This window comes from Triturus cristatus, chromosome 3_1 (assembly GCF_964204655.1).
Source record: "Triturus cristatus chromosome 3_1, aTriCri1.1, whole genome shotgun sequence".
Lineage (NCBI taxonomy): Eukaryota > Metazoa > Chordata > Amphibia > Caudata > Salamandridae > Triturus > Triturus cristatus.
In genome coordinates this window covers 452,826,171-453,114,528 of record NC_140583.1, presented here as the reverse complement: position 1 = coordinate 453,114,528, position 288,358 = coordinate 452,826,171, and the positions used below count along the sequence as shown (strand labels likewise).

Below are 288,358 nucleotides of genomic sequence, written 5' to 3'. Positions count from 1 at the left end.
ATTGAAGTTTTAATGATCAATAGAATTAATTTCTGACATACAATAGAGTGTAGAGTGGGACACAGTCCTGTGTCCTTACCAACTGAACAAAAAGTGCAGACAGTCAAACACAAGAAACATACAACAGGCTGAAGAATGAAGCTTATAGCCAGTACGAAATACAAGGGCAAGCTTTCTTAAAGGTACAATGTCATGCACAATTTTTAACAAATGCGTTTAAAATGCATGTTTGTACATGGGGTCGACGACGTTTCGATCTATTCAAACAATACATAGATCATCATCAGGACTAGAGAGAATAAAAGCCTGAATTTACAATTCCTGTAAGAATGGAAATGAGAGAAAATAAGAGAGAAGGGAGAGGTACATTAAAACCTAATAATACTGAGAAGAAACAGTGGTGCCAGTTACCATGCACGGCATGCCATACGTGAGAACCAACCCAGAAGGCTGGTTGTTGAAGCGAAGGAATTTGTATTTGTGAGAATGACCGGTGATTTAACCCGAATGGTCGAGGCAAACACGCACGCTCAGACTGTGAGTTGAAAAAATGCGCGTGAGCATGTGCAAGGGACTAACAATGGTCCGTAGTGGAGCGTGTGGTGAACCGCCAGGTAGTATCATTGTTCGGTGAACTAGTGCAAGATCTAGCTAGCGAACAGTCAAGAAGACGTGAGGACTAAGAGTGAGCCGGCAACGTCGTGACTAGGAACGCAAGGAAGGCGGGAAACTAACCCATTTCGGAGATGAGTCACTCCTTGAGTAATTGCACACAGTTCCAGGTAAGGAAGTGGTAGCGCGGAACAGCCGACCAGGACAATACCATGGAGGTTCAGCTGAAAACTAAGGACGGGAAAAATTACAACCGGAACAACCCGGGAAGGGAAGGGCGGAATAAGGGAAGGGGGACTCACCAATTGTCCGCTGCAGCATGTGGAGGGAATTAAAGGAACGACCAACTGCCCAGCAAGGCGGCCTGAGAATCCAAGGTCCGCCTATGGAAAACCATAGCGCGGGAGTTAGGGGTGAAGGAAACAGGGTCGTGGAGAGAGAACACATACGCACCGCCAAAGCACTTACCAGCATCAAGGGGAACTGCACGATCGCTAGTTGGTAGTGACTGGCTCGGCTGGTTGGTATAAGAAAGCCCCAGGAGTCACGTGACAACCGGACCAAGGTCATGTGACAGGAAGTACCGGCTGTGCTGGGACGTGATTACGTGAGTGATTGGACGGCGGACATGTTGGGTCAGTGTTAGGTGATTAAGGTGAATGGAAAAACAGAACGAGGTTGAGTTAAAACAGTACGAGGTTGAGTTAAAAACAATACCATAATGTCTACAATTGTTACAGGCAAGGAACAAGTCACAGAAATTTCTGAAAATTTACAGAAGGGTCTAAATGAGAGAAAGCCAATCCTCATTCCTGTTTAGACCATTACGAATTGTGTCAAGTTGAATAATAAGTTTCAGCTCTTCTTTATTCAGGATTTGTGCCAGATCGCCACCTCTTGGTGGCAGTTTGATGATTCGTAGAACAGTCCATTTAATCTCATTGTCCTGGTGATTAGCCTGTTTGAAATGTTCGACCAGTGGTGCGTTGGGGACATTACAGCGAATCCTGCTGCGGTGTTGACCGATCCTTGTTTTAATCTTCTGAGTAGTCTGCCCAATATAGTTTTTCTTGCACGGGCACTGAATCAAATAAATCACATTACATGTGTTGCAATTTGAAAAACCATTAGGCTTAGGTCTCCAGTTCCTTACCTGGAACTGTGTGCAATTACTCAAGGAGTGACTCATCTCCGAAATGGGTTAGTTTCCCGCCTTCCTTGCGTTCCTAGTCACGACGTTGCCGGCTCACTCTTAGTCCTCCGTCTTCTTGACTGTTCGCTAGCTAGATCTTGCACTAGTTCAGCGAACAACGATACTACCTGGCGGTTCACCACACGCTCCACTACGGACCATTGTTAGTCCCTTGCACATGCTCACGCGCATTTTTTCAACTCACAGTCTGAGCGTGCGTGTTTGCCTCGACCATTCGGGTTAAATCACCGGTCATTCTCACAAATACAAATTCCTTCGCTTCAACAACCAGCCTTCTGGGTTGGTTCTCACGTATGGCATGCCGTGCATGGTAACTGGCACCACTGTTTCTTCTCAGTATTGTTAGGTTTTAATGTACCTCTCCCTTCTCTCTTATTTTCTCCCATTTCCATTCTTACAGGAATTGTAAATTCAGGCTTTTATTCTCTCTAGTCCTGATGATGATCTATGTATTGTTTGAATAGATCGAAACGTCGTCGACCCCATGTACAAACATGCATTTTAAACGCATTTGTTAAAAATTGTGCATGACATTGTACCTTTAAGAAAGCTTGCCCTTGTATTTCGTACTGGCTATAAGCTTCATTCTTCAGCCTGTTGTATGTTTCTTGTGTTTGACTGTCTGCACTTTTTGTTCAGTTGGTAAGGACACAGGACTGTGTCCCACTCTACACTCTATTGTATGTCAGAAATTAATTCTATTGATCATTAAAACTTCAATGTCCGGCTGGGCATTGTACAAGTGATATAGAGCCGATTCTGGTCTATATTTATCGCATGCTGTATTGTTTTTGAAGGACCTCTTGTTTTTCAAATTAGTAAGTAACCTGGGTCCTTCCTACCTTACGGGTTTCCCCTTGTCAAGCTTTAATAAAATACCAGTACAGGGACATTATCCGTGCAGCTCCAGTTCGGTTTGTCGCGGAACCTCTCCAATAAAGGAGATTGAATTTTCTGACACCTTCACTTGGCGCCTCACGAAATACATAAACTGCAACACCACTCAGTGTATCTATATGATCACTTGTCCGTGCCAAAAGAGAGATATAGGCATGACCATGAGAGCACATTTCAAATTGGAGCTTTAGAGGGAAGAATGCCAAGCTGCCCTCCACTCAAAGTCTTATAACAACAACAAATAGCTTGGCATCAAGAAGGTTCAAATATTAGTTCGAGGGCCAACCACTGATGGTGGGAGCAACTGTGTTCCGACCACTGGCAATATGTCAAAAAGATTTTTGGACTGGCCCTACACCTCTTTAATAGTTAATTAAAAGCATCTGCAATTCAACCCTTCAAGAACTCACAGAAAGTGTATCACCCCAGCTCACACAAGAAATGATGTGATTCGTGAAAAGAGTGTGAAAAATGAGAAGGCACCTCACGTACGCACCACCAGGTAGGCTGCCAACTGGTACTCGCTGGTATGCCCACGTTTTGTCATCATCGGTTGCCAACTCAAAAAAGAAGAAAATATTGTCCAGTAAAAAGAAAGAGAACAGAAATAGTTTTAACAGAAACACTTTGCTGTCCCCATAAACAAAGAGTGAAAATGAAGAGACCCAGTGATTTGCTGAGAACAGGTTGTTCAGAGCAACAATAAAATTGAGATGTAAACTCACTAAAAAGGACAAACTCTTTATTCACAACCAGTGAGTTCACTCAAAGTAAAAGCACTAAATGTCGCTAACCTTTATAAAGAAGGCCAACATGTTTCATTGCCACTAGTCTTTTGGCAATTTCATCAGGGCATAGGGGTTTTTTGCACTCGTTTAACTGGACATCCACTTTACTGTTTTATGGAAGGGCAAGTAAAGGCCGAGGACGCTCATACCAGCCTTCACAATACCAATCGGAATTTCTTTTCTTTTTCCGATTCCTTAAAATGCGCTGCAACTAGCGCGTGTTCAACCGTAACCTCTAACGGAGCAATCCTTGTCTCTTTCTTTTTACTGGACATTATTTTCTTCTTTTTTGAGTTGGCAACCGATGATGACAAAACGTGGGCATACCAGCGAGTACCAGTTGGCAGCCTACCTGGTGGTGCGTACGTGAGGTGCCTTCTCATTTTTCACACTCTTTTCACGAATCACATCATTTCTTGTGTGAGCTGGGGTGATACACTTTCTGTGAGTTCTTGAAGGGTTGAATTGCAGATGCTTTTAATTAACTATTAAAGAGGTGTAGGGCCAGTCCAAAAATCTTTTTGACATATTGCCAGTGGTCGGAACACAGTTGCTCCCACCATCAGTGGTTGGCCCTCGAACTAATATTTGAACCTTCTTGATGCCAAGCTATTTGTTGTTGTTATATGACCATGAGAGCAGTCAAGATAAGGATTACAGAACATAAAACTAATGTTCAATGCCAACGAGTGTCTACCAAGATGAGTGCACACTTCAAAGATTCTGGTCACTAGCCAGATACAATTCGGTGGGTGGTACTTGAAGCCCACTAGCACATTACTCAAAGGGCATTGTTTAGGATAGAACAGAGATGGAAACACCGTCTATCCACTGATCAACATGGTTTAAATGATGATATTCCTTGGGGAGCATTGGGCTAAAACGTGTAGCTGTCCAAGAGTTGGTCAAGCCCCCTATATACCCACATCGACATGGATATCACTATAATTCCTGATACATGCATGTCACTTCTTTACCATTTGTATGCCTGAATGTGTTAATCCTTAAATACATATCTTCAGATATATACTGATGTATGGCCTCAACACTATCATTAACCCTCCCAATACGTGACTGCCTCTTTACTGAGTACATGTATACACACAAATACATTTATTATATTCTTATGGCACAGACAACCAAGTCTAGCTGAGTGTATACACCTTTTTGCCCGAATATGCCAGTTCATAATTACACATCATTGGCTACAAACTGTTGTGTGTTTCCAAAATGACATCAACCTCCTGTTAACGCCATAGACCCACCACTGAGTGCATGTATATACACAAATAGGTTTATGACATTCTTGTGGCAAAAGAAAACTATGTCCTATTGAAATTCCACCTATCAACAGACACACAACCATTCCAAGGTGGCCACGGGCCTGGACCATTCGGCCACTTCCTATAATAACCTGACTACAGGCTAGCGGTCGATGTGCTCCACTTCAAACCTAGGCCCCACCCACCGCAGACTCTCTGGAAGTATAACAGAGCCCTGCTGGCGCTGCAAAGTACCACCCGGTTCCATGGGTAGGGGTAGGTCGTACGGCGTAGTGACGCTGATTTTAGGTGAGTGCGGTTGCCTTCTGAGAATGTTGAGATGCATTCCTTTTAATTTCATAATTACCATACTGGTGGCATTACGGGGACAGACGCGACGGTTCCCTACTGCTTTGGAAGCGCGCTGATTTCATATCATGCAATCTTGACCGTTCAGCCACAGTGAAGCACAGTGGCATGTCTCCGCAGTGCTCGTCCTTTATGCCATTTAACTTACTTGCGATGGCGGCACGACGTAACTAGTGGGAGATAACACCCCTGTGCTGTTGACAAACGGCGCTTGCATTAATGATCATACTGCGGCACTCTTGGCAGTTGAGAACTGTACCGGGGTCCTTTCTATATCCAACCACTAGGGGCATATGAGATATAGGGGATACCTACAGATATTTGATGTTGTCAATCTTACAACCTCAATGATGCTTTCCTCTAGGGAACCACACCTAGAGGTGTCACAGCTCTGACGGACACTGTTGAAGGCTGGCTATTACAGCTTGTGGGTGAGTCGAATTGTCCTCTGTGTAGCTATTGCGATTTTTAAAAAATTCCTCTGTGAAGCTATTGCGATTTAATCCAAATCCTCATGTGTATGATATCACGGGTGCCACTTGTCACTTGATCACGTGTGCACACCCTTTGGGTCTCCGCATTTGGGTTTTATTTAGAGAGAGCTGCATGGCTATAAAGTATACTTGACTAATATGCCTTTGAAATGTCTTAGGTACTTTACCTTTACACGTGGTAGGTAGATTAGTCCATCACTACCACTGGGTGTAGATAGTTTACACATGGTCCTGACGAATTGCCATTAGATCCATAGGGCGATTTAGGCAAGAAACATGTTGACCCCTTTAGAGTAGAGCGCTAGGATCTGGAAACATTATATTCAGATAAGTCGCCACTCTTCCTTCTTTTAATCAGGTGGGAGTTATCCTATTAAAATTGCTTTTGGACTACCCAACCTGTTTTTAGCCCACACTTTCACTACACTACATCTACACTTTCCTAGGCCCCTTACTCACACCTCACCAAACGGCAGGAACAAAAGATCTCTGCTTAAGAGCCCCTCAGTGGGTGCCCGTTGGGTATTGCAGCGCCAACCCGACGAGGAGCAGACCCATTGATGAAGCATGACACCTAGCTGGCTGGATGTGTGAGGGCCCTAGCTCCGAAGGGATAACTCCCCCACCCCACTCCATGAAATAGGACTACATTATCCTGTATGCACCTCTCTCTACTACACACCCCTTTTGACCCACTCATGAACAGCATACCATTTCTTGGTAGGAGAGTCACCTGGGTTTTTGGCCCCGGGCTCAGCGGCCATCTTGGGAAACCTACCAAACCCACACATTTCTGAAAACTAGGCACCCGGGGGAGTCCAGCAAGATATGGTTTGCGTGAATCCCCACTGTTTTCCTACCTTTTTTCTTAAATTTCTGTGTGGGAAAATGTATAGGTTTGCTAGGTTTCCCTAGGTGCCGGCAGTTTTGGGACGTTTCCTGTCACGTGCACTAGGCCTACCCACACAAGTGAGGTACCATTTGTCTCAGAAGACTTTGGGGAATGCAGGGTGGGTGTGATGTTGTGGATCCACACATATTCCAGAACTTTCCACCACAGAAATGTGAGGAAAATTTTGTTTTTTTGGACAACTTTTGAGGTTTGCAAGGGATTCTGGGTAACAGAACCTGGTGAAAGCAAGACCAGTCACCCCCTCCTGGATTCCCCTGAGTGTCTAGTTTCCAAAAATGTATAGTTTTGCTAGGTTTCCCTAGGTGCCAGTGATGGAGCAGGGTTTTTACTCTAAAACCGAATATCTGTTTCATTTTTGCATGTTATAACTAAAAGTACTACTGATTAATCATTAAGTATTAAAAGTTTGTCGAATGTTGACTAATCAACCTTATTAACAAGAGAATTACACGTGGGAATGCTATTGCATGGCTAAATAACAAGTGAACTAAGTTGGTGAGAAAACTGACAGAAAACGATGTTGCTTATGTGATGTTATGGTGTTTTGCGCTTATAATTAATATGCATTAATGGCTTTTAATGTCGCAAATGGCTAGATAAATACACACACATAAGGGTATTAGCAGGGGAATAACACTGTATAATCATTTCTATGCAGTAATTCTGTTTTATGTCTATTTTGCTTAAAGTTGTCCATTGTGGCCTGCCATAAAATGGCCACCACCCGCAGCCTGCATTGGAGTTGCTGGAAATTTACAGAAAGGCTTCGCTCTACCTGTGACCTTGCACCTCCGATGAACTGAACAGCCATAAGCATGATGACAAGTCTGGGACATCTGCCAAAAGCCCCTGAAAGACGGAAAAGTTGATACGAACTCAATATGAACCAATTTTTTAAACAAATTCACCTAGTAGAAACATCCGTAAAAGTAGCAAATTAGTCATGGACGTTCAATTCTGCTATTCATTATTTGGGACAATCTATGCGTGAGAACAACCCGTAGAATATCGAAAAAGTACCAAGATGACATTATTTCCGCCATTCATCCGTTCTGGATAAAGAAATGTTACTTTATAGAATGTAAGTTTTAGTATAAATAATAGTAGACTAGAGAGGTCTAGCGCCACTTCTTCCCGAGCTGATGATGCGAGGTCCCTATGTTGACGGAGAGGACGACGACTCTACATGACGACAGAAGACTCTAATACTTTTACAGAGGACCGGTTCTGACTTAGGATCTGACATTTAGACAGAATAGGTAAATATGAGAGAAATGAAATTTGCATTTGATTGGCTTTTCTTGAAATTTTAGATAAATGAACAATCTGTTTGAATTCCTGTCTCGGGTGGTTATTTCTGATCATGTTTATTGATTATTATTGTGTATTCTTTGAAATATATATTTTGCTAGATCCACAGCAACTAGCTGGTCGCATTGACCTCAAAGTACAGGCAGATTAGAAATAGAGCTCATGGGAAAGGTGTTTCTCCTTTACAGGGCACGGATAGAGTGATTTAGGGTGAATGTTGGTGTAATGGGCCCCACCAGCGTGTGATGTGTGTATGCGTGTGTGACTGTGAAATCATTCCGTCCGTGGAAGTAGAGGGGATTCGGGGGATTCAGAGGCTCTGATCTGCACCAGTTTCTTGGTAGCAGAATGATGGTTAGCTATTGTCTTGATATAGCGAAATTGCGTGTATATAGGCTTGTTGATTATTGATTGATATTTGTACTAACACTATATGTTGAAGTCGTGTTGAGTTCTATGTATTGTGAACGGCTTCTGGAATGTAGGGAGTCGGTGACAGTTCCGTACTAGAGCAGAGGGAGTGTTGCTCTCGGAAAAAGGCGGGATTGTTGGCCCTGTATGCAGACAGGGAAAACGTGTGACAATTGAAGTTGCGCGTCGCATTGTGTGGGTTCGACAAGGTAGCATCGCCGTGTGTTACCATTAGAAACTTATTTCTGTGTGAGAGAAGTGTATATGATAGTAAAGGTTATCTGTGAAACTCTGGTCTTAAGTCCCAGGGATCCGTAAGGTATTCCGTTAAAGCTTACCGCTGGAGAAGTAATAGGTATTCTCGGAGCTTGTTAGAAGGACAGGGCAGAGGTAAGCGCTGCTTTGTTAACGTATGATATAATTCTGTAGTAGGACAGACTGTTCGCTGTTCTCGGGAAAGACGGAATTCTGTGTGAATGTACTACATTTTCTGGTGTGTAAGTGCGTGAATGAGAAGGCATTCTGGTTAATCGTGAAACTCTTAGGAGCATTCCGGAGGGGAACAGTTAATTGATGCTTGTTAGAAGGGTAAAGTAGAAGGATGTGCTACTTTATCAACGGAAGTAACGATTCTGTAGTAGGGCAGAGGTAAGCGCTGTTCTCGGGAAAGGCAGAATTCTCGTGGGAAAGGTCTTTTGCTGTTCTGTGGCTAGCGAAGCAGACAATGGAGATGTTTGTATGTTGTAACTAACAGACTCGTAGAAGTTGAAACAAAGTCTACCAAGTAGTCTTGTAAAGGAGGGGTAGACGAAAGAGACAGGAGACAGGAGCAGAAGCGACTGCTGCGGCTGCTGACGTCAGGGAGACCGTGCTGTGATTGGACAGTGGGTTAGAACGGTGGAAGCGCAGAGATTGGTGTGCTAGTGTACGCCGCGCTAGGATTGGGAGACATACAGGATGACGTAGACGCTCCAGGATTGGTGCGTTAGTGTGAGTCGCGCTGGGATTCGTGGACTGAGTAAGTGACGTAGACGCTCCAGGATTGGTGCGTTGGTGTGAGTCGCGCTGCAATTGGACAAAAGATCGTACAGCTGTAGTAAGAGTAAACAGCTAGTGGAAAATAAGAAAGATGTATTACCATGCTGAGGAAAAGAAGAAAAAATCCTTGCTTAGTAAGGTTAAAACCTGGTTTGACAAGGATAAAGACATAGTGACAAGGGAAGGACAGTTATTGTCCCCGATAAGAACCCCGGCATCCTTCATGGTTGCAAAGTATGGGTATCATACCTGAATTTGGTTAGATAACTGGGTGAAATACACTAAAGACGATGGAGTGTTAGCGTTCCCAGAACATGGTTCATTTAATCTGGCCATACTGAGGAACTTACGAGAGCAGATGATGAATCTAGAGCCTCGGCCTAGGCCAACGCTGTTTGAGGCATTAACGGAATGGGAAGACGAAATGCATGAACGAGAAAAGCAGAGGGGTGGGGGTAGCTACAGATACATGTTTGGGCGAAAGTATGATCGCGAAACCCATCATGACAGAATGAGAAGGTGGCAAGATGCCAGTATGACTGAGGGATTATATCCTGTAAGAACGGCAGAAGAAACAGGAGGGAGAAAATGTACAGAGAAAGAACATAATGTAGAGACCAGAAGATATGGGGCACATGAGTCTGATGATGATGTCTTAGAGGACATGCTCTACAAAAGACCACCCCCGTATAGAAGAGAACCAGAGGTAGGAACAGCAGTTACCCCAATGAGAAACACCCTGCGGATTATAAAGACAGAGGCTACAGCCCCTGAGTTGAAAAGCGGTTGTTCTCTGGCGGAAAGAGAAAGAGAGAGAGAAAGAGAGAGAGATAGAGAGAGAGAGAGAGATAGAGAGAGAGAGAGAGAGAGAGAGAGAGATAGAGAGAGAGACAGAGATAGAGAAAGAGAGAGAGAAAGAGAGAGAGAGAGAGAGAGAGAAAGAGAGATAGAGAGGGAAAGAGAGAGAGAAAGAGAGATAGAAAGAGAGAATGAACTTGAAAATGAAAAGACCAGAGAACTAGCAAGAACTACATCTGAATTAACAGAGAAAATCAGGGAGCTGACTAAGAATCTTGAGGCTTTTACTGTGCCTGTGACAATAGGCCCGGTTATGCCGATTTTTGACAAGCAGAGGACGGGTGAAAATGGTTTGACGGTGCCATATGTGGGCAATAGGTTGATTGTACCTCCGGAGCAGGCAGAAATGAGAGCGGGAGAAACACAGTGGAGAACAGGAGAAAATCAGTGGAGACATACCGTATGTGGAGGGGAAATGAGTGTGCAGACTAACTCAAGTTTGAATTCTGGATGTATGGAAGGGAACAGAGGATCGATTTTGGAACCGCAAAGGGTGACAGAAGCAGGGGGTGCGGAAAAATCTGTGATAACTGCTGAAGATTTGAATGATTGGCTGAAAAAATTACAGAAAAAGGAGAAAGAGTCACAGGGAATGGATGTAGCTAGGCTACGTATGGAAATGGAAGAATTAATAGTAGGAACCATACCTACAGAAACACTGAAGAATTATCAGGAAGGGGAGATCCTCTTCTTATGTAAGAGCATCACATGGAGAGCAAAGAACATACACGACAGGTTGAAAGGAATAGACAGTGAAGTGGGAATTGACATGGATAAGGTGAAAGCTTTACAGAAAACATACCGAGTGGATTTTTCAGACAAGGATATTGAGAATCTGAACAATGCAGGCCGAACAGGACAGATTAAGGAAATGATTGCCTTGTTGAAGAAATGGGGAGATGTAGAAAGATGGAAAGACAGATGGTATAGAAAGCGAGAGGATGGAGTAGATAGAACATACTCAGCATTTCCCCTGACAGAAAAAGAGAAGGCAGTGACAGCTTACCCCATGAGAGAGATTCCAGGAGGAGGGTACGTACATGTCCCATGGACCAGACAGGATATATTATCATTTACGAATGATTTCCCTCGACTAAGGGAAAAGCCTGTGGAGTGGTACAGACAAGTCGACAGATTTGTAAAGCTGCTAAAAGTACTGTGGATTGACCTGAATAGTCTGTTTGATATAATTGTACCAGCAGACCTGTTGGCAGAATGTAAAATAGTCATAGACTGGCCTACTAAGGAATACCCGAGAGATCCAAAGACAGGAGCTCCAGACCCGGAGGTAATGAAGAAGTATGAGCAGGTTATGGCCTTCTTGAAAAATAAAGTACCCCCCAAGGAGACAGACTGGGTTAAAATAGACCGGACACATCAGGAATTGAAAGAATCAGTCCATGCTTACTATGAAAGACTGATACTAGCTTTTAAGCAGTTCAGTAGAGATGAACACCTGGGTGACAAGGATCTGAGTCATTTTGTGTACAGATTTGTGTACGGTTTGCGGCCTGAAATCAGTGAAATGATACGGCAGCACACCGTGGACTGGCAGAGTAAGAAGATTGATGAGATTTTGAGACATGCAAAATACTTCAGTGATGAGATTGAGGCAAAGCAGAGAAAGCTAAAAGAAAAGGCAATGTGGGCACAGGTGAAAGTTGCAGAAAGACAGGAAGCTCAGCTGATTGAACAGGCAAATAACCCAGGAAATAAGCCTAGGTTTGGTCCAGGAAAAGGAAAAGGGAATATAGAGGAAGCAAAGAAAAAGTTCCCCTGCCACAACTGTGGAAAATTGGGGCACTGGAAATCTGAGTGTAAGAATCCACCGACCACTAACGATGATAATTCATCATTGAATTCACAGGTGCAGAGTGAGGGGTGTGGTCAGCATCGGCAACAGCAGAAGGCTGATAAGCAGCAGAATCAGGTGCCAAAACCACCCTTGCCACAGAGAAAAGGATCCCAGAAGTACAGCCAAGAATCGGGGTTCTACGATGAAGAGCAGGTAATCAAACCAAAACGCGCAAGCGCTGTATCTCAGTATTGGCTGAAAAATGAGGGAAGTGACTCTGAGGAAGATTTCTGACGGTGCCGAAGAGAGGAGGAGGAGTGCGTACTTGGCGCAACTCTGGAAATAGACCAGGCAGGACCTTTTGTAGATGGGAAAATTAATGGTGAAAGCATCACTTTCCTAGTTGATACTGGGGCCACGAGATCAACTGTCAGGTCAGCTGATATAAAGAATCTTCCTCTCTCGGACGAAGCGATCCAAGTGGTTGGTGTGTCCAACACACAGATCAAAACGCTAATTACTGAACCAGTAAGGGTTAGAATAGGGACATTTTCAGACATGCACCGATTCGTGGTGTGTGACACCAGTCCAGTGAACCTGTTAGGCAGGGATCTGCTGTGCAAAATGAATTGCGCTATTTTCTGTACTCCAGATGGTATAACTTTTGAAACACCTGATGAGGATGTGCTATACAGAATGACCATGGATAACAGAGAATGTGAGGCTTTGGGAACATATGCAATATTTAATCCTGATGCATTACCCCCAGAGTTGAAACAGACAGTGAAAGCAGCAGTTTGGGATTTTACTGGAGAAGATGTGGGCCCGATGAGAAATGTAGATCCAGTAAAGATTACTGTAAAAGAGGGAGTGGTTTACCCAAACATACCGCAATACCGATTGACACCTGAAATAATTGAAGGAATAACACCCTTAATTGAGAAGATGATCCAGCAAGGGGTGTTAAGTGAAATATTGAGCAGCCCATGTAATTAACCGATAATGGGACTGAAGAAACCTAATGGAAAGTTCAGAATAGTACAAGATTTGAGAAAGATTAATAAGATTGTTGTGCCATGTTGTCCAATTGTGCCAAATCCATCAGTGATTTTGTATCAGATTCCCCATGATGCATAATGGTACACGGTAATTGATTTGTGTCATGCTTTCTTTTCAATCCCATTGCATCATGACAGCCAGCCAATATTTACTTTTAGATTTGGAGAGCGGATTTTGGCATGGTGCCGAATTCTCCATGGGTATACAGAGAGCCCCTCAATATTAAATCAATTGCTAAAGAAATCTCTGGAAAGTCTGACAATGCCTGAAAATTCTGTCTTGGTCCAATATATTGATGACCTACATGTGGCATCAAAAACACGTGAAGCTTGTGAAGTAGATACCATTGCATTGCTGAATCACTTGGCAGATGGAGGATTAAAGGTATCTCCAGCCAAATTGCAGTTCTGTAAGAAAGAAGTCCAGTATCTGGGACACAATATTGAGAAAGGCCTGAGAAAGGTGACTATTGACAGAATCAAAATCATTAGGGGAATGAGAGCCCCAATGACACAAAGAGAGGTGAGAATGTTCCTGGGAATGGTGGGTTACTGTCGTCAGTGGATAAGTAATTTTTCCCTGATTGCCAAACCATTGATTAAATTGACCAAAAGTGAGGTGAAAGACCCATTAGAACTAAACCCAGAAGAAATGGCTGCATTCAGAGAGCTGAAAGACAGACTCTGTGAAGCTCCTGCCCTAGGGATGCCTGATTATGAAAAGGAATTTGAGCTGTACTGTAGTGAGAGAAATGGATGTGCACTCTCAGTGTTAATCCAGAAACACGGACGTCTGAGAAGGCCAATTGCCTATTTCTCAGCAACTCTTGACCCAGTAGCGGTGGGTTTGCCAGGTTGCCTAAAAGCAGTAGCTGCTACCTGCAAAAGTCTGGAACAAAGTGAGGGAATAATAATGGGATACCCTGTGCGGGTATTCGTACCTCATGATGTGGCAATCCTTTTGACAAGGAGCCGGACACAGTTCATGTCTCATAGTCGGCTGACTAAATATGAGAAAGTCATTCTTGGTGCTACCAATGTAAGTCTGGAGAGATCTGTGAATGTGAATCCAGCGACACTGTTGCCTGATGCTGAATGTGTGGGAGTAAGAATTGATGTTGATCATGACTGCCTGGATGTACTTGATTACTGCACAAAACCAAGGCCAGACATAAGAGATCTGCCACTGTCTGAAAGTGATCATGTGTTGTTTGTGGATGGATCTTGTCTGAGAACAGAGGAAGGAGTGTTGAGTGCTGCATATGCTGTGTGCAAAGTCTCGGAAGTTGTGGAAGCATCACCCTTGAAAGGAGTTAAATCCGCTCAGGTGGCAGAACTGGTGGCACTGACAAAGGCATGCAAGATTGGGAGGAGTGTGAGAGTGACTGTGATGACTGACAGCCAGTATGGCTTCGGAGTTGTCCATGATTTTGGCCAACTATGGCTACAAAGAGGTTTCCTGACCTCAAGTGGAACTCCCATAAAGAATGCTGAAGTGGTTGGAAAACTGCTAGAGGCGATACAGCTGCCTAAAGAACTAGCAGTTGTAAAATGTGCTGTTCATGGTCATGGTGACGATTTTGTAACAGTTGGTAACAAGTTTGCCAATGACATAGCACAATATTGTGCAAGGAACAATCACTCGATTAACAGGAGCAAAGAACAGGAAATGTCTTCTTGTTCATTAATGTTTACTAATGAAGTGGGGACATGGGAGGAAGTAAAACAGCTGCAGGATGAGGCAGAAGATGATGAAATGAGAGATTGGGTGAAAGCAGGTTGTGCACCTAGAGAAAAAGATCATGTGTGGGTCTATAGGGATGGAAGACCAGTCATGCCAAACATCATGTTGTCAACAATGGCAAGGATGTATCATGGCCAAGGACACTTGGGGAGGGATGCTATGATAAGAGCCTTTAAGCAAACCTGGTACAGTCCAAAGTTCAGACTGATAGCAGAAAGCCTCTGCCAGAGATGTCTGATATGTCAGCAATTCAATCCTGGAAAGAAAACAGTGGTGAGCCTAGGAACAATAGGCAGGGAGGGAGGACCCTTCACAAGAATGCAGATAGACTTTATTGAAATGCCCCCAGTCAACAGGTTGAGGTATATCCTGGTGGTGGTCCGTTTGTTCTCAAGGTGGGTGGAGGCGTACCCAACAAGAAGAAATTATGGAATAACAGTGGCAAAATTACTGTTAAGAGAGTTCATCCCAATGTACGGGTTCCCAGTAACCATTGAATCAGTCAGAGGAGGACATTTTTATAATGAAATCATGGGTCTAATTTGTGAAGCATTGAGTGTAAAGCAGAAGTTGCATTGTGCTTACCGACCAGAGGCTTCTGGGGTTGTTGAGCAGATGAACGGTACTATCAAAAACAGAATTGGCAAAATGTGCTTAGCCACAGGAATGAAATGGCCCGATGTCTTGCCTCTAGTCCTGATGACCATTAGGTCTACTCCAGACAGAACAACAGGTTTGAGTCCACATGAAATTATCATGGGACGTGCTATGAGGCATGCATATGTACCAGTGAACAAGCTGATGACTATAACTGATGACATGATTTTGGATTACTGCAAAGGCCTGGCTGACGCAGTTCATTCTGTGTTTCACCAGGTTGGAGAAGACGCCACCACACTTGAAAAGAAACCAGCCCATGATCTGAGCCCAGGGGACTGGGTAAGGATAAAAGTCCACAGAAGAAGGAATTGCCTGGTTCCAAGGTGGGGAAGGCCAAGACAAGTCATCTTGACCACAACGACAGCTGTGAAGTGTGCTGGTGTGAAGAATTGGATACATGCAAGCCACACACTGAGAGTTCCAAATCCAAGAGATGGTACTGGAAAAGAATACTTTGAAGAATCAGACTCCAGTGATGATGCAGACAGTGAGGCAGTAAGAAGGAAAAAGAATCCTGAAAGTGGAGAAAGTGAGTCAAGAGAAGCTTTCATCCCACCAGAAGAGGTTCTGAAGAGAACAGTGCAAACTGCAGAAGCAACCTCAGACTCAGAAGAATTGCCTGAGGTTCCAATTGACAGTGACCAACACAAAAAGAAGGAAAGAAAAGAAAAGAACATTCCAACAGAAGAGACACCTGAATCGCATGAGGGAATTGGACAAGTTCCACCTGAGATAAATACTGAAGAAAAAGGGACAGACAAAGACAGAGAGGTACAGATTGCGGAAAAACCCCGAGGAGGTGTAGGGAACATCAACTACAAGCTAGGTGAAGGGACAAGTAGACAGCAAGAAGATTGCGTGTCGGAGACCCGAGGAGGGATAGAAATAGGGAAATCTCAATTGGTGGAAAAAGAAACTGTTGGAGAAAAAGAGACTGTTGAAGAAAAGAAAGCTGTTAGCGAACCAGTAGCAACTGAAACAGAGTCTTTTGAAAGTGACAATGAGAGACATGGAGGACGAGTTCTGAGAAAGAGAACTTGGCTTGGAGAAAGAAACAATAAAGAAGGAAAGCAAAAGAGAAATGCTAAAGGAGATCTTTGGCCAAATAAGATAAAGAGACTGAGGTACAGACTGACCCGAGTTAACTCGTCGAGAGCTGAGCAGGTGAACGAAGTGTCAAGTCAAAATCCAACCAAAGAAGAAGAAACAAAGATACCTGAAAGAGCAAAAAGAATAAGAAAACCAAACCAGAGGTACAAGTCACCGGAATGGACATATGTGGCACTGCCTGAACAAGGAGAAGAGGCGGACAGCCAAGGAAGTCCAGAGGAGGCTTTACTGAAGGAGGTTGCTGAAGAAGAAGCTGTGGGAATCCTGCGAGTTATCTTGTCCGACATTGGAGAAGAGACGGATGTTCAGGACCTGATACAGTTCGATGATGATGAAGAGACAGTGAAAAGTGATGAAAATCCAAATTGAGTGAATCCAAGAGAAATCACTTGGAGAAGAGAAGAAGAAGAAATACTAAAAATTTGTAGATTGTAATAATCTGTTGGATACTTGCTGCCCTTAAAAGTTCAGTAGAGGAGTAGAAGAGGCTAAGTCAAAAGACACGGTCAAATTAACAAAATGGCTAACACTGAGAATAAAAGTAGATGTACCTTTCTGAAAAGATGGTGCAAAATGTGCTGCTGCTGTACAGGTTTATTAATGCTCCTTTGGAGCGTGCTTGCTCTACTGATTTCATTTAGAGTCACTATAGACACTTTAGAAGGTCATACTGAGAACAAGACTAATATAGGGAAGAGTCCATTAAAAGTAGTTCCAACTAGAACTAGTAATGTACATATACATAAAGATAGGTCAATTAACGATTTTTCTAGCAATGTTTTTTCTAAATTGTTGTATGAGTACGTAAAGACAATGGAAGTAAGGGATTGCTACGTCTGCATGCAATTACCTGCCTCTGTTTCGGAAGGAGTGACTTATCATCATCTTCCGGCTACGTATGGAATTTCCTGTAGTGTGTTGATTAGTATCTTCTATCAGTTAGGGAAATTAGATTACAATATGTCTAATGTAGATAATATTCTTGGGCAGTTGCCTATGAATAAATCACTGAATCCTGCAAAGAATGCTAACACTTTAGGTGAGATTTTTCTAGAAACCAAAGAATTAACATTACACGATGTTTTTAGAAATAATTTAACTTGCAGTCTGAAAGGAGAAGAGAAGAATTTTCTAGACATGGTTGAAAGAAGAAGGTTGAACATGCACAAGAAAGCAGAAGGGCATAAAATGAGTGACACAATGTGGGATATTGAGAAAGAAAAGGAGTTGAAAAATGGAGCCAATCCAACTATGGCTATAGATGCCCCACAGAAAGGAAAACTGTGCATTACCAGGAAGAGATCCCAATATGATTATTATTTCATAGGGACTAGTGAGTGCCATGATACATACTTTATTGCAACCGGATGGGGATTTAGAGGAGGAGAAGATCCAGTTTTTCCGGGAGTGTATTATATTTGTGGGAACAAGGCTTATTACCGTTTGCCTGACCATTGGTTTGGTACATGTTATGTTGGCCTGGTCTTTCTAAAGATTTTTCACATGGATAGAGTAGATGATGCTGAACATTCGAATACATTAACACGTTATAGAAGAGAAACATGGACAGAAATTGTAGGAGATATTTTTGGAGCTTTAATTCCAGCAGTGGGAATTTCCTTGAATGCATTTGGCATTCGGAAGCTGTCAACAGTGGTGGATCGCTTGTCAACAAGCACCGCTGGAGGCTTCCTTTTGGTTAATACAGAAATGGTTGCTTTGCGTGCTATGGCAATGCAAAATCGACTTGCCCTTGACATTCTTTTGGCAAAAGAGGGTGGAGTCTGTGGAATGCTGAAAGTTCAACATTGTTGCACTTACATTCCAGACGAAAGTAAAGATCTAAAAGTTTACATCAAAAATATTACTGATTTGCATGAAGAATTAGTACCACTGGAAGCTAGAAGTATCTGGACTAAAATGGCTAACAAGATGATTGCTATTAAGAACTTTGTAGCTAAAATAGGTAGTACCATATTTGGTAAGATATTATTTCCATTAACTTGTGTAATAGTTGCATTATTGATCCTTAGATTAGGATGTATGTGTTGTAGATATAGAAGAAATAAAAAGAAAATCACAAAAGAAAATGTTAAAAAGAGACAAAAGAAATCAGAAAGAGATCCACAAGAAATAGAACTAGAAGAGCTCAGAGAAAGCATGTATATAGAAACTAAAAAGGAAGATGAGATGGAAACTAGGGTCTAAAAACAAGAACAAGAAGATATTTTCAAATTCTTCCAAAAGGGGAAACTAAATTGATTTTTGGGGTTTTGATTTTTGTGGTGATTATATATCACCAAAGGGGGGATTGATGGAGCAGGGATTTTACTCTAAAACCGAATATCTGTTTCATTTTCGCATGTTATAACTAAAAGTACTACTGATTAATCATTAAGTATTAAAAGTTTGTCGAATGTTGACTAATCAACCTTATTAACAAGAGAATTACACGTGGGAATGCTATCGCATGGCTAAATAACAAGTGAACTAAGTTGGTGAGAAAACTGACAGAAAACGATGTTGCTTATGTGATGTTATGGTGTTTTGCGCTTATAATTAATATGCATTAATGGCTTTTAATGTCGCAAATGGCTAGATAAATACACACACATAAGGGTATTAGCAGGGGAATAACACTGTATAATCATTTCAATGCAGTAATTCTGTTTTATGTCTATTTTGCTTAAAGTTGTCCATTGTGGCCTGCCATAAAATGGCCACCACCCGCAGCCTGCATTGGAGTTGCTGGAAATTTACAGAAAGGCTTCGCTCTGCCTGTGACCTTGCACCTCCGATGAACTGAAAAGCCATAAGCATGATGACAAGTCTGGGACACCTGCCAAAAGCCCCTGAAAGACGGAAAAGTTGATACGAACTCAATATGAACCCATTTTTTAAACAAATTCACCTAGTAGAAACATCCGTAAAAGTAGCAAATTAGTCATGGACGTTCAATTCTGCTATTCATTATTTGGGACAATCTATGCGTGAGAACAACCCGTAGAATATCGAAAAAGTACCAAGATGACATTATTTCCGCCATTCATTCGTTCTGAATAAAGAAATGTTACTTTATAGAATGTAAGTTTTAGTATAAATAATAGTAGACTAGAGAGGTCTAGCGCCACTTCTTCCCGAGCTGATGATGCGAGGTCCCTATGTTGACGGAGAGGAGGACGACTCTACATGACGACAGAAGACTCTAATACTTCTACAGAGGACCGGTTCTGACTTAGGATCTGACATTTAGACAGAATAGGTAAATATGAGAGAAATGAAATTTGCATTTGATTGGCTTTTCTTGAAATTTTAGATAAATGAACAATCTGTTTGAATTCCTGTCTCGGGTGGTTATTTCTGATCATGTTTATTGATTATTATTGTGTATTCTTTGAAATATATATTTTGCTAGATCCACAGCAACTAGCTGGTCGCATTGACCTCAAAGTACAGGCAGATTAGAAATAGAGCTCATGGGAAAGGTGTTTCTCCTTTACAGGGCACGGATAGAGTGATTTAGGGTGAATGTTGGTGTAATGGGCCCCACCAGCGTGTGATGTGTGTATGCGTGTGTGACTGTGAAATCATTCCGTCCGTGGAAGTAGAGGGGATTCGGGGGATTCAGAGGCTCTGATCTGCACCAGTTTCTTGGTAGCAGAATGATGGTTAGCTATTGTCTTGATCTAGCGAAATTGTGTGTATATAGGCTTGTTGATTATTGATTGATATTTGTACTAACACTATATGTTGAAGTCGTGTTGAGTTCTATGTATTGTGAACGGCTTCTGGGATGTAGGGAGTCGGTGACAGTTCCGTACTAGAGCAGAGGGAGTGTTGCTCTCGGAAAAAGGCGGGATTGTTGGCCCTGTATGCAGACAGGGAAAACGTGTGACAATTGAAGTTGCGCGTCGCATTGTGTGGGTTCGACAAGGTAGCATAGCCGTGTGTTACCATTAGAAACTTATTTCTGTGTGAGAGAAGTGTATATGATAGTAAAGGTTATCTGTGAAACTCTGGTCTTAAGTCCCAGGGATTCGTAAGGTATTCCGTTAAAGCTTACCGCTGGAGAAGTAATAGGTATTCTCGGAGCTTGTTAGAAGGACAGGGCAGAGGTAAGCGCTGCTTTGTTAACGTATGATATAATTCTGTAGTAGGACAGACTGTTCGCTGTTCTCGGGAAAGACGGAATTCTGTGTGAATGTACTACATTTTCTGGTGTGTAAGTGCGTGAATGAGAAGGCATTCTGGTTAATCGTGAAACTCTTAGGAGCATTCCGGAGGGAAACAGTTAATTGATGCTTGTTAGAAGGGTAAAGTAGAAGGATGTGCTACTTTATCAACGGAAGTAACGATTCTGTAGTAGGGCAGAGGTAAGCGCTGTTCTCGGGAAAGGCAGAATTCTCGTGGGAAAGGTCTTTTGCTGTTCTGTGGCTAGCGAAGCAGACAATGGAGATGTTTGTATGTTGTAACTAACAGACTCGTAGAAGTTGAAACAAAGTCTACCAAGTAGACTTGTAAAGGAGGGGTAGACGAAAGAGACAGGAGACAGGAGCAGAAGCGACTGCTGCGGCTGCTGACGTCAGGGAGACCGTGCTGTGATTGGACAGTGGGTTAGAACGGTGGAAGCGCAGAGATTGGTGTGCTAGTGTACGCCGCGCTAGGATTGGGAGACATACAGGGTGACGTAGACGCTCCAGGATTGGTGCATTAGTGTGAGTCGCGCTGGGATTCGTGGACTGAGTAAGTGACGTAGACGCTCCAGGATTGGTGCGTTGGTGTGAGTCGCGCTGCAATTGGACAAAAGATCATACAGCTGTAGTAAGAGTAAACAGCTAGTGGAAAATAAGAAAGATGTATTACCATGCTGAGGAAAAGAAGAAAAAATCCTTTCTTAGTAAGGTTAAAACCTGGTTTGACAAGGATAAAGACATAGTGACAAGGGAAGGACAGTTATTGTCCCCGATAAGAACCCCGGCATCCTTCATGGTTGCAAAGTATGGGTATCATACCTGAATTTGGTTAGATAACTGGGTGAAATACACTAAAGACGATGGAGTGTTAGCGTTCCCAGAACATGGTTCATTTAATCTGGCCATACTGAGGAATTTACGAGAGCAGATGATGAATCTAGAGCCTTGGCCTAGGCCAACGCTGTTTGAGGCATTAACGGAATGGGAAGACGAAATGCATGAACGAGAAAAGCAGAGGGGTGGGGGTAGCTACAGATACATGTTTGGGCGAAAGTATGATCGCGAAACCCATCATGACAGAATGAGAAGGTGGCGAGATGCCAGTATGACTGAGGGATAATATCCTGTAAGAACGGCAGAAGAAACAGGAGGGAGAAAATGTACAGAGAAAGAACATAATGTAGAGACCAGAAGATATGGGGCACATGAGTCTGATGATGATGTCTTAGAGGACATGCTCTACAAAAGACCACCCCCGTATAGAAGAGAACCAGAGGTAGGAACAGCAGTTACCCCAATGAGAAACACCCTGCGGATTATAAAGACAGAGGCTACAGCCCCTGAGTTGAAAAGCGGTTGTTCTCTGGCGGAAAGAGAAAGAGAGAGAGAAAGAGAGAGAGAGATAGAGAGAGAGAGAGAGAGAGAGAGAGAGAGAGATAGAGAGAGAGACAGAGATAGAGAAAGAGAGAGAGAAAGAGAGAGATAGAGAGAGAGAGAGAGAAAGAGAGATAGAGAGGGAAAGAGAGAGAGAAAGAGAGATAGAAAGAGAGAATGAACTTGAAAATGAAAAGACCAGAGAACTAGCAAGAACTACATCTGAATTAACAGAGAAAATCAGGGAGCTGACTAAGAATCTTGAGGCTGTTTCTGTGCCTGTGACAATAGGCCCGGTTATGCCGATTTTTGACAAGCAGAGGACGGGTGAAAATGGTTTGACGGTGCCATATGTGGGCAATAGGTTGATTGTACCTCCGGAGCAGGCAGAAATGAGAGCGGGAGAAACACAGTGGAGAACAGGAGAAAATCAGTGGAGACATACCGTATGTGGAGGGGAAATGAGTGTGCAGACTAACTCAAGTTTGAATTCTGGATGTATGGAAGGGAACAGAGGATCGATTTTGGAACCGCAAAGGGTGACAGAAGCAGGGGGTGCGGAAAAATCTGTGATAACTGCTGAAGATTTGAATGATTGGCTGAAAACATTACAGAAAAAGGAGAAAGAGTCACAGGGAATGGATGTAGCTAGGCTACGTATGGAAATGGAAGAATTAATAGTAGGAACCATACCTACAGAAACACTGAAGAATTATCAGGAAGGGGAGATCCTCTTCTTATGTAAGAGCATCACATGGAGAGCAAAGAACATACACGACAGGTTGAAAGGAATAGACAGTGAAGTGGGAATTGACATGGATAAGGTGAAAGCTTTACAGAAAACATACTGAGTGGATTTTTCAGACAAGGATATTGAGAATCTGAACAATGCAGGCCGAACAGGACAGATTAAGGAAATGATTGCCTTGTTGAAGAAATGGGGAGATGTAGAAAGATGGAAAGACAGATGGTATCGAAAGCGAGAGGATGGAGTAGATAGAACTTACTCAGCATTTCCCTTGACAGAAAAAGAGAAGGCAGTCACAGCTTACCCCATGAGAGAGATTCCAGGAGGAGGGTACGTACATGTCCCATGGACCAGACAGGATATATTATCATTTACGAATGATTTCCCTCGACTAAGGGAAAAGCCTGTGGAGTGGTACAGACAAGTCGACAGATTTGTAAAGCTGCCAAAAGTACTGTGGATTGACCTGAATAGTCTGTTTGATATAATTGTACCAGCAGACCTGTTGGCAGAATGTAAAATAGTCATAGACTGGCCTACTAAGGAATACCCGAGAGATCCAAAGACAGGAGCTCCAGACCCGGAGGTAATGAAGAAGTATGAGCAGGTTATGGCCTTCTTGAAAAATAGAGTACCCCCCAAGGAGACAGACTGGGTTAAAATAGACCGGACACATCAGGAATTGAAAGAATCAGTCCATGCTTACTATGAAAGACTGATACTAGCTTTTAAGCAGTTCAGTAGAGATGAACACCTGGGTGACAAGGATCTGAGTCATTTTGTGTACAGATTTGTGTACGGTTTGCGGCCTGAAATCAGTGAAATGATACGGCAGCACACCGTGGACTGGCAGAGTAAGAAGATTGATGAGATTTTGAGACATGCAAAATACTTCAGTGATGAGATTGAGGCAAAGCAGAGAAAGCTAAAAGAAAAGGCAATGTGGGCACAGGTGAAAGTTGCAGAAAGACAGGAAGCTCAGCTGGTTGAACAGGCAAATAACCCAGGAAATAAGCCTAGGTTTGGTCCAGGAAAAGGAAAAGGGAATATAGAGGAAGCAAAGAAAAAGTTCCCCTGCCACAACTGTGGAAAATTGGGGCACTGGAAATCCGAGTGTAAGAATCCACCGTCCACTAACGATGATAATTCATCATTGAATTCACAGGTGCAGAGTGAGGGGTGTGGTCAGCATCGGCAACAGCAGAAGGCTGATAAGCAGCAGAATCAGGTGCCAAAACCACCCTTGCCACAGAGAAAAGGATCCCAGAAGTACAGCCAAGAATCGGGGTTCTACGATGAAGAGCAGGTAATCAAACCAAAACGCGCAAGCGCTGTATCTCAGTATTGGCTGAAAAATGAGGGAAGTGACTCTGAGGAAGATTTCTGACGGTGCCGAAGAGAGGAGGAGGAGTGCGTACTTGGCGCAACTCTGGAAATAGACCAGGCAGGACCTTTTGTAGATGGGAAAATTAATGGTGAAAGCATCACTTTCCTAGTTGATACTGGGGCCACGAGATCAACTGTCAGGTCAGCTGATATAAAGAATCTTCCTCTCTCGGACGAAGCGATCCAAGTGGTTGGTGTGTCCAACACACAGATCAAAACGCTACTTACTGAACCAGTAAGGGTTAGAATAGGGAAATTTTCAGACATGCACCGATTCGTGGTGTGTGACACCAGTCCAGTGAACCTGTTAGGCAGGGATCTGCTGTGCAAAATGAATTGCGCTATTTTCTGTACTCCAGATGGTATAACTTTTGAAACACCTGATGAGGATGTGCTATACAGAATGACCATGGATAACAGAGAATGTGAGGCTTTGGGAACATATGCAATATTTAATCCTGATTCATTACCCCCAGAGTTGAAACAGACAGTGAAAGCAGCAGTTTGGGATTTTACTGGAGAAGATGTGGGCCCGATGAGAAATGTAGATCCAGTAAAGATTACTGTAAAAGAGGGAGTGGTTTACCCAAACATACCACAATACCGATTGACACCTGAAATAATTGAAGGAATAACACCCTTAATTGAGAAGATGATCCAGCAAGGGGTGTTAAGTGAAATATTGAGCAGCCCATGTAATTCACCGATAATGGGACTGAAGAAACCTAATGGAAAGTTCAGAATAGTACAAGATTTGAGAAAGATTAATAAGATTGTTGTGCCATGTTGTCCAATTGTGCCAAATCCATCAGTGATTTTGTATCAGATTCCCCATGATGCAGAATGGTACACGTAATTGATTTGTGTCATGCTTTCTTTTCAATCCCATTGCATCATGACAGCCAGCCAATATTTACTTTTAGATTTGGAGAGCGGATTTTGGCATGGTGCCGAATTCTCCATGGGTATACAGAGAACCCCTCAATATTAAATCAATTGCTAAAGAAATCTCTGGAAAGTCTGACAATGCCTGAAAATTCTGTCTTGGTCCAATATATTGATGACCTACTTGTGGCATCAAAAACACGTGAAGCTTGTGAAGTAGATACCATTGCATTGCTGAATCACTTGGCAGATGGAGGATTAAAGGTATCTCCAGCCAAATTGCAGTTCTGTAAGAAAGAAGTCCAGTATCTGGGACACAATATTGAGAAAGGCCTGAGAAAGGTGACTATTGACAGAATCAAAATCATTAGGGGAATGAGAGCCCCAATGACACAAAGAGAGGTGAGAATGTTCCTGGGAATGGTGGGTTACTGTCGTCAGTGGATAAGTAATTTTTCCCTGATTGCCAAACCATTGATTAAATTGACCAAAAGTGAGGTGAAAGACCCATTAGAACTAAACCCAGAAGAAATGGCTGCATTCAGAGAGCTGAAAGACAGACTCTGTGAAGCTCCTGCCCTAGGGATGCCTGATTATGAAAAGGAATTTGAGCTGTACTGTAGTGAGAGAAATGGATGTGCACTCTCAGTGTTAATCCAGAAACACGGACGTCTGAGAAGGCCAATTTCCTATTTCTCAGCAACTCTTGACCCAGTAGCAGTGGGTTTGCCAGGTTGCCTAAAAGCAGTAGCTGCTACCTGCAAAAGTCTGGAACAAAGTGAGGGAATAATAATGGGATGCCCTGTGCGGGTATTCGTACCTCATGATGTGGCAATCCTTTTGACAAGGAGCCGGACACAGTTCATGTCTCATAGTCGGCTGACTAAATATGAGAAAGTCATTCTTGGTGCAACCAATGTAAGTCTGGAGAGATGTGTGAATGTGAATCCAGCGACACTGTTGCCTGATGCTGAATGTGTGGGAGTAAGAAATGATGTTGATCATGACTGCCTGGATGTACTTGATTACTGCACAAAACCAAGGCCAGACATAAGAGATCTGCCACTGCCTGAAAGTGATCATGTGTTGTTTGTGGATGGATCTTGTCTGAGAACAGAGGAAGGAGTGTTGAGTGCTGCATATGCTGTGTGCAAAGTCTCGGAAGTTGTGGAAGCATCACCCTTGAAAGGAGTTAAATCCGCTCAGGTGGCAGAACTGGTGGCGCTGACAAAGGCATGCAAGATTGGGAGGAGTGTGAGAGTGACTGTGATGACTGACAGCCAGTATGGCTTCGGAGTTGTCCATGATTTTGGCCAACTATGGCTACAAAGAGGTTTCCTGACCTCAAGTGGAACTCCCATAAAGAATGCTGAAGTGGTTGGAAAACTGCTAGAGGCGATACAGCTGCCTAAAGAACTAGCAGTTGTAAAATGTGCTGCTCATGGTCATGGTGACGATTTTGTAACAGTTGGTAACAAGTTTGCCAATGACATAGCACAATATTGTGCAAGGAACAATCACTCGATTAACAGGAGCAAAGAACAGGAAATGTCTTCTTGTTCATTAATGTTTACTAATGAAGTGGGGACATGGGAGGAAGTAAAACAGCTGCAGGATGAGGCAGAAGATGATGAAATGAGAGATTGGGTGAAAGCAGGTTGTGCACCTAGAGAAAAAGATCATGTGTGGGTCTATAGGGATGGAAGACCAGTCATGCCAAACATCATGTTGTCAACAATGGCAAGGATGTATCATGCCAAGGACACTTGGGGAGGGATGCTATGATAAGAGCCTTTAAGCAAACCTGGTACAGTCCAAAGTTCAGACTGATAGCAGAAAGCCTCTGCCAGAGATGTCTGATATGTCAGCAATTCAATCCTGGAAAGAAAACAGTGGTGAGCCTAGGAACAATAGGCAGGGAGGGAGGACCCTTCACAAGAATGCAGATAGACTTTATTGAAATGCCCCCAGTCAACAGGTTGAGGTATGTCCTGGTGGTGGTCCGTTTGTTCTCAAGGTGGGTGGAGGCGTACCCAACAAGAAGAAATTATGGAATAACAGTGGCAAAATTACTGTTAAGAGAGTTCATCCCAATGTACGGGTTCCCAGTAACCATTGAATCAGACAGAGGAGGACATTTTTATAATGAAATCATGGGTCTAATTTGTGAAGCATTGAGTGTAAAGCAGAAGTTGCATTGTGCTTACCGACCAGAGGCTTCTGGGGTTGTTGAGCAGATGAACGGTACTATCAAAAACAGAATTGGCAAAATGTGCTTAGCCACAGGAATGAAATGGCCCGATGTCTTGCCTCTAGTCCTGATGACCATTAGGTCTACTCCAGACAGAACAACAGGTTTGAGTCCACATGAAATTATCATGGGACGTGCTATGAGGCATGCATATGTACCAGTGAACAAGCTGATGACTATAACTGATGACATGATTTTGGATTACTGCAAAGGCCTGGCTGACGCAGTTCATTCTGTGTTTCACCAGGTTGGAGAAGACGCCACCACACTTGAAAAGAAACCAGCCCATGATCTGAGCCCAGGGGACTGGGTAAGGATAAAAGTCCACAGAAGAAGGAATTGCCTGGTTCCAAGGTGGGGAAGGCCAAGACAAGTCATCTTGACCACAACGACAGCTGTGAAGTGTGCTGGTGTGAAGAATTGGATACATGCAAGCCACACACTGAGAGTTCCAAATCCAAGAGATGGTACTGGAAAAGAATACTTTGAAGAATCAGACTCCAGTGATGATGCAGACAGTGAGGCAGTAAGAAGGAAAAAGAATCCTGAAAGTGGAGAAAGTGAGTCAAGAGAAGCTTTCATCCCACCAGAAGAGGTTCTGAAGAGAACAGTGCAAACTGCAGAAGCAAGCTCAGACTCAGAAGAATTGCCTGAGGCTCCAATTGACAGTGACCAACACTAAAAGAAGGAAAGAAAAGAAAAGAACATTCCAACAGAAGAGACACCTGAATCGCATGAGGGAATTGGACAAGTTCCACCTGTGATAAATACTGAAGAAAAAGGGACAGACAAAGACAGAGAGGGACAGATTGCGGAAAAACCCCGAGGAGGTGTAGGGAACATCAACCACAAGCTAGGTGAAGGGACAAGTAGACAGCAAGAAGATTGCGTGTCGGAGACCCGAGGAGGGATAGAAATAGGGAAATCTCAATTGGTGGAAAAAGAAACTGTTGGAGAAAAAGAGACTGTTGAAGAAAAGAAAGCTGTTAGCGAACCAGTAGCAACTGAAACAGAGTCTTTTGAAAGTGACAATGAGAGACATGGAGGACGAGTTCTGAGAAAGAGAACTTGGCTTGGAGAAAGAAACAATAAAGAAGGAAAGCAAAAGAGAAATGCTAAAGGAGATCTTTGGCCAAATAAGATAAAGAGACTGAGGTACAGACTGACACGAGTTAACTCGTCGAGAGCTGAGCAGGTGAACGAAGTGTCAAGTCAAAATCCAACCAAAGAAGAAGAAACAAAGATACCTGAAAGAGCAAAAAGAATAAGAAAACCAAACCAGAGGTACAAGTCACCGGAATGGACGTATGTGGCACTGCCTGAACAAGGAGAAGAGGCGGACAGCCAAGGAAGTCCAGAGGAGGCTTTACTGAAGGAGGTTGCTGAAGAAGAAGCTGTGGGAATCCTGCGAGTTATCTTGTCCGACATTGGAGAAGAGACGGATGTTCAGGACCTGATACAGTTCGATGATGATGAAGAGACAGTGAAAAGTGATGAAAATCCAAATTGAGTGAATCCAAGAGAAATCACTTGGAGAAGAGAAGAAGAAGAAATACTAAAAATTAGTAGATTGTAATAATCTGTTGGATACTTGCTGCCCTTAAAAGTTCAGTAGAGGAGTAGAAGAGGCTAAGTCAAAAGACACGGTCAAATTAACAAAATGGCTAACACTGAGAATAAAAGTAGATGTACCTTTCTGAAAAGATGGTGCAAAATGTGCTGCTGCTGTACAGGTTTATTAATGCTCCTTTGGAGCGTGCTTGCTCTACTGATTTCATTTAGAGTCACTATAGACACTTTAGAAGGTCATACTGAGAACAAGACTAATATAGGGAAGAGTCCATTAAAAGTAGTTCCAACTAGAACTAGTAATGTACATATACATAAAGATAGGTCAATTAACGATTTTTCTAGCAATGTTTTTTCTAAATTGTTGTATGAGTACGTAAAGACAATGGAAGTAAGGGATTGCTACGTCTGCATGCAATTACCTGCCTCTGTTTCGGAAGGAGTGACTTATCATCATCTTCCGGCTACGTATGGAATTTCCTGTAGTGTGTTGATTAGTATATTCTATCAGTTAGGGACATTAGATTACAATATGTCTAATGTAGATAATATTCTTGGGCAGTTGCCTATGAATAAATCACTGAATCCTGCAAAGAATGCTAACACTTTAGGTGAGATTTTTCTAGAAACCAAAGAATTAACATTACACTATGTTTTTAGAAATAATTTAACTTGCAGTCTGAAAGGAGAAGAGAAGAATTTTCTAGACATGGTTGAAAGAAGAAGGTTGAACATGCACAAGAAAGCAGAAGGGCATAAAATGAGTGACACAATGTTGGATATTGAGAAAGAAAAGGAGTTGAAAAATGGAGCCAATCCAACTATGGCTATAGATGCCCCACAGAAAGGAAAACTGTGCATTACCAGGAAGAGATCCAAATATGATTATTATTTCATAGGGACTAGTGAGTGCCATGATACATACTTTATTGCAACCGGATGGGGATTTAGAGGAGGAGAAGATCCAGTTTTTCCGGGAGTGTATTATATTTGTGGGAACAAGGCTTATTACCGTTTGCCTGACCATTGGTTTGGTACATGTTATGTTGGCCTGTTTTTTCTAAAGATTTTTCACATGGATAGAGTAGATGATGCTGAACATTCGAATACATTAACACGTTATAGAAGAGAAACATGGACAGAAATTGTAGGAGATATTTTTGGAGCTTTAATTCCAGCAGTGGGAATTTCCTTGAATGCATTTGGCATTCGGAAGCTGTCAACAGTGGTGGATCGCTTGTCAACAAGCACCGCTGGAGGCTTCCTTTTGGTTAATACAGAAATGGTTGCTTTGCGTGCTATGGCAATGCAAAATCGACTTGCCCTTGACATTCTTTTGGCAAAAGAGGGTGGAGTCTGTGGAATGCTGAAAGTTCAACATTGTTGCACTTACATTCCAGACGAAAGTAAAGATCTAAAAGTTTACATCAAAAATATTACTGATTTGCATGAAGAATTAGTACCACTGGAAGCTAGAAGTATCTGGACTAAAATGGCTAACAAGATGATTGCTATTAAGAACTTTGTAGCTAAAATAGGTAGTACCATATTTGGTAAGATATTATTTCCATTAACTTGTGTAATAGTTGCATTATTGATCCTTAGATTAGGATGTATGTGTTGTAGATATAGAAGAAATAAAAAGAAAATCACAAAAGAAAATGTTAAAAAGAGACAAAAGAAATCAGAAAGAGATCCACAAGAAATAGAACTAGAAGAGCTCAGAGAAAGCATGTATATAGAAACTAAAAAGGAAGATGAGATGGAAACTAGGGTCTAAAAACAAGAACAAGAAGATATTTTCAAATTCTTCCAAAAGGGGAAACTAAATTGATTTTTGGGGTTTTGATTTTTGTGGAGATTATATATCACCAAAGGGGGGATTGATGGAGCAGGGATTTTACTCTAAAACCGAATATCTGTTTCATTTTCGCATGTTATAACTAAAAGTACTCCTGATTAATCATTAGGTATTAAAAGTTTGTCGAATGTTGACTAATCAACCTTATTAACAAGAGAATTACACGTGGGAATGCTATCGCATGGCTAAATAACAAGTGAACTAAGTTGGTGAGCAAACTGACAGAAAACGATGTTGCTTATGTGATGTTATGGTGTTTTGCGCTTATAAATAATATGCATTAATGGCTTTTAATGTCGCAAATGGCTAGATAAATACACACACATAAGGGTATTAGCAGGGGAATAACACTGTATAAACATTTCTATGCAGTAATTCTGTTTTATGTCTATTTTGCTTAAAGTTGTCCATTGTGGCCTGCCATAAAATGGCCACCACCCGCAGCCTGCATTGGAGTTGCTGGAAATTTACAGAAAGGCTTCGCTCTGCCTGTGACCTTGCACCTCCGATGAACTGAAAAGCCATAAGCATGATGACAAGTCTGGGACATCTGCCAAAAGCCCCTGAAAGACGGAAAAGTTGATACGAACTTAATATGAACCCATTTTTTAAACAAATTCACCTAGTAGAAACATCCGTAAAAGTAGCAAATTAGTCATGGACGTTCAATTCTGCTATTCATTATTTGGGACAATCTATGCGTGAGAACAACCCGTAGATATCGGAAAAGTACCAAGATGACATTTTTTCCGCCATTCATCCGTTCTGAATAAAGAAATGTTACTTTATAGAATGTAAGTTTTAGTATAAATAATAGTAGACTAGAGAGGTCTAGCGCCACTTCTTCCCGAGCTGATGATGCGAGGTCCCTATGTTGACGGAGAGGACGACGACTCTACATGACGACAGAAGACTCTAATACTTCTACAGAGGACCGGTTCTGACTTAGGATCTGACATTTAGACAGAATAGGTAAATATGAGAGAAATGAAATTTGCATTTGATTGGCTTTTCTTGAAATTTTAGATAAATGAACAATCTGTTTGAATTCCTGTCTCGGGTGGTTATTTCTGGTCATGTTTATTGATTATTATTGTGTATTCTTTGAAATATATATTTTGCTAGATCCACAGCAACTAGCTGGTCGCATTGACCTCAAAGTACAGGCAGATTAGAAATAGAGCTCATGGGAAAGGTGTTTCTCCTTTACAGGGCACGGATAGAGTGATTTAGGGTGAATGTTGGTGTAATGGGCCCCACCAGCGTGTGATGTGTGTATGCGTGTGTGACTGTGAAATCATTCCGTCCGTGGAAGTAGAGGGGATTCGGAGGCTCTGATCTGCACCACCAGCAGAGCATGGGTTCAAAATCTACAGCAAGGCACTTTGTAAAAAAGCGTCTGTTTTCACTGTGAAAATGTGATGTGTCCTTGTTGCGTTTTGGGCCGTTTTCTGTTGCAGGCACTAGGCCTACCCACAGAAGTGAGGTACCATTTTTCTCAGAAGACTTTGGGGAATGCGGGGTGGGTAGAATTTTGTGGATCCACGCAGATTCCAGCACTTTCCACCACAGAAATGTGAGGAAAATGTGTTTTTTTTAAACGAATTTTGAGGTTTGCAAGGGATTCTGGGTAACAGAACCTGGTGAGAGCCAGACAAGTCACACCCTCCTGGATTCCCCTGGGTGTCTAGTTTTCAAAAATGTAGGGGGGGCGTGGCCAAGATGGCGACCGCTTAGGATGTGCCTAGCGATCGCTCTGGCTCGCCGAGATCTAAAGCCTTACTTCAGCACTCCATCCAGAGCTTTGGCGGGCGGCAGACTCCTGTCACGATCGCCTGACCTGTGGTGCTTGCCTCTGGTGGTCCTGGCTGGCCGCTACGTTCCTACTGCACGCTGTGCAGTACCGCGGGCCTGTTGACTGTGAGGTGCGGGCAGGAGATCATCGGCAGAGGCCTGGAGCGGTGTGGCCTAGGTCCTGCGTCGGATCACCCTGCTGAGCCCAGCAGACAGACCGGGACCCTACTGGCTGGACTTCTGCCCTTCGTGGGCTCCAGGTATCTGCTGCTGCATTTCCTCCCCGGGGTGCCCGCCACCGCCACCTTGCTTCCCACGGGGTGTTTTGACTGAAGGTGAGCCCCGCCGAAGTGGGATCAGCACGGAGGACTGCCTCCGCGGTCCCAGGAATAGAATAGAGCCCTCCTGCCATCACCTAAGTTTGCCGGCACGGGTCCACTTCGGGACAGGGATCGGTGCCCACGGCCCGCGCCACACGTCTGCCTTGGGGAGCGGGAGCGCCCACCACCTTTCTACGGCTAATCCTGGGATGAGTCCTGCCCGCTCGGCACATTGCCGCTCTCTTTCCTCCTCAAGGGTGTGCTTCCCTGTTGCGGGCCCACTGGGGGGCCAGTCCAGAGCCCACGTCCTGCCAAATTAAGAGGCGGTGGGGGCGCCCGCCATTTCAGAGTGACTGTACCACTGTCAGAACCTACCCTCGTGCACACTAATCGACGGAGCATCCTTGTCCTGCTGGTGGGATTGGCATGGGGGCGGCCTCCGTGATCCCGAGGATTGAGTAGAGCCCTCCTGCTGACATCTGCGTCTGCCGGCGCGGGTCTGCTCCGGGATCGGCACCCACGGCCCGCACCTTGCGACGGCCTTGGAGGGCGAGAGCGCCCGCCATCTTGCTTGGCTCTTTCTGGGTCGAGTCCTGCCCCTCCGGCACATCGCCGCTTTCTCTCCTCCCCTGAGGCGTGCTTTACTTGTAGCGGGCCCACTTGGGGGCCAGTTCAGTGCTTGCGGCCAGCCGAATTGCCTTTCACTCTACAAAACCCACTATCTACACCAGGGATACGCAGGTGGGGCTCTTGCCATCGGTGGCTGCACAGGCGTTATTGATCCCCCCGGAGGGTGAGGGAGGCCCTCCTCAGGGCCACGATTGTCGGTTGCGCCTTTCTGGATATTGGACACCACATTAGGCCCTGTCGGCACTGCTGATCTCGGGACAGAACAGAAGAGCTGGGCCCTACCCAATTGCGTGCCTGCTCTCTGCACTCCACCATATATCCCATCAGCTTACGGATTCGTCTTACAAGCCCCCCCCCCCGCAGGATCGACCCCAGCACTGGGGAACACACGCTGCTAACGGTCCAGGGCTTGCCACGCTAACCCTGGTATACGGCCCACCCGCTACTGACATCTCTGTACGGCCTGCTGAGTCACTCGGTGACAGAGACCTCCCACATCAGGCCTTATGAACAGCAGGCCTTCATGGTGGCGGGATGAACTTCTGTTGACAATTGACACGGAGAAGGCATTTGACCGTGTGCATTGGCCATACCTCTTCACAACAATAGAGCATTTTGGACTGGGGCCGTGGTTCTGGCACTAGATTGGGAGTATCTATAGTGCGCCCCAGGCATCGGTACGGGTTAATGGAGTCCTCTCTGACCATTTTAACATCGGTCGCGGTACAAGACAGGGCTGTCCCCTCTCGCCCCTACTTTTCGTGCTCTATATGGAGCCATTATCCCAACGACTCCGGGACAACCATCTTGCACGAGGCATCCCCTTCGGCCTCGACCACCACCTTATTAGCTTATACGCAGACAACCTCATCTTTTCGGTGGCACACCCGCTGACCTCTCTGCCGGCTATTCTGGACGACCTTCAGTTGTTTAGCCAGTTCTCCGGCTTTAAAATCAACATGATGAAATCACAAGTACGCAATCTCACTGCTGCTCCACAGACGGTGAGGGCACTCCGCAATAGCTCTACATTTGAGTGGGTGACAGAAGGTATTACCTACTTGGGGCTGATCCTCCACAGAAGCTTGGCACAGACAGCAGAGCGGAATTACTCGTCCATTTTGAAACGGATTCGCGCGGATATGACTCGTTGGAGCCGCCTTCCCCAGACTTGGTTTGGGAGACTGGCTGCAGTTAAAATTAACGTGCTTCCATGGGCTCTGTCTTTACTCCAAATGCTGCCACTGGAACCCCCCCGCACACCCTGAAACGGATGCAGTCGGCAATTGAGGGATTTGTCTGAGGCCCAACCGCATCACGTCTGCGGAAAACTCAGCTTCAACGCCCTAAGAAATATGATGGCCTAGCCTTCCCTAATCTTACACAATATTTCCACGTTTCGCAATTACGCTTCTTGGTGGAGTGGAAACGCCCTATGACGGAGAAATATTGGGTCTTCATTGACCAGACGGTAGCAGGCCACCACATTTGGCGCAATGCTTGGCTGCCCAGACCGGATCGTGTCTGGTGCCTTTACTCCTTCCCTGTTACGTGCCCCACACTGCTGGCTTGGGATAAGGTCTCCCGTAAGGCAAACCTGACCACATTTCCCTCCCCATGACGCCTCTTTTCATGAACCCGGCTTTTCAGCCGGGGGTGAATAACAGTGCTGCCTCACCATCGATTGAAGGGGGCTGTAAACGACTGGGGCACCTCTTCGACCTCAGAGGCCTTATCCCCTTTATGGAACTTCAATCGGACTACAACCTGCCCGCGACCGATCTGTTCTTGCACTCCCAAATGACTCACTGGATCTCTGACTCCGTGACGTGCTCCGTAGCATTTCGGCCCATGTTACCATTTGAGAAATGGCTAATGTCCAAGAAAGACGACAAACACCTTATCTCTGAAATGTACTCCTTCCTCTCCTCTGCCCTCCCTCGCCATTGCACTGTGGGTCAGAAGTGATGGGAGGTAGAACTAGAACGGAAGCTGTCAGACAAGGAGTGGGAGGCCATTTTCTACAGCGCACATCACACAACGTTTTCCTCGAGCCACACGGAAACTGCCTTTAAGATCGTGACATATTGGTATCATACCCCTGACAGGCTTGCTAGATGGCAACCCCAGTGCGATGGCCTCTGCTGGCGGGGATGCGGTAGTCCGGGGACACTGATTCATTTGCTTTGGCATTGCCCCAAATTGACCCAATATTTGGAACAGAACCTGGATGATATTGACGCTGCCTTTGATACCTTCATCCCCCGGCTCCCGGCGTACACAATTTTAGGCCTTCCAAACGGAATCACCATTCCTCTGCGATCGCTTAGGGGGAGACAAATGGCGCTGGCGCTGAACGCTGCATTAAGGGTTATTTTGGCGAGGTGGAAATCAGACCGGGTCCCGGAGCACATACATTGGGTGCATTAACTTTGGAGCCTCCTGGCCATGGAGAAGCTCTCTAAGACAGCTGTTGGGAAGAGTGAAGCCTTTGTCAAAATTTGGGCCCCTTTCTATCTATTCTCACCACAGAATTTCGAGAATTGTCCTGCCCACAATACCTCCGTATTCTGAAACTGATCCCTGAAGACATCTCTGCCCTCCCTTGAGAGCGCGCGGCACGCGTCCCTTTCCATTTCCCTTGGCGATAGACCTCGAGCCACACCCCAGAGCACGGACTGTTGGTTCCCCTTCCCCTTTTAGTTCTGTTTACTATTTATCTGTGGCTTATCCCATAGTGCCTGCAGCCCTTAAGGGTTCCTTCCACAGCTCCAGAGCAGCCTTTTCTATCACCTGCTCTATAGATAGCCTTCAACACAGGGTATTGTATACTGAATTCCTTCAGACGCGGCCGGCCCTGTTGGTTTGTAGGCGGCTTGCTGTGTTTAACATTCGATATTCATACTCACATCGTACCTTGATTTGTCTATCCTGTCTATGCTTGGCCGACCCACTGGGTTGTAGGCACCTCAACATTGTTCTCTGAACTATAAGCCATCAATAAAAACTATTTAATACTAAAAATATATAGGTTTGCTAGGTTTCCCTAGGTGCCGGCAGGGCTAGGGTTCAAAATCCACAGCTAGGCACTTTGCAAAAAAAGGGTCAGTTTTCACAGTGAAAATGTGGTGTGTCTACGTTGTGTTTTGGGCCATTTCCTGTTGCGGGCACTAGGCCTACCCACACAAGTGAGGTACCATTTTTCTTGGAAGACTTTGGGGAATGCGGGTTGGTGGAATTTTGTGGACCGACTCAGATTACAGAACTTTCCACCACAGAAATGTGAGGAAAATGTGTTTTTCGACAAATTTTGAGGTTTGCAAAGGATTCTGGGTAACAGAACCTGGTGAGAGCCAGACAAGTCACCCCATCCTGGATTCCCCTGGGTGTCTAGTTTTAAAAAATGTATAGGTTTGCTAGGTTTCCCAAAGTTCAGGCAGAGCTAGGGCTCAAAATCTACAGCTAGGCACTTTGCAAAAAAAGGGTCAGTTTTCGCTTTGAAAATGTGGTGTGTCCACGTTGCGTTTTGGTCCGCATCCTGTCGCGGGCACCAGGCCTACCCACACATGTGAGGTAACATTTTTATCGGGAGACTTAGGGTAACACAGAATTGTAGTGCAACTGTTATTACCTATAGATCAAAGGCAATGTGTAAAAAAGAAGTCCTATAAATCTCATGCTAGTACGGGTACTCACAATTTTGGAAATGTGCATATATCTACTGTTTCTAACCTCTATATTTTGTTCCAATTTCAGAAATACATAGGTGTCTTTCATACCGATTTTTCCATGTATATATTTTCCCAAATTAATTGCTATATACCCGGTGCATAGTAAAAAAACCATTGCAAGATGCTGCTCAGTAATTGGCTCTGGGTTCGTCGGGTCTTGGTGAACCTACAAGTCCTATATATCCCCACAACCAGAAAGGTCCAGCGGATGTAACTGTATATTGCTTTAAAACAGCTGTCAAAATTAGAAGAAGTTACAGGTGAAAACGTTGGCAAAAATGGCTGTTTTTTTCAAATAATGTTCACTTTTTGCTATATTCAACTGTTAGTTTCTATAAAGAATCCTTGAAGGATCTACACAAATGACCCCTTACAGAATTCAAAATTTTGTCTACTTTACAGAAATGTATAGCTTTCCAGGAACCATTATTGCTTTCATACCCATTTCTATTAACTGAAAGAAGGTTGAAAGCACAAAAAATAGCAAAAATGGGCTATGTCCCAGTAAAATGCCAAAACTCTGAAAAAATGTTGGTTTTCTGACAAACGTCTGTCAGTCCCCAAATGCTGGGAAAATTGTGATATCAGCCCCACAAACTCTTTTTTGACATCATTTGCAGGTAAAAAACCAGACGCTTTCATTTGCAGCACTTTTTTCCCATTTGAAGTATAGAAAAAGATTTTAGCTGTATTTTGGATAATTTATGGGTACCCTCTAGGGGAATCCACAAACCCTGGGTACCTTTAGAATCCCCATGATGTTGGAAGAAAAGTACACAAATTTGGTGTGGATACGTTATGAGGTCAAAAGATTACAGGGGCCTAAGCACAAACTACCCTAAATTGCCAAAAAAGGCTTAGGACCGGGTGGGGGGGGGGGGGGGGGGGCGGGGGAGGCCTAGCACCGAAGGGGTTAAGTAGAATACCTATTGATTTTTTTGTAACAGCAACGTTTTTTAACTAACAGATTGTAAGTTTTTGATTTGCCCAACAGTTTAGAAATTCTGAAAGCCCCAAAGAATAACCAAATCATGCATAACTTGAATAAACGACATTCAAAGTCTGAAAAACAAATTGATTTCAAACTCCGTGTCATATCTAATAAACGTTTCAGAGTAATTGGATCTCTTAAAATTCGACCTCTCTTTTTTATCTTTGCCCAACCTTGTAGTATTCTTCTACCCATCTCACCAGCTAAAGGTTCATAACCCCAAAAGAATTTCTCGTAAAAAGACACACTTGCTAATTTACCGGCTATAGTTGTTTTGCGGAAATGTTCCTTTCAATGATGGACGTTATAAACTTAATGACATTATTCTTGCGCTTCCTAATCCTCTCTGTATTACCAGTTCTAAATGAAGTACCAGATTCAAAGAATTCCAGCCATGCTCTTCTGTAGGCCAATTTGGTACTCTTTGCCAAAGAATGTTCAATAAGTTGATGCGCTTTCAGTTTGCTAACTCCCATACCTCCTGGGGAACCTGAGTCTTCTGCATATCTGCTCCGGTGCCAAACTACGGAATTTCTGACACTGAAAATGAGATAACACATTTGCATTGTTATTGTCAGCTCCAGGTACGTGCCTTACTTTGAAAACCATGTTATGCATTAATCAGCCTAACATGAATCTTTGTAGAAGTTTCAGTAAATTCTTCTCTTTTGCCCTCTGACCATTTACCAGATCAACCACTGTCCTGTTATCCACATTAAACAGTACTGTAGTTAGCCAGACTCTTACCCCACACATCTAGTGCCACTATCAATGGGAAAAATTCCAGAAAGGCTATGCTTTTTGCCTCAGATACCCACCTGGCTGGCCACTTCTCGGCACACCTTTTTCTGTCCCAAAATTGTTCTGCTTTCTGTCCATCAACTGTTGTTTTTGCAAAAAGACCAAAGCCATTTGCACCTGAAGCATCAGAAAATAACTGTACCTGCCAAATGAAGTCTTCCTCCATGGACAAAATCATGACACCATTGAAAGCTGGTAAAAACATGATCCAAACCTCAAAATCTGCCCTCCTGCTAGCTGATATCCTGATACTGTGATGTGGCAACAAGACACCAGACATGGCAAAGCCAAATCGTCTACAGAAACTTCTGCCTGCCCTTACCACACGGCTCGCAAAATTCAAATAGCCCAATGAGCATTGCACCTCTGTCAGAGTGCCACTTCCTCGGAGTCTGTATGTTGATTAATGGGCCCTCCTCTCGGTATCTCCAATTCAGTATGCTATTGTAGCACTGAAGCTTAGAGTGACCAAATGGAGGGAAGGGTTGAGGGAAGGGAACAGCTGGGAAGGAGACCTGTAAAAACAAAGAAATGCACATACAAAACAATAAATCTAAACGTAAATATTCTTCAGTGTTCTGGTAGCGTTCCAGCAACAGTAAGAATGCACCTTGCAGTTGCAGCTTCACTTTGGTGCCTAAAACTATTCTGGACCACCGTTACGCGAACTTCTCATGCAAAAGAGGATTGTTAAATCATCAACTCTTCATTATCATGCTCATATCACGAATACCTATTAACATCACACACTCATAGCTTTACCATATCCATATCACGAATACGTGTTAACATCACACACTCATAGCAGCAATATTGTAGTTTGTAGTTCTCAATACACTATGTAAAAAGTCCCAGGGCGCTTGTCCATGCGCTTGCAAGGCAATGAAGAAAATGAGTATCAAGACTCTTGTCCATGCGTCTTACAGTATTTGTAAATGAGCCTCAAAGCGCTTCTCCGAGTACTTGACAATATAATATGCAAATGAGTCCCAAGGCGCCTCTCCAAACGCTCGACGAAACAATATGCAAATTAGTCCCAAACGCTTCTCCAAACGTTCAACAACACAAGATGCAAATGAGCCCCAAAGCGCTTCTCCGAGCGCTCAATGATACCATATGCAAATGAGCCCAAAATCGTTCGTAACTTCAGCGCATACCTGTAATAACAATAATATGCATGAACACCTTCTCACGAACCAGAGGCTTTGTAGTCAAGAAGAGATGAAAGCTTCTCTGCTGTCAGAACAACAACAGAGGCTTACCTGAATGCTCAAAGATCAAAGGAGTAGACTCACGCTCACGCGATCACTGAGACTGCTCTCACACGGAAGGATTCCTGAATAGTGAGCAACGCCCAAGAGGGCGTGGCTCCCTGGATAGGCAGCCCACACCTAAGATGGCTGCTCTGTGGCTGCTGTGTGGGACTTCTGGGACATTTAGTCCCCATATTGAAAGTTCGGAAAACAAAACAGAAAAAAGACAAAAAGAAAAACGACAATCATGCATTTACAGTGTCCAATGCTCTAAATGCACAACTGCGGAACACCACAACCACCACCTTGCAGCAGGAGAATGTAGCTTCCCACACCGTACTGACACAGTGCCAGAAAGACAATGTCCACAAAAAGCTAAATGGTTAGTGGGGGCGGGCCCTAGAACGCACGCCACAGCGGCGAAGCAAACAGTACTCCCCCCTCCCAAGCGCATTCTAGGGCCCGGCTTTGAAGGATGGAGGAGATGAAAGCGTAGAAGAAGGCGGGGCGCATGCCTGTCCCAAGCAGGCACCCAAGAGTCATTTTCTGGGCCATATCCCTTCCAGGAGACGAAAAACCACACTGAGTTGTTCCGTATTTTGGCATTCAGAATGGCTTTCACCTCATAGTCCCATTCTCCGTGAACCAGTAGCGGTGGAGGGCAGGGGCGGCATTGTTGAGGGGCCTTCTTTAACAATGACGAGTGGAATACAGGGTGAATATGCAGAGCGCGAGGCAAGGCCAACTTGTAAGTGACCGGATTCACCTGTCTCACTGTACGATAAGTGCCTATTAATTTAGGATGAAACATGTGCTCATGTTTGAAAACTATATGTTTGGAAGAGAGCCACACTTTCTCACCCGGTTGATATATATCGGACCTAGACAATGATGCTTATCGTATTGTTGTTTATATCGCTTCTTAGCCTTCTCCAAATGGCTGTATATCTGTGACTGAGTTCTTTGAATGTCTTGCAACGTATTTTGTACTGCAGGATTAATTTCCGTTATAGAGGGTAAATTGATGGACAAGGTATGTGGATGGTGACCATATAAACCAAAGCTAACTCGGCTAACCAAAGAAAATTCACCCAAGAGTCAATTGCGTCATCCGCATAACAACAGAGGTATTGTTTTAGCGTCTGATTCAAGTGCTCCGTCTGACCATCCGTTTGAGGATGATGACTAGTTGACAATGTGGATGACACCTTCAACGCTTTGCACCGCGTCTGCCAAAATTGAGAGGTGAACTGAGACCCTCTATCAGAAAGGATGACTTTCGGAAGGCCATGTAAACGTATCACATGCTGTAACAAGAGAGTCGCTAATTGTCTGGATGTAGGTAAACCTGGACAAGCAATAAAATGTGCGTATTTTGTTAAACTATCCACTAGAATTACTGTACAACGTTGTACTTTTGGTAATCCAACAATGAAATCTAGAGTGATATGTTCCCATGGTTTCGTAGGAGTAAGGAGTGGTTGTAATAACCCTCTAGGATTTGAGTGATCTGCTTTGTGTCTGGCACATGTATCACAAGCAGTTACCACAGTTTTGATGTCCTTGATGAGAGCTGGCCACCAAAAGTATCTCTTTACCAACTCCACAGTTTTTGGGACTCCAGGATGTCCAGGATTATCATGTTACCATTGAAACTAGGGGTGGGCGGAATTTGCGAAATTAACTTTCGCAAATTATCGCGAAAATGCAGAAAATCTCCGCAAACACGCCGGAAATATCGCGAAGACGCAGAAGTTTTTTTGCCGCCTGTTCGCGGTATTTTTTGCGTGATCGCCGGTCGCCAACTTACCCATGCGGTTGCTCACGGGCGTGGCCATCTTGTTTTCACTTGTCCCGCCCTCTCGCGATGCTTACTTCCTGTTCCGGGTCGCGCAATGCATGTTCGCGCCTGTTCGCGGTCGATATTTCCTGTTCGTGACTGCTTTTACTTGATCGCGTTGCTTTTTGCTTGCTCGGGGAGAAAATATCGCGCAAACTTGCACACGTGGTCGCAATGGGCGCGGCCATCTTGTTTTTCACTCTATTGCATGGTTCTGGGGCCTGATTTTCAATCCTCCCTAAATCTTTTCAATCCTTTGTTTATAGCCACTTTTTTTGGATCTTTATTACTTATTATTTCTCTAACTATTTTCTTGCTTCTATATTTTTGGTTTTTGTCTACTTTTTTTGTTGTTTTTTAGCTACTTTTTCTCTTTCTATTGCCTGCTATTTATTTCCTTTACTCCTTTATTTATTTTTCCTTTTCTTTCCCGCCCCGTCCCCAGAACCATGTCCAAGGGTAGGGCTGTTCGCCGGCGCAGCCAGAGCCGCGACCGCCTTCCTTGCGGAAGGCGGCGCCCACAAGGGGTGCAGGCACGGGCCTTATTTGGGGAGGTGGAGTTGGCTGCACTAATTTTCTTTGTGCAGCGCCACCTCCCCTCAACCCTGGCAGCAGGTGGCAGGCCTGGGTCCGGGTACGGCCTCCGGGAGCGTCGGCAGCGGTGGGGGAAGGTGCGCCGGGCAGTGTCGCGCATCTCTGGGGTCCGGCGCACCCAGGCACAGCTGACGCACCGGTGGTCCGACATCCTGGACCGTGAGCAGGACCTGCTGGACCTGCTAGGAGTGGAGGTCCCGGGGCTTGGTGAGTACCTATTTAATTATTACAACTTTGTGTCTGTTCTTCTGCTCTATGTTATATATTGCGAATATCTTTTTTTCCTTCCAACCAGCTAGAATGTTGCTGCTTACAATACATTCCAGGTTAATAACGTTTAAAAGTCTTCTGTGATTATGACACAGGTGCTCCTCTGCGCTACTACTAATCTTACTTGTTTGCAGCTTTGCGTTTGCGCTTGCTTAGCGTAATTCTTTACGAGTTTATTTTAGAGAAATTAAGTTACGTAATGCTACAGTGACTCACGTCCAATCCTTACTTTGTCCTGTCACTAATAGATAGGGGCGGATTGATACTTAGGTTTAGGTACTTTGTATGAGCTTCTAATTGGTTAGTGGTATGCGTGATGCTCCCCCTCACTCAGTTACGTGACGTGCTGCTAGTACGGCAGTCTTTAGAAACTTTTCTAGTTTGTTCAATGAGTGGAGGTAGGCTTAGCAGTTACTTAGCAGTAGCAGATCAGCATCAATCAAACCAAAATTTGGTGTATACAAAAAATGTAGTCATGTTCATGTGTCCTCCATGATTGGACCATTCGCATTGTTGAGGAATACAGTGGAAATGCATACTTAATGTACAATTGGCATGCCTGGAATAGGTGGGCTAGGTTGGGTGGTACGTTGTACTACTACTTAGGCTTAGTTGTAACTTAGTTTTCTGGAATCAGAATGGAAGACTGGATTACTGTTGATAAATAGTAACTTAAGTAGTCGAACTGCGAATCCCCCGATATTACATGTTGACCAGATGAGATCGGTCAATGTAGTTATTGCAATTGTTGTTTACATAAGTGTTTTTTGACCGTTGTTGAAAAATATTGTATTTTTTTGACACCATCCATCAATGTTTGTCTCTTTCTTATATCTTTCCTGTTCATCAGCACCCAGGGGCAGACCGACAGGGACTGGGCAGTCGGCGGGACAGGAACACCACCAGGAGGACACCGCTGAGGGCTCCTCTGCTGGCCCCAGTAAGTCTTCTTATTTTTAATAATATTTCTTATTCCATAACTTTTACTGCCCCATTTTTCCCGAACTATAGTGTGTTTCCAAATGCTATTTTTTTACCACCAATTATCCTTCGATCTGTACGGTTTCAAAAATCTTATCCCTGCCTCCGCTATGATGACTCTGAGTACTACTACTACTACTACATACTATCAGTCTGTCTGTACTGTAGTAGCTAGTCTTGCCCAGTTGGCCAGTGCCACTCTTTGTGAAAGGTTGTAATATAAAACTCATATTCACCAGTAGCTCGTACAATCCGTTGGGTCGTTGTCTTGTACTACTTTTACTTTTATTGATGTTGAGGCTTTGAAAATTCACAGCAACAACAGCCCTACCAGATTTCTTAATATTTTGATATGATACCCTGTAGGACATACCACTGTTGTAGGGATCTTGCACATACATTTGCACCAGAAAATAGGATGTTGGTGATGGTAGGTTGGACCTTCCTTGCACACCTCAATCAGAAATTCCGCACCCACCACAATTCCACTGCTTGACTATAGTACTGTCTTGTCATACCTATTAGGTCTCGGAACCCTCCCCCCACGATACCCAATATGTACACAACCCAGAACATAACACACCCAACCTCTGTCGTGGAAGCAATTCACATGCACACCCTTACTTTAATTTGCTCACTCGTGTAAGTTAGTCCACACCAAATACCACCAAGTCTATGTAAGTTTAAAATGTTTATTTCAATTTGAGAAGGTTTGTACACTGTTTTCTTAGCAGCACCAACCGGCAAATCAATAACATTAAAACAATATACATTGTTACACTTATACAGTTGGGAATTAAATCATGATAACTGAACAGTGGTTGAAGGCAGCACCACCATCCCATAGCAATTTAGTTTATATAAATTTATAAATGAAGATGTGAGTGAAGGGACCCCTCACCTCAGAAGATCCTAGTACTGGTAGTTGGTGCATCGTTCAGAAGCTCTGGTTCATAGAAGGGAATCTTGCGTCTGTAATGCGAAAAAAGAAATGGTGTGCGTTAGTATATTGCAACTTGCAAGCATTTCTCAGCCGTGCCAAAAAGTGTAGCATCTATGGATAAGCAATATGGACTAACAGTAACAGTAGTACACCAGTTCTTCCTAAAATAGTGGCTTGTTAATGTTTGTTGACCGCTTGTACGCAGCGCGTAGACTAGACAGTAGCAGTGTGAGGCAGGTCATGTGGGCTCAAAGGTGTCTTAAGAAGCTGCAAGGTAAAGGTAACGTCACATGTGCATGGCTAGGGCTAATCAAGCAAAGGCTACAATGATCATATAACTATTAGTGTCTACTCTACTACTACCTGATTTGTACTAGTGATGTATGTTAGTATTAACTCATTTTTCAACCTTGCTACTGATCAATAGAGGGGAGGTGTATATGACGCCTAATAAATGTGTAATGTTTTCTAGGCGCACTACCGACCACCATTGCCGGGGCCAGCGAAGGCGACGCGGAGGGCGAGGATGCGGCAGTTGCAGATAGCAACGGAGCGGTAGGGGGAGTGGCAGCACCAGTGGCAGGCGGTGGTAAGTTAGATTCATAATCCTTAACTATTGTTGAACTTGACAGCACACTCACTGCAAGGGTGTACTGTATGTATATGTATACTGCACAGTTGTGACTTAGGGCCCCATTAGGATGGTGGGCGTATTGCCCCCGCCGGGCCGGCTGGAATTCACTACCGTCACCGCAGGGGCAAACCTCCCGCCATCCCTGTAGAAAATATTCAGACATGTCCAGGCGGAAAAGGGTTCAATATGGCGGTGGTGTCTCTCTCACCACACCGCCAGCCATATAATCTGAATTTTGGAATGCCTTTGCGTGGCGGCATTGCCGTCCGCCACGGAAAGGCATGCACACATTGCAGAGTATGCTTGGGGGCCCCCATGGAGGGTACCTACCTATGCTATGGTACCCCCCCGACTTTCAAAGCAAAACGTGACAGGCTCCGTGCGGGGCCCGTCATGTTGTGCTTGGAAAAGCAGCACAACATTTTAGCATTGCTTTCAGCAAAGCCAACCAGAATTTAAATTTAAAAAAACAGGGTGCGCCCGCCACTGTGCCGGGCGCATCATCCTAATTAATTGTCCCCACGGGACCCCCACCCTTTTTAGCAGTCGGATGGCGGGCGGACAAAGTCTGCCCGCTATCCGATGTCGTAAGTAAGTATGAGTTGTTGGGGACGTTTGAAGAGTGAACTAGAAGACTAGAATTCCCTTTAATTGGTATAGGACTAGGAGCCAGAGTATTGAGTAACCAATGGCCTCATCTATCTGATTTCAACTCTGCTTTGAAAGTTTTATGGAGAAGAGCACCTGGTGCACTGTTCAACTAAAAAGTGTAAGACAGGTGGAAGGAAGAAGGACGGGTGACATTTAAAATGTTATGTACTAATGTGCTTTATTTTATAGTGCTACTCTACCATGCCACTATGTGTATAAATAATTACCTTGTCCTACTGTTTTATTAAGACTATATTTTACAATTGTCTTGTTTTTTTCTTTTTGATACACAGCTACTCCGAAACTCAACCGGAAGGAGTTGGCCGCCAAGGCACGGCGCCGGAAGCTGGAGGCAATCCGGCAGGAATACCGGCGGCTGGTGGTCCTAGCCGAGGAGGAGGAGGAGACTGCAGCAGCAATTCACGCCTCCTCCAGTGCCCCGGGCCCCAGCCACCGCCCTCCAGCGGTACGGCGCCACCGTCTGGCGGCTGCCCGCCGCCACCGTGCCATCTCCGGTGCCCCCCCCCCCCACTGTGGCTGCAACTGCCGCGGCCTTAGACGCCGCGTCGCCCATTTAGAGGACGAGATGCGCCAGATGCGTGTCCTCCTCCAGTATCACCCCACCAGTTAGTCCCTGTCACTGCCCCTTTTTTAATTCCTGTTCTTGTTCTTTACTCGTTTGGCCGTTAAGACTTTTTTCTACTGTGGACAGTGGTTGGGGTTAGGGAGGGGGGTGGGTCAGCTTTTGTGGGTTTAGTTTATTTTTGTTAGGGTAAATTAAATATATTTTTCAATGTTACATGCAATGTTGTTAATGTTTTGTAGGTGGGGTAACTGTTTTACATCACACTGTTTCCTTGCTGGTGCATGGCCGCCCATAGCCTGTGTTTGATTTCAATAATTAGCTGACTGTATAAGACACAAACAGATAGATGCGACACACCTCACTCATTGACTGGTTCTTCTAGTACTTTCAGTCTGTCCTCTAGTCTATGCATTCTTTGGAGTGGTGTGTGAAAATGAAATCATTGACAACATGTCCATTATTAATTCTGCCTCCCCCAAACTTCTCTCTTACCGGTGCTTGATGTTTATGTTCAACTGTGGCACAGCACTGGCTGCATGGTGAAGATGGTTTCCTTTTTCATACATGCCATGATTGGGGTGGTGGTGGTGGTAGTATAGTAGTAGTAGTAGACACTGGCAGGGTGGCAGCATTTCCAAAAAAAGAAAAAGAGACAGTCAATCGCCTTTGAGAGACTGTTAGAGGAGTAGTTGAATGAAGTACATTACAGAACTTACCGAGCAACAATTATATGCTCAAATATTTGACAAAAAAACTGAATGGTGGTTATGAGGATAGCCTACTAGACAGAGTTACAAACTATAGTTGTGTTGACTCGAGTCACTTGACTATGCCTACAGTCTAACAGTTAGTGCTGTATATGAGGAATGACAACAAACAAATCCAATCAATGCCGGCAATTCATGCTGAGGTATATGTTCCTTTGTTAAATAAAACAACCTCTGAAATATCCTATTCATGGGTGGGCAAGCAGAAGAAGATCATCGCTCTGCATTGAAATTGAAGTAGTGTTGCTTTCACCACATCTGCCCCAGCAAGTGTGTGATTAAGTATTGGTGTAAATTTAATTTAGTTACACCTCGACAATAAATCACACAGCCCGGGGGAAGAGGGTTAGGGTTTGTTGAATGGATGGGAAGGGGGATTTTGGGAAAGGTTTGACATAGAAAAACAGTATGCATACATAGACAAACAAACGACAATCATTGAAGACTACCATATCCATATGTTAAGGGAGAGAAAGGCAATGCATGCATGATGATGAGAGACCCGGATTAAATAAACTTCTATTTCTTGTTCTGTTCCGGCCTTAATACTTTAACAGATAGCACATTTTAAATATTGGTAGTGAAGAATCGTAAACACAGAGCAAACCTAATGATGATTGATAATAATAACAACTCCAAGAACACACTGTTGTAAAGATTGTATTCAAGATATTAATCAAATTATTAAAAAGAAGTTAAAAGTGGATACTGTTACTGTCTTATCCTGGTCAAAAATGTGGACTGGATTTTTGCATCTCGGCATTCCTCTTGCTCCTCTCGTCCATCAATGTTGGGTGTGTCGCCTCGCCACTCGCCACTGCCCGGCTGGAAAAAAAGGTGATTGATTGGTAAGGTAATTAATTAATATGCATTGTAATGTTTTACAAAGTTTTGGCCAAGGCCCGGACTGTAATTTTAGATTGAAAACCAAAGGGGATATTGAGAAATCAAGTGAAAACAAATGCACAAGTATGCATCATCTCTACTCTAGTCTGTTTCCAGCATTGACCTTCAACAGTAACAGGAGAGATCAGGCCCACAGTGCTTACCATTAGCACATCCTACGTTAACACTTTAGAGTCCTTTTTTTTTCTCTCAAAGAGTTGGACAAATGCAAAGCACATTATCCATTCCAAACATAGCATTTTACAGTTTAAGTTAGTAAAATCAATGCACTGCAGTCATCCCACCGCTACACTCTATTCAACTTCTGCACAGACATTTGGGTCTGCTGTGGTTGTTGTTGACGTGTTTACCTTTAGGCTTTTCCGTTTTATGCCACTCCTGAAACATCCTCCTCCTGACTTCATCATCATCTCTGATACTTTTACTGACTGAAGATCGGCCTGCAGTATAAGTATAATTTTTATGACACAACAAGAGTAGAAATATAAATATTACTGACTTGAATCATTCTTTATTGTGTACAGAAAGATAGATTACTACTAGTACACTTTGACATCACTTTGTGCACAACAAACAAACAACGCAAACACAAAGACCAATAGCTCAGAGTCAGGTGTCCCATGCATGCCATTAATTGTCATCATTCATTACCTGTTCCTTCTCATCTTAAGTTAACGGCCGTCTCTTTCGCCATCATCATGATGGACGGTGCTGTTAAGTCACAGTCATTTGCATTGCGCAGATTGAGTGAGTCCCCTTCCTGTATTGAATTAAAAGCAATGTATCACCAAGATGCAGGAGAAGTACACATTTCTTGTTTGCAAGAAGGGGAAAATTAGTGTGTTCTGTAGAAATTTGATTAGTGGCAGTGCACAATTACATCAATTCATGCGCAACACACACAACAAAATCTACATCATTCAGTCTGCGATTCTGCGGCCAATGCATAGCATCAATCATTACCTGTTCCATCTCATCTTGTTAACGCTGCAGGCCGTCTCTTTCGCCATCATCATGATGGACGGTGCTGTTAAGTCACAGTCATTTGCATTGCGCAGATTGAGTGAGTCCCCTTCCTGTTTTGAATTAAAAGCAATGTATCACCAAGATGCAGGAGAAGTACACATTTCTTGTTTGCAAGAAGGGGAAAATTAGTGTGTTCTGTAGAAAGTTGATTAGTGGCAGTGCACAATTACATCAATTCATGCGCAACACACACAACAAAATCTACATCATTCAGTCTGCGATTCTGCGGCCAATGCATGGCATCAATCATTACCTGTTCCATCTCATCTTGTTAACGCTGCAGGCCGTCTCTTTCGCCATCATCATGATGGACGGTGCTGTTAAGTCACAGTCATTTGCATTGCGCAGATTGAGTGAGTCCCCTTCCTGTATTGAATTAAAAGCAATGTATCACCAAGATGCAGGAGAAGTACACATTTCTTGTTTGCAAGAAGGGGGAAATTAGTGTGTTCTGTAGAAAGTTGATTAGTGGCAGTGCACAATTACATCAATTCATGCGCAACACACACAACAAAATCTACATCATTCAGTCTGCGATTCTGCGGCCAATGCATGGCATCAATCATTACCTGTTGCATCTTATTTTCAGTTAATGGCCAGTCTCTCTCGGCTCTGAAAGGAGGCTAGCTATAGTAGTCATCTGATTCATGGTCCACTTGTTTTGGAAGGACGAGGAAAGTTTGAATTTGTTGTTACCATCATCCAATCATTCATGAGGGAAATGGAATTGAGCAGGAGATTCAGTATGATCGAGCGGAGGAGCTGGATTCTGAGGACTGTAGTGTCAAATGGCAGACACCTGAAACTTGTATCTTAAATTAGAAGAGTAGAAGACGGTGAGAATGGATTTGTTGCGATTCACAAGTTTATAACCGGAACGACAGACACATAAACAAAGGGGGAAAAAAGGGAGGAAGACAGTAAGTGCGAGCCTAATTGTCAGGGAAGTATAGCTCGTCCTCAAACTCTGGGGGTTCTTCCAGTAGTAGGTAATCATCTGACACAATACTTCCGTCACCTGAGCCGCTGTTCTCATCTTCCTCTGTTGATTCATGCATTGTGTAATTCGGTGTTATGAAGTGCTGATTCATTTTGATCATTGTTAACCTCTCCACGTTTTTTGGAGATAGACTGGTCCTTCTCAAGGTTACAATGGAACCAGCAGCACTGAAAACACGTTCGGAAGAGACACTTGCGACAGGGCAAGCCAGATAGCTTATCGCCAGCCTGCTGAGCTGTGGCCATTCAGACCTTTTCCTATACCAATACTGCACTGGGTTTTGATCAACGTACACCTCTGTTGGGTCGTCCAGATAGGCCTGGACCATCTTCCTCAATGTTCAGGGTTGCTGCTGGTAAGCTTTTGTGCTGTTTTTTCTGTGCATCAGCACTGTGCTTACAATAGCCCATCTTTACATACCAATCTGATAATGATTGTACTCGGCCTAATGATCCAGTTATTGTTTCTGTAGTCGATGGTGATGGTGAGTGTTGTGATTGTGAGCCAACCGCACTGCCCTCAGCCGACGAAGTTGCACTTGATTCTGCATGGCCTGCTTCAGTATCAGTACTTGTTGTGGGTTGATGTGGCGGGCTTTTAATTAGCAGCCCTTCCTTTTCAAACTTAATGGCTGCTTCAGCTATACAACTTTTGTAGCGGGCAACATCATTGTCGGAAAAAGCAAGGAATGTCTTCACTAGTCCTAATTTTGCACGTGGATCTAGAATTGTGGCACAAATGTAATGTTTTTGTGACAAAATTTTATTTTGTATCCTTACATTTTCAGTTAAGCGCCTGGATAAGCTCTCCACCAAGTCATGGGCTTGCCTTCTGTCCTCTACACCTTTGTAGGATTCAGACACATTATTCAGCTCATGCTCTAGCATTTGCAACAATGGGATAGCTTGGCCCATTGTACAGTCCTCCTTGCTGACTTCACGTGTGAAGACCTCAAAAGGAGACATCATCTCAGTCAGGCATTTAATTAGGGTCCATTGCTCCCTGTCAAGGGTCATGCCTTTAACACTAGCATCACTGCTTCTGTACCAGACATATTCATGGAGTGACCTGTACTGTTCGTACAGACGATCAAGCATGTAATACGTTGAGTTCCAACGTGTTGCCACCTCCTGGATGAGTGCCTTGACTGGCATCCTACATTCACATTGGATGATCCTCAGCTGCTTCCGAGCTTTAAAAGAATGGCTGAAATGAGTGCATATTCTTCGGCAGATGGCCAGTAAATTGCTGACTATGGGTTCTTTTTTCAGAAAGTCTTGCACTATAATGTTTATGCAGTGTGCCAAACATGGAACCCTGAAATAGGAACCAAGTTCCATGGCCTTAAGTACATTACTGCCATTGTCTGTGGCAACAAAACCAATACCAAGCCCTCTGGGCCGCAGCCATTCCAAAACCTTGGTGCGAAACTCTTCTAAAATGTTTTCAGCCGTATGAGATTTCTCCATGGCGAACATGACTACAGTTGCATGTTTCCGAGTACCTTCAAAAATCGCAGCTGTGTCAACAACACCTCGCGCAGATAGTTGATCTCTAACCCCCACAAAAGAGATCCAGTGTACAGTGATGCACATGTAATCTGTGGCTTGGCAACTGCTCCACATGTCTGATGTCAGGTAGATATTGTGCACAGCACTCTGCTGCAAACCTTGACCAACCAATTTCAGCACATCATGATGTAGTGCCGGAACAGCAATTCGTGCAAAATAGGACCGGCTGGGAACCTTCCATTTAGGGCAGATGGCAGACACAAATTCAAGGAAACCCACCCCTTCCACAAATGAAAAAGGAAGAAGGTCCAGCGCTAACATTTTAGCCAGCTTCGCATTGTACAATCGTGCCGTTGGGTGGTTGCGTTGGAACTGCCCCTCCAACCTAAACATGCTGTCAATGCTAGGCTGGCTTACTTTCCTTAGTGGTGCTGTTTTCAGTAACCCACTAAGGCTCAACGACACAGATTGTCTCATTGAGGTAGTCGCCGGTCGCCTTGGTGTCTCAGCCTGACTCTGAGTATGGCTTTTACTGCGGTGCCACTCTGAGGTTACTGAGGAGGATGTGGGCGTTACCACTGCAGTACTGGGGACAGGGCTAGAAATGCCTCCCTGTTCTTCACCTGCCACCACAATAATATCGCTCCCTGATTCCTGACCAACTTCAGTGGGTTGAGTTTTTCTACTTTCTTTTAACTTAAGTAGGTGATCCTCCCACACGATAGTGTGGTGTATTTTTAGATGACTTGCTTGTCCTCCGGTACCATAGTTTGTACCAAGCTTACCACGCCGAACACCTTGCCGACAAATTGAACATATAGCAACGTTCTCCTCCTTGGCGCTAACAGAAAAGAAGTCCCAAACTGGGGAGGAGAACTTTCTGGCACTAATGGATGTGCCACTTTCAACACCAGATGAACTTGAGGGGGTGCTTGAAAATATGTGACCCTGTCCACCTACACTGTGACTTTTACTACCACTACCTACTGAGATGGTTGAGCTGGATGTAGGTCCCTGCCGGGCCTTGGAAAATATGGCAGCTGGAGGTAGTGGTGGTGTAACCTGTGTTGGTGAGATCCGTGCTACATCCCGCTCAGTAGCAGCCTTTCTGGATAGGGTGAGAATGTCGGTCTCCAATCCCTTTGGGGCAGGAGTAATGTGCGTGATGACTGGCTCGTCTTCATCAACATCATCACCCCCCTCTTCTACATCTACCTCCATAACTCTAAGTTTTTCTGGGACCTTCCTTTTCAGAAGCAATGTCTTGTGGCGTACATCACTCTCAGACCGAGCTGGTGGGACCCAAGTGTCATCACGATCATCAGAAGCGGGGCTTGATGAAGAAGAAGATGATGGACTAAGCCTCCTTTTCCTTGCTGGTGGTCTGGAAGACAATTGCTCTTCTGAAACAGTGGTTTGACTTCACTCCACTTTGTCTGCAGGAAGTTCGATTTCCTGAAATGCCCCTACGTCAGGAGCAACAACTACTATGGTGGGCTGTTGAGGCGGCTGCTGCTGTTCTGGTTGCGGCGGCTGCTGCTGTTCTGGTTGCGGCGGCTGCTGCTGTTCTGGTTGCGGCGGCTGCTGCTGTTCTGGTTGTGGCGGCTTGACACTGATCTGCTGAGTTTGCGCCTGCGTTGAACTTGATTGTGTACTACTTTGCGGTAATGACATTTCTTGAACATCGCTGCTCGTTAGTAGACTGGCTACCTCTGCGACACTAAAGCCCTTGGGCCTAGGTTGGTGGGTTTTGACCGCTGTGCTGCTCCCAGCTTGGTTCCCGGACAATGCTTTGGTGCCAAAAAAAACATTGGCCGGCACACCACCAGTCGTGGTTAATGGCACTTCCTTTTTCTGTTCCTTCTTCTCACCGGCAACTTTCTTGGTACTGGACCTGGTACCTTTCTTTAGGGCCATCTTCTTCAGATGTCAGGCAGGAGGCAGATGCACAACAAGTTCTGGTCACACGTGGGCGTGATGCGCAGCAGGACTTCTGTCTGGCTGGCAGTACAACGGGTAGCCAGGTGATGCCGATGACACCTCCTACTCTCTTTTGTGCACCTAAAAGCAAAGAAGACAGGAGAAGAACATCAGTGAAATGTTGCATTTGTTGTTGTGGTTCAGTTACTTAGTACTGTACTAGTGCAAACAAAAGATAGTCTAGCCATTTATGACTATTTTTTTAACTAGAGCTATGTTATACTACTAGTACTGTGTACAGCCACACACTACACTCTCAGGAAGGATAGGAAAGTTAATAATAAACAACAAAATAAAAATCTAATGGAAGTGGGGTGGACCATTGCATTATTTGAGCATCTCAGCATCCATGGAGCTGCTGCTGGCAAAGGGGGTGGATGGATGGAAGCAGTAATCCAAAGAGCCAATAGGAAAACCATGCAGGCCTATGGCAAAAGCAGGACACTAATACTCACAGTCCAAACACCCAAAAAGGCCACCACCCACATGGACACACACAAATCACAAAGAAGCCGGGGGCCTGGGAAACACCAGGAGCTGACAAAAGGCCTATAAAAGCCAGGTAAAGGATGCCTGCTAAAGCACACTGCTCTGACTTTTTAATGCAACAAAATGTAGGAACATTCACAGGCCCCAAAAAGCTCTGCAGGGTGCATGCATTGCACACCAACACACCAGTGACCAGACACATAACAAAAGCATGGATTGTCTTTAAGACAACCAACATCAGCAAGGCCACCCCCCAAAAAGCACACTTCCCCAACTCAATCCAATGCCATCCATGCCCTAAATGAAGTCTAAATTCAACAGATCGCATAGAAAACACTTGATCAATAAAGCTGTGGCTACCTGCTCTGATCCTAGTGGATGAAAAAGCAGGCCTGATGGCAGACAAGGCCAGGCAAGCTTGCAGGCCTAGGCCTCAAAATGGCCACCAGCCACATGGCCAGGCCCAACAACATCAGCAAGGCCACCCCCAAAAACACACTTCCTCAACTCAATCCAATGCCATCCATGCCCTAAATGATGTCTAAATTCAACAGATCACATAGAAAACAGTAGATTAATAAAGCTGTGGCTACCTGCTCTGGTCCTAGTGGATGAAAGCAGGCCTGTTGGCAGACAAGGCCAGGCAAGCTTGCAGGCCTAGGCCTCAAAATGGCCACCAGCCACATGGCCAGGTCCAACAACATCAGCAAGGCCACCCCCAAAAACACACTTCCTCAACTCAATCCAATGCCATCCATGCCCTAAATGATGTCTAAATTCAACAGATCACATAGAAAACAGTAGATTAATAAAGATGTGGCTACCTGCTCTGGTCCTAGTGGATGAAAGCAGGCCTGTTGGCAGACAAGGCCAGGCAAGCTTGCAGGCCTAGGCCTCAAAATGGCCACCAGCCACATGGCCAGGCCCAACAACATCAGCAAGGCCACCCCCAAAAACACACTTCCCCAACTCAATCCAATGCCATCCATGCCCTAAATGATGTCTAAATTCAACAGATCACATAGAAAACAGTAGATTAATAAAGCTGTGGCTACCTGCTCTGGTCCTAGTGGATGAAAGCAGGCCTGTTGGCAGACAAGGCCAGGCAAGCTTGCAGGCCTAGGCCTCAAAATGGCCACCAGCCACATGGCCAGGCCCAACAACATCAGCAAGGCCACCCCCAAAAACACACTTCCTCAACTCAATCCAATGCCATCCATGCCCTAAATGATGTCTAAATTCAACAGATCACATAGAAAACACTTGATCAATAAAGCTGTGGCTACCTGCTCTGATCCTAGTGTATGAAAAAGCAGGCCTGTTGGCAGACAAGGCCAGGCAAGCTTGCAGGCCTAGGCCTCAAAATGGCCACCAGCCACATGGCCAGGCGCAACAACATCAGCAAGGCCACCCCCAAAAACACACTTCCTCAACTCAATCCAATGCCATCCATGCCCTAAATGATGTCTAAATTCAACAGATCACATAGAAAACAGTAGATTAATAAAGCTGTGGCTACCTGCTCTGCTCCTAGTGGATGAAAGCAGGCCTGTTGGCAGACAAGGCCAGGCAAGCTTGCAGGCCTAGGCCTCAAAATGGCCACCAGCCACATGGCCAGGCCCAACAACATCAGCAAGGCCACCCAAAAAAACACACTTCCTCAACTCAATCCAATGCCATCCATGCCCTAAATGATGTCTAAATTCAACAGATCACATAGAAAACAGTAGATTAATAAAGCTGTGGCTACCTGCTCTGGTCCTAGTGGATGAAAGCAGGCCTGTTGGCAGACAAGGCCAGGCAAGCTTGCAGGCCTAGGCCTCAAAATGGCCACCAGCCACATGGCCAGGCCCAACAACATCACAAAGGCCACCCCAAAAAACACACTTCCCCAACTCAATCCAATGCCATCCATGCCCTAAATGTGCTTGAAAATGAAATACATTCAAAAAACAAAAGGAACAGTTGCTTCATCATGCACACACACCCATGAGGCCATGCCCATGGCTAGCTCGGGCCTACTACTACAACCCACAAAATTAAAAAAAAAAAAAAGGAATGATGATAATTAATTAATTATCAAAAATAAATTGTAGTTACAACAACTGCAATGCCCACAATCAAACACAACAACCACTTACTTGTAAAATATCCTATTCCAAAAATCCTGAAATCCAATTGCAATGATGCAGCAGACAAAAAGAGTGATCTTTCCAGCTCCAAATCCAAAGGCAGAATGAGCAGGAGATGGACAAAGCACTGGGAGGAGCCTGCTGGACAGGAACAGGAAGTTGGAGATTCTGTGTCACTTCCTCCCTCTCTCCAACTTTTAAAAAAATGACTCCTTGCACAAAAAAGGAAAGCCAAATGTCAATGTAAGGAGTTCTTTTCATCCAAAATCAGCATTTGCAGATGGTTTCATGCTGCTAGAGCCGATATTCCTCTCCAAATTGTAAATTTTACGTTGTTGAGTTCTCGAGCTTCACATTACTTCCACCGGTGTGTCGAAAACGATATGATCGCGTTCTCTTCTTTGTCCCTGTCGCGTTGGATATGACGTGTTTGCGGTCTCTTTCTCCTGTTCGCGTTCGATTACACGTGCCCGCGTCCTCATCCTCTGGCTCGCGATGTAGAATGACATGTTCGAGATCTCAATCTTCTCATACTCGCGCGGTGCATGATCGCGAGAAGAAAGACGTGATCGCACGACAAATGACGTGATCGCGTGACAAATGACGTTAATGCGGCGAGACAGCGCAAAATGGCTACCAAAATCCAACATCTCGTGGAGAACGCGACCGGGTCAAGAAAACTTGTCGGAGAACGCAGGGATACAGGTAAGGCGATCGCGCGCGCGCGAGAATGTTTTATTTTACAGCGCGAGCAAGAAACAAATTATCGCTAAGCTGCGGAATGCGGAAATTTTTACATTTTCGCGCTATCCGCGGAACGCGAAAATGCCAAAATATCGCAATTTCCGCGAACGGAACGGAATTTTGGTCCAGGCCTAATTGAAACACCTTTTTCCGTAAGCTCAGGGTAGGAATGTATAAGCAAGTCTCATGTAGAGGTAAACCCTGTTTGATTGTTCGTTTGGGGTTATCCTTGAGCCATTTTTGCCAATCTGTTATTTTAAAGGCATCTCGCACTTGATCAAAAAATAGTTCTGTTTCTGTTACACAAATTACCTTTGAGGATGTTATAATTGTGTGAGGAGGTCCAGTATTGGATGCGAACGAAGAGTTTTGTCGAGAAAGAGCATCAGCTTTTCGATTGTCAGACCCAGGTCTAAAAGTCACCACAAAATCAAACTCTGTCAAAAAGTCTTGCTGAACTCTTGAACTGTAAATTACGATCGTCCGTGAAAACAGTAATGGTATGTCTTGCTCCTTTTAAATAATGACGCCACTCTTTAAAGGCATCTAGTATTGCCTGCAATTCCTTTTCAGCAATAACATAATTTTGTTCATTATCGGTTTATTTGCGGGACATGTAAAATACAGGATGTAATTGTCGTAGGATTTCTTTGAGAAAGTACTGCTCCTATAGCGATATCGGATGCTTCAGCCTCAACGATGAATGGTTGTTCCATATTTGGATGTGTTAATATTAGAGCTGAAGTGAAAGCCGTTTTAAGAGTGTTAAATGCTATGTCGGCTTCTTTTGACCAGTGAAAGATCTCCTTCGGTAAAAATTGGCGAAACCAAGAAAACACCGTACGTTTTTTACCAAGGTAGGTGTAGGCCAATCTGTAACTGCTTTGATTTTTCATTCTGCCATTTGCATTCCCAAAGGAGATAGCATTACACCTAAAATCTCAACTGTGGTGACATCGAACTCACACTTATTTATTTTACAATAGAGGTGGTTCTTCCGAAGAGCTAACAAAATCGTCTTTACATGCTGCTCATGTTCTGCAACACTATTGGAATATATAAGTATATCATCTATGTAGACGATTACAAATAAGTCCAAATGGTCTCTTAGGACGTCATTTAAAAAGAACTGAAATGCGGCATGCGCATTGCAAAGTCCGAATGGCATCACAGTGTATTCATATAAGCCATACCTGGTTTTAAAAGCAGTTTTCCAATCGTCGCCAGAACGAATGCGCACCAAATGGTAGGCTCCCCGTAAGTCTGATTTTGTATAGATTACAGCCGTTTTAACTTGATCCAGCAGAATTGGGATCAGAGGTAGGGGGTATCTATTTTTGACAGTGATCTTATTCAATGCTCTATAATCTATACAAGCTCTCAGGTCACCATTTGCTTTTGGAATAAAAAAAAGTGACGACACTGCGAGGGATGTAGAGGATCGCATGAACCTGTTAGCTAAGTAACGATCAAGGTATTGACTTGCTCGGTGAGAGCATAAATCCGCCAACATTGAACGACGGAACCTGGTACTAGATCGATTTGACAGTCATACTGTCGATGTGGTGGTAAAACTTCCGCCTCTTGTTCATCAAACACATCTGTCAACGTGGCATACTGCCAAGGCAGTTCAGTTTCTTTTTCTGCCGCAGTGCTATATGCAATTCAGAAGACGTCGTGGTTCTTTCTCTTGTACATGTTCATGGCAAAATGATGAGGTAAAGTGATATGGTTCTTTCTGCCCAATCGATGTGGGGATTATGAAGCTTTAGCCACGGTATCCCTAAAATAAGGCCATACTGTGGTGCCTGAATTATGTCGAACACAATTGCTTCTGAATGTGTTTCATTTTTTGTATGGTCTCAACAAGTCAGTTGTATTGATATGATTTGCAAGGTTACATGACCTCCTGACAGCATACTGCCATCTACCGCTTGTACGACATCTGCATTTAATTTCTTTTTACGAGGAATTTGCAATTATTGTGCTGTGGAATCATTTACGAAATTTCCTGTTGCGCCAGAATCTATTAACGCACTCATCTTCTATTTATGTTTATGAAAACAAATTTCCACTTCAATTCTAAAATGTGTTGTTTTAGGAATGTTCAACATGGCATTTATTGTCTGTGAAGGGATGGTAACAACACCCAAGTGTAACCCTTCTTTACTTCTTGGGTGTATTAGTTTTCCGTACTATGTTCTACACTAGCTACACTCTTTATGGATGGTGAGGGGAACAACCTTTACAACGCAACTTTTACAACGCACTACCATTACAACGAAACTGTTACAACGCAAATGCATTGACAACGCATGCCATTACAACACAAGTCTTTACATCGACTTGCACTAGATGGCGTGCTAACATTAAAAATAGTGTAGTTTACTATCCAAACACCTTCCCTACTGTTACGTGGACTGGAGTTAGAATAGTAAATTACACTTTTTTAATGTTAGCACGCCATCTAGTGCAAGTCGATGTAAAGACTTGCGTTGTAAAGACTTGCGTTGTCACTGCATTTGCGTTGTAAAAATTTTGTTGTAACAGCATGCGTTGTAAAAGCATGCGTTGTAACATCATACATCCGGATGGTGATCCTTTACCTTTTGGCTTTACTGGACATTCCTTTACATAGTGTTCTTTGCGACCACAGTACAGACACTGTCCATTTTTTCTCCGTAATTCTTTTTCTTCTTTTGTCAATGGTTGACGCAATGTTCCGATCTCTATAGGTTCCGGTGCGTTATCTACAGGACTATGACTAGAAAAACTTCTTGTTTTATCAAAACACCACGTCGTTTTCTCTGTTTTTTTCCAGTCTCCCTTTCGTTCAGACAGACAATGATCCAATCGAAGTGTTAGGTTAATGAGATCAGAACAAGTAGTGGGTTGTGGATCAATCTGTGCTAAGACATCTTTTAGGTCATCTTTTAGTCCTTGGTAAAATATAGCTGACCTTTTCTCCTCAGGCCATGCTGTATCTGCGACCAATCTATTAAATGGTGATAAATAAACAACCAAATCCTTGTTCCCTTGTCTTAGCTCTAATAGTTCTCGGTCTGAGAACCGCCTGTCTGTCAAATACCTTTTCAAATTCTTGCACAAAGAGTTTCCAATTATATAACAAGGGACTGTCTCTTTGAACCAAGGGTACCGCCCATGTAGCGGCGTCTCCGGACAAATAGTAAATTAAAAATGCTATTCTTGGGGTCAGGGAATGCATTTGGTCTACAAGTGAAGTGTAACTCGACTTGAGTAAGAAAGGTTTGAACTTTACTAGCATCCCCTGAAAAACGTTCTGGAGCGGCTAATGGTATAGGAGTAGGAATAGTTACAGCTATGTTCGTAAGTGCTGTAGAGTCCGGAGGGAGTGGAATTTTGTTCCAAACTCCCTTTGAAGGGATTTGCTCACTGACTCCTAATTCTTGGAACTCCAATCCAATTTGGAAGCATCATGTGAATTAGGGTAAAACTTCATCCAGAAATACAACACTTCCACATTAATTGGTGTAAAAGCCCTTGAGTCCAGGTTGAAATGCGAAACCTCTCCCCCTGTCTTGGCCAAACCCGCTCCACTTGCTCTAATCCCCAAAGCATTGCACTATGGCGTGTTCGCCAACGCATCTAGAACATTCATGTTTATATTTGCAGAGAATCCTTTGGCAATAACCCCTGTTGAAATCCCAACAGGCACCTGGCACGAATCCTTGAGATTTATTCCAGCTCCCCCCCCCCACCCGTTGTGGGTCTACCAAGAAAAGGCCGATGAGCTACCGCCAAGCCGCTCGCTGTATGGATTGAAGGGGGAGGCATCTGAGGATGCATCCATTGAACCCAAAGGTCGTTGTCTACTTCATCCCATGGCTCTTCAGGAATAAGTACCAATCTAGCTCTAAACTCTTCATCATAATGAAGCCAATAAAAACCGGCAAATTCAGTGTACGCTTTCCTTATTGTGTCTAGGTATTTGAATCTTGCCACAGATCTCTCTGGAAACTTTTCACAATATACGCTAGCGAAAATAAGGGAAGCTGAAGTCCATGAATCAATATTCGTAGGTACCCCGGCCTCTTTGCTAGCTCCCATGCCTCTTCTCTGGAACCCTCTTTTGACTGAATTCCCCTGTGGAGTCATTTGAAAACATCTACAAATCAAATGTTTTCTTTAGTACTCTTGCTTAAGTGTGAACCTTAAGGCATAGATAAACCCATATACGGTAAAAGCTTCCACGGCGTTTAAATGGGTTTTTTACCATAATTCTTGCTATCTGATTCACTGCTGTCTTTTTTCTTATCTTTTGCAGTATTAGAACCACCTGTATCTGCCTGGTTTGAGAAATATTTTGCAAATTGTTCACTTTTATTTCTATCGTCAGTGCCCACATATTTGTCAAAGCCTACTTTCTTATTGACTGCCCTTTTGTGAACCTCACCTGATCTTACGGATTTTTCAAGAGATGCTGATCTTTTCTTCTTTTCCCCTTCGTGCCTATTTTTCTTTAGCCTAGTTCTGCACCATTCCCATTCGATTTCATTATCCTGTGAAAAATAATCTCTGGACAAGCTTTTAGCATTCCCCCCATCCCCCATTTGACTTTTTTGCTATCTTAAAATTTTCCCCATCATCCTCAATTTTGCCTTCCTCCAAAGATCCAAAATCATCATCACCCCATTCCCCCTCATTGTCTACCACCCCTCTGTATGAACCCCTTTTTTCTACCATACTACCCCCAGCACATTCCCCATCCCCACACCCCCGTCGTATACTTTCCAATTTATCGTAGTAGAAAGTGGTGCTGTTCGCTTTTGTTCCATCGTTGTGGTAAAATTTGCTTTGAAATGTTTTCCTTCCTCTCTTATGTTGATGCAGGACACTAGTGACCTGTCCAAAACTTCTTTACTGCCCTTTATTTTGTTTGGCAGCTTTTCTCCCACTTTGGTTGGAGAGCCGCCAAAACCTACAGACACAAGAGCTCCTTTTTTCTTCGAACTAGCTAATCTCTTTTCATTGTTAATTTCTGTGGGGACCCAAATCCACTCACCCACTGTTTCTGATTTTCTATCAAAACTATCAGGAGAACCGCTTTTATTTTTTGATTCCAGACAATTAATTTCTTTATCTACGCCTAAATGCACCAGTGCTAGATCTTGAGGGAAACTCAATCTTCCTCAACTGCCTTTGAGCTTGTCATATTTATGCTATTATTTGTCAAAACTGGCTGTAACACCCTGTCACCAGACTCACTAGAAACCATGGGTAAAAGGCTTCTTTCCACAGTCAATGACAATTTAGCGCTACCCGTATTTTGACATCTTTTCCTAAAAATATGTATATCCTTATTATGACGAATTCCACTCTTAACCTGAAATACTGGTTATGCAAAGCTTTGCCACCGGGGGGAGAAACTGAGCTATTTTCAGCTCTGAAACTTTCCCTTTAATTTGCTTGGCTCCTTTAAGAAACCTTTTCCTTGAAGCAGCAGAGCTCTGCACAGCATGTGTGCCAGCTCTGCCCCTCCCTCTCCCCATTGTACTGCAGAGACCTTGCGGGGCAGGGGTGGGTAAAGCCTCATGGTTCAAATTAACTTTATGACTTCCTAATTTGCTCGAGGCTCTCTGGCTTCCAGTCGGAGAGCCTTCACTTGACACACAGGCAGCAACTGCGGCTGACACACCACTTGCTGCTGTCCTCCTTTTCCTTTCAAATCCCACCCACGCTTGGGACAGAACCCATGGTGATATTAAATCTTCCCTCCCAGCCCTGCAAATAGTACACAAGTCTTCCCTAACAGAAGCTGCCACTTCTGCCTTTGTGCTGCAAACGAGGCAATTAACAGCTATAAGTGCCTCAGATAACCGCAATCAATTTCCCTTTGACCAAAAAACGAGCGCCTACTGCAGCCCTCACTGACAACTGCTGTGCGCTCTAAAGCCAGCGTCCTGACTGGCTCGCACTAAACAACGCCAGCCAATCAGCACCTACGTGTCCATGGAATGTGCTAATTTCCTAAAGCTACCCAGTGATGGACATTCATGAATGCCACCCCCAGGAGCCCTTAATCTGGGAATTCTGTGACCTTTAGCTCAGCCTGCATCACCACCTGTTCTGTGGGAGCAGCCAATTGGGCGGGCCGGTAGAGCGGATAAAAAAACGCGAGTACAACGGTTCCCTTTCACTACATTTGCATCCAGTCAGGGACTAACATCCAGGGCTGCTAGCTCTGCACCAGTCGTGAGAACATTTCTCGTCAGAGCCAGAGAGAGCAACCATGCTGCGAGTGCGATGCTTGCGAGGGGGCAGCAGGTGCGCCGAAGCCGTCCACTACATAGGATCTATGGTGCGTATCTCTTTGCTTGTTATGTTACCGCGTCTGCAGTGAAAGGATAAATAGGTTTTCTTTTATACTTTATGATTTTTCTGATTTTGACCAAAAATAGCTCACTCTAATCGCTCAGTGCCTGTCAGTAACAGATTTGGAAACACATTCCTCTACTGCTCCTCACCGAGATTGAAGACACTGAAACGTGTGTTGAGGTTTTTTCTTTAAGTCTGTGGGTTTGACATCCTAGAAGCAGAAGCAGCTGTCAGTCTTCTTCCCTGGCTATTCACTGCAATAACCCCTAGCCTGTTGTTTGTGTGCCATGCACCCCTTTCCCCTGCCCCCCAGCTGCTGATGATCTGCTCTAGCCTAAAGCCCACTCCCCCTCCACACACCCAGCTTTCGGTTCTCTGTAAATTTGTCCTGCTGTAAACCCAGCCTTTTGCTGCTGTGCAGCATCTGTTCAAACATTCGAGGATGCTTTTCCACTAAACAAGCATTTGCAATGCAAATTGGTCTCGCATTTGTGGGAGTTAGAGGTATTGGTGCTGTAAATAAGGATGTCATCTACCCATGTGTTTTGGATTAGAGTGGATTTATGTAGTGTGGAATGGAATTATGTGGCGTGGAATAGAATTATATGGCTTGGAATTGTTAGTTGTGGAATTGTGTTTGATGAAATTGTGTGGAGTGGTTTTGGGTAATGGAATTATGTGGCATGGTGTGTAATGGAAATATGTGGATAGTAATTTTGTGGTACTGAGTGTACTAGAATTACGTGGAGCGGGATTGTGTGTCAGAGTGTAATTATGTGGAATGGCATTTTGTGTGGTGGTGTGGTATTTATGTTGTGGAGTTTAACTATGTGGCATGCTGTTGAACTATGTGGCATGTGGTATGTTGATACTTTGCAAATACCTCTGAAACCTGACCCATGAAAGTAATTGAAAGGCGAGATGCCATGAGTTTTGCAAAACTGTAGCCACCACATAAGAAGGAAAGGCCACTGAACGAAAACCCAAGTGCTTGAAATACGGTCTGATTTAGCTTTTCTTTTTAACGGTTTTGAAGTAAATTGTTGTTCTAGCAATAAACCTATTTCGTCAAAGGAACTTTATTTTCCAACATAAAAACATTTACCAAGTAAACATATTTGTTTTGGTATTGTTTAGATTAGAAACCCTACGCATTTCTAACAATGATTGCAAAGAAGCTGAGAACGAAAGGCCCCCAATGATCTTTCGCAAACATGTGTAACTGTGACAGCATGTGGTTAAAATTACTTTAACTTTTGTGTGTGGGTGTTGACTCCACAGTGTCAGAAGAAGTGAGCGTAGATCAGGGGTCTCCAACGAGTAGCTCGGGAGATACTGGTAGCTCGCCAGTACCTTCAAAGTAGCTCTCTGAGGTGAAGTGAAGCCCAGTATCAATTTCAGATTTGGTGCCTATTAAAGAAGGCAGCACTGATCATCTCAAGACCCTAAGAGTGACAGCCAGCCAAACTTATCACAGTAACTCATACTAACACTTAAATACACACTGTGCCAGCTTATAGGACCTGCTACATGACAGTCTGTATCCAATCTCAATATAATTAAGCCACAAGGAGAATGACCATATTGCAGTCCCTCCTTCATCAGTCACAACATGTGTGTGAACAGTGCACCATCAAAAAAGTATGGCAGCAGTAGCCTGAGCTGTAATCAGTGCTGACTCACCAAAGTGCGGGACTGCAGGAGTGAGAGTGAAAATGTGTCAGTTAGATGCACAATCAGCTCAAGACCTGAGGAGAACAGGGTATGAGCCATACCAGAGAAAATTAAGAAATTCATCAACATTTATGCGTGTGCTCATAATAAACACTATTGATTCCTGAAACTATGCCTGGTGCCAAGAACCGCCAAATATATATGCTAGCCACATCATAAGAGTGTTATATTTGGCATAATTGTGTCCATTCCTGACATAATAGTGCCAATGCCGTAATTATGGTCATCCTTGACTATTTCAGTATTTTTGGTCTAGTGCTGGCAGCCATCATAGACCTACTCTGAGCATGACTGGCCTATTTGTACCTATTCCTGGCATATTAATGGTCATGACTGATATGTGGTCTTATCCCTGATCCTTCTGGTTTCCAGCCTTGGCACAACTGTGGCCCTAGTATAATGGTGGGCATTACTGGCATAATCCAGGCACCCGTGGTGCTATGGTGAGCATCCATTATGATATAATGGGGTAACCCACAATTGTCCATGGACCTGGGTAACGCTTGGTATAGGAAACAACGGTCCGAGACTGCTTTAAAGCTACAATTCAGTTATGAAAAACATTCATTAGTCAAAGGGTATCCGGCACATATAGAATTAGCATTGTATCATTAATGTACCACCATTTTCTTTACAATGCAAATAAATATATCCTCAAAAGACACAAAGGCACAAAATATCGCTCCAATAGTGACTGTTTATGATTTAGATACTTTTATAACAGATCACCATATTCAATGCTCCAAATAGAGAAAGAGGTTGCTCCAAGGGGAGTGTGAAAAAGGAAAGTTCTCGTGAAGTACGACAGATATAGAGGAGGGGAATCCAAACGGCAAATGTAATAACCAATCAATTACACATTCTGGTATCCTTAGTAAAACTGGTTGTGGTTCATAGTGGCACCAGTTTTACAGATAGGCCAGTCCCTTATGGATTTACAAATATTCATTTCATGATATCAGGTACAGGCCCACTGGGGGAGAGTGTTGACATTTCGACCCTGGTGCAATGAGGGTAAATTATATCCTCTGCAGGCGGGTCTTCCTCAGGGGCTGTATCCTGACTGTACCTCACTCTAGGTTGACTCCCCTCCAACCAGGGTCGAAACATCGACACCCCCCTCGCCCCCCCCGCCACAGTGGGTCTGTACCTGATATCATCCCAGCCCTGCCTTTTCACAGATGAATGTTCTCTGTGCGTCATCAGAAAATCATGAAATGCATATTTGTAAATCCATAAGGGACAGGGCTGTCTGTAAAACTGGTGCCACTATGAACCATGGCCAGTTTTACTAAGGATACCAGAATGTGTAATTGATTCGTCATTGAATTTGCCTTTTGGATTCCCCTCCTTTATATCTGTCCTACCTCACAAGCACTTTCCTTTTTCACACTTCCCTTGGAGCAACCTCTTTCTCTATTTGGAGCATTGAATATGGTGATCTGTTATAAAAGTAACTAAATAATAAACAGTCACTATTGGAGCGATATGTTGTGCCTTTGTGTCTTTTGAGGATATATTTGTTTGCATTGTAAAGAAAATGGTGATACATTAATGATACAATGCTAATTCTATGTGTGCCGGATGCCCTTTGACTAATGAATATTTTTCATAACTGAATTGTAGCTTTAAAGAAGTCTAGGACCATTGTTTCCTATACCAATGGTGAGCATCCATGGCATATGACTGTAATACCTGGGAATTCAAAGTAGTATGTCCATATGAGGCATTTGTACATGGGAGTACATGATGATAATGACAAGCTGATGTTTTGAGACTGTGTATTTCTCAAAAACTGAAAACTGATATTTTAAAGGCAGTTTTAGTTTTCAAAAATGGGGTTTCTTCTGGAAATTTGAGTTTGTTTGCCCACAGTGGAAAGTAGTATTAGATAGAAAAATGTGCATTTTCAGAAACTGTTGAATGATAATTCAAGCTGAACTGGGGAGACGTAATGCTGTGCTTATGTCATTTGTGCCACTGGGCATGTCAAGATTTGAATGTTACTTCATAAGTCAAGGGGAGGCATTTAATATTGAAGAACTTTTTCCCAGCATTTCTTCTGGTAACTGCACTTGGTATACTTGGGTGGTAACTACTGAAAATCTTGCTTTGGGTGGTCATAGTGTAGTAGTCACTATTTTACAGGTGTAAAATTTGCTAGTAGCTCGGGAAGACTTTCCTTGACCAGAAGTAGCTCTCACTACAGAAAAGGTTGGAGACCCCTGGCGTAGATAATGAACAAGAGCTTCCGACAAGACAGCCAAATGTTTTGAGTGAAGGCAGGTTTTTTCACAACAAAAGAAATGTTTGCATCTGTCTGTATGCTGCACATCGGGCTTACCGAAGGAGCAAAACTAACTGCATGAGTGCATTGGGCAAAAACACTGACGATTGTTCCACCGAAGCACGAAAGTCTAAACTAAGGGGCTTATTCACAAGCCCCTTGCGCCACCCTTTCCTCACTTTTCCCATGTAAAAATGACGCAAAAGTGGCGCAAGGGGCATGTAAATCTTCTTCTAGATCAGGGGTACTCACAAACTTTCTCTTGGGGGCCAAATTTACAGTGTGGTTTGTGGCCGAGGGCCGCACCTTGGGGGCTGGGTCATTGGGAGAGGGGGCGGGGCTAGAACAACAAAAAAAACTGTGACCATGAGGTGGAACACAGGTCCCTGCAGCGGACGCCTTCGTCCACTGAGCCACCGGACCCGGCATACACATATCTCTCTCTCTCCCTCTCTCTATCTCCCTCCCTCCCTCCTCCGTCTCCCTCCCTCCTCTGTCTCCCTCCCTCTTCCGTCTCCCTCCCTCTCCCTCCGTCTCCCTCCGTCTCCCTCCCTCTCCGTCTCTCTCCGTCTCCCCCTCTCTGTCTCCCTCCCCCTCTGTCTCCCTCCCCCTCTGTCTCCCTCCCTGTCTCCCTCCCTGTCTCCCTCCCTCTCTCTCCCCCTCTCTCTCTCCCTCCCTCTCCGTCTCCCTCTGTCTCCCCCTCTCTGTCTCCCTCCCTGTCTCCCTTCCTCTCTCCCTCCCTCTCTCTCTCCCTCTCTCTCCGTCTCCCTCCCTCTCCGTCTCCCTCCCTCCATCCCACTCTCCCCCTCTTTCCCTCTTTCCCTCCCTCTCCATCTCCCTCCCTCTCCCTGTCTCCCTCCCTCTCAGTCATGGTTACCTTTTTCCTTTTACACTCATTATTCTAAAATTAGTGAGTGCTTTTGCATGAAAAGGTAAGGCCATGACTACAGGGCCCGGAAGGGACCCGTTTCAGTGCCCATTGCTTATATTCTTTCAAAACATAGGCAGTATGGTATAAAAAGACCACATTCATAAACACACAGTCGCTGTACACATTTTGTTTTCCAATTCACCCATCAAGCAGGTATTTCAGTACCTCCAGGCAAGGTGCACATTCCCACACAGGGAAAACTATGTTGTTCAAAGAGAGAGGAGTATCACTTCACTGGTAAACACTGTAAAGTGGCACTAATGTGTTTAGGTGTAAATAAATCAATCTGGCCACCTTGCAACCACTCTGTCTTGCTTTAATTAGTTATTTATTTTTCACATTTGGAATGTTTTATTCTCTCCACCCGGAGGCTGCACTTGTGTCAGAGAAAGACAACGTTTCTAGCAAAAATGTTATTCTTTTTTGGATCCATTTCACAGGGGAGCAAATAAACGAAAGGAGGAATGAGAGGGTAATACCCGTTTCTTGAAGTCTCGGTTTTCATTAAGGAGCGAGATAGAATGAGAGGGAAGACTCGGAGGCTTAGATGCCGTCACCATGGTGTGCACGCACAGTTTAATTTATGGGGACTTGGGGAGGCTGAAGAGTATTGCTTCCAGGCGCAGCCGTCTCCCTCGCTTAGAGTGAGGGGGCCCCTGGAGCGTGGGGGCCCCGCACCACGGGGGCTGCGTTATGCCCCTGCAGCTGAGGCAGCTTCCCTTCCAGGGCACACACAGCCCCACCCGAGTACTTCACAGGTCTTTAAGAGACCATTTGCATGATAACGAGGCTTTGTTGTATTTCACCTCTTAGCACCCCAGCAGCTCCACTCTGACTATCGCTTGAATCCCCGGGCCCCCACAGAGCAGAGTCTGTGTTTGCTGACACTGTTCAACAAACACCGGTACGATGTCTGCAAGGTCCGCGGGCCGCCAAGAAAAGCTTGCCGGGCCGCTGGCGGCCCACGGGCCGTACTATGAGTACCCCTGCCCTAGATCTATAGTACGCAATGCAAATAAATACTTTCCCCGCATGTTTAAAATGTGCAAATGACCCAATAGAAGCATGTTGTTTTTTTGCTTTAGGTAAATGTTTTTCTCCTAAAAGAGGATGTGATTGAAAAACAAAAAAAGGCAACTTGTCCCACACGCCCTGGGGTACTGCAAGTAAATAAACTTATTGCCTCTTCCAAAAGTTGAAATGCCAGCACAGAAGCCCCAAAGTGCCAACAAAATACAGTATAAAGCAGCGACGGCCCGTATAGGGCGTGTTACTGGGGCGGTGACGTGGGGCAGAGGAGGTGCAGGGTGAGGGGTTGCAAAATGCGGCATACGGCCGATTGCAGGTAAGTTACGGAACTTCAATTTCTTTTTCAAGAGGCTGTGGTTTTCCTGGACATTAAGATTAATTGACCAATTCATCTTGCACATTTGCTTTTAAATCCTGGGCAGAAATACATTTATTAGACACACGCACACAAAGCATTTCTGACAAGCTGTATATTCCTGATGTGAATGAATGAGCTCAAATACACAAACGCTTTCCAAGCATTAAACAGTCCATGCATAGACAGCATTTATCCGTAAATACCTAATGTCTTTCACCGGGTGTGCTGTCCACTAGTCTGTGATTTATAAGATAATGACGTGACAGCATAATGTTATAGCATAACAAAATGTAAATAACAATATTATTAATGCCAATAGAAATGGAACCAAAGAACACATCACAAAAGAAAGACGTACATTACTCGTTGTTCGTAGTAAGTTGAAAATCGATTACGAAAATAAATGCTTCCTTTTTCTGTCCTTGTTTCCTTAAATATATTCTGAGACTAGATTGTGTTTGAAATAACCCCTAAAATCTTAGTTCATTTTAACAGAAATATCGTAATAATGGAATAGATACAGCAGACTTTCGAGGGATAGAAGATGTGGCAATTATGTCTACATTGTGTGCGGCGGAGCTGTTTGTTGTCTGACCTCGAATGTTGCGGAGGCTAAAACTGTTTCAGCGACATGCTGCGGGCCAGATGCTATAAAACGAAGCGTGATGCTTTGTGAGAGGATAGATGCTGAGCCCCGTTTGCTGTCTCTTGTCAGCTCGCCTCTCAAAGCACATCCTTTCATTTGAGGGTGTTGTTCCAGTCAGAGAAGCAATGGGCCCAGAGTGCTGTGTGTAAAGCCTCCTGTTGTAGAATGTCCCAGCCCCTTCACCCAGCTCTGTTAATGAACAGCGAGCTGCGACGTACGTGACAGACCGATCCCAAAGTGAGCAACAACCAGGGGAAGGGCCAGGCCGGGGAGGGAGGGAAACGGGCTCGGGGGCTTCAGGCGGTGCTGCGGCGGGAGGGACCCGGAACACAGCCTGCGAGTGTCCGGCAGCCAACGAGTCAACAAAAAATACACGTACATGTAACAATTAAGTAAAGGGGCCAGTAACCATGGGAGGATACAAATGACGACATGGCCATAATAAGGAGGGACTAACAAGCCTCTGTACGAATCAGAAGACAGTATTTACAAATGACAAACACATGAGCCAATGAAATATAAGGGCGAGGAATTGAGTGATGCTTGTAGAAAATAGAAACCTACTCAGGGGTCTCACTGATACACCTGGTTCTCTTAAACCAACAAAGTAGAGATTGGCACAGAAGCTGTAATATAAAAGATATCTTTATTAACCTCAGATGAGGGAGACTACGTCACACAGTACCCTCAGGAACTGTAGGAGTCATTCTAAGGAGTACAGAAAACAGGGACCTTAGAGATTCTTAGGTTACATTAGTCAGCATAAAACCAAGGGGATGTCCTGGCATGTACCAGCATGCAAATGACTAATATGGGTATACAAGATTTGCTTGCTCAACAATGTGGGAGGAGAGTCCAAACTGAGCACATTAGTAAGAATAGCCTGACAGTTCTATACTAGGAGCAGGTGCATTCTACTAGCTAGGCCCCTCTGAGCATGTGCAAGGCTCTGGAAGAGGGGAACAGCACATGGCGAGCACATGGCTAACTAAAATGGCTGACAAGTACAAAATGGCTTTCAGCTCATGCTAACAGATCCCTGCAATCTTTAACAGATGGTCCTTTTAGCATGAGCTAAAGACATTCCTATGATCCAGTAGGAACACAGAAAATATTTTGCACATTTCTTTTAATAAATTTATAAATATCTTAATTCATTGCTAGGTGGACATTTTCCATTCTAAACATTTCATTAAGTGTGTATATATAAGGTATAAGCAGGAGTTGAAAGGGGAAAAAGCATTGGGTTATAATTAACATACAGATAGCAGGAGAGAGTAATGACTATTATCACAAACAGAATTATAATTTTTGTTTTCACACTATGCAAAAAAAGCAAATCCTAGAACCATCTAGTAAAAACATTTTCAAAGCTCCTATGAATTTCAGTGACAATCATATTTTTAGGAGGAGGGCAAAGTAACATTGGTTAACTGCTCAGGAAAACGTTTTTCGTGTAGAATAAACATTATAAAAAATACAAATATTAAGGAAGTCACACCGAATATTACAAAAACAATCCTGGTTCTAAAGGACCAGGAGGACCACACAGGGCCATAGGAATTAGGACGAAGAGCTGCAAAGGGCTGCTCCTCCTCAAAAATGGGACGACGAAAAGAGTGCATTGCTAATGAAAAAGAAGAAGTCCTTGGGGAATTGAAGCCGCTGTACAACCAGCCAGAGGGGAGTCTTCTCCCTGTATCCGTTTGAGCCTCACAGGCAGGCTCTTGTTGTTTCCACGGTGGAGCTGCACAACTCGCAACTCAAGAATCATGGCCCAGTTTCAAGGGAAAATTTCTTCTTTCAGGATAGGGAAATCACCCCCCAGAGCAAATGCCCTCAGCGATCCTGTGTAGTGTCTCAGGCAGTGCACCAGTTTTCTTCACTTCAATCTAACAGGCACCAGAGACACAGCACCTGTACCCTAAACTCAAGTCCTTCCCTAACTCCTATATTGCTCTGCTGGCACACTGCTCATTCGTTGGGGCCACACATTGCATTCAGTGTGCCCAGGTATCTCTTGACCAACAAACAAAGGTGCAAACTTGCATTCACTTTGGGAACAGGATTCAGAGGCCTGATGCTAGGATCTCTGAAGCAACCCTTGTTTCAAAAGGGGTCACCTCAAGCAAAGCCTCCTTGCCGTTCTGGTCGGTCTGTGACTCTCTCAGCTGGGCATCAAAAACTTGATCCATGATTTCTCCTTTCTGATTTTTGACCCCGTCTTTCGCCCAAGACAGTGGCAGGGGTACACAATTCATCTCAGGGCTTCGACCTTCACTGAGGTCCTAGTTCCCTGCAACTCCTGTGCTGGTTACCTTCACTTTGACTTCAAGCTGGACTGGTGCTGACTCCCAAAGCTGAATCTGATGTCCGGGCCCCTCTGGCAATGGTTGTAAGGCAGCAAATATCTATTGGTGGATAGAACAAAAGGTCTTTAGACAAGGCACAGAAATGGTCTACCAACAGAGAGGATAGTCTCAGAATACTTCCTAGTCTTGGGAAGCCCCATATATTAGCAAGGCACCCAAGAACCCCTTTCATCTATGTGAGAGTTAAAAAAACAACAGCCTGGACCTATTGGCAAGTATAAAAGGAACGTTTTGGTGAACTGACAAGAGTAATACATCACCCAATCCCAAGCAGCCAAGGAAGTCTGTGTTCATTTACTAAATTCTGAGGAAAAGAGAAAAACAACACAGACATACCCTAAATCCTTACATCTGTGTATTCCTGTGTACTAATCTGAAAACCCTCAAGAAAAAAAGGAAATGTTCTACACTTTTACTCATAGATTTTATATTACTTGTACAGGATTGCAGACACTTCTTAAAATGATTTCTCTTAATAAAAGCACCTACATTGTACGCTTAGGACCATGCGCTCATGTTATAGGAGCGACAGGAAAATCTAAAACTGCTAATTTAACAGGGATTCTTATTACATAAAGAACTAAAAACTTCAACATAATGGGTACATTTTCTCCAGCAGAACATGTTGTGATAAACAAACTCCTATAAAACAATCATTTCTTCAAAAATGTTTGCTAAGGATCACATGGGGTCTTTCCTGCATTCTCCTTTTCACAATCCAAACTATGCAACATCAGCTCTAATAAGGACTGTCAGTTTATTTACACAGACTAGCTAATAATAATGGTGTTATCACCTGAGAATTTTAGAACAAAAACTACCCACATCTAGCTCCCCTTAAAGGTCAAATAAGGGAACAGCAATCTTGACTCACCCTTTCATAATTTTTTCAAACAGGATGGGCAGTAACATAGCATATATATTTTATTCATTTTATTAATGCTAACAATGTTTAAAACAGTATTACTGAATAGCCAATTAAATGTCTCATGGCTATTTCATAGACAGTTTAGACAGGCTCAAAAGAAATTGAGAAAAAGAGAGAGAAAACATACATTTGCCTACCCTTAATTTGTAGAGGAGCTAGCCTCCTTCCCCCATTTTGACAGTAGGAAACCTGAAATAGGTTTCACTTCTGTCAACACTATCAACTCCTATATGTAGCAACTGGGCATACACAAAGTTATAGGAGGTAAATAGCACATTGAGCTAGCTAAAAAACATGACTAACCAACCATCAATTCCTTTAGCAAGTATACTAGTGTAACATGAGGGCACATGAATTCAAACTAAATCCCCTTGCCTCCTTACCTCAGCCTTAAAAGCATTAGTGCTATATACATGGCAGAGCCATTCTCTTAATCAGAGTTCACATATACCATTATATTTCCCTCTGTTCATATGAGTGCACAAAAACTTGCTTTTGCCAAAATAAGTAAGCAAAACCTCTTTCTCTCCCTGCCCTGCCATCTCGTCTTTCAAAAAGCTTCAGAGGTCGAAATGTCAAAGCAAACCTTACTCTGAGCCCTGCTAAGCTTCTAAATGTAGAACTCGACCTTCAACCCTTTACCAGCTGTCCTATTTTGTGTGCAAGGTTTTCCATGCGGTTTTTCAATTCAAAGTCACTATGAAGAATCACAGCTGAAAGGCAGTCCTGTTATTCCTGTTTTCCAGTTTCTGAGGTAAGAGAATAACTTCTGCTGGGTTTTTATATTAATTTATATTTGTAAGCAGTGTGTTGAGTGCTTGTCTAGCAGTATAGAAGTCAGCTACTTGTGTTATACTTAAATGTGTGCATTTACTGAAGCCTAAAAGCAGCTTCAAAGCTGCTCTGAGTTGCAGAACTGCTTTTAAAAGGTGAATTTTGCCCAATTTCGACTTTGGTGTTTGAGGCACTTAAAAATGAATATCCAACAATGTTTTGGCATATTAGTCATCCCCAGAATGGTCTCTACATATCCCAGAGATGGGGGATCAGAAATGTATAAGGTACACCCTTATAAAAATGAGTTTTGTACGCCTGGGTAAAGTGACATTTTCCATTTTAGTTCCCGCTATTGCTTGTAAAACACTGCTTAAATTAAATTTTAATGCTAGGAGTTTACGGTATTATTATTAGGCATTATAAAGATTAAAAAAAGAATTTAATGCACTTATCTTTAATACTTTTTTTTAATATATAATCAAAATTTCCCTTTTTATTTTTTAATAACTCCAACCCTTTTGATGGTTGCACATATGAAAAGCAAGCGTCATTCCTTTCCTATCACATTCATTTATAACGTTAAGCACAGAAGCCTTACTCGAAACATGAAAAAATCTGTGCCACTTTTTAAAGGACAGTTATTATTTAACATCAAAACCACGGATGTGCTTATGTAAAAAGGCATTAAGAAAGGAAATCCCTTCTTATCTTCTCTCTGTTATCCAAAATAATGAAACTATATTTCTAACTTTTAAAACAGCAGTCTGTAATGCAGGCCTTCATACTAGGTTTACACTGACTTAAAATCTAGGTGACTCATCATTTTCCCCTCTGTAGCCTGCAGTCAAAATTAGCCATGTGCTATGGACACAGCTGTTACTTGTGACCAGCAGGCGTCAAATTCTCACGCCTTTCAAGCCAGCATAAATCTATCGTTCTGTAATGTGTGTTTAGTTCAACAACAACCAACTCACTCAGATAATGTGAATGCCTTTTAATACCTAATACATAAGGATAAATGCTATGACATTTTGTATCTTAGTCCAAATTATTGTAAAGCCCACAATTTTGTTTTTTCTTCCTTTCTATGAGGCCTGTTGTATTCCTATTGATTGTGAATTCTAATTTTATCTTTAGCATTGTGGCAATTTGCACACATGTATAGTGTCTTACTCTGTAAATTTTAATGATAGCGTGCAGCTATTTAGCATATATTACATAATTCATTGCTGGATTATTTTAAAATATATTTTATTTTAATGATATTTTGCATAACAGAATGATTACAAAAAAAAAAAACACATTGAGCTCATCCCAGACATTTTCAGAAGGGGGTCATACACTCAGAACACACAATAGAGCACGCTTAAGGCTAGGCATTCTTACCCAAAGAGCGCAGTCGCTACTTACTCACACAAGTACCACCAATGACAAACCACATAGACATTTAAACACACATTTAACCCACAGATCAACACTTAGGACAAAAGACAGCCCACAGACTGTACTTAAACCAACCCATTTGTAAATACTAGCTGTAAGTCATATTTACAAGAAGTGCTTCTCAATAGTAGCCCAAAAGACTGCACAAAAACAGCCCAAAAACGGTTCCATTTTCAAGAAGCCAAAATACACCAAATTCACTAGATTTGGCTGGCAGAAAACCACAAAAAAACGCTCTGCATAGCTCCATTTATAAAAGTGCGCAAAATAGAATCCTTTTTAAATACATATTTTAATTCCATGGGGAACTTTGTCACCAAGGAAGAAATAAGTTTTTTATACCTAAACCTATTTAGGTATTCCCTCTAGGGGAGCCGGCTGAGTCTATTCACATCCCATTATGGTACCTCCAAAAAGCAACACATTCTTTGATGTGCGTTTGAAACAGGCATGCCAAAAATATTGCAGCATATGCAATATTATACGCAAAGTAGCACTTAAGTAATGTGCCGTTCAAATTTTATAAAAAGTAGAGAAAAGTCTCCTCATTACCTGCCTACACAAATTGCAATTCATATATATATCCCTTACATTCCCATATCACTACACATCATTGTATCACTTTGTCACTTTGTATCACGTTATCACTTTATCACTTTGTATCACGTTATCACTTTTTATGTCTCACTTCATATCTCACGTTATATCACTTTATATCTCACTGTGATATCACGTTACATCTCAAGTTTATAACACTTTATATCACTTCACTTTTTTATATAATTAACTTTATCTCACTTTATCTGTGCAGCCGGCGCACTTCTCTCACTGTCTCACAAATGACCTTACTGAGCATAGGTCTCCAGATTCTAACTGCCAAGTTCTGAATGACCTAACGGTCGTTTTTAGAATACTCACGCCAAAAATGTTCTCAGTCGGGAGCGGTAAACATTTGGAGGATCAAACCAGGAAGGCGAGAAATATACTGGGCTGCAGAGACAGAGAATCTCTAGAATCTCCGTGCACAGAGTACCTCCTTAGTAGAGTCCTGTCCTGTCCTCCTCAGTAGATTCCTGTCTCCTGTCAAGACCACTCCCTTGGATAGCTGCATTCTCTGATGAGGTCCATGTTGAGGCACCATTTGTAGAAAATAGAAACCTTCTCAGGGGTCTCACTGATACACCTGGTTCTCTTAAACCAACAAAGAAGAGATTGGCACAGAAGCTGTAATATAAAATATATCTTTATTAACCTCAGATGAGGGAGACTACGTCACAGAGTACCCTCAGGAACTGTAGGAGGCATTCTAAGGAGTGCAGAAAACAGGGACCTTATATATGCTTAGGTTATATTAGTCAGCATAAAACCAAGGGGAGGTCCTGGCATGTACCAGCATGCAAAATGATTTATATGGGTATACAAGATTTGCTTGCTCAACAAAGTGGGAGGAGAGTCCAAACTGAGCACATTAGTAAGAATAGCCTGATAGTTCTATACTAGGAGCAGGTGCATTCTACTAGCTAGGCCCCTCTGAGCAAGTGCAAGGCTCTGGAAGAGGGAAACAGCACATGGCGAGCACATGGCTAACTAAAATGGCTGCCAAGTACAAAATGGCTTTCAGCTTATGCTAACAGATCCCTGCAATCTTTAACAATGCTCTCCTCACCTATTGAACTACCATAGATCTTCGCAGAGCAGCGCTTGCACGCTGGCTCACGCTCGACCTAAAAAAAACAATGTATTCCGTTCCATTTGCAGGTCTTGGCTGCTAAGCAAGGAAAGGTTTTTTAGACCTCGCACGCATCCTTCGTGCCACTTCTTCAGATTTGGTGTGTGCACTATACAAATGCCCTCTCGCTTTCCTGTTTCCCTGTGGCACACCAACCGGGTACTTCTCAGTGAGGTTGTGTGATGTACTCAATTCTGGAGTTGGAGAATTCAATATTTTAAATAAGGTATGCTTGTTGTGCAGGTCAGGTGCGCAGGGCTCCTTCTGCCACCCAACCCCACCCCCAAGTTCAGGCTGGGCCTCACGCTTGTGTGGGGGAGGGGTCTTTCCTGCGCTGCCTTTGCTGGCTGAGTGCTAAGCTGCTGCCAGCTGCACTGAGGGAATTTGTCAGGACACCTAACAATGTGGCGAGGTCAGTGACATTTTTGTGCAGTAAATACACTCCACTCTGTTCTTGAAACGTAAAAGGCCATTTATTAGGACAGGTTGTCAAACAGTAAACCTTAACCAGAACTTCAATTTAAACTTAACAATCCCCAAGCCCAAGCATTTCATTCACCTCATCCATTCTCCCCTCACTGTTGCTGTTCACTTCCGATTCCACTCTGTGCCTCTTCCAACTCTCCCTTCACCTCCTCACTTATCTTTCAACATCCTCTCCTGTATCTCCCGCCACCGCACTCTTGCATCCCACACCCCCATCATTCACCTGTTTATCCCCCCTCGGAGGGGTGGATGTGCCCGTCCGAAACTCCCCACCTCTCCAAATACTGCCAACCAGGTAACCTGCCCTACCTCTCTCTGCCATGCACCTTTCGCCCTCACTCTTTCGTTTCCCTATGACACCAGATAGATTCATTCCACAACTGGCTTATCACGTTCCACATCTCCATCATATAGTACGTGTTCCCCAATTGCGAAAGGTGCACGCCATCGTCCTTGAAAAGCAAAGGCTCCTCTAGTCGTAGCCCAACATGACCAATTACTTTGATGTCCTAAGAAGCGCAAACAACTCTCATTGTCCTGTTGAGCTTCCTGCGTGCTTTCTCTACTGCCGCCAGCTTCACTGCCCCTTTCCACACTTTACGTGGTACGAACTCCGTCCACACAATGCAGGTTCCCACCATATTTCTTTTCAGGATCTCCAGATCCCTCTGCATCTGCTGCAGTATTGCCAATCCTGACGTATCAAGTCATTTTCCCCCAGATGCAGGACCAACATATCTGGGCGATCTCTTTGCGGAATCATTCTTGTCAGCCAGGGCACCAAGGCCCCCCAACTCATCCCACCTTTACCCCACCAATGCACTTCATGGCGGCTGCTCTTCAGACCCAGGCTACGGCCGTAGACCTGTCGATCCGCATATCTGGCTGCCCAATGTACGAAAGAATGTCCGACAATCCAGGAAACCGTCTTGGCCCTTGGACCCCCAACATAACCTATGACTAGAGAAATATGTTAGACCACACATGGAGACTGTCATCCTTAGGTGCTGCGCTCAATCGCCCCCCGCCCAAAAACCCCATCTCCCCTTATTTGCGCACATATCTCTCGCAGCACCTGGACCTCCACCTCCCAATCTGACTGATCCTGTCCCATGACCAGCCCAGCCATGCTGCCGCATTAGCTGCTCCAATGCAAAGGGAGTGCGTGCATACCTATCTGAAAAGCCGACACTCTCTCCCCGGATGAGTGACAAAAGATTTCTCCAGACAGCTCCCTTGAGCCACCCCAAAACTTCTGCCATTCTTGCACTGGACACACACCCACACAACTCGTCACATTCAACCACACCCATGTACCCCTACCCGCCTGGTCCATTTTGGAGTGCCCCAGCCAAATCCCCAATCGTTCCCCACCCAGTCGTATTTCTGCATATGTTATTCCCATTCGGCCTTTCGAGCCTAACAGCACCGAAACCCGAAATTCCCCCCAAAATATCCACAGCATGCATAGCCAGAAAACTGAAACCTCATAACCATCATAACAACAAGTGGGCAAAACCCCCAACAACTTCTGTAATAGTTTGAAAGTAATGGCCTCCCTGGGTGCTTCCTCCAAACCCCCCCGCTCCCGACCCCAACCTTTCAGCATCCTACTTAGTATCTCATCCGTCGCCGGGTCAAAGCCAGCGAACAACTTACAGTAAAAGGAAATCTCAGCCAACTTCCCGGCTATTGTTGTTTGCGACAAACCTTTGTCAATACCACTGAGAATAAAACGTATAACTCCCTGCTCAGTGTCCTGGCGAGATATGTTCCATGTATCCTTGGTGCCGCGCAAAAACAATCCAAATTCAGCCCATGCCAGCCTGTAACTGCACCTTGTAGATTACGCTATAGACTTCTCAACCAGGCCTATCACTCTCACTCCCCCCAGGCGCCATCCGGCAGCTCTGTCTTGCATGTATCCGCTCCAGGCGCCAGTTGTCGAAATCGCCACCACTGCGAACAAGACAAAGCATCCGCAATGTCATTACTGGCCCCTGGGACATGCTTTGCCCGAAATACTACATTCAATTGCAGGCATTTCAGCATGAAACTACGCAGCAGCCACAAAACCCTCAAGTCCTTCGCTTTCTGTTTGTTCACTAGCTCTACCACTGTCATATTGTCATGAAACAGTACTGACCTATTTTGGACTTCTTGGCCCCACACGGCAAAGCCACAAACAATGGAAAAAAAATCCAGGAAAGCTATACTCCTCCCTTTCTTTACCCAATGTCATGGCCATTCTTCAGCACACCATCGGCTGTCCCAGAAAATGCCAAAACCAGACGCCCCTGCTGCATCAGAGAAAATTGGAACCTGCTAGATCGTCCTGTCTTCAACAAAATCCAATGACACTCAATTAAAGTCCTTCAAAAATGTCAGCCATATTCTCAAATCTGCCCTGACTCCCATTGAAATCCTGACTCTGTGATGTGGTAGCACTGCCCCAGACATGGCCATGCCCAGGCGTCGGCAAAACGTCCTCCCAGCTGTCACCACCCAGCAAGGAAAATTCAAGAAACCCGTAAGTTGTTGCACTGTTCTCAAATCGATCTTCTTCTCCCCAGTCACTGTTAAAAGGAAAGCCCGTATTTCATGCACCTTTCCTGCGGGCAACCCTGCCAGCCACAGGATCGAATTCAGTTTGATGCCAAAGAACGTCAATCTAAAGCTGGGCCCAGCTGTTTTCTCCGGTGCTAAGGGAACCCCAAAAAGCTTCGCCATGGCCTGAAACTGTTGTAAAGCCCTCCTACAAGCTCCTGACTGCTCTCTGCCAATGAACGAAAAATCATCCAGGTAGTGTGATACCTCTCGATGACCACTCATCTTCGTGAAAGCCCACTGCAGAAAAGTGCTGAACATCTCAAACAAGGCGCAAGAGATCGCACATCCCATTAGCAAGACCTTGTCTAAGAAAACGGCCCCTTCAAACTGCATCCCCAGCAAAGCGAAATCTGCAGGGTGTATAGGCAATAGCCGGAAGGCTGATTTCACATCACATTTAGCCATCTCAACCCCCTGCTCACACAACCTTATTAGGCGGATCGCATCGTCCATCGAGGCATACAGAACCCTTGAATCTTCTTCTGCAATGAAGTCATTAACAGACCTCCCCTCCGGCCAGGACAAGTGGTGTATCATTCTATACTCTTTTCTTTTTTTACAGAGTTTTATATAGCGCGAACTTGACCCAAATCGGGTATCAGAGCGCTTTACATAGCACCAGTTGCATTCCATGAGGACACATTCATTTTATCGGGCACGGGGAGATTAAGTGATTTGCCCAGAATCACAGGATGTTCAGCGTCATTGCCGAGACTCGAACCTGGTTCCCCAGATTCGAGGTCGACCACCCTAGCCGTTAGGCCAACTCCTCTCCCCTCTCCTGGTTCTTTCTTAGGGACCACCCCAAAGAGGTGAAATAATCAAGTCTTCTATTGGCCAAACGACAAATGGGCCAGCTATCCTGCCTTCCTCAACTTCCTTGTCAACTTTGCCGCCACCACTTCAGGTAACTCTGTGGCAGATTTCAAATTGTCTACCCACCTTCTTTCCCTAGGACCACCCGGAAACCTTAAATAAACCCCCATTGGATCTGTAATGCAGCTTCTCTATTCGGGTACTGCGAGAGCCACAGGCCCATGGCCTTGATCCTAACTGGGGTAGGAGCCCTTTGGCCCAGTCTGGCCTCTGCCTTTCGTGGCCCGCCACTGCTCTGACGGCGTGACCAAAGTGAAACACTGAGTGAGGGTGTGTCGTCACCCACATTTGGAGCATTTGTTTTTAAGTTTTCAGGGATATCTTGAACAGTATCCCTTGTTGTAGTTCCAACCGGCTCCTGTGTTCCCTCCCCCTTGCTTAGGTGGATTACTTGGGTGTCCTGCTGGAACGTTACTACCTCCCGCCCCGGCTTGGGCGGGACGGGACGGAAAAGACCAATATGGCATCGGCAGGCCCAGGGCCGGACTGGCCGTAGCGGGCACCAGGCGTTTCCCCGATGGGCTACTAGGGTGGGGCTGATTTTGGGCCCCTTGGGCTGTTTTGTGACAGGGCCGTTTTTGCAGCATAGCAGCAAAATCGGCCCCTGTAACAAAATCAGCCGAAAGTGGCCCTGGCAAACAGCTCGGCCGCTCCCAGGGGGGCCGGCTGAGCTCTTTGCCAGGGCCAGTTTTGGTTTCCCAGTCCGGCCCTGGGCAGGCCACTCTCTGTGTGGATGCAGACAAATGCGTCCACTGCATCCACAGTTCCTGGTCCACCTCCCTCCAGGCTTTATCTGGCTAACACTGATGCGGGCCCTAAACTCCTTGCTATAGCTTAACCATGATAGCCCCCCGAAATGCACCTGTGCCTTCCGGATGATGTCCATATATTTCAACAACGCTATAGCCCTATCCAGATGCTTTTCACAATAAATACTAGCATATATCAGAAAAGCTGAGGTCCAGTTCTCCGGGTTAACGGGAAGTCTGGGCCTCCTGGTCAGCTCCCACTCAACTTCCTTCAACTTCTCTTTCGCCTGTATCTCTCTATGCAGTAGTTTGAAAATATCCACGTATTCATGACGCCAGATTCTGCTTCTTATTTTATCTGATAAATGAGACACTAACGGCATAACCAAGCTCATATAAGGTAGCTTCTTCTGATGTTTGTCCTCTTTTGACTCGTCTTTCCCTTCTACTCCTTCCATTTTATCCATCTGCACTCTGGCCACCACCAAGTGCTTTGACCCGGTCTCTTTCCCACCGCAGACACCGCTATTGCACTTGCCGCCGCTCCCGTGTCCCTCACAGACCCTCCCCCCACACCCACTGACCAGCAGGCCTTCTTACGCCCCCCTTTATGCCCCCCGTCCCACGCCACCCACCAGTTGCTCTTACCTGACAGGCTTGTCCGTGTCTCCCGATCTGTCCCCTTGGTGCCCGTCTTCTTCTGGCTCATTGCCTTCGTCTTGTCTTTAGCGGCACTTGCCTTCTGTAAAACACAAATTTTCTTTGTTGTCGCTCCTTGACCGCTCCCCCCCGCATGCGTCAACTCACCCTCCTCATCATCTCTCACTTCACCTTCCTCCAACTCATCAATCTCCTCCCCATAATCCAACTGCAACTCAGACTCAACCTCCTCAAGTGCCCACATCACATCTCGCACCGCTCTCTTCTGCCCTTTTCCTTTCTTTTCAAGCGTGCCATCAACATCTTCTGCAACCGCTGCGTTCGCCCAATCCCTCGTTGGAGGTTGGGCCACTGCGGACCCCCCTACTCCTTCTGACCAGTGCCTAAGTACCGTTTTGCGCCCCACCGGCCCCCCCACCTGTCTACCAGTCTCAGCCACTGGCTTGTGCCACCCACAGGCTGCTCCAACACCACTGGGACTCACAGCTGTTTTGGCTGTCTCTAGCCCTGTCTGGGTGTGGGCCCTATCCTCCACCCACACCCACTTGCCCTTTGGCCCCAGCATACTCTCCTCCTGCGCTGCGGCAGCCTCCTCCTCTGACGTGGGGCCCCCTTCCAGAAGTCAACTTCTTTATCCCTCCTGAATGCACATAGTTCCACCCACCTCAGTTAAGATTCTTGTATCAGCCTGCGCTGATCCTGAATCTTCTCCTCCAAAGTCATACCCTCCCATTCTGGGGAGGGCTCCTGCCCCTGTCCCCCCACACCGGGGTTCCCACTGCGCTGTGAACCTGCCCCCAAGTCCCCCAGGGCCTCCCCCTCTTGATTGCTGACCTGTAACCTCTGTGGCCCCAGGAATCTCCCCCTTCTGCGTGTCCCCTACCCTTGGTCTCCCTGACAGGTCTAACGGGCAATCAGCCCATTGCCCTTCCTCATAACCCTGATCCCCCCATGCCCAGACAGGTTCAAGGGCTGATCCACCTGCAAATATCCCTCTCCCCTCCCGCATTGAGCGAAAACCCGCCTTCGCACCCTTCACCCTGCTAGGCCGGCATTACATCCCCCCGCCCTGCCCCGCTGCTGCATTCCAGCCCATGGCCCGCCACAATAACATCGCGCCTGAGCATGTGCAGGCCTTCCCCCGCCCCGCTTCCCTCGAGGGCGAAGCATGCTGACCCTCATCTGCCGGCATACGCGCGGTCAGGCTCTGACGCCTGCCCCCATGCTTCACAACTTCTTTTTTGGGCTGCCCCCTCCCCCTACCTTGACCAGATTTTCATCCCGGTGGTGGCTCATCTTGGCAAGCCACCACCACACCATCACCGCGCATCGCCGTCATCGGCACACGGGTCAAACTGATCCAGGCCTGATACAGCACGCCTGGCCACACAAGGTCATCCCGGCCGGCCTGGCCGAGCACTCGCAGCGTGGCACGAACGGCCTCTACATCAGGTACCGCCATTACGTGGACTGGGAATCCGCCTCCACTCAGCATGGTCCTACACTAGAACCCAGCTGTCCCACCAATCGACTTTATCGGTAATTGTGTAAAACTACCCCCTCTGGCCTAACACTGCAATAAAAAATTTCTTTATCCCTCCCCAGTGATGTTGGGTGCAGGAAGAGGAAAAATCTCCCCCCCCGGCCCTTATAGACCCAACCCCAGACCCCATTCTTAATCCCACCCCTTCACTCCTCAAAGCGTGTCCTTCCGGCCTGTCAGCGTGAAAAACCCCGGGGCAAGACTGGTCTGCGACCTGACTTCCCCCGGGGGCCGCATTCGCTAGGAAAGGCTTTCTTTTTTTTAGGTTTTTAGGTCGAGCTTAGCGCATGTGCTGCTCTATGTAAGGCTTCTTGTGAGCACTCTAAATTTCTTTGTGTGGGTCTGACTCCCCCCACGCATTGGGTTGGTTGTTGCCTGTGTCATTTACGCTTTGGTAGCCTGCAAATGGCTAAAGGCTGGCGCATGTCACACTTCTTTATCAAAGGTTAACTCCCACAGCGTTTTGCTCTCTGGAGCGAGCAGCGGCGTGCAGGGCGGCATCTGCATTCCTCGTGGGTCAGGTTACATGTGTGCATTCCTGCGCCTCCTCTGTACTTTCCTAGAGATAGGTTCCAGCCTCTACTGAGCTCTCCCAGCTGTAGTAGCAGGTCCCAGCCTATCTGCAGCCTGCCCCGTTGGGGTCACAGTCTAGTTTCTACTCTCCTCGGTTGCCTGTCTTGCGCTCCCCTTTGCGTCTCCGGTGCTGCTTTCCAGGCTATTGTTTCCCGGTTCGAGGCTTCCAGCCTCCAGGAGGTGTTCTCTGCTGTCACTGACGAGCCTCTCTGCTCCTCTCTGTATCACGTGGCTAGAGAGGCAGGTGCAACCAAGTCCTCTGTCCCCACATCCACTCCCCCCCTTCTCTGCCTGCTGCAATCCTGGCTCGTGCCTCCTCCGCCCCTTGCCTGTACGGTCTCCTTGCAATGCTGCGCTCCCTGCATGCCTGCTACTCCTCGTCTCCACAGCCTCCCTACCCACAGCCCCCTCCCAGCAGCAGCGCCCCCCTGCTCGCCCACACCCCAGACTCGGGGTCTGCTCGTCATTTGTTGTTAGGTTTGCTGCATTAAGCAAGGTTGTGCTTGTTTTCCCAAATGCATGGCGGCACCCTCCGGTGGAGCTCAGGGAAAGGTCAGACAGGTCCAGGCCCGCTCCCACACATAAGCAGGATTTTTGTGACACCCAGTACCACCTCACACTCCCAATCACTTCTTCCGGACCCTCTACCCTCCAAGAGCAGCTTTATTTATTTATATAGTCATTTGCTGTTTTACAAATCCTACTCTCCGTCCAAGCGGGCTTCACGGTGCTGTACAGAAGAAAGGTGTGAGAACATAAGGCAGAGTCAACCAACCATCATTTTTAAACATTATTTTATGGTAAAGTATGTGTCAGGTGGCACCAGTTGCGTTACAGACGGACACATTTAATAATTAATAATGCAGAAACGAGGAGCAGCTGCCATTTTACGACTTCCCAACAGAATAATGTGTAAAAGAATGTCGTTTTCATTTTTAGGTCTCGCCTAGACAGTGATTTCACTGTCTCTCTGAGGCATGCAGTATACACTTTAGTGAGGAAGCTTCGTGGAAGCTTCACCCACTCGCCGCCCATCTTTTTCATTGGCTTAGGTCAGTAAATGCTGCCTTCCAATTTGTTTAAGGCTTGCAAGTCCTTCCTCAAGACGATTAAGTCATCATTTGTAACCTTACAAGGCTACTGGCCCCTTTACTTGCTGCACTTTCCTCTGGCGCCCGGCCTAATCACAACGGTGCGCACGCAAGGACGTGCTCTCTTCCTGGCCGGTGTTCTGTCGTTTCCAGCTCCCCATCTGTAAGTGCACCCCCTGCGTGTGCGCGCATGCCCATCAACGTGCATTCTGCACTTTGTCTTCAATACTGTGTCAATTGGCTCGGATTAAAGATTCTGTTTACTGATGAACATTATAAATCTGCGTGTTTTCACTCCGGAAAACAGTTGACTTGTATAGATTTATATAGCGCGAACTCGCCCGAAGGTATAGAAGTGCTTTACATGATCAGCGATTACATTCCACAAGGACACATTCAGGCACAGGGAGATAAAGTGATTTGCCCAAAATCACAGAATGTGGATGCGACTCTGAGGCTCGAACCCTGGTCTCCAGCACTAAAGCCGGAAATGTAGCCATCAGACCACATCCGCTCACTTTGTCTAACAGGAGTGAAAAAGAATATAGCCAAAAACAACATAAAAGAAAGCACCACTAAACCTCTGTCCGCTTGGATTTTAATCGTTTCCAAGTTACGTAAAAAAAAAAAATTCTAATTATAAAGATTTTGTATTCTTTTCATACACTTTTGAATTGAAAATTAAATTATCACCTACGCGTAAACCCTTGCGACTTACTTTTAGAACTAAATTGTTTAATTTTAACAATCATCATGTGACACATGGTGGCACGCACGGTGTGAGCTGGCATGGTTTGCTATTTCCAGGCACATATCCACCTGAGCAGGTGGAATATGTCTGTCACAGAAAGGGTCAAAACTGAGAAACACCATGCAGAAAACAGTGCAGCGTTTGTGCATGGAGCAAGAGCTATATGCAGTACAGGAGAGCGATAGCAATCTTTATAGCTATGAGCTTGGTTTCACTACACAACCAGAAACTATTTAGCCCTCCTCCGCACTCTCTTCCCCTCCTTATCGCACCCTTCTCATTTCCAATACAATAAGCTGTCGTCCTTTCCGAACAGTGTTCATGCTGGCAGCGTGTCTCTCTTCTCCGATCAGTAACAATTTACCCAACAATGTGCCTACACCCTCCCTTTCCAACCTCAAAAAAGGTTTATAATAGAAACAAATAGGATGTACAGTCCCATGTAGATATATCAAACCATCTCGACAGAATGTAACATTATCTACATAAATCCATACAATCAAAGTCAAAACCATCCAGTCTTTAATATGCCACACAAGCATATTTCAAATTGAAACAAGCATTGGCATAGCCAATAGGTCTCGCCTTTGGGACCTTATAACTGTTTAACCGTGCAACAGTTAATGTTGTTGCACCAAGGATATTGTGCTGCATAACTAAATACTTATAAGGTCCCAAAAGCGAGACCTATTGGCTATGCCAATGCTTGTTATTTTTGTTTTCGTGTTTTAAAACATAAATAAAAGGCATTGTCATTTACAATGGCAATAGCTTAAACTTGTTAAGGGGTCCTCGCACTGGCATAATCACCTGTTCTGCCTCTCTCTACGAGAGTTTTTTAAAGCTGTTGATATTGCCCACACGCTCTCAACAACTGGCAGAGATTCATTATATTAAAGGCTGCGCTTGTTACACTTGAGCAGGGCCGTTATTTCACCTTGAGCTAGCCTTTGGCAGAGTGTATGTGCCATTATCAAAGCTGTAGGTCACACTTTCTTGCTAACCACAGCTTGTGTCGGCTGGTGTGCCTTCGCTGATAGGCACAGCTTGAGGTAAACCTTTATGCCTGGAGTCTCCTGTTGTCCTGTTTTCTTTCTTTCAGTGAATGTATAGAGAGCAGTTGGTAGTTTCCTGCTTGTATGGTGCACTGTTTTCAACAAAATAAAACCACTACCCGCATCCCGCTGTACCCGCTTTGTTTGTTGGAATCATCTATTTCTTCAATGTTCGTGTGCGGCTACCGTGGTGGTGGTTGAAGTCCACTGAATATGGTGAGATATATGTGTGTGTGTATCTCATTGTAGAGGCTCCATGTTTTATGCATTCCATACTCAACGCCACACACTTCCAATCCCCATAATTCAACTCTATACATTTCCATTCCACACCACATAATTAGACAACAAACCACATATTTCAACTCAACAACACAATTACGCAAAACACCACATACGTCCAATTAACACCACAGAATTATACATCATGCCACAAAATTCAACAGCACACCACATAGTTAAACTCCACAACACAAAATGCAATTCCACATAATTACTCTGACCCACAATCCCACTCCACATAATTCCAGTACAGTCAATACCACATAATTACTATCCACATTTTTCCACTACACACCATATCACATAATTCCACTACACAAATCCACTCCACACATTCTACCACACACAATTCCACAACTAAAAATTCCAATCTGACCCACATAATTCCACTCAACAGCACATACATCCGCTCCAATCCAAAACACATGGGTAAAATACATTGTCATTTACATCACCAATACCTCTAACTCTCACAAATGCAAGACCAATTTGCATTGCAAATGCTTGTTAATATCTGCAGCTTTTCTTGATTTGTGTACGTTGCACGGAGTGCTGGAGAACTGTTCCTGATTCTCTGGTAACTTTCAGTAAATTGGCATCAATATTAGGTTTGATGACAAAGGATTTTCAGTGGTAGAAGAATGCATAACAAGGAACAATCAAAAGGTCACAATTTCTGCCATGCTTGCAATATCTGGGGCGCCAAGTGTATATTTCACTGCCTCAGATAAACTGTGAGTGTTGACTGAGAGATTGCTAGACAGTTGTATTTCTGGCAGGAGTGTGCCAACACTGTTTGCTTAACTAAACACGAGTGTTTTTCGCAGTGCATTTGCTAACGTGTGACCATGTGATTTGGGCTCAGAGGGAAGTTGTACTGAAGTAAAATCCAAATCCCGACCTGAGAGTCGAGGGATGGCTTTTGTCTGACTCTTCCCTGAAAACTACCGTACTAACGTTTAAGCAATGCTCTACCTAGAACTTTCAGTGTGCAAATCCTCCATCTTGTTTTCCGTGCACACATGAGTGCCCAACAAACTAAAGTGAAACTGCGTGCTACATGCCAAAATACTTATAAGGTCCCAAAGGCGAGACCTATTGGCTATGCCAATGCGTGTTTTTGTTGGGTGCACTTAATAGGGATGGTCGGGGTTGGAATGTCTGCGTGCAGTGACAGTGCTGATCTCAGAACCCTAACCTATCTCGAGCTGTCTGTGTTCAACCCCTCCTCCAAAGAAATTTCCTTGCAGGATGATGCAGCGGAATTTACCAGCTCTACACATTCATACACACAATACTCATTTGGGTCCATAGACATTCATACACTCAATGAGCTGGAAAATATCCACTGGTCATCAATTTTGTTTTACCCTAGGAAACCATTACACCAGTATTCTTACCAATCCTGTCTCCTGAGTAAATGCACATTCGAAAGATCTAGTAGTAGTTTAGAATAGGAAGGAAATATTAAAATACATTTATATTTTATTCAAAGAACCACAGACTCAGAAGGAGTTTTAAAAGTGTATCTGAATTAAAATTTTGTGACTCAAATCAGAATACACATGGATATACCAGAAGTCTCCATCAGGATAAATAGTACAGTTAGCTTCTAATACGTTGCATCAATTACATTCTTGTAATGACAGTACCTGAGGAGAGAAAGAATAAAGAGCAAGTACGGAGCATATACCCTACAGTTATATTTACCTAGAATGGTGTGAGGACCCCGAAAATCAGTGTCAAGAGTTTCAGGACAGGTTCAGGACAAGGAAGGTGAACTCCTCTAGTGGAACACCAGCGTTACACCTCTCTCTGGCTCGGGCTCGTCCGGACCCCTTCCTAGTTGTGCCTCCTCGGTTGTTCCGCGAATTTCCCTAGTGTTGGATTCTTTAGTCAGATTGCAGCAAAATCGGGCAGCATCTCAGAGTAGCATCAGCATCTCAGCATCAAATGTGTCTAACTATCTAGAACTTACCTCTGTTATACCAATTCAAATGTATGATCCACCCCCAAATGTTTCAATTCCATGTTCACCCGCAGTGGGGTGAGGACATCACACCATACTAAGTGCAATATTTTTCTTTTAGTCTATTGTCTAACTCTCCGCCCCTTAATTTTAATACCCACAAGCTTTATTCCCACATGCATTTCATTTGTGGATCGATACGTCTATATTACAATGTTGTGTCTTCTTCCTCTCGTAGGGACAAGAGTTGGTTTTCCCATGTCATTGCTGGGCTTAGGGTTTGGCAGCTAGTCAATTACTTCACTTGTTCAAGACCAGCAGACGTTGCTCATGCGTAGAAGCCACAAGGAAACAGAGACGCGGTCACCCTCCAAGGCCCAAATACGAACTATTAATAAAGTCAGAGAAGAACATGTTAGAATACGAAATTAAATGAATTCACTGTATACCACTTACTTCTACTCTAACCCCATTTACTTAATAAATCTTTTGCAGTAATGGCTTAGTAAAACTTGCATAGGTTAGTTTCAGCACAGCATGTGCGTTAGTGCGTTACTTTGAAGCAGCCATATTAAAAGCTATTGCGCAGCTGCAAAGATTTCCCCCCAGGCGACAGAAGACGTCATAATACGTAGATGTAATAGACGCATGCGCAGAAGAGTTCCCGCGTTTTGGCGGCCATTTTAGGACACTCGGGTTATTCATTAGTGAAGCACATAGGAAAGCTTCCCCTAAATACAAATGTAAAATGTGGTGTACTGTTAGTACTCACAGACAGGTTGATTATAATGTTACTGGTTATTTGAGAGGATTGCATACGAGCAAGTTTCTTTTATGCAAAACCTTGCTCCATCAAGAAGCCGAGCCAGGCCGTGTGTCTCTTCTTCGCTCTGAGATCTCGAAATCCTCTGCAGACCCCTTTGTGTGCAGAACGTGATTTGCATTTAAAACGCTCCCTGGGGAGTATTTACATTCCTTTCTTAGTTTAGTGCTCAGCGACTTAATGATTTGGGTCCCTCCTCGCCACCCCGATACATGCCCGACGGCGCCTCTTATGGTCCAGAATGTCGGAAGATAGTTGTATTTTAGGAGGCAGTATCGAGAAGGCGGGAAACGGCAGGAATACATACATAATACAAACGATGCAATCGCACTGCCCATTCCTTTGTCTTTTTAAAAAAAAATATTGCTCTCGTAGAAACAATAGCGGAATTGTGTGCTCGTTAACGTTTGAAATCTTTTATGTAGGGGTTTGTTTTGATTCTTCAGTACAGAAGCTGAGCCTGCCCTGTGCCACGAATGACGTGCCACACACACGCGCCCATCTATTTTCACAAGCCGCAGATTATTGATTAATTATAAAATTAGTAAGCATTTGCATTCTTTCATTTATCGTACATTCTTGGGGTGTCTGCCAGTATCGTTTTCAAATATAGAATTCACATATCCATTCTAACTTTTTGGCCTCTTTGGGAGACCAGTGATTTCATTCGTAGAGCCACCCTTTATAAGTGTGATCAATTATCCACCAGTTTATTCAACCAGGTCCACTCTTTTCTCCCTCAGCTCTGGGCCTGTGTTGGCCGTACAGGGGTAGTAGCCACCCCCGCCCCCTCTAACCCCCACGCCCTGCGGTGCAGGGTACGAATGCCCGAGGCTGACTCTGCATCTCCGAAGGAGCACGTGGGAAGAAGGCAGCTGCGCCACAACTGTCCGAAATAGCAATCCCAGCTCCGCCTGCCTTCCAGGCGCCCTTCTGTAAATAGTTGGTTCTGAGAAGCAGGATTCCCGAAGGAAGGCCGGGGTTACACGTCAGTTGTTATCGGAGCCGATAAAGAAGAGGCCTACGTGCGCAGCTGCATTGGAGCCTGCGCGTGAAGGGGGTTCAAGGGTCAGCCCCGCGTATTACGATATTCTGCCCAATGGATGAATGTTTTAAGCTCAATTAATGTGACCACCAGCCAATCAAGTGGCAAATATGTCAATGGTAGCTGTCAATGCTGAAGTTAGTACGTTTCCAAGCAGGTTCAGTTTTTAGCAGATGCATTTATTTCATTGATCAGTTAGGCTACTCTACGAGGTCAAACACTTGAAGGCCTACCGCCGCAACTGTGACCTTGCCTCAGAGTCGTCTAGTGAATGACGCACGGAGAGAGGCATACCCTATGAATGGGGCCACTGGAATTATGCGGCAGGGTTGAGTGAATTTTGCGGCAAGAAAAAAAGGGAAATTATTTTGTGATAACATTACTTTATAATTTTGTCATTTTTAAACGTGTGTGCCTGGGCATTAGTTGTACCTCATTAATACCAGTTTAACACCCAACTATAGCAATAAGCTACAGAAAGATGAGCAGCCAACCTTTGCAAAGGTCCGTCCTTCCACTGCACGGCAACACATGTCGCTGCATTTTTACTAACTTTTGTGTAGAAATGTTTTATTAGCATTTTATATATACAATATATAAGTGACTTAAAGCAATAACGTTTGAACCGTTTGAGCTAGAAATAATGTGTTGTTGTTAAAATCTGCAGTTTATATGGCACTATCAAATGATTCTAGTGTCCCTACTTATTAATGAGTCTTGTACAGTTAACTTTGCTGTTTCCCAGGTCCGGCCTTACCCTGGATTGAACTGGAGAGCGCCCTGGGAGGAAACAAAAATGTGTTTATAAGGGCAGGTGTGAGGAAGATGGGAGGAGGGCGGGGGATGATGGGGTGCTAACAATAATGCTAAGGTACATTAAGGGATGATTTCAAATTTTCTAATGGGACCCAATTGAAACCATGTGGGGTGGACAAGCTGCTGTTTGCATAGCATTATGTCAGGCAGCTCCCTGCTGAGGCCCTCAGAATATTTGTCGGCCTGGGCCCAGGCAGCCCTTTATGTATGGCGGCAGCACTTCAGAAGCTCTCTGCCCTTCAATCAATCAATCAGGGAATGGTAAGCACGCTACTCACCCGTGAGGGTGGGGTCCGCAGATCTGTTTAGCCAAAGAGCCAGGTCTTGAGGGGGTCCCACTCATCTCAAGACCAATGAATATCGAAGCGATATGGGAGACAAGTGCCTCCTGCATCTTCACATTCTGCAGGGAAGAAAGGGGGCATCATTTAGTGTTACATCACTGCTATTTTCCCTGGTGTATGCTTGGAGAGACTGCCACATGTACGTATATATTTACAGCGGCACTAGTGACCAATGTCTCAACATCGGCTCTAGTTTACAGCTATGAAGCAGCATACAATGGTAATACCACCCAGGACATTTATTACCTTGGCTGTGTATTTCTGCTAGGTTTAGAGTGCGTGTTTAAATGAGAGATTTAGACTCCTGTTACAATGGCTGTAACATCCATTCAGGGGGCTGTCAAATCAAACAAGCATTGGCATAGCCAATAGGTCTCGCCCACGGATGAGCTACTGCCTTTGGCAATCGGACTGGGTGGCGAACATTGGGGGGGCCGGTGGGATTGGGAAGAAACCAAAATGAGGCGGATACGAGGGGGGGATCAGAAACAGGGACAGGATGATAAGAAACAGGGCCTGGGGTGCAAGTGGGAAGGGATAAGAAACCGGGGCATACGGAATAAGAAACAACTATGGCACTCCTCCTTGTCTGGGTCCCTTGCCAAACCTCAGGTCACTCGGGCCTCAACTACTAAAAGTTTAGTAGGAGGGGTAGCCAGTGGCGTTATCCATGAGAAGGAAAGGGGTGTAATGTTGGAGCATAGGCTTGATTCTATCTCCTCTGTTGTACCTCATGAGCAGTGAAGAGTCCTGGTTTAGAATGTTGCCGGGATCGCCAGAATTTCAGTAGAACCAGAATGGGTAAAATGTGTGGATTCCCATGATGTGATCTTATTTCAAGAGACCTGGAGCTTTTGTCCCCCTATGGGTGTGGGTATTCCTCATATGGTTTCAATGCAACAAGAAAAGGGAAGGGGAGACCCTCGGGTGGTCTAGCGATCGGGGGGAAAATTGCACTTCTGTGCAAAGTCAAACTAATCCCTATTGACTCCCAGGACATCTTAGCAATTAATCTTGCTTTACTCTCAGGCTTAAAAAATTGACTTTTTAATGTGTATAATAGTGGGCCTGGGTACAGAGGAAACTAATACTATAGACTGAACGCATTGGAAATACCCCATTATTGGTAGCCAAGGATTTTAATTGCACACTTGAACCTCTTGCCCCTGCCCTTTCAGATTTGACTGAGGAGTGGGACAATTCTTGACAAATCCTGGAGTTAGATCTCCCTGTGGTTAGGTGAACCAAGGGAGCAGGCCAAGTGTTGGCCCTTACATTGCGGCATGCTTTGACGGCCACAAATGGCAGGACGAAAACAGATCCTAATGGTGAAATGACCTTCAATTGACCTGGCTATGCCAGTACAGTTGATTACTGTTTGTTTGACCTTAGCCTATGGCCCACTGTGCCCAATATGATAGTGGTTAAAAAATCTGACAGTGCCCGGAGCCTTTCCCTAATAAACCAAGGAGAGTGCGAACCTGATATTAGTGACTAGACTGATGCGGGCAAGATATCCATTACCAATAACCTGAGAACAATTAGATGGGATTGGGTGGAAGAAAACCCAGGGTTTTTGGAAGATGTGCAGTCCAAAGTGCTTGAGGAGGTGGAGGTGCTGTCTAAACTTTCAAAATCGGAAATAATACAGTAGTTGAGTAACCAGCATGAGATTCTTTAAATGCAGATCAGGTAAACAAGGGGCCGATTGAAAAAAGGGAGCAGTTGGCATGTAAAAAATGGGAGGAAAAAGGCGGGCCCCTGTGGCAGACTGGTATAATCAGGAATGTAGAAAAGCCAATGGTAAGTCCTACAGGCAGTGAAATCTAAGATCCGCTAGATACGGACAGGTATTAGATTATGCCAAGAAACAATGGGAATGTTCCCTGTGGCCCCTTTCTACATAGCGTTCTGCTAGCCAAAGACAATAAGTCCTTCTGGAGGAAAGCATCATTTTGTCTGAATGGACCTAAGTCTGCTTTACAGTTTACAGTCTAGCTAGAAGAGTTGGTATCCCACTTTGGCGGCCTGTATGCTCTAGGAAATAGGGAGGAAGAGGAGACTGTAGGCCTGAGGGAGATTGTACCATCTGGCACTGTGGAAGCTCTAGAATATATCCTTTGAGGAAACCCAAGTAGCTATAAGCTCCTGTATCCCAGCTAGAGCTCCCGGCCCTGAGCGAGTCCCTACTGACATATATATAGAAGAGGATTTAGAAGTTTGGGTCCCATACATTAATATGTTAAGTAACGCCATCCTTTCGGTTTGGAAATCTATTTTCTGGAATTCAGCTGAGATCATACCTATTTATAAGAAAGGAGATAGGGCAAACCTGGCCAGCTACAGACCTATTAGCTTCATTGACTCTGCAGAAAATCTTCTGCAAGGAGTTATTGGCCTGTGTCCAGGATTGGATCTTAGAAAGAAATATCCTGTCCGATTACCAGGCGGGTTTTCATGCCAACATCAGTACCCCGGACTAGGTCTTCCGCTTTCTCTGCTTTTAGTGGAAAGAAGTTTTTATTAAGGGGGGAAAGTGGGGGCTATATGTAGCCTTCGTGGATTTGTGCATGGCCTTTGACTTAGCCCCTCAATCTAAACTCTGGAAGGTGGTGGCAGAGTTGGGACTCCCTCTAAATTTATTAGATATCCTCATTCGCCTGCACACAGCAAATAAAGCTCAAGTTAGGTGGGGGGAGGATGGTCAATTGACCAAGCCCTTAATGAAAAACTGTGTAGTGAGACAGGGATGTGTTTTTAGCTCTAGCGTTTCTTTTGCTATTCATTAATGGGGTAGTAGGTTTCCTTGACAGGGATGGGTGCGATGCCCCAAAAGTCAGGGAGAGAAGAGCACTGCTCTACTCTTCCACAACTACACGTTATTAATATCAAAGTCCCCACAAGGGCTCCAACTGCTACTAAACAGTTTTCAACTTTTCTGTGATGAGCGTGGTTTGGAGCTCAATGATGCAAAAATGAAGTACATGATGTTTGCCAAAGGTACTTCGAAGCCGCCTAAGAGACTTATGTATGTAGGGGACCATACTATAGAATTATTTTCTGTCTTTGAATATTTGGGGATTCGTCTAACATCTAATTTATGTTGGGCACCCCATATAGAGAATATACATCTGTCCCTAATTCAGCAGACTGCCCACATAAATAGATCCTTAGAAACACGGTGTCCAGGAAAGTGGTTCCAGCATTAAAAATATAGAATACTAAAGTTTTAGGAGCAGTTTTGTATGGAGCAGAATTGGGGGGTAGTGGGAATACTGAATGCCTTATCGCCACTGAACATCGTTTTATAAGATCTCTCCTTAATCTACCAGCCAGCACTCCCCTGACCCCAATCTCTCTTGATTTGGCCCAGAAAACTGGTTCACAAGCTGGACTATAAGCACTTATTGTTTTGGCTTCGCCTTTGAATGATTGAGGAGCTCATCCCCTATCGACTGGCTGTCAGAAATCTTTTGACCCAGCCCAAGATAAATTCAGTTCCCTTATTTAGTGCCGTGAGGGAACTATTGAGGAAATTGGGGATGGAAGAATATTGGTTAAGACCGGAGGAGTTGTATTCTATCACGATGAGTAGGGTAAAACCCATTTATTGGGAATTTACCCTGGAGAAGGATGTGCCATATTCTATGGGCTCCCTGACCCAGGAGTTCATGAATTTGAAACCCCTCACACTCTTCGAGGAAACGATCGATGGAATTGTTCGTCTTCTTGCACGTAAACTGTTCCTATGATTCAGATACAAGACCCTTCCTACCAAATTGTTCTGTAGCAAGTGGCAAACTAATGTATCCCTTGATGATAAATGTGTGGGCTGTAAAGTTAGTTCTGAATCCTAAGTACATTTGTCATTTTTTTGCTCAAATTACGAGAATTTGAAGGCCAAGTGAATTATTCCGCTGTGTAGGCTTATCAACCCTGGCCACTATCTAGATATGCTTAGAATTCTTGCTACAGACACCCGTAGAGTAATAGTCTACTGTCGTGCAAATTTTTTATTAGCTCTATGGATCAGATACTCAAAGTGTATTGTATAATAACTTTTATATTGTTGTTTTTACTTGTATATACAGATATGTATCTTTACATGCCTCCTATTCTTTAATGACATTTTTAACTGTTTTTATAAAATCCCTTATTTTTTGGTTTCTTCATAATCATTCAGGCGTTTGTAATTTATGCTCGAATGTATTGGGCTGTGATGTACTTTTTAAGATCTTTATGATCGAAATAGTTATAATGATGATGAAACAGCAGGATGCCTGTAAGCTGGAGCACGCATTGAGCAAGCGGTCTGCGTTATTTCAGTCTCAGGTCTCGCTGCGCTGTATTGCTGTTCTCTGTCCCTTCTCTGGCCGTCACTCATCATTTTAATATCATGATACCACGCCTTATGTTCACATGCCACTCTTCTGATCTGCCTCCTTATGTGTTCAGGCCAATGTTTATGAATGAAACCACCCAAAATGTCTCTCAACATCCTTCGATAGGACGAGGAGGCTTGGCACCAACTTCACAAAATTGCCGTCTAGCCAACAGATGAACTGCACGCACCTCCCAAACAAGAAGCCAGACAGACTGTGCACAACAACCGCTCCTCCTACAACCGAGGACTAGAGCAAGAACCCGGAGGGTGACCAAAAGAACTTGCTCTCAGAAAATAAACAGCACGTCATCCATTGTTTCAACAAAAAATGCATACCCCCCAGTGCATCTGCCCTACAGGTTATATGTACTCATCTAATATTCTGAGGCGCTTCACAGCACTTTTAAAAACTAGCTATTAAAACCCCATAAATACCACAAGCCTGATTTGCATATGGCTGGCTCAAAACTGGGGATGGCGTAGTGAGAAAAAGAAAGATGAATTTAATCCAGCTCTCTTGACTGGGGGTGAATGGTTGATTTATTCAGCATTCTGGCCATCTTGTGTTGCTGTAGCACTCATAATGTCAAGGCAGGGTTAACATCATTTCCTTTCCTATATGAAGAGCAAATACCAAGCACTGATTGATTCAGCTTAATCAGTGCCCGCCTGCTGCTCCCGATGTGATTGAGGTACTGTTTTGTTCTGTTCAACTGTTAGTCCCCTGCAAACAGAAGACATGTGAGTGGGAAAAACGTGCCCAGCAGGACAAGCAAAATTGCAAAGATTTATTTTCTATAGTTACGTTTCTTTTTATTTGTAAATTCTTCTTTTCTCACCTTGTACTCAAGGTTTCTTTTGTTTTTCTCATGGGCACAGGTCTAAAAAGAAAGATTATCTTATTGCAAAGTGACATTGTTTCTTTCTTATGTTTAATTTCTGATGCTTTAACACATAATCTTGCAGTACACCCCAGTCTGCCCCAATCTGCCCTACTCCGATCTCTGAACCCTAATCTGCCACACTTCAGTCTAAAATAATCTGCTCCACTTCAATTCAAAACAATCTGTTCCAATCTAAAATCTGCCCCACTCTAATCTAAAACTGTTTGCCCCACTCCAACCTGCCCAACTCCAATCCAAAACAATTTGCCCCACTTCAATCTACCCCACTCAATCTCAAAAAACTGCTCCACTCCTATGTGCCCCACTCCAATTCGCCCTACTCCACTCCAATCAGTCTACATCACCCCAATCCAATCTACCCCCCACCAATTCAGCCCAGTCCAATCTAACCCACTCCAATCCACTGAATATAATCTCCCTCACGCAGTCCAAAACAATCCATCTCACTCTAATCCAAAACAATCTTCCCCACTCCAATCCAAAAATGTGCCCCTCACTCCAATCCAAAACAATCTGCCCCACTCCAATCAGCTCCAATCCTAAACAATTTGCCCACTCAAATTTGCACCACTCCAGTCTGCCCCGATCCAAGCCAAAACAATCTGCCTTACTCGAACCCAAAACAATCTGCCGCACTCCAATTCAAAACAATTTGCCCACTCAGCTCCATTCAGAAACAATCTGCCCACTCAAATCTGCACCACTCCAGTCTGCCAAACTCCAACTGAAAACAATTTGTCCACTTCAATCCACTCAAGTCCACCTACCCCAAATCCAGTCCACCTCACTCCAATCCAGTCCACCTCACCACAATCCAATTTCCCTTGACCCGGTCCAATCCACCTCAATCCAATCCACCTCATCTCAATCCAATCCACCCCACCCAATACATCCAACCACTCAAATCCACCCACGCCAATCCAATTCACCCCAATTCAGTTCACCCCACTCCAGTGCACCCACCCCACCTCATTTCAGTCCACCCTACTCCAATATAATAAACCTGCATCCAGTCCACCTGACTCTAATCCACCCTACCTCAGTCCACCCCACCCAGTTCAGTCTACTCCACTCTTCCGATTTATGCAGCCCTCTCCAGTCCAAACCACTCCAGTCCACCACCCACCACTTTAATTCAAATCACTCCAAACAGCCCTACTCTAATCCAATCCACGTCACCCCATTTCAATCCACCCCAGTCCAATCCACCCCACCCAGTGCACCCATTCTATTTCATCACACTCAATCTACCACACTCTCCCCAATCCAATCTACTCCAATAGACTCCGGTACCCCACTCCACTCTATGCCACTCCACTATGAGACACTGCACTCTTTGTCATGTCTGCTACTGAACTCTACTCAACTCTACAACACTTTACTCCCCCTACTCCACTCTACTCCCCCTGCCCCCACACTTCACTTTAGGGCACTCCCCACCACTAACGTCTAGTCATGCTTGCTGAACAGCAGCCACACTGGTGCACAACATGGGAAAAACACATTGCCAAAGCCAATAGCTCTTGTATAGGAGAGACTGATTGGCTTTACCAGTGCTTGTACCTGCCTTATGTATCGTGATTCTGAAAGCAGCAGCGTTGACTGTACTTTTAGTCATAGCTTTTAGATCTCGTATTAAGCACAGTTGTTTGGGGCGATCCTCGCCTTTGAACGAGTTTCTTTCTGCTGCTCTAGGCTCTGGATCCCTCCACTTTATTGGCATCGCGGCCACCGGTTCCATCATGGACCTTGTCAGCTGTTCCTGTTGCAAGTGTCCAGCAGTGGAACAGTTGAACCGGTGTCCCTGCTCTTGTCCAGCTCTACCAGTCAAGCAGATGGATAACAGAGTCTTGGAAGGACTGTGCATATCATTTCTGCAACTATATCGACTGCCCCAGGGCAACACATTCTGATCTGGAGAGTAATCCTGTCCCTTAAAAGCACAGAGAAACCTGCTGTGAGATAAGGAAAATGTATATAAGAATGCGAGTGTTTTTCCGGGTCACAGTTGCTGGTGTATTTTCTGCTGCCTTGTCTTCATGCACACTAACTTATCCGTAGGGTCAAGTTGAGTGTAAACAAATCAAAGTGTAGAACACCCACCCTAAGCACTCTGACAAAGGATGCATTTGTCACACTTTATCAGTGCACACTGAACCACATCTTGGGAAAAGATTAACATAATTCAGCATAGTTCTGTTTTAGTTCACGTAGTAAACCTATCAGCCATTTTGAAACACAGTGAAGGTTAAACCGAGGGTTGGGCACTCTATAACTATGTGGCAAGGACACAGACAATGGATTTACAAAGTAAATCTGATCTAGGCACCCTTAGTCGTTATCAATTTAAGCTCGGCTTTCTTTGTTTCACTGCTTTCTCGTGTTATCTTATTTGAGCACAATGAGTCACAATCCCACTGTACTCCAATGCAGCATTATTCTAAAACAGCCGGCCTAGTGGGCTGTTTGTGCAAACATTATCTACATTACCTTAAAACATACCGTCGTTGTATGAACAGCTGCAGGTTATTGGCGCCAGGGGAAGGATTCAAATAAAAGTGATATAAGCAAGAGAGACCTAACACTGACGTGTTTCATTCTGCAAAACATCTAATCCCACTCCTCCCTCACTGCCGATTATTACCAGGTAGTGCCTAATTTATGTAGGGGTGGGCACTCGCTTTTTTGTGACCGAGACCTGTTCTTCATCACCAAACTTTGAAGCAGAGTAAGGGGAAGGCAGAAAAGTGAGCATGAAAGAGGAAGAGAAACCTCAGAAATCATAGAGAAAGGGAGAAAGCCATGGTGAAAAAGAACTTGCAAAAGTGAGATACACAAACAGAAATTCTAGAGTTATGGAAGAAAGAGGCATGACACTGAAGCCATGGTGAAAAAGAATTTGCAAAAGTGAGATACACAAACAGAAATTCTAGAGTTATGGAAGAAAGAGGCATGACACTGAAGGAGTTGTGTTCTGTTCTGTTTCTCACAAGAGAGAGAATAGCAGCTACCTGTCTGGCCATCGGCCAGTGTCTGTCGAGAGGTCACTGAGTTTTCCATCTTGCAAACTCCTTGGGCCTGATTCACAAACTGTACTTTGTAGTACGTTTTTAGTCCTACAAACTGTACTACAAGCATACTTCAAAATGTAAGTTGTACCTATACTTTTCTGTGTGGAGATTTCTGCACCGACTGCAGAGTGTAAGTATATGTTTGAGTATTAAATATGGGAGGGACACAAGGGAGGGAACGGGAGAAGGGGCGGATTTACTCCTAAAGGGATGGGATTATGGAGGAGTAAGAGGGGCATAGGGGAGGTCACTGAGGGGTTTTGGGAGGGACGTCATCCACCCACACAAAAGTAAGCAAGTTGCTTTACTCTGGGCGTAGATATTTTACTTACTTTTTTATTACGTTTACACAGAAAGTAGTATACTTACTCCAAAGTGTTAACTTACTCCAAAGTGTAAGTTACCTTCGTGAATCAGGCCCAGACAATCCTGTTCTGAGACAGGTCATAAAACGTCGGTCACATCCATCCAGTTCAATCCTTGCAGCAGTTTATGCGCAGATTCGTCAGAATGGGCCGTAGAGATTAGCAATAGAAAAGCATTACTATGGCCTAACAACTGAGCCATTAATAAGTCTGTGGCCCTGGGTTGGGGGTGATTACTGATAAGCAAGGGGAAGATGTCCCAGGTCCCTTGCAGGCCTATATACCTGCATTTGCTCCCAATCACAATGAGTCGCAATCACGACGATCCTATTTAATATTCGTTAGGCAGGTTGTTTTGCGAGCCCCTACGTCTGTACCATTTGCAGTGCAGAATGATATTGTATAGGTCACATCCAAATCCGCATGTGGTTTGCAGATTGGGATAGCCATCAGGCCAGGCCTAGCTCTGCTGCTGTGGCTCATGCACCCAAGTATGTATTAAAACCACTCTGCGGTTTCATAACTTTGTTTGTACTGTGATCTATGGGAGCTCTGTTTAGTGTGTGTTTAGGGTAGGATACTAAAAGCTTTCTATGTGAAAGAATTACACGTCTACATTTTCTTCCTTGTTTTGAACATTAACTAAAGTCCTGTGCAAGTGCTTATTATTGACATTGTTTCTGAAGGTATGGATGGTATGGATGGTATGGATGCAATGCATGAACAAGGAGGCCCCCTGCATTGAACGTGCGTCCACTGCAGGGCGCGAAGCGAGCCGAGCTGAACTGTGTTTATTCCACTGGCATCAGAAGACTCCCCCATATGCAGTGTATTTTCGGATCATCGTTCGGGAATGGTCGGTAACTGTTGTTGTTTTCTTTGTCTGGTTCTCTTAGTTGAGTCGAGGAGTTACAGGATGGGTGCAGCGAACTTTCCAGAGCACCCAAGCAGCAGCCGCATCCCAGAGTCCTTGTGCTGCTGATGACAAGGTCACAGACCCTGCCCCAGAGGACTCTCCTGTGTGCTCATATAATGAATGGGACCCATTAGAGGAAGTCATTGTGGGAAGAGCCGAAAATGCCTATGTGCCTCCTTTCTCAGTGGAAGTTAAGGTAACAATCTGAACCAATTGATGTAAATAAAGTCTGCCTTTATCAGTGAGTTGTTTATTCTTCAGCAGATATGTTAAGTGTATGAAGTAAAGTTAGGGCCTCATGTAGAGATGAACAGTGACTGTACGTCTGGAAAAAAACGCCACATCCCCTAAACTCTGCATTCCTCCGCCATGTTGCAAGGTGGGGAGAAGTCACGTGGCCCTCAGCCTTCCCGACGGTGGAGCCACGCCAACTCCTTCTTTGCAAGTGCTATCAGGCAGTCAGCATGCTGCCGGAAATAGCGTCATTCAAACTGCCTCGCGAGAGCGGCTGGTATGTCAGCAGTGTTGGCGGTACCATCCCCGAAGGCAGCGTTTGTCATATCTCAAATATTGATCCAGTGGGGCTTCAATTAAGCGACATACACAACTATAGAAGCTAAAAAGTTTTCGTATGTTCTCTCTGGCGGTGACTGCCCTTGTTGCGGTGAGTCTCCCTACCTGGAGGCATACAATGGCTCTCCAAATCCTTGACTGCCGTGCCCTACGGTAAAGCGCCTGACATCATGTCAGGCGCTTTACAGTGCGGCACGGCAGTGACGGATGGTGTAACTACAAGATATCAGCCCCCTTAGTCCTATTGAGTGAGGTGACATCTTTTTAGATGTGATTTGGCAGTTTTATTTACTCTAATGATCCAGCGCGAGACCTATAGGGGAAGAAAAAGGGGAAAAGAGGGGGTGTGGGAGAAATATATCAATATACACAACTATCCTTCCTGCATCGCAGACTCGACGTCACACTAGCTCATTCACACACGCAGTCATTGGTGTGGCCCATAACACCAACACTCACACGTCTCCACTCTACACACAGGAGGGATGAATGATTCAAGCGCTGGACATGTGGGGGGGTACCTTATAACCTATAGGGAAGAAAAAGTAAATTTACAGAATATACATTAACATTCGCCACCTATAGATTCCTAATCCCAATCATCAAGGCACTCCACCCACTTGGTCGACGGACCAATTAGTTGGATTGGTTGATGGTGATTTAGAACCAGCTAAAACACATTTTAAGACTCAGAATCCTCTATTCTCTTCATCGAAAAACCACAAACTCGTAATTTCTGTTAATCAAATATTTGTTTATCTAAATTTTGTTTGCAATTAATATTAGCATTTGTTTCATCAAAAGTTTTAGAATTTCTAGATTAATTCAAATCGCAGGACATGATATTTACCTATTCCCTGCTATCTGGATTTTCTCTAATTCATTTGGCTCTGCATATCCGAATTAGCCGTTAAATTGTCCAAATAAAGCAGGCCAAAGCTCAAAGTCCGGAAGTTCTTTGCTCAGCACGTTACAGTCCCAAAGATCTCCAAACGACCAGAAATCGTGCAAGCATCTGTCATCGCCAGCATAGACATCAGGAAATTGGTAAAAGTGGAACAAGCCAGACCCCTCCCTATTCTACTACTCTTTTTATAATAAATTTCGAGATAACATGAAACATTTTTAGGCGGAGAAAGTCTGTGATTGGCTGATCGAAAACTTCCGATTTTTATTCAGTTAGGTTCTCATGGATTTTGCTGGTTCACTTCCGTAGCGTATGTTTGTCCTTATGGAACAATGTTTTAGGTTTATTTGTATGATCCAATTGTTCATTTAGACCAGTTTTTACTGACTGAAGTTTGGCAGTCCACCAAGATCCTATCCTTGACCGAGGACATTGGGTGCTCAGGTCTTCAGGAAGTTCACTGAGCCATCCAAGTCTGAGCAGTAGACATCGCGCTCACGAGACGGTGGCCACTTCTGAACTCGATTTCCAAAGCCATTTTAGGGTAAGTCCAAATGTCAACTTAAGCGAAACAAACATAAAAGAATAATTAATACAAAGAAATTATGATTCTAATGTTATACCCTCACTAATCCCTTTATATATTAGTATTTTCCTAGCATATAGCAACATTTAAAGCGATAATATTCACCTTTAGAATCCAATCAGGAACGCAAACATCACATAAGCAACATAAATATTTCGATATCTAATTACCACATGTACTACAATTAATATGCGTACGTATTTTAGTTATTTGAGTTATTTTGCCATGCAAATAGCAATTTCCCACGTATAATTGGTGTATGCAAAAGGTTGCATTAGTATCACACAGCAATCTGTTAGTAATATTATAATCAGTAGGTTATATAGTTAGTCTTGTCATGCAAAATAGAGGAGGTATACAACATTTTGTTCTACCTGCTCCATCAATCCCCCCTTTGGTGATTTTTAACATCACCACATTACCTTAAAAAATTTTTTATAACATTTTTTGTAAATAGAAATGAATTCAGTTCTCTTAATATTTTGTTAGATCACATTACTGTTTTCCCTGTCTCTTCTTCTCTTGTTCTTCTTTACATATTCTCTTTCCACTCTTCTAATTCTACTTCTTCAAATTCTCTTTCTTTCTTTCCATTCTCTCTGTTCTTTACAGTTTCTCTTTCTATGTTATTTCGTAATTTTCTTCTTTTGCTACATAGACATCCTAATCTCAGAATTAATACAAATATAATCATGTTACTGGAAATAATATCTTACCAATAAAGGTACTACATAGTTTTAGTAAAAAGTCCTTAATAATAGAAAACCTTTTCCCAATCTTTTCCCAAATACCTTCAGCCTCTAGTGGAACAATCTCCTCATGCAAATCAGTTATATTCTTAATGTACTTAATGAAATCTTGACTTTCGTCAGGAATGTAAGTACAACAATGTTGAACTTTCAGCATTCCACAGACTCCACCCTCTTTTGCCAAAATTATATCAAGGGCAAGTCGATTTTGCATTACCATGGCTCACATGGCAACCATTTCAGTATTTACCAATAAAATTCCTCCAGCAGTGCTTGTTGACAAGCGATCCACTACTGTTGATAATTTTCTAATTTTATGTGCATTCAGGGACATTCCCACTGCAGGTATCAATGCTCCAAAAATGTCTCCTACAATTTTTGACCAAGATTCTCTTCTCCTACGTGTTAGTTGTCTACCTATCTCATGTGCACCATCGTTTCCTCTTCCCACATGAAATATCTTTGGGAAAACCAGGTCTAGATAACATGTGCCATACTAGTGATCAGGTAATCGATAAGAAGCTTTGTTCCCGTAGATAAAATATAATCCAGGAAAAACCGGATCATTTCCTCCTTTAAATCCCCATCCACCCATGATTCTATAAGTATCATGGCAATCTAGAGCCATTGTTGGACTAGCTTCTCCTTTCAAATGTTTTTCTCTTTCAACATCCCAGACTGTCTTTTCTTCTTTTCCCTCAGGTACCTTCTTTTGCATTTGTAATCTCCTTTCTTCTACCATATCTAAGAAAGTCTTCTCTTCTCTTTTTAGACTACAAGTTAGATTATTTCTAAATATTGACTCTAATGTTAATTCTTTAGTTTCTAAGAAAAATTCACCTAACACTTTAGCAGGTTTTACTTTATTCAGCTTGTTGACTACAGGTAATTGTGAAAATATGTTATCTACATCTGAAAAATAATATTCTAGTCTCCCTATTTTGTAAAACAAACTTGCTAATACACTACAGGTTATTCCATATGTTACTGGGAGGTGATGGTATGTCACTCCCTCAGATACAGATGCAGGCAACTGCATGCAGACGTAGCAATCCCTCACATCCATCGTCTTCACATATTCGTATAATAATTTTGAAAAAACATTGTTAGAAACGTCAGTTATGGACCTATCTTTATGTAAATATTTTCTATCTATTTTAGTCGGATAAATCTTTTGAATCTTTTCTACATTAGTCTTATTTTCGCTATGTCCTTCTATTGTTTCTAATGTAACCTTAAATGAAACCATTAAAGCCAACACACTCCACAGAAGCATTAGTAATCCTGCACAACAGCAACATATTTTTAACCATCTTCTAAGGAACAGACATTTAGATTTTCTACTTTCTGTGTTTGCCATTTCGAAAAATGATCAGTGTCTTTTGAATTAGCCTCTTCTACTTCACAACTAGTTTTGTCTAACCCAAGGCTCTAAGCACCTACTTGGTTCTTTCAGTTTATGTCTTTTCCGGTAAATTTTTGTTTCTCCCCTTAGAGCACTTTTTTGTCTCTTCAGTTTGGCATTTGATCGTCTTTCACTTTTCTTTCACAATCTTGATTCAGAATTTCCTGAACATCTGTCTCTTCTCCGATGTTGAACAAGATAACTCTCAGGATTTCCGATTCTTCGCCTTCCTCAACCACTTCTGGTACAGTCACCTCTAGATCTCCTTGGCTGTCTGCCTCTTCACGTACTTCAGGAAGTGCCACATATGTTCATTCTGGTGACTCATACTTCTGGCTGGGTTTTCTAGTCCTTTTGCTCTCCTCTAATGGTGTTTGTTCAATGTCTTTTGATCTTTCTTGGCTAGACACCTCATTCACTTGTTCAGCTCTAGATGAATTTACTCGTGTCAATCTGTATCCTAACCCTGGGCGTAGTTCGTGTAGTCGCGCTTCGCGAAGCTACGCGAAGATGTACTTGCACTACGCAAGCTACGCGTAGCTTCGCGAGCTTGCGTAGTTGCTTGGGGTACCCGTTCGCGATGGCTTTTTCTTGTTCGGGAGTGCGGTGAGGGTGTTCGGGGAGCTGTTTGCATGCTCGGGGGATAATATCTCGCGATCTTACCCATGCGGTCACCAATGGGCGTGGCCATCTTGTTTTTCAACTGTCCCACCCGCTCGCGATGCCTTATTTCCTGTTCCGGGTCGTGGATAGCGTGTTCACGATTTGCATTGTCGTGTTCGGGAGCGCATTTTACTTGTTTGCGATGAATAGTGCATGTTCGCAAGAAATATCGCACAAACTTACCCACGCGGTCGCGAATGGGCGCTGCATTCTTGTTTTTCACTCTATGCTATGGTTCTGGGCCTACTTTTCTATCCTCCCTTTATCTTTGTAATCCTTTGTATTTAAAGCATTTTTTCTGACTTTTTTTAGTTATCATCTATCTCTCTCTTTGCCTAAGTTTATATTTTGCATTTGATTTCTACTTTTACTGTGTTTTTTTTACTTTTATAAAGTTCTTTCTTTCTTCTTCCCCTTAACTTTTTTTTCCCCTTCTAACTTTTTTCCTCTTCCCACCCACCCCAGAACCATTGCCAAGGGCACAGCTAGTGCCAAGGGCAAAGGACCTGCAGGAGCAGACAAGGGCCGCCTGCCTTGCGGCAGAATGCATCCTGCAGGGGTGCAGGCCCGGCAACTGTTTGGGGAGGAGGAGGTGGTCGCCCTTGTGTTTTTCATTCAGCGCCACCTCCCCTTGACCTTGGCAGCAGGCGGCAGGCCCGGCTCCGGGAACGCTACCCAGGAGCGGCACCGTCGGTGGGCGAAGGTGCGCCGGGCAGTGTTCCGGTGCTCTGGGGTCCAGCGCACCCATAATCAGCTGGCTCACTGGTGGTCCAACATCCTGGACCGGGAGCAGGACCTGTTGGACCTGCTAGGTGTCGCGGTCATCGGGCTTGGTGAGTAACTTATTGTGTATAAATTAAATTTGACGAACAACAAGATTACTGCTGCGTGCTACGCGTTACTGGTAAATTACGTTCCAAAAAGCAAAATCTTCTTTGATTTAAGGACCCAAAGTTTATTTTAGAGAACTGAAGTTAGGTAATGCGATTTGCTAGAGAGACTCTAGTCCTTCCATTGTCCTACTGTGAAATAGTGGTGGATGGATATTGGATACTAGGTTTAGTTTGTTAGTATTAGTTAATAACTGTTTTATGCGGTCTGCGTGACGCCTCCTCTGTCACTGAGTGCTGCTTACCCCAGTCCTCCGTAGAACCTTTTGTACTTTGTTTAGTGAGTGGTAGGCTTAGCATGGTCAGTCAGTATCAGAACTAGATCAGAATCATGCAACCAACCCACAATTTGTTGTATATATGTATGCACAAATGTATGCATGTGTCCTCCATCTCATCTATGCATTTGATGGCTGAAAAAAATGGAAATGCAGACTTAGTGAACAATTGGCCCGTCTGGAATAGGTGGTGTAGGTCAGGTGGTACTTACTAGGCTTCGTTAGTATTTGTAATCAGAATGATTATGGAACACTGGAGTGTTCATAAATAAGTAGACGATCCGTGAATGCAGGAAGAAGCCAGTAGTCGATCCATCTGATTAGATAGGTCAATTTTATTGCAATTGTTGTTTCCTAAAATGTTGTTTGACTTATTTTTCCAAATAATTTATTATTATTTCTTTCACAGCACTCCTTAATGTTTGTCTCTTTCTTTATTGTATTTTACATGATCATCAGCACCACCCAGGGGCAAGAAGACGGGGTCGGAGTCGGCGGAGGAACCACAGGACCGCTCCTCTACCGAGGCTCCTGCTGCTGGCCCCAGTAAGTCCTCCAGTGGTTATATTGACATTTATATTTCCCTAACTTTACTGCATCTTTTTTTTCCGAACTATAAATTATGGTTCCACTTTCTAATTCTATTTTTTACAAAAGCTTCTTTGACCTTGACTATCTGTTTCCAAATTCTGTTTATCCCTGCCTCTATCTAAGTTCCTTCTAACTGCCTCTGCTATGACTCTCTGTACTACTACTACTACTACTATTACTATTACTCTGTCTGTAGCGAAGCTTGCACAGTTGCCCACTCTTTATTGAAGGTTTTCTTTGGAATAATACAACTCTGATTGACCAATAGCTCTAGCCACTGTGTCCTGTCCTTTGGGTTGTCCTCTTCTAGTCTTCTCAGTGTTGTGGCTTTGACAATTACCACAAACAAAATGGCCAACCAGATATTTGACTAGTATTTTGGATCGGATAGTACATGATACTACTATTGTTGTAGTGATTCTGCAGAGCCATATCCAGAACTATGCAAAACAAAATAGGATGTTGGTGATGGGAGGTTAGACCTTACTGATCACACCTCAGTCCAAAGAACCCACGATCCCCTGACCGACTAGCTATAGTGTCTCACATTAGGGTCCGACCCCCCCAACGAAGAAGATACACAATGTTGATGATGACTGAGACAGACAACCCAGAACATAATAACACCATTTTGCTCACTCACTTGTGTAAGTCCACCCCACGACACCAAATATCACAGAGTCTATGTGTAAGTTCAAAAGGTTTATTTGAAACAAGTAACAAACTCTGTACATTGTTAATATGAAATTTAATTTACTACAGCCATCGTCAATAAGCCAGCAAAAAGCCTAAGATTAAAACAGTAAACATTTACAAGTGCATGACAACAAGAACAAGAGACAAGATCTTTTGAATTCTGGAAGACCCCTCACCGTAGAAATACTGGTTACATCATGCATCATAACTTCATAAGCTCTGTAAATCTCTGGTTTGTAGAAGGGAATCTTCTGCCTATTATATGAGAAAAATGCTGCGCGTTAGCCGTTAGATAGTATATTGGTGAATGCAAGCATGGCAAAACGTGTAACATGTATGTGATGGCTAAGCAATACGGACTAACCAAACTCAATAAGTGGGTTGTTTTTCGACCTCTTCACTTGTACGCAACAGTCAAGTGGCCTCAAAGGCGTCTACTACTGCACATGTCAATAAGCTGGCAGGTATAATTAAATATGCGCCAAAAGAGTAGTAGTCGACATGATGAATCTAAAAGGGTTACACAGGGCTCAGGCTAACTTTCAAAAGAGTAGAGTAGGACTAGTTGACCCTAGGAACCATATCACTACTAGTGTCTGTCTACTGACTGTACTTACTGTCTAGTGCTGATGTATGTTGTATTAACTTTTTTTTCAATGTTCCAAGTGAACACTAATAAAATAGGGGGAGGTTTCCAGGCATCTAAAAATTTGTGATGTTTTTTCTAGGCACACTACCATCCACCAGTGCCGGCGGGGCCAGCGGCGATGCGGCCATTCCGGAGGGGTCAGTAGAACTGGCGGCACCTGCAGGAGAGACAGGGGGGGAGCCAGCAGCAGTGGCCAGCGGCGGCAAGTTATATTCATTACTTCTTGAAATTACTACTAGATGGAAGTGTGTTCACTATTTCACTGTACTGTGAGACTTATTAAGTTGTAGTGAACATTATACAATGGTTGAAGAAGACACCCTTTACTTAGCATTAGCAGCGTGAGTTGAGTAACCAATGGCCTCTTCTATTTGACTCCAAAATCAGCTGTGAAGGTTTTATGGAGAAGACAAACTCAGATCAGATGACCTTGATGGATGTGTTGAACAAAGAGGGAAAGAAGGGTGGAAGGATGGGCGAGATAAATAATATGACTGACTGGCAGAGAAGGATATGTTGTTGGAAGCATGCATAGGTGGCTGATAGTAATCAGATCAGATGCATGGGTTGTTGAAGGATGGGTGGAAGGTGAAAGAGAATGCCTGCCTGGGTGGGTGACACAGTATGGGTGGATAGTGCTAGATAGCAAGAATCAGCGGTGTTTGGTTCAAACTCAAAACCCAGGCAAGCAAGGAAGGAGCGGAAGCATGGGTGGTTGTTGGTGAAACCAACTAAGTATGAGATATATAAAAAAGAAGGATAAACGTTTACTTTAATGGATGTATGGCTGGATGTACTATCATCAATAGACAGTATAGGTGGAAAGTGTCACTGGAGAGTCTTACTTTGGAGAAAATGTAAAAGAAACTGCGCCACAGTAGCAAAGCGTAGGGGTATATAGGTAGTATTATCAGAATACAGTTGACTCCCAGTAATTTGCAAGCACGTAATATATATATATATATATATATATATTACCTACTGGCGGTCGCCAGTAGGTAGTTATAGTTAGGACCACGTTTCCATAGGAAAACCTCAACATTCTATTTTGAATAACTTTGGCGCCGGTCGACGAATCCTCGCGAATTTCTCAAAATAGATGGGGCGCTACGCTCCGCTCCTACCCTGAAAGTCTCGGGGGGATCCGTCAAGCGGGGGCTGAGATAAAAGGGGGGTCCCAAAACGCGTTTTTCCCATGCATTTTTCCATAGGACCTTTAGAACGAGCTACAGCCCGAACGGCTGAACAGAATTACTCAAAATTTGGCAGAGAGGTAGTCCCTAGGTCAAGGAAGTGCCTTTTGTAGGTTTGGTGTAAATCTGTTCAGTAGATTCTGAGAAAATAGCCTTTAAATCAATATATATATCTGAGCCCGCTTACGGTACGCTTACCGTACGCTTACGGTAAGCGTACGGTGGCGTGCGCGAGCGCGATTCTGATTGGCTCTTAGATCTTAGTAAACATTCGAATCGGTCGAAACCAGGAAGCGGCGGCCGCCATTTTGTGTATTTCACTCTGAAAAAAAAGAGTGAATACAAGGAAAGGGGGCAATGAGGAGAGTTACAGACCCCCTAACATTTGTAAGGGGGTCAAAGAAGGACAGAAAAGTACAAAAAAAACATTTATTGATTTTAAAAAAAATCACGGGGTACGCGTACGGTAAGCTTACGGTAAGCGTACGGTAAAAAAATAAAAATAAATAAATGAAAAGCAGATTTAAGAGTTTAGAAATTAGGGAGCTCTAAAAAGAGCTGTTGTGTTTATGAAGTCATTTTTTTAGTGGTACCTACAAGTAAGTACCGATGCAGAGTCTAAGGTTCAAGAGGAAGACTCTGTTCCCTTCATCATTGAAGTGCACACCATCTCCTCTATAAATGTCTTGCATGTCATAACGCAAGTTGTTGTGGTAAATGGCACCCATACCATAGTCACGGAGGAAAGCAGAAACAGATTTGTTGACGTGCTTTCTTGCTTTGTCAATCTGTGGACAGAAATGATTGGACCAGTTCCATTTTTGCCTTTGGCATATGTTGGAAAACACAAAGGCAGTTTTAGGGAAAAGTGTAAACAGTTGTGCAAAGGTGTCCTTCATAAGCATTTCCAGACCTACCCCAGTCAAAGTGCCTAGGTCATTGCCACCACAGTGCACTATTATGAGGTCAGGGTGTTGGATTTGAATGAAGGATTTCACCAATGGCATCAATTGGTGCCACTTTAACCCTCTCTGACCAATCCATTTAATGTCTACATTTGGCAAAGCAAGGTCTCTCACCATACCTGTTTTCTCTGCAAACTTTTCACTCCAGAAGACATAGCTGTGCCCTACAATCCACACTGTGAACATCTTCAAAGGAGAACTGGATGCACTCAGGAGGTGTCTTTCAGTAGAATGGCAATATGAAAAGAAAGACAGTTTGGAAATGGAGGCATACATATTTTTTTCAAAACAAAAAGAACTGATTGGCTGTTTCATACCATTCTAGAATAAAAACTAGGCTGTATGTGTAAATTAATAGAAGCATGTTTTATATTGGTAAAAAAAAATGTGTAACCAAAGAACAGTACTATGGATTTGCTGTTAGGTTTGAAAAGTCAAGCACTCTTGCTCTGTGGAATTGAAACATTGTTTGGCGAACTTCTGACCTAACTCAACACAGCAGTGTTTCAAGAGCTGTTGCTATGGTAGCAGGCAGAAGTCAAGTTGGGGGAAGGGTACTAGGCAGAAGTCAAGTTGGGGGAAGGGTACTTTTGGAAAAGGGTTGGTTTTCAACCAATAGAAATGTGTGATTACATTTGAAAAAAAGGGGGAAGCACTGAGATTTGAAACTTACAAGTATATGTGTGGAAAAATAGAGGGAAAGTTTGCCATTATCTGGTTCTGCTGAGAGGAGAGAGGTGAACACAACAGAGATCCTGGCTCTGATAATCTGCTGTTTGAGTGTCACATTTCTTTCACAACTAACTAATTTTAAAGGTGAGTTTACAGTTTGAGAGGGGATGTATGTGGTAACTTAAGAAATGAATAATAGAAATGGAAATTGTTTTTGTTGTAGTTACACATGGTGGTTTCATAATGTGTCAGTCTGTAAAAGTGATTTTCACTTGCCCCGAAAAAAAAAAGAGCAGTAAGTGTGCTTTCAAATTGGCAAAGAAATTTCGTTTTGGGACTAATGTGAAAACATGACTCTGTGTGCAGAGAGGAATTATAGGCAGAGATTTATTGCGTCTTGCTCTGGTGATTTCACAGTTGCATTAGATGGAAAGGGGGAGCGAATTTTTGGGGGAAGAAGCAGAGTCTTAGCACACACCCATGTGCTTGCCATGTATAGTCATGCACAGTATTTACAAGCGAGTGGGGTTTTCAGGTTTCAGTCTGTAATGCAAATACATTCAGCATCACTAAGGCTGGTTGCCCTTGCTGTAGTGTAGCAGTCTGGACATGGGCTTTTTAAAAAATCTGAAAAGTGGTTTCATAATGTGACAGTTTGTAAAAGTGATTTTCACTTGCCCAAAAAAAAGAGCAGTTAGTGTGCATTCAAATTGGCATAGAAATTTCGTTTTGTGACTATTGTGAAAAGAAATGTAGTAATATATTTAAATACAATAAAGGAATTGTTACAGAGAATCGGTGAGATCTGTACAAATAAAACTTTAGAATTTTATTGGATTACCATTGGAAATTTAATCAAAAAAGAATTTTAAAATTACTATTTGGTCTAAAGGAAATGAAATCAGATGTATTTTGGAGTTATTTGAGATATAATATTGTGATTATACTTCTGAAACAAACATATCAGACGGTATTTTAAAGAAATAAGTATTGGTATTAGATGATATTTTTTTAGAATATTATGCATTTCTATAATGTTAAGTTTAAGTAAAAAAAGAATCAGGGCTTTTTTAATACAATCTTTGTGATTGTTATTTTTTTTTGCCCGCTGTAAAATGATGAATGCAATTGCTTTCACAATTTATAGTGAAATGCAATATATTCTGAAAACAGCAAAAATAAGGCAAAAATATTTTATGGAAAAAAATGTAAATATGTGTACTGTATTATAAAATGTTTTAAAAATATTAATACTTTTTTCTTTTTTTCCAGATAGATATAGTAAATTTTCGAAAACTACAAACATTTTTAAAACTATTTTTAAAAAAAACAAATGAATAAATATTTTTTCAGTGAGTATGGTAAGTCAATAATAATAATTGTAGTCTCTCAAGGACCTTGTAATGTGTTTATTGATTTTTAGTGTTTTTAAAAAAAAAAAAAAAAAAAGTACGCGTTTAAAAACATATGTAAAAAAAAGATGAAAGATAAGGTTGGCTCTTAAAAGAACCGTTGTGTTCATGCAGGGACAGAGGAAAGGAAGCATGGGAAAATTATTCAAAGCGACAAATGTGTTGATCTATTTTGTTGTTCACTAGGGAAACACTGGTCTCCCTATAGCAAATTAGATCTTGACAAAATGTGCATCGAATATCAACCTTCCGAAATCGAGGGTTGATTTCCAGAGGGCCAGCAAAAGGAGATTCTCCCCCCACAGATGAAGGGCACACCTGACCTGCAGAAGAAGGAGTCAGCCCTGCAGATGATGGTTCAGGATGAGCTGCTGTGGATGTACTGGCTTGTCTTTCTGAAGAGTTACCTCCAAAAAGATGACCATGTGTCCTTCTGTGTACATCCTGGAGGTGTCTCTTCATGGTGTGATTCCCAAAGGAATACTTCCTGTTAGGATTACCTCTAGAAAGTACACGCTTACACAGCTTACAAGTCACTAAGGGTGCATTTACCTTTTGCTGGCCTTCAGGAAAAGTAAAATAATCCCATACATAAGAGGGCTTTTGTTTCCTCGATCTCTGCCTCAAGACAGTGCTGCTAGTGCTAGCCTCACTCTCAGAAGAGCTCTGCTGTTCTGCCATCGTATCCCAAAGACGAACCAGCTCCTTCTCCCAAGGGATCACAAGCAGAAATGAGGGGAATGGGTGTGGTGTAGGAGAGTTCTAGAACTGAAAGTAGTTTCAACCAATCAAAAGTTGTGTTTCATGATCACATGACCTACCGTACGCTTACGGTACGCTTACGGTACGCTTACGGCAAAAGTGCGCATGCGCGTAAAAAAGACACGCGCTTGCGCGCATGCGCATAACAGTCACTCCCGGCACTTCCGCGTAACGTGCGCGTGTAGCGTACACGCGTACGCGTCCCACGCGGAGTACGCGCGGCTACGCAAATTGCGTAACTATACGCAAGCAGCGTAGGAAAATTACGGACGTTGCGTAAACCGTACGCTTACCGTGAGCTTACGGTACGCGTACTAAAAAAATAAAAAAAAAAATAGAAAAAAAGTACTGCAAATAAATTTTACATGTTTATTTTAAAAAATATATTAAAAAAAACATATTTAAGAATTTTAAAAATTTAATCATAGTCTTTATAAAAGGTAAGAAAATTAAAATAAAAATATGTTAGAAAAAATAGAAGAAAAAAAAAAAATAGCATTTAAAAAACCTTGCAAATTCACTGAAAAAACCATGGGTTTCACACACGTTATAGTTAGGAATTAGCATTTAAAAAACCTTGCAAATTCACTGAAAAAACCATGGGTTTCACACACGTTATAGTTAGGAATTAGCATTTAAAAAACCTTAGAAATTCAGTGAAAAAACCAAAGGTTTCACACACGTTATAGTTAGGAATTAGCATTTAAAAAACCTTAGAAATTCAGTGAAAAAACCATAGGTTTCACACATGTTATAGTTAGCTGGACATTTTACTCGTAAAAAACCAATGAAATTCCCCCGTTATAGTTAGTTCAGCTAACTATAACTCGCGCGCCCGCAATGAACTGCTGATGACGTCACATATTACATCACTCATGACATGGTCAGTGACATCACTCATGACATCACTGATGACATCTCAAATGACATCACTGATGACCTCACTGATGACATCATCCAGTGAATGTGTGTTTTTCTGAAAATTAAATATGTTTTATATATGTATATCTCAAGGTTGATGGAAGAATAAATGGGTATATTACTGTCTAAATGGATGATTTCTTTTTGAAAAATTGATTATGTAACTGACTGATTAAGTGTATCATAGTGAATACATGGCTTAGTGAGTAATGTTTAAATATATAAATATCTGTATCATTTTTTCACTTTGTGTATAAGTGGCTGCATGGGTTGGTGAGTAGCTACATGGGTGTCTATATAGGTTATTAGTTGGTTTTTTGAGTATCAGTCTGAGTGTCTGCATGGTTCGGTGGGGGGTATGACGTAGTGCATAGGTGCATGAATGAGTGACTCACTGTTTGTATGTGTTGAACAGAGCATGTGTGCAGGACTGCATGGGTGGATGAGTGTGTGTATGGGTGTGTTAGTGAGTGAATGACTGTCTCAATAGTGTCTTTATGAGTAACTACATATGTTTAAAACTAGTATATGTGACTATTGGTGTATATATGTGAGTATATGTGAGAGTGAGAGATTGAAAGAGTTCCTGTATGAATAAGTATGTATTTCCATAAGTGATTGTTTAAAAGACTAAGTATGTGTAAGTTTCCGTAGAAGTAAGTGTGGTGGTGTGTGTATAACTGTATATGCAAGTAAATGTATGTTTGATTCTTTATTAGCATGAGTGACTATGTGTGTGAGTAGCTCTATGGATGAGTGGCATTGTGTTACAGGATGTATAGGTGTATGAGTACATATGATAAGTGAGTACATGTATGAGTGACTGTATTGGACTGTTGGTGAATGAGTGGATGTGTATGTGGATCTTAGAATTACTGAATAGGTTGTTGTAACTGTTATTGGTATGTCCATTGTTTTGTAAATTTTAGTCTCTATTTTTGAATGTGTGTATCAAAGGTTTTATTAGGGGAAGAGGAGGTCTGCCACTCTATCACAAGGATGATGTCATCAGTGAGGTCATCAGTGATGTCATTTGAGATGTCATCAGTGATGTCATGAGTGATGTCACTGACCATGTCATGAGTGATGTAATATGTGACGTCATCAGCAGTTCATTGCGGGCGCGCGAGTTATAGTTAGCTGAACTAACTATAACGGGGGAATTTCATTGGTTTTTTACGAGTAAAATGTCCAGCTAACTATAACATGTGTGAAACCTATGGTTTTTTCACTGAATTTCTAAGGTTTTTTAAATGCTAATTCCTAACTATAACGTGTGTGAAACCTTTGGTTTTTTCACTGAATTTCTAAGGTTTTTTAAATGCTAATTCCTAACTATAACGTGTGTGAAACCCATGGTTTTTTCAGTGAATTTGCAAGGTTTTTTAAATGCTAATTCCTAACTATAACGTGTGTGAAACCCATGGTTTTTTCAGTGAATATATATATATATATATACATATATTTATATATATATATATATATATATATATATATATATATATATATATATATATATATATATATATATATATATATATATATATTACCTACTGGCGGTCGCCAGTAGGTAGATATAGTTAGGACCCTGTTTCCATAGGAAAACCGCAACATTCTATTTTGAATAACTTTGGCGCCGGTTGACAAATCCTCGCGAATTTTTCAAAACAGGTGGGGCGCTACGCTCCGCTCCTACCCTGAAAGTCTCGGGGGGATTCGTCAAGCGGGGGCTGAGATAAAAGGGGGGTCCCAAAATGCGTTTTTCCCATGCATTTTTCCATAGGACCTTTAGACACAGCTACAGCCCGAACGGCTGAACAGAGTTACTTGAAATTTGGCAGAGAGGTAGTTCTCAGGTCAAGGAAGTGCCTTTTGTAGGTCTGGTGTAAATCTGTTCAGTAGTTCCTGAGAAAATAGCATTTAAATCAATATATATATCTGTGGCAGCTTACGGTGCGCTTACCGTGCGCTTACGGTAAGCTTACCGTACGCGTACGGTGACGTGCGCGAGCGCGATTCTGATTGGCTGTCAGATCTTAGTAAACATTCGAATCGGTCGAAACCAGGAAGCGGTGGCCGCCATTTTGTGTGTTTCACACAGAAAAAAAAAGGGTGATAACTTGAAAAGGGGGCAAGGAGGAGAGTTACAGACCCCCTAACATTTGAAAGGGGGTCAAAGAAGGACAGAAAAGTACAAAAAAAACATTTATTAATTTAAAAAAAAATCGCGGGGTACGCGTACGGTAAGCTTACGGTGAGCTTACCGTACGCGTACGGTAGAAAAAAAAAATAAAAAAAGAAATAAAATTCAGATTTAAGTGTTTAGATATTAGGGGGCTCTAAAAAGAGCCGTTGTGTTTATGAAGTGAGTTTTTAGTGGTACCTACAAGTAAGTACCGATGCAGAGTCTAAGGTTCAAGAGGAAGACTCTGTTCCCTTCATCAGTGAAGTGTACACCATCTCCTCTATAAATGTCTTGCATGTCGTAACGCAAGTTGTTGTGGTAAATGGAACCCATACCATAGTCTCGGAGGAAAGCAGAATCAGATTTGTTGACGTGCTTTCTTGCTTTGTCAATCTGTGGACAGAAATGATTGGACCAGTTCCATTTTTGCCTTTGGCATATGTTAGAAAACACAAAGGTAGTTTTAGGGAAAAGTAAAAACAGTTGTGCAAAGGTCTCCTTCATAAGCATTTCCAGACCTACCCCAGTCAAAGTGCCTAGGTCATTGCCACCACAGTGCACTATTATGAGGTCAGGGTGTTGGATTTGCATGAAGGATTTCACCAATGGCATCAATTGGTGCCACTTTAACCCTCTCTGACCAATCCATTTAATGTCTACATTTGGTAAAGCAAGGTCTCTCACCATATCTGTTTTCTCTGCATACTTTTCACTCCAGAAGACATAGCTGTGCCCTACAATCCACACTGTGAACATCTTCAAAGGAGAACTGGATGCACTCAGGAGGTGTAATTCAGTAGAATGGTAAAAAGAAATGAAAGACAGTTTGGAAATGGAGGCATACATATTTTTTTTTTTTTTGAAAACTGTTTGGCTGTTTCATACCATTCTAGAATAAAAACTAGGCTGTATGTGTAAATTTATAGAAGCATGTTTTGTATTGGTACAGAAAAATGTGTTACCAAAGAACAGTACTATGGATTTGCTGTTAGGTTTGAAAAGTCAAGCACTCCTGCTCTTTGGAAATGAAACATTGTTTGGTGAACTTCTGACCTGACTCTACACAGCAGTGTTTCAAGAGCTGTTGCTATGGTAGCAGGCAGAAGTCAAGTTGGGGGAAGGGTACTAGGCAGAAGTCAAGTTGGGGGAAGGGTACTTTTGGAAAAGGGTTGGTTTTCAACCAATAGAAATGTGTGATTACATTTGAAAAAAAGGGGGAAGCACTGAGATTTGAAATTAACATGTATATGTGTGGAAAAAGAGAGGGAAAGTTTGCCATTATCTGGTTCTGCTTAGAGGAGAGAGGTGTACAGAAGAGAGATCCTGGCTCTGATAATATGCTGTTTGAGTGCCACATTTTTTTCACAACTAACTAATTTTAAAGGTGAGTTTAGAGTTTGAGAGGGGATGTATATGGTAAATTAAGAAATGAATAATAGAATTGGAATTCCTTTTGTTGAAGTTGTGTTTATTATTTTCTGTTTTGGGAGAAATTTAAATGTGAGGAACATGTAAAATAATATGGACTAAGTTTTCACGAAAATTTAAGGTGTACTGGTAAAAATAAGGAATACTTTAAGGGTTTGAGGTTGCACTCAGTAATGCAAATACATTCAGCATCAGTGAGGCTGGTTGCCCTTGCTGGAGTGTAGTGAGTCACCCAGGTTACACATGTTGCTGGTCTCAGAAAGCTGTTTGGTATTGCTCTGGTGATTTTACATTTGCATTAGATGGAAAGTGGGAGGTTTTTTGTATGCAGAAGCAGACTCTTAGCACACACCCAGCTGCTTATCCTGTGGAATCATGCACAGTATTCACAACCGAGTGGGGTTTGAGGTTTCAGTCAGTAATGCAAATACATTCAGCATCACTAAGGCTGGTTGCCCTTGCTGGAGTGTAGTCAGTCACCCAGGTTACACATGGTGCTGGTCTGAAAAAAGCAGTTTGGACATGTGCTTTTATCAGAATCTGAAAAGTGGATTCATAATGTGTCAGTCTGTAAAAGTGTTTATCACTTGCCAAAAAAAAGAGTAGTAAGTGTACTTTCAAATTGGCAAAGAAATTTCGTTTTGTGACTAATGTGAAAACATGACTCTGTGTGCAAATAGGAATTACAGGCAGAGATTTATTGCGTATTGCTCTGGTGATTTTACATTTGCATTAGATGGAAAGGGGGAGCCATTTTTTTGTATGCAGAAGCAGACTCTTAGCACACACCCAGCTGTTTATCCTGTGGAATCATGCACAGTATTCACAACCGAGTGGGGTTTGAGGTTTCAGTCAGTAATGCAAATACATTCAGCATCACTAAGGATGGTTGCCCTTGCTGGAGTGTAGTCAGTCACCCAGGTTACACATGGTGCTGGTCTGAAAAAAGCAGTTTGGACATGTGCTTTTATCAGAATCTGAAAAGTGGATTCATAATGTGTCAGTCTGTAAAAGTGTTTATCACTTGCCAAAAAAAAGAGTAGTAAGTGTGCTTTCAAATTGGCAAAGAAATTTCGTTTTGTGACTAATGTGAAAACATGACTCTGTGTGCAAATAGGAATTACAGGCAGAGATTTATTGCGTATTGCTCTGGTGATTTTACATTTGCATTAGATGGAAAGGGGGAGCCATTTTTTTGTATGCAGAAGCAGACTCTTAGCACACACCCAGCTGCTTATCCTGTGGAATCATGCACAGTATTCACAACCGAGTGGGGTTTGAGGTTGCAGTCAGTAATGCAAATACATTCAGCAACACTAAGGCTGGTTGCCCTTGCTGGAGTGTAGTCAGTCACCCAGGTTACACATGGTGCTGGTCTGAAAAAGCAGTTTGGACATGTGATGTTTTCAGAATCTGAAAAGTGGATTTAAAATGTGTCAGACTGTAAAAGTACTTATCACTTGCCAAAAAAGTAGTAGAAAGTATGCTTTGCAATTGGCAAAGAAATTTCGTTTTCTGCCTAATTTCAAACCATGACTCTGTGTGCACACAGGAATTGTTTTTAGATATTTAATTTGTGATGGTGTTATTGTGATTTTCACTTGTAGGAAAGGGGTACATAGTATTTTAAGATTTGAAAAGATCATAAAAAATGTAGTAATATATTTTATTAAAATAAAGGAATTTTTTTTTAGTTTTTTTCAGGTATTGCTGAAGAGCAGTGAACAAAATTTAAGATGCCTACAAAATCCAGACTAAAGAAAGACCACAAAAAAAACCTATATTTGAAGACAACTGGAGGACCTAAGTTAGTTGGAGATGCTCATGTTGGGAAAAAGAACAAGTCTTCTGGTAAGCAGACAAAAGATTTTTTAAAGAACATCTTCAAAAAAAGGAAAAATGTACAAAATGTCTGTACTGGAAAGAATGTTTTCAATAGAAAAAACCAGGAAAAAATTGAGAATTTAGTTAATGCAAATATACCTTCTGCAACAACAAAGATTAACTTAAACAGAAAAACAGCGTTTAAAGAGATACGTAGAAAAATGTTTCAGAGAAGAGTTATGTCCAATTTGATAAAGGATGTGAAGAAATATAAGCAAAAGGCAAAATATTACAAGAGAAAAAAAGAAATTGAAGCCATTGCAGCAAAGGCATTAGAATTAAAAAGGAAACTATTCATTTTAATTTTGAATAGGATGCGTACATTAGATAAAATGGTTAATGTACTGAAATCACAAAGCAAAAGGAAAAGAGTAGTGAACAGAACAAACTTTTGTAAAGTGTTTTTAGGAAAATGGATGCATAGTTCAAGTAGTGAACCTTTTTTTAATGAAGAGAGTTATTTTCAAAGTAATAGTTTGCTGCATGCAGTTGACACCAGAGGTCGTGTTTATGAAGTGAAAAATGGTTGCATAATGGAGAAGGAGATAATGGTTGCAAGAGATGAGGTACAAGTGATGGCGGATGAGGCTATGGGGAGACGTCTTAAAGCCCCAGTGTACACTTGGAATTGTAGTAGTATTTGCACTGTGCGTCAGGAATCTATTGATAAATTTCGTGAGTTTCTAAGAGAATATAGTAAAAAAAAGTGTAAAACAGAAGATTAAGGTGCTTCAAAGTCTAGATCCATGCAGAGTGAGAGAGAATACTGGTTTGCAGGGTCATTATCTGGCTTGTCTATCTAGAAAAGTGTGTAATAGTGTTTTCCATCATTTTAGGATGCTGGCTGTTCATCATACTGAAATGAGAAAGTTTGTGAGACGGTTGTATTTTGCTAAAAGTCCAGCAATAAAGTTAGATGAATTGAATAGGGCTCTGTTCCGTGGATCGGTATCAGATGTAGAGAAGGTTGTTGATGAAATTCAGTTTTGTTACTTTGGTCCTGAACAAAACAGTGCAGAAAAGGACACAGTAAATGAGGAAGAAGTGGAAGAGAATGTAGAACCCTCTGTAAGTAAGACATTTAATGATCACATAACAAAATTTGAAAAAATCTCTAATGAAAGACCAAATATTATTTGTATTTGTTGCCGCAGAACTCATTATAGAAAACAAACTAGGAATGTTGATCTCTACAGAAAGAGTGAAAATGAAGATAATTATAAGTGGAAAGATTTTGTCACATATATATTTCTAGAAAATTGTTTTGAATTGGGTGAAGATCAGCGTATTTGTAAATACTGTTACAACAAGTTAGAGGAAAATAGAATGCCGACCAGAGCTGTACATAATAATTTAGAATTGGATGTTATTCCTGCCGAACTTTCTGAATTAAATACATATGAGTCTATACTTATTCAATGTGTTCATCCGTTCCAGACCATAGTACGTATGGAGCCCAAAACTGGTAAATTACCTCCTTCAGATTTACTGAGAGGTTTAAAAGGTAGAGTGGTGTATTTGCCCTTGGATTTGAAAAAAAATATGGAAACTATTGATGCAGATACTTTGGAAACTGAACCATTAGTTATTCTGGTTAATGGTGTACCTACAAAGAATAAGAAGATTTGGCAGGAGCTGGTAGATGTACGGAAAGTACAAAGTGCAAATTTGTATTTGAAAAGGAATAACAAATGGTATGAATCAATTTATATAGAAGAAGAAGAAGAAGATTTACAAGAAGACACAGAAACACCAACTGGACAAATTGAAAAAGTGGACAAGTCAAAGGAAGAAGAAATTTATGAACATTTTAGCATACATCCTCTACATTTAAAAGAAGCTATGGGAGACAATATTGATCTGTTTCAGATGAAGAAAGCAAAAGGAACTCCCGTGAGTGTATGGGAGGAGAGCTTGGAAGCTCGATGTTTTCCCCAGCTGTTTCCTAAAGGAAAAGGAGGACGATACGATGAACGTCCAGAACAGATTCCAGCTTCTGAGTATCGGACTACAAGACTATATGCAGAAGATCCCAGATTTCGACAAAGTATTCCTTATTTGTTCCATCTTTTATTTGAAAGCGACTTGTCTGCATTATCATATGCAGTAAATCACATTTTAAAAAGTGGAGTACATTTACAAAATGTGTCTGCTAAGGATTTTATGGAGAAAGTGCAGCACCGAGATGATCATTTGGAAACACAACTGATCAATCTGATGGCTTGTCAGCGTGGGACAAATGAATATTGGTACCGACGCCATGGTGAATTAAAATGCATGTTACGGAATTTAGGAACACCAACATGGTTCCTTACCCTAAGCTGTGCCGAGTACGCTTGGGATGATTTACTGGATTTTGTACGAGAGGCAAATTCAAACATTAAAAACATCGAATACAAGACAGCAGGAGAACTGTGCTCATTGGATCCGGTTAATGTTTGCAGATATTTCAATCATAGATTTGAGGCTATGATGTCCTTCATCTGCAATAAAAAAAATCCACCTCTTGGAGAAGTAGTGGATTTCTTTTGGAGAAAAGAGTACCAGGCAAGAGGTGCTCCTCATATTCATATGCTGTTGTGGATCAAGGATGCCCCAAAGTTTGGAACAGATACTGATGAAGCAGTGTTATCTTACATTGAAGAATATGCAACATGTGCTATACCAAAAAGCACAGAAGAGAAAAAGTTAAAGGAGCAAGTTTTACGTTTCCAAAGTCATCGGTGTGGAAAATACTGTCGACGGAAATACAAGAGCAAAGAAAAATACTACACTAAATGTCGATTTGGATTTCCTAGACCTGTTCTTTCAAATGGAAGAGTAAACAGTTTTATGTCATCTGTGAGACATACTATTACAAGAAAATCACCTAAGAATACCTACAACCTAAAAAGAAAAGAAGAATCAAAAAATATAAATGACTACAACCCAGTCATTTTATCCATGTGGAATGCTAACATGGATATACAGTATGTAGCTGACAATTCCATTGCTGTTGCTCGATATGTAACGTCTTACATTACTAAATCTGAAAAAACTGAATTGAAAGAAATGTGGGAAGAGATTTCTCACGAGAAGACTGTCAGTAAAAAGCTGTACAGTTTCAGTTTAAAGATGTTATCGCATCGAGAAATTGGATCCTACGAATGTTCAGATAGGTTATCTTCTGCAAGTCTCTACTCGAAATCAAGAAGAATAATTTAGGCAAGTTTAGGCCTTGCAGCAATGAAAAATCGGGTACTGAAATCTGTTGGAGAAATTGAATATTTGGCCGAGAATGACCCAGAAAGTACAGATATTTTGAAATCAAACATGTTGGACACATATTATCCAAAAAGAAGTCATCATCTGGAGAACATATGTCTCTATGAAGTGCTGCAGAACTACATTTATTCACGGAAAGCCGCAGAAGACATCAACAATGGAAAATATAAAGTCATTGGTGAGGAAGGATGTTTGGTGAAGCAAACAAAAGGAAGTTTGATAAATCACAGGAAGCTGAGTTGCGACACTACTGACAAAAAGGAATTTTACTACTTGGCTCTTTTACAGCTGTTTAAACCATGGCGTACAGAGGATGAACTACTGGGAGAATTTCAAAGCTATGAAGATTCATTTAATGCTTGCAAAGACAGCATACAATGCAGTACATTCACAACTTATCTGCAAATGTTAAATGAAGAAATTGAACAGGAAACTACAATTGCAGCAGAAGTAGCTAGAGACAGTTCTCAAGACAGCCAAAGTTCAGGAACACTCAGTCAAGATCCCCTAGGACAACCAATCGTTGAAAATGAAGCATCAATAGCCATGAATGAAGTTGAAACGGCTATGAATCAAGCTCAAGAAGAATTTATAGACTTACAAAATTTGGAAAGACAACTGAATGAAGAGCAGCAACAAATTTATGAAGAGATCAGAAACAAAATTGATCACGGATTTCTACATGAAAAAAAAGAGTGCTCATGCACATCATTTCATCCAATCAGGATGTATGTAAGCGGACAAGCTGGAACTGGAAAAAGTTTCCTAATAAAAGTCATCAGAAGCTACCTACAGCAAAAAACGGATTCTACTTTGTCTTGTGTGGTTACTGCTCCAACTGAGTTAGCAGCCTATAACATAAAAGGAATTACCTTACATCGCTTGCTAATGTTACCAGTGGAGCACGAGAACAAAATACAATACAACAAGCTAACTGGAGAAGCATGCTTGGAAGTTTCAAGAGTATTGAAGAAGATGCAAGTTCTCATTATTGATGAGGTGAGCATGGTATCTAACTTAATGCTTGCCTTTGTGCATTTAAGAATGCAGCAAATTCTAAGGACAGACTATGACGTGTTATTTGGTGGAAAACATGTCATAGTTTTTGGGGATCTTCTACAACTTACTCCAGTTAAAGGACAACCAGTGTTTAATACTGTGACACATGAAGACATAAAGAAGTCATTGGGAAGCATCGGTAATGCAAACATTTGGTCCTTCTTTGAGTACAAGGAACTAACTACTAATATGAGGCAAGCAAACGATGAAGAATATGGAAGTATTCTGAAAGATATCAGAATTGGACTACTCACAGAAGTTGGCAAAAAGCATTACAGAGTCGGCTGCTACATAATTTATTTCCAAAGGAAGTAATAGTTGCAGAGAAGATATACAAGAACATTGCAGAAAAGAAAAGTGTCATCTGCTTAATGCCAACTCTACGTGAATGCTCAATATTCAATGAGGAGCTTTTAAAATTGGAAAAGGAAGATATCAGGAAATTGGAAGCAGTGGACAAAATTGAGGATGGAAGAATTACTATCACATTAACAGGCACACTGAAAAATAAATTGGATTCACTAGAGAAGAACATTTCCAAAACAGCTGGATTAGAAAAAAATCTATATGTTTGCATGAACTGTAGAGTATTTTTAAGGAGAAATTTGGATGTTGAAAAAGGTTTAGTTAATGGAGCTATGGGAAGAGTTGTGGGTTTTATTAATTATCAGAAAAAAGATGGAATTGAATGTTTAAAAATAAAATTTGATCAGATAGAAGAAGTTAAAGACATTTGTCGTTGTTCAGTTTGTTTCATGCTTGTGAAAGACTTATATGTACGTAGGAAGCAGTTTCCGTTTTCTCTAGCATATGCTGTAACTATTCACAAGTCTCAAGGATTGACTGTAGATTGTGCTTTTGTGAACATTGGTTCAACTGTGTTCAAAGAAGGTATGGCTTATGTAGATCAGCTCTGGTCTGGCTCTCCTCCTTTCTGAGGGACCGCACTCAAGCGGTCCGGCTAGGCGACTTCACGGCCACTCCTCTCCCCGTCACCTGTGGTGTTCCCCAGGGATCTTCTCTCTCCCCCTTACTCTTCAATCTTTATATCTTTCCTCTCATCTTCGCACTCCAGCAGCTGGAGGTCACCGTCTATAACTACGCGGATGACCTCCAGCTCATCTTTGACCTGTCTCCTTCCCCTCTCTCTGTTTCTAATCTCCAGTCAACTATGACATTCATCAGGGACTGGATGAACCACAACCACCTTAAGCTGAACCCGGATAAAACCGAGCTGGTTCTCACTGGTGTTTCATCCAGCCCCTGGAACTCTCTCTTCTGGCCCCCCTCTCTTGGTCCCGCACCGACCCCCTCCACCACGGTCAAAACACTCGGTGTCAAAATAAATAACCAGCTCACCCTCCATTCACAAATTAGTTCCGTGGTATCCTCCTGCTTTCTCACTCTCCGCACTATCCGCACTGTCTCCCGTTTCTTTTCCCCCCAGGCACTTAAGATCATTATGTCCGCACTGGTGATATCGCGACTGGACTACGCAAACGCTCTTTATCATGGCATCCCCGCGTACAGCTTGCGTAGACTCCAGACTATTCAGAACCAGGCAGCCCGGCTGGTATACGGCCTCCCTCGTTATCACCATTCCACCCCCCTTCTCAGGGAGCTTCACTGGCTCCCTGTAAAAGATCGTTCCCTCTTTAAGATTGGCTGTATGGTCTTCCAGGCCCGACAGGGCACTGCCCCCGCTTTCATTTCCTCATTAATCAATCCTTACTTACCTGCAAGAGAACTTCGATCTTCCTCCAAGTCCCTCCTTCAGATCCCCCGCTTCACACGTAAAAAGTGGGGCGGGGCCAACTTCTCTACCCTGGCCCCAACTTTTTGGAACTCACTCCCTGACCACCTCCGCTCTGCCACGCAGTATCTCCCCTTTCGTAGAGATCTGAAAACGTTCCTCTTCAGCCAGGCTTTCCCCACTTAAACCCTCTTATATCTCCTCTTATCTCTCTTTCTGGTCTTTTTCCCTCAGTTGCCGAACCCCCTAGCGCCAAGAAACCGCAAGGTGTACGCTGCGCTCTAGAAATATTTTAAATTAGAAATTAGAAATTAGTGAAAACATTATCTGGTTTATTCATGATAGACTTTGATGACTCAAAAGTTAGTGCTGATACAAATTGTGTAAAGGAGTATAATATATTAAGAAGAACCTATGCTCCTCATTTAGGTCAGTATCCTGCGTTGGAGAAACGTGTAGTTTCTCGTAAAAGGAGAAATTAGAATATCTGTAATGAAGATGTAGAGAGGAGGAAAAAAAAGAGGAGTGATGTAATTGCAAGCAAAAAGAAAAAGGAAAATGAAGAACAGGGTGTAGGATGTCATTTTGAAAATAGCTCTGGTGTCAACTGCTACGCTAATGTAGTGCTGAATGTTGCATTTTATCTGGAAAGTGTGCAAGAGCAGATAATAGTAAATCAGGGAAAAAGATTCTGTTCTGAGTTGAGTCTCCTTTTTCAAAAGCTGAGTAATGATAAAACTCAAATAGAAAGTGCTACTGAAATTAGAAAACTTGTAGATGTATGTTCAGGACGAACACAGTTTTCTCAAAATGTACAGCAAGACGCACAGGAATTCTTGATGTTTTTTCTTCAGGTACTGGAAGAAGAAGGGGTTCCTATTGAAAATTTATTTGGTCTCTCTTATAAATGGGAACATAGTTGTGAAAACTGTTACTATATATGTGGCTCTAATGTTGATTCTGAAAGGTTTATTTATTTAACATTGCCAGAAAGTAAAACAGTCACTTTTGCTAAATTAGTTAAAGATGCTAATCATAGCATGGAATGCAGTGAGTGTAAATCTGAAATGTTTTCAACGTTAATTTTAAAGGAATACGGACAATATGTAATTTTAATGATGCAACGATGTAAAGCTGATGGTTCAAAATTAGATACTTTAATAAAGAAGTTTACAGGACAGCAATTATCAATTTCAGGAAAAACTTTTGTAACAGTTGCAATAATTTTCCATGAAGGACCTACTGTTACTTCTGGACATTTCACAGTTTATCTTAAATGTGAAAAAGGCTGGACACTGTGTAATGATTCCCAATTGATTTTCAAGCAACGTTTGCCTTTTGATTTAGCAAATTCCTATCTAATCTTCCTGAAACCTAAATTTTAGAGAGACTTGGCAAGATGTGTACAAAACAATTTTACCATTTTATTGGATTACCATTGGAATTTTCAAAAAAAATGATTTTTCAAATTATCATTTGGCCTAATGGAAAGGTAACCAATTGTAATGTGGACTTTTTAAATTTTTAATGAAACTTTGGAAAAACAAAAATTTAGACAAAATCGGTAACATCTGCACAATTTAAATTTTGGAATGTTATTGGATTGCCATTGGAAATTTATTCAAAAAAGATTTTTAAAATTACTATTTGGCCATGAGGAAAAGTAAACAATTGTATTGTGAACTTATTTAATTATTATTTAATCTTTCGGAAACCAAAATGTTACAGAGAATCGGTGAGATCTGTACAATTTAAACTTTTGAATTTTATTGGATTACCATTGGAAATTTAATCAAAAAAGAATTTTAAAATTACTATTTGGCCTAAAGGAAATGGAACCAGATGTATTGTGGAGTTATTTGAGATATATTTTTGTGATTATACTTCTGAAACAAAAATGTCAGACGGTATTTTAAAGAAATAAGTATTGATATTAGTTGATATTTTTTTAGAATATTATGCATTTCTATAATGTTATGTTTAAGTTAAAAGAGATTCTGGGCTTTTTTTATACAATCTTTGAGATTGTTATTTTTTTTTTGCCCGCTGTTAAATGATGAATGCAATTGCTTTCACATTTTATAGTGAAATGCAATATATTCTGAAAACAGCAAAAAAAAGGCAAAACATTTTTGGGGAAAAATATGTAAATACGTGTTCTGTGTAATATATTGATTTATTAAATATTAATACTTTTTTCTTTTTTTTCAGATTGTGAAAGAAAATTTTCAAAAAAAACCAACCATTTTTTCAAGTAATTTCAATTACATTTTAATTAAAAATTAAATTGTTGGGTGGGACAGGTAACTGAGAAATTAGAAGGTCTCTTTCTTCCACTTTATCTCAAAAAGATTTTTAGTATTTAGTTATTAATTCCTCAAGGATCTTGAGATGTGGTAATTGATTTTTAGTGTTTTTAAAAAAAAAAAAAAAAAATACGCTTACCGTACGCGTACGGTAAAAAAAAATAAAAAAAGTTTTAAAGAAAAAATAAAAAAAAGTTGAGAGGTAAGGTTGGCTCTTAAAAGAGCCGTTGTGTTCATGCAGGGACAGAGGAAAGGAAGTATGGGAACATTAGCTGGTTGGACATTTGTGCTGATCTATTCTGTTGTTAATGAGGGAAACACTGGTCTCCCTATGAACAATTAGATCATGGCAAAATGAACACCGCATAGTTACCCTACCAAACCGAGGGTTCATTTCCAGAGGTTCAGAAAAAGGTGAATGTGCCCCCACAGATGAAGGGCTCTGCTGTGCTTCCGAAGAAGGACTCGGCTGAGCTGCTGTGGATGTGCTTGCTCGACTTACTGAAGGGTTGCCCCTAGTATGTCGTGCATGTGTCCTAGGATGCACATCCTCAAGGTGTCTCAACATAGTGTGATTCCCAAAGGAATACTTCTTGTTGGGATTACCTCGCGAAAGTACACGCTGGCACAGCTTGCAAGTCACCAAGGCAGCATTGACTTTTTTCTCACCCTCTGGAAAACTGAAATACTCCCATATGAAAGAGCTCTTCTGTTTCCTCTTTCTCTGCCTGATGGTGGTGCTGCTAGCCTCACTCTCAGCAGAAGAGTGCTGTTCTGCCATCGTATCACAAAGACAAGTCAGCTCCTTCTCCTAAGGGATCACAAGCAGAAATGAGGGGAATGGGTGTGGTGTAGGAGAGTTCTAGAACTGAAAGTAGTTTCAACCAATCAAAAGTTGTGTTTCATGATCACATGACCCACCGTGCGCGTACGTTACGCTTACGTTACGCTTACGGTGTGCTTACGGTAAAAGTGCGCATGCGCGTAAAAAAGACACGCGCTCGCGCGCATGCGCAAAAGAGTCACTCTACAACACTTCCGCGTAACGTACGCGTGTAGCGTACACGCCTACGCGCCCCACGCACAGTACGTGCGGCTACGCAAATTGCGTAACTATACGCAACCAGAGTAGATAAATTACGAACATTGCGTAAACCGTACGCTTACCGTACGCTTACCGTACGCGCAATAAAAAAAAAAAAAAAAAAATATTATTTTCTATGTTATACTAATATATCTTACCTGTTTGGTAAAAAAAAAAAGAGAAAACTTGATATATTGCATATTTTTTTTAAAAAAACAGTGTTTTAAGAGAATAAAAAGTTTAAAAAAAACTTGTTTTTAAAAAAAAAAAACACATTTAAGATAAGAATTTATAATAAAAAAATCATACAAAATCAATAAAAAAAATATGGGAATCACATATGTTATAGGTAAGAATTAGCATTTAAAAAACCATACAAATTCACTGAAAAAACCATGGGTTTCACACACGTTATAATTAGAAATTAGCATTTAAAAAACCTTGCAAATTCACTGAAAAAACCATAGGTTTCACACATGTTATAGTTAGAGATTAGCATTTAAAAAACCTTGCAAATTCACTGAAAAAACCATAGGTTTCACACATGTTATAGTTAGGAATTAGCATTTAAAAAACCTTGCAAATTCAGTGAAAAAACCATAGGTTTCACACACGTTATAGTTAGCTGGACATTTCACTCATAAAAAACCAATGAAATTTCCCCGTTATAGTTAGTTCAGCTAACTATAACTCGCGCGCCCGCAATCCACTACTGATGACGTCACATATTACATCACTCATGACATGGTCACTGACATCACTCATGACATCACTGATGACATCTCAAATGACATCACTGATGACATCACTGATGACATCATCCTTGTGACAGAGTGGCAGACCTCCTCTTCCCCTAATATAACCTTTGATACACACATTCAAAAATAGAGACAAAAATTTTCAAAACAATGGACATACCAATACCAGTTACAACAACCTCTTCAGTAATTCTAAGATCCACATACACATCCACTCATTCACCAACAGTCCTATACAGTCACTCATACATGTACTCACGCATCATATGTACTCATACACCTATACATCCTGTTACACAATGCCACTCATCCATAGAGTTACTCACACACATAGTCACTCATGCTAATAAAGAATCAAACATACATTTACTTTCATATACAGTTATACACACACCACCACACTTACTTCTACAGAAACTTACACATACTTAGTCTTTAAAACAATCACTTATAGAAACACATACTTATTCATACAGGAACTCTTTCAATCTCTCACTCTCACATATACTCACTTATATACACCAATAGTCACATATACTAGTTTAATAGATATGTAGTTACTCATAAAGACACTATTGAGACAGTCATTCACTCACTAACACACCCATACACACACTCATCCACCCATACAGTCCTGCACACATGCTGTCTTCAACACATACAAACAGTGAGTCACTCATTCATGCACCTATGCACTACGTAATACCCCCCACCGAACCATACAGACACTCAGACTGATACTCAAAAAAACAACTAATAACCTATATAGACATCCATGAAGCTAATCACCAACCCATGCAGCCACTTATACACAAAGTGAGAGACTGATACAGATATTTTCCTATTTAAACATTACTCAGTAAGCCATGTATTCACTATGATACACTTAATCAGTCAGTTACACAATAAATTTTTCAAAAACAAAGCATCCATTTAGACACTTACATACCCATTTATTCTTCCATTGACCTTGAGATATACATATATAAAACATATTTAATGCGATGCAGTGCATGCAACAATTTTTTTTTTAAATGTATTGTTTAATTACCTGTGATTGTCCTTAATCCATAGTTTACTATCCCCAACCTGCACCTTCCCACGTCACCACCCGGCAGCACTCCCACCACCGACCGCTACTGACCTGATGTCGTATTACCATCTATAATATGAATATAAGCAATGATCATTGGATCACATAAATAATCAGCCTTTTTGTAGTACCCAGGGCAGGGTGTAAGTGAAATTGTTAATTTGCCCTCATGTAACAGACAGAGTATGGCCAGTGCCACCGGCCGTAAAGCGTCATACAAAAATATGAGCTTCCCCACCTACAGACAGTAGTAGTAAATAAAACTAACGTGAGTCTGCATCATGTGGCTCATATCTGTTTCCCTTGGGTGCAAGCTTAGCTGACTGAGCTGGCATGCCGGCTACAACAAGGTTATGTAATTGTGCTAAACTAGAGATAAGAACACGACTGGTGTACCGGAGTACATAGTACGATTATAATGTCGGAAACGCCAACAAATGTTAGAGTCCAAGGAAGTAGAAGTACAGATACTTACCACCAAATCACAAATGTTATAAACTGTGCTTGCTAGTGATACTGTGACACTATGTGTTGAATGATTTTAGTGTTTCTGTTTTGCTAAGAGTATTGGCTACAACATGTTCTTTTTCTTTCTTGATATAGATACTCCTTCCACATCCACACCAAAACCATCTAGGAAGGAGTTGGCTGCCAGGGCCCAGCACCGTAAACTGGAGGCCATTTGCGAAGAATATCGCTGGCTGGTGGCTCAGGCGGAGGAGGAGGAGGAGGAGGGGGCTGCAGCCTCCTCCAATGCCCCGGGCCCAGTCAGGCCCTGCCTCCAGGTTCATGGCGCCGTGGTCCGGCAGCCACCCGCCGCCGCACCTCCATCTCAATCACTGCTGCCCCCCACCCTGCATGTAACTGCAGGGCATTTCGCCGCCAGCTGCTCCGCAGGAAGGCCCGCTTAGAGGAGAACCCCGAGGAGCGGGTAAAAATCCTGGTGGATAAACACCTGAAGGCCCGCCGACTATAGAGGACCTTGTCATTTGCCCCTTTTTTAATTCCTTTTGTTGGTGGGTGGGTTTTTGGGCATTGGGGATTCATTCGAACATTGGGACTTGGACTTTCGTTTCGTTGTGGACATTGGTTGGGGTTAGGGAGGGGGGTGGGTTAGGTCAGAGTGGGATAGTTTATTTTTGTTAGGGGATATTAAATTTTATACTATTAACTTATACGATGTTAATGTTTTGTGGTGGGTTACTGTTTTCCGAATTCAATCTAAGTTACATGGTTTGTTACTTTGTTTCCGTGCTGCTGCATGCCCACAGCCAGTGTTTGATTTAAAAGATCTGCCGATTTTGTAACACACAAACCGATAGATGCAGTACCCCTCACTGAGTTATTTTTAATTATCGTAATAGTATTGTCAGTCTCTCCTCCTAGTCCATACCTCCCACCAAACTTATCTTACCTGTGATTGATGATGAAGTTTGGCACACTGATGGCTGCATGGTTGGTTTCCCAAATGAACGGAGAAGATGCCATTATTGTGGTGGTAGTAGTAGTCACTGGCAATAGGATTTGAAAAAAGAAAGAGAAAGTCACTTGACTGAGAGACTGTGGGAGGAGTAGTAGAACAAAGTAAACTACAGCATGGGTGGGCACGCAGAAGAAGATCCTTGCCCTGCCTTAGTTGAAATTCAATTAGTGTTGCTTTCACCACATCTGCCCCAGCAAGCGTGTGATCAATTGTTGGTGTACATTTAATGTAGTCACATCACACCTCAATATAAATCACACAGCCCGGGGGAAGAGGGTTAGGGATTGATGAATGGATGGGAAGTGGGGTTTTGGGAAAGGTTTGAGAAAGAAAAACAGACAGTATCCATGGACACAACAAAAGTAAAACACAATCTTGTAAGACGACCATGATCCATTATCAAAGAAATCAAAGTATAAAGTGAGAAAAAGGAAATGCATGCATGCTGAGGAAGAGAACTTGATGGTTAATGATAATGAGTTGTACTTACTAACTACTACTACTCAATGAGACAGTACAGGTAAGAAATTATTAATATGAAATTTGCCTCGCCTGTCTGCCGCCCTCAGAGCTCAGACAGAACCAAATTACATGCTGTACCTGGCTTACTTTTATTTTTCAAGCTAGCAAAGGAAATGAAAAAATAGTTGTAGGGATCAATTACCAAACAAACCACAACACACAGTCGTAATGATTGAAGAGAAAAAAGGAATCAAATAAATTTAAAGATGAATGAAGAATGATATTAAAGTTACTGTATTATCCTGGTCCAAATGTGGAGTTGCATCATTCTCGTCATTCCTCTTGGTCCTCCCTTCCATGGACACTCCGCACATCAATCTTGGGTACCACTGCCTGCCTCATGCGGATTGGTAAGGTAAGTATGAGTTGTTTCTCCCACTATAGCACAGGTTAAAGGCTGGCCTGTAAGTGTAGATGGAAAAACAAATGGGGTATTGAAAAATTACTGCATTTAAAACAATAAACTCAATTACAGTGGAGTGCAAGAAGAGAAGACAAGACTCTGGACAGAACACTTTCAGACTGAGGCAGCTTGGATAGGATACACACTGTCTACTCTACAGCATTAAGCTACAACAACAACAGGACAGGACTCAGGAGCCAGCACAGCCACAGAATAGGAGAACCGCGGCACAAGCTAGGCACCCTACTCCTTACTTACATTTTGACTGAGCAAGACAAATGGCATATGCACTGCAGCAACCTAGCATTTTCCAAATGAAGTGACTAAATCAATGCGCCATTGTCCATCATACCACTACACTCTACTCCAGTCCACACCACTGCAAGGACATCTAGCCTAGGTCTTGTTCAAACTGTTTACCTTTTAAGTCAGCCCATGAAACGCAGTTATTCCATCAATTATCTCCGATCCAACTGACTGACTGTGTGCAAAGATAGTATGCTCAGCAGCATCATGATGACCATGTGGTACGTGTTCTCCAACACCAACTCAGTCTGTAGTGACTGATTAAGTTTATAATATATTCCATATTACAAAATTGCAACGGATATTGGCTGGCACCTGCAGTGGTAGGAGTACAATGTGGTTATTAAACAACAAGGAAACATTAACTGTCACCTGACCTGAGTCACTTTTACTTTGTCGATAAACTAGTATAGTTCTACTTCAGGGACCTTCATTTGTAGTCAGCAAGCATCCAATGCAATGCATGCCATCATTCACAATAATCACTCTTTACCTGTCTTGCTGTTCTCTTTGGCTGTCAGATCTGATGCCTGCCTAGCCTTCTGACAGTCAGTGGTGAGTTTCTTTTGGCTTGGAAACAAAACGGAATATAGCTGGAGTCACGTTTCACTTCTTATGGAGGGACTGTTAGAGGCAACATGTATTGTACTATTCTCCATCTCCATCCAATCTCTGGCTTGCTTGAAATGTATTTAGGGAGAGTAAGGAAGATGGAGCAGGACCCTGAGGAGTGGAGTGGACAGTTAGGCACAGACGTGCAACTCCAATAGGGAAATAAAAAGAGGAGACTGTTGATGGATTTGTTGTGATTAGATTTTGAACCAGAAAAACAGATACACAGTCACACACAAATAAAGGAAAGGAGAACAATTTGAAAGCCTAGTTGTCAGGGAAGAGGAGCTCGTCCTCAAACTCTGGTGGTTCGGACAGAAGTACATCTAACAACCCACTACTTATGTCATCGAAGTCGCTCTCCTCTTCCTGCTGTGATTCACGTATTTTGTACTCCGATGGCATAAAGTGTTGATTCATTTTGATCATGGTTAACCTCCCCATGCTTTTGGGGGAGAGACTGGTCCTTTTCACAGTAACAATGGCGCCAGCAGCACTGAAAACACGCTCTTAAGAGACACTTGCAACAGGGCAAGCCACATACATTATTGCCAGCCTGCTGAGCACTGGCCATTGGCTTCTTTTCCCATACCAATACACCAATGGGCTTTGCTCCATGAAGACCTCTGTTGTGTCATCTAGATAGGCCTGAACGATCCGCTCAATGTTCAGGGGTGCTCCGATTTACTTGGCCTCTTTTGCCTTTGCATCAGTCATGGACGTACAAAAGCTTTTCCGTAGAAACCAATCACCTGCCGTTTTTTTAAATGTGGCTGATGATCCTGTTGGTGCTGTTGATGTTATTGCTGGCAGTGTTGTTGACTGCTGGGAGGCAAACGCACTGCTCTCGGCCTCTGAAATAGAACTTGACTCTGGGTGCCCTGCAGTACTTTTTCTGCCCTGGGGTGGCGGGCCTTTAATTAAGATCGGTTCGTTTTCAAAGTCAGTGGCTTCCTCAGCTATCAAAGTTTTGTACTTGACAACATCCACTTCTGAAAAAGGAATTACTTCATTACTGCGCAGCAATAATTTGTAACGTGGATCCAAAATTGAGGCAGTAATGTAATGTGGATGTGACACAATGTTATTTTGAATCCTTGTATTGTCAGATAAGCGAGCGACTAAGGTGTCTGTCAAATAATATGCGTCTACTTTGTCATCCACACCTGCGTACATTTCTGACACCTCCTTCAGCTCTTGCTCTAACATGTACAACAATGGGATAGCTTGGCCCATAGTACAGTCCTCCCTCCTCACTTCACGTGTGAAGACCTCAAAAGGAAGTAGCATCTCTGTCAGGCATTTGACGAGGTCCCATTGGGCCATCTCAACGGTCATGCCTTTCACAGTAGGATCTCCTGACCTTTTCATGACATAAGCATTAAGTGGTATGTACTGCTCAAACAGACGCTCAAGCATGTAATACGTTGAGTTCCAACGTGTTGGCACCTCCTGGATGAGTGCTTTGACTGGCATTTTATGCTCACGTTGAATGACCCTCAGCTGCTTCCGGGCTTTAAAACAATGGTTGAAATGTGTGCATATTCTTCTGCAGGTGGTCAGTAAGCTGCTGACTTTGCTTTCATTTTTCAGAAAGTCTTGAACAACAATGTTAATGCAATGTGCCAAACATGGGACCCTGAAATAGCCACCATCTTTCATGGCCCTAACTACATTACTGCCATTGTCCGTGGCAACAAAACCAATGATAAGCCCTCTTGGTCGCAGCCACTCAAATACCTTGCTGTTAAACTCATCCAAAATGTTTGCAGCAGTATGAGATTTCTCCATAGCAAACATGGCTACAGTTGCATGTTTGTGAGTGTCTTTAAAAATCTCAGCAGTGTCAACAACACCGTCAGATATCTTATCTTTAACACCCGAAAAAGAGACCCAGTGTGCAGTGATGCACATGTAATCAATGGCTTGGCAACTGGTCCACATGTCTGTTGTCAGGTGTATACTCTGAACAGCACTCTGCTTTAAGGCTTTTCCAAGCAATTCCAGCACGTCGTGATGTAGTGCTGGAACAGCAACTCTTGCGAAATAGTAGCGGCTGGGAACTTTCCATTTTGGGCAGATCGTGGTCACAAATTCAAGAAAACGCACCCCTTCAACAAAAGAAAAAGGGAGAAGGTCCAGTGCTAACATTTTAGCCAGATTTACATTGTACAACCCACAACCACATGCTTAATGGGTGGTTGCGTTCGTACTGCCCCTCCGGCCTAGTAAACATGCTAAGAATGGTAGGCTGCATGGTATTCCTTCCTGTGTTCAACGTCGCACTTTTTTGGCAAGCAGTACTCCTTGGTGTCTCAGGCTGACTCTTACTCTTGTGCCAATGAGATGTGGCTGAGGATGTGGGCGTTACCACTGCAGTGCTAGGGACAGAGGGCTACTTTGTGTACCACTACCACAGAGAATGTCTCCCTCTTCTTCCTGTTTCACCGTGAGCGGACTTTCTACTCGTTTATGCCCAACAGCAATGGTTCCAGTTTTTATGCTACTAAGGTGCTCCTCCCACTGGATTGTGTGGTGTTTTTTCAGATGGGTCATTTGGCCTCCGGTGCCATAGTTTATACCAAGCTTACCACGACTAACAGAGGTATGACAAACGGAGCATATAACAATGTTCTCCTCCTTTCTGCTAACCGTAAGGAAGTCCCACACTGGGGAGCTTAACTTTTGTCTCCTGCTGGAGGTGCCACTTCCAATGCCGGATGAACTGGAGGGTGTGTGTTGAATTTGACTCTGTGCAGTACCACTACCTACTTCTGCTGAGGTGGTGCTTGTGCTGGTTGTAGGACGCTGCCGGCCCTTTGCTAATGTAAATATGGAAGCTGAAGGTCGTGTTGGTGTTACCTGTGTTGGAGGTATGCGTGCTACATCCCTCGCAGCCATTTTGGATAGTGTAAAAATGTTGGTCTCCATCTCCTCAGGCCCGGGAGTGATGTTCGTGATGACTGGCTCATCTTCATCATCATCATCATCATCCTGCTCTTCTACATCCACCTCCATAAGTGTAAGGCTTTCTGGAACCTTCCGTTTCCCATGCCTGCTCTTGTGACGTGCTTCAGACTCAGTTTGTGGCTTCCAAGTGGCATCTAGATCATCAGAAGGGGTGCTTGGTGAAGAACTTGATGTACTAACCCTCCTTTTCCTTGCTGGGGATTTGGAAGCCAATACAACTTCTAAAGGAGTGGCTTCCTCTTTTTCCTCTGCATGAGGCTCAATTTCCTGAACTGCCCCTACTTCGGGAGGAACTACAGCTACTATTGCGGGCGGTGGTTGCGGCTGTTGACCACTTATCTGCTGTGTTCCCTCCTGCGTTGATTGGGTACTACTTTGAGATAGCGATATGTTTAGTTCAGGCTCAGCATCACTGCTTTCCACCATAAGGCTGGCTACCTCTTCCACACTCATCTACTTGGGCCTGGGTTGGTGGGTTGGGCCCACTGATGTGGAGGTGCTGCCCCCAGCTTGGCCCCCGACACCGCTGCTGCAGGCGTCGTTTTTGGTGTCCCAAAAAAGGTTTTGGGAGGCACACCAGACTTAAGTAACACTTCCTTCTTCTTCTGTTCCTTCTTCTCCATGGCAACTTTCTTGGTACCGGAGGACCTGCTACCTGCTTTCTTTGGGGGCATCATCTTCAGATGTCAAAACAGCACTCAGTTGCACAAGTTGCAGAGATGCCTGGTCAGGTCACTCACACATCACGTCGTGTACAGCAGCAGGACGTCGGTCTGGCACCACAACGGTCGATGATGATGACATACCTCCTCTGCCTTTTGTGCACCTAAAAGCAAAAAAGCCAGAAGAACACCAGTCAAAAGATCAATATTACAATATATAACTTCTTAGTGTCTGGTGGGTGGTCACAATTATTAAATTTTATGAAGTCAGTGAACAACAACAGTATAGCCATTCATGAGACTGACAAGGCCAGGGCTCCTGGTGTACTGTGTACTGTGTACACGCAGGAAGAAGAATAGCAAAGAACAAAAACATAAATGTAGTGTAGCCTGCTTGCCCTAAATAAAAATTTGTGCATCTTATGGGATGGATGCAGCATCAGGGAGCAACAACAACGAACATATACACATAAAAACTAAAGGCATTTATTTACAACACCCAAAAAGTGAAATGTACCCACGAAAAAAAGTAAAGCCCACATTTTACAATTCAATCCAAAGCCATACATGATGTTGAAATTTACCGCACAACACAAAAACAGTTGTTTAAATTCCATGCACCCGTGATGATTGATGAGTAGTACCCCTGGGCCTACTGTATGACTAGGCCACAAGCTTGGAGGCCTATGGAAAAAGCACAGTGGCTGGTACCACAAAATGGCCGCCACCACATGGCCAGGCCACTCACAAAAACAAGAAGAGGTCAGGAATACAAGACAGACAATGCAGGCCTATTGCAAAAGCACAATGCCTGCCTCCACAAACTGGCCGCCACACATGCTCAGGCCACCCACCACAATAATAACAAAAAAGTGATTACAAAGGACATGAACAGGAAGTTGTAGTCTCTGTGGGACTTACTTCCTCTCCTAAAAATATATTTTTTTAAATAAAAGTGACTCCGTGCTCCAAAACTACAGCAGAATGACAACCTGAGGAGTTTTTTTTAGCAAAATGCACAAAATCAGCGTTTTCGAGAAGGATTTATGTTGCTCGCGAGATATTGTTTGCCAGATTGCAAATTCTGCGTGTTCGGGATCGCGAACTGTACAAAAAGGGTTTATCGCGTTTCCTGAACACGCATATTGAGAGCGCGAAAATGACAAAAACTGTAAGTCCGCGTTGTCGCGCTGTGCAGAGTTACCGAAAGTACGCGAGCTGAATCCCTAGGGTTACCTACTGGCTGAAAAGCCCTATTTATTTAACACACACCCAAAAACTGCTATTCCACCCCAAAAAACACCTTTTGCAATTCAATTCAAAGCCATCCATGGTGTAAAAAAAAATTCAACAGACAACACAAACTGTAAATTTAAATAATGCACCAAAGATTTGAGGAAGACTACCTCTGGGCCTACTGGCAGACTAGGCCACAAGCTTGGAAGAGAATGGCCGCTACACACCCATAACAACAAGAAATGGAAAACAGACAATGTAAGCCTATGGCAAAAGCACAATGCCTGCCTTCACAAAATGGCCACCACACACATGGCCAGGACACAACAACAACAAGCATAAGCCAAGGGGAACAAAGAAAAGAAATGCAAGTCTTTAAGGAAAAAGAAGCACACACTACTAAACTACCACCACAAAATTGCCACAAGCCACATGCCCACTCACAGTCACAGCAGGCCATGGAAAACAATGAACTGAAGCAGGCTATGAATGGACAAAGGAGGCCTGCTAAACAACACAGCTTTAATACAAAAATGAAAATCAACAGGGCTACGAAAGGATTGGGAAGAAGTTACACATCAAGCACACACATCCAACAAAGGTATTTCACACACACACACACACACAGTGAAATACACCAGAGCCACATTTCAATCCTATGCCATCCATGCCCTACATGATGTTGAAATTCAACAGACACCACAACACATGGACCCATGGGTACCCTACTGGCTGAAATTGCAGAGAAAAACAACTAGGCCCCTATTGAAAGTACAGCCCACCCACAACAATAATTTTTTAAAAAAAATGAAAATCCCAGAAAAATGTAGGTACACTACAAATAAGCCCCAAAGAAACAAACACACAAATTCTCCAACTTACTTGTAGTAAATTAATTCTCAAATCAAAATGTCCTCAAATAAATCCAATCCAATGGTATATGATGCAGCAGACAGACACAAAACGTGATCCTTCCAGCTCCAAATCCAAATGAAAGTGAACAGCACATGGACAAAGCACTGGGAGGAGCCTGCTGGACAGGAACAGGAAGTTGGAGACTCAGGGGCACTTCCTTCCACTTGAAAAAAAGAGTACAAAAAAAATTAAAGGACCCCTTACACAAAAGACTACAGCAAAATCACAATCTGTTTTTTTATTTTTTATTATTTTTATTTCCACGGAGGTTCAGGTGGCAGCAACAATTACATTCGTAAACTTACATTATACAGTATATGTTACAGTTTGAATTTATATATTTGATGTACTTACAAAAAATAACAGATAATCCTGAGCTCATCCCCCATCAATGTACTTTGAATTCATATGTTTAAGGTAATTACAAAAGATAGCAAATAACGTTGTACTTATCCCACCTCAAGATAATTTGTGAGAGCACCCCAAATTAACAATCCTATTCGTTTCTTTCTAACCCCCTTCAAAGCATACAAGCTCCATTCTAATTCATAGATATTATACAGCTTAGCTCTCCAAAATTCAAATGTCGGAGCCTCTGATGATAACCATTCCGTTGCAATACATAAACGTGCTATATTCATTGCAAGAAAGAAAAAATATTTGTGCTCATTTGATATAGAATGGTCTGTTCCCAATAACATAAGTGTAGAGGTGATCTTATAAGGGCATTGCAACACCATTCCCATGAATACTTCGATGCTATTTAAAAAATGCGACAACTTAATACAATAGAAAAAAATATGCGCCATATCAGCATCCGGATCCCCACAGCGAAAACATTTCCCGTCAAATTTATCGCCCCAAGTTGCCATCCGTTTAGGAGTATAATATAACCTAAAAACCGTCTTATAAACTTGGGCTTTTAAATTTGCAGCCAGACATAGTTCCTTAGCGAGGCATAAAGTTTCTTGAACATCCACATGAGGCTCTCCCAACTGATCTTGCCAGTAAAGATTATATTTTAAAATGTCATCCTGTTTGAACTCCATCAAAATCAGATAAAGTGAACCAATCCTTTTTTGGAGGTGAATTCCCTCTATTAATATATTAGATGAAGCCTTGACCTGATTTTTTAAACAAAAGTCTCGGATTTGGAGATACTTAAAAAACAGAAAGTGGGGCAGCTGATATTTGTCTTCTAGTTTTGCATATGTAACAAATGTAGCATTGGCATCATATAAATCACCAATTTTGCATATCCCTTTACTAGATAAGCACTTTGCCGTATTGTCCCAGAAAATAGAAGGGAGTATTTTATCAGCCCCAAAAGGGGTATAATATGTAATTTTACCCAAATTTATCAACTTTCTGACTTTTCTCTATACTTTAAAAGCTGAGATTAATACCTTGAAGCGGGTATGCTTCTAGTAATTACCCTCTAGCTCCTTTAATAAACATCCTTTTGCATGTTCTCCTAATAACAAAAAAAAAATCGAGGGGGCTTCCGCTTCAACCTCCGGAGGCTCGCCTGTCAACATAAACCTCATTCTTTGTAAAAAACAAACATAATAGTAATTTAAAAAAACAGGTAAACCGCGTCCCCCTCTTTCTTCAGGTAACGTCAGCCATTTCATAGCTCGTCGAGTTTTACCCGGGGTCCAAAAAAATTTCCCACACAAAAACTGAAGTTGCTGTATATATTTAAATGGAAATTCCAGTGGGACGCTCCGAAATAAATATAAAATCTTAGCCAGAATATTCATCTTGATAATATTCCCTCTTCCTATTATGGATAATTGCAGTCGACTCCATCTCTCTAGTAGTTGTTTAACTTGAGATATAATCTCTTTCCAATTACTGTCAACTATTTCTTGCATTTGAGTTTTAATTATAATGCCTAAATATGTAACTTCATTTGTTACCCGATAATCATTAAATTGAATGTTCTTTGTACATAAGATTTGAGTTTTTGCTGAATTTAATTTGTATCCTGACATGGATCCAAAATCTCTAGCTAATAGTTCGATTTCCCCTATTGCTTCTCCTGGATCAGTTGTTGTTATTGCGATATCGTCCGCGTATGCGAAGACTGAATATGGAATACCTTTAACTAAAAAAGGCTTAATATAAGGTGAATTTTGTAAACTAATAATAAAAGGATTAATAAATAAAGCAAAAAGCAAAGGGGAGCATGGGCACCCTTGCCGTGTCCCTCTCGTGTTATTAATCTTTTCAGATTTTAAACCCATTGCAGCAATTCTAGCATTAGGTGTCTTATATAAGACCTGAATCATAGTTAAAAGACGTTACCAAAACCCATCCTTCTCATCACTTCCCATAAGTATACCCATTCCACGCGATCGAAGGCCTTCTCCGCATCAAGCAATATCAATGCTAGATCCTTCTTTTCTGCCTCTGCTATATCAAATAAAGTTATAACTCTATTAATATGTGTAACAGTACCTCTTTTTGGGATAAAGCCATGTTGATTTAATGTAACAAGTGGTGTTATAACCTTAGATAAACGATTCGCAATCATTTTAGAATAAAGCTTGCTATCGCAATTAAGCAAAGATATTGGACGGTAAGATCCTGGTAAATCCGGGGGTTTCCCTTTCTTACTGAATACAACTATTGAAGCATCCTTCCATGTGGTTGGAGCGGTTCCCCTTTGCGCCATCCTAAAAGTTTCTAACATAATCTGTTTCAAAGGTTCAAAAAAACATTTATAAACATCTCCAGGAATAAGATCCGGTCCGGCTGCCTTACCATTCGGTATACTTCTGACCGCAGCTTCTAGTTCTTCCATGGAGAAAGGACTATCCAAAAATTCAGATTCACAATTATTTAATTGCTTAAACATACCCTCTTCCCATGTCTGATCTAATGTAGAGTTCGGCTGTCGAGTATATAATTTCGTATAAAATTGATGAAATATATCTAATATTTCCCTTGGGTCTTCATGAATCACTCCATGTTGATCCTGCAATTTAGGGATCAAGCGGGAGGTCGTCTTCATTTTCAATCTTAGAGCTAGGGAGCGACCTATAGATTCTCCATATTCATAAGTGTAGCGTCGGTTTACTAAATATTTTTGAGCAATCTCCTCAGCCCATATCCAAATTATATTCGTTCTACATTGTGCAATTTTGGCCTCAACTTTAGATATTTCCGGTAAATTATCCGGTAAATTATCCTTTTTCCCAATTTCTTTAATCAGCTCTTCTTCAGCAACCCTTAAATTATGATATAGCTCCCCCATTTGAGAACGCACTTTATTTTGATGAAACAAACCGAAACTCAGCGCCTCCCCTCTAAAACAGGCCTTGAATGTGTCCCATACATTTTCAATACTGGCCGTATCAAGATTAATCTTGAAAAATTCTGTTATCCATTCAATCATATATGTTCTATAATATTCATCAAGACTAAGCTTCCTGTCAAATGAAAAGCTCCTTAAACATCCTTTCTCTTTTAAGATGGGACACTCAATTAAAATTGGGGAGGGATCTGATGAGACTCTAGGAAATATCTGTATCTTTGTCCCGCTATGAATAGCACTAGATGTAAAAAAAATAATCCAACCGGACAAATTTTCTATGGGGGGCAGAATAGTACGTATATCCTGGAAGTGTAGGATAATTTTTACTCCAGATATCAACCAGACCATGGTCCCTAACCAAATTATGTAGAGCTTTGAAAACTCGAGGTTTACGCCCCTTATAATTTTCTAAGCCAGCCTCTAACTCCGTAGTGCTTAAATTAATATTCAAATCTCCGCAAATGATTAAAGGGGATCTCCACTTAGCAAGCTCTAAATTTAGTGATTCCAAAACTTCAGCCTCATCTACATTAGACCCATATATTGAACAGATTGTAAACATTCCGCCTCCAACTTTTAATTCTGATATTGCCCATCTCCCCCATTTGTCAGTAAACTTATGACCAACAGTACAAAACCCAGGTCTAGACAGGATCATTACCCCTCTAGTATTGTTGGTCTGTTTGGAGGCAGCGATTAAAATATAACCTAACTCTGCTATGAGTTTCCTTTTATCCCATGCCAGGTGTGTTTCTTGTAAGCAAAGAATATCTGGTTGAATGAAACGGATTTCAGCAGCTATTCTCCTTCTTTTATTACCATTATTGAGCCCAGATACATTAAATGAACAAATTTTAATATTTCGTGACATGATTTACTATCAGGATTCTCAAATCAAACTTAATATCTCTATACCAAAACAAAGGTTCCATTACGTCATTGCAAACCAGAATCCCCGTGGTTTTTCTTTGAGTTAACCCCTCACCCCCCAACACCCTCCACCAGCAATCCCCCCCCACCCCCCCCCACACCCCCCCTAGCCCCCCACCCTTCAAAAACCCCCCCATTACCGAGGCTTTAGGACACAGGTCCTATGGATGGTAATGAGTGACAAACCCCCCTCTGTCCCTCCCCACTGGTCAGAAAAAAAAAGATTATGTAATTTTCCTTTCTCTTTACATATTCATCCTAACTAAAAAAAAAAAAAAAAAAAAGGAAAAAAGTTTTAACTGTCGTTCCGCTGACATATAAACTAGCTCATCCGGGTTACACTACAATCCTAAACAGAAGTAAAGCAGAAATACAACCAGCATTATTCTCACTGTTATATAAATCAAATACTTCACACACTCAACTCTTGCCTTAACTAGAGTCCAATACATTTTTTTAAATCTGGAAATTAAAGGTCCTTCATAGACTGCAGATATTCCTTTGCTGCTACAACATTAGTAAAGAATCGGACTTTCTCCTTATATATCACTTTAAGTTTAGCCGGATTCATGATATATGCTTGAGCGCCTTTCGTTTGGAATTGGTTCACCAGCTGTCGTAGTTGCCAGCGAATATCCATCGTATATTTAGAGTAGTCAGGTGTGGCAAAAAAAGTAAAACCTTCTGCCATTGATTTACTATTGGGCCGAGTTTGCATATAGATATCTTCCCTGGCGCGAAAGTTATTGAAGGCCACAAGAAACGGTCTGGGTTCAATGGGATTCTGCCCTTGTCGAGGTTGAATATTAAAAGGATATCTGTGAGCCCGTTCATCTCGCTCCCAGTCCCATTTACTTAAGGCTGGAAACGCCTTCTGAAATAGTTCCACAATAAATTTCCGCGGATCATGCCCTTCCATGCCTTCGGGTATTTGCATCAATTTTAAATTATTGCGCCGGGTGCGATTTTCAAAATCGGCCATCTTCCATAGTAGATCATCTTTATCACTGCTTAAAGTCTCTGTGACCACTTTCTGTTTAACCAGTTCATCCTCGATATGAGAAACTCTAGTTTCAACCTCGGTAAATCTATCTCCAAAATCAGATTGTGCCTTCACTAACCTTCTTATAGAACCTTGTAATTTACGACAAGAATTCTGAATTTTTTGACTTTCTGATGCTGTTTTATCCATATGGCTCAAAATAGTCTGATATATCATACCAAGGGTAATATCGGCCGGTGTGTCTCCTTGAAACCCGGTTACTCCTTTTATCATGGACGTATCCTCCCCGGCTCTCACTGTAACTGGGCTATTCTCTTCCCCAAATTCGCCAGGTTCAACCGAATCATCATCACATTCACTCTCAGCCTCTATACACATTTGTTTGGAGTATTGTGTAGCCAGGTCTTCACACGAGGAGGCTGAGTTCTCAGAGACCGAGTAAAAATCCCCGGACTCAATCTCTGTAGATAAGGCAACGGCAGATTTTTCTAAAAGCACAGGAGAGTTTAGCCGACTACTTCCTTCTAATCGGGTATTGGAATTCTCTGGTAGGATACTACATTCTACATCTCCCTTTTCGCTCAGGTTGACTACAGGAACAATAGAACTCTGAGGCGCTATTAAAGCTCTACCTGGTTGAAGCACTGATTGAGCAATAGCCACCTTCCCTTTTCGTTTCTGTTCCACAGAGGTGAACAAGGCAGTTATTGTCTGTTTTGCTCTCCCAGTCTTCTCACAAGAGCCCCCAATTCCAGATTTTAACATAGTAACATCATTTAAGTCTTTCTCACCTCCATTAGTAAGCGCTAAAGCAGTAGTAAGCCCCAGCTTCGCTTCATAACCTCGTTGTTGTTTGCGCATATTTTTCGGGGCCATCACTGCTTGCACACTTCTCTCTACCCGATCAGGGTCGGTAATCACACGTTGTTCGCTGCAAAGCCAAGTCGTTGCACCTGTGAAAGTGGCCGCCCACCAGGCTCTGCGGAGCTTCACTAACGCCGTAACTGCCTCAGCATCGGCGTTTTCAGCATTCAGCGCTCGTTCAGCGTTCGTAAAACTTTTCCTTTTCTTCCTCCTCAAAACCCGAGTTTCCAATCTACAGTCCGGGAAGGGTGGATTATTTTTTCCAAGATCGTTGTAAGCTCCGGAAAAACACCAAAATCCTTGTATTTAAATCACGGCGGAGCACAGCAGCAGCATCGCGGACCCGTGGAGCAGAGAGAGAGGTCAGCTCACACGTCCGGAGCGGTCAGTCGCGTGGACGCCATCTTGCCTCCAGAAAAAACGCCACAACCATTCTTGAGTGCGAAGTTTCTAGTCAGCAAATCACAATCTGAGGCGTTTTTCTGAGCAAAATGATCATTTTAGAGAAGGTTTTATGAAGCTCGAGAGATATTCTTTGCCAGATTGTAGTTTTTGCATGTTCGGGATCGTGATCTTACCAAGACAGCCGCCGGAAGTCAGCTCGCGCGCCCGAATGACGTGTTCGTGTTCGCACACTCTCGCAGGCTTGGGCAGCCATATTACAAATCTCGTGGAGCACGTGAACGGACAGAAAAGCAAGTTGGCGAACGCAGAATCATGGTAAGACGTTACCGCATGCGCGAGAATGAATATTGAGCGCGCGAGGAAGCAAAAACACTATGCTACGTGCTAGATTGCTTAGCAATCTGCAACTTCGCGCTCTACGCAAATCGCGAAGTTGCCTAAACTTCGCAAGCTCCGTGAACGGAGCGTAGTTCAACGCCCAGGCTTAATCTCAATCTCTTTATCTTGTTTGGCCAAATTTCATCCCTTGCTGGCCTTTTTAGCTTACTTCCATTTTCATTTCTCTCAGTTCTCAATGCTCTTTTCCTCTGGACTCGACCTTCTGGTACTTCTTCATCACTGTCCTCCGATTCAGTTCCAACTTGACCTTTACTTTCAGTAGTCTTTCTTTCCACCACTTCTTTTTCCTTTACTTACTTCTGTCCCTCCTCGTGGTTCTTCCACACAATCTTCCTGCTGACTAACTGTCCCTTCTTCTACCTGGATGTATGGTTTCCCTACATCTCCTCGGGGATCTTCCGCGACTATCTTTCCCTCTCTCTCTGTATCTGGTACCTTACCATCTACTTCTGTTATTTCAGGTGGAATTTCTCTTGACTTTTCATACGGAACTTCTTTATCAAGAATTTCTTTGACAGTCTCTTCACTGTTTTTATCTTTTCTCTTATGTGCTTGTACTAGTTCAGTGCCTGATTCTGAGCTGGTGTCAGAAATTTGCAATGTTCTTCTTAATGGTAGATTCTCTGGTGCTAGAACTGGACTTGGTTCTGACTCCCCCCTTTCAGGACTGTGTCTTGTTCTTATTTCTTCAGTATCTGATTCAGAACTTGTATCTGATTGTCATGACCCAACAGACGGGGCGCCACAGAGCAGGTATATATTGATCTGGTGTGAATGCGGGCTTATAAACTACATCTCCCATAAGGCATTGGGGAGGAAAACATACTAGGTATATAAGCCCTGCCCCTTAGTAATCAGTGCTTGTCACTCGAGTTCACCTAGAGTTACGGAGGATACGAGCCGTTCCCGCTCATTTGAGACCTTCAGAAGGGCACTACGGAACACAGCTTTCATACCAGCAAACCCTTTTGAACTGTCTTTGCGGGCTTTTTGAGAGTCCGAGAGCAGCACGGGTACCGCACCTGATCCGCTACCTCTCTGCCGCTAGAGTCAAACGCGGAAGTGAGGTGAGTACTCTCCAGTGTTCCCGAGCGCGCCTCGTCCTCTGAGTCGGCTCGTAGGAACAAATCACCCCAGAGGGCTGCTTCCCGCACCTGAAAGAGACCGGAGAAGATCTGATACGGGCTTTCCTATGATATGCGGATGAAGCCGACAAGAAGTTGTAAAGACGCGACGGTTCAGTTATCCTATAGCGCTTGGGACTTAGTGAGGAGGAAGATCGATGCTGGGATCCCTGGTTGGGAGCGTGAAACGTTCTCTGGTTCCATCTTGGTTTGAACCTGCACTAAGGAATTCCTTGCTGGTAGGATTACACGCTTATGATAGCGCTTGGAACGATTACTTTCACTTCGCCCACATTGCTCCACAGAACCTGAAGAGTGGGAGTGCTTGGAGAGCGCTTCCCCTGTGGTTTTCATCACGCTTGCCTCCAGAACATAAGGGACTCGCTGAATACTCATCGGAATGATAAGTATCATTTTCTAGTTGCATTCAAGACTGAGTGCCCCTGTTTTTGCTTTCGATTATTTCTTTAGTTTGTGAACTACCTTTTTCTCCACGCTTCCGCTCTGCACCCACACATGTAAGTGAACATAGATATCCCGAACAGTAAGGGGGCTGGGAGGTACATTTACTCATAAAACTAATGTGCGTTTGTTGTGTCTCCTTTACAGGGTACTGGGGGTAGAGTGCAGGAGAGACGGGTCATCGCCACAAGCTTCTTTCCTTTCCAAAGTCTGGAGGCAACACTGTTTTTGTTTCCTTTGTCCCTTTTTTCCCTTTCCCCGGTAGGGGTGTCACCTGTGACGTGAGACAATACCTACGCGCAGGGGTTACCTCTTAGGGGTAGGGAATATCTAGCATCGTTCCCGCTGTACCCGGCTTCCAGGTTAGTGGCACTCTCTATATCACAGAGCCCGACAGAGTGACAAGCCCACGGTTATATACAGCCTGAACGATGGACACGCACACCGTGCTGACCTCGGTGTTAGAAACACTGACCGCCTTAAGAATGGAATTAGAAGCAGTCAGGGGTGACAATCTGGAACTACGTAACGCAATGAGCACTATGAGGCGTGAGGTAGCAGGGTTGTCTCGCCCTGGTTCCAGCGAACAGAGAGGAGCGCAATATATAAGACAATGGACGCTACCTCCTCCAACCACTAGTAGTACGAGTGCAGGGCATGCTACTCAGGCAGGAGGAGGCAGTGTAGGACCATCTACGATACAAGTCATTCAACCAGCACACTTGCCTTTAGCCCCCCCTGAGAGATTCTTCGGGGATCCGAAGAAATTTGGCATTTTCCTAGGACAGTGAAAACTTCATTTCATGTGCAAACCAGCCGTGTTCCCCGATGACCAAACCAAAACTGCCTTCGTAATGTCCTATCTTGGGGGTGATGCGGCCAGCTGGTCTTTCCCCCTCATCGAACGAAATGACCCGGCCTTGCGCGATTTCGATACCTTTTGCGAGGAAATGCGCAAGTTATTCGACAGAAAGGCTCACTCACTCTCCTTAGACCGGGAGCTAATCACCCTGAAACAAGGGAATCAGGAATTGCTAACATACATTACCACGTTTAACAGACTGGTCTCCGAAACGGATTGGCCCATAGAAAAACGCACTTCTTTATACTACCAAGGATTAAGGAGCAAGTTGAAAGACGTCCTTGCACAGGTGGTGCACCTCTCGACCTCCTGTGATGAACTCATTGACCTCACTGTCCAATTGGATCACCGTCTACAAGAAAGGCAAGGTGACAAAACTCGTATGGAAACCCGCTACACAACCCCGCGTGCGCGCCCTGTAAGTAATGGTCCGTCAACTGTGGTAGAAGGGATAGAACCTATGCAAATAAGTGGAATTCGAAGCCCGTTGAATTAGGAAGAACGAGAAAGAAGAAGAAAGCAACGCTTGTGTATGTATTGCGGGAAATCTGGGCATTTTATAAAAGAGTGCAAGGCTAGAACCAAGGCCCCGTACCGAGATATGAAAGAAAAACAGAAGGTGAACGCCACAGAATACCTGTCAGAGGCGTCGGAAAACTAGAGCGCCCAGGCAAGAAACAGACCCCTTGTTTGTGGCCACGGGAGGAAGAGGTCTGCCCGGCCATCGTAAACACACTACAAAGCGCGGTCGCACATATGAATGTGTGAGTTAAACTGACTGTAACTGACGTCGGTTTGGTGTCAGTGCACGCCTTGCTAGACTCCGGTGCGACCGGCAACTTCATGGATCGAACGTATGCCACGGAAGTCGGCATACAGTGGGTCAAGAAGAAAATTCCAGAGATGGTGAAAGCCGTGGATGGCACAGAGCTAACGTCAGGGCCGGTGGAATACCACACGCAACTACTCCAAATGACGGTGGGGGAAAAACACTGTGAATCCATTCAGTTTGATCTGATAGACGCCCCTCAGTTCACCTTGATATTGGGGATGCCCTGGCTGACCCTCCATGACCCTCATATACAGTGGGCAGCTCGAACAGTTACTTTAAACTCTCCTTATTGTACCGAACACTGTACTCCTGACAGGATGGAAAACGATCCAAGACGGATAATCCGGCGGTGTTTCTGGCTAGAGGTGGTGGCCTCACGATCGTGGGATGTACTTCCACGTTGCCCCTGGAATATCAGAGATATTGTGATGTATTTAACGAACAAGAGGCAAATAAACTACCTTCTCATAGGGCTTACGATTGCGTTATTGACTTAGAACCCGGAGCCAGTGTTCCATGCAGCCGCATCTATGCCCTTACAGAAGCAGAAACGACCTACTTACAGCAATACCTCAGCTCTCTATTGGCCAATTGCTTTATCCGGCATTCATCCTCTCCTGCGTATTCTCCTCTTTTTTTTATTCTGAAGCGTGAGGGAGGCTTGAGGGCTTGCATAGATTATAGAGCCTTGAATCGTATTACCAAAAAAGAACCGGTATCCCCTCCCCCTCATTCCGGTACTGTTAGATCAACTGAAGGGAGCCAAGGTCTTCACGAAATTGGATCTCCGTGGAGCATATCACCTGGTCAGAGTGCGGTGGGGGGATGAGTGGAAGACGGCTTTTAGAACCAAGTTTGGCTTGTATGAATATCAAGTGATGCCTTTCGGTCTTTGTAATGCCCCCGCCGCCTTCCAATACTTCATGGACGAGGTATTAAGGGGCCTGCTGGACGTATCCTGTATCGTATACATCGATGACATCCTGGTTTACTCCTCTTCCCTGGGAGAACACATACACCACGTGGCAGCAGTATTGGAGCGGCTCCAGCGCTATTCACTCTATGCAAAGCTTGAAAAATGCTTTTTTCTCACGCAAGAGGGTATGTCATTGGCCCCGAAGGGGTGTGAATGGACACAAAGAAAACACAGGCCATCCAAGAGTGGAAGTCGCCTTCTAGCATAAAGGCCCTACAGAGTTTCTTGGGCTTTGCTAATTTTTATAGAAGGTTCATAAAAAACTTCTCTACTCTCATCCATCCGTTGACATATCTTTTAAAGAAAGGAGTGACGTTCAAATGGACAGCAGAAGCCGAGGAGGCATTTCGAGCCCTCAAGAGGTGTTTTACCAGAGCTACGATCCTAAGACACCCGGATGCCTCCCTGCCATTCATGCTTGAAACAGACGCCTCCTACTACGCATTGGGGGGAATTTTATCTCAGCGACACCCAGACACAGGGCAGCTCCACCCTGTTGCCTTCTTCTCGAAGAAACTAACAAACTGCGAGATAAACTACAGCACTACAGACAAAGAATTGTTGGCCATTAAGCGAGCATGTGAGGAATGGAGACACCATCTACTCGGGGCTAGACACACCGTGGAGATATATACGGACCATCGTAACCTACCGTTCCTGAAGAGCGCCCGAGCTTTAACGCCTCGACAGCTGCGATGGTCGCTGTTCTTCGCTGATTTTGATTTTATCATTAAATACCGACCAGGACCGCAAAATGGAAAGGCAGATGCACTTTCCAGACCCTTACCTGCGTGCACATCAGACACCGAGAAGGAGGAGGAACCTCCTATAATCCTACAAAAGGCAACCTTCCCTACGAAAACAATGGCATTGGTCTCCACTCAGCTCTTCCTTTCCGAGGTAAAACAACATACGAACACCATAGATACAAACGCCTGGATCCAGGAAGAACCCCAACAGAGAACACTCAAAGAGGGACTGTTGTTCCATGATAAAAAACTCTACATTCCTAGCGGGCCTTTGCAACAACAGGCGTTACACTGGATCCACGACACCCCCTTGGCCGGTCATTTAGGAAGTCGGAAAACCAAACAAACATTGTCACGATATTTTTGGTGGGAAAACCTCCGACACACACAGCCACCTACGTGTCAGATTGTGCCATCTGTACTCAAGCAAAGGCAACACACCAACGTCCCAGCGGTCTCCTGAGACCGATCCCTACACCCCCAGCTCCCTGGCACACCATTTCCATGGACTTCATAGTGGAAATGCCTCCTAGTCGAGGGAACAACACTATTCTGGTAATCATAGACCATCTGACCAAAATGGGCCACTTCATTGCTCTCTCCAAGTTACCCACGGCTTCTGAAGTAGCCCTGATCTTCTTACAACAGGTGATAAAGTTACATGGAGTAGCGGCAGTCATTATCACGGACCGAGGAACCCAATTCACCTCCAGATTCTGGAAAGAGCTATATGGGATCATGAAGGTGGATGCTCGGGTATCCACCAGCTATCATCCTCAAACAGACGGCAAAACAGAAAGGCTTAATCAAACCTTGGAGCAATATCTCAGGTGTTTCACGCTAATGCACACCGACGAATGGAGTACACTAATATGGACAGCGGAGTTTGCTTACAACAACGCCAACCATTCATCCTTGGGGTGCTCTCCCTTTTACTGTCTCCATGGGTTCCATCCGAACATGCTGCCTTTTGAGCATCCCATTACTTCCAAGCTCCCTTCAATCCAAGAACACCACTCACATCTTAAATCTGTCTTAGACACGGTTAAAACACACCTTGAAGAGGCAAGAGCAAGAGATAAGAAACAGGTAGACAAGAGACGTTCCCCAGAAACCGGATACTGTGTGGGAGATAAGGTTTGGCTGAGTACAAAACACCTGCAACTCAAAGGAAACAATAGGCTACAGCCCAAATACATAGGTCCCTATCAAATAAACAAGATTATCAATCCCATAGCTATGAAACTCACGCTACCATCCACCTGGCATATTCACCCGGTGTTTCATGTGTCACTTCTTAAACCCTGCCGGCCAAGCACACGCCTACCCATTAGACCCCCAGCGATAGACGTAGAAGGGGAGGAAGAATATGAGGTACATGCTATCTTAGATTCCAAGGTACGCAGAGGCAGGATATACTACCTAGTAGATTGGAAGGGATACGGGCCGGAAGATAGGTCGTGGGAGCCAAAGGGCAACCTGCACTGTCCAGGCCTATTAAGACGTTTCCATTCACTACACCCTTCTAAACCAGGATGTCCGCCGAGACGACGGACGTTTAGCGCGGGTACTGTCATGACCCAACAGAGGGGGCGCCACAGAGCAGGTATATATTGATCTGGTGTGAATGCGGGCTTATAAACTACATCTCCCATAAGGCATTGGGGAGGAAAACATACTAGGTATATAAGCCCCGCCCCCTTAGTAATAAGTGCTTGTCACTTGAGTTCACCTAGAGTTACGGAGGATACGAGCCGTTCCCGCTCATTTGTTTGAACAACAAACAACCCGTTTCCTGGGGTAGAGACCTTCAGAAGGGCACTACGGAACGCAGCTTCCATACCAGCAAACCCTTTTGAACTGTCTTCGCGGGCTTTTTGAGAGTCCGAGAGCAGCGCGGGTACCGCACCTGATCCGCTACCTCTCTGCCGCTAGAGTCAAACGCGGAAGTGAGGTGGAGTACTTTCCAGTGTTCCCGAGCGCGCCTCGTCCTCTGGGTCGGCTCGTAGGAACAAATCACCGCAGAGGGCTGCTTCCCTCACCTGAAAGAGACCGGAGAAGATCTGATACGGGCTTTCCTATGATACGCGGATGAAGCCGACAAGAAGTTGTAAAGACACAACGGTTCATTTATCCTACAGCGCTTGGGACTTAGTGAGGAGGAAGATCGACGCTGGGATCCCTGGTGGGGAGCGTGAAACGTTCTCTGGTTCCATCTTGGTTTGAATCTGCACTAAGGAATTCCTTGCTGGTAGGATTACGTGCTTATGATAGCGCTTGGAACGATTACTTTCACTTCGCCCACATTGCTCCACAGAACCTGAAGAGTGGGAGTGCTTGGAGAGCGCTTCCCCTGTGGTTTTCATCACGCTTGCCTCCAGAACATAAGGGACTCGCTGAATACTCATCGGAATGATAAGTATCATTTTCTAGTTGTATTCAAGACTGAGTGCCCCTGTTTTTGCTTTCGATTATTTCTTTAGTTTGTGAACTACCTTTTTCTCCACGCTTCCGCTCTGCACCCACACATGTAAGTGAACATAGATATCCCGAACAGTAAGGGGGCTGGGAGGTACATTGACTCATAAAACTAATGTGCGTTTGTTGTGTCTCCTTTACAGGGTACTGGAGGTAGAGTGCAGGAGAGACGGGTCATCGCCACAAGCTTCTTTCCTTTCCAAAGTCTGGAGGCAACGCTGTTTTTGTTTCCTTTGTCCCTTTTTTCCCTTTTCCCGGTAGGGGTGTCACCTGTGACGTGAGTCAATACCTACGCGCAGGGGTTACCTCTTAGGGGTAGGGATTATCTAGCATCGTTCCCGCTGTACCCGGCTTCCAGGTTAGTGACACTCTCTATATCACAGAGCTTCTTTGTTATCCACTGGATTTGGAATTCGCAAGGTGTGACTAGCATGAATCCAGTTCTTCACTCCTCCACATTTTACAGCTGTTGTCGTGGTCAGAATCACCTGACGTGGTTTTCCCCAACGTGGGACCAAACAATTTCTTCTTCTGAGCACTTTTATTCTCACCCAGTCACCTGGGTTCAGATCATGAGCTGGCTTCTTTTCAAGAGTGGTGGCATCCGATCCAACCTGATGGAACACAGAATGAACGGAATCAGCCAACCCCTTGCAATAATCCAACACCAAGTCATCAGATATAGGCAATAGCTTGTTGACGGGTATGAAAACATGTCGCATTGGTCTCCCCATCACAATTTCGTGGGGACTCAAGACTGTATTCCTATCTGGAAAAGATCTAATAGTCATGAGTACCAGAGGCAAGACATCAGGCCATTTCAAACCTGTGGCTAAACACATTTTTCCCAGTCTGTTTTTAATGCTGCCATTTACTTGTTCCACCACACCAGAAGCCTCTGGGCGATAGGCACAATGTAGTTTCTGTTGTACATTCAATGCTTCACAAATTAATTTCATGATTTCATTATGGAAATGTTTTCCTCTTGTTGACTCAATCGTAACTGGAAAACCAAACCTAGGAATGAACTCTCTCAATAATAGCTTGGCTACTGTAAATCCATCACTTCTTCTTGTTGGGTATGCTTCCACCCATCGTGAGAACAGACAAACCATCACTAGAACATATCTCAACCTATTGCAGGGGGGCATTTCAATGAAGTCAATCTGCATTCTGGTGAAAGGCCCTCCTTCTCGTCCTATCGTTCCCAGAATTACCACTGTTTTTCTTCCAGGATTGAATTGCTTACATATAAGGCATCTTTGACAAAGGATTTCAGCTACAAGTCTAAATTTTGCATTATACCATGTCTGTTTGAAAAGTCTGATCATAGCATCTCTTCCTACATGTGCTTGTCCATAATACATCCGTGCCATGGTAGAAACCATGCTATCAGGCATGACTGGTCTTCCATCCCGATAAACCCACACATGTTCTGTTTCCCGTGGGGCACATCCTGCTTTTACCCACTGTCTCATTTCCTCATCTCCTGCTTCTTCCTGCAACTGCCTCACTTCTTCCCATGTATTCACAGTGTTAGTAAACAACAAGGGACATGAATTCATCTCTTTTTCTCTTCCCCGATTAACTGAGTTCTGATTACGTGCGCAATATTGAGCCATATCATTGCCAAATTGGTTACCAGCTGAAATATAGGCATTTGTTTTAGAATGGGCAGCACATTTTACCACAGCTAACTGCTTAGGCAGCTGTATCGCCTCAGGTAATTTTCCAACCACTTCAGCATTCCTTATAGGAGTTCCACTTGATGTCAAAATCCCTCTTTGGGACCAGATTTGCCCAATGTCATGCACTACACCGAAGCCGTATTGACTATCAGTTATCACAGTCACGCTCACATTCTTTCCCAACTTACATGGTCTCATTAATGCAAAGAGTTCAGCAACCTGGGCTGATTTGACTCCTTTCAGGCAAGATGCTTCCAGTACAGCTGCTACCGTACATACTGCATACGCTGCACTCAGAATTTTACATCTTTTATATCAGGACGTGGTTTGGTACAGAAATCAAGAACTTCCAAACAGTCATGATCCACATCATCTCTGACTTCCACATTCTTAGCATCAGGCAGCAACGTTGAAGGATTCACATTCAGACATCTCACAATGCTCACATTCGTTGCACCTAAGATGACTTTCTCATATTTAGTCAGACGACTATGCGTCATGAACTGAGTATGGCTCCTTGTTAAAAGGATTGCCACATCATGAGGTACAAACACTCGCACAGGATATCCCATCACAATTCCTTCACTCTGTTCCAGACTCTTACAGGTAGCTGCTACAGCTTTCAGACAACTAGGCAATGCTACAGCTACAGGGTCTAATATAGCTGAAAAATATGCAATTGGTCTCCTCAGTTTTTCATGTTTTTGTATTAACACAGAAAGTGCACATCCATTTCTTTCGCTGCAATAGAGTTCAAATTCTTTTTCATAGTCAGGCATGCCAAGAGGTGGTGCTTCACACAAACTATCTCTCAATTGTTTAAAAGCCTTCAACTCCTCTTTATTTAATTCAATGGGATCTTTTACATCACTCCTTGTCAAACGTACCAAAGGTTTTGCAATCAGGGAAAAGTTACTTATCCACTGACGACAATATCCAACCATTCCAAGAAATATTCTCACTTCTCTTTGAGTCATTGGGGCTCTCATTCCTTTTATTATCTTGATTCTATCTGTAGTTACTTTTCTCAGTCCTTTTTCAATTTTGTGGCCTAAATATTGTACTTCTTTCTGACAGAATTGCAATTTCGATGGGGATACTTTAAGTCCTCCATCTGCCAAATGATTCAACAATGCAATGGTATCCACTAAACAAGCTTCTCGAGTCCTCGATGCCACAAGCAGGTCATCGATATACTGGACCAAAACCGAACTTTCAGGCATTTTTAAATCTTCTAAGGACTTTTTCAATATCTGATTGAATATTGAGGGACTCTCTGTATACCCCTGTGGGATTCGGCACCATGCCAAAACACGTTTGCCAAACCGGAACGCAAAAATCTGTTGGCTGTCAGGGTGCAATGGGATGGAAAAGAAAGCATGACACAAATCAATTACTGTGTACCATTCTGCATCGTGAGGAATCTGATACAAAATCACTGATGGATTCGGTACAATGGGACAACATGAAACAACGATTTTATTTATTTTTCTCACGTCTTGTACTATTCTAAATGTTCTGTTAGGCTTTTTCAGACCCATAATTGGTGAATTACATGGACTGCTCATTATTTCCTTCAAAATACCTTGTTCAATCATTCTGTCTATTATAGGAGTGACTCCTGCAATTATTTCGGGCATCAATTTGTACTGTGGAATATTTGGGTAACTTACTCCTTCTTTTACAGCAACTTTTACGGGATCTAAATTTTTCATTATTCCCACATCTTCTCCTGTGAAATCCCACACCACCGTTTTTACTGTGTTTTTCAATTCTTGAGGTAATTCCTCTGGGTCAAATACAGCAAATGCCTCGGTAATCTCAGGTTCCATATTAGCCATAGTCATTTTATACAGTACATCCTCATCAGGGGTCTCAAATGCTATACCATCTCGAGTACAAAATATTGTGCAATTCATTTTGGACAGCAAATCTCTCCCTAACAAATTTACAGGGCTTGAATCGCACACGACAAAACGGTGCATTTCAGAAAATATCCCTATGTTAACTTTAATTGGTTCAGTGAGATACGTTTTTATCTGTCTGTTGGATACTCCAACTACTTGGATCGTTTCATCCGAGAGAGGAAGATTTTTAACATCAGCTGACCTAACAGTTGAACGAGTAGCACCAGTATCTACTAGGAAAGTAATGTTTTCGTCATTTACGTTTCCATCCAGAAAAGGGCCTGTCTGGTCTTCTTCTAGAGATGCGGCAAGTATGCATTCTTCTTCCTCCCCTCGGCACCATCAATAACTTTCTTCTGACTCACTTTCATCGCATTGTAGCCAATACTGCGAAACAGCACTAGCGCGCGGCAGCTTAGTTACCTGTTCTTCGTTGTAGAATCCTGTCTCATTATTGTATTTCTGAGGATTTAAACTCTGTGGAAAAGGCGGTTTTGGCGCCTGATTCTGTTGGGCAACAACCTGCTGCTGTTGCTGCAGTTGACAACTCACCTCATTCTGCACCTGTGAATTCAATGATGCATTATCACCATTAGCACTTGGGGGAAATTTACACTCGGTTCTCCAATGCCCTATTCTTCCACAATTATGACATGGCCATTTCTTTTTGGCTTCATCTAGACTAATTTGTCCTTTCCCTTTTCCAATGCTAGGTTTTTGTCTCATGCCCATACCATTTGCCTGCTCAAACAATTGAGCTTCCTGTCTCTCTGCCACTTTTACTTGAGCCCACATGGCTTTTTATTTTAATTTACAATGCTTTGCTTCAATTTCATCACTAAAATATTTTGCGTGTCTCAGTACTTCATCTATCTTTTTATTTTGCCAATCTACTGTATGCTGTTTAATCATTTCACTTACTTCAGGTCATAACCCATACACAAATCGACATACAAAATGACTCAAATACTTCGCACTCAAATTTTCATCACCACTATACTGCTTAAAGGCAAGTATCAACCTTTCGTAATATGCGTGTACGGATTCTTTCGCTTCTTGATGAGTTCTATCAATCTATACCCAATCAGTTTCTTTAGGAGGTATTTTATTTTTCAGAAAGGTAATTACTTGTTCATATTTTCTCATTACTTCTGGATCAGGGGCACCTGTTTTTGGATCTCTAGGGTATTTTTGAGTAGGCCAACATATTGTAATTTTACATTCTGCCCATAGATCTGCTGGTACAATTATGTCAAATAGACTATTCAAATCAATCCATAATACTTTTGATAATTTTACAAACCTGTCTACCTGCCTATACTTACTCGACTGGCTTCTCACGCAATCGTGGAAAATCATTGGTAAATGACAAAATATCTTGTCTGGTCCAGGGGACATGTACATTGCCTCTGCCTGGAATCTCTCGCATGGGACATTCAGTTACTACCTTTTTTTTTTTCTTACTGGGTAAGCTGCAATCGTTTTATCTGTTGCATCATCTTGTTTTCGAAACCATCTACTTTTCCATTTGTCTACATCACCCCATTTTCACAGTAAAATAATTAAGTCTTTAATCTGAGTTGTTCATCCTGTAGTATTCAAATTTTCAATGTCTTTTTCAGAAAAATCGACTCTGTATGGTTTTTGTAATGACTTTACCTTTTCGAAGTCAATACCCATTTCTCTTGCTACTTCTTCTAATCTTTCATGTACATTTCTCGCTCTCCACGTTATACTTTGCATAGAAACATTAATTCTTCATCCTGATTAACCTTTTAATTTTTCTGTAGGAATAGTCCCTATTATTAATTCTTCTAACACTATTTTTAATTTGGACACATCTAAAGGTCTAGGCTCAGCATCTTTTTGCTGCAAGCTCCTTAGCCATTCACTCAATTCATCACAAGTAGAACCTACAGGAATCATCTCATTTCATGTCTGTTCTAAACCTTTTGGTGATCCTGGTACTGATTCTGTCGTCATTATTGCTCTATTTGCTATACTCTGATTTACTGTCAAATTTTTAGGAGTACTTTGTTCAGAAATTCCTACCGCTTGTCCCCATGAATTCTCTCTTGTATCTGTTCTTTGAATTTCATTTTCTCTGTTACTGTTATAAGGAATCGTCAGACAATGCTCACTATCCTTTTGTTTATCACAAATTGGCATTACAGGTCCTATTGTTACAGGAACAGTTACAGCTTCCATATTTTTAGTTAATTCCCTAATCTTTTCAGTTAACTCTAAAGTAGTTCTGGCTAATTCAGCTGAATTTTCATTTGCCATTTTACTAGGTTGAGTATTTTCTGTTTCTCTGAAGGGATTATTTCTTCCTACCTCATGTGGTACTGATTCGAACTTTATATTTTGTGGTGATTCTTTTCCCGGGGACACTTGGTGTCAATAATGTGGAATTTGGTTGATACAGGGGTGGATTTTTATGAAACATGTCCTCAACAACATCATCCTCCGACTCATGCACACCATTCTTATAACCTTCCAATCCTATATTATTTCTCTTTTCTGTACATTTTCTACCAGTAGTCTCTTCAACATTTCTCATAGGGAACAACCCATCAGTCATATTTGCACTTCCCCATCTCTTCATTCTATCCTCATGATTCTCTTGTCCATACGATCTACCAAACATATATTTGTACCTTCCGCCACTCCACTGCCGTTCTCTGTCATACATCTCATCTTCCCATTCTGTCAATGCTTCAAACTGTGTAGGTCTAGGTCTTGGTTCTAATTTCATCATTCTTTCTCTCAAATTCCTCAATACCGCTAAATTGAATGAACCATGTTCCGGAAATGCTAAAACTCCATCATCTTTTGTATACTTTGCCCAATTGTCTAACCAAATACATATGATAGCCATATTTCGCAACCATAAAGGATGCTAGTAAGGTAAGGTAAGTTAAATATTTATTGTACAGTTAAAACCATTACAAAAGTGTCCCTCATAAGATGGGGATGGCTGTACATTTAAAAAAAGCTGCATTCTCAAGTTTGAGAGTCCTTAGATCAGTTCCAGCACTGGGAAAATATGAAAAGTGCCGGGCTAAAGCAGTTCTCGCGTGTCCTGTGGGCTTTTCAAGCATAACCTGGTTAATGTTACTCTGTCAGGGTTCGGATTGTGAAGTGTCAGACCGTAGTGACAGTATTGCGAGGACGTGTTCTCCACCTGTTATTGTATTCTACGCTGGTTTAGCAGTCTCACTGCACCATAGTAGTCCTTAATGACCAAGTTTTGTATTCCCACCGGAGGGTCGGATGTAGAGCTTGTTTCCTTTTGTGTATTTTCCTTTTGTCATCTGGGTTGTTCCTGCTCCCTTCTTAGAAGTTTGCAGGCTTAATTATGTTGTGAAACCTGATTATAGTTTTTCTTGGTGATCTTCTGTTTTAAGTCTGATTTCTGCAATTTCCAGGAATTTTACGAGACGGCAGCTCAATTGGACATTGTCGCCAGAGAAGCAAGCCAAGACAGCTTGCCTACAAGTTCTTATTCGTTTTTCATTAAAGATTGGCTTTAGTATTGAACGACGCTCTTGTTGCAGAACCTTGCAGATGGTGATAAGGTGCAAGATGTTTTCTGCACCATTTCCACAAAGGCGACATTTTGCTGGCAAGGTAGGGCGTAACCATGGCACTATATGGGTTGCCGATGGAAGTAAACCTAAACGAAATTTTAAGAACTTTTCTTTTGTTCTTTTAGTGAAACAGGATTGCAGGTATTTTTGTGGACTAAGGCTGGTGTATGTTTGTATGGTTAGCCAGCAGTGCGCTCGCTCTGCCAGTTGGATCTTGTCCTGCAGGAGTGATTCTTTTTTAACGATGTTATTTACCGCTTTTTTGAGGCCTGCCACTGGTCCTCGTAGATTCCATAGTTGGTGCAGCCCCAGTGATTCTAGTGCATCCTCCAAGAAAAGCTTTGCTGGACAGTGTTTCCTATATTGCAATTCTTTCCAAAGAAGGCCATTTAATGTGTTTTCTTCTCCCTTGGAAATTTTGTACCAGCTTTTTAGATATGCTCCTTTGCGGGCCAGATCTTCCCTGGTAAGACCAAATTCAAGCCTAATTTGCGCTGGTGATGTATACCTTGGTAAGCTGAAGATCATACGCATTGCTTTAGTTACTGTTCCATCTAAAACCTCTGCATCCCTTCCTCTCATTGCTTCACTGCCATAGGTGATAGATGGCATCAGTTTTGCCTGTATCACCTTTAGTAGAGGTGAGAGGGTTGGTCCAGTGATCTTATTTTTGAGGTTTCTTAGGGATACTGCTGACATTAGACCTCTCTTTTTTATTTCCTCACGTTGAGGTATAAAGCTGCCCTTGGCGTCAATGGTGACCCCCAAGTATCTGTATTTAGTGGTAATATCCAATTTTTGGGAATCCATGAACCAGTTGTTTGTTGTCTTCCTTGTTTGTTTAGTAATACACATAACTTTGGTTTTTTCGTAGTTGATTTTGAGTTTGTTTGTGATAGAATACTGAGATGTTATGTCTAATAGTCGCTGTAGGCCTATCGGGGTCTGACTAATTAGCACCATATCATCCGCGTGGAGTAAGTTTGACATCTGTGTCCCTCCCAGTTTTGGCGCATGAGAGTTGCTTTTGTTCAGCAAGTTTGATAATTCGGCCAAAAAAAGATTAAACAACATTGGTGCTAGGACGCATCCTTGTTTCACTCCAGTGCTTGTAGGTATTTTTTTGGACAGAAAGTCTCCTTCACCTAATTTGACTTGTACCCAGGTGTTACTATGCATGAGGATTAGCTGATTCAGTAACAGTGAGGGAATTCTCATTTTCTTTAATTTTTGCCAGAGGATATTCCTGTTTACGTGATCGAAAGCAGAACTATAATCGATGAAGCACAAAAATAGTGGTTGTTTTATGATGAGTGCATGGTCAATCAGAAGGGATAGAGAAAGTATGTTTGTAGTCGTGCCCATACTTTTGCAAAAGCCAGTTTGGTTGAATGGAATTGTTTTTGCGTCACCCACCCATGCTGTTAGTTCCTCGAGTAGAAGGCCTGCATCGTATTTTGCCTCGTTGCCAAGCAGTGCTATGAGGCGATAACTTCCTGGGTTGCTCCTGTTGCCTTTTTTGAAAATTGGGGAGATTATTGCCCCCCTCCAAGACTCTGGAATTATTGATGTCTGCAGGATTTTATCAAATGTTGGTATAAGGACCTTAGCCCAGTATTCAGGGTCTTGTTTGAAAACCATAGGGGGGATGCCGTTGGGACCTGGTGCACCTTCACGTCTTCCTTTAGAGATTCTTTTACGGATCTGTAAGTTGTTTATCACTATTCCTTCTTTTTCTGCGTTTAGGTGGTTGCCAAGAAAGTTTGCCCAAGCTTCTTCTGTGGGGCAGGATTCGATCCCGTTGTTTCGCTCACCAATCCTGTTATTGATCTTTTGCCAGAATTGTACATTGTTATTTGTTTTGGCATCATAGAGGAGTTTTCCCCAAAAGGTTTCGTCTGCTTCTTTTCTTAGTTGCCAGATTAATTTTCTGCGAATTTCTTTTTGCTGTTTCAACTCGTGGCGTGCAGAGGGTACCGTCCTCACTTCGCGTAGGAGATGCTTAATCTTGCGCTTTAAGGTTTTGACCTGGGTGTTGATACCAAAGTTATAAAAGTTCTTGTTTCTTGATGTATTGATCTTGCATTTTTTCCGAGCATTTTTGTCTGATCCGGCTCTTCCGCATAAAGTTTTCGTGAACCGCACCCACCTCTCAATTGGATCTACGCATACTATTTGTACCTCTTCGAATGCTTGTTTTGCTTGCATTTAGAGTTTTTGCGGCTTTGTGATTTTACATTTTATCCTTCTGTCGTTGAGGGTGTATTCTGAGCCAAGTGTGTTAACGGCCGAGGGAATTAATTCCACTGGAGTCCCAATAGTGATTTCCTGGGGTAGATGGTCGCTGTAATCCATCGTGTCAATTCGGTAATCACTCACCTTTTGAAACATGTTCCGAGAGAGGAATGTGAAATCTATTGTAGAGCTGACCTTTGAATTATGAAATGTGGCCACTTGTGGGCGATCTCCTGGAAATCTGCTGTTGAGGGCTCGTAAGCCCAGCTCTTCTAATTTTTCCAGCAGTCTTCCCGCTGTTTTGGAGCTGCTGCCGCCAGAGGTGTTATCTTGTTCACATGGTTGCCATGCAAAGTTGTCCTCTCGTACTGTCGGCGCTGCGGTTCGATTATTGAGCATGTTTAAATTAAAATCCCCGCTAACGATGAGGTTGTTGGAGTTTTCAGTTTCCAGTAATTTTGTTAATTCTTCCTTCAGTTGCTGTGCTCCCTTATTTTTCTCCTTGGGATGTAAATAGAGATTTGTTAGGAGTATATTTTCGTTTTTTTGTTCACGGATTGTCAGAAGCAAAGTCAATATTGCGTTTGGGGGAGATAAATTGTATGCCAAGGGTACTGCTGCAAAAAAGGTCTTAAGCAAGCAGTATATTGCAAGGCCTCCCTTCTTGTGGCCGAACGGGGAGCTCTGTGTGGCGGGCAGGAAGTTTAAGTTGTATCCCGGAATGGTCGGGGGTGAGTCAGTCCATGTTTCTTGTAATATAATTATATCGAATTTGTGCAGGTATGTTGTTAATTCTACGTCCAGGAATTTGTCCCCTATGCCATTAATGTTCCAGGAACACAGATTGAGATTGTCGTGTTCTTTCCCCTCTATTGCATTATTGTGTCATTGGTTTTTAGCATTAAGGGATTTGGAGAGCCAGTTCCAATTTTGCAAAGTTGGGCTGTTAATAAAGGTTTTTTTTTTTTGGGCTGGTCTTGTTGACATAAAGGATGCTTGTGATTTCGCTGGAGGAAGCAACTGTCCCTCTCTAGTCACAATCGGTTTGTCCTTTTTAAATGAGTTCTTGATCTTTCTGAACCAGGACTTTTTCTCTTTCTCTGGTGGATCGTAATACATCATTTTCTCTTTTCTCAGTATTGCTAGATTTCTTCTACGACTATTCTGTTGTTTTATCTAATCCCAGCACGACTCTCACTAACACACCAATCCGGAGCGTCTTTCTCCACTCCTAGCGCGACGCACACTAACCCTCCAATCAGGACCGTCAACGTTTTCTTACTGACTGGCCAATCCCAGCGCGGTTTTTTCTGATGTCAGCCTTTCTTGATACTCCTGCTTTGCTGACCCCTCCTTTACAAAATTTACCGGCAAACCTTCTTACATTCACTTTTACTCAATTCTGTTAGTAACGACATAAATACGCCACCATTATCTGTTTCGCTAACAAAAGGATAGTCTTGACCTTTTTCACAAGAATTCCGTCTTTCCCGAGAGCAGCGCGACAATCTGCCCTACTACGGATTCATTACATCCGTCGATAAAGTAGCACTTCCCCCTACCTTACCCTTCTAGCAAGCATCAACTAACCGTTTCTTCGGGAATAAGACACCTGTTGGAGACGCACTGCTCCTGAGAAATAAAATCAGAGTTTCACAATTAAGTCGAATGCCGTTTCATTCACACACTTTCATATGGAAAATGTAGTTCTTTCACACAGAATCCTGTCTTTCCCGAGAGCAGCGCAACAATCTGCCCTACTACAGAATTATTACACTCGTTAATAAAGTAGCATCTACTTTACCCTTCTATCAAGCCTAGGGAATACCTATTACCTTTCCATTGATAAGCGTAATCAGAGTTCATATTGATTCCTGGTACTTAAGACCAACATTTTCACAGATGGCCTTCGCTACCCATACACCTCTTTCACACAGAAATGTCCCTAACGATAACACACGCCGATGTTACCAAATCGAACCCAGACAATGCGTCGTGCAACTTCAATCGTCACACGTTTTCCCCATGTACCTACAGGGCACAATAATTCCATCTTTCCCGAGAGCAGCGCTTACCTCTGCCCTACTACGGAATCATTACAAAATTCCGACTTCCTACATCCCAGAAGTCTTCAAAAACAACATAGAACTCAACACGACTCAACATAGAGTGTTAATACATAAACCAATACTCATCCGAACATCCACAATCAATAATCAATATTCTAAAATAGGAAAATCAATAAGCAATAATCAAATCTATAACCAATAATCACCAAACCAATGCAATAAAACCATAACTCTGCTACCAGAAAAACTGATCCAGCGCGAGACCTATAGGGGAAGAAAAAGGAGAAAAGAGGGGGTGCGGGAGAAATATATCAATATACACAACTATCCTTCCTGCATCGCAGACCCGATGTCACACTAGCTCATTCACACACGCAGTCATTGGTGGGGCCCATAACACCAACACTCACACGTCTCCACTCTCAAGTCTACACACAGGAGGGATGAATGATTAAAGCGCTGGACATGTGGGGGGGGTTACCTTATAACCTATAGGGAAGAAAAAGTCAATTTACAGAATATACATTAACATTCGCCACCTATAGATTCCTGATCCCAATCATCAAGGCACTCCTCTCACTTGGTCGACAGACAAATTAGTTGGATTGGTTGATGGTGATTTAGAACCAGCTAAAACACATTTTAAGACTCAGAATCCTTTATTCTCTTCATCGAAAAACCACAAACTCGTAATTTCTGTTAATCAAATATTTGTTTATCTAAATTTTGTTTGCAATTAATATTAGCATTTGTTTCATCAAAAGTTTTAGAATTTCTAGATTAATTCAAATCGCAGGACATTATATTTACCTATTCTTGCTATCTGGATTTTCTCCAATTCATTTGGCACTGCATATCCGAATTAGCCTTTAAATTGTCCAAATAAAGCAGGCCAAAGCTCAAATTCCGGAAGTTCTTTGCTCAGCACGTTACAGTCCCAAAGATCTCCAAAGGACCAGAAATCGTGCAAGCATCTGCAATCACCAGCATAGACGTCGGGAAATTGGAAAAATTGGAACAAGCCAGACCCCTCTCTATTCTACTACTCTTTTTATGATAAATTGCGGGATAATATGAAACATTTTTAGGCGGAGATAGTCTGTAATTGGCTGATCGAAAACGTCCAATTTTTATTCAGTTAGGTTCTCATGGATTTTGCTGGTTCACTTCCATAGCGTATGTTTGTCCTTATGCAACAATGTTTTAGGTTTACTTGTATGATCCAATTGTTCATTTAGACCAGTTTTTACTGACTGAAGTTTGGCAGTCCACCAAGATCCTCTCCTTGACCGAGGACATTGGATGTTCAGGTCTTCAGGAAGTTCACAGAGCCATCTGAGTCTGCGCAGTAGGCATCACGCTCACGAGATGGTGGCCACTTCTGAACTCGATTTCCGACGCCATTTTAGGGTAGGCTCAAATGTCAACTTAAGCGAAACAAACATAAAAGAATAATTAATACAAAGAAATGATGATTCTAATATTATACTCTCACTAATCCATTTATGTATTAGTATTTTCCTAGCATATAGCAACATTTAAAGCGATAATATTCACCTTTAGGATTCAGTCAGGAACGCAAACATCACATAAGCAACATAATTCATGCGATATCTAAGTACCACATGTACTACTATTAATATTCGTACGTATTTTAGTTATTTGAGTTATTTTGCCATGCAAATAGCAAATTCCCACGTATAATTGGTGTATGCAAAAGGTTGAATTAGTATCACACAGCAATCTGTTAGTATTATTATAATCAGTAGGTTATATAGTTAGTCTTTTCATGCGAGGAGCTATACAAAATTTTGTTCTACCTGCTCCATCACTAATTAGGGACATTAATCCTAAATGGAAGGTGTTAAATAATTTGTCATCTGTACACATTGTTTATCTGTGGTTGGCACACATTGGCATCATCATACAACTCTGTGTCTTTCATTGGAATTTTAGATATTGTTCTTAAGAGGGAAAATATTTGTTGTCCTGAAGAAGGTGGTGCTATATTTCATTTCCACCAAAACTCGGCCATGTAATAACTGTACTAAATTTATGGAAAAGAATCACATCAGATAAGGAGTTGGTTTCCACTATGTGCTTTTTTTTATAGATTCTCCCAAATTAGTCCAAATCAATGACAAATGTGATTGTATGTTTTCTCTCTTTCAATTAATGTGTCCATGTTTGAATGTTTAAAGAAATATTAAGATTGAACTGTTCATGCAACCTCTGGCTCATTTAGGATTGGGAACAGGAATGCGTTTTGATAGGGTGTCTGGATGTTCAATTAATAATAATGTAGTGGTTTCCAAAGGGAATTATTTTTGACTGCTAACCCATTCTTCTCTGCACTATTCTGCGCCACTCTACTCTGCTTCACTCTATTTTGCGCCACTTCTAGACTATGCCACTGCATTATATGACACAGCATTGTATACAGCTAAATTCAATGCCACTACACCTTTACGCCACTATACTCTGTGCCAGTGCACTCTATACCAGTCCACTCTACTCTACGCCACTCGAGTGTATGCCAGCCTACGCAACTCCACACTATGCCACTCCAATACACAACACTCTCTGCCACTCCACACTACAACACTCTATTCTGCTCTTTTGCCATTCCCCTCTACAACACTACACGCAACTCTCCTCTATACCACTAACTTTTAGCCATGCTGAAAAGCAACCATGCTAGTGTGCAACATGGCTAAATCAGATTGGCAAAGCCAATAGCTCTTGCATAAGCAAGACCTATTGGCTTTGCCTGTGTGTGGTTTTCACCTATACCCACCACCCTAGGCCTAACTATTAGCCTAATAAGTATGCAGCTTCTTCTTGGTACATTAATGATCTTACAAGGCTAAAGGTATTGCATTTCATCTAGCATTTTTTAGATCATTAAGTTCAGCGCTACATTTTCAATCCAACACACCCTCTCAGTCCGAACTTAAAGCACAGATTTCCTTTCTGTTCTCTTTTCCTTATTTTCCTATTGCTAGTAAAGAATATATGCTTAACAGACACGATTATCTTCCAGCTCTTATACTCCATACATACGTCTTTCATAGCCAGTGTATTTTTTCCAGTCTCCAGGCTTTCACCCTAGATGTCATAAATGACTCCTTTTTTTCTCTGTTCAATAGTCCTAAAAGCTAGCCCAGCCATGGCACATCTTCCTTAACAAAGCACACGATCCACCTATTATATCCCCAAATGGAAAGAATACTCACCCACTCCATTGTTTTCTGTCACCAAGAATGAAAAGTTTCCTAGCTACCGTAACGGAAAGTTTCAATACTATTAAGGACTCGGATTATGCCTTCTTTCTTCACTTTATTTCGAATAGCAGCTCACTTTAAAGGTAACAAAAACTACATTTCCCATGAGCCCTTGGTAAAAGGTAGTTTAGGAAAAACATGGTGAAAACATATCAGGACAATACACCACTGTCCAATCAGGTTGTCATGGCCCCAACATAGTCCTCTCTCACTGGCCCTTTGCCCTCTTTCGTCGCGCGAAGTCAGCCGTCGGATCACCTACATGCATCCTGTTTGTTTGCGTCAGAGCCTACATAGACAAAGAACATATTACCATCTGAGCACAAATTACAAAACCTGCGAAAGCAAGCAGTGAAATTAGTTAGTGTGCAATAGAACAAACTTGTCCCACCAAGCCCCTTATAGACAAGCAAGATTACTTACTTAAATACGGGGAAGGATGTCCTTCTTTGGAACCCTAGCATGGGATAATCCTCGCCTCTGAGTCCTTAATAGAATTGAAACTTTCCGTTATGGTAGCTAGGACTTTTTTTTTTCATTCTATGTCAGGACTAGAGGCGAGGATTATGCTAGTTCAAAGCTTGCTCACTACAAGGTAAACCATGTCCAGCACTGGCTTGAAATAGAACCCTTTAAAGTTGGAGTCTGAAGACCAATCTGCCGCGTTGAGAATATCCTCCAAATGAGCACACACGCCAAATGCTTTAGAAGCCATTGTCCCCCCATGCCAAATGTGCTTTAAAGTCCCGAAGGCTAATGCCTGCTTCCTGCATCACCCATCTGACCCACCTAGCAATGGCAGGAGATGAGACAACCTTAAAAGTCTTAAGGAGTCCAATGAGTAGCTGGCTTCCCCCTGGGGGACGAAACTCCTCGTTCATTTCTTCATAAACCTTGAGGCATCTGACAACACATAGTTTTGGAGAGTCTGAAAATTCTGGGTAGGAAATAACCCTAGTGTGACACTTCGTTCTTTTTTTGACAGTGAACTTCACTCCATCAGGAGTAAACATCCTACTTGTGATGTCTAAAGCTCTGACATCGGAGACACGCCGGCAGGAGATGAGACAAAGGAGCATAGCCAGCTTAGCTGATAACGCTTTCCTGGAGAGGTAAAGAGAGCCAAATACCACATAACAACCTGCAAAAACTATCGGGTGTTCACCCACAGTTGTGTCACCAATCGGTACATGCCCAGAAGAGATGACTGACCGAAATAGTTTATCGATCTGTAAGCCATGTCATTGGAAGCTTGTTGTGCCAGAAAATTCAGAACATGCACTACATCTGTGAGCAGGGGATGAAGACCCTGCCACATACACCAACGGGGCCACCTGCCCCAAGCGGATCTGTACCTCTTGACCGTGCTGTCTGTCCAAGCCTTGGACATGAAGGTTTCACCCTCCTGCGAAAGGCCTGCGACCTCCCAACGTCCCCTGAAATCTGCCACGCCATGAGCCACAGCGAGTTTGCTTGCACCAGAGAGTGCGGAGCCCTGTCGGGACTCAAGAGGAGGGTCAGAAACTGGGGGAGTAGGATTGGAGAATCTCAGGAAAGTTCCAGAAGAACTGCAAACCAGACTTACAACCTCCAAGAGGGGGTGATCATGACTAAATCTGCCCGCTGTCGTCGGACCTGAGCTGTTCTCGGGATCATTGCGAAGGGCGGAAAGGCGCACCCCTTCTATGAGCTCCAGTCCTGGAGAAAGGCATCCATGGCCACTGCCAGAGAGTCCGGCTTCCAGCTGAAGATGCGGGGAAGTTGATGGTCCAGTCTCGAGGCAAACAAGTCCACCAACAAAGGACCCCAGTGGTCGTTCAACATCACAAAGATTATTTACAATTGTTGAAGCACAGGCATCTCATAATAAAGTAAAATACAGTAATGTATCAGAAAATGGTGCAATAATAAGTTGGGCTTTTGTTTCTTCTTTTATTGTAATGGAGACTTCCACTTCCTTACGCCAACGCGTTTCGTCGTTTCTTGAAAATGACCCAACAACTTCCTCAGGGCTGGAAGTAATACAAACGTCAAGGTTGTAGTATACATCACAAATAACAGACACTATTATTTCCTAGTGCAAGCCCAAATGCTTGAACCTCGTGCAGGGGGACAAATCAAAACAATATAAATGTGTGTGTAAACAAACCATAAGTGCACATATTCATAAATCTTCAAACAATTTTTAAATAAACTAATGCAATTTCTTCAGTTCACATAAAATCATTGCATGCATATCTAAACAAGCTAAATCCAGTTCTCCATATTAATGTGTTTATGGTGGTACTAAGACCAATACTAAATGCCATTGTGTTTTTAATTCTTAGCCAACCCAAGTGAATTACATGCTCCCCGATATTTAAGAAAACGGGAAAGATGTACCTTACAACTTCTTCACATCAAATCTCTGTAGGGGTTGAAAGTATAAGACATTGTCACTATTAAGTTTTAAAGCGCATGAGGCACATGTCTCTCAATACATCCGTCCTTCATCATGAAACTGCAAGGTTCCCCTTGAGAGCTCTTACCTTCAATAGGTCATGTCCTCCAACCAATAAATCTCATTCTATGGTCTCTAGCATCCAAAATCAATGTTGTTCCTCGATCCTACATTCAGACGTAACTCTGTCAAAAATGACCCTAACTTAATTCTAAATATATATAACCAGTTTCACCATTCGCTAACTCTTACCTCCAAACAAAATTATAATCCTGATATCCAATATCCTTTATATTCCTTTTAACGTGTAGATAATCACTCCAAAATAGTAATGTAGGTCCCTCGTGTTTGGGGTACCTATAATGAAATATACGACCAACATATGTCAAGGTAATCAATTCTCTTTAAGGTTTATCCATTATATGCATGTAGATTGCCTCACTAGCTCACCTTAACCAAAGCTCGTTGTTAAAGAACGGTGTAACGGCGTTCTCCCGATAAACCGGAGATAACTCCTCCGATTGCTCCAACAGGTCCCTGAAGTACGGGTTACCTGTAAAAAAGGGTGTATTCCTCATTAAAGATTACTACCCTGATATAATCTATATAGCATTGATCTGTAGGCGCACAACATTCCTCTGGCTGCAACCGCCACCCGGATACAGGTAAAGCAACTTGATTTCCGGGCTCCTCGTACACATAGCCGTTGCCGGAAAGCGAAGAGGTGACTAGTTACCCTCCATAATCTGCGCCATTTTAGAATGGTGAAACATTGTAAAGTAAAACGCCTCAATCTATTAACACACAACCTCACCATCTTAAATGGTAGTTTGTTACAAGGCTACAGTTTGAAATAAATTTTGCCCTTAGAGCTAATTACTAGATCGCTTATTCTAAACACATATTAGTAATGAAAGTAATTTTTTACCGCTCTCGTGATGTAAATATACAAGACTAATATCACGTAAGTCTTCTGACTAGCAAATTCAGTTTATATGATAACGTGGGTGAGAAGATTATATAGTCTAATCTACGCTTACCCTCACAGCATATTAAAGTGGTAAAATGCAATAAAATAATGACTTAAACCTTAGTCATAATAGGTTGTTAATCTAATAATGACGATATGATCATACCTGATTAAAGTATCTATGCCCGTGGTAAACCGGTAGTGAGTTATTGCTCTTCACAGCTTTACGCATATACTCTCAATGCATTATCATTGCCTATATGTGCCCAATGTATATAGTGCATAGTAACGTTAATCATAAAACACGCCGTTGCTACTCCAAATATGCTATGTATGGCCCAATAAGATCTTTTCTTACATTCCAGAAATGTCAAGACCAAAATTGTACATCTCCAATTATTAGAAGGTTCAAAACACCATCTATCCTGACTGTCCATCCTAGTCACCCAGGAAATATTGTAGTTCCTGATCAAAGTTCAGACCGTCCACTACGGCCCTCAAACGCATGATCCCCTTGCCTCATGCCTTCGCAGTTTTAATTCTCTATTACCACCCCGTGGGTCTTGTTTTATGTGTTCAATGCCAAAGAACTGAAATGTTTTGTTCTGGTCTTGTGCTTTGCAATTATATACATGTTCTGCAATAGGGTATCTTATGTCATTTTGCTCGATCGCTCACATATGTTCACTGATGAGATCCTTCAAAGCCCTTATAGTGCTGCCCACGTAGAGTTTTTCACATATACATAGGATAATATATCTAACATACTTTGCACTACAATTAATGTTGGTCAGAATAGTATACAGTTTGTCTTTATTATCTCTGAGTTGTTTAGTCTTGTCTTTCGCATATCTGCACATGACGCAATGGCCACATTTAAAAAAGCCCTTAGTAAATTGTCTCAACCACAGTTCCTGTTGTTTCTTAGCTGGGGCTCAATATTGTGCCTAATGTTCTTCCTCTACGGAATGTGATCTGGGGCTTATCTGTTAGAAATGTATGTAATGTTCTGTCTGCTTTTAAGATATGCCAGTGCCTGTTTAGGCTCTTGCGTACAGTAATACTGATCGGCGTGAAGTCAGGAATCATCCAAATGGGTTGCGTGGTTTGTCCATTTATTTGACTAGGTTTTAAGGTGGATATACGTTTTATCTTTGCGGTTCTTTCCTTAGCTACAACTTTGTCATGTTTTGAGTAGCCTGCCATGTCATCAATACATGTCTTAAAATTTGAATCCTCGCTGCAATTGCGCCTGGCTCTCACCATCTCCCCAAACGGGATTGCTTTTATTTGGTGCCGGGGATGAGCACTGGCTGCGTGTAGTATAGCGTTGCATGACGTGGATTTGCGATACATGATTCTCTGGATTTGCTTATCTTTAATATACAGTTCTACATCCAGGAATACCACCTTTGTATCACTTGAGTGTGTAGTGAATCTTATATTCATGTCATTATTATTCAAGTAATCTATGAAATCATGTAGTCTTTGCTCTGTACCTGTCCATATCATGAGGCAGTCGTCAATGAACTGCCCCCAGTAAAGGATATGTTCATTCCAAAGACTACCTGATGTGCCCCAAATCATCACCTCCTCCAGCCAGCCCATAAAAAGATTTGCATAGGCTGGTGAAAATCTAGAGCCCATGGCTACGCCTTTTATTTGTTTAAACCATTCATCTTTGAATAGAAAAAAGTTATTGCGCAATATCAGTTCAGTCATAGCCAGTAACATCTGAGTATGTTCTCAATGGTTCGCTGGTCTTTTAGATAGAAAATGCTTTACCGCTTTTAAACCTAGTTCATTACGTATACTGGTGTACAGTGATACTACATCAAGGGTCACCAGCATCATATTCGGTTCCCATGTAATATCTTCCAAGATGTTCAAAATGTGTCAAGTATCTCTAATGTACGAAGGTAAGTTAACCACAAGTGAAAACATAGGATCATATACAACTTTTTAACAACAGTGTACATCATTTAACTGGGAATATATCTCCTGTTCATAGTCTGACCTGTTCATTACAACTAAATTACCCCCTTTGTCGGCTTTTCTAATAATTAGCTCTGTATCCTCCGAAGGTAAATTCAAAGCCTGCCGTTCTTGCGCTGTTAGATTATTTTTCAAGTTTCCAAAGAGGGATCTAATTTTCACTGCATTATTGTCTAAGTCATTGATGACCAAACTGTGGAAGATTTCTACATTGTTACCGCTGACTAAGTTCGGGGACCAACGAGATTTCATTTTGAGTCCACTAGATATCGTGAGATCTGGTCTAATGTCTAAATCTTCCAATACCTTCCCTATTGTTACTGGATCCTCCTCCAATTCCGTTATTGATAACAATGTCACAGTGTCCTGAATATCTCCAATAGTCAATACATTCGACACTGAACTGTATATTGGTGAAATGACTTCTTTATTTGGTTTTGGATTCATAGCAAAATGTTTTTTTAATTTCAAACATCTTATATGAATCTGAACAAATCAATTTTAGTATCACAAATATCACTCTTGAAGTTGGGGCAGAATCCCAGACCTTTCTTCAGTAAAGTGATCATATCATTAGTAAGTAAACGGTCCGATAGATTCACTACTTCCACTTCTCTCCCCTCTGGTGTGGCTACTCCTTCTTGTCCCAAGAGCGTGTTTTTATCCCTGCTCTGTCTCCTTCTGCTGCCGCCCCTCTACCCACGCCTGGTTTTCTTGTTATTGTCTGTTCTCTTCACCTGTTCTCTGTTTCCCCTTTTGATGCGATTTACCTCTTGTAAAAAGGACGAGTTTCCCAAAGGGTGTAGTTGTCTAGCCAACGATCCTGATCCCCCTTCTGTATCACTACTACTCGTTGGGATCGTACTCAGAGAGGTACTACTAGAGCTTGTAAATACAGGTTCAGACATCTGTTTACTCTTGTCTGTCTGAATGAGATAATTATACCTTTTAGAGAAAGTAAAAACTCTCTTGCTGTGAGAATCAACCTCATCCCGCTTTAGCTTGCTGGCCTTCCTTTGCTTAATATCGTTTTGATGATTAGATAAGACTCCCTTAAGGATATCATAATTCTTAGCTGTAGCATCTGACATGTTAAGAGATGCAATCTCCCCTTCTAACTGTGCAATCTCAGTTGGTAACCTCAATACTTTCCTCTCAGCATTCTCTATTAAGATTTCCATTAATTTAATTGAACTGGATGTTAGTTCCTTTTCCCAAATACGAAGTAGTTCTTCATCCAGATCATCATATGTTGGGATGATCTGGGTTCGAAGACCTCATATATTGTTTAAGTGTAGCGCCATCCCATCATATGAGCATCGAGCATCATCATTAGCATAACCAACACATTATGTGTTCTCATGAGGCCTAAAACTCACTAGGATGTGGCATCTCGTTAGCATGCAAACATTAGACATAAGGTACATCTGCAACAGTGCATCCTACTTCACATCAGCAGGGCAAAATCACATGCGTTAGGCTTCCTCCTGAGCATAAATCGTATCATGCATAACATTAGGCCTAATCATATTAGTATAGGGCATATTCACCTGCAATGTAAGCATTATGGATAAATACATTATGCAGTCATCAAGGCATAACTGAGAGAGGCTTTTCCTGCACAAAATCATCAGTGTAAATGCATCGTCCCAATAGGCATAAACCATGAGAATGGGGCCTAGAACCTAATCAGTAGAGGCCCCAGATTAATACCCTTCCATGATAGGGCCCACCTTGAAATGCAAAAAAAACTTTATATCGAACGCCAACAATGTGCATAGGGGCCATCCAGGGACACATTAATACATCTGGGCATCCGATCAGCATGCAGCGGGCCACTGTTCTGCGGGGCAGCTGTGTCAAGTAAACCAGTACTGCGCCAAGGGGACCCCTCTTCTGGGACCCTCGAATTAACAATGCCACAAACGCTGCAGATTAGCTCGTGGCGCCACTGCGCCTGGTAAGCCCCAACCCGGGGATTCTAGGAGAAAGGTTTGTCCAAGGTGGCAGTGACCCGCAACTACAGTGTCGCTGTGTAGCTCCCGGGGCACTGTGGCCCGGTCCGTGGTGGAGCCCCATGGGGGCTTCAAAACAAATGTGGCTGCACGTTGCAGCTGCCCACTACCAGGCGGGGCAGCTGGGAAACCAGTATGACCACTATGGTCATCTCAGAGGGACCGAAGGGGAGGCGGGCACCGACAATTTACTCCAATGCCCCCTCCAGGACTCTAAAGGTAAAATATGCCCAAAAAGAGTACTGGCACTACTGTGCCATCGGGGGCCTCCCTCCAGGACTCCTGGTGACCAGATTGCCACTATGTTGCAGCTGCCCACCGCCGCGGTGCAGCTGTACAGGGAGACCAGCACTGGCACTTCTGGGACCACCTCCGGCCCCCTCGGTACTCCCTAGCGTCCCAGCACACTCACCGGGAATCTTCTTCGTCCGGCTGCGGGCTTAGTACATGCGGGGCTCTCCTCTACTCATGAGAGCCCCGCCAGCAGCAGCGCCCCTCTTGACTTCACCCGGGCCCCCTCCTGGGACCCGGGACTTCGACGGGAAGCCCGCGATGTTCCGTCTCTGCCGGCCCCGCTCTGATGACGCTCCTCGCCGCTGGGCAGCTCCCCTCCTCTGGAGCAAGGTCCCCGTCTTCTGAGCACTGTGCAAGCTCGGGGTAGGCTCCTGTCTGGCTCCTTTGCAGTTACAGGGCTCCCTCGTTACCCCGGGAGCCCTTTTCTTCACTTCCCTCTGGCTCGGGCGAGGTCCCGTCTCCTTCTGGGTCGCCGCGAGCAGCGCGGCGGCTCTCCTCCCGTTCTGGGCTCGGGTCGCGGCAGTGATTCTGGGCGAAGTTCAAAGTGCGGCGGCAATGCGGGGTGGGCTCCCGCTTACTATGAAGAGCATAATGCGGGGCGGGCACCCGCGACCAAGGTGCACAACGCGGGGTGGGCACCCGCTTTCTTTTTAAAAACACAAAATTGCAGAGAACGAGGGATGGGCTCCCACTGTTGTGAAAGGCACCAAAAAGTGCAGAACACATGGAGTGGGCACCCGCTGAGTTCAGGAGCGCAGGGGGGGAATTCTACACACCAGGGATTCCCTCGCAGCCTCGTGCTGCAGGCCCCAGCTCTGTTCTCTTCCCCTGGGCACAGTTGTAGCGCCTTAGCAGCACAGCGCTGCAGGAGTCAGCTCCTCTTCTCCTGGGCAGACAAAGCGCTCACACGGCGCGAGAAGGCAGGCAGAGCTGGAATAAAGTTATAGTGCTCACCAGGTGCGATGTTGCTGGCAAAGATTCAGGGTCCCACACAATGAAGTAGCACCCACGAGGCTCTAGGGGCAGGACAGGAGTTCCTTGGAACAGTCAACCCCCATAATGTGGCACTCCTCCTGGCACAGCAGTCTTCACTCCAGCAAAGGTTTCTCCCCGGCCCTGTGGACAGCAGAGGGGTACAGGTGGGCTCAGGGGCCAGCACGCAGGCCCTTGCGGCGGTACTTCCTGGCTGAGTGTCCCCTCCAAATCAAAGTCCAAGCACAGCACACCACATGGAGTCTCAGCTCCTCTATATATACACCCCTCACCCCACCTACTGGAAAAGGCCAGAAGCTTCTGGAAGGCTCTCTGGGGAAACCGGTCCCAACTGGTTTTTGGGGAGGTGTGGGACACCCTGTCACTTCGAGAACTAGACCTGCAACCCACCTCAGGCAGGCGGCACAAAGCACACCGAAATGGCGACTGTTGAAAGTGACATTTCTAACACAGTGAAAATAAAACTGCGTACACCATTGCGCAGCATTTATTATTTTCAGTTCAACCACCAACCATAACATATTTATTTTGTTTCATTTAGGAGTTATCCATGGGGGGGGAAGTTCTCAATGCTAGGCTATGGAGGGCAGAGAGCACCTGCACTTTACACCAAACTCCAGTGCCAAAGTGCTCAGAGTCCGTAAACCACCAATACCATAACAGCAAAAAGGCTAGGCAGAAGGCAAAAAGTTCCGGGATGACCCTGCAAGCAGGGCCAAGTCCAACAAATCCCGTGTGGGGAGATGGTGAGAGCCAGGCGCAATTGCAGCGAAGATTCACATTTTAAGACATGTATTGATGACATGGCAGAAAGGTTTACCCAAAGAGGCTACTCAAAACGTGACATAGCTGTAGCCAAGGAAAGAGCCACAACGATAAGACGTATATCCACCTTAAAACCTAGCCAAATAAATAGACAAACCATGAATTTCTAACAGATAAGCCCCAGATTACATTCCGTAGAGGAAGAACATTAGACACAATATTGAGCCCCAGCTATCCAGCTAAGAAACTACAGGAACTGTGGTTGACACAATTTACTAAGGGCTTTTTTTAAATGTGGCCATTGCGGCATGTGCAGATATGCGAAAGACAAGACTAAACAATTCAGAGATAGTAAAGACAAACTGTATACTATTCTGACCAACATTAATTGTAGTACAAAGTATGTTATATATATTATCCTATGTAAATGTGAAAAAATCTACGTGGGCAGTACTATAAGGGCTTTGAAGGATCGCGTCAGTGAACATATGCGAGCTATCAAGCAAAATGACATAAGATACCCTATTGCAAAACATGTATATAATTGCAAAGCACAAGGCCAGAACAAAACATTTCAGTTCTTTGGCATTGAACACATAAAACAAGACCCACGGGGTGGTAATAGAGAATTAAAACTGCATAGGCATGAGGCAAGGTGGATCATACGTTTGAGGGTCGTAGAGGACGGTCTGAACTTTGATCAGGAACTACAATATTTCCTGGGTGACTAGGATGGACAGTCAGGATAGATGGTGTTTTGAACCTTCTAATAATTGGAGATGTACAATTTTGGTCTTGATATTTCTGGAATGTAAGAAAAGATCTTATTGGGCCATAGATAGCATATTTGGAGTAGCCACGGCGTGTTTTATGATTACTATGCGCTATATACATTGGGAACATGAAGGCACTGATAATGCATTGAGAGTATATGCGTAAAGCTGTGAAGGGCAATAACTCACTACTGGTTTACCACGGGCATAGATCCTTTAATCAGGGATGATCATATCGTCGTTATTAGATTAACGACCCATTATGACTAAGGTTTGGGTTATTATTTTATTGCATTTTACCACTTTAATATGCTGTGAGGGAAAGCGTAATAGACTATATAATCTTCTCACCCACGTTATCAGATAAACGTAATTTGCTAGTCAGAAGACTTACATGATATTAGTCACTTACTTTCATTACTAATATGTGTTTAGAATAAGAGATCTAGTAATTAGCTCTAAGAAATTAATTTCAAACTGTAGCCTTGTAACAAACTACCGTTTAAGATGGCGAGGTTATGTGTTAATAGATTGAGGCGTTTTACTTTCAATGTTTCACCATTCTAAGATGGCGCGGATTATGGAGGGTAACTAGTCACCTATTTGCTTTCCTGCAACGGCTACGTGTGCGAGGAGCCTGGAAATCAAGTTGCTTTACCTGTATCCGGGTGGCGGTTGCAGTCAGAGGTACGTTTTGTGCCTAAAGAGCAATGCTATATAGATTATATCAGGGTAGTAATCTTTAATGAGGGATACACCCTTTTTTACAGGTGCCCCGTACTTCAGGGACCTGTTCGAGCTATCGGAGGGATTATCTCCGGTTTATCGGGAGAACGCCGTTACACCGTTCTTTAACAACAAGCTTTGGTTAAGGTGAGCTATTGAGGGAATCTACATGCATATAATGGATAAACCTTAGATAGAATTGATTACCTTGACATATGTTGGTCATATATTTCATTATAGGTACCCCAAACACCAAGGAACCTACATTTCTATTTCGGAGTGATTATCTTCATGTTAAAAGGAATATAAAGGATATTGGATATTGGATATTGTTGGACTTGGCCCTTTTGGCAGGGTCATCCCTAATCTTTTTGCCTTACTCCTGTATTTTTTCTGACCTGTTTTTGTTGGTTTTATGACTCTGGGCACTTTGCCACTGCTGATCAGTGCGAAAGTGCATATGCTCTCCCTATGTTAAATTGATGTATTGATTAGTGACTCCATGATTGGGTTATTTGATTTACTTATCAGACCCTAGTACAGTGCACCATGTGTGCCCAGCGCTTGTGTAAATCAAATGCTGCTGGTGGGCTTGCAGCACTGTTTGTGCCACCCACAGAAGCAGCTTGTAAAGTGTGTCTCAGGTCTGCCATTGCAGAGCCTATGTGCAGTCTGGTACTGCCATGTTGACTGGCCAAGTGAGTGCACCCACTTGCCAGTCCCTAAACCTTCCCTTATCTTCATATCAGACACCCCTATGGTAGGCCCAAGGGCAGGATGCATTGTAAGTATAAGGGAGGACATGCCCTGGTGTGTGTGGCGTGTCCCAAAAGTGAATTACAGCAATTTTCGTTTTTCACTATTGCAAGGCTACCTGTTCTCCATAGGCTAGAATGAGCAGTTTGATTATTACATCTTATAATCCTAACTGACTCAGGGAACATGGTAGAAATCCGAGTTTAGCATGCCTGAACTCAGAATGATAAAATACATCTTTTAGTAAAGTTGTTTTTTTAACATTCGGTGTTTGAAAATACCACTTTTAGAAAGTAGGTATTTTCTTGCTTAACTGTCCAAGCCTGCCTCTGCTGTGTATTGTGTGTCTGGTTCTGTGATTGACAGGGGCTGGGGGATTCCAGGAGAGAGTGTGAGTCAGCACAGGGCTGAATAGAAAGATCTGCATGTAGATGGGTGGGAGGAGTTACACCTGGGACCTGAATAGGGCTGTGCCTTCCCTCCACAATGCTGGCTCCACCTCCTATGGTGTGTCGGATGTCTCTGCCCTGCACTGTGAAAGGAAAGAAGGAGTCTTGTCAACAAAGTGCTCCAGGACTGAGCAGAACTGGTTTGGACTAGGCAAAGGCCTCTCTGCCTTCAGAGAACAAAGAGAAAAGTAGTATAAATATGGGGACCCAGACCCCAAGACTTTCCATCACTTCTGGAACAACAAGAAGAAACCTCTGCCAAGGAGAAGAACCAAATAAAGCTGGAGGAGTGGACTGACCCCCTGCCGGTGTGCTGTGTTACTGGGTTGGCCTACAGTGGTGTCTTCAGTGCCAAGGAGGGGAGAAGGAACTTTTGTGTGTACTTCATCATCTTGCAGAATATTTCTCCAAGGGCTTGAACTTGTGCTTGCCTCCTGCTGAAGTCTCAGGGACAACAGACTTCACCACCAGCTCCCCTCTGAATTTCCTTGCTGGAAATTCTATCTGGAGAAGCCTGCGTGTCGCTGGGAGCTTGAAGCGCGACGCAACAAGAAGAAGCGTGTCACTGCCGCTGCTGTAGTCGTCGCATCGCCGGAGAAGCGTGCCACCGCCGCACCTCCCAGAAGCGTGTCTTCGTAGCAGCTGTCTGCTGTCGCATCACCGGAGAAGCATGAAGCAACCATGAGGGTCGCCGTCGCATCACCGGAGAAGCGTGTCCCAGGGCCTGTCGCGGCTCCAAAGTTCAGAGTCGCCGCAAGGCGTCCAGGGCATACACGCATCGTCTTCACATCGTCACATCAAGGGTGCCATCTTATCGCATCGCACCGGGTTGTCGAATTGCATCGAAGTGCCATCTTGCCGCATCGCAACCGGGCTGCAGTACGAGAATCTACGCATCACCTCGTCTCCGGTAAGGATCAAGACGCATCCCCTACTCTGCGCAAGCATTGAGGCACGACGCATCGTCTCCCCCGAAGCAAGGAACCGACGCATCTCCAACGCTGCGAGCCTTTTTGTTTATTTTGCGTTACGCATCCAGGTACTTTTGAGAGAACTGTGTTGCATTTACCATCAACATGAACTAAGTTCATTCTACCATCTTAAAGTCAATTTTGAGTACAGTATTGTGGATTTTTGTCGTTTGTGGTCTTGTGTTAAGTCTATATAAAGAATATTTATTTTTATAAAACCTGTGTGGTGTCCATCTGTAGTGTCTACACTGTATTACTGTATGTGTTCACAAATGTTTAACACACTGCCTCTGAGATAAGCCTGTCTGCTCGTACCAAGCTACCAAGAGGGTGAGCAGGGGTTATCCAGTAGTGTAATCCCCTTTCGCTGACCTAGAAGCAAGGATCCCTATTTGGTCAAAGGTACCTACCGCTGCCAACTAGAGACCCACAGTTCTAACAGATTTCAGGATTATAATTTTGTTTGGAGGTAAGAGTTAGCGAATGGTGAAACTGGTTATATATAATTAGAATTAAGTTAGGGTCATTTTTGGCAGAGTTACGTCTGATTGTAGGATCACGGAACAACATTGATTTTGGATGCTAGAGACCATAGAATGAGATTTATTGGTTGGAGGACGTGACCTATTGAAGGTAAGAGCTCTCAAGGGGAACATTGCAGTTTCATGATGAAGGACGGATGTATTGAGAGACCTGTGCCTCATGCGCTTTAAAACTTAATAGTGACAATGTCTTATACTTTCAACCCCTACAGAGATTTGATGTGAAGAAGTTGTAGGGTACATGTTTCCCGTTTCCTTAAATATCGGGGAGCATGTAATTCACTTGGGTTGTGTTAGATCTGGCACCTTGGCGTGAGTCTCCCTTCCATTTTTGCTGTTGCCTCATGTGTTTTTGCTGGTGTTAGATGCTTTGGGCACTGTGCCACTGCTGTCCAGTGCCACAGTGCAAGTGCTCCCTATGGTAAAGTAATGTATGAATTAGTGATTCCATGATTGGTTGGTTTGGTTTACCTGTCAGACCATAGTACAGTGCACCAGGCGTGCCCAGGGCTGGTAATCCAAATGCTGCTGGTGGGCTTGCAGCACTGGTTGTACCACCCACAGAAGCAGATTGTAAAAGTGTGTCTAAGGCCTGCCATTGCAGAGCCTGCGTGCAGTCTGGTGCTGTCATGCTGACTGGGCAAGTGCACCCATTTGCCAGTGCCTAAACCATCCCTTTTCTTCATATCAGACACCCCTATGGTAGGCCCAAGGGCAGGGTGCATTGTAAGTAAAAGGTAGGACATGCCCTGGTGTGTGTGGCTTGTTCTAATAGTGAATTACAGCCATTTTCGTTTTTCACTATTGCAAGGATACCTGTTCTCCATAGGCCAGAATGGGCAGGTTGATTATTACATCTTATAATCCTAACTGACTCAGGGAACATTGTAGAAATTCGAATTTAGTATGCCTGAACTCAGAATTATAAAATACATCTTTTAGTGAAGTTGATTTTAACATTCTGTTTGAAAATACCACTTTTAGAATGTAGGTATTTTCTTGTCTAACCATTCAAACCTGCCTCTTCTTGGCTGTATATTCCTTGTCTGGAGTTTGAGTGACAGGGCTGGGGGATTCCAGGAGACACGGTGAGTCAGCCCAGTGGTGAATAGAGAGATCTGCATCTAGATGGGAGGGAGGAGTTGCACCTGGGACCTGAATAGGACTGTGCCTTCCCTCCACAATGCTGGCGCCACCTCCTGTGGTGCGTCTGATGTCTCTGCCCTGCACTCTGAAAGGAAAGAAGGAGTCATGTAAACAAAGTGCTCCAGGACTGACCAGAACTGGTTTGGACTAGGCAAAGGCCTCTCTGCCTTCAGACAACAAAGAGAAACTGGGTATAAATATTGGGACTTGTTAGACCTGACACCATTGGCATGGGTCTCCCTTCCATTTTTTGCTGTTGCCTCATGTGTTTTTTGGTTATAGATGCTTTGGGCACTGTGTCACTGCTGTTCAGTGCCACAGTGCAAGTGCTTCCTATAGTAAATTGATGTATGGATTAGTGACTCCATGATTGGCTTGATTGGTTTACTTGTCAGACCCTAGTACAGTGCACTGTGTGTGCCCAGGGCTTGTAACTAATGCTGCTGGTGGGCTTGCAGCACTGATTGTGAAACCCACCGGAGCAGCTTGTAAAGTGTGTCTCAGGTCTGCCATTGCAGAGCCTGTGTGCAGTCTGGTACTGCCATGCTGACTGGGCAAGTGCACCCACTTGTCAGTCCCTAAACCTGCTCTTTTATACATATTAGTCACCCCTATGGTATGCCCAAGGGCTGGGTGCATTGTAGGTAAAAGGTAGGACATGCCCTTGTGTGAGTGGCATGTGCTAATAGTAAATTACAGCCATTATCGTTTTTCACTAGGCCAGAATGGGCAGTTTGGTTATTACATTTTATAATCCTAACTGACTCAGGGAACATGGTAGAAATTCGAGTTTAGTATGCCTGAACTCAGAATGATAAAATAGATCTCTTAGTGAAGTTGGTTTTAAGATTCTGTGCTGGAAAATGCCCCTTTTAGAAAGTAGGCATTTTCTTGTCTAACCATCCAAACCTGCCTCTGCTAGGTTGTGTATTCCTTGTCTGGAGTTTGAGTGACAGGGCTGGGGGATTCCAGGAGACAGGGTGGGTCAGCCCAGTGGTGAAAAGAGAGATCTGCATCTAAATGGGAGGGAGGAGTTGCACCTGGGACCTGAATAGGGCTGGGCCTTCCCTCCACAATGCTGGCTCCACCTCCTGTGGTGTGTCTGATGTCCCTGCCACTGTGAAAGGAAAGAAGCAGACATGTCAACAAAGTGCTCCAGGACTGACCAGAACTGGTTTGGACTAGGCAAAGGCCTCTCTGCCTTCAGAGAAGAAAGGGAAAAGGAGTATAAATATTGGAACCCAGAACCAAGAACTTTAGATCACTTCTGGGAATCAAGACAAGCCTTTGCTGAGGAGAAGAACCAGGAAGCTGAAGGAGGAGACTACCCCTGTGCTGTGTGTTTGGGGGTGGGCCTGCAGTGGTTGCTTCATTGCCAAAGAAAGAGAAAAGGACTGAGAGTGCTTTCTATCAACTTGAAGAACAATCTCCAAGGGCTTGAACTAGAGCTTGCCTCCTGCCTGAAGTCTCAGGGATACAAAACTTCACCAACCAGCTCCCCCCCTGAATTCCCTTGCTGGGAACTGAAGTGCCTGCTGTTATGCTGGGCCTTCTGAGAGACTACGTGTCGCTGGGAGCTGGAAGCGCGACGCAACAAGAAGAAGCGTGTCGTAGCCACAGCCGCTGTCATCGCATCGCCGAGGAAGCGAGCCGCCGCTGTCATCATCGCATCGCCGAAGGGCGGCGTATAGCTGGAGAAGCGGGACACTGCCACAGAGGTCATTGTCGCATCACCGGAGAAGCGCGTCGCAGGGCCTGTTGCGGCTCCAAAGATCATCGAGTCGCCGCACGGCCGTCAGGCGTGTTGCATCACACCAACGTTGTCGCATCGCAACCAAGACGCCATTTTGTTGCTTAGCACCGGAGAAGAGTATCGCATCGAGGTGCCAGTGTGTTCCTTCGCACCGGAGAGCTGTAAGAATCCGACGCATCAACTCCCCACACAGTAAGGAAACGAGCATCAACTCCCCTGCGCAGCTGTAAGGAACCGACGCATCACCTTCCCCGCAACCCTTTTGTTTTCTTTGTGCTACGCATCTAAGGTACATTGAGAGTAAAGTGTTGCATTTACAACTTGAGAGAACTGAGCTATTTTATAACATTTAAGAGACTATTTTTGAGTACAGTATTGTTGATTTTTGTCGTCTGGTCTTGTGTTAAGTCTATATTAAAATACTTATTTTTATATTACAACCTGTGTGGTGTCCATTTGTAGTGTTGTCACTATATTACTGTATGTGTTCACAAATGCCTTACACACTGCCTCTGAGATAATCCTGCCTGCTCGTGCCAAGCTACCAAGGGGGTGAGCAGGGGTTATTTTAGGAGTGTAGCCCCTTACCCTGACTAGATGCAAGGGTCCCTATTTGTCACAGGTACCAACTTATGCCAACTAGAGACCCCCAAATCTAACATTGGTGGTCAGCGGTGAGGATTTGGACTTGCATTTGTGATTCATATACAGTGATTGGTGTATACTACTAGTGAGTGCAGACCATAACGCAACCACATACTTTGAGAGAATTTTTCCTTGGAACTTCTTTTCTATTTTTGATTCCTGAGAACTGCCAGTCTTTTTGCTACCATGAGCAAGTCATCATCCATAGTATCTGTAGACATTGTGTTGGAAGAAGAGAGAATTGATACTTACACTGTGCCTAATCTCAAAGCTATGTGCAAGAAATTTACAATCTCTGTGAAGGGCCTCACCAAGAAGGAGGAATTCCAAAAGGCGCTGAGGGCCTGGGTGGAATCTAGGAATGCATCTGAGAATCCTGAAGAGCCAACAGTGGAGGCAGAGGATTTAAATGAACAGCTTGAGAGGCCAGTGGGCCTAGCTGGAGGGAAAGCACCTTCAGGGGCGGGCAGCAGTGTTTCTTCCAAAGGATTGTCCCCAGGAGAGCTGGAGGACAGAGCAAAGGAGAGGATGCATAAGTTGGAGCTGGCTAGGCTCAAAATGAATGGGCAGAAAGACATAGAGAGCAAGAAAATAGAGCTTGGGATGGAATTAGAGATGAAGAAGTTAGCCTTAGAGGAAAAGAGGATGCATTTTGAGTATGAGAGAGGATTGAGGGAATTGGAACTCAAGGCCAAACGTTTAGAGGTTCCTCCCTCTGGTGGCAGCATACCGCCAGTGCAGGTAGAAGCAAGAGCTTACATCCCCAAAGATGTAGTGAAAGATTTCCACAAGAATTAGGATATTGGTCAATGGTTTAGGGCTTATGAAGCTGTAATGTTGGCCCACCGGGTCCCTGAGAAGGGTTGGGGAGCGGGGTTGTGGGGCCGCTTTGTTAGTGATGGGAGAGACACTTTGTTGGATTTGCCTACAGAGGAGCAGATGTCCTATACCCACATGAAGAGCGCCCTAATGTCCAGATTTGGTTTGACCCCAGAGTTATACAGGCAAAAGTTTAGAAATTGCAGAAAACTGGAGTCTATCACTTGGGTGGAATATGTGTCTTTCTTTTGCAGAGCATTGGATGGTTGGGTAAAGGGTAGCAAAGTGGTTAAGTTTGAAGCGCTCTATGATTTGTTAGCATGGGAGCACCTGTCTAATAACTATTTTCCAAGGCTACGCCAGCATCTTATTGATAGCAAGCTGACTAACCCTAGGAAGCTTGCTGAGGAGGCGGACCGCTGGGTGAGCACCCGGGTCCAGAAGGGTCATGTGGGATACTTCGCCAAAGGTGGGCAGGGTCCCCAGCAGAAGAGTGGGTAGACAAGGGTAAACATAGGGAGTTCCAGAAAGGGCCCCAAAGTATTTCCCAAGGGAACCAAGGGAAAGGTTCTCAGCCTCCCCCTGAGAAGAAGGCAGTGGCCCGACAGATAACCCTGTTCACAAAGGGCCCAAGACCTGTTTTAAGTGTGGTCAGGTAGGCCACTGTTCTTATGATGCTAGATGTCCCTTGAATGGGAAGACAGCACCCATTGGTGCACCACCCTGGCAGTTGGCTAGTGTAGCCCTGGGGGAAGAGATGGGTGCCCAAGGTGGTTGGGGTCCCGCAGAGATGTCCCTTGTCTCTTTAGGAGACTGTGAAGTGGTCCCCAGGACCCAGCTGCCTGATAACACTAAGAAATACAGGCAGTGGGTGACCATAAATGGCAAGAGGGTGGAAGCTCTTAGAGACACCGGAGCCAGTGTGACAGCTGTCAGTTGTCGGCTGGTGTCTGAAGAGCAGGTTGTCCCAAATGCATTCTACCCAGTTGTTGCCGCTGATAACACAGAGAGCCACTGCAAGGTGGCACAGGTTCCCTTTGAGTGGGGGGGGGGGGTCTCAGGGACTCTTCAAGTAGCTGTGAGGCCAGCCATGCCTGTTGAATGTCTGTTAGGTAACGATCTGGCGTGCTCCCCTTGGGCTAAGGTGGAGCAGAGAGCTCATTTAGAGATGTTGGGTTTGCCTGAGTGGGCCTGCGTGACCACTCGGTCTATGGCAGCCAGTAAAGGTGTTCAAGAGGACCTGGAGCCTGAGAAAATGGCCCAGGAGCCTGCCTTAAAGAGGTGGGGGCGCGGGAAACCGTCCCCTGAGATTCCCACGGCCCAGGAGGAGGCGTACCCTGAGGGGGATGCCCTGGAGCCTACCGGGGAAGAGATTGCTGAACTGGGAGACCTGCCTCAGCTGACCCATTGGCAGCAGGAAGGAGGTCCCTCCAGGGAAGAGTTCTGTAAGGAGCAGAACAATGCCCTTCTCTTGTGGGTTTGCGGCAGCTGGCTGCAAACCAGACAGCAGGTGTTCAGTCTGGATCACATTGGATCTACTGGGAGAATGTTCTCCTGTATAGTGAGCCTAAGGTTGCTGAGCCTGGGTCAGCCTGTGTGCTGGTGGTACCCCAGCGCTTCAAAGCCTTCCTACTGGGGCTGGCTCATGATGTGCCTTTAGCAGGACATTTGGGGCAGGACAAGACCTTTGAAAGGCTTGTCACCCATTTTTATTGGCCCCAAATGCGCAAGAGTTCAGACACTCATTGCAGGACCTGTCAGACTTGCCAGGCAAGTGGAAAGAGCGGGAGGAAGCGCAAGGCTCCTCTCCAGCCATTCCCTGTAGTCAGCACCCCCTTTGAACGGGTGGGTATTGACATTGTTGGGACCCTGAACCCCAAGACAGCCATGGGCAACAGGTTCATCCTAGTCTTGGTGGACCATGCCACCCGGTACCCCGAAGCCATACCTCTGAGGACATTGACGGCCCCCGTGGTGGGACGGGCACTGATGGGAATTTTCTCATGAGTAGGATTCCCTAGAGAGGTGGTGTCTGACCAAGGTACCAACTTCATTTCTAAGTATATGAAGTCCCTGTGGCAGGAGTGTGGTGTAACCTACAAGTTCACCACTCCTTACCACCCCCAAGGAAATGGGTTGATTGAAAGGTTCAACCGAACCCTAAAAGGCATGATAATGGGTCTTGATGAACCTATGAGGCGTAAATGGGACGTCCTCTTTCCATGACTTCTCTTTGCATACCATGAGGTGCCACAGAAATCTCTAGGGTTCAGTCCCTTTGAGCTTCTCTATGGACACCCAGTGAGAGGACCTTTGAGTTTCGTCAAGGAAGGCTGGGAGCAATCTCCCAGGAAACCTCCCCAGGATGTATATAGCAACATGCTGGCCTTCAGGAACCAAACTAGGCGTTTCAGAAAACTCGCTGAGGCGAATCTGGAAGCCATCCATGAGGAGATGAAGCGGTGGTACGACCAGAATGCCACTCTGGTAGAGCTTCAGCCTGGTCAGAGAGTGTGGGTCATGGCCCCCGTGGAGCCCTGTGCGTTCCAGGATAAGTGGACCGGACCATTTGAGGTGGTGGAGCGCAAGAGTCCGGTTACCTACTTGGTGGACTTGCGGTCTTCCAGGAACCCCTTGCGGGTCCTGCATGTCAACCGCCTGAAGCCCCACTTAGAGAGGTCCGAAGTGGGCATGCTCCTAGCAACAGATGCTGGAATGGAGGAGGAGACTGAGCCCCTTTCTGACGTCCTGTCTGCAACAGAGCAAGATGGGTCAGTGGATGGAGTAAACCTCTCTGCCACCCTGACCCCTGAGCAACAGAATGACTGTCACCAGTTGCTGGAACAGTTTTCTGACCTGTTCTCCCTGATTCCCAGTGTCACTGATAGGTGCGTCAATGATGTAGACGCTGGGGATAGTCCTCCTGTCAAGCACAAAACTTACAGGGTGACTGACAGGGTGAGAGCTTGCATCAAGGAGGATGTCTCTAAGATGCTTGCGTTGGGGGTGTTTGTGTCCTCTAACAGTCCTTGGGACAGCCCAGTGGTATTGGTCCCGAAGGCTGACGCACCGGGTGTCGCGCCAGAACTGTGGTTCTGTGTGGACTACCGAGGGCTCAAGTCAGTCACCAGGACTGACGTGCACCCCATCCCCAGAGCTGATGAGCTCATTGATCGGTTAGGGGCTGCCTGGTACCTCAGCACGTTTGACTTAACGTCTGGGCACTGGCAGATCGCCTTGATTGATGGGGCAAGAGAGAGGTCAGCATTCTCCACACCAGATGGGCACTACCAATTCCGGGTTATGCCCTTTGGGATGAAGAATGCCCCTGCCACCTTTCAGAGGTTGGTCAACCAGGTGTTGGTTGGACTGGATGAGTTCAGTGCCGCCTACCTGGATGACATCGCAGTGTTCAGCGCCAGTTGGGAAGAACATCTGCGCCACCTCTGGGGAGTGTTGATGGCGTTGTGGAGGGCAGGCCTCATGATCAAGGTGAGTAAGTGCCAGATCGGGCAGGGTTCCGTGGTGTACTTGGGACACCAGGTTGGGAGTGGCCAAGTGGCGCCCCTACAGCCCAAGATTGAAAACATCCTGGCTTGGGAACCCCCCAACACCCAGACAGAGGTGAGAGCCTTTCAAGGACCCACCGGGTATTACAGGAGGTTTGTCAAGGGGTATGGCAGCATTGTTGCACCCTTGACAGAGCTGACTTCCAGGAAGCAGCCCAAGAGAGTGAATTGGACTGACACCTGTCAGAGAGCTTTTGATGCCCTGAAGACTGCCATGTGCACGGCACCCGTGCTCCTGGCACCCAACTTCTCAAAAGAGTTTATTGTGCAAACAGACGTTTCAGAGCATGGTGTGGGGGCTGTTCTATCACAGATTAATGAAGAGGGCCTAGATCAACCTGTAGCCTTCATCAGTAGGAGGTTACTTCCACGGGAACAGAGGTGGAGTGCAATTGAGCATGAAGCATTTGCTGTGGTCTGAGCTCTGAAGAAGTTGAGACCATACTTGTTTGGGACTCACTTCCGGGTTCAGACAGACCACAGGCCCCTCAGATGGTTGATGCAAATGAGGGGTGAGAATCCAAAGCTGTTGAGGTGGTCCATTTTCCACCTTAGTGGTGAGAACTCCCTGGAGGTAGGGTAGTTCTCCCCACATTTCAGCTGGAGGGGACACGTGTTAGACCTGGCACCATTGGCGTGGGTCTCCCTTCCATTTTTTGCTGTTGCCGCATGTGTTTTTTGGTTATATATGCTTTGGGCACTGTGCCACTGCTGTTCAGTGCCACAGTGCAAGTGCTTCCTATAGTAAATTGATGATGGATTAATGACTCCATGATTGGCTTGATTGGTTTACTTGTCAGACCCTAGTACAGTGCACTGCGTGTGCCCAGGGCTTGTAACCAATGCTGCTGGTGGGCTTACAGCACAGATTGTGCCACCCACTGGAGCAGCTTATAAAGTGTGTCTCAGGTCTGCCATCGCAGAGCCTGTGTGCAGTCTGGTACTGCCATGCTGACTGGGCAAGTGCACCCACTTGCCAGTGCCTAAACCTTCCCTTTTATACATATTAGTCACCCCTATGGTAGGCCCAAGGGCAGGGTGCACTGTAGGTAAAAGGTAGGACATGCCCTGGTGTGAGTGGCATGTCCTAATAGTGAATTACAGCCATTTTCGTTTTTCACTATTGCAAGGCTACCTGTTCTCCATAGGCCAGAATGGGTAGTTTGGTTATTACATTTTATAATCCTAACTTATTCAGGGAACATAGTAGAAATTTGAGTTTAGTATGCCTGAACTCAGAATGATAAAATACATATTTTAGTGAAGTTGGTTTTAACATTCTGTGTTTGAAAATGCCCCTTTTAGAAAGTAGGCATTTTCTTGTCTAACCATCCAAACCTGCCTCTGCTAGGTTGTGTATTCCTTGTCTGGAGTTTGAGTGACAGGGCTGGGGGATTCCAGGAGACAGGGTGGGTCGGCCCAGTGGTGAATAGAGAGATCTGCATCTAGATGGGAGGGAGGAGTTGCACCTAGGACGTGAAGAGGGCTGGGCCTTCCCTCTACAATGCTGGCTCCACCTCCTGTGGTGTGTCTGATGTCCCTGCCCTGCACTGTGAAAGGAAAGAAGGAGACATGTCAACAAAGTGCTCCAGGACTGACCAGAACTGGTTTGGACTAGGCAAAGGCCTCTCTGTCTTCAGAGAAGAAAGGGAAAAGGAGTATAAATATTGGGACCCAGACCCAAGAACTTAGAGATTACTTCTGGGAATCAAGACTCACCTTTGCTGAGGAGAAGAACCAGGAAGCTGAAGGAGGAGACTACCCCTGTGCTGTTTGTTTGGGGGTTTGCCTGCGGTGGTCGCTTCATTGCCAAAGAAAGGAGAAAAGGACTGAGTGTGCTTTCTATCAACTTGAAGAAGAATCTAAAAGGGCTTGAACTAGAGCTTGCCTCCTGCCTGAAGTCTCAGGGATACAAGACTTCACCAACCAGCTCCCCCCTGGATTCCCTTGCTGGGAACTGAAGTGCCTGCTGTTGTGCTGGGCCTTCTGAGAGACTGTGTGTCGCTGGGAGTTGGAAGCGTGACGCAACAACGAGAAGCATGTCGCAGCCACTGCCATCGCATCGCCGAGGAAGCGAGCCGCCGCTGCCGCTGTCATCATCGCATCGCCGAAGCATGGCGCATTGCCGGAGAAGCGAGACGCTGCCACAGAGGTCATCGTCGCATCACCAGGGAAGCGCGTCGCAGGGCCTGTCGCGGCTCCAAAGATCATCGAGTAGCCGCACGGCCGTCGGGCGTGTCGCATCACACCAACGTTGTTGCATCGCATCCAAGACGCCACTTTGACACATCGCACAGGAGAAGAGTATCGCATTGAGGTGCCAGCGTGTCACATTGCACCGGAGAGCAGTAAGAAACCGACGCATCAACTCCCCACACAGTAAGGAAGCGAGCATCAACTCCCCTGCGCAGCAGTAAGGAACCGACGCATCACCTTCCCTGCAACCCTTTTGTTTTCTTTGCGCTACGCATCTAAGGTACATTGAGAGTAAAGTGTTGCATTTACAACTTGAGAGAACTGAGCCATTTTATAACATTTAAGAGACAATTTTTGAGTACAGTATTGTGGATTTTTGTCATCTGGTCTTGTGTTAAGTCTATATAAAAATACTTATTTTCATAATACAACCTGTGTGGTGTCCATTTGTAGTGTTGTCATTATATTACTGTATGTGTTCACAAATGCTTTACACACTGCCTCTGAGATAAGCCTTCCTGTTCGTGCCAAGCTACCAGGGGGGTGAGCAGGGGTTATTTTAGGAGTGTAGCCCCTTACTAGACGCAAGGGTCCCTATTTGTCACAGGTACCTACCTGTGCCAACTAGAGACCCCCAAATCTATCAGGACCCAAACCCAAGAACTTTAGATCACTTTGGGAACAAGAAGAAACCTTTGCTGATGAGTGGAACCAGAAGAAACTGAGGAGAGACTATCTCTAAGCTGAAGTGCTGCTTGGAGGGATTGGCCTGCAGTGGTTGCCTGACTGCCAAAGAAAGGAGAAAGGACTTTGTGTGCATTTTCATTCAACTTGTGAAGGATCTCCAAGGGCTTGGAAAAGAGCTTGCCTCCTGCTGAAGTCTCAGGGACAACAGACTTCACCCACCAGCTCCCCAAGAGTTCTCTTGAAGTGCCTGCAGCTGCGCTGGACTTTTTGAGGACTTGCATGTCGCAAGGAGCTGGAAGCGCGACTCAAGAACCAGAAACATGTCACGGACCTGTGAAAACATGAGGGAACACCCTTTTAATGGTTGTTTGGGCCTTGTCAAGTGACGTGAAAGTATTGACAAATTTGCCTAATTCTTTTACGAAAGGCTCCCAAAAGAGATCCTCTTGTGCTATGACGCCAGCCTCTAAATCCTCCAGGTCCCCCAATTTTAGGTCGACTTTAATGAGGAGGGAGTGCTATGACTGTGAAGGGTAACCACTAACCTTGAAAGCCGGATACAGCGGGAGCGATGGAAGATGCCAAATAACCCTTTCCCCTTGTATGGAATCACCTGCGAGTATATGTAATCACGCAACAGGCCACACCACAGTAGGGGAAAGGGAAAAAAGGGATAAACGAAACAATAAAGGTGCAGCTGCGAAAACACTCAATGGGTAAAGGTTCTGGAGTAGTAGATTTCACTCCTATGGTAGCCCTGTGTTTCCTGTAAGTGAGACACAACACAAAACATATAAAATTACCGCCCTAAGTACCTGGAACAATATAACTAGATGTGAGAAAGCACTTACGTTATATCTGCCACACTTATCCTTATTCAAAAAGGCACAAATTACAAAAATAAAGAAAAGAAATAAAAGCGTAGTTTCAATGACAAGTTCCCAGAAGTATTGTCTAATGAACAGTAAGACACTGAGCTAATTTCATCCTGCAAGACGAAATAGTTACTGTACTTAGCTCACACGGGGCAATTCTTCGGTGTCTTTGATGAAATTCAGAGGGAAACAAATTAAAGGCTTTTTTCAAGCAACATGCTGCTCCAGCACGTTTAAGGGCAGGCAGGTCAAAAAAAGAAAAGAAAATATGCTCTGAGCCTCTCAATGGCTCTCATAGGTAAGGTAATGTCGTCAGCATTCCAGCGCCACCAACTGCAGGGGCACCAAGGAACATTCCGAGCCGGTTGCGGCTCGTAACCGTGCTTCATCGCAAGTGTCCTGAAACAGGCTATGCAGGCAGAAAAAGTCCGATTGTGCTTCAGCACGACCTAGGGAAACCCGCCCACGGCAGTCTCTTCCACCTGCGAGTACGTCCTGCAGCAGAGCGGAGACGAGGGCTCGGGTCTCCAAACAGTGGGATCAGCAGCAAGCGGGTATAGCGGCGGCCATCCGGGTGTATCCAAGTAATCACAGATGACAAGCACCGGTTTCTCAGTAGGTGGTGCTTAAGTAGGGAAAGAAAAAGAGGTAGGACTGAAGCTCTCCTTGGGATTATGGGAGATGTAGTTTACGTCTTGCACTCTCCATATGTCCTCATCCTATCTATACCTAAAAGTGACAGGGAGCGGCAGCGCTCAGTGGACAGGGCGTAGTTAGAGTTGCCCCAAAAAATTATGGCTCTCTGGGCCCACCCTGACAATGTGTCTGGAGAAATTATGGAGCTTGAATCCTTGGCCACCATCAGCCATATCCAAGATTTTTGTTATGGGGCCTAAGGCATTCCCAAGTTAGTCCTGGCATGCCCACCAAAACCTATCGATACCCTTCTTAGGGTCCCTGATGAATTTATGCAAGAAAGTGGCCATGCGAGGGTCAATCCCCATGGTAAGTGCCACCTTCCCCTCGAGTGAATAGCGGGGACACTCCGCCCGGAGGCAATTTCGGGCCTCCTTCTGCAGCGGCCTACGAATGCTACCCGCCACATAGTTAGCAACCTTGTCGCCCGGGGCCCATTCGGAGGATTGTGGGTGTATGATATCATCAGGGTCAAGCATGTCTGATGCGTTCTAGGTGGTCTGGGAAGGGTAAGATGGAAGCCATGGCGTCTCCTGCAGCATTTATATCAGGGTTGCGTTCAACCGTCAGTGGAATAGGGGAATTTCCTTTCAGAAGGACAGGTTGACCGTCTAGGAAAGCCTGCTTAAGCCTGGCAAAGGCATCTAAACCAACCCGAGTCAGGCTACCGTTCGGTGGAGGGGGGGCTGGTTCCCCTTGATGTGGTCCCTCCGGGGCCAAAGGGGGGGAGAATGGCGTGGTGAATTGAGGCTTTAGCCTCTCAAAGGCTTGAACAATCTGGCAGGAGAGTCTCGCCTCTAACGGAGTCATGGCCACTGCCACGGCGCAGTAGATTGAGGTATCTGCTGCCTCATAAAATCATCATCCCAAGGGAGGTCAGCAAGAGGGTCCTCCATGTGCTGGTAGTCCTCTTGATACTCCATGTTGTAAACAGGTGAATTGTAAGGTCCGGGACCAATTAGGGGTGTCTGTGTAACAATAAGGTTAAGGTAGGCAGTATATTTATCAGGGCTGGGTGTCAGCCTGTTCTTAGTGCGAGCGTCTTACAATTTTAGGAGGGGTATCTAGCCCCTAGGACAATCACGCTGGTATTTAACCAATTTTTATAAGAAAAATATTCGTGTCACTAAGGAGCCGGTCTAGGAAGTGTCCCAACAGGCCTCTAGGCCTTAATAATACAGACCCAATTCAGGGCATATGAAAAACAATGGTACAGACTCTGCTGCCAACTCAAAACCGGTCAGCAGATCGTTAATTGTGATTCAAATCGATCGGCTGCTAGGAGAGCTGTGCGATCGCATACAGACACAGCAGGACGTCTTTCCTCAGACCAGCCACTCGTAGGGGAATGCGCATGCTGACAGGAATTCCCAGAGAGACTCTCTGAGGAATTCAAATCATCGTGCTGCACTCCGCATTGCCTCCCACGTCCCCTGGTGGTGGGAGGTCAACACTGCGAGACAAACACCAGCACAGCCTTGTAGGAGCAAGAAACACTTCAGCGGTGAAGATGGAAAAGAGGCGATTAGGTGAACAATGCTGCAATAAGTAAACAACACCGGCGTGTGGGCTCGGTAATAAACAACCCGCCTCATACAAACAGTGGCAGCAATAAGAACAAGACGCGGTGACATGCGTGCATCAAGGTAACAATTATTGGCTCAATATCCTGACAAGCACCGAAATATAAGCACAATATCAACAAATTAAGCACGAACAGTAAGACAAACTGAAGGGTACTTATCTTGGCTGCGTAGCAGCGAAGAAGGAGGGCGAAGGGCCAGTGAGAGGGGACTATGTTGGGGCTATGAGCCCCCTGATTGGACATTGTCGTACTGTCCTGATTGGTTGTTACCATGTTTTTCCTAAACTCCCTTTTCCCAAGGGTTCATGGGAAATGTAGTTCTTGTTTCCTTTAAAGTGAGCTGCTATTCCAAATAAAGGAAAGAAAGAAGGCAATAATCCTTGCCTCCAGTCCTGACATAGAATTGTGCAGCCTTCAATCCTTAGGCCTTGAGACTCTCTCCTTGTAGTTCTGCACAGTTGCAGGAGCCATGTTTCCAGATGTTTCTGATATCACATGTTAGCTGGCCCACAAACTCTCTGTTGTCTACACTTTGCAACACAAACTCCCTGATGTCCATCTCAGGCTTCTTTACTCAACAAGACCAGTCTTCATACCCCCCATCATTTCCTGCTATACTGCCACTATAAAGGATACAACATGGAGAAGTTATGTCTGTAAAGACAGGCATACACAATCATTCTTCCCGTCCCAACTAGAATAGTGCCTACACCCTGGAGCCTCACATTTTTAGAACAGTCCAAGATCCTCTGAGGCTCAAATCAGGCAATCAGAAAGGCTAAAGATCGTATTCTCTCACTCTCTATGTTAAGACTTAGCAAGAACAACTACCTTCTTGTGTCTGCTTTATCGAAAAGCTCATATAGTGCCCAAATCAGACTAGCTAATGCAAGCCACCTGATTATAAGCCTTATAACCAAGTTAGCCTTGTGGTGACTGCTGCAGTAATGCCTACTGTAGGGACAGGAGGGCATGCCCACTGCAGATTCTTGCAGTGGCGGCTGCTAACATTTTAAAATGGTGCGGCATAAAGGTTGTGGATTAGTTTAAAGTAGCAAGTGAGCGAAGCGAGTTTGGCTGGCTTTTTCCCCTGAGAAAGGTTTGAAAAAAAGAGTAAGTACCAAATGATGCATTTTATAGCAATTTTTAATAAAGAATTTAGTGACAAAGCAAGGTGCTTCATATATAAACACATTGTATACTGCCTCCTATCTTATTGAATTAAATATGCTCAATGGCTACTGTAGTGTGCAGATTGTACACTGTGACAACATCAGACTCTTAAAAGTGTGTGCTTTCCCAGTGTCTTGCACTGGGTGCAGAATTGACACATTTGCAGTCAGTCAGTCAGTCAAAAAGCTTTTAATATCGGTAAAAAACCATAAAAAGACATAAAAACAAATTTGCAATAAAAAAAGAGCACAATTAGAGCTAAAAACATATATATTTAAAAGAATCATACTTTGTAGTCCTAACACATGAGAGATTCATCTCGAAGATGGAGGAGGATCATAGGATTTCATTAGATACATTAAATATCCACAGCGCTCCTAAAGGGCAATCCCAAACTATAAAATATATAGACAACACGAGTTACAGTGTTTGAGCTACTGCAGTAACAGTAGTTTGAGGACTTTCAGATTTTAATTTTTTGCACCTCGAGTACCACATAGACAAAAGAAATCTAGCAAAAACTATTAGGCAGGTGGTATCATATTTGAGAAATCTAAATGCCTCCCTATAGTCCTTAAGCCCCCTGGACTTGCAAAGTCGAATGATCCATTTGGCTCTTGCCTTACCATAGAAGGGGCAAAAGAGCAGGTCATGCAAATATGCCTCTCTACTACACGCACAACCTGGGCAGGAACTCGTGGAATGTAATGCATTTGACCACTTATATGTTACGTCCCTAAGAGGCAATGAACCATATCTAAACTGTATATATAATTTCTTGGCCATGGGAGGCTGGATATCATCCAAGAATTTCTCAAAAAAAGGATGGGATTTGATATTCAAAAAGGTATCAGTCAGCCTACCTGTGGAAGAATTTGTTATTATATATTCCATGCGATAGCGCTTAAGGGCCGTGCTCAGAGATTTTTTGGAGTACAGGGCACAGGGGACGACCAAATATCCCCCCTACCTAAAACATGACAAAGTTGTTTGATGTGATTTAGCCATTGAATTTTTCCCTTGCTCCCCCCGGACATAAGATCTCCTAAATCCTCCCTGTAGCTGGAGAGCTCAGGGGTCGACCATAAGCGTCTCCAATACAGGAGGGGGCGATTTGCAACCAACTCCTGAATAGGAGCCAAGCCCAAATCCAACCGAAGGGGTTTCAGGGGCGTACTTATAGGGAGTCTCAGTAGACGCCTGATAAAACTATTCTCAGTGCGAGATTAGGGGGCAACACTGACATGACCCCATAACTCTGCACCGTAGAGTGCTCCCCCTCTCGCCTGGCTTTTATAGAATTCCATGGGCGGACTCAACAGCTTAGAAGAGGTATCATTAAATACCTTTAGGATACCACCAGTTGATTGTGCCAACTTCAAGTTAGCCTTAACCATATGGGATCCCCAATCCATTCGATCATTTAATGTAATCCCCAGGTAATCGAAGGTGGTTACTCGGTCCAGAGCAGTTCCATCCAGGTGAAGGAGGGGACAATTGGCTAAGTTGGTGTTATAGGCCATGAACTTAGTTTTAGAGAGATTAATCTCCAAGTTCCTCAGTCTACAAAAAGAGCAAAAAGCCTCTAATGTGCGCTGAATACCTGTGGATGATTTTGACAATAGAAGGGTATCATCAGCGAACATTAGGGCGGGTATCTTCCGCCCCGCTTGGGCACATGCACAATTAGACATGTGTCTTGGGAAAACTGTCTGGCTTGTGTGACAACATCCGTGTTAACATGCGTCACATCAGGCAAGCAAAGGCACTGTTTTATTAAAGAAATGTGGATGGTAATTGCTTTATGCAGTTACAATCCACATATCTTTGCAAAATTGGAGGGGCGTGGCCCCTTCACCCATTATCAACAACCGCCCCTGGATTCTTGATTGAGTCACAAAAGTTACATTTACAGATAATGACTCTAAATGAAACTAAATTGCTAAAACAGTTATTAGCCTGAAAATCTGGCATGAATCCTGCCCTTCTGAATCCAAACCGGTCACCACTCTAATGGCTTCACATAGAAAAGTCAGTTAGTCGCCCTCAAGACATTAGAGTAGGGTAAAAAACTACTCAAATAAGGAGGGCAGATTGGAGGATGGGTACGTGGGCTCAGATTCACTTTTTCTAGAACAGTTTACCCTCAAACATTTATGAATTTAGCATTTCCAACCACGCCCTTTACTTGGAGTATACATTTAGAACCATTTTTTTCTAGATAAATAGTGAAAAGCAGACAAGAGATATTTATGGGAACATGTTATTTTTACACGCTGTAGGTAATATAGGACAGAATCACTTTTCAGGGTTTCTACAAATTCTGAGTTACAGCAATTTTTTTAATGCGACTTGCATTAAACTGATTCTAATATCTTTTTACAACAAATATCTTCATTTCTAGGAACTTTATTTTTGCATTTATAACAGTGGCCGTCAACACTGTGATGGTAAACAAACATATAGAAGGGAAGAAAACAAAAAAGAGAACAGCCATCAGAAAAATGTCGTAGGTGGATGAAACGTGCATATAAAGCAAATCAGTGACTTATGAAGATACCCCCAATACTATTTCACATGTCAAACTGTGGTAATAATACAGTTTGCAACAAATATCTAATGGCTTTTTACTGTGTTTAATTTTTCACTAGAGATTCAAATTTTGTTATTCATGCTTTCAAATATCCTTTTCTTTCAAATGAAGGAGCACCATATCAAGGACTTAAGTTGTTTGTGGAAAGGTCTTGTTTGCAGTTTTATGTATCATGAACTCGGCATAGAGCTCTTTACATCAGCACCGGATTACACTACACAAAGTCAGGTTTTTTTTAGGCACATATATGAAGCGATTTGCCCAGAATCATAGAATATTGAGCTAAAGCCTACTTCCCCATTTTTTAGAGTCAGCAGGTCTGGCCATTACACCCCATCCCCTCCCAAGGGTTATGGTGTATCCATGTATTATAAGGTATAAAGTACTCCCTGCTGTACATTATAAGGATATTTTAAGTAATCTCAGAGTTTCATGACCATATACAGGAACCTGGGCTTTGGCCTTGTTTCACTATTAGGTCATACAGCAGGGAATACTTTATCCCATAAATATTGCCCTCTCGGTTGGTGGGGACTTTGTAATGTACAGGGCTGAAAAGCTGGGTGGTTTGTAATGTCACCAGAACCTTGAGATAGCAATATAAGAATGTTTCAAAAAAGTTGCCTTATATATATGTTGTATATTACATGTTATAGTGCAGTTAGTATAAATGCTTTTTTTAAACAGGGAAAGGTTTATTGAAGGCAGCTAGTAAAATACTGAACTATATTGATTGGCTGTAGTTGAAAGAAGAGGGAATATTTCATACTGTAGCTAAGAATACATGGTTCCAGATACAACAATGTTCTGACTATAGGAATCAGAGATTATTGAACCTACTGTCAGCATTCTGGAGTTAACAAAGCCTTGATTGCATTTAGTATGTTTTGCTTTCATTAAAAGACTATTGATTGAATAATATGCTGTGGTTGTGCTGAGAGATTCTTTAAACTACTTCTGCAGTATTCAACTAACAATGGGCCCTCGTTGTATTTAGGATTTTCAGATTTTGCCTAGCTTTCACAAATAGACTGCTAACTAAACAATAAACATTTGCTAAATTCAGAGGTGTTTGAAATTTCTCCTGCGACGTTCCTTTAACAATGGGCCAGGATTTCAGTTTCAATGTTCTGGTTTCGCTTCAGCTTGCATGAAGAGTTTACAAATTAAACAATGGGCAATAGTAAATTTCTTCAGCGGCTGTCAATACAATGTCTTTTCCTCTAAACATTGAAAAACCACTGTCCCTTTAAAATATGGTTTTTGAAGAAATTGCATTTTGTGCAATTTAAGCACTCAAACATGTAGTGTGTGAGCCCAAAGAGAGAAAATAACGTTTTAGAAAACATGCTTTGCAAGATAGTGTTCCATTGATTTAAGATGTTGGAGAGAGAACTTCTGACTTTTTGTTTTTCATTAATATGTCTTATTCTCTTTTAGGCAAACACTTATGAAAAACACTGGCCATTTTACCAGAAGCATGGGGGTCAGAGCTTCCCTCGTGAACATGTCAAAAAGGCTGTTGCTGAGATAGAGGAAATGTGCAATATACTGAAAATGGAAGGAGTGACTGTTAGGAGACCAGAAGTAATTGACTGGTCAGTTTGGTATAAAACCCCGGACTTCGAGTCTTCTGGTAAGCCACGGTGATATAACATAGATACTTCCCAAAACACCTAAAAGAGCACCAGTAAGAGATTGTTTGCAGTTTCTGAACTCGATATTTAACAGGCCCTCTGGCATTCTGTTATTCAAGGGTGTGATGCCATGTTTGGTGGAGATGCGAAAGATCGAGGGGCTTTCCATCCTGATGTTTGAATCTTGTCTGCAGGTTTGCCATTATAACACATTAAACTGTGTGGCTTTTTTTTTCTTCTTTTCTTTTCTTTTTAGGTCGAGCATTCGAGACCTGTTGTAATTTCTTATGTTGGCTTACAGCTATCCCCCTGTCTTTGATTTGTTTGTTTCAGTATCCTTCAAAAAGCCTTGCTTGCCAGTGGTCAGTCCTGTCCCTCCATTTTCTCTTCCGTTCCTCCCATGCAGCAGGGACTAAGTACTGTCTCATCACATTTCAGTTCTTTGTCTGTTCTCTGGAGGACTACTTTTTTTCTTGGTTTCCTGCTCTGTTTCTGTTTGCCTGTGTGTAGTTTCGGCACCATAGCTGATTACATTTAAATATAAATTTCCTCCCTCCCAACTTCTCCTAATTCCACAGTTGTATTAGGAGTACGTCTTTCGCCATGCCTCCCTCTTTGTTGGTTATATTTGTTAGGTTTTTAGCAATTTTTTTCTGTCGACCGTCATTTGGCCTTTTTTTTGTAAGGTGTTAGTTGTTTTTGGGCTTTATTTTAAGGAGGATTTGGAATTGTTCCTCTTGTGAAAGCTGCTGCTGCAGCGCGCTCTGTGTACAGGCAGCATGCTTTAAAGGCATGAGCACTGGGCACCTGGTGATGAGAGCGTGCCCAACACCTTTGCTTCTGTGTAGGGCAGTCTTTAGGCATGAACAGCCAATCAACTGGAATGCAGTGCAGGCTGGTCACTGTGGGCGGTTCCCATCTCGCTCTTGCCGTCAACAAGTGGCAAGGTTGAGGGTAATCTAAAATTAGGTATACGGTGAAAAAAAACAGTAGACCTCTTTATATAAACAGAGGCACTGAAATCCCTCTTTCAGCTAGGTTAGTGCTCTCCCCACAAAACATTTGCCTGAGGCGCGTTCCTCACATCAGTGTTCAGGCTTTCAGGGCACACCTTCTTTTCAGACAATCCTCCCCCAAGCATTCACGCTTTGTGTATCAGCCAAAGAGAACACGGTTCCGCGGCAAATAAGTGTCTTTTGGTACTTCAAAAACATGTTCATCAGTGCTTAATTTGTGCCGGTGCTTTCCGGTGCTCAGCACTGGCACTTTATTGTCAGGGCCGGGGCTATAAATTCTTTTCAGGAGGCAGTGGTGGTGAACGGGATTTTTCAAACAAAATGTAAAGTGACACAGCCTTACTTTTCCCACATCGCCTGTGCTGCTCAGCCGCTCACTCTCACTCATTACTCAACACATGCACTCTTGGCAGGCTGGCAACTGAATTACAACTTCTTAAGCTTTCGGTAAGTAAAAAAAAAGCAAAGAGGCTCTCCAAGAGCTGTCTTTATTTCTGTGCTTATCATGCCTTGCCCTTTCCCCTCCCTCAAGTTAGAGAGCCCCTTGAAGAGCGGAAGAAGGCTGGAATAGTCATGTCTGTTACCTCTCACGTAGGCCTTCACCAGCAGCAGCAACTCCCTATTGGTTGCTGAAGGTCAAGGGAGTTCTTAGCAGAATGCTTCTGGAAGTAACGATTCTCTAATAGAACATGTTTTTCTTCTACAGGGTTTCCTACAGCCAAAATTAATTCATTCTTACACCCAAGCTGCAACTTCAGGCGGGGGTGAGTCATGGGGGTTCTTCACTGCCCCCATTCTGTTCCCAGAATTACTGGAAGCTGAAGAAACGCCTAGGCTCCTTGTTAAATAAATCCCATCTCGTTCCTGAGATCAGTTTTGTGAAAGCTCTCTCTCCACTATTTAACTCTCCATGCAACTCCATCTAATTTCAAACAAATATCTCTGCACAGCTACTCGGCATTTCACGGCCGCTCAGCCACATAGGAGCTGGCTGAAGTGGAGACCCACAATTTTGCGTTCTGTAAATACCAGACATGAAACCATCTCTCTCTTCATATCGTGTCCAGTAACGTTACCCAAGGACACATTCATTATTTGTATTTGGTAGGCACGGGGAGATTACGTTTTTTGCCCAGAATCACTGGGTGTTAAAGTGAAGCTGAGCTCGTTGTTAAATCCTATCTAGTACCTGTGATCATTTTAGTGAAAGCGCACTCATTTCAGATAAATAATCTCTGCACAGCTCCTCGGCATTGCAGTGCTCAGGCACTTGCAAGCTGGCTAAACACCCAAAATGTTGCGCTCTATAAATAATGTTAACCATCTCTCTTTCAGATCGTTAGCGACGCGTTTAAGTACAGATTGATTCTCATGCTTCGTGGGTTTTTTCTGACTTTTTTTTTAATGTTCATCTCTTTAGTCAAACATTTAACCACATGCTTTACATTTGGCGGGATGCGTGCAAGCCTTGTCACTAATGAGCTCCTCTGTTGGGTAGGGTCAATTGGTCTTTGAGGGAGGGCAGAAATTCATTTCTTTATATGCTTACAAACGTTTTTGAGCCATGGTCTGAACTGCCTGGAGCACCTAGACTTGCTTATCCACATCCTTCAATGTGCTGCCCCAGTCTTCAAGGTTCTATATCTATCATGTCCTCATCATTGCATGGCAACATGCCAATTCCCAATGCTCTGTTGACTTCAAACCTCTGCCCATTTCTCTGTACCCAGTCCGATGCCTGGGTCGCCATTGTGACTGTTCTTTCTATTTTGAAGAGCAACGCAGACAGAATGCACTTTGGTCTCAGGTGCTGTGGGTTTCATTACTTTTCTTAAATGTGAGACAAATTCATGTGTTTTTTTAGTTCTATTTAAAAAGTAAAAAAAAAGACAACTACCAATTTGAAGGCTGTGTGATTTTCCTACATTTTTCAGTTGCAAGTTTGATGGTTACAAAATATATTGATTCATTAAACGTTTCAAGTGTTAAAATGACAGAATGCAAAACGTGTTCTCAAATCCAGCAGACCGTATTTGACAGTTTCAAGTGTCTTGTGCAATTGTAATATTGTGTGCAGTGAAAAAATATGTTCTATTCCATGAATTATTTTCAACTTTCCTGTAAAGAACCAGTTACGTTACACAAGGACACATTCATTATTTGGTAGGCACGGGGAGATTACGTGATTTTGCCCAGAATCAACCATGTGCTCGCTGCATTGTGGGCCTTGTAGTTTGGCCTTTTAACAGTTTCATCATGGGCTCAAAAATAAATTTGTCTTTCTTACGTTTCTTAGCACCCAGGAAAATATGCTGCATAGCTAAAAACCTATAAGGTCCCAAAGACGAGAACGATTTGTGTGCGTGCAAGACATGGGTGGCTGCACACATGAAAGTGGACGTTCTGCAAGATGTTACTAGATAAGCATGTTGCCAATTAGCCGTCAACTAGCACTTTAGTAGCGGCATTCATTCAGAAGGGTTTGATGAATTGTGACTGAAATCAGACTTCACACATGGAGGTTCCTGTTGGGAGAACTACATATACCAGAGGGCTGGATTTTGTGCTGTGGCGAGTTTGATGAAAACAAGATTGCTTTATGTGCGGAAGAGTTGTGTGTGTTTTTGTAGCCGTTTGGGTACATGTGCCATGCTTGTTTAATTGTTTAACTGTCTCATGTGACAGTCTTATGGTAGGTTTATGTGCCCATAAAAAATCTGCTGTGGTTGTATTGCATGCTTTTAGACTGCCAATCCGAATGATCATTAGCATTGTGTTGACCGCATAAGAATGCAGCATTGGTGTGTCTAAGCATTCTGTTGGATAGATGAGTGGTGAGCCATTGGGCAAGTGAGTTTACATTCTGTCCATTATTATTGTTGCCCATGTTTGTTGCAGAGTTGTTATGGGTGTTAAAGCTTTTTGGGAGGCATGGAACTTACACGAAAACTTTACTCAACTCTATAATACTATACTACGCTCCACTCTACACCATTGCGCTATATACAACTGGAAAATACTTTACACCACTATACTCTATATAACAGCACTCTATACTACTCTACCTCACTGCACAAAAACACCAATACACTCTTCACCACTTTGCTCAAAACAAATGCTCTCTACACCACTGCACTCTGTCAATATACTCTGCACCACTGTACTTTAAGCCACCTAACTCTAAGCCACACTACTACACTCTATACTGCACTACACTGTACAACACTACACTCTACAATACCAAGCTCTATAATTCGATACTCCATTAAGCTGTACTCCAAGAACACTCTAATCCACTATATACCAGTCCACTCCACAGCATTATACTCCTCTATCTGCCATTCTATAACACTATTCCACTCTAATCCACTTTTTTTCCCAGAGTTTTATATTGCGCAAACTTGACCGGTAGGCATCGGAGCACTTTACATGAGCACCAGTTGCGTTACAGACAGACATATTAATTTTTGTGGGGCACGTGGAGATTAAGTGATTTGCCAGGAATCACAGGAGGTTAAGTCCCTGCCGAAACTCGAATCCGGTTCCCCAGCTTCAGGGTCGACCGCTCTAGCCATTAGGCCACATCCTCTCCCCCACTATAAGACACTCTACGCTACTCCATCTATACACTACATACCCCTTTACTCCACTATATTCTATAACACTACACTCCTACACTATATAACAATATACTCCACTCTACACCACTTTACTCTAGAACACTCTACACAACAGCCTCTACACTACCACTCTGCACTCTGTACCACTACACAACACTATAAAAGACTCTACTCTACAACACTATACTCAATTCTAATACTATACGCCACTCTAAAACACTATACTACCTACCCCACTACTTTTCACTCCTATCCAAGCCTCTAAAACTCCACTCTAGGGCGAGACCTATTGGCATTGCCATTGGTTGTTTCTTTTACTTCACACAAATCTTAATAGTTGGAATAGCCAGGAATACAAAATGCTGGATTTTACATTAGTATTGACATGTAAGGAGCTGAAGCTCCACTCCCTCGCCCCTGCCCCACCCCACCCCAAATACATGGAAGCTGATTTGGCCACAAAGAAGTTTTAGAACTCTGCTTTCACACAGCACTGTTCCTTTCTATTTTGAAGAGCAACGCAGAAAGAATGCACTTTGGCCACAGGTGCTGTGGGATTCATTAATTTTCTTAAGTGTAAGACAAATTTGTGTGTTGTTTTAGTTTGATTTAAAATGTAAAAAAAAAGACAAATACCAATATGAAGGCTTAGTGTGATTTTCCTACGTTTTTCAGTTGCAAGGTTATGGTTTGATTGTTACAAAATGTATTGATTCATTAAAGGTTTTAAGTGTTAAAATGACAGAATGCAAAACGTGTCTTCAAATCTGGCAGAGCGTATTTGGATGTTTCAAGTGTCCTGTGCAATTGTAATATTGTGTGTAGTGCATTTTGTACAGTTGTGTTTATTAACCTTCAAATGTAGTGTTTACTATACATGAAAACGAAACAGGATGGTATCAACATTCACATTTTTTCGGGCTAAAGTCCCTTCTTCTATGCACCCTTTAAAACATAGACCTCTTTATAGTCTATTGTCAATTGTATTCTGTGCTGTTTAGGGTTTGACAGCTACACATGTTATATGTTGGGAACATTATTTTAAGGGCTAAGGGGTGACAATTGGGTAAGAAATGTTCAGTTCATGGCCATTTACAATGCACTTGTGAGAGTAAATCCCTTTCTAGAGACTTGTCCCTTCTCCATCTCTCCTTTTACTCCTCACAAGCCTCATCTTTCTACTATGATCTCCCTAATAACCCTTTCTAGATTCTTCCCTCCTCTATGCCGCCCTCGACCCATCCCAAACCTCATCTTACTACGATTTCCTAAATAACACTTTCTAGATGCTTTCCTCTTCTATCCCTTCATTATCCCATTCAATTCAACTAACAGACTCACATGTCCACTGCTCAAATTAACATATATTTCTCTATATTAACCCACCACTAATCCTTTTTGGGTTCCGGAGTAGCATGCTACTCACCAAATAGTGCTTTGATGACTCGTCTGAGGTGGAAGCGCTGTATCAATACAATTACATATTACGGGACTGAATGATGTGCATTAATCAGTTACAGGTTGTGCATATGCCAGCGAGGTGCATATTGTGCCTCTTGCAGAGTCCAATATATTCTTTATGTGATAGATACCTTGATAGCGGGCTTGTACCTCTGAGCTCTATGATCTCATATATCAACATGTCTTTTAGTATTAGACTGCTCTGGGGCTGTTTAGGGTCAAGCCTGGGGAGATTAAAATACAACAGAAGTAGATAGTCACATCAGAATTAGTTTGGAGTCAGACCTTTGATGGTCAAAAAAAGTTCATTTTCTTTGGTTCCAAAAGTCAACACATCCAGTCTCTTTTGCGACTTTGCCTTGATTTTTATTAAGAAATACTTTCTAAGGAGCTTGAAAACCTACAAGTATCAAGTCAACCATCATATTACCAAGGAAGGACTTCAGATCAGGCGTGTATTACATGTGGCTTTCAGTTGTGCCAGTTGAGGACGTGGGTGGAGCCAATAGAGTAAGTGGGTGGAGTCAGTGAAGGAAGTGGGTGGAGACAGTGGGAGTGGGTGTGGCCTCCTTCAAAAACTTGAGCACCTGGACTTCATATTTGACAAATTAAGCACTGATGTTTATAGTAAAAAAAGTCTTAATTAACGGTCGATTAATTTTTGTGGACACAGGTATGCGAGTTTATACCATGTTTTTAAACAATTAACAGTCGGTCAATTTTGAGAAGTGTTTGGTGAAGGTTTTTTTCAGTAACTGTTGTGAGGTTGTAAAGACAGACGGCACGGCTCCTAGGTTAATGCTCCCGTAATTCCGGTGACTCAAATATTTGCCTGAGGCGCATTCCTCACATCCGTGTTTGAGCTTACAGGGCAAGCCTTCTTTTCAGGCAATCCATTATCCTCCCCCTAGCATTCACGCTTTGTGTATCAGCTAAGGAGTGCTGCTAAAGAGGACACATGTCTGCGAGGAATACGTTTTGGAACTTCAAAAACATACGTTTACAACATTTTTTCCTTTTCACAATTATCAGTTGGTCAATTTTTGCAAAGAGCTTGTGTAACTTAGGGGCATATCAACAAGGGCTTTATCTCTGCTTTTTTGGCTTTAAAAGCCAAAAAAGGAGAGATAAAACTAGCGCCCTATCAACAACAGGGTGCTAACATGCAAATTTGCATGTTAGCACCCTTTTACTCTACGCTTCCCCTTGCATCTCTAATGAGATGCAAAGGGGGCGTTCCAGAGTAAAATAATAGGAGAAATGTCGCTAAGCGACATTTCTCCTATTATCAAGAATGTCGCTAACCCTGTTAGAGACAAAAAAAGCAGCGCTAACCGCGGTTAACGCTGCTTTTTTACGTCTGGTATTTTTCTGACTTAGCCATGATATCCTATGGAAGGAGGATATCATGGCTAAGTTTGTCTGTCCCTATCAACAAGGTAACGGGAGATTATCGCTGGGTTTCCAGCGATAATCTCACGTTAGCCTGTTAGCGTGAGGATTTTTATCGCTATTGAGATAAGGGTTGCTAATAGCACGCTATCTCAGCGATAAAAATTCACGCTAGCCGGCGATAATTATCCTAGCGCTAAGTGCGCTTAGAGATAATTATCGCCGGTTGTTGTTGATGTGCCCCTAAGTTTTTTTACAGTTACTGATGTGAGTTTGTTAGAAGCACGGGCTACTTTCACTTTACACATCTATTTGCATAGTTGGAGAGACGGGGTTATTTTAAAATGTGCTCCTGCTTTGTATCTGTTGATTATTATTTTACGCGTGCTTGCCATCGAAACAGAGAAAAACACGAGGAGAGAAAATAATCTTGTTGCAGCTCGTTTGATAATAGGCCACTGCTGCCGGCTCTGATTGTCTCATTACACAGGTGATTTACTGCACTTCCTGCCGGCTCGAGGTGGCATATTGTTACTCAGTGCTTGTCAGGCACAAACGACACCGACGCGCATACATTTTGAAGCCTGGGCAAGGCTGCATGTCAGCGTTAATGCACATCAGTGTGGTTAGAAGCGACCATTAATTCATTTTTTAATACTGTGGTGTGCAGTTAGGCCTGTAACTCAGTTATGTATTTGTGATTGTGACACTACATAATTCATACAAACAGATTGAAAGGGTGAACACTTAACATGCAAAATGAAATAAACGGAGATCACTTACATTTTTAATACATGTCACATTTGACCTCTCTTACTCATCTATAAAACATAAACTGTAATACACCCTGAAACGTCCAGGGCATAACTCTATCACTAGAAATTAATATATTGTCAAACATAATGGCTACTGCAAAGTGCACCATCTCTAAAAGTTGCCATACATTTGACAGACATAACAGAGACAACGGATATAGGCTAATGTGCTCAAGATATCACATTTTGCTCTATAGTTTTTCTAATGTAGCCTGTCTGGAATTATTTTTGTTTTTGGAGCTATCTGAAATAAACAGTCTTGAGTCTTGGTTTAGACACAGCACATGTTAGAACAATGCTTTTCTAAACATGTGTTGCTGCGAGGGCTGAGAACCAGATGGTCAACTCGCTTTGACCAGTTCATTGAATTCAGTTTTGGAAAACAGTTTGAAGGAGCTTAAGGACTGGTGGTTGATTTGTTTCCGCGGGTTTTTGTCTTTTGTGGGTTGAGCTCTTTTTGTTTTATTCTGCTGGCAGTCTTCCAGTTTGTTTATTCTGCAGATAAGGTGGTCAGCAATTCTGCCAAAGAAGACCTGTGAATTTGGCATCTCAGTGGTGGTGCATTCTAGGCTGCAGAATTCTTTTTGGGGAAGGATGGCTGCATTGATCAAAATCGGTTTCTATGGTTTTGAGTGCTGATTTGTAATATTGTGTTATAGGCAGTAAGGAGATTTCTTTCATTCTTGTCGTTGGACTACCTTGATTTGAATTGTAGTGCAACCCACTTAAACCTTTGGTCGTGTTAAAAAAAAATATATATTTCTTTGCTGATACCATGGCGCACCACATCAGCTCACAGTTGTCATTGGGCCTGGGGTGCCTGTACCTACCAGACAACTGGTGTTGTGCCACTTAGGAGGCAGCTCAAGGAACATACTCCCAGCTGGCCCAAGCGACTCCCTCCCCGGCCAGCAGTACAGCCTGCCAGGGTACCTTACTTTTTTGCTGTTTTAGTATACCTCTTCTGTACTACACACCATTACTCGTTCTCTCTCTATTCACTATACCTCTCAGTTCTCTCTTCAAATATCGCTAATGGTCTCGCTTACCCAGCTCTCTCTCATTCTCTTTCTTTATACTTTGTCTCTTTTTCTTCACATTACCTTTCCAGTAGCAATTATACTTCCAATTTGTTTTGCACTCTATTCCATGTCGGTTTACATATGCTCTATCTGTATTACACATCCCTCCGTTTACTTTATATTTCGGTTCACTTTTCTCTGTTGATCTTTTGCCTGTTTCTCAGTGACCTCCATACATTTTTTTCAGTATCCATTATCTTTACTCATACTTCTCTATGCCTTCTGTCCAGCTGTCCCTCAGTCCTCCTCGCTATGCCCCTTTCTCACTATAACCCTATATCTCCATGTCAATATGCATCAAGACAGTGTCTTTCTTCATTCTAGGTATGGGTTGTTTGCTACGTGTATACTGACTTTTAAACCTTGGGCCAATCGTCATTGAATTTTGTAAGGCAATAATATAAATGGTGGTGCTCTTTCAGGAAGGCTGACGTGAACGTGCAAAGAGATGCTATTGTGTTGGGATTGTGGAAAACATTTTCGCAAGCAAAAAAAAAATCTGCCTCGTCGGAAGCTATTTGTTCGTTATCTACGTTCCTATCGTTTGGAAAACTGAACTAGGAACCCTCAAACAAAAGATAAAGTGGATTTAAACACATGATTGTACTGTTTACATTTATTAGGGAAAAATCCGCTTATAGGTTTGCATTATTTTACAACTTTGTTGGAAATGCGTTCTATTTACTTGTAAAAACAGCACGAATGATGGCTTTAGCTTAAAAAGAAAATTAATATTGGTTGCGTTTGAATGCTGCACACGTTCTCTTTAAGCGCTGGTTTAAATATTTTTGGTGTGCAAATTAAAAAACGTATTCCTTTTGCACATGATAAACACACGCTATGCTTTTGCGCAGCATGGTTGGATACTCTATACTGTATTTAGTTTGCAGTTATGGGCTTCAGTGCTGCCATTTCAACTTTTGCAAAACTTGATATGTTCACTACCCCAGGGTGTGTGGGACAAGTTGCCTTTTTTTGGTTTTCCAATCCGATCCACTTTACAGAGAAAAACATTTATTAATGGAAATAAAAATACAACAAGCTTATATTGTGCCATTTCCTCATTTTAAACATGCAGGAAAAATATTTAGAAGGCGCTATTTGCATTGCATACTCTGAATTCAGTTTAGGCTTTTGAGCTATGGTTAAGCTAAGGTTGATCAGTGATTTTGGCCACATAATTAGGCTCTACTCTATACCACATAAATACACTCCACAAAACTACACTCTATGCAATGTAGCAACACTCCACATAAATACCCTCAAGGCCACACTGTTCCATGCCACTCTATGCTGTTGTAGTCACTTTATTCGATATTAAAACAATATCATAAAAGTATAATACAGTACATATGAAACAGTTTAAAACCCACTACAACAATGACTTTGATCTATGTACAATTGAAAAGAGTAAAAAAGCATATCTATATACATCCAGAATTTACACACTCCCCCATTACATGATTTAATAAACATTATTATTCGTACAGGGTCAAGGGGATAGATGGTTAGCTTATAATTGGTACATCTTTAAGGAGCTTTCGTCTTATCCTCCATGCCCAGCCCAGATATTTAGCAGTCCCACAGATAACACTGGGGACTGATGTTTCGTAGGTCAGGATTCGCAACGCCACCCTAGAAGACCTAGTGCCTAGGTTGTTACAAACCGGTTTCAGCCATCTTAATCTTGGTTGCCTGTATGCCTGGCAGGCAAACATAAAATGGCCAATGGTCTCTATGGGGGAGGCACAGCCTGGGCAACCTTTTGGGCTCACGATTGCCTTACTCCAGCTAGATTGGAACTCGTGAAGTGGAAGGGTACCATATCTCATTTTAAGATATAGTGACCTGTCTCCAGAAGATTCAATCAAATCCATAAAGGATTCCATACTGGGGGCAGGTTTCACATCCAAAAAGTTCACAGTTAGAACACCCCTCTGGTTTCTTAGGATGTCAATCGTGACCCATTCCCAATAGATCTTTTTTATCGTTGATTTGGGAGGAGGGAGCTGACTCACCCAAGCCTCTTCCAGGCCTATCTTCTGCAACTGTTTTTTCAGATTCGATACCCAGGCGATCTTGTGCTCTGCTCCAAGTTTTAATAACTCGTCCAGAGCAGAAGCGTAATGATGAAGTTTGGGGGACCTTCTGAGCCTTGTCCAATATAGTATAGGTCGTAGCCTAGCCACATTGCTGATGTTATGTCTACCGAGATCGCTGCGGAGCGGAACTAGCGGGGTAGACAGAGGAAGCGAGACTAAGTCTCTAAAGAACTTATTCTCAGATTTAAGCAACTCTGTTAGGTTTTCAAAACCCCACAGTTCCGCCCCGTAGAGGGCCGCTGACATGGCCTTCCCATCGTAGACCTTGACTGCCGCAGCTATTGGCCTACTATATGAGAGCCTCTGATGTTTCGCTATTGCCCCTGAGACACTTTTATGGACAAGGAGCATTTTCGACAAATGGGGGGCCCATTTGAGCTTGTTGTTGACCCTCACTCCAAGATAATCAAAAGCCTCCACTAGCTCCAGTGTGGTGTCATTTAGCTTGATGTTATTCCTAAAGTTTTTTGTGGAAATCAGCTTGGTCATCAGCTTGGTTTTTGTTGTATTTATTTTCAAGCCCCTGATGTCGCAAAACTGGGAAAAACGGGACAACGATCTTTGTAAGCCCATAGGGCTTTTTGATATCAACAAAGTGTCGTCAGCGAAGAGCAGGGTGGGTGTTTTTTCCCCGCACAGGGTTGGGGCATCGGCCATGTCATCTCTCAAATGGTCTGCCACCCCATTTATAAAAAGAGAGTGAGCTGGCCCTGGTGTCCCCACCTGACTTTGGCAAAATTGCCTTCATGAAGGAGGTCCAGGATTAGGGGAGGGATGCCCAGATCGCACAGTACCTGCCACAGCTGTGATCGTGGGACCAGGTCGAAGGCTGTTTTTAAATCAATAAACGCCAAATACATGCTGCCTTTTTCAATAGTGACAGATTTCCAGTATATAGTACAGAATCTGAAGACCTGGTCAATAGTACCAACTCCTTCCCTAAATCCTGCTTGATAGTGACTCAGAATGCCCTCCTCATCTATCCAGGCCTTAATCCTGGTCAGGAGGACTCTGCCAACCACTTTTTGTATTACATCGATTAGACTAATCGGTCTGTAGTTGGCAGGGTCCTCCCTGTCCCCTTTCTTATAGATAGCCACCACCTCCGCCCCCTTCCACGAGTCCGGAGATGGGTATCCTGAAGCTAGGTTGTTTAAAGTCCGAAGGATGAATTCTGCCCAAAGGACTTTTTCATGGAGCAAAAGGTCGCCAGGGAGTCTGTCGGGTCCAGCTGCTTTACCCGGAGCGATCATATTGATCGCAGAGAGGACCTCTGTTAGCCCAAACTGGGCCTCTATCTCCGAGGGTACCAAATACTCTAATGCCGGGGTCTGCTCCTCGAGAGCCACTCTTTCCCTAAGTGAATAAAGATCAGAGAAGTGTAGATGCCATTGGCTCCCCGTAATGTGATTCGGGATTGGATCGGCCCCTCCCCTGGCGCTGTTGTTGATAAGACTCCAGAAAGGAGTTGAGTCTTTCAATAGGGCTGCGGCCTTTAAATCCTGCCAGTGGGTTTCGTCCCACAAACGCTTCGCTTTCCTTATGGCTTTATAATAAGTTTTCCGGGCATTGACTATGGATGACTGTTCCTTAGATTTTATAGCACGTGAAAGGATCTGTCTCTTTTCCCTACAGTCCTGTGAGAACCAAGGGTTTGCTGGCTTTGGGGGGGGGGGCGCTTTTGATCCCCCTTTTCATGCAACTCAAAAAAGTTCCCCACCCTTGCCACAGTCTGTTGGTAAACTTCTAAGAAGTCATTGGGAGAGAGAGCCTGTGACGGACAGCCCGTGGGCATTTCCAAAGCTACAGTGCCTTCTTCTACTAGCCTTTTAATTTTACTCAGATCCATCTCTCGCTTAACTACCCTTGGCCACTTAAGGCGCCTATTACAGTTTGTCAGGACAACCTCTCTTGCCCCAGGCCTCTGTTTGTTTGAGGGCTCAATGGAAGTGGTGAGCGACTCGCGCCTGAGTTGCATGAACAGCGGGCTGTGGTCGCTCTCGCACCGATAGACCACTTCCATATCAATAAGATCCGGCCAGAGCTCGGTGCCCAACAAGATGTAATCGATGCGCGAGGGTGCACCAGTTCTCGTGAAAGTAGGGGCTCCCAGGTCATCTGAGCGGGTTCGACCATTTGTAGCCCTCAGGTTAAACTCCAGAGTTAAAGCGTTAAGTTGCAGGGCTCTCTTGGACCATTTCTTTATTGGCGGGAGAGAGAGTTGGGGTATGCCCTGCTTAGAGTCAACATCTCCAATACCCAGGATGTCATCGCTGCTCAGGGGCTCAAAAGTACAGTTGAAATCCCCGGCAACGATGACATCCGCCTTGGTGATAATTGCTGTGAGTTCAGACTCAAGAGCTGATACAGTGGAGCTTGCTTGTGCACCAGGAGTCCCTCTAGCATAGATGTTAAATATTTCGAGGGGGGGTTGTTGGTCGACCCCATTGATAGATATATGCAAGAGATCGGAAGATGTAATTACATGACTCCTGACTGCCCAGTTCAAGCTGATATTGACCCAAATTAAAAGGCCCCCCGAGGGTCGTCCTCGTGTGGACCTGATTGCGGGGACAAAGAGGGTAATGAACCCTGATCTATGCAGGGGGACCAGGCTCCAAGTTTCCTGAAAGAGGATGACATCGAACTGATCAATGAAATCACTCCAGACAGGATCTATAAGGTTCCTCTTTAACCCCGCAACATTCCATGATAAAAACTTAATGAATCCCGTGGGGATGGGCATTAAGGAAATTCCCACGTCCTCTACCATGGTATCTTGAGACCCCTCGTCAGCTACCATAGTATCAAGAGTTTCACCCAAACCATTAGGAGACAAGTGGGAAGCAAGAGTGGTATTCAGGACTGGCCCCTCGTTAGAATACAGTGCAGGTGAGTGTGGGGGGAATCTTGTGTGTAAATTGGATAGTCAGTCCACCTGTCTTAGACCAGAGTCCTCGCCCTCCCTCGGATGGGTCCAAACGGGAGACCTGCGAATCTGAATTGAGGAATGAGCGGGAGGGGATGACCTGTACTCGAGCAATATTACGTTTTCTGCTAATGTAGGGTCTCCAAAGACAATCTCTACACAATCAGTAGAAGCGTCTTCCCGAGATAACCTGCTTACCCTTGTGATGTCCTCTCTAATAATCGATCTGCACCCTCTGACATGTCTAAGCCAATGTATAGCTTTATTGTGTAATGAGTCACTGTTTTCAGTAACGCACCGTGATGGCAGTTTCGGTACGTGGGTCATGAAAACAGAGGACTTAGCCTGCACAGGATGGGGAATAGGCGAATAGGCTGGCGAATGGAGTGATAGATTATTATTACCCCGTCTAAGAGGTAAAAGAGAACTAGAGGGGCGCCTAGTGAGAAAGTTTACATTTGGTGCGTTTACTGGCTCAGAGCATCTTGTCATATCTGCATATGACTTAGTAAGGCCATTTGTTCTGATATTATTATCCTCATTGTAAGCCCCCCCCATGTGCAGAATCAACATTTATTTTCAGGGGAATTTGCTTGGGCAGAGCAAACTTCTTCCTAGGAGGGGCAACCCCGGAAGATGGTAGCAGAGCGGGGGGAGTCGGGGAAGAAACTTGGCTTACTACAAGGCTCTCCACCCTCTTGTTAAGATCCGCCACCAACTCCTCTAATCTCTTAATTCTATCTTGAAGCGCCGCCAAGGTATCAACATCGGACCTGGTAGAAGGCGCAGAATCCACAGTAGGCTTTGCTGCAAAAGTAGTGGGGTAAGATAGGTCAGGATCGAGGGGGGCGAACCTATTGGAACACAAAATACGTTGAGGGGCAGAATCAGGAATATCTGGATCTACTTCTATGACACTCATAGTGCCCGTAGTCTGTACAGGGATGACTTGGGGGTCAGGGATTGTTATGATAGGGGCGGGAATTATACTTTGTTGTTTAGACTGACGCTGGCTGTGGAACATAGATGGAATTGTATTGAAGAATCGGGCGGTTTTATCTGTCTGACCACCCGCCTGGCCACCAGCCAAAGAATCCTCACAGTCATTAACAATCTCCTCAATTCCGGTGAGAACACAGTTCATGGCAGCATGAGTATTTTTCTTAGATTTCTTTCCCTTTTTAATACTGCCCATGAGACCTCCCTCAGCAGCTTTCCTTTTACCCATAATAAGAGCCCAATACCGAGAGGGATGGACACAAACTGAAAGGCAACACACAAAACATTTGCAGGACACCTGCTCGTGGATGGATAAATAGCAAAATCACAGGCCCCCAAGGAGGGACGGAAAAATCCTTTGGACGGGACACAGTACCTTGGCTTCTTAGCTGGTTTGTAATCGTCAGTGACCTCGTGTTAGAGGGGTGGCTCGGCCCGGCCTCCTCTGGCCCCTGATGGCCACAGATGGCCTGCCCTTTGCCCGGGCTTAGCCCGGTGCCGCCCGCGACGCGGGGGATGAGGTGGTTTAAAAAGCCTCCAGGTTCGGGTGGTGGGCGGGAGCTTCCGTCCTCTGGAGCAAGTGTGCCTGGGAGTTGTAGTCTCCCTCCAGACCGCGGCCGTGAGGATGACAAGCGCGGCGGCGTGAGGGAGACACGAGCAAGACCAGGCTGCAAAGATGAAAGTTTGGTGCTGGGAGGCGCACACAGGGCTCCACGCTACTACGCTGTTTGAAATTGATTGTCCCCCGCTCTGCCGAGGGTGAGATGGTTTAAAAAGCCTCCAGGTGCGGGTGTGCACCTCCACACAAATACATTACACACCACATATATCCGATTCACAACATGGCTGCAAAGATGAAAGTTTGGTGCTGGGAGGCTGAGGGTCCGCACACAGGGCTCCACGCTGCTACGCTGTTTGAAATTGATTGTCCCCCGCTCTGCCAAGGGTGAGGGGGTTTAAAAAGCCTCCAGGTGCGGGTGGTGGGCGGGAGCTTCCATCCTCTGGATCAAGTGTGCCTGGGAGTTGTAGTCTCCCTCCAGACCGCGGCCGCGAGGATGACAAGCGCGGCGGCGGGAGGGAGACACGAGCAAGACCAGGCTGCAAAGATGAAAGTTTGGTGCTGGGAGGCTGAGGGTCCGCACACAGGGCTCCACGCTGCTACGCTGTTTGAAATTGATTGTCCCCCGCTCTGCCGAGGGTGAGGTGGTTTAAAAAGCCTCCAGGTGCGGGTGGTGGGCGGGAGCTTCCGGCCTCTGGAGCAAGTGTGCCTGGGAGTTGTAGTCTCCCTCCAGACCGCGGCCGCGAGGATGACAAGCGCGGCGGTGGGAGGGAGACACGAGCAAGACCAGGCTGCAAAGATGAAAGTTTGGTGCTGGGAGGCGCACACAGGGCTCCACGCTGCTACGCTGTTTGAAATTGATTGTCGCCCGCTCTGCCGAGGGTGAGATGGTTTAAAAAGCCTCCAGGTGCGGGTGTGCACCTCCACACAAATACATTACACACCACATAATTCAACGCCAAACCACATAATTCCACTCCACAACACAATTACACTACACACCACATATATCCGATTCACAACATATAATTCAAGTTCATACCACAAAATTCAACAGCACACCACATAATTAAACTCCACTATATACCACTCAACAATACAAAATTCCCTTCAGCATAATTACACTCTATGACACACAATCCCACTCCACATAATTCCAGTACGCTCACTCCCACATAATTACTATCCGCACAATTCTAAGGCACCTCACGGCACATAATTCCACTACACAAAACAACTCCACATCATTCCATGCCACACAGTTACGCAACTACCAAAATCAATCCAACCCACATAATTCCACTACGTACCACATACATACACTCCATAATACATAGGTAAAAGACATAGCCAATTACAATGTCAATAGCTATTGCATTTCTAATGCTTGTTTTTTATTTTAGTTTTTTTTACAGTTTTATATAGCGCGAACTTGACCCGAAGGTATCGGGTATCAGAGCGCTTTACACAAGGACCAGTTGCGTTACATTAGGACACATCCATTTTTGTTAGACATTGGGAGATTAAGTGATTTGTCCAGAATCACAGGCTTTTGTAAATCCATCTGAGGGATTTAGTCTTGGTTTAAGGCTTTCTGCCTAGTAATGTACATTCTAGATCCTGCTCACCATTTCTTATAATTTCAGTTTTTGATTTCCACTGCTAGACCGATGTTTTGGTGCTCATCTCACAAGTGACAAGACTCTCTGCCTATCTGCTCATGTAGATTGTTCCACACATTAGTTCACACATGTAGTAAAGTGCACCCTGCCATAGGGCTCTAAGGTCTGCTGTAGGGGTGACTTACCTATACTGCATGCAATGTCTGCAGGAATGGCACACAGGAGGTGTGCCATATTGTGTCTTCACTTTTCTCTGCACGATGGCACACAGTCTGCAATGGCAGTTTGCATGTAGAAGCTGAGGGGTCCCTTAGGGTGGCACAATACATGCTGCAGTTGTTAGAGACCCTCTTTAGTCTCCTTGCCCTAGGTACCAGTGGTACCATTTACTAGGGACGTACAAGGTGTGATAAAGGTATTGCAATTGGGGAAGCAATTGTACAGTTTTGGGAAAGAGATCTGGCACATGGCAACTGGACAGCAGGAACCCAGTGCGCTTTCTGTCAAAATTGCTTCGGATACCAGGCAAAAAAGTGGGGGTAACCATGCTAAAAAGTGACACTTTTCTTCCGTACCCCTCCGCATGGAGAAGAGGGAATCCTTGATATTTCCTTGCAAGCACCATTTATACAGTTTGTAGAAGGAAAGCTAGTAGAGTGCAGTGTCAGTGATGCCAGACTTGGCACATTTGTGAATAGCGCATCATGATCGACTGCTTGGAGGTTGAGAAGGATGAGGATGGAGGAGAGATGATTATGTGCAATGTTGGGTTTGGACCATTCAGACTTTTCAGATTGGGGTGACTTTGGAATCTTTGTAGCTGGTAGATAATGAAACTATGAGGGTGAGGAAATATGAATTTTCATGGTCAATTGTGTCCCCTATCTTAGACCCCAACGGCTCCATGTACATGCTATAAGTACATGTATGTTCCCTCCAGTTCCAGCTATTAAGACGCAAATACATGTGCGTCCAACGTCAACATGCCCTCTTTCAGATCCGCCATGAATGGGTCGAATATTCCATTCCTAAGTATGATTGGCCACCGACTTTATATGGTTCACTTTTCTAGTTTTACAGTTCAGGCGAGTAGGCCCTGAATTCTGCCATCAAGCCTTTTTCTGCTTCTGCCTCTGAAATGCTCCAGCTTGGACCTGCATCCGTATCCATGAACTTTGTCCTACTCCCTGCGCGGCTAACGGTGCCTGACGCGGCCTGTTGCCTGCCAAAAACTGTATTCAGCCTTCAAGTTATCTGCTCCGCTCCTCATCCAATGCATTCCTGTCTAGTAGTTTAGGTAAACATCCTTCCAGCTACCGAGCAAAGGGCTCGGCCTCGCTGTCTTTATGCAAGTAATTCATAGCCCCTGTCACCATGGAAGATTCCTGCCCCCTCGCATCTCATGTAGACACATAGACGCTTGTACATGCACTAACAGTCAGTATAGAATAGATTCCGTCCGAGAGACCTTTCCTTTTGGATAAACCAGTTCCTTAAACAAAGGTATTAGATACAATTTGGGATTAGGTTGACCTGACCCCCCAGACTTCTGTCTCCACATGTAGAGCTAAATGTCAATTCCCCTTCACCCTCTAGTTGCACGTCAATCACACGTCATGCGGCTGCGCGCGCATCTCTGCCAGATATTTCTGCTGACACTGCAGGATTCTCTTATGGATCCACCCACTTGTGACATCATTTTAAATGACGTTTCTAGTATACGCCTATTATTACGCCTATTTTCATTACGTATGTGTATTCTTATCTGTATTATCAGCTGTTACGCCTCCTGCATCTGTCTTAATGTAATGCTTTTCATATATATATTGTTACTTGTCAATAATGTATTGCCTATCCCTTCCTGAACCTTCGTGGTGATGGAATATGATTGCCTGGTTCGAACCATAATTCCTTTGTAAGGAATAAAGTCCTTTTCAGAACCTCTAATACCACGGATTCTGCCTCTTATTTTGACTGAGTTATTCTTACTAGACTTTACCGCATAAAAAATAGTACAGGTAATTTAAATATTTACCACATAATTGGCGCCCGAATAGGGACACTTTCTCATCTCACGCGCCGGAGGTGCGTTGCAGGCCCGGTCCCCTGCCACAGCTGAACGGACAAAAACGCGTACCCGCAGGATTTCCTGTATCTCCCTCCGGCCAAGCGGGGGTGACTGAGGCTGCGATCAACACCCAGACGAGGCGGTGAGAAGTGCGAAGTATCCCGACCAGAGCCTAGCTGAGAGAGCAAGATCCGAGGTATACAGAGGCCCACCAGGTTCCGAAGCTCCGAGTCGAGTCGAGTCCAGTCGAGTCCAGTCCGGTCCAGTTCAGTTCAGTTCCGAGGCCTTCCGTTCCGTGCTACCCGGTGAGTACCGTTGCTGGGGAGGCAGTTAGACGTGCACATTAATTTGTGCCGGTCCTGACGGGTTTGGGTACACAGATCCGGTCTGCACTGTTTTAGCAGTGTATCTGTACTGTTTAGCAGTATATCCAGTATGTTCATGTATATAATTCAGTATTATCTAGTATTAGTATTATGTCAGTAACTAGTTTTCTTCTAATTATCATTGTTCGTTAAATGTTAAATGTTTTACTGTGTTCAAAAATTGTGGTATGAATGAGTGTTCATTATTGTGTTTATCGTATTAATTGTGTTCAAGTCCAGTTTGAGTAGGAATCAAGTAGCAAGGTTTAAAGATGCCGTTCTTTTCAAAATTAAGACAGATCAAAACTAGAAAAGGAGTACTCGAAGAAGCTGTTCCCATTCCACCTAGGGACACCCCAGGGTATTTCATGTATCATAAACATGGCCTAGATGCCGTATTATATCTTGACTTATGGGTGGACTACACCAAGAATCTAGCAGAAAGTCAGAGGTGGCCCGCAGCTGGGACATGGGATGCAGATTGCATCATGAGAGTAGAAGAAGAATTATGGAAAAAGAAAGCCAGACAGTCACAGAAAGATGCTATTGAGTTATGGCGTAAAGAATCGCATAGGCGCACAGAGAAAGCGCTCAGACTGGAAGAGAAAAGTAGAGAGAACTCAAATAAAGCCCGAGAAAATGTATTAGTTGAGGAAGGTATCCGAGTAAAAACAGAACAAGTAGACAGACAACGAAACACTCTTATGAATGGTATGTATCCTCTTTTGGCCGAAGGTTTACCTAAGGCCACCCAGGAAATACCGAAGGATTTGCCACCCCCGTTACTCCCGATTAAAGTACATCCCAAGACCGCAAAAGATATTTTCCTTTCCTCCTATTTAGACGATGTAGCTCCCGAATATGTTAATGTTCCACCACACACGCCACCTGTCGATGGTGCTCAACCCCGAGATCATCCGCCCCCACCTCCGCAACAACAAACTCATCCGCACAATCCAACAGGTCCATCTGTTTCCACCGCTTTTCCTGCATCCACAGTTTCTACCTTACATCCCACAAATCCTTTCGTGCCTAGCACTTCAGAGGGTGCAACAGGAGGTGCGACAGCAATTTTCGCCACGCCACCATCACGAAGTAAATCGTCTCTTAGAGATTTAGCAAACCAACGTACACCCCAAATAGCAACGTCCGACATGTTTAAGGAACATCTTGTGGATTGTAGATATGATCCAGTGCCCGGTAAAAATGACAGAATGCTGCTATCATCACTACGTATACGACGAGCTTCACTATATTTAACGACATTACCAGGAATGATTAATCATCTAGACAATATATATCGCTTTGTCCAAACGGGGCAAGGCCCTGAAAGTATTGACGAAGCCATGGATTATCAGAAAGTGGATATACAGAGATTACTGTTACGCTTCTTCATAAACTGCTTGATCAGAGACAGAGACAGGCCTGGGGTAGATCAGGATGAAATACAAGTACTTACCAGATGGGGCCAGAATATATCAGAGGGAAAACATGATAAACAGACGTGTATAGTAGCTATGTTCCGGAAGATCCGCAAAGAAGTAGAACGAATACATAAAGCCAGATTGGAGGCAGACAAAACTGAATCAGAGGGAGAGGAGGAGGAAGAATCAGAAATGCCCACAGGACAATTAGAAACGATAGCTTATGTAGGTAGGGGAAGACCTTGTAACAATACCAGATACTTTAATGATCCGATACATCCGATACGTCCAGACAACAGACATTTTCAAGCCCCTATGCTAAATACGAAATCCACCCTGAAAAGAGAACTTGACAGTATTCACATGCCAGTTAACACTGCACTGCTTCAATATGTCGATGATCTGCTGATCACCGCCCGAAGCGAACCTGAATGTGAAAAAGCTTCACTGACGGTTTTATATTTCTTAGCCGACAAGGGGCACAAAGTGTCCCCTTCGAAGTTGCAATTCTGTGTCCAGCAAGTTGTGTACCTTGGGCACTTGCTGTCCAAGGGGGGAAGACAGCTTACACCGGACCGCATCCAGTTAATTGTTAACATGCCGCCACCCAAGACACAAAAGGAGGTGCGGGCATTCATAGGCCTCACTTCGTACTGCAGGCAGTGGATCCCACAATATGCATTTTTAGCTAAACCACTCATTCAGTTGACAACACAGGAGGCAGCGACATCGACTGTCCTCCCTTGGACTCCAGAACATACACAAGCTTTTGAAGACTTAAAGAAAGCTTTATGCCAAGCACCTGTTTTAGCAACACCATGTTACAGCAAACGTTTTACACTCTTTGTCACGGAACGTGAAGGTACTGCTTTGTCAGTACTCACGCAGGAACAAGCAGGATCACACAAGCCATGTGCTTATTTTTCTAGTACATTAGATCCCGTAGCTCAGGCTCTTCCTGCGTGCCTGAAATCAGTCGCAGCAACAGCTTTAGCAATCAGACAAAGCGATGCCATAGTGTTAGGACATCAATTAACAGTACAAGTACCACACGCAGTAGAGGTTCTCTTGAACCGGACCCAAACACAACACTTGACTATAGCAAGACTGACGGGTTATGAATTGACATTGTTCCAGCCACACATAGAAATCAGACGTTGTAGTACATTAAATCCTGCCACACTTTTGCCATTAAGTGGAACAGACCCATTGGCACATGATTGTATTGAAGTCATTACTATTACGACGAAACCCAGACAAGACTTGACAGATATTCCATTATCAGATCCAGACCTAACATTGTATGTAGATGGTTCATGCATGAGAACAAATACAGGAGAGTTAGTGGCCGCTTATGCAGTCACAACAGACACTGAAGTTATTGAAACAAATTGTATCGATACCTTGTCAGCTCAAGCAGCAGAGCTCATCGCTCTGACACAAGCCTGTATTCAAGCCAAAAATAAGAAAGTCAACATATACACAGATTCACGTTATGCATTCGGAGTCGTCCATGACTTCGGCGTGCTTTGGCGAGAGAGAGGTTATTTAACTTCTCACGGTGCCCACATCCAGCACGGTCCCCTTATTCAAGCTCTGTTAGATGCAATACATCTGCCTACTGCAATATCGATTATGAAGTGTAAAGCCCATACAAAAGTGACTGACATTATTTCTCATGGTAACGACCTAGCTGACAGAACAGCTAAACAGACTGCTCAGAATCAGACTCATCCAACTGACACGACAAAGACAATAGTTCCGACACCAACACACTGCATGACAGTTAAGGATCCCGCCCTTGATGTAATTGACATACAGACACATGCTACACCAGAAGAAATAAAGAGATGGACTGAATTAGGAGGGATCCAAACGGATCAAGGATGGATGACGAAGGGAAAATCTATATGGTTTCTCCCCGACTCAATGGTTCAGGTCATCATTAACACAATACATAGTCCAGCGCACCTAGGAGAGAAAGCTATGCTAGACAGCATTCAACACATTTGGTTCAATAAACACTTGCGAGCAGCAGCTAAACAGAAAGTACGTACCTGCATGATTTGTTGTCAGTTTAATCCAGGAAAAGGCGTACCTGTAGAACAGGGTGGATTTCAACCCCCCGATCACCCTTTTGAAGTCCTCCAGATGGATTATATCCAGATGGAACGTTGTCGAGGATTCAAATATGTCCTCGTAGTTGTATGCGCTCTTTCCCGGTGGACAGAGGCGTATCCCGTCTCAGATTACACTGCCCCGACTACTGCCAAACAGTTAGTTCGAGAATTCTTCCCACGGTATGGTTTGCCCCGTATCGTGTACTCAGATAATGGCCAGCCGTTCTCATCCGAGCTAATGAAACATGTTTCACTTCTGTTAGGCTACCAATGGAAATTCCACTGTGTCCGACATCCCGAGGCAGCAGGTCTCGTGGAGCGACATAATCAAACTCTGAAAATCAGACTGTCCAAAGTATGTAGAGAAAAAGGTGTCGACTGGATAGTAGCTTTACCGGTTGCGCTCTTTTACATGAGAATGGTAGCACACTCTCGAACAGGGCTATCCCCGTATGAGGTGATCTTCGGTAGACCACCAAATATGTGGGGGACGCCTATACCTCGTAAAATAACTGATGTTGATTGTAATATGCTGACAGATTACCTGGCTTCCTTGATGTCTGCACTACAATCTTGTCGTTCACAGGTAGCTGCAGCTTTTCCCGATAACACTGAGGTGAAGCCCCATGACGTGGTTCCGGGAGATATTGTACTTGTAAGGAACTTCGACAGAAGGAACCCGCTGGAGCCTCGCTGGCAGTCGCCTAAACTCGTCTTATTGACCACAAGGACAGCTGTGAAGATTGAGGGACGTAAAGGGTGGTTGCACTCGAGCCATATCAAAAAGTTTCATGGACTATCATCCGACTTGAATTTTCAGCCCTGCATTCCCTCACAGACTGACTCAAAACTCCCCCTGGTTGACAAGCCAGAAAAGGAAAACTATAAACTGAAACTAAGGTCTAGCAAGTCAGACAATTTGATTGTTTAAGTCCTCTCCAAGGTGAATCGGTTGAATTTGTCTCTGACATGTATCCTCTAGACCGAAATAGAGAGAGAAATAGACAGAAACAGCTCAAGAAACATGCGTACTGTAAATCACTTCGTAGTCACTGCATAGTGACATTATTAATTATGTTTTTTCTAAGTCTTCTGATTATTACTGTCAGTATATTTTTACACATGTATTACCCTATTTCCAAGCGTGCTCTCAATGCTACTGCCGAACATTCTTTTAGCGAATTACCTCCGCATGAGTTGTCCTATAGATTTGCGCTGCGCAACAACACATTCATTAGTATGTTACATCATTCCCATCAGACCAGCAATGCTACAAATTGTTGGATATGTGGCCGACTCCCTCCCTATCAGAAATACAAAGGAGTTCTGCCCCTCTTTCCGTATCCATTCACACACAATGGCTCCTGTGGAGCATGGTTTAGTTTGATTAATTCCCTAGATTCAAATTCAGTAGTTTATCAAGACAACTGGGTATGGGGAAACCTGAACCTAGTTTTACTTAAAGTCTGCTACCCTAACAAGGAGGGACTTCCCAAAAGAACAGGGACTGATCTAGAAAATGAAGTATATGGATTAGGTAACTTTACACTTAACCTCATGATCCTGAATGTTGAATCCGAAGCTACACCAATCTTGCCCGCCATGTCAGTATTTCCTGTTAGAGGCGAATTATGTGTAAGAAAGAATGGTTCAATACACATGGGCCATAGTAAATGTACCACTGTAATAGAATTCAGTGATAAAGGCAAGTCTACATTTAGAGCTTCCCGTCACTCCTACTTCATCTGTGGTCACACCGCATACATGCGCCTACCCCTAGATTGGGATGGTACCTGTTACATTGCATTCCTTCTGCCACCTGTTTTCCTAGCCCCGCCTGATTATCATAGGAACACCCATTTAGTACACAATAGACAGCAGAGAGATCTCCCGATTGTCGACTACACTGAAACAGCATGGGAGAAATACACAGATTTCAATAAAGGTTTCTTTCCCTACATAGGTACAGTCACTAATAGTAAGCTGATACGTAGATTAACTAGAACCCTTGAAGCAGTAGTGAATGAAACTACTTCCGCCTTGGGCAACTTAACAGAGGAGCAGTCTGCGATGCGGATTGTTGTTCTCCAAAATCGTCTTGTCCTTGACGTCATTCTGGCCGATAGGGGCGGAGCTTGTAGGGTCATCGGATCAAGTTGCTGTGTTTTCATACCAGAAAACGCGCCGTCAGTATATAAAGCCATAACTCGACTTCATAAGATCGTAAGCCAGATACACCAGAATCCAGGCACCTGGACTTGGTCCGGTTGGTTTTGGAGCGTGTTGTCAGCCTGGGGATGGAGAATCCTATCCTTCCTAGGTATTGGCTTTCTCATACTATTCAGTTGCTGCTTGTGTCTACAATGTGGGCCAGCGATTTGTGGTCTGTGTGCCACATCGTGTATCCCGCCTTCAAATTTTCATTCAAGATCCCGGAAGAAGAAAGAAGAACAAATGATGCTATATGAACAGATTGATGGATTGATGAAGATGGATATTTCATGAGGGTCCGTAGGGGACAAGGAGGGAATGAGGAAATATGAATTTTCATGGTCAATTGTGTCCCCTATCTTAGACCCCAACGGCTCCATGTACATGCTATAAGTACATGTATGTTCCCTCCAGTTCCAGCTATGAAGACGCAAATACATGTGCGTCCAACGCCAACATGCCCTCTTTCAGATCCGCCATGAATGGGTCGAATATTCCATTCCTAAGTATGATTGGCCACCGACTTTATATGGTTCACTTTTCTAGTTTTACAGTTCAGGCGAGTAGGCCCTGAATTCTGCCATCAAGCCTTTTTCTGCTTCTGCCTCTGAAATGCTCCAGCTTGGACCTGCATCCGTATCCATGAACTTTGTCCTACTCCCTGCGCTGCTAACGGTGCCTGACGCGGCCTGTTGCCTGCCAAAAACTGTATTCAGCCTTCAAGTTATCTGCTCCGCTCCTCATCCAATGCATTCCTGTCTAGTAGTTTAGGTAAACATCCTTCCAGCTACCGAGCAAAGGGCTCGGCCTCGCTGTCTTTATGCAAGTAATTCATAGCCCCTGTCACCATGGAAGATTCCTGCCCCCTCGCATCTCATGTAGACACATAGACGCTTGTACATGCACTAACAGTCAGTATAGAATAGATTCCGTCCGAGAGACCTTTCCTTTTGGATAAACCAGTTCCTTAAACAAAGGTATTAGATACAATTTGGGATTAGGTTGACCTGACCCCCCAGACTTCTGTCTCCACATGTAGAGCTAAATGTCAATTCCCCTTCACCCTCTAGTTGCACGTCAATCACACGTCATGCGGCTGCGCGTGCATCTCTGCCAGATATTTCTGCTGACACTGCAGGATTCTCTTATGGATCCACCCACTTGTGACATCATTTTAAATGACGTTTCTAGTATACGCCTATTATTACGCCTATTTTCATTACGTATGTGTATTCTTATCTGTATTATCAGCTGTTACGCCTCCTGCATCTGTCTTAATGTAATGCTTTTCATATATATATTGTTACTTGTCAATAATGTATTGCCTATCCCTTCCTGAACCTTCGTGGTGATGGAATATGATTGCCTGGTTCGAACCATAATTCCTTTGTAAGGAATAAAGTCCTTTTCAGAACCTCTAATACCACGGATTCTGCCTCTTATTTTGACTGAGTTATTCTTACTAGACTTTACCGCATAAAAAATAGTACAGGTAATTTAAATATTTACCACAAGGGAAAGAAGAGAAGGAATATAGAGTGGCACCTAAGAAAAGATGCTAACCAAATGATTGCTGCTTCAGATCTCTCACATATTGGTAAAGCGGACAAGAGGCGAACATGTGGAGTCATTCACAAGGGGTTAAAGCTTAAACTTGGGTTCCATATTCATGTGGAAGGCAGGGGCTGCTTTGAAGTTGTATTTTCACTCTAAAGGCATCAATAGTACAGTCTTATCTTAAGTCTTGTCTATTTATCATCTATCTTTATACCTCAGGTTTACTAGTAGGTCACATGCTGGCACATAAAATGGGGAGAAAGGTTCAGCGAGGAGAGGTAGACCTGGTAGAAGGCAGGCTTCTTGCATTTCTTCTCGAAGACCTCTCTCAGAATTATAAGAGTGCTAAGAAAGTTCTTCCCACCAATACAGTTGTGGGCATCACAAGAACCCCAAGATTCTGCACACAACAACTGGGTGCCATATATGAACCATGAATTATCCATGAAGTGAAGCGCCATTCAAGGAAATGTTGAAGAGTGGTTATACTAAATGCGGAGAAATGCCACTACAATGATATTCACTACCATAGCTCAAACGTCAATTGCAAGGAAGAAGAGTTCCACAACCTGGTCTTAAGGAACAGTGAACCCTTATTGAAAAAGCGCTTTATGATGTGATTACATGCTGTTATTTCCATGTATTTTAAATAGTATTATATTTTTATGCAGGCCTTTATGCTGCAATGCCAAGAGACATTCTACTAGTGGTTGGAAATGAAATAATTGAGGCACCTATGGCGTGGCGTGCTCGCTTCTTTGAATACAGAGCGTATAGACCTCTTATCAAGGAATACTTTCGCCGCGGTGCCAAATGGACCACTGCACCAAAACCCACAATGGCTGATGAACTTTATGACCAGGTATCCCAATTACTTCTATTTATGTGTGTGGTGATGATTGGCCTACATACATGCAACAGTTTGGATCATTTGTGATTTTACCAGTGACCGGTTGCTAGCATGTCCACTCCTGGGTTTTAAGCTACACAGTCTAGGATTAATCAGATCCCTAAATGTCCGGAAAAGGAGTAAAAGAGCAGATTTGGACCATACTATCCTTGGCAGCCTGGTTCTAAGGCCAGCTTCAATCTGGGTTCAACTCTCCTTTTTTTTCACCAGCATGGGACACTATAAAGTAAGATGATTTTTTTTGTTAACGTGTTCATTAAAGAGTTATAATGCACTTTTCAGAGTAATGTAAACAAAACCTTAAGAGTGTGCTCAGAACTACTTTTTATTCCTTTCCAAATGTGTTCTCTGGTTTTCACATTAATCGGGTGACTATCTTTCATGCTTCTGCACAAAGTCACCCGTAACCCCCAGAAAAGCTAACCTCTTCACATGTCAAAAAAGCAAAAAACATTTCTTGTTATTATGTTGCATACAAATGTTAACTGTTCTAATCGCTTTCTTTTAAACCGGCCAAATTTGTTTGGTCTGAAGCTACATTTATTTTGAGATTTATTTGTACCTTGTTTCCTATTCAGAAGAAAAATCCCAATTCTATAGTAAAAGTACTAGGGCTCTGGCCCCATTTTCTCTCAATAAGAAGACTTATAGTGTGCAGTAATTTAAAGCACGTTATGGAAATTACTTTAAAGCACTAACACTATTAAATGGCATATAAACGAGGAACAGTTTAATAAACCCCGTGGTATTTATGCTAAATCACTAATAGTATAGCTCACTTTTTACCAAAGACCTTGTATGTCGTGACCACACCCTCACTTTTCGTGACCCAGACATCACCTCTCTGAGAAATCCAGGCCTAAAACATCTATTACAGCATATATTATGCTCTACTTGTGTTCTGATTTCTCTTGGTGCCCTTTAAAACATGGCGCCAGGTTTGCGTTTTTTCGTCCACTGATTATGCGTCACTAACTGTTTACCCGTTTGTTATTTCCAGGATTACCCAATCCGTACTATGGAAGACAGGCATAAACTGGCTGCTCAGGGAAAATTTGTGACAACCGAGTTTGAGCCGTGTTTTGATGCTGCTGATTTTATGAGAGCTGGAAGAGACATTTTTGCACAAAGGAGTCAGGTAGAAATCGAAAGTTTTTATGTGTTCCTTAAAATAGTTCAAAATTCAGTATGTTGTCTTTGGTAGATTTACAGTGTTATTGCTTATTTAAAAAGAAATTGTTGACCACACGTGAGGAAAAGGTTATGTGCAAGATCTACATCAGCAGTAATACTTGAGTACCTTCCAGTTAGTGATAGTGACAACTGTTATTTGCAGCTCTGCGAAGCTTGATAAAAGAAAAGTTATCACTCAAAATAACATGACAGTCAAGTTTCTAGATTTTCTCCTAGAAAATGTTTAAGTTCTCTTTACATTCAAGAATATACACACATTTTTTATTTTTCCCTTGGAGAAACCCTTTCCCCTACACTCCCACTATTTTCAGGGGCTGGGGGGGGGAAGGTGGGGGGATTGGCGGCTATCTTTCCTCTTTCTTCTGTAAAAATGAATTTACTTCAGCTCTTGACGCAAGTCCATCTCTGACCATTACCAGGATGGTAAGGAGTCATATAATGGTTTGTGAATACAAAACACGTACGTGAATCATAAACACGTATGACTGTGGGTGCTCAAACACCTAGCTCATCTACACACCAGAACTCCAACTTCCCACCCACAACAGGATATTTACTCATACGACGTCTCCTTGTACGTAAATCCTTTTACGAGTGCCTAAGTTTTGTTAATTACAAAAAGGCTTTGTCACTCATAAAATGCTATCTCAACCTGTTTTCCAGCCCTACATGCACAAAAACATCTTTGTGAACCTGCCTCTGGGTTCCTAATGACTTCCTACAAATACGGAATTGGGCCAAAAAGGGGGCAGCACAGACCACAGACTAGCTTGTTGGTGTGAAAAAGGCAGCTTTATTGAAAACAGGAGCACCTTACAAACAACATCCCTTGGCCTGTGCTTTGCAAAACTAATCCTTACTAAATATAGCCTTCCTATCTTATCCCCCGCCCCCTTCCCTAAACATGTTTCCCCCCTGCAACAATTATAACACAACTTACAATTCCTAACTTTCCGACACCTACCTAACCAGGTAACTTATGTTCTATCACACTGTAACCATACCTCATTATATCCCCAATGACGTAGGAAAAAACGCCACTCGAAAGTCAGGACTGACGGCTTTTGACCCCCCTTAGGCCTCCTGACGCTTTGCATATCTGCACACACCTATGGCCCTGTCCAAAGCCTCTTTCAGCTGTATTATATATAATTCCATGCCATACCGAGACAGATGGACCCCATCCTCTCTAAAGAAATACACCGCCGCATAGCGCAGCTCCGGGTGTTCCATCCTACCTATCCCTTCCCTATCACAGAAAATCCTCATGTCCCTATTGATCTTCCTGCGCGCCCTATCTATGGCCACCGGCCGCTCAGCCGCTCTTCAAATTCTCCTTGGGATAAACTCAGACCATATAATGTGGCAACTGGACCACTGTGTCCGAATCTCCAGCAAATCCAGCTTCATTTGTTTCAAAAACGCCAGGCCCTTGCATTGCACCAGGTCATTTTCTCCTAAGTGTATGACTAAAACGTCAGGACAAACTCCCCCCCTGACCTCTTTGTTCAAAGCCGGAAATAGCTCATGCCACATCATACCCCCCTGTCCCTGCCACTGACAACAAAAAAGCCTAGGATCCAACTCTAAATTAAGATTCCTGTTCTTGTCCTTTTCGTAACGCCCTGCTCGCTTCATGAAAGTGTTTCTTAGGCTGAGGATGGAGAAATCGTCCTGTCGCCCCGCCCCACTGTCCAAAAATTCCCGCCATGACTGCTCATATACCTTCCACGTGGAGCTGGCCACCGACCCTCTTACCAGTTGTACAACCCTTTCTCTCCTACCGACCTCAGTCCCACTGGCACTGGCGTCCTGTGTTCGTCCGCCTCCGTGGCTAGCCGATGGAACCTCTGCCACTGTGAACGAGACAAAGCATCCGCAACGTCATGGTCCACCCCTGGCACGTGCCGGGCTTGAAACAAGATGTCATGTTCCAAACAGCGCAGCACAAACACCCTCAACAACTTGAGCACCTGTGGGTCCCTAGCTGACTGCCTATTGACGACATGGACTACTGACATGTTGTCCACCTTGAAAATTATCCTTTTATGTGCTATCTCCTGCGCCCACACCGTCAATGCTACCACCAAAGGGAACAGTTCCAAGAAAGCGATACTCCTCCCACCGTCCTGCCAGTGTGACGGCCATACTTCCGCGCACCACCTCCCATGCCAGTACAAACCAAAACCGCCCACTCCCGCCGCATCCGAGGAGATGGTCATGTCCCATTCCCAGTCTTCCGGGGGAACCATCGGGATACCATTAAAGCGCGCTAAAAAAGCCCACCACATGTGCAGGTCCTCCTTCGTTCCCCCCGACAAATGCATATGATGGTGCGGTAGTGTCCAACCCGACAGAGCCCGACTCAGCCGTCTGCAAAAAGTCAGCCCCGCCCGCACCACCCGGCACGCAAAATTCAAATCTCCCAAAAGAACCTGTACCTCCCGCACCGTCACTTCCTGTTTCACCAGCATGTGCACCTTTTTGTCCCCCGGCAAGCGGGCCTCCATTGCCACCGAGTCTAGCTCTATGCCCAGAAATTACAGCACCGTGCTGGGACCTTGTGTCTTCTCTGGCGCCAAGAACACACCCAGGTAGCCCATGAGCTCTGTAAAACTGTCCAGCTGTTGCTGGCAGTCCGCCGAACTGGGCAGTCCCACCAGGAAAAAGTCATCCAGGTAGTGCATCACCGTCTCTTTGCCTGTGCGCCATGATAACACCCACTGCAAGAAAGTACTGAAGCGTTCAAACAAAGCGCACGAGATTGAACACCCCATGAGCAATGCTTTGTCCACAAAAATGGCGCCGTCAAACTGTATACCCAACAGTTGGTAGTCTTCCGGGTGCACCGGTAACAACCGGAACGCCAACTTGATGTCACATTTCGCCATAAGGGCGCCCGTCCCCACTGCCGTCACCACGTCCACTGAGGAGTAAGATACCGACGACAATTCCGCCACTATGTAATCGTTGACTGACGCCCCCTCTGGCCATGACAGATGCTGAATCAGGTGAAACTGGCCCGGCTCCTTCTTCGGCACCACTCCTATGGGTTCCCGAATAGGTGTCTCACGAAAAGGGCCTTCCATCCGCCCCTTCCGTACCTCCATGCACAATTTCTCTCGAACCACCATCTTATGCGTAGTGGCCGATTTCAGATTTTTGGCCCACTTGGCGATTCTCGGACCCTCATACCCCAGCTGGAAGCCCTCCCGAAAACCCTGCCGTAGCAGCCCCGCGTCTTCAGTCCGTGGATAAGACACCAAGAGGGGTCCCAGCCAAGCCTGCTTAGCTGGCGTAAGCGCCCTTGCCCAAAGTCCCCTGTCCCCCCTACCTCCCCTGCTTTCTGGCTATTGCCCCAGTGCGCAGACTGCTGACCTTGAATGCCTCCCATTCCCCAGCATTGCACCACCGGGTGACGCTTCCCGCATTTGGAGCATTCGTGCCGGAATTTGCAACATTGTCGAGCACAAACACCTTTGTTGAAGTCCCAACACGCTCCCACCGGGGGCACCAATGGTATTCTCTCCCTGCCCCACCCCTCCATGGGTGGGGCGGTTGGGAAAGGGGCGGAAAGGGGCGGGGAGCGAGTGGCAGCCCGCTGGCCATGTAAATCGTTTTGCCAAACTTTGCCCCTCCCATAGTCTGCTGATACAAATCCGAATCGATTTCCCCCCATTTCGCCTCCGGATCCCAGGCCAAACGCGCTCTTAACTCCTCGTCGTAGTGCGACCACGCGTAACCCCCATAAGTGACCTGCGCCCTCCAGACCACATCCATGTATTTAAAAAGGGCGACTGACCTATCCGGGTACTTTTCGCTGTATACACTGGCGAAAATCAAGAAACCCGCCGACCAATTCTCTATATTCAATGGCACTCTCGGTCGCTTGGCTAACTCCTGCTCCTCCTCCTTAGACCCCTCCTTCGCCGTCAGTTCGCGGTGCAGGAGCTTCAAGATACCCGAGTACTCCCCCTTCCATATCTTCTCCTTGGTGGCCAACGACAAGTGCGCCCCTAAGTGTTTCGTAATGCCCATATGCGGCAGTTTGCGCACCAGGATATCATGACTCTCCTTCCCCTCTTTGCCACCCTTGTGATTCCCCCAGCTACATCTGTGTCCGAGGATCTGACCCCTCCTGACCCCGCCTCATCCGGCCCCACCCCTGTTTCCAGCACATATGTTCCTTTATTCAAACACCCCCATCCCCTCCCCCCCGCATCCGTGCTGACCGAGACCTTACCTGGCGTCAAGGTCGGCTTCCGCACCGTAAGCAGCCCAAATCCAGCCCAGCCAGCCCAATGCTAGCCCAGAGGGCTCTGGCTGCCCTCCAGCCCAAACCCCCCCGCTGGTCGGCCACCCCCCCAAAGCCCCATTGTGCTAACGTCTCATTGTCTGGTGCTCCAAAGTTTATCTGGTCCACTCGATACACACAATCATCTGGGTCATGTTCAGTTCCCACGTGGAGCTTCATACCCGGGTCCTGACCAGTTTTTCCCTCTTCTTGCGTAATAGATCACAGATAATTAGTCTGGAAGAATACACCATACCTGTGTCAAGGCCAGTCTCCCTTGCTTTTCTGTTTCTGCACTGAGTCACTGAAAGTGCTTTTGGTACTGGGCACTGCCACCAGCTCACTGTAGACGAAGGTTAAGTAGGCGGTAAAGAAAGAAAAATTAGTTGTTGAAAGAGTTGATCTCCACTATTTAGAGTATTCATCAAAATACCTTGAACAGGACTTTTGAATTCTAACAAAAAATAAATTTTCTTCTAGGTTACAAATTATCAGGGCATTGAGTGGATGCGAAGACATCTTGCCCCAGAGTACAGAGTTCACATCATCTCTTTTAAGGATCCTAACCCAATGCACATTGATGCTACCTTTAACATCATTGGACCTGGCCTAGTGCTTTCCAACCCAGACCGTCCTTGCCACCAGGTACAGCTTTACACCTTAGATTATTTGAAGACCAGTGCAGCATTAAATATTATTTAAAGTTGTCAACGAGCTTAATATTTTCTGTTTTTTTTTTTTAGATTGACCTCTTCAAGAAGGCTGGCTGGACTATAGTCACTCCTCCAACCCCCCTTATTCCTGATGGTATTTTTTGCTTACTTCTAAAAAGTAAAATCCAAATATTTGTTTTGTGAGTCCGTTTCAGCATCTCTGTTATTCTGGTTTTAGATCACCCACTTTGGATGGCATCCAAATGGATCTCCATGAACGTCTTAATGCTTGATCAAAAGCGTGTGATGGTGGAAGCCAACGAGCACTCGATCCATCAGATGTTTGAAAAATTAGGTAATTAGTGACCCTGATCTTTGTTTTCGCACTTGCACCTGCCTTTGCACAGAATCACAATCGCACAAAGCACTGGGCTCAGAATTATTCGCCAGGACTATAGAAAGTCTACTGGACCACTATACTACAGGAAGAGCGATCCTTTGCTTTACCATATAAACCAGGGAGCGGACAGGATATATCTGGATCACTAGCTGAGTAAGAGTACAAAATTGGGCGAAAACCTAGTACTAGCAAGTCAATAACAGTATTCAGACTTTTGCTACAAAACACTAAAATAAAATACATCAAGTTCAAACAACAGTTTGAATATTGTGTATACACACCAAGAAATCCAAATCGTTTTTTAAATGAAAAGGGACATTTAGATGGCAAACGTCTAAAACTGTGCATGGCAATGTAAGGAAATTGATTCAAATATCCCATGAGTTAGAGAATAATCCTCACTGAAAACAAGTTCACGAGGCGCGAAGAAAGATAATGAAATACGTATCAAGAAGGATTATCGAATAGGGACCAAGAGTTGTTCATGAAGCATGAAACTGCACATTTATTCAGATCCAAATTGTAGAAGAAATTGCAGTGCTTAATGAATAGCAACATTATCTGCAGGAGATGGTGAGCTGTAGTGTGTACTGCTGACATTTCTAGCTAAATAAAAATCAGTGAAAAGAATCAACACACAAAGATCCATAGAATTCACTGGAAATTAATCAAGATTAAGTATTGAAATATTTGATAATCCAAAGAAAAGATCAGTCCTAAATGTTGAATAACTAGAAATCCTGCAGAATGCACTGTAATACTCCACATTTCAAATTAGAGTAGGACCTGTTAATGAGAAGTTGGATAATGTGGAAACATTGCATTCAACAGCAGCGGAGGGCACCAGGCTCAGCAAGTCTGCTTTTCCCCCCTTCTGCACTGCCCACACTGATCCTAAATGGGCTTGGCTTTACCCGTACTTAATTGTCACTCTTCCTTTTTCTGTCCAAGACCCTTTTATTTTTTTGATCTAGCTTTCACTGTCTGGCCAACCTCATGTTTTCCTAAGAGTGCATACATATATAGAGACTTTCAGTCAACAGTTTCTTGCCATTTGTCTATTCAAATGCTTCACAAATAATGCTCCCTCCCACCACAGCATAAAGTATAGATTAGTGGATAAGCTAACTTCAACATTTGGGTGCCTTTAATTTGAGTGACTGCATTTTGCTCTTGCACATGTATACAGGCACCCAAAAACTAGTTGCCCAACAATAGGTCTTTTTGGTCACTTGTACTTACCAGCAACTGCTAATACCTTTGTATAGTAGGTTGTGATCAACTATTTCCATAACATGCAAAACATTTATTGTAAGTTGCAATGTGACTCATCAATATCAACCAACTTTGGTTTATTTATTTATCCTGTAGATAAATGAGCACAAGGCATTAGGGTAGCAAGAGTGTAAATGCAAATTTCTAGTGACATTTCAAGCAATTGTATCTGACTTAAGAGGGACCGTTAGTAACGACTTGAGTTACTGCAGCAGCTTAGAGCTTCTTTCCGATACTCTGGTTTTGCAGTTACATGTGTTCATTGTGTGCACAAATACCAGAATAGTAGAGGGATCCCTGAATAGTTGTGCAGCTGGCAGTACGTATTTGAGTGCACATCCTAATTCCTAAAAAGTAAGGAAAAGTTTAACAGTGGAAGTCGGTGCATGGCAAATGTGAGCTTCCAGAAAGCTAATATTCCCTTTATTGCAATTGTTTGAGGAAAACATGAGCCTTGGTGTAAAGTAGTGTTCTATGGGGCAGATTTACGTTCCCTGGCGCATCCCTGCAAATCAACAGGGATGCGCCAGGGAAGATGCATCACGCAAGTTTGCCCTTGCGCAACTGCAGATTCGCGGCATTTACAATGCGGTGCATCGTGGCGCAAGGACAAGCAGATGCGTGACGCATCTGCCTGCGTAAGGTTGGCGTAGTGCTGAAGTTGTGTCGCAAGTGCAACGCAACTCCAGCACTGTTCCAACCTGCCCGATCCCTAACATGGTGCGTCACGCCTTACGCCTGCCTGATGCAGGCGTAAGGATTTGACGCACCAGCGTCGGAAAAGTGACTGCGTGAAATCTCGTAGATTTCACTGCGTCACTTTTCCGAGGCTTTTTCCGATGTAACGCCCACCCTGCATACATTAAACCTGACGCAGGTTTAATGTGGCGCAAGGCTTTACAACGTGACGCATCTCCCTAGATGCGTCACGTTGTAAATCTGCCACGGCATGCCGCTAGCTTTGCGCCGCCGCTGCATCACAAAAGTGACGCAACGGCGGCGCAAAAGTGGTGCACAGGGCTTTTAAATCTGCCCCTATGTATTTTCTCAAGATGTCAACATTGTGTGCCTTTTGCATAAACCAGTCTTCTAAAATGTAAGTATACACCCAGGAAGTGCTATGATACCATTTTACTCGGCTTAGAGGACTTGTTTTGATAGAATAATGAAACATGCTTTCCATCTCGATTGCACTCTTTTGTGAGGACCTCTATTGGTACTATAGTGCAAACCCACCTTTCAATCTTCATTGCACTCTTCTGTGAGGCCCTCTGAGATAATATAGTGCAACTGCAGCTTTCCATTTCAATTACACTCCATCTCCATTGTACTCTTCTGTGAGGACCACTGTTGGTAGTAGATTGAAACACGTTTTCCATTTCTGTTGCACTCTTATATGAGGACCTCTGTTGGAATTTCTGCTTTCAAGCATTCTTGTGGTCTTCTTTGAGGACAACTGTTTGAAGTACAGTGCAACAAGCTTTCTCACCTCCATAGCACTCTCCTCCAAGAACATCTCTTGGCTGCATATTGATGCTTCGGCTTTCCAGCACTTTTCTGAGGCTGTGAAAAAAGGTTCTGCTGTGTGCATTTTCTCAAGATGTCAACTTTGTCAGCGCACACTCATGCTTTTGTTTCGTATGATACAAATATGGTCTCCATTTGAATAACTTTATTAGATTCTTGTGAATCATAAAAGTACATAGTTACAATAATAAAACCGTACTTAAAGTTAATCCATATTACATTTTACACACACTAAAGATGTCCAAAACAACATATAAAATTTCATCACAGGGTTTTCCATAAGCTACCATTTTCTTCCAACAATCCAAGGGTGTAATAATAAATAGTTAATAAAAATTGCATAAGTCCCTATTTCCCAGTTTGCTTATCACATTTCATATCTTTTCTTGATTCGCAAAACAGTTCTAGTAAAATTTAGCACAGCGCAACATGTGACGGTATTGGACAAAGAACGTAAATAGTTCAAACCTTCCTGATATGAACAAGGGGCAATTTGCCTCAGGATTGGCTTAATAAAACGAGCCCTATATATATATCTTTATAAATAGTGCAAAACAGCATAAGGTGCATTGTGCTTTGTTCGGCTAAGTTATCACAAGGACAGGGAGTCAGTCTCACACCAGCTCACCTGATTGGGAAAAGCCACAAGGAAGTGCAATGTGCAGAGACGGAACCTCGTCAAAAGGAAGCTGGAATATATATGGGTACTAAAGGATAAGTAGAATTGTTGGATATTTGGCGAACCATTTACACAAGATAGATACAGAGACTGCATAATTCAGCTTCCAAGGCCTATATCTGAAGAGTGCAAGAAGACCCACTTTCTTTTCTTTTCGGTCTAATACTGCTATTCCTGTGTATAGTTATTAATGAAATATTGTGGTCAACTGGGTCCTATTGACGGCCTGCGCTTTATCGCGCCCCGGCCTAAACATCTGACTTTGTCCCATTCCAGCATGACCAGATATCCCATATAGCGCTTTCTGCTTTTGGTGCAGTTTCTCACTATAAACCTTGAAGTTTAATAATTCCACTTCTACTCATTGGATTTTTGTTGTTTTGGTCATGCTTTATTTATTAAACTCAGTTCTATTTTTCTAACCTGGTGTGGGATCCTTTTTGTGTGATGTTTTCACTGTTTTACTGTTTATAGTGTAACTACTTTACACATTGCCTCTAAGTTATGCCTGACTGTTCTATGCCAAGCTGCCAGAGGGTGTGCACAAGTTAATTTAGGGTTTGGCTGCACCCTAACCGTGACTAGGATTGTGGTTCCTGCTTGACCAGGGCTGATACCCCAGTCAACCAGTAACCCAAGTTCTAACAGTGTTCACTCTGGAAAGTGTTACCATCCTCTGAATTATACTCCTCCTTCTGCCCTCTCTAGGCATTAGTCTTTTTTAAGAGGCTGTTTAGTTTAGCTCGAGTTTTCTCCCCCAAATACATTATAATTTTACGAGAGCATACCTGTCTTCCCTGTTGTACAATTTCGGTCCTCCATATTCTCTGAGGACATCTGTTAGTAGTATAGTGCAACTGCAGCTTTCCATCTCCATTGTACTCTCCTGTGAGGAAATCTTTGGCTGTGTACCGCTCTGGGTAAAAGAACGACCGTCCTTTTCCTTCTAAGGGCAAAGGAGCGTCACCTTGCTTTTGTGCGTTGCTGCATTTCTGTTTTCCTTTTTTCACTTCATAGGCAAAATTAAACATTTTACCTACTAGCCCACCAATTATGGGAGTACTGCATCACTTTTTCCACCGTGGCAGGAGTAAATCCATGACTGTTTCCAGGGTAGGAATGAGTCAGTGGTATGAGAATAGCCCACTGTCTAGTGTGAGGGTATTTCCAAAATTACTAAGGGTGGGTGACAAATACCGTTCCGCTTGCGGAACTTGCAAAATTTCAGCATTTTCGTGTTCCGCGCGGAGATCGAAAATGTCAAAACTTCCGGGATCTGCGGCAGAACGGAAATATGCAGGGCAGGATTCATTCTGGCACAATGCTCCTGTCACTAAACCTCAGCAGGAAGCACTTACAGATATAAATAAAGCAGGTACCCGAGTTGAAGCTCAAATTCTGGAACGCATTAATCTGCCAAAAAATTTGTGAGCGTGGTGGTGGCTAAACAGGTGTCAGTTCTCCCCATTTCCACTCTGAAATGTTAGCTGTAATCCTTGACGGTGGTGTTTGCATCCTTCATTTTCTCGAGCGCAATCCTTGTGTAGAATTTGTGAGCATGGTTAAGCAGATGTCAGTTCTCCCCATTTTCACCCTGAAATGTTAGCTGTAATACTTGCCGGTGGTCTTTGCATCCTTGATTTACTTGAGCGGAATCCTCGTGTACTTCCTGTGACAAGGCGGTTCCTTCTCCTTGTCTGCCTCAGAGACTCTGCTCTGATCCTTTATAAAAAAGAGGCATGTGAACTGGCCTAGAAGCCCCTCCAGTTTGGCCCCACACACACTAGCGGTGTGCAACGTCTTCCCGCCCTTTCCCCACTATGATTGACAACTCACTCAAGGGACCCTGGCGCCCATCGGCGCGGTGGCAAAGTTACAGGCACACATGGACACTGGAGACAACTCTTCTGGCCCTTTACGCAGCTGTAGTGTAGGAAACGGACTATGCATTTACCCAACGAGGTAGCACTTACTGATTAGCCAGTAGAAAGTACTCCAGTTGAGTAGAGGTATTGCACAAAATGGTGGCATCTTCTTGGATAAACATGCAAGGAAGGATTCATTCTGGCACGATGCTCCTGTCACAAAAATTAAACCTCAACAGGAAGCACTTACAGATATAAATAAAGCAGGTGCCCGAGTTGAAGCTCAAATTTAGTAACGCATTAATCAGCTCAAAATCTCCGCGACCACGCGAAATTTCGCATGTTCACGGCGATTTTTGCCGTTTCGCCCACCCCTAAAAATTACCAGGGAAACAGTGACCTGCAACAGTCACTCTTTAAAGGGGGCTTCCAGTATTGTAGAAAAAAATACCATTTTACTCAGTTGTGCATCAGTACTAATCACCAACATTCGGCATTCCAGAATGTTGCTTGTTTAGAAGGTATTCTGTTAAATAATGCAATTTGTACATTTCACAAATATTTCATGATACCTACTAGAATCATGCAAAGTGCTTGGTACTAGGCCTAGTTGAAATTTCATTTATTCTGCCACAATTAGCATAATTTCTGGAATTTTGAGTTCCCGAAATTATGCCACATTGCCTATTTATGCACAGTTCGTGGCAAAAATGTACCCCTAGCATGCAGGAATAACATGAATGGCAAGCTCGGAAAAGTTTGCTTGTGTCACTTTTTCAGGCTATTTTTAAACTGCAAAAAGCGTCTTCAATAATTGATGCGAGAGTGTATTTTGTGATGAAATATGGCACTGGATGACAGACTCCATTTTGCGTAATCACATGTGACTGTGTCTAAATTTCACGTAATTACACGAATTTTGCACACCCGTACATGCTACATGTGATAGAAATAGACAGCTTTTAGAATATCTGTACAGTAAATGTCCACAAACACTCACACTTTTTCCGTTTTATTTTGCACAGGTATATCCACCATCAAAGTGAATATCCGTCATGCTAATTCACTGGGAGGAGGCTTCCATTGCTGGACCTGTGACATCCGTCGCCGGGGCACCCTGGAGTCCTATTTTAACTAGGCACTGCTGAATTAGCATCAGCGATTTCAGCCTACACGTATCATCTTGGAAAAGGAAAAGCGAGTTTCCCCTTGCCAGATGCATGGACTGTGTAATGCATTAGCAATGCTGCCACTTCAATGGTCTCCAGCTCTCATTCTCTGCCCACATATTTATTGTGTGCAAATTGGACAGTTGGACTGAAAGTATTCCTTTGCCAGCAGGGAAGGTCTCCTGGCTGGCCTCTTGAAATCTTTCCTATTTACATGAAGCTGCTTTGGAATTTGCAAAAAAAACTTGACAAAAGTGTGCTTTAGGCCAGGGTTGGAGGGGCAAGAATAATATTGCCAATTTCCTAATCCATCTAGCTCTATTTAATCTAAAAAAAAAGGCAGCTAAAAAAGAAAGTTTGTTTCTCACATTTTTTTCAGGGGCATTCTACTAATTGACTGCTCTTTTGTTACATAAAAAAAAAGTTTTAAACAAAATTTTTTTTATGGTCATCTCTGTAGAAGACATATTTTTGGATTAGCAGGACCATGGAGACCCTACTGAGGGGGAAAGTTGCGAGACCGTTTCTTATTTTATTTTCTCAAGACCGTTTTTAGGTCTCGCCTGAGCCAGCGCATGCGCTGCCCTGGCGAGACATTTAGTATGCGGGTTTTCGAAGGGCTACCCACAAGCTTTTTCCAAACACCAGCTGCTGTTACACGCACAAGTGCGGGCGCCTCGCTCCGCCTCTCCAATTCTGCGCGTGCATCCCTCACGTGCTTAGCACAGAGCGCGTCATCGCGATCACTTTCGCTTTCATCACGATCGCGATGACTTTTGCTTTCACGGCCGCGCGGCGTTACTTTTACGGCCGTGCGGTCAATGCTTGTTTTTGGTAAGTTACACATTCTGTTAGTACTTTTATCATAAAGGCTCCAGGTCTGGCCCAGGGATTTGTAATAGACTTTGCTCTAACCCTGTTAACCAATGTCTTCTAAAACTATACAATTGTGGTCACTGATATGTATGCATCCTTTGCAGCCTGTCTCTTCAGTTTAATTCAATGCCTTCACACCAGCCTTCGTCTCATTCCTAATATATACCTTACTTGAATAGTCTTTCCACTTTTTCCATTGAGGTGCAAATGAGAATTGCTTGAAAAGAATTAAACATCTGAGAAAGTCTTAACATCTTTTTTGTGGTCTTTTTTCTCCGTAGCTTTAGAAAATACCAACCATGTGTGTCATGTTCAAGTGATCAGTGCAGAATGGTTGTGTTTCTCATGAGTTCGTCCATACACACATCTCTGTGGGTCTGCAACCTACTTCAACATATTCATGGTGGTTGCTTTTATCAAACAAACGTGTTTTTGGGGTGTCTGTGAGGCATCCACCTTTGTCTCAATGTTTATTTAATTGTAAATATCTTTATTGAGTCTTCAAAAGAAAAAAGAAGACACACAATAATGCAGTGAGATTAAAAATAAAGCATGCCAATGAGCAAATCAGGTTAGTTCGGTGATGACTGTGTATCATTGAGGTTATACTTCAGTTATCTACATTGAATCTCCTGCTAATTTTCCAGCACACATCACATATTATAGCCATATAAAAGTGCGTCACAAAGTCTTTCCTTCACGTTGCGAGCTACGGCTCGTAGGGGGGCCTTAGTCGCGTTGTTTGGGCCGGACAGCTGGGCACAGCCCTGCCAGTGTACGCGCCGATCTAGGAGGCGCACACTTCTCTCGGCGTCAGCTTCCAGGGGAGAACGGCAGTTGTCGGCAGCGGTTCTAAAGGGGGGGGGGGGTGAAGTCCACTGGTCCTGGGACTTCGTTCAGCGGGCAAGCTCAGTCACAAGCCCTTGGAGATCTTAGCCAGCACAAGTGGAAATAAAGTTTGTCAGCAATCTTTCTCCTCTCCTTCAGCAGCAAGGCAACCACTGCAGGCCAATCCCCCAGGTCAGGGACAGTACTCCTCCTACAGCTTTCCCGGTTCCTTCCCCTCAGGCAGAGGTTCGTCTTGTACAGTATCTGATTTCTTAGGAGCAGGGCTCCTATACTTATACTACATTTCTTTTGTTCTTGCAGGCCAGGGGGGCCCTTTCCTAGTTCGGTCCGGTTTCTGAGCACTTTGTTGACATTGACATGATGCAGGCTTCTGCTTTCAGTGTGCAGGGCAGAGACATCAGACGCTCCACAGGAGGTGGGGCCAGCATTGTGGTGGCAGAGCACAGCCCTATTCAAAGTCCAGGTGCACTCCTCCCGCCCATCCTGGTGTAATCTTCCTATTCACCACCTGGCTGCCCAGACTGTCTCTTGGAATTCCCCAGCCCTGTCACTCACACAAACCAGATACACATCAGCGCAGAGGCGGGCTGAAATGGTTAGGCAAGCAAATGCCAACTTTCTAAAAGTGGCATTTGCAAACACAGAACATTAAAATAAACTTTGCTAAAAGATGTATTTTATTATTCTGAGTTCAGGGATACTAAACTCAATTTTCTACCATGTTCCCTGGGTCTGTTAGGATCATAGGATGTAACAATTCTAACAGCCCATTATGGCCTATGGAGAACAGGTAGCCTTACAATAGTGAAAAATGAAAATGGCTGCAATTCACTATTAGGACATGCCACACACATCAGGGCATGTCCTACCTTATGCTTACAATGCACCCTGTCCTTGGGCCTAACATAGGGGTGACTAATATGAAGTTAAGGGAAGGTTTAGGGACTGGCAAGAGGGGGCACTTGCCCTGTCAGCATGACAGCACCAGACTGCACGCAGGTTCTGCAATGGCAGACCCTAGACACATTTTACCAGGCCGCTTCTGTGGGTGGCACAACCAGTGCTGCAATCCCACCAGCAGCATCTGTATTTACAAGCCCTGGGCACTCCTGGTGCACTTTACTGGGGTCTGACAGTAAACCAAATAGGCCAATCATGGAATCCAACCAACATTTACATTTTATATAGGGAGCACTTGCACTGTGGCACTGGTTGGCAGTGGCACAGTGCTCTGAGCAGCTAACACCAGCAAAACACATGAGACACAGCGATAAATAGTGGAAGGGAGACTCACGCCAAGGTGCCAGGTCTAACACGTGTCTCCTCCAGCTCAAATGTGGGGAGAACTACCCTACCCCAGGGAGTTCCTCATAACTAAGGCGGAAAAATCTGGACAGACCGCTAGCATTGGCGTGATCTGTACCAGGGCGATGTTCCACCGTGAAATCCATACCCTGTAGGGAAATGGACCACGTCAACAGCTTTGGGTTCTTACCCCTCATATGCATCAACCATCTGAGGGGCCTGTGGTCTGTCTGAACCCGGAAGTGAGACCCAAACAGGTAGGGCCTTAGCTTCTTCAGCGCCCAGACCACAGCAAATGCCTCATGCTCAATAGCACTCCATCTCTGTTCCCGTGGAAGTAACCTCCTGCTAAGGAAGGCTACAGGTTGATCTAGGCCCTCCTCGTTAATCTGTGAAAGAACAGCCCCCACACCATGCTCTGAAGCATCTGTCTGAACGATAAACTCTTTGGAGAAGTTGGGAGTCAAGAGCACGGGCGCCGTGCACATAGCAGTTTTCAGGGCCTCAAAAGCTTTCTGACAGGTGTCAGTCCAGATCACTTTCCTGGGCTGCTTCCTAGAAGTCAGCGCTGTCAAGGGGGCAACAATGTTGCCATACCCCTTGACAAACCTCCTGTAGTACCCTGTGAGACCTAGGAAGGCTCTCACCTCTGTCTGGGTTTTGGGCGACTCCCAATTCAGGATGGTTTCTATCTTGGGTTGAAGGGGCGCCACCTGGCCACTCCCAACATGGTGCCCCAAGTACACCACGAAACCCTGCCCGATCTGGCACTTGATAAACTGACAATAGAAGAAGCAGAATATAATAACAATTTAAACAATTAAATATTGCAATCCAAAAGATGCAGTCCAAAGCGATCTTCTTCCGATTGGATTCTTTTATTTTTTAAGAATTTTCAAATTAATTACTCCAACAAATTATTATCGTGATTAGTACATGTCCAACAAGTTGATTGTAACAACCACAGCCTTCATTCTTTCAAGAATTTTCATAAAAGATCTTTCCCCTATACATTCACAAATTGTGCATATCCAAAAAATGATTATATACTCTAAGCAACCACAGCCATATTCTAAGCAACCACAGCCAACGCGTTTCGTCCCATTTGGGACATCATCAGGGCTGTACAAATAGAAAAAGAAAATAATATCACTTATAAAGTACATTATGTATATCTTCATCACAATGTCACATAAACAAAAAATATATATATACCAATTTGGCTTCAAAATCCTACCTATTTAACAATATTAAGTATGAAAGATTTACCCAAAAAACAAGATCATATTAACATAATTCAAAAAATCATATATACTCAAAAATCTATTCATAGTTCAATATTTTGAGAATTACCCATGACCATTCATGCCATGAGTATGTTAAAATTCATTAGGCTTTATATGCCCAATAACCTCTTCTTGGTTCCAATGCTATGAGAATTATCATGAGACAGCCAGATGTACATTTTTAGTGATTAATACTTATTCCCGCATTCTATATTATTATAACAAAAACAGATCAGCTCTTCTAGTTAAGTACTTACTAAATTGAAGAAACATCCCATATTAAATATCCTTGCCTACAATCATATAAATAAAATGCAACATATCTCCTAATTATTCCAAAAGTCACTGTTAATAATGTTCATTACAAGATGATGAAGTTCATTTAATACGAGTATTCTCCAAACATAAGTCACTCCTTCTTCCCAAGAAAATATATATTTATATGTAATTTTCTGCATGAGAAACATAGCGTCTGATTGTTAACTGAACCATGTTTCAATTTCCTTACCAAGTCCATTGACATTCAATACAATGAATTTGCCTCCTATTATAATATTCCTCACCTAAATTATGGTCTGTGCATTTTTTTCTTCTCTCCTTTTCCTTCTTATTCCTTAGAGCCTTCACATAAAATCATCCATGATAAGGCCAATTCCTCAAGCACAGTCTATAAGTATAATAAAAGAGGGCATCCTCATTACTATTATTAAAAAAAACATCAAATGACATTATACCCATTTACGCTAGGCATTTCCTCTAGAGAACATACCTTACTGCCTGCTCTATTTCTTTCCCAATGGTCACGTCGTAACTCCAGCCGGTCCGATAAATCCGTTCTGGTGCAAGTATTTCCGCCAATACGCTATTTAAGGCTGCTACTCACCAAAAATAGCTCACGTTAAGAAGCCAACCAATCCGCATGTTCCCTGAATTGTTTCCCCTCTGGTCCGCATAATTTTAAACCTATCAAATGACTGACAAATCCGTCCTTATTTTACGTAAGAACCGGAAGTATCTTAATACCAAATCAACCAATCCAAAGCGCCGAGTATTTCAGAACACCGTCACGGTCATGGAGGTTAGCACCCAATCCAATTAGAAGGCTTCTCCGATCGACCAATCACAAGCAATTATGTATCACACACATGTTTCCTCTGTGGTCCGCTACTCTATTTTTAAAATTTGAAATGCTAGAAACATACCGTATTTTCCTGAATACAAATAATTTCCCTTTTAGTGCGTCACTAAAAATTAGGAAGCAATACAATTATCTATCACACATATTTCCGCCTATTTGCTATCTTATAGTCCATTCCCAAATCAACCAATCAAAAGCACCGAATATATTAGAACAAAGTCATGGTCTTGGCGGTCAGCACATAATCTAGTTACAAGGCTTCTCCGGTCGACCAATCACTAGCAATTATATGTTACGCACATGTTTACTCTGTTCGATTTCTATAGTTTAGAATACTAGTAACATGCTGCATTTACCTAAATAAAAGAATTATATAGATAGAATCACCCTTATCAAGCGTCACTCAAAATAGGAAGCTATAGAACTATTTCATGTCTTCTTGTTTTTTTTCTTTCCCCCCTTCCTTTCTTCAGTATGAATAATCTATATAATTCCGCTTCCATATATAATATCATACAACAGTCTATTTGGACAATCTATAGTCAGCCACCGATAACCATAAACAAACACTATTTGTACTCGTCTTCCAGTTGAATTATTATAATCTAATGTTCTTATATTACCAATACAACATCGCACTAACCTCAATAAAGCAGTAATTGCGGTTTTGTCCCACTTCGAAAACGGAATGCCAAATTAATGTGCCCCGCCCTATAGTGACTAAATTCAGGCACTATGTCCTAATAGTTAGTACGTCCTATGATAATCTCAATTTGCATTGGAACCTCATGATTAAAACATGTATGCCCACCTCAACCAACATAACCTGTTATATCATTATCATCAATGTTCTAAATTAACCACAGTATAAAACCAACTGTGCAGTCTAACCCTGATCAGTATAATTGGCACTGTGTTTTTGTGCTATCCAACTTATGTCATTCCAAAAACTAATGGAGCTCAGTATCACTGTTGAGTCCGAGTTCCACTGATCTGCAACGACTGATCCATCGTGCTTCTTCTTGTCTAATCTTTAGTTCCCAATTACCTCCTCTACATCCTGGGATAACCTTTTGTATTCCATGAAACCTAACTTCACTTTCCCTCGGATGTGCTTCCCTAATATGTTGAAAGAGTGGGGATCTGGTGTCATGATTCCCTATGGAACGTTTGTGTTCCTGAATTCTTAACTTCAAACTGCGTTTAGTACTTCCTATGTAGATCTTTTCACATGCACAGATTATAATATAAATAACCCCTGCCCTATTACAATTAATAAATTCCCTGATACAATAACATTTCCTGGTATTGTACCTGAATTCTTTGATTTTGTTAATGCCTAAGCCACAAACATAAAATGATCCACAAACATAGAAGCCATTTGGCGCAGATGGCAACCAATTCAAATCCACACTTTTTATAGGTTCTATATAATTTCTGGTAACCATTTCCCTCATAGTAGGGCTACGTTTGAAAACCACCCCGGGTTTATCTCCAATCACATTAGTTAATGCCGGAACTCCTTTCAAAAGACTCCAATTCTTTCCCAGAGCCTTAAATATTTTGTTTTGTTGTGAACAATACGTAGTCATAAATGCAATTCTCTGCACTGATCGATTTTTTTCTTTTTGTGACAAAGTATTGGCTCTCTCTACCTTCATTATTCTGTCCTTGGCCTTCTTCAAATTCCTCTTTTGGTATCCCCTACACATTAAGCGTTTTTGCGTAGCAGCCTCAAATAGCGTATTGGCGGAAATACTTCCACCAGAACGGATTTATCGGACCGGCTGGAGTTACGACGTGACCATTGGGAAAGAAATAGAGCAGGCAGTAAGGTATGTTCTCTAGAGGAAATGTCTAGCGTAAATGGGTATAATGTCATTTGATGTTTTTTTAATAATAGTAATGAGGATGCCCTCTTTTATTATACTTATAGACTGTGATTGAGGAATTGGCCTTATCATGGATGATTTTATGTGAAGGCTCTAAGGAATAAGAAGGAAAAGGAGAGAAGAAAAAAATGCACAGACCATAATTTAGGTGAGGAATATTATGATAGGAGGCGAATTCATTGTATGGAATGTCAATGGACTTGGTAAGGAAATTGAAACATGGTTCAGTTAACAATCAGACGCTATGTTTCTCATGCAGAAAATTACATATAAATATATATTTTCTTGGGAAGAAGGAGTGACTTATGTTTGGAGAATACTCGTATTAAATGAACTTCATCATCTTGTAATGAACATTATTAACAGTGACTTTTGGAATAATTAGGAGGTATGTTGCATTTTATTTATATGATTGTAGGCAAGGATATTTAATATGGGATGTTTCTTCAATTTAGTAAGTACTTAACTTGAAGAGCTGATCTGTTTTTATTATAATAATATAGAATGCGGGAATAAGTATTAATCACTAAAAATGTACATCTGGCTGTCTCATGATAATTCTCATAGCATTGGAACCAAGAAGAGGTTATTGGGCATATAAAGCCTAATGAATTTTAACATACTCATGGCATGAATGGTCATGGGTAATTCTCAAAATATTGGAACTATGAATAGATTTTTGAGTATATATGATTTTGTGAATAATGTCAATACGATCTGTTAAATAGGTAGGATTTTGAAGCCAAATTGGTATATATATATTTTTTGTTTATGTGACATTGTGATGAAGATATACATAATGTACTTTATAAGTGATATTATTTTCTTTTTCTATTTTTACAGCCCTGATGATGTCCCAAATGGGAAGAAACGCGTTGGCTGTGGTTGCTTAGAACATGGCTGTGGTTGCTTAGAGTATATAATCAACTTTTTGGATATGCACAAATTGTGAATGTATAGGAGAAAGATCTTTTATGAAAATTCTTGAAAGAATGAAGGCTGTGGTTGTTACAATCAACTTGTTGGACATGTACTAATCACGATAATATTTTGTTGGAGTAATTCATTTGAAAATTCTTAAAAAATGAAAGAATCATATTGGAAGAAGATCGCTTTGGACTGCATCTTTTGGATTGCAATATTTAATTGTTTAAATTGTTATTATATTCCGCTCCTTCTATTGTCAGTTTATCTTGTATACATTAGTGACTTTGACGGTGGGCCACTGGAAGTTGAGTGGAAGAATTTATTAATTTGGATTGTTTGAATTTTTTATACTCACTGGTGCACACTGAGTAGTAAACCCTCATCGTTGTGATTAGTTACTTTCCGATCTGGCACTTACTCGCCTTGATTGTGAGGCCTGCCCTCCGCAGCGCCATCAACACTTCTCAGAGGTCGCGCAGGTGTTCTTCCCACGTGGAGCTGAACACTGCGATGTCATCCAGGTAGGCAGCACTGAACGAATCCAGTCCAGCCAACACCTGGTTGACCAACCTCTGGAAGGTGGCAGGGGCATTCTTCATCCCAATGGGCATAACCCGGAACTGGTAGTGCCCATCTGGGGTGGAAAATGCTGACCTCTCTTTGGCCCCATCGGTCAAGGCGATCTGCCAGTACCCAAACGTTAAATCAAACGTGCTGAGGTAGTTGGCAGCCCCTAGCCGTTCTATGAGCTCATCAGCTCTGGGGATGGGGTGTGCGTCAGTCCTGGTGACTGAATTGAGTCCTCTGTAGTCCACACAGAACCAGAGTTCTGGTTTGGCTCCCGGCGCTGCAGCCTTTGGGACCAAGACCACTGGGCTGGCCCAAGGACTGCTGGAGGACTCAATTACCCCGAGTGCAAACATCTTAGAGACCTCCTCCTTGATGCATGCTCTCACCCTGTCAGTCACCCTGTAGGCCTTGTGCCTCACAGGTGTACTATCCCCAGTGTCCACATCATGGATGCACCAATCAGTGACACCGGGAACCAGGGAAAACAGATCAGACAATTGTCCCAGCAGCTGGCGACAATCATTCTGTTGCTCAGGGGTTAGGGTGGAAGAGAGGATGACACCATCCACTGATCCATCCATCCTGGGCTGACAGGGGGTCAGGAAGAGGCTCGGTCTCCTCTTCCATCCCAGCATCTGTTGCCAAGAGCATGCCTACTTGGGACCTCTCCATGTGGGGCTTCAGGCGGTTGACATGTAGGACCCTCCAGGGGTTCCTGGGAGACCGCAAGTCCACCAAATAGGTAACAGGACTCTTGCGCTCCACAACCTCAAAGGGACCGGTCCACTTATCCTGGAGTGCACAAGGCTCCACGGGGGCCAAGACCCACACCTTTTGTCCAGGCCGAAGCTCTACCAGAGTGGCATTCTGGTCGTACCACCGCTTCATCTCCTCTTGGCTGGCTTCCAGATTTGCCTCAGCAAGTTGCCTGAATCGCCTAGTCTGATTCCTGAAGGCCAGCATGTAGCTATATACATTCTGGGGAGGTTTCCTGGGAGATTGCTCCCAGCCTTCCTTGACCAGACTTAGAGGTCATCTCACTGGGTGGCCATACAGGAGCTCAAAGGGGCTGAACCCTAGAGACTTCTGTGGTACCTCACGGTACGCAAAGAGAAGGAATGGTAAGAGGATGTCCCACTTACGCCTCATGGGTTCTTCCAGACCCATTATCATGCCTTTGATGGTACAGTTGAATCTATCAACCAACCCATTTCCTTGGGGGTGGTAAGGTGTGGTGAACTTGTAGGTTACACCACACTCTTGCCAAAGGGATTTCATATACTTGGATATGAAATTGGTACCTCGGTCAGACACCACCTCTAGAGGGAATCCCACTCTGTAGAAAATTCCCATCAGTGCACGTCCCACCACAGGGGCCGTCACTGTCCTCAGAGGGTTGGCTTCTGGGTACCGGGTGGCATGGTCCACCAGGACCAGGATAAATCTGTTGCCCATGGCTGTCCTGGGGTCCAGTGGCCCCTCAATGTCAATCCCCACTCGCTGGGATGGGGTACTGACCACAGGGAATGGCTGGAGAGGAGCCTTCTGCTTCCTCCCACTCTTTCCACTTGCCTGGCAAGTCTGACAGGTCCTGCAGTGAGTGTCTGAACTCCTGCGCATTTGAGGGCAATAAAAGTGGGTGACAAGCCTTTCAAAGGTCTTGTCCTGCCCCAAATGTCCTGCCAATGGCACATCGTGAGCCAGCCCCAGTAGGAAGGCTCTGAAGTCCTGGGGTACCACCAGCACACGGGCTGACCCAGGCTCAGCAACCTTAGGCTCTGTATATAGGAGGTCGTTCTCCCAGTAAATGAAATGTGACCCAGACTGATCACCTGCGGCCTGGTCTGCAACCTGCTGCCGCAGACCCACGAGAGAAGGGCATTCTTTCTGTGCCTTACAAAAGTCCTCCCTGGAGGGGCCTCCTTCTTGCTGCCAATGGGTCAGCTCAGGCTGGTCCCCCAGTTCAGCTATCTGTTCTCCTGTTGGCTCCAGGGCATCCCCCGCAAGGTCTGCTTCCTCCTGGACCGTGGGAACTTCAGGGGCCGGTTTCCCGCGCCCCCTGCCTCTTCTCTCTAAGGCTGGTCCCTGGGCCTCCCTCTCAGGCTCCAGGACCTCTTGAGCACCTCTACTTGCTGCCATGGACCGTGTGGTGACACACGCCCAATCCGGCATACCCAACATCTCCAGGTGAGCACTCCACTCCACCTTAGCCCAAGGTGAGCTCTCCAAGTCGTTCCCTAACAGACAGTCTACAGGCATGGCGGGCCTCACAGCTACCTGAAGAGTACCAGAGACACCCCCCCCCCACTCAGAGAGAACCTGAGCCACCTTGCAGTGACTCTCTGTGTTGTCAGCGGCAACAACTGGATAGAATGCTCCTGGGACAACCTGCTCTTGAGACACCAGGTGACACTTGACAGCTGTCACACTGGCTCCTGTATCTCTCAGAGCTTCCACCCTATGGCCATTGATGGTCACACACTGCCTGTATTTCTTAGTGTTATCAGGCAGCTGGGTTTGGGGGACCATCTCGCAGTCTCCTTATGAGACAAGGGACTTCTCTGCGGGATCCCACCCACCTTGGACTGCCATCTCCTTCCCCAAGGCTACACTAGCCATCTGCCGGGGTGGAGCATCAGTGAGTGCTGGTTTACCAAACAAAGGACACTTTAAATCAGAGGCAAAATGACCCATGTTACCACACTTGTAACATTTTATGGGCCCCTTTTGAACAGGTGGACCTGTCGGGCCCCGGTCGGTTTCTGGGGTGGGGGAGGCTGAGAACCTTTCCCTTGGTCCCCTTGGGGATTACTTTGGGGCCTTCTTGGGAACTCCCTCTGGTTACCCCTGTCCCCCCCCACTCTTCTGCTGGGGACCCTGCCCACCTTTGGCGGAATCTCCCATTGTACCCTTGTTGACCCTGGTACTGACCCAGCGGTCCGCCTCCTCAGCAATCTTTCTAGGGTTAGTCAGCCTACTATCAATCAGGTGCTGGCGTAGCTCAGGAAAACAGTTACTGGACAAGTGCTCCCATGCCATTAAATCAAGAAGACCTTGAAAATCATCAACCTTGCTACCCTTCACCCAACCATCCAGTGCCCTGCAAAAAAAAGTTACATACTCAACATATGTACTGTTAGGAATCTTTGTGCAACCCCTGAACCTTTGCCTATATAACTCAGGGGTCAACCCATACCTAGTCATCAAAGCTGCCTTCATATGGGGATAAGAATTATAATCATCTGAAGGCAAGTCTATCAGTGTGTCCCGCCCCTCACTAAGGAACCGTCCCCACAACCCCGCTCCCCAATCCTTCTCAGGGACCCGGTGGGAAGACACGGCTACCTCATAGGCCTTGAACCACTGCCCTATGTCATCATTCTTAAAAAATTCCTTTACCACATCCTTTGGTATGTACACCCTTGATTCTGCCTGCACTGACGGTGTGCTGCCACCAGAGGGAGTGGACTCTAAACTCTTAGCCTTTAGATCCAATTCCCTCAACTTCATTTCATGCTCCATTTGGATTCTTCTTTCTTCCAGATCCAGCTTTTTGCTTTCCAGCTCCAGTTGCCCATTCAATTTGAGCTTTGCCAACTCCATCTCATGCATCCTGGTTTCTTTCCTGTCTCCTCTGGCAACAGGCCTCTGCCAAAGCTATGGACGCTCTCTGCTGGTTCAACTACTACCACATCTCCAGGTGACCTTGACTCAATCCAGGCCCTCAGCGCCTTGAGTAGGTCTGCTTTCACTTTACATCCAACATGAGGGACTTTGAATTTTTTGCAGAAGCCCTGCAGCTGGGCCTTGGTGTAGCTCTCTAGTCTCTCCTCTTCCCATTCTACTTCTTCACTTTCAGAGACTACAGATGGCGCCTTCTCAACAATGACTGAACCAGGCATGATTTTTCAAAAATGGAGATTCCTTGGCAAACAAAAATCAAACAAGTATGTGGCTGCGTTATTGGTCTGAACTCACTAAGTGGTGTTCACCAAATCACTGTACATGAATCACAAATGCAAATTCAGAATCCTCACCGCTGACCCCCAATGTTAGAATTGGGACACTCTGGTTGACACAGGTAGGGACTGGTGTCAAGCAGGGATCCTCTCTTTTAGTCAGGGTAAGGGGTTACACTCCAACAATAACCCCTGCTCACCTCTAGGTAGCTTGGCGCGAGCAGACAAGGCTTATCTCAGGGCGCAATGGTTGAGCATTTGTGACCACACACAGTAATTCAATGATACCCCCACAAATGGACTCCACACTGGTTTATCAAAAAATAAATATCTTTTATATAAGCAGACTTATCACAAGACCCAATAACGATAAACGGGCCCACAATACTTATTGGCATAAAGTAGTTCTTGTTTCAAGCGTATTTCAATAGTTCTGTGTGCTTCGCTCTCTTCGTACGGTTCGTACGGGCTGGGAAGAAGCTTACGAGCGGGGCTCACAAGCATTTGCAGACGCTCCGGGCGAAGCGTACTCCTACGGTGCTTACGAACGGGGCTCACAGACGCCCCCGATGCTCCGGTGCGAAGCGTACCCCTGCGGTGCTCACTGAACGGGGCTCACACACGCTATAGGTGCTCCGGTGCGGAGCGTACACCATACGGTGCAAAGCGGACACAGTACCTTTATCTTTGGAAGTTTGTCACAGACGATGCGTTGAATCCCAGCGTGTTGTACGGTGCGATGTCCTCCTGTTGCGGTGCGGACTACGGCTCGTAGGGGGGCCTTAGTCACGATGCTTGAGGGGACGGTGCAAAAGTACAGTGTGCTGGCTCTTTGTTGCGGCGTACGAGCCGTACCTTGAGAGCGGCGCCTTTTCTTGAAGCGCGGTGCGCTCCGATGGTGAGCAACGTACCAACCACTCTACGTGCCGCAGCCTGCCCACAACAGGGGTAGGGGGGCACGCTTAGCAGTACGATGCGGAGAGGGGGCAATAAAAGTGCGTCACGAAGTCCTTCCTTCACGTTGCGAGCTACGGCTCGTAGGGGGGCCTTAGTCACGTTGTTTGGGCTGGACAGCTGGGCACAGGCTTGCCAGTGTACGCGCTGATCTAGGAGGCACACACTTCTCTCGGCGTCAGCTTCCAGGGGAGAACGGCAGTTCTCAGCAGCGGTTCTCAAGGGGGGGGGTGAAGTCCACTGGTCCTGGGACTTCGTTCAGGGGGCAAGCTCAGTCACAAGCCCTTGGAGATCAGCACAAGTGGAAATAAAGTTTGTCAGCCATCTTTCTCCTCTCCTCCAGCAGCAAGGCAACCACTGCAGGCCAATCCCCCAGGTCAGGGACAGTACTCCTCCTTCAGCTTTCCCGGTTCCTTCCCCTCAGGCAGAGGTTTGTCTTGTAGCAGGATCTGATTTCTTAGGAGCAGGGCTCCTATACTTGTACTACATTTCTTTTGTTCTTGCAGGCCAGGGGGGCCCTTGCCTAGTTCGGTCCGGTTTCTGAGCACTTTGTTGACATGATGCAGGCTTCTGCTTTCAGTGTGCAGGGCAGAGACATCAGACGCTCCTGGTGTAATCTTCCTATTCATCACCTGGCTGCGCAGACTGTCTCTTGGAATTCCCCAGCCCTGTCACTCACACAAACCAGACAGCAGATACACATCAGCGCAGAGGCGGGCTGAAATGGTTAGGCAACCAAATGCCAACTTTCTAAAAGTGGCATTTGCAAACACAGAACATTAAAATAAACTTTGCTAAAATATGTATTTTATTATTCAGAGTTCAGGCATACTAAACTCGATTTTCGACCATGTTCCCTGGGTCTGTTAGGATCATAGGATGTAACAATTCTAACAGCCCATTCTGGCCTATGGAGAACAGGTAGCCTTACAATAGTGAAAAACGAAAATGGCTGTAATTCACTATTAGGACATGCCACACACATCAGGGCATGTCCTACCTTATGCTTACAATGCACCCTGCCCTTGGGCCTACCATAGGGGTGACTAATATGAAGTTAAGGGAAGGTTTAGGGACTGGCAAGCGGGGGCACTTGCCCAGTCAGCATGACAGTACCAGACTGCACGCAGGTTCTGCAATGGCAGACCCTAGACACATTTTACCAGACCGCTTCTGTGGGTGGCACAACCAGTGCTGCAATCCCACCAGCAGCATCTGTATTTAGAAGCCCTGGGCACTCCTGGTGCACTTTACTGGGATCTGACAGTAAACCAAATAAGCCAATCATGGAATCCAACCAACATATACATTTTATATAGGGAGCACTTGCACTGTGACACTGGTTGGCAGTGGCACATTCCCCCCCTGTTGGAACCCTCAGTGATGGGTGACAGACGGTCAGTTGCCCTGGAGAGGTATGTATGTTGATTATATGGTGAAAGAAGGATCACACCGCTACTGGCCCCCACCACCCTGGCGGTCAAGATCTGACAGATAGCAACTAAGGCCCTGGGGTGGAAGGCAAACTAATGCTGGAAACCCCACTCTGGGACTCTGAGGTGCTGAAAGATCTGCGGGTAATTGAGGGCCATGGAATATGGGACCTGCTGGGACTCTCTATGCTGGGCAACATCTGGAATGGGAATGAGATACCATTTTCTGAACTGCAGGCATAACCTGCGTTACCGGCAACTGAGGCACCTCCTATGGAAAGGCCTTACAAGACGCACCAGACGAGTCGCCTGAAGAGTATAGGGCTCTGGGAGTTTCACTGACCAGTCATCTGGTATCCCAACTGTATGCCACACTCCTGTATAATACCCTCCCCTCTTGACAGCCTTAGGGAAAAATGAGAGAGAGACCTAGGCAGACTAGAGGGCAACGATTGGGAGCAGGCGGCCTGTCGGTATCCTCATGAGGTAGTCATAAGGGCCGAGTTCCCGTTGGTCCCATTGATACTATTTCCCAGGGCCTCCTTCATGAGAACAGGATTGTTCAGGATGGGGGTGGATCAACCGATCTCTGCATGATGGGTTGCAGAAAGAAAGGCACCCTGGTACATACCATCTGGGGTGGGCTGCCCCAGGATCTAGGAATACTGGGCGAAAATAGGGCGAAGGTTGTCAGCATCCTAGAATTTACATTGGAGCTCACACTGCAGCTGATAACCCTGGGCATCTGGTGAAAACAAACCCTGGGCCGCCATACCCTCCTCTTTTGTAATACTTCCCCGATGGTAGTGGAACGGGATGTGATAAGACAGTGGGGGCAATAGAAGAACCCCGACCCCGGAAGTGTAACTTGAACGGGTGCATGAGGGTAGAAAAAGTTGCGTATCAGGCGATGGGTTGTCCGAGGAGTTTTGAGAAAATCTTTGCCCATTGGATGAGCATCAAAGAAATTGGCCCTTGGAGGGAGGCACAAGAGTGGGTTCCAGAAAGGGGATTGTAACAGGGGGCTTTATAGCTGACTGTAGAGATGCTATTATGTGTTTGCATATGTATGGTGGTTTCACTTTTTAGCCCAGAAGAATTTTAATGTTGGGAAATGACATTTGAGGTAAGCTGAAGTTTACTTACCAAAGTTCTGGATGTTCCAAAGAGGCATTCCGCTGAATGTTACACTTCTACCAAAAACAGTGGTCCTTGACCTATAATCAATATATCTGAGACATATGCTTCGCTTAGTTAAATGCTTTACTAATCCTGAGCCTAAAAACAGAAAAACTCTTTGAGAACAAAGGCTCTCAATACTCAATATATAGTTCAATCTAACAAAGGACAACATCCAAAATACTGTGGACTGATATACATACGTTTATTCTTTTGGCAATTTTGCAATATTGATAGAACTTAACAAGGTTGCTCCAAGGAGAAACGTGCATCAAAGGAAGGTGATTAAAGAGTGAGTGAATGAGACAAGAAATGAAAGATACATAGTAGTAAGAATATTCAATCAAATTTAGGCAATGTGGATCGGTTGTAATTCACCGTCCAGAATCCAAGTAACCTGGTCACATTCATTAAATACAGAATTATGTTAGTATGTTTCATAAAATGACCCCATTGATGGTCTTGCACGAAAAACTGAATATGTGTCCCAGGTGGTAAAGAGTAGGCGTCGACGTTTCGACCCGTCTTGATGGCCTTAGGGATTTTTAAGCCTTGACCTTGCGGGTCTTCATCAGGACCAAAGAGGGGGCAACCTGACTGGAAGGTGGTCTAACTGAAACACCTGTAACGTTAAAACAAGGGGGTGTAAGGATGTTGTCCTAATTAAAACACAAATAAAAACGGGGTATGTTGTATTGATCACATACCTAATCCATTTAAACGGGCTTATATCACAGGAAGAAATCCCGAATTCCAATGGATGGAGGGCTTGATGTCACAGATCAATCAAATTCATTCTAAAAGAGAAGAATAATACTGAAATAGATTCCGAGTATCGACAATATAGTCTGCAAGTACTTGATAAAATCTCATTTTACAAAACACACCGTGAAGGGTGTCGGTCACTCTAAAAACCTGCATCAGGCTAAGTGGAACTAAATAGACTGTGACTATATGGCAGGCCGTTTGTAAGCAATAGAACAACAGAAAGGGCATCTTACCGCATCAAGGATTCAATTGGGAACCGTCTGCGTTGTATCGGCCGTTATTCAGAAAGGATCGCCGAGGCGTAAGGTTCAACCAAGGCTAAAACCAAAAGGGGGGCATGGTCACTTAAAACTAAGCCTGAGTGGGTTAAAAGTCTACGGCGTGCGGAGTATGGGCGGTGGGAAAACTTACCACGAGAACACAATGAATGTGCAGAGCCACGGAGCGTCTGTCTCCGTTCGCGCCCCAGTGCAGTGTGAGCTCGACCGCGACTTCGTGCGGTTACCAAGGCAACCGTGTACGTGTTAATGACGGTGGACACGGTGTGGAAAGAGTAGAGGGACTAATGTGAATTATCAAAGTCCGATATGATCTATTCACAGTGTCAAAAAAGGGGGGCTCATGATGAGTACGTACACTGTCTGAGGTGAAGGGAAACGTGGGATCCTCCTCACCTGCTTAATAACAGAGCGTCTGTCTCCGTGCCAGCTCCAAATGAACGCGAACTCAACCGCTTCTCCGTGTGGTTGCCAAGGCAACCATTTACATGTGTTTGGTAGTTAACAGTGGATAAACAGTATTGAGGGACTAATATACACTGAGAAGGTCCCAATAAAGGAAAAACAATTGGAACCCATAAAGAAAACAATGGACATATTTAAACAAAAATTTGCAACAATAATGATGGGCGATTGAGGTAATTCGATGACGTACAGACAATGCATAGGACAACAATTAAGTTAACAGATCATATATCCACATACATTGACAGAATATACAAACATAATTATACAATAATGTAATTATACAATAAACGGGTGTCCAGGTGTCAAAGACACTCTACTCTAAGTCAATACATAGTGCTAATTAGAGAGCCCTCTAACTGCAGACTAGAATATTGTAAGTGTCGGGGCTGCTAAGGAAGAGATAACCTCTATCTTTGATTCATAATGGAAACTTGTTTGTTGGTTTCCTCAAGTTCGTTCAAACCCCTGGTGACAGTGTCTAAAGAGTGGATCCATCTACACTCCCGCTTGTTCAGTATATCAGTGAAATCACCCCCTCTTGGGTTAGGTTTTACTTTTTCCAGAACCCACCACCTCAGGCTGTCTGCTGTATGTTCGAAATTGATGAAATGCTCTACCAAAGGGGCACCGGGTGTCTTGCAGCGGATACGGCTTCAATGTTGCAGTATCCGGCACTTCACCTTCTGGACGGTTTGGCCCACGTATAAAAAATCACATGGACAGGTGATTACATAAATGACTCCAGATGTGTTACAGTTTCTATGTTCCTTTAATGTGTAGGTGTGGTTGTTATGTGTGAACTCGTAGGTAGTTCTGGTTAAAGCACATGCTTTACATGAGCCACATTGGTGGTGTCCCATGACCGGGGTACCCCATAGGGTGGTCTGTCCTGCCGTCTGACTGGTAGGTAGTAAGGATTTGATCAAATGATCTCTAATATTTTTACCTTTTCTGAAAGCGTGTAGTGGGGTGGGTATGTTCCCTAATTCGTCAGCCACTAGATGCCAATGCTGGTTAATGGCCTTCTTGATGGCATTGCTTTTAGTGTTGAACGTAGTCCCACATACCAACCGTTCCTCGTGGGTCTTCTCTTTAGATTTGGGGGTTAGCAAGAGTTCCCTGTGATTATGCCACGCACGTTTCCGCGCTTTCTTCAGAAGCCTGATTGGGTAGCCACGGTCTATCAATCTGGACAATAGACCTGCCGATTCCTCAAAGAAATGTTCTTTTTTTTTAACAATTTCTCCGGATCCGTAAAAACTGTCCAAAAGGTAAGTTATCCCGTAGATTACGGGGATGGTGGCTTGAGTAATGTAGTAATGTGTTTCTTTCGCTACTTTTCCTAAATAGTGTCGTGTATAGTTTGCCTGACTCCGAGTCTGATTTAATTGTGATGTCAAGGAAATCAATATTTTCTCTACTGTAGTTCATCGTGAATTGTATGTCTGTTGAACATGTGTTCAACCAAAGATGGAATTTTTTGAGATCCTCTTCTTCACCTCGCCAAACAAATATAACATCGTCGATGTATCGACGCCACAGTTCTATACACTCACTGTATGGGTGTAATTGATTGAGGACATATTGATGTTCAAATTCACTCATGTAAATAATGGCCAAGTTTGGGGCAGAGCTGGCTCCCATCGCCACGCCTTTAGTTTGTACGAAAAATTGACCCAAAAAGGTGAAATAATTTTGAGTCATTGCAATTTTAAGTAATGCCACTATGAATTCTGTGGGAACCAAATGCGGTGCAGGTCTAACATTGAGTACTGATTCAATACACTGGAGGGCTGCCAGTTGTGGAATGTTTGTATAAAGGGCAGTTATGTCCATAGTGACTAATAAGTGAGTATCAGGATCATATGGATATTCATCCAAGAGTTGTATAGTTTGCATGGTATCCCTTAAGTAGGTGGAAGTCTGTTCCGCAATGGGTTTTAAAAACACATCAATGTACTTGCATAGTGGTTCTAGGACTGAACCACAGCCAGACATGATTGGTCTCCCTGAGGGATTTTGCATCCGTTTATGTATTTTAGGGAGGGTGTAGATTGTGGGTAGTCTGGGGTGTTTATTATTCAAGTAGTCATGTTCTAGTTTGTTAACAAATCCATTTTCCAGAGCAGTACCAGTAAGGCTCCTTATAGCCTTACTTATGTCTTGAGTGGGGTCTCTACGTAATTTCACATAGTTCCCATCTACAGTCAACTGGGAATCAATCTCTCTTTTGTAGTCCTCTATGTTCTGTATAACAATGGCACCGCCCTTATCCGCGGGTTTAATCACGATATTGGGATTGTTTTTTAATGTATCCAGGGCTGCACGCTCTTGTTTACTTATGTTGTATTGGACATACTGTCTGTTAGATAGTATGTTATCCACATCTCTCATTACCACTTGTTCGTACGCCAGAAGTTTATGTGGCATAAGAGACACAGGGGGGTTGAAAGCCTTAAAATTAGGATGTTTCTCAGTTTAGTAGTAGTAAAGTTAGGACTCCTAACTTTAGGACTCCTAAACTGAGAAAAATCCTAATTTCAAGACTTTCGTTATTCACAGAAGGCATTTAGGAGTCCTACAGTTAGGACTCCTAACTTCTGTGAATACCGAAGTGAGTAAGTGTCTCTGTGAATACCAAAATGAGTAAGTGTCTTCTGTGAATACGAAAATGGTAGTAAGTTTAGGATTTTGTCTTAAGTTAGTTCTGTGAATCGGGCCCCCCGTCACTCTACAGTCCCTTTCCAGAATCAGAATCAGAAAAACTTTATTCGATTGTAAACAACAATCATAAAAGTATACATAGAAAAGAGAAACATCGAGTCATAAAAACTACAATTAAAAATTTCATAATACCCAAGGGTTACAGAGAAATACATTATAAAAACATCCTTTTCCTGATAAGTATCACTTTTTTCAGATACAGGGTAATTGTTGCAACACAAAGGTGGTTATCCAGACGTTGAATATCATACATGGCACGGCGACATTGCCGATGCCCAATCACCCTTAAAAACGACAATAAAATAGTTTGCCTAACTTGATGATAAAATTTACAAAACAAAACAACATGCATGGTACTTTGGGGAGAAATTTCATCACAAGGGCAGGGAGACAATTCATGAGACCAATTCTTTGATTGTTGGGAAACTGACCAATCTATGAAAAAGTCAAAATCTAAAACGGGATAATAAAAATCTATCATAATTACCCGGGACATGGATCAGATAGGGTTGAATATTAAAAGATGTTAAAATTAATTGATGATGTAAAACAGTGGGTTTTAAGACCTCCACAGCACTTCTTGTTGATTCTAAAAAGACCAGGCCCTCTTTTTTAAGCTCTTTCCGTGAGATGGCTGAGATAGTAAGAGGATTTAGAAAATAATCCAACTTACCCATATCGGTCAAAAACGTTCGTACATAACTCAGCCATGGTATCCTCATATATCATTCTAACTTTAAGACATCTAACAATATATCTCTGTTAAGCTTAGGTTCTTCTTTTGACCACACCCTGTGCCATAATAGCACAGGTTCTAGCTTAATAAGGTCCGATATAAAAGAGAGTCCCAATTCTGCATGACAGTTATAGTTAGAGGAACTCTTAGGAACTGCGAGGATAAACTTCAGGAATGAGTTCTCCACTACCTGGAGTGGGATACGATCCACAAACCCCCAGATCCCACTACCATACATTGCACCAGATACGCATTTAGCCTTGTAAATTTTTATTAATTCTGCGGGTGGTCTGGTGCCTAATTTCCCCGAGAAGGACCTAAGGGCAGCAGTTGAGCGAATCATCGCCTGTTTTTTTGCTTCCATTGACTCACCCCATTCGTCCTTCTGGGATAACAAAATACCTAGGTAGGAGAATTGCTTAGTTAAAACCAATCGCTGGCCTTCAATAAAAATGGGCTTCTTTATTTTTATATTTCTACCACAGTGCATGATGAACGTTTTTGCAATATTAACTCTTAAGCCCAATTCTTTCATAAAGAGAGCAAAACTAGCCACCACGCGCTGTAGACCCACTTGAGTACGGGACATTAAGACTGCATCGTCCGCGTACATTAATAGCGGAATTGGGCGACCAGCTACGTATGGGGGATCAAAACTGTTATTGCACAGTGCTTTCTCCAACCCATTTATGTACAAATTAAAAAGGAATGGGGCTAGGACACAACCTTACCTAACCCCACTCCTGATTGGGATTTTCCAGTGCGTTCCCCTTTACGACCATAACGTACGCGAGCAAATGCTCCACTATAAAAACATTTAAGAAAATAAATAATGTTTTCTTCAACCCCAATTTGTTCCAATAACATCCATAGTTTAGAATGAATCACACAATCAAAAGCGGCTGAGAGGTCAACAAAAGCCACAAACAGATTCTCCCTCTTAGCCCTAGTGTACTTCCCAGTCAACATCAGAAAGTTTAAGCCTTGTTCCACTGTTCCTAGGCCAGAGCGGAAACCATATTGTAAATCGGATAAAATAGAGTTAGCCTCAGCCCACAATAGTAGGCGGTCCAGAATTATTCGCCCAGCTATTTTTGTAAAAGAATCTAAGAGGGAAATGGGTCTAAAACAGCCCGGATCGTGTCTATCCCCTTTTTTATATATTGGGACAATTATGGACTCCACCCATGTGGGCAATAATTCCGATGCACAACTGGCGTTTAACACCTGGACCAGAAGGGGGGCCCACAGAGGCATAGTTGACTTAAATACGTCTATGGGTACACCGTCTGGGCCGGGGGCCTTCCCGCCCTTACTTGCATATAAAGCCTTTTCAACCTCTGGTAAGGAAAACTGCATATTTTTCAGAGATGGATAGTCAGAGGGATTACATGGGGAGGGAGGCGTACTATCTCCCTCGTACACTTTAGAAAAGTGATCGATCCACTCGGCCTCAGGAATAGCTATTTCTAAAGTCGGACAGGTCTCTTCTCTAAATAGGGGATTTCTGATGATCTTCCAAAAACCTGCACAATCGTTGCACACCGATGCCTGATGCAACGCTTCCCAAGATTCTTTCCTTAACTCATCTTTTCTATCTTTAATAGCGAGTTTGTACTCTTTCCTAGATCTACAAACGTCTTCTATACACCTAGGTTGGTTATGCAATGCTTTCTTTAAAAGAGAGTACGCTTTGGTACATCTAGAATTAAACCAACCACCCGCTGAGCTTTATTATTTCTACGTTGTCTCATTAAGGAAGTTCTAATCTCATTGCAAATTGACAAGAAGGATGCAAGTATATTTTTAGAAGTGGCATCCTCCGCTAGACACGTTGAAAAATCAGAAGCACAGTTGGTAATCACACTAATAAGCGTTTTGGTTTGATCTACCTTATCCCATTTAAGCGTATAGCCATTGAAACTTCCAATGGCAAGATTTTCCCATAGTCTGTCTCTACCTGTGCTGTATTTTGGGGCAGACCTCTTTGGGATAAGAATGGCTAAGCAGATTGGAAAATGATCACTTAGAGCAATATCAGATACGTTAAAAGTGACAATACTTCCAGCGTGCCTATTTGTAATTAGAGCAAAATCAATAGTAGAGGTACAACCTCGCCCATTAAAAGTTGGAGGAAGAGGAAATGGTGTTGGGCAGACCTTGTTTATAAAACCCAGATCAAGTTGACCAATTAATTCGTTAAATTGTTCTCCCAGAGTAGAATGATTGAAGTGTGACTGACTCACTCCATCTTCTCGTCCTATACTACATCTATTATCTGCCATCCTGTTACAGAGAGTACAATTAAAGTCTCCCAAGAATAGTGTCATCATGGTAGAGTACCAAGTGGGGGACAGGCAGGAGGAACTAAAGAGGAATCTACCAACAAAGGCAGAGATCTACTCTCACTCTTCTCCGCTAAACCTGCCTCAAATGCCACCAGCCCCCCTGTATTATCCTCAATCTCTGGTAGGCAACTGACTGACCCCTTTCCTCCCTTGATATTATCCAAAAAATCACTGGTCGACATGGGCTCTGTGTCAAAAATTAAAGTATTTAGGGGAGAGTGAGTTTGCTGTCAATCATTATTATCTAAGCCACTAAGAATATCAAAGTGATTGAATGTTGGTATACTATATCTTTCTCCTTCAAGACGCCCCTGCTTGGACAATTGGGAACAAAAACCCTGCAGCCTTTGCTGCTGTAAGGGGAATAAAAGAAGTCAAGAGGAACAATGTTAACATAATCAGTAGCTAAGTGGCCAGTAAAGCACTTCTCAAGTATATTATTAACCAATAAGGGAGACCGAAACGATACAATCACACAGTCCCCTCTCAATGATTTAACTGAAGAACCAAGCCATCTAACTCTTCTAACCATCTTAAAATTTGAGAACAAAGCACTATTCAGCCCAAATTTAATAGACAAAAAATGAAGGGCCTTATTCCTCAAAGTTGACCAATGCTCGTGAGCATTTGGAGGAAGAGGTGGAACATTTGCTAACACCACAGTGTAAGGTAGAGCCTCGGGAGGTAAATTTAACGTTGGTAAACTAGATGTAATAATAACCTCCCTGGTGTCAGCAGCAGTTCTTAAGGTAGTTACGTTTTTATTAGAAGTTGAATTAGAAGGTCCTGATACATTTATACCAGCAGGTTTAATACCTCTTGAGCCACATGACTCCTGCTGCAGACAACTACCAGACACCTCTGATACTTTTTTTGGGTTGCTATTTGGGTCAGGCAAAATTATTTGAGGTACAGCAGGGGGTAGGGTAAGAAGTACATTACCATGTGAACTATGTAAATTTCCCACAACTTTTTCTTCCATATTATTAACCCTAATTTCGATATTTGTTAATTTTTCCATAATGGGTACAAGAAGAGCAGTTAACATGTTCTCCATTTTTCCCCAAAAGGACTCCCCTATTAACGAGTCACTCATACAGATGTTAGATGGGGCAGCTAATGGTTTATTATTTTCCTTTTTCCCTTGTTCCACATTGGATTTTCTAGCGGTTTTACATGGTTTATAGGATCTCTTTCCTTTAGGAATTATTAATTGTGGCCCTTCCTTTTTACTATGTTTTTGTTTACATCTAGCCTTCTGGACACTAGTTGTCATTTGCGGTGTATCACTATTGATACTTTGCACTGAACCAGTGATAGAGATTGGACTTAAAGGTGAATCTGGTCCCACCTGTACTTTGGGATTCTCATGCAAAAGTAGGGGCTCAGGCGGGTCATTACAGGAAAAAATGTCCGGGGACAGGGATAACCTAGATCGTATAGGCATAGAATCTCCATCTAACTGTTGCTGAGGAGTTACAGTATCCCCTATTACTTGTAGTGATCGAACCTCTGGGAGCCCAATAAAAGATGGTACTATTAAAGAATCCTGGGAGTTGGTAGTAAAAATCGATGCGTTATTAGCAGACAAAGGGGGGGGCATACCTACTGGAAGCGAAAGGCGCCTTTCAGTACTTTCAATGGCACATGCAACCACTCCAATTGTTTTTTGCAGCATATGATCGATTGCTGTCAAGGTTGGTAATGGGGTATTAGCAACATTTTTTGGCTTTGGGTCATTATGGACCTGAGCAACCGCATGCTTCCCCATATCTAATATCAATCAAATACAACAATGCCTACCCTAATAGAAACAAAACCATATACAATTATAACATCGAGGATACAGAAATAATAAATAAGTAAGGCAAAGTCCACAGAGACTACGTTACATATAATATTAACTACCTAGGGAAAAGCGGCTTGCTTGAATTCAATGACACAACTAAGAGATGGGGCCCAGCCCAGCCTCCTCCGCCCCCTGACGGCCACAGACGGCCCGCCCTTTGCCCGGGCTTAGCCCGGCGCGTCCCGCGTAGCGGGCCTCGGCACTTCTTAAATGCTCCTCCGGGCGCAGGCGTGACGTCAATCGATCGCGCTGCCGCAAAGGACCTCGGGAATTGTGGTCCCGTAGCTGCGGCGCCGATGTTAGAGGCAGGGGCTCCCACTGAGCAGTAATGAGCTGTTCAAAACTCTTGGCGATGTCAGCAAAAGCAAGGGCTCCACCCGGTATCAGGTTCCTTTCGCTTTTTTGGCTCCCCCCGCTCCGCCGGCCTCAGCGCTTCTTAAACGCTCCTCTGGGCGCAGGCGTGACGTCAATCGATCGCGCCGCCGCAAAGGACCTCGGGATTTGTGGTCCCGTAGCGGCGGCGCCGATGTTAGAGGCAGGGGCTCCCACTGAGCAGTAATGCGCTGTTCAAAACTCTTGGCGATGTCAGCAAAAGCAAGGGCTCCACCCGGTATCAGGTCCCTTTCGCTTTTATTACTCGCAGGTTTATTTCATACCATATCTTTAAAGGCTTGACTCTCTCTTCTTTCTTCATTCATCTTAACCAGTGTTCTTTTATTCCATTTCGCACCATCCATCCTCAAATTCCACATCATTTCTTCCTACTCTTTTCACAGCTTTGGACTCAGAAAATGCGGATTTGCCTTTGCGAATATACCATGGTAATTTACCCTTAACGCTCTGCCCCACGGACGCCCAAAAATTCTTAGTTCTGAATTTCTTATAAAAAAAACTCTTCTATGACTTCTGTCTAACCAAGACTTTTTTTAAAATTCGTTTTTATTGTTTTCAGCCTTTGTACTAATCATGTGCATTGGAATAGCCAACTTGAGTTTTCTCCTTTATTGACAATTCAAATGATGATTGCCCAGTTGCGCAATCTGTACTGGCTCTATATGATTGCACGATTGCTTCACATGGTCCACAAAAGCCTTGTCACAGCCATCTGAATGCTTTTCTTAATTATTCTGTTTAGCTTCTCTACAAAACCATTAGCCTTTGGGGTTGTATACAGCTGTTCTGGCATGCACTATGGGCCCAATTCACAGAACTAACTTAAGACAAAATCCTAAACTTACTACCATTTTGGTATTCACAGAAGGCACTTACTCATTTTGGTATTCACAGAAGGCACTTACTCATTTCAGTATTCACAGAAGTTAGGAGTCCTAACTTTAGAACTCCTAAATGCCTTCTGTGAATACCGAAAGTCTTAAAGTTAGGATTTTTCTCAGTTTAGGAGTAGTAAAGATAGGACTCCTAACTTTAGGTCTCCTAAATGCCTTCTATGGATACCGAAAGTCTTAAAGTTAGGATTTTTCTCAGTTTAGGAGTAGTAAAGTTAGGAGTCATAACTTTACTACTCCTAAACTGAGAAAAATCCTAACTTTAAGACTTTCTGTATTCACAGAAGGCATTTAGGAGTCCTAAAGTTAGGAGTCCTAACTTTACAGCTCCTAAACTGAGAAAAGTCCTAATTTTAAGACTTTTGGTCGCTGTTTAGTGTCAGAAAATGTGCACGAAGCATAGGCAATTATTACTTCCTCACCATCGTGTAATTATGATAAAATGCCCCTCAAACCATAGGCACTAGAATCAGTTGTAAACATTGTCTGACGTTAATTCCAAGTTATGTCTAGTGGATGGCAAATTGTGCTTAGAAAGGGTCCAAAAATCTGAGAGCCAAACAAGGAAATTAAGTTACCAGTTTCCTGAACCCGACGAAGTGATGAGAACTGCTGTAAATAACAGTAGCCTTTATCTTTTAAACATGAAGCAGTTATGTGACAAAGAAATCAGAAGATGTTTTAATGGCTCCTAATAACCCTGAACGAGCAGGCATGTGAACTACTGCTTGTGCTTGTCAAAAAGAAGAAGTGCTTTTCACTCAGAGCACCCGTGAGGAGCGCTAATATAAGGTTTCTGAGGAACTGTGGCTTCCCCAGAAGGCACGTACGTTCATCACTGGGGATTCAATCAATTCTCGTCAAAACGTTGTGTTCCTTTATTAAAAGTGTAGGAGTGAAGCAAAAACACTGATGTATAGAAAACACTGAGTTATTCAATGAACTCCCTAGACAGTTCTCCTTGGGCTTGCCAGCCAAAAACTGCCCCTACATTCCAGACTTAACAACCCTCTAACAGCAAGGTTCTAACAATGAGGTACATGGTATTCTAGGATGATGTAAGAACACTACAGGAAGGATAATGTAGCTTAAAGGCTTATGAGGTGCCAGCTAGGGATTAATATGTGCACTATTTAGGAGACGAGGAGGAATATAGATACTCAAAGAACATTTGAATACTCAATGGCTATAAAGTTTATTGCTAAAGTAAATAAGGATGACATAGGACTTTTGTATAGGAATATTGATGTAGTGAACAAGTAGTAAATGTGTTGTACCACAATATTGCAATATTGACCTACATATATATCACAACCAGAAAATTGACTCCAAAAATATTATCACAGTGGAATAATAGTAGTAATTGTAAATCTACACTCTCCTTTATAATATTTTGATAATGATATTATGGCCACAATATATCTGTTAGTTAATATTTCAACAGCAATTCTATCACTTACTGTTCACTGTGTTTTGTGTTTAAGCTGAGTGCCTTTAAGCATTGCTACTAGTCACGTATCCATGCTCACTTGCCAGCCCCCGAATGAGGAGCTATTGAGGAGGGCACTTGACTGTCAGAGTAGCAAGGGTGAACACTGACAGGCTTCTCACAGAGGAAGTGTTGGGAGCACGAGCTCAGAACTCAAAGTCAACTACCAGACACATTCAAGTGCTTGTCATTTGAAAAAAGAAAGTACCCAACCTGAACCAGTACTCATGAAGCAAGGTCGATGCACCTCTGCAGGGCATTCACTTCCTCGGTCATGAAGAACTTAAAACTGGAATAAAGTGGGGTGACTTGGGTCCCGCTTGTGTAAATATTTTCTAGGGAAGGAAACTGGAACCACTCTCCTAAACTTCAAAACTGTTTTTGGGTGCTTTTTTTAAATGTCCTTCCTAGGCTGCTCTCTAGTTGCAACCTCTGTCTAAAGTGGCGCTTCTCAATCAATCAATTAGCTTTATTCGGCAATTAAGTCATAAAAGCACATTTTACAGACAATACATATAAATACACATAAATTACCTAAAAAAGTTAAAATTGCAATTAAATTTATGAATAGCCGACGAGCTTGAATTAAAAATAAAAATTAAGAAGATATACATGTCGAATTGTTATATACAGAAGGTAGCTAGACGTTAGATTCACGCCCCAACTCTCCAGCTCTCAGCTTCAAGATATTTCACCGTGGTGTATTTGCAAGATCAATGCTAACTCAAAAGCAAGGAGCTGGCAGATAACCTCAGAGCTTTTGATCTTATGAGTGACGCTTCTCTCAGAAGACAGGACTGGAGAAGTCCAGAAACTGGAGCACCCAGGGCGTGGTCAAAATGCACCTGGCTGTCATTAGCCATTCAGAAGCAGTACTCGGGGATAGACAAAAGGCCATGCCTGGCCTAGAAACATTCACATTTGAACAACAGAAACTGCAATCCCACCCTTTACCCTCCCCATCTACCAAATGGCAATAGCATGTTTAAAGTACTGCAGAAAGATATTCAAAAACCAATGTGGTAGCAAATTTAGGGTACCCTAAAATTGAGACACCCCAAAGTTACTTCACCCGTACCTCCCAGAATTTACTGGATCTGAGACCGTGTTAAACCTCAATTTCATGAGGCTAAGTGACTTCACATTTAGGGACCTCTTGGAGTACCAAAATTTAAAAAAAAACTATTTCATTAAATAATTTTAATTTAAGAATTTGGGCCCACTCAATAACTGAGTTCTAGATCAATGAAAAGTGAGAGAGTTTTATTACAAAATTAAAAAATAAGAGGTACAGTGTCAATACCATGAAGACTCTCTAATGCAGAGTTAAACTAAGTATGTAAAAATCTGAAAATCTTCAAAGTCCCAATGGGCAGCAAAATCAGAAAAGAAAAGGATAGCATCCCTAGCAGCATTAGGAATAGCTCAGTGTCACCTCCAAAATAAAGACGGATGGGCCTAAAAACATACTGTTGATCTGCCACCGAAAGAGGGCAGAAATGGTCACAATCATCCTCCCATAAAGAGGCGGCGACCCTTGTCCAAGGGGCCGCTCCCCAACATAAAAAAAAATCCCTGGTGGCCTAGTGGCCATACAAAAAAACAAATCAGCCTATCTGCCCCACAGGGTGGAAGAAACGGTCAAATTAATGCTCCCCAAAGGGGAGCAACCCTTGCCCAAGGGGCCACTCACCATAAACAAATACCTGGTGGTCTACTGGGCCTGATTTTTAAAAAAGATGGCGAGAGCTGTCTCCCTGGGGGGCAGGCATAGCCAAAAAAATTGCCCCCAAAGGGGAGCGGCCCTTGCCCAAGGGGCCACTCCCTAGAAATAAAACCCTGGTGGTCTAGTGGGCCGATTTGAAAATAAATGACAAGATCTGCCCCCCTGGGGTCAGACACAGCCAAAAACATTGCCCCTAAAGGAGAGTGACCCTTGCCCAACGGGCCACTCTCCACAAACAATTCAAGGTTTTTTTTGGGATAATCTGACCACTTCCTATGATATTCTATTGGCGGAGGCAGATTGGCCCCCGGCTTTCGTTTTAGATGCTCCTAGAGGGGAGGTGATGATCCTCCCGTCCTTTGCGCACACAGTGCCGAAGGACCAAGCTAAAAAGTACGCCGAGGAGTGGGCGCAGGTGCTCGCACCTGCGTTATATCGTAATCAGGTTGGCTGGGATAAATTGTCTCCCAGTCATGAGATTCCTTGCGATCCACGCCCCAGCCACAACCCCAATACCCCATGCGTCGCAAAGCTGACCTCACGTCGCATCTATCCTTGAACAATTGGAATATCAGCGAGTAATTGAATCATGTGTGTCACCAATGAATAATCTTTTATTCACTGTGACGAAGCCTGACGGGTCGTATCGCCTAGTTTTGGATTACCGGAATTTAAACTCTCATTGCCGGACATGCGCGGTACAAAATACTCACATTTCGTCTCTCGTCGATAGTCTCGTGAGAAAACGGTTTAAAACCACACTTGACATTTCCAATGGCTTTTACAGCCATAACCTGTCCTCTCTTAGTAGTGAGGGGACGGCATTCACCTCGGGTGGCAAACAAAAACATTTTAAAAGATTACTGATGGGCTATAAAAACAGCCCTGGTGTCTTTGCCGCTCGCGTGGTCTCTCTGTTAGAGAGCATAGACCCTGATGCGTACTCTTATGTGGATGATATTTATCTCACAGATGACGAGTTGGAACCGCATCTCCGTCGCGTTGATCGCATTATTGTTTTGTTTGCAGACTTCAGTTACAAATTCAACTTTGCGAAATCTCACATTGTGGAATATACAGTGTTGTTCTTGGGGTACGAACTCAACACTGAAGGTCGAGGATTGGCTCCGCACTTCTTAGAGAAATGCGCATGCCTACGTGCTCCCACGACACTGAAGAAATTACAATCACTGCTGGGTTTTCTGAATTTCGGTCGAACTTACATTCCAGATTATGCCCAGCGTATCAAGCCGCTTTATGCCTTGATACAACCTACTTTTTCCAAATCATGTTGGCTGCCAGAGCATTCAGCTATATTGCAATCATTGCAAGCTGATCTTCTTGCTTCAAAATACTTACTGACGCGTGATAACCACACTAACCTGGTCATAAGAATTGTGCCAGGCGCAGTGGGTTTCACATACTTGACGTTCAATGAGGGCGACACCGTCCCCATTGCCTACAAATCTCACTTGTACACTTCGGCTGAACTGCGATTTTCCGCTGTCGAGAAAGTTCTGACGGCAGTGCAGATGGCGATTCTGAAAGAACGAGCACTATCGCAAGGTAAACGCATGTTGGTGGTAACACCATATCCTGCCCTTGAGGCGGTGACGAAAGCTAGTGTACCAAATTCTAAGGCTTTGCATCCAAGGTGGATACAATGGGCCACTTCCTTGACATCGCCTGACGTCACATATATCTTTGACGCGGCACTTCAGACTCAGGAGTTTTTGCAGTATGAATTCGTTCATCCAGCTCCTCTGTCTTTGCGCCCGCTCGAGGATTACCATTGTGTCATTTACACTGACGGTTCTGCGCAACCGGCAACTGGATCAAAGCACACCTATTCAGCGGCCTGCGCAATTGTGGTCGGTACTTTCGTAAATGGTGATTTCCAATCCGATGTCGTGCATACGCAGTCATTGGGTGATTGTACCGCGCAGTTGGCGGAGCTTCGTGCTCTGGTGCTAGCGCTAGAGTTTGCTGATCCCCGAGTCACTACTCTTATAGTGAGTGACTCATTTTATTGTGTCCAATCATACAACAACAATCTACATTGTTGGTCTCAGAATAACTACCAGGATTCCAAAGGTAGCACGATTAAGCACAAAACGCTTTGGGTGCGGGTGGCAGAACTTAAAGAACATCTCTCGTGAATGTTATTCACACTCTTGGTCACCAACGAGTTGGTGTCCATGCTGTCGGCAACAGCCTGGCTGACGAGGCAGCAAAAACAGCAGTGGCGACATACTTAGTAGCAGCAGTTACAAGATCCAAAAGTAAGATCGATGATGACATCTTGGCAGCTATTGCTGCTAAAGAGAAGGGAACGAAATTTCCAAGAGGTTTCCCTTCTCGTTACCATTATCGCTTAAGTCCTGATAACGTCCCATTAGTGAGGATTAACAACGTTGGTGACAGATTGATTCCCAACGCGGACTGCAGACCATCTTTGATATTAGCAGCTCACGAGGGCATGGCGTCCGCCCATGCCGGCGTTGCAGCTACTGTATGTCTGCTGCAACAACGTTACTGGTGGTGCAGTTTATATAAACAAGCCCGAGCTTATGTTCATAATTGTGATATTTGCCAGCAGATAAAACCTTCAACTGCGGCGCGCCGACCACAGACTCAGTTGAACATATCTAATAAGCCACTGGGTTGTGTTTATTTAGATCATTGCGGTCCATTTACCTCTGATACTGCGTACAAATACATCTTGGTTGCAGTAGATTCGTGCACACGTTTTCTGTGGGTGTGGCCACAAAGGAGTACTGATGCCCGTACTGTCATAAAGGATTTGCGTGTCTTTGTTGGGAGTTTTGCATGTGGTACCTTTCATTCGGATCAGGGCCCTGGGTTCGCCTCTAAGGCTTACAAAGAAGCCATGAGAAATTTGGGGGTCCAAGTCAAATTTTCATCTCCATACCGGCCTGAGGGTAATAGTGTAGTGGAGCGAATGAACGGTGACTTAAAGCAATCTTTGACAGCCAGGGTTTTAGGTACTGGCCGGAACTGGCTAGCCCACTTATATGACGTGCAACGTGCACTTAATAATCTCCCTAGAAGGTCTCTGGGTGGGCGGACCCCATACATGATGCTCTTTGGCATACGAATGTTTGTCCCGGACCTTGATGGTCTAGACATGGCGGCGTCAGCCGCACCCTTTGATGTAGATGATCACTGTGCTGTATTGCAGAATCTTCAAGAAGCCAGAGACAGTCTAGCGAAGGAACACGTGCCCTCCTCATCTGATGCTGCGCTTCAGGTTCCGGTAGTCGGCTGGCTACCTCGAGTTGGTGATCTGGTCCGTGAGAAGGTGGAGAACAAGAAGGAGTTCAGCCCCTCTTATCGTGCACCAGTTCCAGTGCTTGGAGTACACGGTACACGAACAGTCATTTTACCTCCACTTTCTGGTCGAAAGGATAACAGGTACATCTCTATTGACAATGTCAAGCTACAGCGAGTGGCCGATTCTTCTTAGTATGACACCGGCATTTTCTTGCCCTTCAATGCTGAGAAATTCTGTTATGACCCAAGCTTCTAACACCGTGCCTTATGTTGCCGTCGAGATGCCTACAGTTACTGGTCCTTTATTGCCACCGACACCTGGTGGTCTGTCTGAAGATGTTGAGTATGCTTATCCTACGGATGTTACATTGCCTGTTTTACAATCCACCACGGTTGCCCACTCATGAGACTCTTTTGACTCTAATTCAATGACTTCCATTGCCCCGTCCAAAGTTTCGATTTTTGTGGCCTGGTTCAAAAGACATTTTTTAATTCCCCCTTGGACTTACATTTGGCTGGTGCTCATATGTATTTTTTTGTTTATGTCCATTGGCTTTGTGGTAGTGTTTTTTAGACTTATCAATGGACACTACCTGAAAGAAAGATCTACAATTCGACTAATTGATGGAACTTTGGCCCCCCACTCCTCATCACATATCATGAAAAGAGACCAGACTTTTGTGAACATTACTGCCTGGCCTGTACGTGATGGGATCGCTTGGGATGCTGTAAAATTTCAAATTCATGGCCCCACTGAAGTAATTAATGTGCCAAATGTATTTTGTGTCTCTATGGGTGATGTAGTTAAGCAGAACATCCACTCGGATGACTGGGATGTTCAAGCCATAGAAGCACTGTTTTCTGATTTGAAATATTATGCTGCATTTGATGCTGAGGATTTGTATTTAGATACTGCTAATTATGATGAGCAATTCTGCTATCAACATTATGGCACGCATTTCCTACACAAAGCAAATACGTTTAGAAATTTTGTAAATTTTACACAATGGGAACACTTTCCCGCCCCTAGGCTGGGCAGCTCCGCCACGTTAGTGGACAAGTTCACTTATTTTTCTGATTTTAGTGTGTCAAATACGGCCTCCTTTTATTTTAAGGTTGCGCCTGAGTCTGCTTCTAAAGTTAGACTGACACACACCAAATTGTTGTACTCCAAGTCCTTTATGGACAAGTTGGCAATTGGAGGATATGATCTGTGGAAAGCTACTATCGATCTTAAATCAGTTTGGGGTTCTAAACCGTGGCAGGTACAGGGAACAGAAGCTTTGCATTGTGCCTGTCTTATCCCGAATCACATGTTATTTTTAAATTCATCCATTTTTCAGACCACCTGTTTTGAATTGGCTACTTCTAAAAAATTAAATTCTCCCTCCATTCCGGGTCTGGGTGCTTATCCGAATTGGGGTAATCATACGGATCTGTCCCTTGCTACGTTGCAGTCATACGTTTCCAACACATCCTTCAATATTTCTGATTTGAATCGAGAAGGGTGGTTGGTGTGGCAGACGAGTTCGGATTCCTGTCAACATAGGTTTCTTGGTTTAGCGCAGGGGTATACACAAGTACGTGTAGACCCCCGTTTTGATTCTTCTCACACTGTAATTACCTACTCAGTAGGGAAGTTATCCCAATCTTGGCTGCAACATTCCACTTTAGCATCTGTTAAACTTCATTTAGCACGATTAAACGACAAAATAGATTTGAATGATTTTGTTAAGGGTCCTGCGGTTGGCAGGTCCAAAAGATGGGTATATGCTGTTTATAACGAAGTTTGGAAGTTGTCACAAATTGAGGCTGCATCCAGATTACGTGCTATTGATCAAGCCAATATGGAAAAGGTATTGGCTGTCATAGATAATAGCATTAACACCCTGTCTTCCAGAATTTATACCTTAGATAATATAGTTTCATCTGTGGTAGACATTGTGCAGGATGATTTGTCTGTATTGTATCATGGTCAAAATCAATTGCGTTCTATTATGCAGTTTGCATGGACGTTGCAAACGTTAAAGGCTGGGAAAGTCCCTTGGGATTACTTCATCTTTGTTCCTTCCTTTTAATTTAACTGCTAAACAACAGTTCATGACCATGAAAGATGCTACATACTCATTACTGCACATTGAAAAGTTAGAACCTTTACCTTTCTCTGTTGCTGAATTAAACTCCGCTGTGTGGCTTATTTACGGGTTGATAACATTACCGTTCTATGGGCCCGATTCACAGAACTAACTTAAGACAAAATCCTAAACTTACTACCATTTTGATATTCACAGAAGGCACTTACTCATTTTGGTATTCACAGAAGGCACTTAGTCATTTCGGTATTCACAGAAGTTAGGAGTCCTAACTTTAGGACTCCTAAATGCCTTCTGTGAATACCAAAAGCCTTAAAATTAGGATTTTTCTCAGTTTAGTAGTAGTATAGTTAGGACCAGTGGTGGCTGGTGGCATTTGAAAGTGGTGGGGCGTAAAATTATAGTCGTACTGCACTCCGGCAAGCGAGCGTAGCGAGTGAGCCCGAACAACCTACAGGGGGTGGGGGGGGGGGGTTCTCCCCGAGAAAATGTAAAAAAAAGAGTGGACAACTGGTGCATTTTCAAGCAAATTTGAGGAAGCAGGAAGGTTAATAGAGCAATACGATTGAATTATTTATCATTTAAGAAATTGCCAATTTGTATGCGCTTTAGAGGACAATCTTTGCGTATGCTGATGTTATCATTTGCCCATATTAACTTTTGAACACACTGATACACTTGCAATGGTTTTAGCCATACAATAAATACATCCATTGACTGTGTAGTGCTGTACATCAATATGATGACACTATTTCCTTAAATTAACTTTCTGTTTTCATACAATGGAGCTGCTGCTCTAGTACTGAAAAAAGGATGGTTTACAAACATGTCTCTAATTGCAACAAGACAGTGTGTTCTCCTATGGAATCTCATTTCACTGGTGCGAGCGATCACAGAAATGGAACATAATGCATGAAGAGGCCTTTGCAATGTAAAATCACAATGATTGCAAATACACCAACTAGATTGACTTAAATCTAGAACTTTGGAAGTGGATTGGCATAAATACTTCTAGTCTGCCCATACAATGTTTTTAATTTCATACAGTGTGTGTCAGTACTGCCAGGAAACATAACACATAGGAGGGAAAGCTGGAAGGTAACTATTACAAAGAACATATAAGCAGCTACGGTCCACCAACAATTAAACAAATAACTTTATTTATTTCCAAAGTGGATGGATCTATGGCACGTTAAAGAAAAATCTACCCTTCCTGCTGCGCCGAGTTCATGCATTTTCCAGTTTCAACCCCTCATCTCTAGAGTGCCACATAAGAGCATTACTGCTTGCTATGTATTCTCTTGAAACAAGCATACATGCTACGTTTTCAGAAGTGCTACTCCGGGTCTGAAGTGATGCATGTTTATAAAGCCTCGGAATGACTAAAGGTATCCGTGTGAGATTAAAAGAAATGCCTGTACTCAACAAGTTATCACCTACAGTCCGCCGAGCCCCCCTCCCCCGCCGTAAGTGCTCTGCAGTAGCTGCAAAGTCACAGAGCTCTAAACAAAAAACGTACATAAGTTATTTAAACCCGTTCCTACGGTTCCAAATCAGCATGCTGAAAGAAATATCGAATGCAATAAAATAGAAAACTACGTTAATAAAAAATAAATGTGATGTGACATTTTGGGCGAAAAGTACTATGAAGAATCCCCGAGCAAAACACAAATGTGCTTTTTTCATGCTGAATTAATGCAAAAGGTGTTAGGGGGAATGGGGTGAATAGCATTGGTAGTGAAAAAAGGAAAACAAGACTGTTAGCGATAGGGATACGTGGATTAAAAGAATCTAGGTAAATAAAGCACTTAAAGGAAAACGATGGTGCCAGTCAGTTCAGTGAAGGGGACGTAATGGATGGGGCAGCCACAGAACAGGCCCGCTGTCACGAGGAGCTCTGTTGATGACGAAGTGCTCTGACACCGGAATAACGATGGATGATGGATGGAAGTGCTGAGAACCCCATGCAGAGATTGCAGAGACCGGCTCCGGGGGATGTTACAGGCCAACGAGGTGCCGGCTCCTAGTCCCACAAATAGCAGATGCCGCCGGAGCCGCATTGAATATAATATGCGCGGCCCCTTATGACTGGAATAGTGTAGGTGAGAGTGGAGCGATAGCTCTGCTGTCTGAGGCCTGCTTAAACTGTGAGAAGGGCCGATTCATACTTGAGTAGGTAAAATCCGTGGAATCTGAGGCATTCTTTTTATTTGTCCACAAAAATGATAACGATCTAAAAAAGCGGAACGTATTGTTAAATACCCCTGACAATCTTTCAGTTTTCAAATTATTTCATGAAAAAACAAAGAAATTGAAAAGTTCTATTAACGAGTATAAGTGATGTGCTTGTCGTAATCATTATTGAAGTGAAGAATGGCGGCTAATTCGAATATCGCAAAACTGTGCCAGGGACAGCGGCGGCCGGCATGCTCGAGGGAGGGGGTGGGGGGTCGCGGGGGGTGAAACTAACAATTGAAATCAAACATTAATGATTAAACCTACCTGAGTGAGTGCCAGGGTACCGCACCGCCTCCGCTCCAGGCCGTCGGTCACTGGTGAGTACTACGCCCACCAATCTAAGCGCTGGTAGGCGCAGCAGGCGAGCGCCCCAGCCGGGACATTTTCTCGACATAGAGAAACACGGAGAGTGGGCGGTCCTGCTTGAGGGCACGGGGGAGTGGCTTACCCTCTATTGTGGGTATTGACTGTTTGGTCCGCTCAGGGCCGACGGCCAAACAGTCAGTACCCACAACAGTGGGTAAGCCACTCCCCCCCCTGCCCTCGAGCAGGACCGCCCACCCTCCCACCCCCAACCAAGCACAGAGGCACTTCTGCTTTCTCGCAATGCAAGAAGGCAGAAACATAAATGGTCGTTTTTACCGTTTATGTTTCTGCCTTCTTGCACCGCGAGAAAGCAGTGGGGCGACGCCCCCACGCCCCAACGGGGGAGCCGCCACTGGTTAGGACTCCTAACTTTAGGACTCCTAAATGCCTTCTGTGAATACCGAAAGTTTTAAAATAAGGATTTTTCTCAATTTAGTAGTAGTAAAGTTAGGACTCCTAACTTTAGGACTCCCAAATGCCTTCTGTGAATACCGAAAGCCTTAAAATTAGGATGTTTATAAGTTTAGTAGTAGTAAAGTTAGGAGTCCTAACTTTAGGACTCCTAAACTGAGAAAAATCCTAATTTTAAGACTTTCGGTATTCACAGAAGGCATTTAGAAGTCCTAAAGTTAGGACTTCTAACTTCTGTGAATACCGAAGTGAGTAAGTGCCTTCTGTGAATACGAAAATGGTGGTAAGTTTAGGATTTTTTCTTAAGTTAGTTCTGTGAATCGAGCCCCCCCTGTTTAAGTTTAGTTCGTGCATGAAACATTATGCCCTTGGCAGATATGAACAACTTGGTACTGCCTTCCTGCACGAAGTTTGGTCACTCCCATTCACGTATAGATGTGTGAGAGACGGAAAGGAGGTATACTTGAAAGGTGAAGAGTGCACTTCTACTCCGGATCACTCTGTAGTGTGTAGGCACATTCAATTGCATGGTGCATGTAATGTGCACGCCCCTAATTTAGCTTGTGTCCTGAAAGGGATCCCTGTGCCAGTTATAACACCGTCTTTTACGCTGCTTGCTAACGGTAGTTATTTGCTACTGAATAATGAAGCTTGCTGTGGGATGTTAGTGGGAATTCCCTACATAGTGACTGTATCACTGAGAGTAGTTTGCTGTAATAACGTCCTTTTCCCACCCCCGCATGGACGGCTCGATGTATCCATCTGGCCTTCCATTCCAACCTTGAAAGCAGAGTTCAATAGGATGAGCAGAATAAAGGGCTCTATTGTCTCAAAAAGAAGTCGCGTTGACTTCATCCCGGGAAACATTTGTCCTTCACGTAACAAACACGCGCACTGAGGTGCAAGCGCTTTTGAATACTGATCTCCCACTTCATTTTGGGACCCTGATTCAGACTATCTTTAATGCCTCGTCAACAAGTGGCCTGGCTCATTTTTTAAAATTGTGGGCTCCGGCCTCGTGACCTCCTTTCAAACTATTTTTGGTGTGATCCCGACATTTTTTCATTCTATTTTTTCCAGCGTCTTCGGAGGTCTCCCTTTACTTCTCACCCTCGTAGCTGGGGTACTTTTGTTGATCTGCGCACTACGCTATGGATGCACAACTTGCGTCTCGCGACAGCAGGTCCCGGCTGTTACATCTTCGTAACCGGATGCTTGAATACTATGGCACCTTACCACTGGCGACCTTAAGCATAGCCTATGGATTGTCCTTCCGGTTTCCCTACTTTACTTGTGTACAGCCCGTCTTTCATTGCCTAGATTGTCCATTCCAATGGGCTCTGGATTTGTGTCTGTCAAACTCAGTGTCTCCTGCCCCGGATTATGATCGGCTGATGAGCCCCTTAGTAGCTCATGAGTTGGACTGTTCTGGCGTTGGGATTATGGCCTGTGGAGCATCACATGGATTCCTTGGGAATTGGGACATCGGAACGGCTGCAACTGAATTCTTAGCGAGAAGCTCTCTTGAAGAGCACGCCAGTTGTCCTCGAATGGTGCTGGAGGCTCCGGTGGTCGAGGAGCATGAATGTTCCTTCCCCGTGCTGAACTGGATGGCAGATAATTTTGCAGAATATTCCAATGATTTCCTCTTGGAAGCTGTTGCGACTTATTGTGCTTATACATTGATGGATTGACTTTTTTGCACCTTCATTTCGTCATACGGCCTTCAATGTTGTTGTTTTTTTTTATCCTTTTCATGGTTTTTTTCACTCCTTTTTAATTTTTTTCTTTGTTTTTTCTCTTCGAACTTTTCACTTACCGTATATGGACTTACAGTTCATGCCCTTGGTTCCGTTCTATCAAACTTGAACTCTGCGTTCTTGCAAGTGCACCCCTACTGGTTAGTGGTCCGATCAAGGGGGGGTGTAGTGAAGATCGTTATCTATATATGTACAATGCTAAGTTAGCACAACCGCGTTAGATGTTAGAAAGCCATCTTGCCGCTTTTGCTGCTTTTGCACACGACAGTGTAGTCACATGTTATTAAATTGAGAAATGCTTGCTCGACTTTGCTTCACATGAGAATTGTCTGTTGTTCACATCCCAAACAGTGAGCAGCGACCTTGGTCTGCACATCGTGTAAAGAAACAGTCTGGGTCGCTAGATGGTGCATGTTGTTGGGTTCAGGTTGATCGGCCCACTATTTAGCCATAACACGCATGCAGCTGCAAATACCTGAAAGTCGGGTGCTTTTAATATTGCAGTGTTACATGTTTTCATTACATTCGGAAGAAGAGCTTTCCCAGGAGCAGAGCCTAGCTGATCCTGTGATGTGATCTCACTGAGCTGATCTTTACGGTATGGGGTTCCCCATTCAAGCCTAGAGACCTTTTATTAGTCTAATAATAATAATAATATTAGTTTGCTAGCGAAAGGAAGGTGGCTAAGATCCACTGTCATTTTAGTATGATTACTCCTTTCATTTTCTATGGTATTGTAACTATGCTGATGGTTTTGATTTTAATCGTTTGTCTGCTTATGTTAGCCAAAGTACTGCATCTTAGGACACGAGGTTTATAAAATAAACTCTTTAAACTTTACCGGGTCTCTGTTTATTCTGTTGTGGACTGATATGAGAATAATTACGAACAGGTATTTCTGATTCCCACCATTCCTGAGAAATACACTAAGTCGCTTGTTCTAGGTTGTCTATACATTGGGACCGCCGAGCTAAACCTCGGATAACGAATGGGACACTGATGCTGGTCGGATAAGGGGTTCTGGGTTCTGAGGTGAGTTTTTGGTACACCACAATTCACTGAGGTCCTGGTTTCCTGTGTATAGTTCTGTGCATAAGCAGAATCCCTGCAACAACGGATGTGTACATGCTGACTACCATCCATGATGAGAGTACTTCACCTGTGACTGTTTGGGATCAGGTTGCTGAAGTGTGCAAACCTGTGTGCATTGTAGACTACAATAAGCACATGCGTGGTATCAATAAAGTAGATAAGAGCTTGGAACCTTACACTGCTGTTCGTAAGGCTTACATTTGGTATAAGAAGTTGGCCAGCCATCTCTTCAATTTAGCAACTTTTAATGCTTTTGTTGTGTTCAAGGAGTGTTCTCCTGCATCAAAGATGACTTTTGTTCAGTTTCAGGAGTCTGTGATAGGCAGGCTTGTTGTAGTTGAACAGACAAGTGTTCCTATAGTTGGAGTGGTGGAGAATGTGGCTAGATTGAAAGATC

The 288,358-nt window shown here is 43.6% G+C and overlaps 1 protein-coding gene and 1 long non-coding RNA gene across 2 annotated transcripts; both read left to right on the top strand.

Moving 5' to 3' along the window:
- Positions 1 to 43,870: 43,870 nt before the first annotated feature.
- Positions 43,871 to 46,586, top strand: LOC146860395 (uncharacterized). The gene is made up of 3 exons (XR_014979145.1): positions 43,871 to 43,964; positions 45,421 to 45,537; positions 46,527 to 46,586. It is a non-coding gene; the product is annotated as an uncharacterized LOC146860395 (long non-coding RNA).
- A 16,314-nt stretch (positions 46,587 to 62,900) lies between these two features.
- Positions 62,901 to 247,794, top strand: LOC146860394 (glycine amidinotransferase, mitochondrial-like). Its single transcript, XM_085644260.1, has 9 exons — positions 62,901 to 63,714; positions 103,260 to 103,475; positions 205,163 to 205,358; positions 233,373 to 233,563; positions 234,612 to 234,749; positions 239,580 to 239,744; positions 239,843 to 239,906; positions 239,991 to 240,107; positions 246,524 to 247,794. Exons 1-9 carry the CDS (start codon positions 63,646 to 63,648, stop codon positions 246,634 to 246,636), a joined length of 1,269 nt encoding a protein of 422 aa, XP_085500386.1. The 5' UTR covers positions 62,901 to 63,645; the 3' UTR covers positions 246,637 to 247,794.
- The last annotated feature ends 40,564 nt before the right edge of the window (positions 247,795 to 288,358 follow it).

Coding starts and splice junctions, on each gene's coding strand:
- LOC146860394 (XM_085644260.1), top strand. CDS start 63,646: ATGCTGCGAGTGCGATGCTTGCGAGGGGGCAGCAGGTGCGCCGAAGCC. Junction 63,715..103,259: donor TCCACTACATAGGATCTATG/GTGCGTATCTCT, acceptor TGGTTCTCTTAG/TTGAGTCGAGGAGTTACAGG. Junction 233,564..234,611: donor CTGATGAACTTTATGACCAG/GTATCCCAATTA, acceptor TGTTATTTCCAG/GATTACCCAATCCGTACTAT.